Source organism: Coturnix japonica, chromosome 11 (assembly GCF_054131305.1).
Source record: "Coturnix japonica strain WE chromosome 11, WE-NBRP24, whole genome shotgun sequence".
NCBI lineage: Eukaryota > Metazoa > Chordata > Aves > Galliformes > Phasianidae > Coturnix > Coturnix japonica.
The window spans coordinates 7400069-7680695 of record NC_140673.1 but is presented as its reverse complement, the minus strand read 5'-3'; the positions used below and the strand labels follow the sequence as shown (position 1 = coordinate 7680695).

Below are 280627 nucleotides of genomic sequence, written 5' to 3'. Positions count from 1 at the left end.
GGGAAAATGATGTGGATGTAGTTTGAATATTATAGAGAACAAGCCTTATCATACAGCATTCTGGGAAGACACATCTTAGAGAAAACAATCAGTTTCTGTTAAGTACTATCAAATGTATGTAACGTAACATTTTGGATTACAATTATGAGTTAAAACTATCCATATTCAATGGATTTAAAATGCTGATAATCTCTGGAAATGGTTCTAAAAGGTGATTGCCACAATATAAATGTTTCCAACCTGACAGGACAGATGAATATTGTTGAATATTGCAGTAGTTTCTGCAGTGATCTAAAAGAACACACCACCTGTAAAAGTTAAACATACTAGTCATAATTTGTAGATTAGTAAATAGCTTAAATTGCCACCTTATCTCCTTCCAAAAATGTCTGGCAGAAAGTATCACGTGTACACTGTGGATACCCTGTCTCCTAACTCTTTTTGCTACATATTCTCTGTAAAGGCTGTCAAAAAGGTGCACGAGTCCCTAACTATAATTGAGTATGGGGAGTGCTGAATCAAGAAAAGAACAATGGCTCATAAAGAAGAGGCTTGAAAACTTCGTTAGCTTCAGAATTGTTTTGTTTTTGAGCATGATGCAGCGAACGCCCTGTGCTCTGTGAAATGTTTGAACACAAGTCTAGAAACACTGAAGTAACTTTTGCTTGATGTCTAGCTTCCCAGTGAATTCTAAGTACTATCTGACGTTGATCTGTTCAGTACAAATGTGTCTCTATGACAATGCCTCTTGGTGCAGTCGCACTGAACGGGCATAAGTTACTAAGAATTATGATGGAATAATATCGTACTACTAAAGTTTGAACATCTTGATGATTGACACCAGTTAGGATTTAATAATAATAACATTCGGGGTTTGATCCTCTCTTCATTAATGAGTGAAGTCTGTCCAAGTATTTCTCTGTTACACTTAGCTACCTGAAGCATGACATTACATCTTATATTAGAAATACTATTCTCCAGGAACAAGTACTCATTAATAGATATAAAGTATTTAGTCTTTCAAATGCAGTACTGTTTATCAAATGTAGAGTTAGCGGTATAAGCAAACATTGTAAGCAATCTAAGCTGTTGAAATGCAATCATGTAGTAATGGCTTCAGACAGTATTTTCCATTCAGTGAGGCTGCACCTTCTAACTTGAACGTTATTTCTTTAGAGCCTCTTTTCATAGGTGAGTCCATCCTTGAGAAACACTGAGTGGCCTTTTAGAAACATTAAATTGTTTAAAGGAAGAAACAAAAGCAAGTACTGAAAACTGTGCCTCTTACATAAAAGAAATGCTAATCTCACCACATACTATGGTACTTGCATGAACTTTTTTTTTTTTTGTTTGCTTGTTGTTTTTTTTTTGTTTTTGTTTTTTTTTTTTTTTAAGTTAATTAAAGCCAGTTCACTTTATTAACATTATTGCTTTTTTTATTTTTTTTTTTTTTTTTCTGTTGGCTCCATAAACAATTTTTGGGCTCTTATCTTTGCCCATATGACCTATCCTGTAATGGACAATTTGAACTTAAAGTCAAGCATCGTAGCTCGGCATTTATTTTATCAATAGTCCTAAATTTAGTTTTCTTTAAACTTGAAGGCTTTCCTATGTCACTCTTTCCCTTACTGATTAATACAAGAGTTGATTCACCTTTCCCACAGGAGCATTTTCATTCCTGACAGACTTTGACATTTAAAGTGTAAGTCTTCTAGCAACAACGTAGGACAAAAGCTCTAGGAGACAGATATTTTTTAATATTAAAAGATGGTGTCACTGAAAGTTTAAAATGGTAAAAATTGATCCTGCTTGTGAACTGTGACTAACCCAAGTGGAGGCAGTTTTTCCAAGAGTTGGACTTGAAAATTATTTTGTAATTTAACACTCTCAGGTGTCACTGTTAGATAAAGAATCCTATTCAGCATGCTATAGCGTGTCCCTTGCCAGTGTGAAAACCTGAGCCTGATGTAATTCTGATAGGTTAAAGTTCCAATGCAGAAGTCCAATTCTAATTTTTTCCCCCCTTTAGCTACAAGGTTTAGTAATAATATAAGATTTTACAATTTCTACCTTAGAGGCATATACATTTAAAAATAGTGAAGTCAGGTATAAACTCGTTTATAGGTAAAGGTTTAAAGCCCTCTGGTTCTGATAGAAGTTAGGTTGGTGGTTTTTTTTTTTCAAAGCAGTGTAGTTGGCAATATAAAAATTAGGATATGATTTAGAGATTTCTGAAATTACACTTTCCCTTTCCTGTCTACTTCTAAAAAGAAGCCTAAGTGTTACTTTTTTACTTCCTTTCCTGGGGAAGCCCATTGTATTATCTGCAACTGATAGAATCCAAGATGATGTTGACTGGTGTAAACTTACTTTGTGCCGCTTTGGCAGGAGAATATGAAAACATTTAGTGTGGTTAAGAGTCAGTGCATTTGTATTGTCCTCTTTTGTAACTCCTACAGAACCTGTTCACTCTGTGTTGAGCAGTGGAGGGACACAGAATAAAGTAATGAGGAAATTCCTGCAAATCAAAGAGAGCACAGCAGTTTCCACAATTACAGGTTTCTACTGAAGAGCTGATGGTTAAAATGGTGAAGCCTCCCAGCAGTCCCCTCTGAAGGCAGGGAGAGGCTAGCACCTCAAGAGCAGTGGTGCTTACAATCTCAGTATATCACCATTTTCAGTTCACAGAGGTCTAAGTACCAGTGCCACAGGTGCATCTGGTCAATGGCCAGAAAAAGTCTTATGTTTTATCGAAAATGAGTAATTCAATATAAAATTAGAGATGGCAGAACTTGAAATAAAGATAAACCTATAAAACAAGAGAGTTATAATAGCTTGCTGTGTCTATACATGTTCTTCTGTATTTTGTTCTCTCTTCTTCTTCTATGTCTTTTAGTGAATCTTTTATGGCAGCTGTGTTTTCCTTCAGGCTATTTCTTTCTCTAACTTTTAATTTTCTTTAATTGTTTTTAGCTTCTTCATCTGAAACACTCTTTCAATTTTTAAGGCGTGTTCTTTTTTTCCCAATTCAGCTTTACTTTACCAATCCACCTATTTAGATTTCTGTAGGATACTCCTCTCTTTGTCATTCGTGTGCCCTTTCCCGGGATTGAACACAATATCCTCTCCTTACAAGAAAGGCTTTTAAATTATTGCTAACTTTATTATATCTATTATTTAGGCAAATATATAAAAAGGGTACCACTGCAATAATGGTTATTTCAGGAAATGTAGATTAATCTTGGGTTTTGAATTTGCTTCCTAGCCCAGTGCTTAGCCTTCCATATTTAGCAAGTAGAAAAACTTTTGTTTTTCTGTGTGATTCCATGGAAAGGGAGATCTTTATCCCTAAACCAGAGGCATTTTAGTATGACAAATCAAAAAATAGTTTGGTCCTTCAATTCTGTCTTCATTATGTGTTTTTTTACATATGTCTATGCTTTTTTTCCTTGTCTTTATATTTTGTGGGTGTGGAGTATGGAACTTCATTCTTCAGAGTACTTATGCATCATTGGGTAGAAAAGTAAAAATAGAAAGCAGTTCTAGATTTATACAATCACACCTGTGGGTTAACTTGGTACACTGCCTTTATCTCAAATGGCAATTGCTGGGAAACTGTTGTAAATTTGAAGTTTTATGTAATTTTCTATGTTGATGATAATTAGTAAATGATAAGAAACAGTGTTCCTGAAAATATATATATATATTAGTGATTGCTCTTATGCAAATCCTCAAAACAATATATATGGCAATTGCTGGGAAACTGTTGTAAATTTGAAGTTTTTTGTAATTTTCTATGTTGATGATAATTAGTAATATATATATTAGAGATTGCTCTTATGCAAATCCTCCAAACAATGTATTTGCACAATAACTGAATAACTGGAACCCAGCCAGAGCTCATAGCAGGCAGTGATATGTGCTGTATGAATATACTAACAACTACAGTCCCTGTGTGGATTTGCAAGTTGAAATCTGGCATAAAATCTTGTGAGACAGAGAAGAACTGAAGATTGAAAGACATGTTAGTAATGACAGTTGGATATGTTCAATTCTTGGCTATCCAGCAGAAGCTGTAATTCTCTCCTTGGTGAATCAGTTTTCTGTTCATATTACCAAATAAGTGAGTTTCGTGCAGCGACATGAAAACAGAACAAAAAAAGATTCTTTCTTTGTAAAGCTATGAACTATTGGGTATAAGGAAACATTGAAGATATTTTTCAGAGAATTTGGAAAGTACATATCATACATCTTTAGTATCACTTCATTCAGAGTTGCTCTGGAAACAGTACAATAGACGAAAAGGAGACCAGCACTGAGAGGTGTTGTAATAAGAATCAGAAACATTTATTCCATGCAGTAGAAAACAAAGATTTTGAGGGGTATAGAGGGCTATATAAACTGTGGCTGTATAAACTGTGTTATATAAGCATGCAAGAAGATTATCTGTAGAATACCTGTAGTAGGTTTCAAAGCACTAGGCTGCAGATGTCATGACCACGATGAGGAGATAACAGCGACACCAGTTTGAGAGGAGGAGAGGTGAATTTCTTAGTCTGAGGTGGGTGGAATTGTTAATTCCAAAAGTCTTTGCAGGAAGAATAGTCGCAATTTTGATTTAGTCTATTTTTCTATGTGGAAAAACAACAAAATGTTAAAGCTGAAGCTAAAATTAGAAGCAGTAGTATGCCAGCAATGATTTGACTATAATATTTCATGGAGGAAGCTGCAATGGTATAGAAAAATATTTGACATAAAAAAGTCAATGAACATAAGTTGAGAGTAGTCTAGATGCCACCCAACAGCTGTGTTTATGTATGTAATTGTTATTGAGCCACACTATGATGATGGAGTAGCATTCAGATAAAATCAGCCAGCATTTGTAGTGATAGACTGGAATAGACTTTAATCTTGCAATAGGAATATATTCCTTGTTGTAATATTTCTTGGAAGAAAACAAAACAAAACAAAAAACACCCATTGAGGTAATGTAGTTATATAGATATAAATATTTCATTTCATTTTATACCAAAATTGTTAGTAAAAAATATATATTTATGGTTTTGAAATCTCCTTCTGCTGTGGGCAAATTAAATTTGCTTCTTCTCTCCCTCAGCTGTAACATATGTAACTAATATTAAGGATGTCTGTGCATGATAAAATTTTCAATATGAATTGCTAATGGCTCTATGTGTATAAGCTCAGAAATCAAAATATAGATTTTCTCATTTTACTACTTTTCTTCTTTGCTGCTTGTCAGCTGATTTCTAGATTGATTTCACTGTGGACAGATAGCAGTTCTAACCTAATATTAAGTGAGTGCTCCAGGGTTAATCACTACAAAACAAAGTCCTAGTCTGAATTTCTGGCATTGCAAGTGTCCCTCTCCTTCTGCCCTCATTGTTCTACAGTCATTTACTGGGCTTTTAATCAAATCATTCAAGTATAAAACCTTAACTTTTTATGAAATATTTAAAAATAGCATGAACATAATTTAACATACCACACACATTGTTTTTAGTAGAATATAAATCTAACTGAATTTATTCTACTGTAACATAAATGTATTGGTGTAGCATTGCATGAGGATTGTGTTCCTTGGGCAAAAAAAAACCAAAACACCTGTTATGTAATGCAGGTGTAACCTGATACTGTTAATCATTAAGCACAGCAATATTTGTGAACAAAATCAAAAAACATCATTGAAACAAAAGGACGTGTTCCTTATTTCAGATGGGGCACATTTTTCCTTCGTAGTTTCTTGTATGATACTGTGTTTTAGCTTTAGAAGAAAACCAATATTGATCACATATGGATGTTTTATTTGTTGTTGAGCACTGCTGTATGGAGCCAAGGATATTTCAGTTTCCCAGCTTCTCATACTGTCCAGCCAGCAAACAGGGCTGAAGGGGGTACAAAGAGCTGAGAGAGGACAGAACTATGACTTAAGCTGGCCAGAGGCTGTTCCATACCATATGACATCATAGAAAAAACTTGAAATCATGGTGGTGAGTTATCCAGGCAGGCAGATGCTTCTCCAAGACTGGGCATCGTTTGGCAGATGGTGTGCATTTGCTTCTGCGTCGTTCATAAGTGGGCTACTCCAAAAATTATGCCCCCTGCTTTATTATGTTGGCGAACGAAGCCAGAGGCGGACGGCAGAGGTATGGCAGTAGAGGTTGCACTTTTCCTACTATATTCTGTTATTTGTTACTATGTGACAGAAGGGCAGTCTGGCAGAATGGCTTCTTATGTACAAGTGCAAATGAAGCACGGGTGGTGTCACTGAATTCCTCCATGCAGAAACATTAGCCTCCATTGACATTCCTTGATGCTTTTTGAATGTTTCCGGAGACCAAACAATGGATGTGAGCACAGTGAGGAGGGTGGGTAGTGCGATTCAGCAGTAGTGACAGCAACAGGAAAGACAGGCCATGTTCCAGACAGCCATGCAGATTTTTATGAGTGCAGCACGCGTGATCTTCTTCACTGGTGAAAATGCATAATTTTTAGGAGACAGGATCTCAGGTGAAGAAGTTTCGATTTGTGACACCGTTGCACAGTCTCAGGTGCAGAATCCAGCACTTGGTCTTGTTAAACTAGCTAAAAAGTAAGGAAATACAGTTACTTGTAACTTCTTAGTTGACTTCAGGTACAACATTAATCCCAAAAGGTAGCATTAAGAAGAAATGGTAAACACCACTGAGCTCAGGTAACATACTAATTTATCGATGTTTTAAAGGCCACATAATATACCATAATATATACTGTATATATACTACATTTATACTATATATACTATCTATATTTTATACACACACACACACACACACACACATATATATACACACTACATATACTATCTAAGACTTATTATGGTTCTTTTATTTAGAATTATTTCATGTCTTATTGGTAGCCATTGCTTTGAGGTGAATCTCATTTTATGTACATGAAAAGACAGAGTTTATGGGAATGCATAGACGTAATTGAAATAAAATATATTTATTTGGAATATGCATATGCATGTACACTCAGATTCAAAATATCTGTGTAAGCTAGCAAAGAAATACTGAACTTCAAATGTTTCCAAAGTAGAAATAAAGCTGAAGTGATAAAAAGCAGTGTGACTGTAATTTGGTGTTACATAACCCAAATATAATTGTAAAATATAAGAAGTAAAGCTATCAAGTATTTTCTAGAGTTTATCTATAAGACAGAAAGTTGTGTTCATTTTCTGATTTATTTTCATTTTCTAACTTGTCAGGATAGCATGATGGCCTTTCAAAAATGTAGCTCTCGAGTAAGAGTCAACATAAATGAAACTGCTTTAGATTATATATCTTTAGCTAAATTGGTGCAGTATGATACCGATCATTAACTCTAAACACCTTATCCATTCATCTTTGCAGCGTACACACTGAGGCTGCTGAATGAGAAATGTTATTGAGCATGCAGACCATTTTTAACATTGATATAAGAGTACAATAAGTAAAAAGATGTAGTTCCTGTGAGTTCTCAGTGAATAATAGTTTAAATAAGTTTTGCTACATATACTTCTTCTCACGGATGGTCACTATATATCACTCTGAAATATGAAATAGAATACATTTATTTTGAAGTACTGGAAAAATGTATAGTGCTGCATTTTTATTTTTGTTTTTCCCCCTGGTATGTGATACATTATATTGTTCTTTTTTATCTACCCACAAAGAGGACTCATGTAATACAAGTAGTCAGGTCTCTGGAATATTGGTAGCTTTACCTAATTGTAGTAAGTTACTGTATTTCATTGCTGCAAACTTACAATTTATGTTCAGATAAATCTCATAACCTTCAAAGGCAAAGAAAGCCCATATTTATTGGCTTGTTAAACCATATTTTTATTTTTATAGATAAAAACTTATTTGGTAGCAGAAACCATCCCAGCATTTCAAAATATAGATTAGCAACTGTGATGTACTGTTAAAATTTAGTACAGCTTTTAGGGATAAGTACTTAATGATAGAAGTACTTTATGATACAAGGCATAATCTATACGTGCAGGTTACCTGGTGGACTCACTGTACCAGTTTGTTCAGGCTTCTTGTCTGGACTGCAGAAGAATTTGTTCCTCTTAATCTAAGGTTAAATAAATGCAGTATTAAATAAAGGAAGAGAAAAAGTCTGCTATTAAGATCAATAAATGCAAAATATTGCACAAAATGAAAACAATAAGGAAAGAAAGAAGCTGTAAGATGTGTTGTTATTAATAATGATTAAAAATATATATAACCATAAGATGCAGTCACTAAAATGAGACCATTGTCAACATACGTTTCATAGAGAAAAAATAACAGCTGCTATGCCAGTAGTTTATTGGAAAACTAACAACTGGATTAGAAATCAATGTTGTTATTGTCTCTTCTGATTGAGGTTATATTCTAGGTATCATATTCAGCAATGGAACTGCCAGTTTCTCAGCAGTACCAGAGAAAATAATGATTGATCCAAAATGTATTCAAGTACTGGTTTTCCTTTTGTTCTTATTAATATATTAGCCATAATCACACAGAGGTTTCCCTTCAGACTCTTTGAATAATAACAGCTATTGTCTACAGCTATTTTGGCATTCTTTGTAGTGCAAGTATTGACAGAACAATTTCAAATGTTTGTGATATTTAAGCTATATATTTACCTACTAATTATAGTAGTGTTAATACTTTAAATTAAAATATTTAATGTAGCTCTGTTATACTTATAAAAACATTTTTAAGCTCCTCTTGTTATGGAATTTAAGTGGCTTGAAAAATCTTTCTCTGTCTGCCCCACATCGTTCACAGCAGCCAAATTTTGACCTTTCAGTATCAGATTTATCTGTTTAGTCTTTGTTTCCCTTCTCTTTACTTTGCATGACACCAGCATTTCACATATTTGGTAAGAAGCATTTCAGCTCCTTCTTTTTTTGTTATTTCTGCTGAAGACCCACAAGAACATACTTCCTGTAAGCAATCATTATATATTTCTTCATATATAACATGGAACTGCCTGAACATCAGGAGAGTTTCTTAATAAACTTAAGACCCTTGTCTTAATCCCTGTCTGTACTTTTAGATGACAAGGTGTTTGGGGCAGGGAGGAAAATGAGGAGAAAGAGATGGCAGGTGCACGTTGGGGAAGAAATAGGGGAGTGAGAAGATTTATTTTTAATTTTACTGAGGCACAGTGTCTCACAAACTGATGAATAATTATTTTCAAAGGGACAATGTATACTGGCACAATGCTGAGAGCAAATAATTCCAACATGAAATATATTTTGAAACTATAGGCCATGCGCATCGTGATGTAACCACTGCATCTTGAATCTGTAGCTTCTACTGCCGTCTTGGGTTAGGGTTCATGAATTCAAAGATACATATGAATGTAGTACAGCACAGCTGAGTTTAGTTTGTCATCTACTTTACGAGCAGCATAATAGATGCCTGTCTAAACCCTGCTTATTTGTCTTTAAAGTGCACTGAACAATGTGTAATATAGTTTGTTTTTTACATTATTTGTTCATAAAGTATGGAGTAAGAGAAAAGCAATACGTGTCTGCTCAACTTTAAAGGAAATATTAAAAATTAAGGAAAATGGCATAAGTAGACTTTGTATTTTTGTATATTAAAAGAAGTGCATATATTTTCTTTAGATCAGTTGTGTGGATACCTCCCTTGTCAATCATTCATTGCCCATATTAAACACTGTGTCTTATCAGAATAGCCCCTGCTAGGATTTACATAATCACTATATTGCTGCATTTAAGCACCTATCTGTAAAACAGATGAGTACTGCGTACCTCTCATTTGCACAAAATATTTTACTTCCAGGAGAGCAATAATTAAAATAACAGCATGAGATTTCTTGAGATTTCTTCTCAGTGTTGGTTTGTATTTTACTGTATTAATTACATTTTGTTTCTCATGTTTACAGTCTGTATACTTGTGAAGTGAAATCTTTCTTTAATATAGTCTTTGCTTTTCAAAGAACCTATAGGTTTTCCTTTGTTTGAGGGTTTAATAATAAGAACAGTGTTAGAATTTTAAAAAAATAATAAAAAAATTCTTTTTCTTACCACAAAGCATCTCTTTCCAGCGGCAGATAGAAGAAAATGGACATTCCACCTAATAGCAGACTCTTTTCTTGCCTCTTTATACAGTTACAAGAAGCTTAGACTTAAAATGAAAATTTCTTTGGTTTTTTTTGGGGGGTTGGTTTTGATTACTTTTCTTTTTGAACACTGTTAACTCTATAGTCTTCCCTGTCTATTAGGGACAAGTTATTTTCTGATATTTCTTGTGATTGTGTCAGCAGTCTGTACAGCCATGTGGCATTTAATGTCTAATGCAAAGCCCGTCTTATAAGGAGTCATTACCTTGACTTCACTGAGTTTGGGATCAACTCCTTTCCATTCATCACTCCTCACATTTCTCCATTTCTTGATTAAATGAAGAGAAGAGCTCCCAAGTACCCATGCCATGAAATATTGACTTTCTAGCAAAGATACAGAAAAAGAACATCTGTTCAATCCTTCATTATATCCAAGGCTCCCAACACTGGTTACTTACTACAGTAGCACATCAAAATGATACACTGCTGTTTTCACAGACCGTGACCATCTGAGACTTCAGAGCTGACCTAGGTGTGTGACATACAGGAGAGCTGCTCCCGAGGGAACAACAGGTGATCTTTTTGTCATATGCAGAAAATTGCCTGAGCAGCAGCTGCAAGAGGAAAGGAGAGTTTGGAAAGCTTTACTCCCTTGATTTTGCTTCCAGGCTATGACAGCTTTGTGCAAGACCGCTGTCTTCCTCTATGCCTGCAGATAGCCCAGAGCTGTTTCTAGTAAACCTACTGCAAACTATGCTTAAGAATCTCTGAGTTATGCCTTTCTTAAAAGTGGTGCTGCATGTTTTGTTGAGTTAGAAGTGTTTAGGTAGCTAATGTGATTCCGATAAATATTAAGGGAGATGTGGGGGGGAGGGGGGGGAAGTTGCATTTGTTTGTTGGTGTTGTTGTTGTTTGTTTTATAGTTTATCCATAATCAGTCTGAAGTGTAGAAAACGTAGCCTGATCAAAAATAATTGTTCTTGCTGTTTGTTATGTTTTTGGAGGCTCCACAGAAGATCTGAGACAAATTTTATGTTTAAGTGGTTCTGTGGGATAGTAATGGTTACCAAACTGTCTTGCATTAACAGATGAATCCTGATAATGCAACTATGAGCCTGTTGCTTTGAATTTCTAAGTGGTATAGGAGACCAAGCCACCTGAAGTTAGATGATTTAAAACATAATTGGGCTTCCTATAAAAAAATTTTAAGGTTTTCAAGTATGTTTAGTACCCACAGCTACTACTACTTCAGTAACTTATCAAAAGACACAGTAGGAACATCAGCCAGCAATAGGACTCCTGCCAGTAAGTCATGTGTTCACACCATGGATCTCTATTATAGCAAAGCCTTTGTAAGCAGAAAAATTTCAGCAGATAAAGATCTTAAGCATAAATAACGGAAAGAAAATGAAATTTTGGATTGAGTGAAGTCAGTGGCTATATTAATACTACATAGGTCATTCCAAGAGTGATGCCTCCTTTTGATTTCTGTGGAAACTACAACAAATACCCAGAACAGGATAACACTGTGATAGCAGATTCTCAGCTACGAAACAGTACTTTTCAACACAGTCGTTGGTGTTAGCTATGCATTTTCACCTGCGATGAACAAGAGTCTGTATGCCATGCTTGTAAAACTTTGCACCAGAAGAGCTGACCTATTATTACCACTATGGAAATGCACCATCCACCACCTCACTACGCTCACATCCACTGTATGGTCTCCATCAACATTCATCACGTTTTGAGCAATTTCAGTGGGTGCTATTTTTTCTGCATAAAACAAATTCATTGACACAACTTTGCTTCTTACTCACTTCCATATCAGACGCTATTTCGTCAGACTTCCCTTCTGTTGCCATCTGTCACATCTAACAGAATATTGGTGAGAAGGTTCAGCCTCTATTGCCACACCACCAGTATCTACTTCCGACATTGTAGACCAACATAATAAAATAGGAGGCATTACTTTCAGAAAAGCTCTCTTAAATTCAGGTAAGGCTTAATTTAACCCTGTAGGCTTTGTTACTATTTTTAGCAAATGTTTACATCTTTGTGGTAACAAATAATGACTGCAAATTATAAAAATAACCTATTCTTGAAATTGCTACAAAGTAACCATAAAAGAGACTATCATACCTCTCTAATGGACTTTAGAAAGGACAAAGAAAAGGCAATTATAGTCCCTGTGGAATGTACAGATTAACATAATTGTATGTCTGCTGTAGGAGAGTATTCCTGCACCTGAACCAAAATGTAGTAAAATGAGAGAGAAGAAGGGATACTGGGCAGTAATGTACTGTAACTGGAAAAGAAATCTGCAGTATCCCACTGGATGAAGGCAATCAAAGACAGTTTAAAAGATCAATTTGACTTATTTTTGTTTTCATAATATACAAAAAGTCAGAAATTAAGTTAGAGTGACCTGTGAGCATTTTGCAAAGGGCAGTGCTACTGAAGAGGAATGCTGATGATTTGTGAATGTGACTCTTATGTATAATACTCAAGCTGCTGAGAAGTTGTCTGCAGCATACATACACTACTGGAATATAATTATTTAGAAAGTAGAATATTCTAAGATTAAATTTATAGCAAGTTTTTATGTTGTGATTTTAGTTTTTTTTAATATTGCTAACCCTAGATCTTTCAAACAAATGTGATTAGTTAGACTGTGTTACATATTTAAATTACAGCCACTCCTCTTCACAGTAACTAAGAGCCCTGGGCAATAATAAAAACTGAGTAATGGCCTTTTTCATTTCAACACTGTAAGCAAGAGGTAGAAATGCTCACTGTTTATGAGAAAATTGTGATTGGTAGAATGAATAAGCGGTAATTGTTCTGCATTAAGTGAACAAAAGAAACTATCATAGATTAATGTAGTCTCAGTTTTATTTCAGCTCAGCTGGAAATTCTAATCAACTGCGACAGGAGTTGAATGAATTGGCTACACCCAAAGGTGCTGTTTATTAATTTATCTTAACAAATAATGATGGTGTGTCAAAGTAAATTATGTTCTTTCATATGTTGCACGTCTTTGTATTGAAACACAGAAGTGAAAGAGATTTGTTCGCTTGCCCTTTTCAAAATCAGAAGTATTAAGCTATCTGTGTGTTACGAGTTTTGTTTCATTCCTTTTTCCTCTGAAATTCAGATTAATCATAGGGTAACTATATAAACGTACAAAAATAGATACCCATACATGTGCATGTGTCTCCCCATGCCATTTCCCAGACTCCTATTTTTGTATCCCTTTGCACCATGGTAGTCAGATTATGTGGAAGTTTGCCTGTTTTGTTTAATCACAGAATTGTGGAGGTCGGAAAGGACCTCAAGATCATCTAGTTTAAGGTCCCTTCTAAAGGAGGTGCCCTGCAATAGGTGGTACAGGTAGGCATCCAGACGGGTCTTGAATATTTCTATAGAAGGAGACTCCACAACCTTTCTGTGCAGAGTTCCAGTGCTCTGTCACTGATAGTGCTTAGAATCCATACACAACTGTTGGCATTTGAATTGGAGATTAATTATATTATATGCTCAGATTAGCATGTGTATATATGAGGATATACATATATATGCATATGCACAGACAAGTTTATGAGCTAAGAAACTGTTTTTAAAGCAAGTAGATGGGCTATAAGGGTAGAAAGAAAAGGAAAGAAAGAAGGAAAGAAATGATTATTTTCATTGATGAAGATAGAAACATGAGATTTTAAGTGATTTGCCCAGTGCCTGAAAATAAATTAGTGTGAAAGTCACTGAAAATATACCTAAGATCTCTTCACTACAGACCTCAACCATTTCAGCTTGTTTTAGAGTTTTTGTCTCCAGGAATATTTTTGATTGTTGCCTCCAGCCCTATGTGCCAGTGGTCCCTTAACTTTTATAAGAAGCCCTAGAAGCCTTTTTGAATTCAAATAGACAAGTTCAGATTATTTTGTTTGGCTGTACTGAATTGATACAAGTTCCCTAATTAAAATTCACACAATTGAATGACCACTTCGGTGCTTATTTTTCATGTTGTTTTTTTTTTTTTAACAGTGAAGTCTGAATTGTAACATTTGTATTAAATAGGAATGAGATTCAGTCCCAAATAGATATTTCCATCAGAGATGAAATATGAAGGAACACGTGTACGTATGTGTCATGTGAATACTATTGCCTAATATTTTCTAGCCAAAATCCAATTTGCTGTCAGATACAAAAATTGGTTTGTAATACTGTCCTTATGACAAGTCAGAAAAATTGTCATATTAATAGGTTTGAGATTCCCAGAGATTGTTACTATGTCTGTAATACAAACAGTTTAACAGTGATTGGAAAAAGACACCTCTGAATATAGGCTTTTTTCAGTAAATAAATCTGCAAGGTGTAACATGTTCATTCTAATACTAATTATGGCTTTAAAAGTAGACAGACTACCCAGCAATATTTACAAACAGCATCTAAATACATACTTAGATACCTCAGCCTTGTTTACAAGGAAGATTCTGATATTCTTTCAACGCACAATAGCATGGAGAAAAACACGTAAAATGTGTAAAATTGTTTCTTTTGGATAATCCACTGCTGGATGATTTTGATAGTAAGCTTCAAGAACTTTGTTGGAAATATGTCCTTTATGCATAAATTTATATAAGAAACATTAGGAGTCTAATTAGTTTGTGTTGGTTCTCTGTAAGAGCTGAGAAAAAATTCCCTGTCTTGACTATGACAGTGCTGCAGCCAGCGAAAATGTTGCTATCTTTTTCTCTTTCAACCAATATGTTTATAATTTGCTACGCTTAGAAAATTACCCTGCTTAGAATTACACCGAGTTTCAACTTTTGCTGAATTGCAAAAGTGTAGCAAATCATAATGATGGCACTCAATAATAAAATTATCCAGTTGTTTGTATTTTCTAATAGTTTCTTCTCATTGTTCAATATTTCAGACTCATTAGTGTTTTAGTTGGTGGATACAGTCACTGGGTTTCCCTAAAGAATGAATAGGAACTGGATGTGTAAGGCCAGAGGTCTCAGTGAAATTAATATTGTTTTCTATGTAAAATGTAACTCTAGAATTGAGCTGTAAAAGCAGGTGATAGCAGCCTCTAAGTAAATCAGCAGTGCTGATGACTGGTGACTCAAATTTGCCTATTCACTATACTATGGAGTTCATTTCTTCACTGTCTTATTTAAAAGTATGTATGCTGCAAAGAGCTTTGTGTGTCTGGTGCCATCCAGTTTGAAAGTTCTAATCTTTTCTTTACAGTTCCGGATTAGGGATATGAAGACAATCTGTCTTCAGTGAGCTCCTCTTTTGTGATCAGAGAAAACATTTGTTAATTCCAGTTCGATTAATTGCATTTATGTTTTTAAATTTACAAATTAATGATGTTTAAAATAAAGTCTAAGAATTAATAGGACCTGAAGTATGTTGCTGTATCTGCTATCTCTGACAATTTACCACTACTTCAGATGAGACAACTCACATTTCTGGCAATGAATTTTCATCTAGGTCTCTTGTATCTGACTTGATCATAAATCTTTCAGGGGTTATAAACCCCTGATCTTGGTCACCATGACAATACATTTTATTTCAGTGCAAATTAAATATGTATAAAAATTAACCTTACTTTATTTTATTTTATGACAACGAAGTGAACATTTCTGCAACTGTGAAATAGGGGCTGATTTGTATTATTTTCTTTTTCCGCTAAAAGTCTTGACAAAGAATATTCAGTTTACTCAAAGTCCACAAGGAAATTCCCTGTGCTATGCTTTTGTAGAAAGCAATCTCATGAAGAGGAATCTTAGAGCATTTGATTCTTGTTTACAAATTTAAATCGTATTCTGATTTCTTAATCCTTCAGCTTTTTACTGGACACTATCGCTATTTGTCTGTTGTTTTTTGATAGTTTTTTTTGTTTTGTTTTGTTTTGTTTTGTTTTTTCCCCCAGAAACATTATGAAAGCATGTTTATGAAGTGTTTTGCAGTCTGTTTACTCTCTAGCTCCAGCATTTGAATGCTGCAGTTTATAATCTCTGACAAATCAACTAAAAAGCCTCATCAGCACTACACTATCAAATTCACAGGCACTAAGAGACACATAAAAAACTTGACTAACAATTTAAAAATAAATAAATACACATTTGCCTACTCTTAAGTATATTATTTAAGGATAAGCAAAGCCTTGGCTGATTTGCCAAATTGGCACTATTAACATCCATTTTTTGTATTAATGTGTATATGGATGGATGTACCCAGAACTTTTCCATATTGCTTCAATCTTCACATCTTTTGTCTTCAGATCCAAAGCTAGGCCTAGCTACGTAGTACAATTTTTCTAAGAAACCTTGATTAGAGTCCTGAAATATGGCCCGAAAAATGGACAAATCAGCAAAACTACCTCCAATTATGTACTAATCTAGTGGCACATTTTGAGTCCCCTGCAAGTTTATTTTTTGTGTTCACACGTGTACACACGCACAGGTTTGCAGCCTTACAAAAATAAGATTGCTAGTACAGCAGGTGTTCAGAAGTGAGAAAGCTGAAAAAGACAAAAAGAAAAATATGATAATAACAATGGAGTTGTTCAGTGTCAGTACCTGATATGAACGTTCTTATATTTTTGCTATCATGTCAGTTTCATCCGTTGACATTCATCAGTGCTTTCTGAATGTTTATGGAGACCAAAAGTTGGGTGTTAACATAGTGAGGTGATGGGTAGTATGTTTCATTAATAGTGACAGTAACATGAAAGATAAACCATGTTCTGGATGATTGTGAATAGCTGTGACATCACAAAATGAAGACAGTCTTCATCTGCTCATCTGTGCAAATGAGCTAATGGTGGTGACTCTGTTGAAGAACAGAATTTTCTAGCTGAGATTTTTTTCTTTCAAATAGTGTTACTGTACTCTTTATGTCTGATGTAGTAAATAGGAGGCATTACTTTCAGAATGACTTAGTATGATTGAATGACCAAGTCAGTTGTTTCCTCAAAAGTACTTATTACAATTGTGTTGGATGCATAGAAATAGAAAAAGAAACATACCCATGAATATGCCACTTGTTTCCAAATTAATTTCTCTCAACCTTGGCAGCGTGCTTTTTGAGAAATAATTATTCGTATACTTGAGGTGTTCTTGTAGTACTACAGCAAATTAATGTTACAGCGCTGAATGTTCTTCCCAAATAAATGAGTTTGCAATTACAATGCCATCTGTGTTAATGCTGTACTCTCAAATGTGGTGTATATAGTTTAATTTGGTAGTGAACAATGAAACCTTCTGATAGTATGTGGTGTTCATCAACTCAGTACAGTTTTCTCTCAGAATATTTACCTAGTACTGCCCAGGTAATTCTGGTAAACAACTGTATGTGTGGTGTGGCACTTACATGCTGCTGGACAACCCCAAGGTTTTTTGCTGAAACACTTTGGAACAGCACATAGCACATGTATCATGTTTTAAAATTATAGAGGGGTTGTGCATCCATTTGCACTTAAGTATTATTGCTTAAATGATTAACTTTGTTATTACTCCCCTTTCTAGTGAGCAACAAGCTAAGGTACTTTGTGGGGTAAAACCTCACAAGTTTTCCTTCTTAGTGAACTTTCTCTTCTAGTTATGTGAAAGCAAACTGTGCTACATGCAGGAACACTGTTTTCTGTATTGGGTAATTTGGGATATTTTGTCATTTATAAAGACATATTTTGATCATAATTTGTCTCCTTAGTGCACTCAATCTGTGTCTTAGGAATGATTGGCCTTCACCTCTTCCTTCCATTCTATTAATCTTCTAGCCATTGCACTGAATAATGCCATAAACCGAAGGATGACAGCAAAAAGAAACAGAGAATTATTACAGAATAAGATAAATGCAGTGCCACTTGTGCTAATCTTAATTTACTTAGAATTTAGTGAGGATCCTTCTGTCACATCATCCATCACAGATAGACACTAGGCTGAGAAAGAGGTAAGCAATTAAAAACATGTTCTTCATCCCAGGTATTTTGTGATTTCTTATTCAGTTAGGTTTCATTGACTGTTTCGCTCTTCCTGCCAGGTAAAAATCATTTGTCAGTTTCTGAGGTTAAAATTAGTGTCCCTGAAAGAACTAGCATTGACAGCTGCTGAGGATAGAGTATAAATATATTTTACTTCTAGAACAGGAGCTGCATTAGCAATGACAATTGAAGCTTCTCCAGTCTGTCCCATTATCATGTGTGTCTCTTCATGATGAAATTTGATCCTTTGGCATTCAGGTAGCAGAACGCACCTGTAGAATTGCTGATGGAGCACATTATAAAGTCAGATGCTGTGCAGGATCTCTTGCAAGACTGAAATATTTTATATGCACAAACGACACTCAGATCTATGCAAGCTGAGATATTAAGTGTAATCAAATTTCATACTTCAAGGAATACACTGATTGCCTCAGGGATCAAGAAAAATTTAACTCCATGTACTCACTTCATGCTGCTTCAGGTGAACGGATCAAGTAAAACAGGATGGAAAGGCCTCTTAACACACTAATTGTTGTCCACGATCTTTGGCAGAGTAACAAATTATCAAGTAGTACAACATACCATAACCTGTAGAAGAAAAGATACTTAACACTGGAACAGCTTAAATTAGAAAATGGTTTACTTTAGGCTCATGCTTGTCTTTAGTTTGTATTTCATCACAAACCTAAATGTTACAGTACAAATCTAGTTAATGTAAATATGACTGTAAAACTGTTGACACCAACCAAATATTCCCTGCTCCAAGTCCTGGCTAATGGAAATTGGCAGGACATTGCTGAAGTTAAGGAGCTAAAGAACTTGACAACCACTTAACATTTTGCTCTGGATTACTGTATTCCTTTGGTTTTTGATTGATGTTTTAGAAAATCTCTATGGGTACATTTGAGCTGAATGCTGACTTATTTGTGTGCTTCTATTCCCACAGTTATTCCTGTCCACTGCAAAGCTGCTTCAGCCTTAGTAGAACTGAAAGTTAATTCAGAATGTGCAATTTGTAAGCAAGGTGTTCAGCAAGCATTTTGGACTAAGATTAGGGTTAATTTAAGAGTACTAATTTCTGACTTTTTAGAATTATAAATGGAAATAAAAACAGAGTTGTAAGATGAAAGCCAAGCTCCATGTTTGAGAGTTTTTGAGCTGGGGCTTAATGTAGGATTTTGTACTTTGAAATATTACTCTTGAAATCACCAGCTGTGGTTTGTAACGTGCAACCTCACCTGAGGCAATCACTTTGCAAGGGGAGGGCTGGGCCCAGTGAGCCCCAAAGACTCTGCCCAGCCCCACCTGGGTCTAATTTAACCTTGGATGAGAGGCCTTCTCTTTCCTTTGTGAAGGACTAAAGATGGCTTTCTTCAAACATATCTCCTGATCTTTTTTCTGTGTTTCTGAGGTTATCCTTGGTCCTGATACAGTATGATAATCGCTGAGTCTCAGGGGAGCCCACCAGCCCTGCAGAATGAGATCTGTAGCTTGTTGGCGTGGTTCATGTCTGTTACCTGGGTTCCCTGCTTGCCTTCCCTTATGCTACAGTTCTGTTTGTGTGTCATCGCAAGCACTATGACTTGGATGTGAAGGGGGGGGCCTGCACAACAAACAGTTCACTAACCCAATTTAACTGGATAACCCAATTTTGAAGCCTCAGATCTGTGATGTTACCATTTGCCTCACATTCGTCACCAAAAGGTGGTCTGAGGGCTCTTGAAACAGAGAGAAAAACAACCTCAACAAGAGGGGGTGGGCATGGACATCTGTATTTGTTTTATTTATGCGGAGCTTTCATCTAAGTTGGTGTATTGAGATATGAGACTTTCTGAGTCATCTTATGGTTTTTTTTCTCTACAGCACAACTGTATCAAGCTTTGAATGCCCATAGCCCTTCCTTGCTCTAATACATGGCTCTGTTTTCATTGCTCTTGTCAAAAATAGTTAATGTTAATAGTTAATATTTGCGTGCTATTAAATAACAAAAAATTTCCATTAGGTGAAATATAATATAGAGAATAGAAAATTCCAATCAGGACACTGTCCAATAACTGTTACGCTTTTTCATGTGTATGGGAAACATTAGGTCACAGTTTGACCCAGTGATTGAGCACCTGGTGATGAGGCATGGTCAGCACAGGGAACACAAGTGCAAGCAACCTGTGCAAACCCTAACCTTATTTAAAGGCTGACAGCTGAGAGAGAAAGACTTTTAGAATACTTCTCCTGGGGAGTTTTCTAGCAAGACTATCTTCAGAGTGAGGTAAGCTGTTCTGTTCTTATTACTGGATTGTGAATAATACCTTTTTTGAGTTATTCAAAAACTGGTCAGAGGCAGCTATGTATCTCTATTGCTATACAACATGTATTTTCTCTTGCACTGTCTTTAAAAAAGTCTTTTAAGTTTTGATGTTTTAGCTAATTTTGAAAGAAGATGTATATTCTAGTGAGAATATTTGCCAAAGCTACAGCCAAAGTCCATTACAAATAAGGTGTTTGAAAGTTGAGTGGACAGTGGTGGTGGTAAGTTCAAGCTGGCAGATGGTATTCAGTGCCCAGAGAAAACTGGAGCAATCTAAAATGGGAAGAGGGTGGAAGAAGGAAACAGGCTGAAGCTGGGAGGACTGATATTGCCGCCTGCTGGCTGCCTGCGGCCAGGCTGGAATGAAAGTAGAAATGCTTTAACTATGTTCTCAGTCTGAATGCCACAACAGCTTAAGTCAAGGAAAGTGTCCTGATAATGGAAATAAATTGTGTACTCTCTTTTTGCAGAGGAAAACATAGTGATGGAAAAGCAAAAATAAGATGTTAACTGCATTGGACTTAGGGTTGTTACTTGGAAATTGATCTGAAATGAGAAAGGCAGAAGTAAAATTAGCTGACTTAAGGGAGGGAACATGTAATACTGAAAGTATAAAACAAGGAGACTGCCTGTCTATAGAATATGGTAGCTTAAAGAAAATGCAGCTTTCCTGGTTATGGCCCTGTAGCCAGCTTTCTGAACTTCTGAAAAACAGTTTATTGTAAATTGCAGCTTATTCTTAGCCTTTTCTAGTGGAGTGATGAGAGCACTCTCCAAAAGATAAATAAGACTAAATCAGTTTTAAATACTAATATTCATAATACTGCAATAAACTTTTAAGATAGCTCTGTCTCTGGTCTTATCATAGCATGAAATGGCAATATACTGCACATTTTTTAACACTTACTGTTAGGGTTTCCTGATATGCTTGAGATGTCATCTGCTCCATTTATATTTGTAGTTTAGATTACTTAGGTGTGACTAGGAGAAACAGAAAGAAAAGTTTTCCTCCTTGAGAGTGTTTGCAGCTTGTATTGGCTGGTCTGCCTTAAATTCCCTATTAAAATCAGAATCTGCTTATTCTTTGTACTACATAACTTCTGTATGCAGAATCAAATCACCTGTGAGTCTGCTGCCAGTTTATTAGTATAATTGAGTAGTCTAAGCAGCATCTTAACAGCTGCTCCAAGAGGCTTTAACCTCTGTGTATACACGCTTTGTAGGATTTTGTTTTACAAAGAGGGGGATTATTGTCATGTTCATTGTAATCAGTCTAAGAACCACAGGTCTGATTCCTGACTGCTTTGTAGCTTCTGCAGTCATTTACAACTGTCTAAAAGGAGTATAGAAATCTGTAGATGCTAGAGTGGCTGTGATCTTGTTGCTTTTGTCAAGAGACAAATGATTGTACGCTATCCAAGACTAAGTTCTTGGTCTTGCACTTTGCTCACAACTCCATGTAGCACTGCAGGATTGGGGCAGAGTGGCTGCAAGACTGCAGAAGAAAAAGACCTTGTAGTGTTGGTCAGTGCTTGGCCGAATGTGAGCTGGTGTGTAGCCAGCAGGCCAACAGTGTCCTGCCTTGCATGAGAAATACTGTAACCAGAAGGAGGAGGGTGGTGATTGTCTCCCCATACTCGGCTGTGGTGAGGCCTGAACTGTGTTTTGGGCTCCTCACTACTAGAAACACGTTAAGGCCCTCTGCACATCCAGAGAAGGGCAACAAAGCTGGGGAAAGATCATAAGTCTAATGAGGAATGGCTAAGGGATCTATTGCTGTTCAGTTTGGAGAAGAGGAGGCTCAGGGGATGCCTTATTGCTCTACAAGTACTTGAAAAGAGGTTGTGGTGAGGTGAGGGGGTTGGATTCTTCCCCCTGCTAGCAAGCTATAGGATGAGAGGTAGTGGCCTCAAGTTGCACCAGGGGAGGTTCAAGTTAGATGTTAGGAAAATTTCTTCTCAAACAGAGGGGTAAGGCATTGGTATGGGATGCCTGGGGAGGTGATTCAGTCATCGATCCTGGAGGTCTTTAAGAAACTTACAGATATGGTACTCAACAATGTAATCACACCGGGGAAATATCTGTGGTAGGTGGACAGCTGGACTGCTGTTTTTGTAGTTATTTTTGCAGTTTGCACTGCAAATTGCTAGATAGGCTTATGGCTGCAAAGGAGGGTATGAGGGGGGAGAAATGTTGAGTCCACTTCTAGGAGTAACTTTTCACCACTGTCCATGAATCTTGTAGCACAGAATGTCTCAGACGTAAAATGCCAAATCTAAAGTTTGATAAATAATCCTAAATTGCATTAACATTTGTTAAGGGGAAGGGGGAGAATACATTTCAGAGATATAGCAGGAGATTTACTAAATTTCCATATGAATAAATCACTCTATTATTGTTTGGATGTGCTGTATTTCCAAGGTTATGCTGTTGTCAAGGCAAAAGGTTCCATATTGCATTTCCAACCGAGCCTGACTGAGTAGGGTGCTGGAAAGAATATGTTTTCCTTCCAGAATCTTAATTAGGTTGACTTTAACTCATGACAGGAGATTCTGCCAGCTGTCAGGTACTGCTTGGATCTCATACTAATTAAAACTCTGACGAAGCCTATTAATGGTGTTCAAAAAGCCAAATCTTTCTTTAAAACATCACTGGCACTGTAACAAAGAGCGTGTGACAGTGATATTGGAGCTTAGACAATGTGTCTTTTGCCTTTCTTCTTGGTGGTATGCCAGGAGTGTTACCTGAATATACAGGCTCTTCACTCAGAGCCCTTACCTGTCATCTTCCTGTGAATGGACTAAAAGGAATCTGAGGTGAAGTTTTGCTGGTATTCATTTTTAATAGAGCTGACATTCAGACTTTATAAAGTAATAACTCATACTGAAATACTTTTAATTTAAGTTTAATTTTTGGGATAGCAATATTACATTGTTTCTAAATATTTGAAGTATAGAAATGGATGACTGTGTAACTCACAATTAACGTTATTGTGTTGCTTTTTGTGTTAATTAGATGCTGCAGCTGGGGGTACTGTACTTGAAAGCCTTCCCACTGTAACTGCATCAATCAGGATAAAAAAAAAATAAAGTCCTTAGATACCTAAACAGTTTACTAGGCCAACAGAAATCCTAGTCAGGGCATACATATACTGCCAAATATCCTTTTTGGCAATATCTCTACTGGGGACATGCTGAAATAACTGTTGCTTTTGCAGGCAGTCTACAAAAGAAAAAAAAAAAGCAGACTATAATTTTGTTCAGACCAAATTATTTGGTTTTGTTATTTGGTTTTGAAGGAAGTTGCTGTTTTTCTGTTAAGGAAGCTAGCGGCTATGAGAAATGATTATGTGAAAGCTGAGAGCCTCTAGGTGAAATTATTCTTGGTAGGGATGTTCTAAGAAAATTAACTAGCCATGGTAAGTTTTCCCAATCTGTTCTATAAGGAGATAAGTAGCAAGATTTCTGACTTGTGGAAGGTATGACCTAGAACTGCTGCCCAATTTTCAGGTTACCTGGGATCTTGCAGAACAGAGATGTGTTCTTGTCAGAGTGACTTTGGACTTATATTCCAGAGAAATACAATTAACATGTAGAGTAAGTCCTAAGGAAGGCCATGAAGATGATCAGAGAACTGGAGCACCTCTCATGTGAAGATAGGTTGGAGGGAGCTGGACTTGTTCAGCCTGGAGAACAGAAGGCTCTCTGGAAACTTAATTGTTGCCTTCCAGTACTTGAGCAGAGCTTATTGTCGGGATGGAGATAAACTTTTTACGCAGTATGATAGTGACAGGACAAACTGTTGATTAATGCTTGTACTGTAATCCTTTATAGGCTCTGGATACTTGTTAACAGAATTGTTTTATCTGTTTTTCCTCCTGTTTTGTTTGTTCATTTACTTTTTCCCATCTCCTGATACTCTTGCTTCAGTCAGTGTTGTGTTGGTCTGGTTTTTCACACTATTTCTTCAGTTAAGTACAATGTCATGCAAATGATACGTATATTATATAGCTCCAGATTTCAAGGCACTAAGGCAATTCTTGAAGCCTTTCACAACTTAATAGGTTAATTACAGGGTACAGTTTTATTAATTGCATTTCAAACAGTGACTTCTGTGAAATACAGCTTCTGATTGCAGAAAGATAGTATGATTATTTAAACTTAAGTACTTAAGTTGTTTGGGTGTGCCCATCAGTGGAAAGAAGAAAGAAATATTGAACAAAAGTGCCTTGTCAGGCTCATATGTGCAGTCAAAATGGAAGAAATTGCAATACTTGTTATACTTAATTCTATTTAGATTCATCCTTCAAGTTGTTTGTATTACTGCGACTGTAGTATTTTTCACCATATTTTTTTTTTCTTGAACGAAAATCTGCTGTCTCTATATTTACATAACAAAATATGAAGTTTTTGAAGAATTTTGAACATTTCCCTTTTTCTCCCCAGAATGTGAAATATTAGCTTTTGCCCTTGCTATTATAATGATTATCCTTTTTTTTTTTTTCTTTTTCTCTAGTGAATGTGCACATTTATTTCATAGTTAGTGTGTTCATATAGGAACATTTGTATTCCTCTTGCATTTGAATGGAAAGATTTCTCTTAATTAAACTAAAAGTGACTGAAAATTGAGGTTTTTATTTGTCTTTTAGTGGTAAAAGCATCACTTGAAAAGTATTGAAAAGTCATTCAATTCCATATATTAAGTTATTTTTGTCACCTGGGGTTGCTGAACTATTGTAACGCTGTAATACATCTCTGCCTGTCTCTGAGTAGCGCTTTCAAGTATTACCGTGTGGGAATCTGTCTGGTAAAGCTTCATTGTGTAAGAAGTAAAATAGATCATGAAATTATCAGTGCAGCTGTACAGCCTTCACATGGCAAGTGCTTTTTTCTAGTGCACTTAGTGAGGCAGTTGTTAGCTCCAGAAATGCATGTTTATTATGCATGGTTTTAATCTAATTAGAAGAAAATGTGTGGTTAGAATCTCAAAAATGGCCATTATTTTCACAGAATCACAGAATTACAGTGGTTGGAAGGGACCTCTAGAGATCGAGTTTTTCTTGACAGGGACCCCTGTCTTTTTGTATTGGGAAGCCCAGAACTGAACACAGTACTCCAGATGAGGCCTTACCAGGGCAGAGTAGAAGGGGAGGATCACCTCCCTCAACCTGCTGGCCATGTTCTTTTTCATGCACCCCAGAATGCCATTGGCCTTTTTGGCCACTTTTATCATCAGATTTGCAGCTTGCCTTAAATTTGCCAGAAAAAAGCTTGTCATTGTTTGGTTTTCTTTTCTTTTTTTTTTTTTTTGTTTGTTTGTTTGTTAGTTTGTTTTATATACTTGTGTGCATACATAAGGGAATTTGTGTTCTCTAATGGACTGATGAAATCTGAAGTTGTTAGCTGATTGCATTCCCACATCCATTTAGAGCTCTGTGCCACCCCAGTCCCTTTTGGCAGCATGTTTCCCAGTTTTCACATCAGTGTAGATACTGATTTATCTGTGGGGTAAGTTACATCTAGAAGACTTTAACTTTTGGCCTGTGTCAGTAACATAGGTGTTGGAACAGTGGGGAGGAAAAAAAAAATCCTGTAGAATTCACCATGTTGCTCTGATATAAAAGTAACTCCTGAGTAATGTGAAGAAAAATAAATTAAATAATAACAATAGAGCAGGCATATCTTCTTTACAGGCAAACTGTTTTAAGTGGTTTAAGATCTGGAAATCACCTTGTTTTGTATAGACTTGATCAGAGCAAGCTAAGGATGTTAACATGGTGTCCACTCAGCTCTACTCTAATATGCAGATTCTGTATTTTATGTATTTTAGATAGGAAACCTGCCACCTGGCAGGGAAGCAGACAGTTTGAGAGCAGGAGTGTGTGGAGCAGCCACATGGTAGTGGGGGACTTGTCTTTTGCTGTGATTCTTCTTGGTTCATCCTTTGGCACTGCTGGCTTGGCCCCTCATCTTTGACATCCTCCGTTTACCCACACCACAGCTGAGGCTGCCTGTTGACTTTCATGTTGAGTATTTTCTCTCCAGTAACCTTGTGAAAGCAAACATTTCTTTAACATGAAGGGGTACATATTGTCAGGATGTGGAGCTTAGGTTCTTTTTCTGGGTGTTCACACGCTTTACAGTGAGTAAAAGCACACTTTGAGTGTTCACTGCAGAGATCTGAATTAATCTGCAGATAGATGTTCTGTACTGAAAACTCCCTTTTAACTTGAGAGTAGGACTTCAAAACTCAATTAAAGCAGTGTACTAATGGCAACCTTCTGAACTTCCAACATCAGGTACGTTAAGGAAAAGAAACTAACAAAAGGTTTTCTTGAGGTTTGAGTAACACCTGACTCATTGTGAACAAGTAGTGTCCTTCCTGTGTTGAAGTGCATCGACTTGGACTTGGAATTTGTTTGTTTTAGGGTCTCTTATGAGAAATTATTATCCTTCCTATTTTGTGCTATTTGGCAGGTGGGTATTTATAGATTCTGTGTGAGAATGGTTTTTTGGCTGCCAAACTCATTAGCTTTATTATGCATGTCAGACTCACTGAGATGCCAACAAAGGGGGCCACAGAAATATTTAGACAAAGATTTATTTGTTAAACAGCAATTCAGTTCCTCAGATATAGAAATGCTATGTAATCCATCTTCTTTCAGCTCTTGACGTACTATTCAGTCCTTAAGGTAGCTCACCTTCTTGCATGAGAAAAATAAAACTTGTTCTGGTCATCTTTCTTTCTTTGGAAGAAGAAGAAAAAAAGAAAAAAAAAAAAAGAAAAGAAAAGTACTAATAGGCAAAAAAAAAAAAAAAAGAAAGAAAGAAAAGAAAAAGAAAAGAAGAAAATGAAAACCAGGAAGTTTCTGGTGTTCTAATAATGAGTGCCATAAGAACAGTGTGTGCCAGTTTCATTTATATTAAAAAAAAAAAACAAAACACGCCAAAGCTTCTGTTCTCTTTATAGTGTCCTCCTTTGCTTTTTTTTTAATGTTCCCACTTTAGTGTTGAGAAACATTTAAAAAGAAAAAAGTAGAGATAAATGTAAATAGGTTACTCCTTTTCACATCCCTTGTCCAAAGACAGAACAGCACAGCTAGTCTCCAAAGCTTGAAGCAGCATTTTTTGGAATATTCTAGTGCTAACGGCAGTCACCATAACCATTGCTAAGAGCTGGGCTACTCTGGCACTACTAAGATGTAGAAACAAGTTTGTGGAGCACAAGGGATATGTGGTTTTGTTTTGTGTGAGGAAAACAATCAAACAAAAACAAAGTTGTATTTGTTCAAGGAGAAATGCTTGGGAAAAGTCTATATGGAGTACAACAGGAAAACAAGAGATAACCAAGTCCTTTCATTTTCATAAAAGCAGTAGTAAACACTTCCAAATACACCACTGTATTATTTTCACCTTGGAAGAAGTGTGCTAAGGGATGAAACAAGATTAATGTAGTCTGAAATCCTGAAGTGTAAACATAACTTTTTTGCGACTACAGTGGGTTTTTGTTGTTGTTTTTGTTTTTCTTTACCTCCTGTCATATTTGCTTGTATTTAGTAGATGTTTTCTCCACCAGGAACTGTAATTTTTGAAAAAAATGTCACACTAGAGAATTAATTTCTTTCTTTGAAGCTAAGATGCAAAATTATAGAGTCTGGAAATGTATTGACTACGAGCAGGTTGCTGCTTCAACCATGCTCCCTAGAGAAGCAAAGTACCTATTTGTTACCATTAGTTCTTATTATAAAGTCACAATTAAGTTGCAAAATGTGAAAAGCAAAGTAGCTTGTGCTCTGTTTAGATGTTAGTTAAGTCTTCAGACAATACTTCTGTGGCTGCTTCCCCTCCCATGCTATTGTATGTTGACATCTACTATTTTAAAGTGATAGACATCACATTGTCATTTCATTTTGTGATGATACTTCTGTTGCTAATATTCAGGGTTAGGCTGCCTTAATGTTTTTAAACAGGCTTATGCTGACAGAAATAGTGATATTTAGCAAACAATAAATTTAAGAGTGGTGGAACTTGTTCTAAAATTTAAGACAACTTTCTGTTTGAATTTGGAACTCTTACATCAGTGTATCTGCTATGTTTTTACTATGTGAGTGGTGAGACACTGGAACAGGTTGTCAAGTGAGGTTGGGGATGCTCCCTTTCTGGACGCACTCAGGGCTAGGCTGGATGGGGCTCTGAGCAATGTGGTCCAGAGGGAGGTGTCCCTGCGGGGGTTGGAACAAGATGATATTAAAGGCCCCCTCCAGTGCAAGCCGTTCTACGATACTATAGATACAGACTCTATCCACGTTGGCACGAGCGGTATTTCAAGAATCACAGAATTATCAAGGTTGGAAAAGGCCTAGAAGATCATCTAGTCCAACCATTACCAATACTTCCAAGTTAAATCATATTCCTCAGCACCACATCCAAGCGTTTCTTGAACACTCCCATGGTCCGTGACTCCACCACCTCCCTGGGCAGTGCATTCCAGTGCCTGACTACTCTTTCCGAATAGTAATACTTCCTAATGTCCAGCCTGAATCTCCCCTGACGCAGCTTAAAACCATTCCCTCTAGTTCTGTCACTGATTACACGAGAGAAGAGGCCAACCCCCAGATCACTACAACCCCCCTTCAGGAAGTTATAGAGAGCTAAGGAAGTTATAGAGAGCTAAGAAAATGCATAAGAAAGTGCTATAGAGAATAGTATAAACTAAACAAAAATCACAGTGCTATTTTCAAGGTGTAAGATCAAAGCCTTGTTTTTTATATTAGAGACAAAACTACAAAAATTTTATGCATTTCTGTATTTGTACAGACACAACTTACCAATGTTTGAACATGAAGTCCTAATGTTAGTATTATTCAATGGCTGTATTTGAAGGAGTCTTAATGTTCGTGACCAAATTTGAGTAGAACCCTAAGGCTATAGGTTATTGCAGTCACATCTCCATCCGCTACCCTCTTGTTGCTTCACAACTTTTGCTGCATTTGCATTTCCACGTAGCATCTCCTTCTGGAGGACGCGTGTTGATTCTTCAGGAAGAATGATCCTAATAAAAAACATTTTATTACTGCCACAATAGAAAACAAGGTGGTGTTAACTTCTGCTGGCCAAAGTTGTTATACTAAATAACACACAAGCTTTAAGAAAGTAATATGCGAAAACTCAGAGTTGTTGCTTCGTAGGAGTCTAGAAAGAAGAAACAGTTTCATTTTGAGTGAAAAGATGGTTGTTTTAAACGATTTATTTTCTATACAACTGGCACATGTTTAATATTGCCGATATGAGCTTGAGGGGAGAAATGATGTCATAAATGAAGCACCCATAAATAATGTGACCAACAGTACATCTGTTGAGTGTAATGTTCATTGTACTCTTCAGATGCGCTGAAGAGATTTAAGATAGGTTTTTATATTACAAATGCTGTAAGGTGTTGTTTAATGCAATATAAGCTCAGGATTGTATTAGACCCTCTCAGTGGGAAATGAAAATCAGATCCTATTAGTGTGAAATATGATCTGCTGTTACTTTTTTGTAGGTGGTGAAACCTTTTCCTTAGCAGAATCTGTTGCACTGATGTAAATGCTACATAATGCTGAAGAATTCTAGGGGGAAACATTACAGCATTAAGGTCTAATAACATACGCTGCCACTTTGCTCTTGCAGAGCACAAGGCTGTGTTTTTATTATGATAACATCTATTTGACTTGCAGAGACTTTTTACTGTTTTGGTACAAGTGAACAGTGACAATATTGTTCTAAATGTAACATATTATAGGGTTCCAGTAATTGGACACTGGTCACATTTAGCTCCGCTGCAACACTGCAGCTATATCTGGGATGAATTTGGACCTTAATGGGGACATGGAAAGATGTCACTAGCATTCACAGAGAGTGCTTTGGACTCAGAAATGTTCCACATGATTCCAAGCTACTAAAAACCTAACGTGGGCTGAAGAAGGAATGATTAGTTGATATCATTACTTAACATGTAGTTTTTTTCCTCTGTACTTTTCCTTCTTTCTCTACTAACAGTTAACATGAAACACTAATCATGATTTGCAATTAGAAGCTTTAGTCATAGCCAACTAATTTGTCTCCTGCTACTTAAGTTAATACTGCACAGAAGAATCTTTTCCTGATAGGTCTCATTTCTACTTTTGTAACAAAGCTGTAAAATCACGCTTTTTTTCTACCAAACTCTTTGCTGTTTGTCCAATCATTTTTTTCTGCTGTATTGAGTAAAATCAAGTGTATTCTGGCTATTCTACAACTTCTATTTTTGGGGGGGGCGGAGGGGGGAGGGGGGCAAGGAGGTGGTGGTGGGGAGGACATGGGGGGAGGCAGTTGTTAACTTTGTTACCAAGGAAATGAACAAAAAACAGAAAATAGGTTACATGATTCAACAGAGGCGTCACATTTACTGGTGTTTTAAAAGCACATCATAACATCTTTCAAGGGGGTCAGTGACTGTCCTGAGATCTAATGAAACTGTGTTTATGGCGCTGGGTCTTTTAATTAGCAACCTGAATATTTTTTGGTGGATTAATTCAGGATGTGTATATATATATTTACCCTATTTTTGCCATGAGTTTAAGGTGTGTGCATTGATAGAATGTGTGTCAGCTAAGCTAGGGTAACTATGAAGTCATACATAATATAATAATGTATTTGAGGCTGTTAGCCAGGGTAATTTAAATTGTCCTGCTAATATATGCTTTGCTTTGTCTGAAATTCTTTTTGTGCAGAACAATGTCACAAAGACTGCATACTCAAGTTTCTTATTAGTAGCAGCTGAACAAGCCTTATGTTGACCCTTTGCGCAGGGATGAACTTTGCCTAAGGAAAAATGGTAGTAAAATGTCACAGAAGTGTCACATGTTCTGCCTATATTAACTTCACATGGAATGTAGAATCAGAATATGTTCAATCTGTTCTGTGAGGAGGAGGAAAGGAAAAGGTGCTGAAAGAGGGAAATGTGATTACAAAATAGGTATCAGGGCTAAAGTGGGGAACTGAACCTTTTTTCTCAAGATACGAGCAAACATTAAGCTGCAAACAGGTTTCAAATGCTTCTGCTAAATGCAAGTACAATATTTGATAATTAAGAAGTGTAAAGAGAACAAGTGTTCTTTAAAAAAAAAAAAAAAAAGTGATAAAAATAAACCTCCATGCAATTCCCAGTGATGTAAGAATGAAGTATACAATTAAGCAAGATGATGAATAGATCTTATAGTTATTTTCTATAGATTGCTATTGCCCTGAATTTCTGAAGTGATTCTTCTACCTGTAAACTGGTTTGTCTTAACCCGCTCTCTTTTCCTACATCTTTATCTTGTTCCTGTTATCCATATAAAGCATAGCCATATTCCCCCAAAGGTTAATCCCTAAGTCAGTCTTGTGATTATTTCAGTTGCATTTCCATATTTTTTTTCTACTTGTATTATTAGCCTAAAGAGAAGATCTGTTCAACCAGGAATATCTGCCTTGATGTAATAGCTACAAGATCTCATTAGTCCTTTCAGCTATTGTTTAGAGCTAGGACCAGAAGGAAATACAATCAATACAAAAGGTCACTTCACATTAAAAGTATTCTAATGAGCTTAAAAATTCAGACATATATCTATTATGCAATTATTGCTGATGAAACATAGGACAGAAGTCTGTACGTAAATCTGCATGAGAATCTTGCTGTGTTTCTCTAATGCTGATAGGGCACTTTAAGGTGCGCAGATTATTAGACAGATACCAACAGAATGTAACAAATGAGCAGGTAGCAACGCTCATTAATACTCTTCTAATGTATAGCACTGTTGAAATAAACCTCTGCAGATCGATCAATACTATTACTGTTCAGCACAGACATCTTTGTGAAGCAGGTAATTAAGTAATATCCTGGACATAAATAATAATAAAGATGTCGTGAACAAAAAGATTGGGTAAGGGAAAGTACTGTCAGGTCCTACTGGGCTGCAGCAGAATTAGACTTCTGTTTTCTCTTATGCAATCTATACCAAAGGCATTCTCCTAACATCCTGGCATTTTTTCTCTTGTCCTCTTTCTAAACTTATCTTTGTATAGATTATTTTACAGCTAGAGCTAGATGGAAGAGGAGCTTTCAGAATGGAAAAGAAAACAAATTAAAAATACCATTTCATCTTATATTTAAAATGCTGGACATAACTGGCATTTTGTTTCAGACGACAGTTGTACCGAGTTGCACTCGTTACGCGCTGCACTGTGAATCTCAGGCTTATCCATTCCATGCATACAGGCAATGGATATTACACCCCAAACTCAAAAATTTTCAGTAGTAGTGTAAACTTCTGTCATTGACTTAAGTTTTTCACTGGTGGCAGCCTGAATAGTACCATGACTTGGTTTTCCAAGCCTAGAGGGAAAGAACAGTCAGTAATTGGATATTGGATTGGTATAAAAAGTTCAGTCAGAGATGAATTAATGTCTAGATGCGTTTTTTCAAATTGTTAATAACTGTGTACCTTATGCCTTCCTTTGGAGAGGTATGTATTACACTGGCTTTAGAAAGAAATGGAATTTACACACATGCTACTTACTGCCTGATAGTGTGTATGTGTATGTATATTTATTTATTTATTTTTAATACAAGTAGTTAAAATTTCTGTACTGAGATGCACATAATTTTATGATTCTCTGGAAATAGTTTTGTAGGTAAGACATGACTGGTTTTCTTCTTTCACAGATCCTTCCCTGTGTTGCATATCTTAACTGCTAATCATTTAATCAGAATTGCAGCTTTATTGGGATATCTCCCAGGAAACCAATTTAGCCTAATGATGGTGAATGACAATGACTACTGTTTAACTGGGACATTATTAGCCACAATTCGGCGTACACAAAAGGTAGTTGGCCAGTGCAGTGAGGTTAAGTAGTGTTTAATCAGGTGTTAAATAGGCCTACAGGCCTAAGCTCTCCTTTTTGAAGAGAAAATAGCTAGATTTATTTCATGTTCAAATACATGTCGTTACTATTACTCCTACTTTTTATGTTGTTAGTACATAACAGCAGTATGCAGACATTCTGCTTTTAAAAAGCAGATCTTCAGTGGGACAGCTGTACATCTGCAGGGCTCTCATAGGAGAAGAAATGAATTGTTTTGACAGTCAGTGCCTTTCAGTGCTGATCACTTTCTGGCTCTCCCTCAGTGACTCTCCGTGTACTGAGAGGGGCAACAAATTTTAACCTGTTCTTCACCCCTCATGGAGGATGCAAGTGGTAGCACTCAATGCTATCCAGACGTCTGGAAAGAGAACCAGGCTGGATCTGTACCTGGAGGCAGAATACACAAATTAAAAGAGCTGCAGGCTGAAACCAGATGCTTCAACTACTGGTTTAAATACCTGTCTCTGATGTAGCTAGGGACAGAGCAGGAATAGAATGTATTCCCCAAAAATGGGTTCAAAGTTAGATTTTGATATTGATGAATTTAGTAGGTATAAATGCCAAGTACAAAAGATCTGGATGAAATGTGCTTTATTCAGTTTGAATATATGCTGCTTCTGTTTAAGATAGATTGGAGACCTTTTCTTCACTTCCAGTGACTGTATCATTGAAAAGCTGAGCCTGCTGGAGTTGTCTGGTCCCTGGAGGTCCTTGATGACTGCCACCATTAAGCTATGCTTAATAATTTTTTGTGCTAGTTTTCCAGCCATCATTTCCACCACAATTGTTATCACCTTTCAGTATTTTTTTTCCCTTTGAATTCCTGTGCTTTCAGCACAACAGAGAAATAAGGGCACATTTTTTGTTTCATTCAAATTTTAGTCCTGGGATCTTTCATTCTTAAATTCAGTTTCTGAAGCAATTCTTATGTAAATGTTAGCATTGGATCACACTATCATTTACTGTGCCCTTTAAATAGAGTGGTCTTGCTCAATGAAATTCTTTCAATTAGTGGAATGTTTCTCTCACCCCTTCTTCTGCTGGTGCTTAGGATACAGGGATCCTTTCCCAGTGCTACACTTCTATGTTTTGAGCGTGTTGTCTCTTTCTGACCTTGTATGTTCCCTTGGGGGAAAGTTCGTGGTACTCTCTGGCCCACTCTGCTATCAGAGGGCCCCAAAGGTGAAGCACTGCCCTTTGTGTTATGCTGATGCTCCGGGCAGCTGCACACCATGGCAGTTGTGCTGCAGCACATGCTAATGCTGTGGGGTATCCCACGTGCCCTGGTGTTCTGCAGTGCCCTCTGAAAGAAGTGCCAGTTTCAATGCTATCCACAACTGCAAAGAACTAGACAGTCATACAGTGGGTCTTTTCCAGCCCTTTGTTTCTATAATAATTCAGCCAAACAATGAAGTACCTAATAAAATATGGGGAAACCCATTGGCTGACCATTAGTGTTCTTATTGGTACTGCTCTCCAATGCCAAGGCTAATTTGTTCCTGCTTTGCTTCATAAGTCTATTGGTCATTTTCTATTAACTTGATAGGTATAAGTATAATTAATTACTATTTTTTACTATTTGCTTTATAGAATTGTGGTGCTTTCATTGGAATAAGGTAGTATTCAACAAGTGCAAGTAATTATAGATCTGGTTTAAAGGACTTGTTTTCTTAAAAATAGAATATGAGCAAGGAGGGCATTCATGTACAACTTTATTCACAATGATTAAATGTGTTTAAATATAGGAGTTTGTGTTTAAATATGGGAGTCTCAAGGTCACACGATTTCCATATAGGACTTAGTTTTGCCCTATGGCTGTTTTGATTTTTTTCAAGGCTATTCAAATCCTAAAGTTTTGGGGGTGACTCTCTGTTGTAATTCTTCTATTTTTGTTAAGAAATTGAAGATTTATTGAACTTGCAGCAGCCTGAAAGGTACAGTTACTGGGGCCTTCTCTGAGTGGAAGATGAGATGAGTATTTCTTATGTAGATGTCTACCACTGCAAAGATGGATGAAAATATCAAGAAGTAGTACTAGATGAACTTGAGAACTGTAATAATGGCAATGAGTTTGTAATTCAGTTGTATAAAATGCAAATTCATGCCCTTTGAAAGTAACAATAGGGATTTCTGCTCTAAGCATGAAGCTCATCATCTAGAAGAAGCGGGGGTTGGGGGGGAGGACTTTGTAAATGACTCTGAGGCACTAATAAGGCAGAGCTATAAGAGAGATAAATGTGATCCTTCAGGATGCATCAAAAGATGTTTTTTACTCAACTGAGAAAAGGAAATATTAATGCTGTTTTGCAAAGTACTGTAGTGACACTCCTCAGAAGAGCTGTCTGCAATTCCACTTACCCAGAATTGTTTCAGAAGATGTGTTAAAATGGGAATGAATAAAGAAAAGGTCTACTTCTATGAATGAGGGACTAAAAATGTGCAACTGTTAAATCTCTGATGGCACTTACAGTAAGTCTTTGCTTTTTCAGCTGTTAGCTTTCTATGCTGGGAGGAAAAAGATCTATTCAAATTTAAAACAAATAGATGTTCTGGAATTTTTGGCTACAAGGTAACTTAATTAAGAGGTTCTCCAGTCACATTCCAGTAGTTGCAGCGGGAGCCTACAAAATCTGATTGATTTTAAAAACAGAGCTTGGCTAATTTGGGTATGGTAATGTTAGTTGGCTATGGTTATGGACACAAGGTGATACCAGAGACAGGACATAGTTAGAAGTATTTTGTAGGTCCTAAGGTCCTCAAGAGTGGCAACTTGGCAACTCCACAGGGGAATAAACCTAAGTGCCATCAGCCTTTAAGCAGGAGTCCCATTGCTGTCATCTGACTTGTGTGCTCCCACAATGTGCTTAAGCTTAACAGAAGATGCTGAAGTGGAAGGCAGTTGAGCCTTTTAAGAAGTGTGTTTAGAGGAGATTGTTTTCTTCATGATCATTTCCATTCTTGAGTCCTTTCCTAATGAAGCAAAGTATTGCTGATAGGTGCATATTAGGTGCATATTAATGAAGCTGCATATTAGACTATGTACTGATGAGGGAGATGGATCTAGGCTCCTTGGCCATTTTACTTCCAAATTTACAATTAAAAAGGTGCTCTAAATTATTTTTGTACAAGTTTCCTAGGAAGATAGCAAGTTGAAGTATGATACTTCTTCCCTAACACACCTTCAGCTCTTTTTTTGGTAATACTAATGGCTGTAGTTTAAAACTGAAGGACAAAGCTGTCAATGCTACTGCTGGAGGGATGTGGTTTAATACATGCTCCTGGCATTAGTGTTTTCTAGTTTTTTCTAGTATACTCACCCACAGCAATTGGCTACGCCAAATCTGATTTTGAGGAAGAAGTTCTTGGAGAAAACAATTCTAATCCATTCTGTTTCTTTTCAGAATAGTTCAGTATGATTTTTTTCATTATCTAAACTATTATTCTAAATTTAATTTGTGATATCACTTGTACTGCTTGATTAGAAGTGCCAGTGATGTGGCTTGCAAGAACAGCAATAACAAAATCTTTCAAGGCATTCTTGTGCTTTAAGAAATGTGTGACAGGTTCTGAGAAAAAATGAATAATAAATGGAAGCTGTGGACTTAGGTATAAAATGTAGAGAATGCCTCTCACAAAGAAAATGTTTATCAATTGTCAAGAGCGTATTGGCAACTTCTGGGACTACAGTTAGAGAGAAGAGGAATTGAAACAACATTTGGTGGTCAATAATGGTATGTTTGTTCATAATTATGGAAAGATCTAGAAAGGGGTTAAATAAGAAAATGCGTGAATGAGCAGGCTAAATGAAAGGAACTAATCTGGTAACTATTTATTGAGCTATGAGTGTAGCAGATTAAGGGCTTGGAAAAGCTCAAATTAATTTGGTTACAGGGTAGCCTGTGTTATGGAATATTTCCAGTTTACAAAATAAAAGGGCACTTGAGGCTAGTTTTTATCTCTCTCCAAAAAATTCCTTTTTCTTCTAAGTACATTAAGGTGTCTAATAAATATGCATAGGCTAATTATCAATTACATATATATACTATCTGTAAATAAACATCTGCTTCTTATGTAAAATACATAACAAGAGACCCACATGTGCAGATTGCCCTTGCCATGCCTCTACATTTTCACTTTTGTGAGGCCCTTAGTATAGAGTCCAGTGGTGCCTTCACCTAAACTTTCAACTAACTTATAGCAAGGCTCCATCTGTGAAGATGAAAGTTGAATAATGTGATGTCATGGGTAGCAGGGACTGCAGGAATCCTCCTACTCCAGGTGGGAGCTGCTGCCACTTCAAACAGAGCTTGGCAAAGGGCGGTAGGGCCCATCTCACCTTCTCTTACCTCTGTTTCCCTGGCAACAGAAGCTCAGGAGGAATTCATGGAAATTTGTGACATCAAATGAAGCCCACTGGGAGAAGTCCTTTGCTCCGTTAAGAGAGAAGTTATGCACTGGGACAAACCACTAGGTAGAGATGTGTACATATAGACTGTACAAGTGCATTGTACTCCAGTTCTTCCAAACTGGTCCCCTAAGAATAGTATGTAATGTCCAAGACAAGAGAAAAAATCTGTGAAGAATCTATAAAGTTACGTGATCAAATGCCCCAATTCTTTCCTTTTGAATGATAAAGCTCAGTGATTTAGAGTTATGCAGGTGTATGTATTGTGCAGTACAGGAGATGGAGCACTAGTTATTCTATCCTGTCAAATATATTGAAAAGCCTAAAGCAGGTAACTAATTCAGTGTCATTTTGGTAAATGTTCTTATTTTGTTTTAATAACAGGAGTAATTGAGTGTGGGTGTCATTTTAGAGATGGGAACATGGTCAGCCCTATTTACTGCACAATAAATAGGGTGAACCATTGTAATAATGCGTAATAGACTTGGTAAGCAGAATGGCTACAAGAACATTTAAACAGCAAAATCTAGCACCCAGAACTTGAGATATACAAAAATTAAGGCTGACATATTAAGAATAGGGAACAAGTTGCAGACACCTTTGTTGTAGTGCTGTGGTCTCTAACAACTGCATAGCAATTAATCTTTGATGCATCTGCCTTATTCAGTATAATACTGGAAAACATTCAGAGGGAGCAAGTCTTCAACATTTTCTCACCCTAATTGTACACAGTGAACCCTCAGTCTTTTTTTATTGAACAGCAATCCTGAAAGCTTCAGAAGTCTTTTTGCCTTTTTGTAATCACTGTGAAATGAATGTATGGTATCATCACTGTGCTATAAACAGAAAGTAGAAAGAGAACAAGAAAAAGTATATGCCGGACAGAGGTACTACTGTAGGTTTATTTTTTCAGACTAATAGGTATAGTCTGAGGCAGTCCTTATCTATGCTTGCGTTCACATAATTCAGTAGCGAGTTCTCCCTCGGGTACCATGGCTCCTTCAGACCAAGAACTTCAAGCACAGTGTCAGATAGAGCAGAAGTTTTGTAAAATACACCTTCTTGCGTTATACAATTCTAACTTATCCTACCTACTGGCCAAGTTAACTTTTTGCTTTTACTAATGCCTTTGACAGCCTCAGTTTTGTGAAAACTATGCCACCTTATCCTTTAAAGGATTTTCGTTCAAGCTGGTTAACTTGGTCTAGGAGTTATCTTTTCCTATAAGACAAGTCACTATTGAAATGAATTATGTTTACTTGCCAACTAACTGGTATCTCCCAAGATGAATATTTCCTCATCTGAAGTAAGAAAGGTTATCATGTCCAGCGTTACGCTTTAAAATGCAAATAGAGGCAGGTTCAGAAGAATGCAAATCAGAGGATGGAGTTGCCTGCCCTGAGGAGAAATTAGGGGAGAGCAAAAGAAATTTCTCAAATATGTCTATCATCTTCTAACAGTAAGCATTACCTGAAAGAACTGGAAATTGCTGAGGGAGAGTAATTGGACTAAATATATTTATTAGGGAGCTTGGACAGGAATAGTGGAAAGAGTCTAAAGAAATATCCAAATTACCCTTGGAAATAGAGTAAAAGTAACTAGTTTAAGGCTTTAAGTTGAAAGTGAAAAATTGAAAAGAGCTGTTGAATCTAACGTGGGATAATGAAATAGAATTACAAAGATTCTCTGCAATTTCTCAAAACAGGCATATGCTCCTATCTCCTTGAAAAGAATATGTTTTATGTTTTATGTAACATGATTGCATTTTAGAGAGCTCACAGAGACACCTCTTTACTTCCTTTTCTCTTCTCTGTAATTTTGTAGTGAAATACTAGATGCTGACTTCTACAAGTCTTTCTCAGCAGTGATTGCTCAGATGTTTCCTTGTTGGGTGAGCTGTGCTGAATGGGGAGTGTTAGTGGTGAAAGGAGGTATAAAGTATAAAGACAAGTAGCTTTTGTGTATTCCTTGTTTTTGCTAGGTTTGCAGTGTTCTCTCATTTCAAAATGAGTAAGAATGACATGGATTCAGTTCAAGGAGTGCCATGCAAAGTTTGAAGTTCAGGATAAATTGAAACTTGCTCTGGAAATGGTTTTTCCTTTTCTTTTCTTTCTTCTTTTTTTTTTTTTTTTTTTAAAGTATATCAAGCTAAGATTTAAGACTTTACCAACTGAAGTAAAATGTTGAGTAAAGTGTATTTCCTTCCACTCCTCCTTACATCTGTGGGTCTAGCCCACTTGTAAAAGTTAGACATATACTGCTCAGCAGGTGCACAAAATTTGTGTGCACTCAGTGTGTCCTAGTTACTGTAAGCCTGTCTTCTAGGAAAAAACATCTTGATTGTTGTTCTTTCAAGGAATACCAAGAGTATGGTAAAATGGATAGGTTCCTTCGTGATGCTTCCTGTTGCCTGCCTGCCTGAATATTCAGGTGTAGTGTCACATTTGTGAGAATGAGGAATGATATTAAACTATTTAATTGCTTAGAAATGCAGTAGTTTAATATTAAATAATAATTAAAATCCATGTTCTTCTGATAATGAACAAACTTTGTAAGATTTTGAGTTTTGGTTCTCCTGTGTCGTAAATAAGGCTTTTGATTCCACCCCCAGTATCTTCACTATCAAGCATAAAACCCAAAGAATGACTTTCCCTTCGGGACAATGTGATAATATGCTGCCATCTGCAGGCGATGCACATTCTTTTGAACTTGTACCAGGCTCTGAAAATAGTTGGAATTCCTGTTACATATATCCCCAGTATTTCAGACTTTCTTTTGAACTCAGAAAATATACTTGTTGAAGTCCACGGGGAATGCATGTAGCTGCAGGGCTTATAGTGATATTCCTGTTCTGTTTGCATGATGTGTGGATGCAGGTATTTTGAAAGTAGTGGGAATTTTAAGCTCGTATCTGAAAATATTTGTGTATGAAAATTTTCTTGCCCTCAGAAGTCTGTCTGGAAGTTAAGAGAACTGTTTACATGCAAAAAATCTAATAATATGCTGAGTGTTTCTGTCAAGGTTTTAAGTTGTTACAGACTTTTCCAATCCCCTGCTACTTTCAGTTTTTTCTCAATATGTTTGTATCATACAATAGCAAAGCAGAGTTCTGATACATTTTTTCATTATTATGGTTTGAATGACAGAAACGCTTTTAAAATAGCTTAATGTAAATCATATTAAATGTGTCCCTGACATTTATTAATCCATTCAATGAACAAAAATCAGGATGCCAGAAGAGCAGTGCTATTCAAGTTAGCATTACTCTTAAGATTTAATATTAAATACAGCCATTTCTGTGGCTTTTCAAATGTCCCTAGCCTGTAAATGACTATTAAGGTACTTGTTCACCCAAAAGATTTGAGGAAAGATTTGAAGCCATTAATTCTATATCAGACTTTGTTTCAGGCTTAATTGATTGTTAAGGGATATTACAGAGCAGTTATGCTCTAGGAAGTAATGTGCTAGAAATAATCCTCTCTGAAAAGTTGTACGGTTTGATGTACGCTGCTAAGGCAGGAAATGGTGACCCTTACTAAACAGATAAAAGACCTGAAAAAAAGGAGTTTATCTTGTATAGATTTATTTTGAAAGCAGGATCAAGTATCAGCACAGAAACTGCTTTTGGAGTTGTATCTGAAGTACAGAACAATTTCTTCATTTGTTACTGTTAAATCAGAAGGGAGATGTGAACTCTTGACTTCTGAAGGGAATGGCATATTGAGGGTATTGGCATCCCAGTAAAGTAAAGGATTTAAATTCTTTAAGTGGAGCCCCAGCTTTGACACAGGGAAAACGTTGCTCTGAATTTTGATATGCATGGAAAATACTTTCCACTGCCCATCTGAAGCTACTGGAGTGGTACGCAGGTTATCATATGGTAATTAATTTGTTACTAAAGCATGTCATCATAACTTCTGTGAATGCTGCATTTCACATAAATAACCAATTCTTAGTATTGATTTACATCTTTCACAAGTTTTATGCTTTTTCATGTCTAGCAAATTAACTGAATTAATTGTTGAGAAAAGTCCGTTATATCACAGGAACATAGAACGGCTTAGGTTGAAGGGAGTCTGGTTTCAACCTCTCTGCTGTGGGCAGTGTTGCCAACCATTAGATCAGGCTGCCCAGGATCCCATTCAAACTGACTTGAATGCCTTCATGGATGGGGCATCCATCACCTCTCTGGGCAGCCTGTGTCAGTGTCTCAGCAACCTCTCAGAAAAAAAAAAAAAATCCTAACATCTAACCTAAATCTCCTTAGTCTCAGGCCATTCCCCATTGTCCTACCATATCTGGATTGTAAAAAGTCAATTTCCCACTTGCTTATAAGCCTTTTGATTATTTTCATGGCTACCATCTCTACTTGCTCTAGCAGATCTTTATCCCTTCTTTACTGGGAGCTCCGGGCTTAGATATAATAGATATAGATATAAATAATATGTATATTTATAGATGCTTTAATGTTCCCCATCTGTTTGAAACTGGCAAAATCTTGAGCTCCTGAACTCTGCTCAAATACACTTGCTCCCAGGCAGTGAGAGGCACATGGCTGACAAGGTGAAGCCCTAGGGGCACTCCCACTCTCTGCAGGAGAGAGTGTGAGTGCTGAGCAGGGGGAATGAGAGGATGAGGATAACCAGATAGATCTTCAAGTAGAGAAATTGCAGACAGGTGAATTGGGAGACTGGAAAAAAGAAATGGGTTGGGGAATGTTACAAGAAGCAGGTTTGCATGTCAGAGGGAAGAGAAGGTATCTGTGAGCCCCCAGTAAAATGGATTACCAACTGCTGATCCAGCGTATGTTATACCTGCTCTTAACTTCAAACATATGAAGTCAATGCACTTAGAGTAAATGCATTTTAAGAACCCTATTGAATCAGAGGCAAAGTGCACAACTGCATGTTTAATTTAACCTTGGCATGCATTCAACTCTCCAGGTAGGAACCTTGTGAATTATATGCATGCTTAGAAATAGGGCTATGGGTATCCTTTAAAAGAGTTTGCAGAATGTTTTTGAATTCAAGAAATTTCACCCAAAGTGATTTCATTGGCATCACTAATTTACAGCATATTTGTTTGTGGAATTGTTATATTAATCCCTTTGGCTATTTCGCTTTGCTTAATCACTCACTTGTTACTCTTTGTCCAGAATGTCTGTTCTATTTTGCCTTGTGCAGTGATAATGTATGGTCTGATTCAAAGCCTATAGAAGTTGGTGGAAAGACTCATACTTCAGTGGCTTTTAGATCAGACCTGCAGTATACACAGAGGCACAGATGAAAAAGGATCACTTTGAATGTCTGCAGCAAGAGGCACACATTATGCAGCTCTAATACTGGAGACTTATAAAACTTCAAGGACCCATTTTTTGCCTTTTTGTAAATTAGTGCTATTTTTATTTAATCTATAAGTTTGTAAAAATGTAATTATTCTTTCCACTCTTAACGAAAGAGGTTAGCGTGCTCTGAAGTTAACAAGATCACTATGCTAATTATTCCTTCTGTTATTTCCATTTATAAAGGTCTACATCTCTTTATTGCTACTGCTACTCTTTCCTCCAGGGTCATTTTCAGAAACTTATTCTGATTCAGTCTGCAGATGTGTTGTCGAAATGCATATCAATGGGCCTGCTCAGACAGTGTGTCATGCTAGGATGACAAAATCAGATACAGTTAAGTTTGCTCCCCATACTTGATGCTTCTTAAATGACATTTCCAGACTGTTACTCTCTATCAAATATGGTGAGGAAACTTTCCAGGAAAAAGAATGGAGCTTAATATCAAAAGCCAGGCGCTTTCAAGTATTTACATCCTTCAGGCTTACTTGCATAATTGTACAATTTGTTGCTTAGAATAAGGAACAGTGAATATTGGGCTGGGGAATGGGGAGCTGTATAGTTCAGAATTCAGTCAGTGCAGCATAGATTAATAAGTATTCAAGTATTTGGAGCTGGGCTTGAAAAGAGGTATGTGCAAAATGCAGGTATGAGCTCCAGTTGTTTGGCAACTTGTTTGACCGAGCTGACTTCTCAGCTCCATACTCAGCTGTCTCATTTGTGTCGTGTCATATCCCCCATGGTTTGAGCTGCTTCAGCAGTTTCACTGTATTTGGAAAGTCTTACTACTACCTACTTAACTTATGCAAAATTTAGGTCACTGCTGAAGAACCTGTGTTCAGGAGTTTGTTAGAGGCTTTTCAGACATGGTTAGCCAGTTCCTTTGCTTATTTCCATTTCTTGCAGAATAACTTTTTAAGTGTATCAATTCATTGCAGTGTTGATTGCTACACTGGAAGGATTAAAGTTCATGCATGATCTCTGATTCTGATCAGATTGCATACCTTCTTGCTGAATGCATATTTGAGGCATAGTGTGGTTGTTCTTTATCATGCTTATCATATTTTGGAAATGCCTCTATGAAGTCAGTCACTGTCACTTTTTCATTCCTGGTTTCTCTGTTTTCTTCTCCTCTTGAAAACATGAAAGCATATCCTGTCAAAATAGCAATTTAATTTGTAACAGACTGTGTTCTTACTAAAATTTCCATCCTAGAGAGTTGGTGGCTGCTGTGCTGACTGCTCAGTATTCCTAAGTAACAGAGCTAACCTTTACTGTCGAGCCAGGATACCTGTATTTGTAAGCTGTCTACTACACGTAGCCCTGATACACTTTTTCTAATAGGATTTCACTGTGTTTCTATGAGCAGTGGAAATAAATTGCTTTAAAAAAAAAAAAAAAGTGTCTTATCACATTAAATGGGGTCATGTGCAGTTATCCTCTGCCGTGTGAAATAATTCACAGTTTCACTAAATGCAAGCTAGGAAGCCACCCCCAGGCATTTGTTTTTTTTTCCTTCTTAGCCTAGGAAATACTGGAAATAGCAGTTGAGACAGAATTGATAGCTCTGAATGACAGTAGCCTGGTACAGATTTTTCCTCTTTAAGCTTTATCTTGCCATCTTTATTAATATCAGAAAAATATGTTAATTTGGAAGAAGTTCCAGTAAATCCTTCTCAAGCTGTTTTTTATGAGAGTACCTCAATGTTTCTTGGCTCATAACGGATTTTTGTGTGTGATATAAAATATATTTTGAATAAGCAGTTTAAATGAATCCTGTAGCAAATAGTGAATAGTGGAGGTTTAGTGATAAGACTGTTTTATGGGCACACAAAATTAGCATAACAAGTCTCAATTTATCATGGGCTATTAAATATTCTCTTATAACTGTCTCATTCAAGTATCAATGCTGTGTTCGACAGAATATTAAATGTATATGTTTTGTATGTTTAGAAAACATAAAGCATACAAAACATGCACAACTTCTTATGCTTCCATGACCTTTGAAAGTACAAAAAATATTCCAGAACTATGTATGTGCTTCTTTTTCTCACCCATTTTCCCCAAAACCAGTTAAGTATTGAACTGTAGTGATTTTGATATCTGCTTTTGAAGGATGAGCTGGTGGGTTTTGAATTTTATTTCCAAAATGGTAAGCATTTGTTAGGTTTGTAGGCTGTCATGTATTATTTTAAAAATGCTTCCATTCAGAAGTAGCTCTTTTGAGAGCATTTCTTTCTTAATTATAAGCATGAAGTACATTTGTTCATGAGTGCTTAATATTTATTCCTATTACTTGTCTCTCACAAAGAATTATTACTATTAACACACAAAGATGCTTCTTGCTGGAGAAGTTGGTCACTACTAGTTGCTGACACTGGATGTACACTCACCAGTCCCCTCTCTCTCCTGGGCCCCACTGAGGCCCAGGCTGCAGCAGGCTTTCAGCTGCCCCCAGTGCTGCTGGGAGCATTGCTGCCATCTTGCATGTGGCCTGGACTCTGCCCTGCTCTGTGAGATCATGTGTTATAAACAGCAAAATGAGCACAGCTCTTCAATTGTCTAGCTTTGGACTAAGCTATTTTACAAGTACGTAATACATTGCAAGAAATCTACCTGTGAACAATTCACAAACCATACCATGCAATGAATATTCTGATTAGGTCTATGCAGAAGTTTTTTTATATAATGTCAGTAATTCCAAAAACAGCTAAAATAAGCTCCAGCTCACCTGAGAATATTGCTTCTTGTGTGTTCTGTAAAGGCAGGTGCTTTCCCTTGAATTCTCTTGTTCTTTAGTTGTTCCTAGGCAGGAAAATTATCATGAGACTAGGCAAGAAATTCAGTCATGTTAAAATAAATGTGCGTGAGTGATAAGAAAATAGTTTTTACTGCTTCCTTGAAGCATAGTTTTGATACTCAAAATGCTGACTGACTTCATAGCTCCTGGCCTGAAGAGGTCCAAAGCCAGCTAATCCATCAGTTCCAATAACAGTACTCAAATGGCTAAGCAAGTAAGAAAGGTGTGTGCCCGAATTAGGAGGTGTGGAAAGATAAGCGTGCTATTTCTGCGCCTAATTGACCAAACACAGGAAATCAACAGTGTGCTCTGAGGAACATGGACCAGTGATTTTAATGAAAGCATAACCATGAAATGTGATTTCGAGTAAATCATTCAAATGTGAATAAACCACTCTGTAGACCTGTGGCTAAATAGGATGTAATTGTTTTAATCAGTGTTTGACATACACCGTCATTAACTATACAGATAATTTCTACTTTGTTTAAGAGGAAATTAATCCTACAGGATGCTATGCAACAGTATGTGCACACAGCGTAATATCCAAAGGATAATATCAGTTTTCGTTTTCCCGAAAACCTCATTATGGAGAGAGAATACTTGGTAGTTACTGTCTTAATTTGCCTTTAGTTTAGGAGCTTAAGCTGGTGTACCACAGCGCGTCAGCGGTGCTTGCACTCACAAAAACAGGCTGTCCTTCAGACATCTGAGGGCCATTTCAGAAGCATTTTGGTTTGCCATTTCACCAACGGAAATTACTGAAGGACACAAATCTATCTGCTTTCCCCTGTACACAGAAAAAGCCTCCCAGGCAGAGGTTTCAGTTCAGCACATTCATTACCTTTTAATTGCTTCTAAATTACATCGTGACCTGTTGCATCAATAGCCAAATCTAACAGAAACTAGCACAGTCTGAGCATATGTGTTGTTAAAATCTTTACTGGCAGTTGTTTTGTCACTGAACTGCATGAAGGACGCTGCATGAAGGACGAAGTCATTTTGGGATGTTTTTCAGTAATGTGCCATTAATATTGTTTGGAAGTAGCTTTAAATATCAGCTTGTTTAAATGCTAGAAACATTTCTTTTGGGCAGCAAGCAGCATAGAACCTTGTTGTGTCACTGTCAGATGTGTGTGTATATATATATAGGTTTTTGTGTTTGTTTTTTTTTTACAATTTACTTCTCGCTGACTAAATGTAAAAGTTTCAATGTCAGCTGTGGCATACAAGCACGTCTACAGAAAATGTACTTGCATGTGAAGTCTCAACTGAATAAAGCATTTTATTTAACATTCTAAGCCACGGTATAAAAATCACCCTTGGAGAAAAGATAAGCTTGAATACTTCTGTGGCTGAGCCACAGCAGGCACAGTGCCATAAAAGGTAAGCTATCATACCGACTGCTGTGGAAGCTGAGGTATAAAAAATCATTGCTCCCCTGGAAGACTTATTCAAAGCTATTTCACAATCACTTATAGGATGTAACCACACCATCTTACCTGCTAATAATTTCAGCTAGCTAGCGTGTGTTTATTTCTTTGTTTTACTCCTTCCCCCACCAGAAAAAATGCAATTACTGTGAGCCTAAGTATTGTGTTCATTCTTTATTGCAACTGCCATTTTCTTCAAGCTTTACATTTAGTACTGTGTGTTTATAAGGTAAGATCAGTTGTTGCTCCTTTGCATTTTGGAGGAAGCCCTGTGTCTTGTTTCTTTAAGCGCACTTGGTTAACTATGAAGAACATAGTTTTTTATGTGCTAACTTCCTCTGAAACTTCCGCCATTGAAGATAGATTTATCACAGTTTTTTGCACTGTGGAGACTGCCCTGACTTCATTCTGTAGGATGATTTCCATTTTAGAACCTGCAGTCCTTTGGATTTCTGAACAGGTTGCACTGGTCTCCACAGTGTGGGATGCTGGGGAGCAATTCAAAAGAAAGTGGTTCAATTCAAAACTGTGTGGCTTGTCTGTTGGCTAGTGTACGCTAGCATTTTCAAACATTCAGATTGTTGTGTTATTTTCAAGTTGTGTGGTCACTTCTTTAGGGAGCTCTTTCACCAAAACAGACTATTCCCAAGCTTGCTGAGAAATCAGAATTTCTCGATGGTCCTTAAATTGCAAAAGAATTTAATCTCCTCCCAGGGTTTTGGGTTATTCTCTCTTATCTTGTGATCCAAGAGGGATTCCTAAAGGCAAAAAAAGTGCTGGAATTGACATCTGTCGCAGACTGATGATGCTCAAATGAAGAACAGAAATAGCCATGAGTGTACAGCGATTCTTTTTGGATGGAATGACGAGAGATTGTAGAGAGAGTGTGTTACGCTTTCTGGAAGACAGGTGAATATGACACACTCATACCACATCCAATAGAGGGTAAGTCCTCTGTTGTGTTCCATTGCTGGTGCTGGTTCCAAGCACCACCTTTCAGGTTATATTCTTCGCTTCACGTGTGTGGTTGTCTGAACAAAAATGCTTGCTAGGATACTGAGACATAAACACCAAGGATGCTGCATCTGGAAATGACTTTTCCTTTCTTTTGGACTATAATGTACCTCTGTTAGTAATGGACTTCATATTTCCACAAGGCATTCAAGAAATGTTGCAGATTGAAAAAGGTTGGAAGGGACCTCTAGACATCATCAGGTCCAAGCCCCCCAGCTAAAGCATGTTCCCTCGAGCAAGTCACACAGGTAGGCATCCAGGCTTTGTGTATCTCCAGAGGAGAGACTGCAACCGCTCAGGGCAGCCTGTTCCAGTGTTCCGTTTCTCTGACAGTGAAGAATTTCTCCTTGCACTAGTTTGGAACTTCTTGTATTTCAGTTTCTGCCTGTTGTCCCTTGTTCTACTGTTGCTTACCAACAAAATGCTTGGCTGGAAACAGTGTAGAACACCGTTGTTTTGTCTTGTTTAAAGTACTGATGATATTATTAAGATAATTAAATTACCCTTACATATAAAGAAAAATGAGGACTGAAAATGCCTAGCCAGTGATGTAAGTAATCATACTACATGGTTATGCTCTACAATTCTGACTTTAAAAGTGTACCAGCTACCAAAGTTGCTTCAAACCAACTTCAAATTTTATCATAAGTTGAATAAGTTATTGACAAATAGTAGCCTAGTAAAGGCGTAGTATAAAAAATATTAAATATATAAATATATAAAATATATATAAATATCAACTAATTCTCTTTAGGATTTATATTTTGGCCGCAGTTTAAAAAACAAAGAAACAAACAAAAACCCTGAAACAATTCTGTTTGATGCCCCAGAAAGCTCTCATAGTACAAAAGTTCTTAATTGATTTCAATAGAGTTCAATGGACCATTTCAATGAAAGGTCTATCTCTGTTCTTCTCCTCATACAGCAGCTTTCAAATGTTGACAGATGTGATCTACTGCAATGCTATGAAACTGTCTGACTTTAAATCAAATATAAGTTTTTACTCTCCCTCTGCTGAGCAAAAGTTGACTGACCTCACTAAATAAAAAGCTAAATTCAGAAGAGTTTTTAAGAATACTAATGTCTGGATCTCAGAGCTGAATGAATCACTCAAGTTTAGCCTTTCACAGGGATTAGTCATTGCGCTGTGGATCCCCACTGTTCTCCACAAGAACTACATAATATTCGAAGGAACAGCTCGGCTCAGCTTGCTGTTGTGCTCTGGCTCTGCCTGTAGGAAGCCAGTGTGGACGCAGGTGTGTTGTAGTAGGCGTTAGCAAGGACACGGGTTGTGACGCAACAGAACCTCCCCTGCTCTGTGATGTAAATTGGACGCACGCTTTTGGCGAACGCTTAAGGGGTGTAGACGAAGCAGTCAGCCTACTTAAGGAGCTATTGTGCTGCAACAAACGCCCTTTGCTGCATACCCGTGTTGCTGTCAGTGTTGCTGTCAGTGTTGCTGTGGTCCTAGCGAGGGTAGTTCACTAGCCCCCGGCAGAATGCGCCTCAGACACGGGAGCTACAGCTACTACACAGGTGAGCTCACACTTGAATCTCTGGCTGCCCTTGATGGCCATGAGGAGTATCTGGTCGTCTCCACCTGTTAATTTATACACACTTCTGAACCTGTTGACTTTTCAAATGAGGCATGGGTGAATTTTACAAAGCCTTTTATATGTTTTCAACAAGTGTGCCTAAACACACTTAATTTTCTTGACTGTCATGACATGAACTGAACAATCACCTCAGTATGTTTTAGGCATTGGTTAATGTCATAGTCCAATAACCTGTCTGTATGACTCTTATGGTGCAAAAAATCTATATAAGTAAATGTAAACTGGTTCTGCAGAAAGCACCCCTGAAGGGATTTTCTTGCTAGTGTATCTGATTTGCAGATAATCCAAGTCTGTTTTGTCCCACTTCGTGGCAAAGCAGCAGGGGAAAGTTAGCTGCTTTGCTGGAAGAGGATGTGGTATCAGGTGCCCTCAGGCAAGGACAAACAGCTGAGGTCTCTAGGAACAGCTTTAAGTTGCACTAGGACCTGTGTAATAGAGCTGCCTTGCTGACACTTCAAGTTTCTTCTGGCTGTGGCTCAGAGGTGCTTTCGCTTAGATGTGAATTAGGCTTATTTTTAACTTCTGACAATTGGAGAGGTGACATCCTTTTTCCAAGGTCACACAAGAAGATAAAGGGAGCCTGGGAAGGGAACCCATCTCTCCTGGCTCTAATTCCAGTATGTGTTAGTCTCAAAGCATCTTTTCCTTCCTTGCCTGTCCGCATTTATCTCTCGCTTCCATACTGCTGGTGTTTTTGCTGCACTGTACAAGCTGCTAAGCTTTGAAATCGCAGCATTATAGGTAATGAATGGCATAAATTTTCTTGCAAGTACTGTATATACATAGCATAACTGTATTAACACTGACAAGCCAGCTTTTATGATTGGCAAATAAATCCTGAAGACCAGCTCCTATGTAAAGTTAGTATCTGCCACGTAGATATTAACCAAGGGAATAAATAGCTCTTGTTAAAATGTTTTTTGGTCCATGTAGAACTGTAAATATTTAATTTACCCCATAATCTTTTATCAAAGAGGGTACTTATGGAAATGCTGGAGATAGTGAATCATTTCAGCTTCCTATTATTTTCTTTCCTCAACAGATACTGATATCAAATTGTTGTGTTGACTTTTTAAAATGAGATGAAAACAATGAAACAATATGTAGACGTGTTACACAGACAGAAATAAGCACGCATCGGTAAAATAAAATTGTTTCAGTGTGGAATCTTTCCCCTCTCAAATTTATATTACAATCTGCCAAATAAGTTTGGTGATGTTGCTGCTTAGATAGAAAGTATAAGAAATTAGCCTCAGTTAAAAAAATGTAGTCAGAACAGAGAAAATTCTGAATTATAGCCATCACTGAATGAACTCTGCTTCATAAGGCTTGTGTTACAGGTGATAGTAAATATTGCAGCATTCTGATTCTACATAAAAAAAAACTCTAAAACCACTATATAGTCTTCAGTTCTTAGCAGTGGCAAAGTGGGGTTGAATTATATTCTAGCAGCAGTATGAAGTTCCTTTAATTCTGGGGATAGGAGTGGTTGAGGTGGTTCCCTTACCATAATTAGTGGAGCCTCTAGGCTGCTCAATTTTATGCTCAGCTGCTTATGGTCTCAAGGGTCTGCTTGTAAAGGGGATATCTTAGGGCATGAGTAAGCACAATTATTCCTGTGAAGGAAATAGGGGTAGCATGAGCAGTAGTATTATGTGTTACCCAGGGACTATCTCAACCTAACAAAATCCTTAAGGGTTACTAGGTTTTGACCGAATTAGGTTTGTAGCTCTATGTCAACTTTGAGAGTTAATGTATGTGGTTGAAGGATCTATTTACCCTATACAGCCTCAAAGCTCTGGAACAACTGAAAACAAATGGTGTGTTATTGCAGAGGAGCACCTTAATTTGTTCTTGGATGAGGATACAAAAGTAAACTAACTTAAATTTACACATCTGGGGTGGACTGGGGATTTTCATAAATAAATATTCCTTAGTTTGTGGTTCTAGATAAGAATAGAAAGGCATTTCTTTTTTCCAGGTCTGTATTAGTATTAATGCCTCCAGCCATTGGAACCCACCCATTGCAGTGGAATTACAGCAAACAAGCCATTGCAGCTGGCAGGCCACAGCTAATAACGCTGTAGTAGAGCCAGATGCAGCTGCCTATGTTCATCCGCTTGAGTCTATACACAGTCAGTTCTGTCTGCTTCCTGTACTGCATGCATCCCAATACATCATAACGCACATTTGCTAATTGGTTTCATAGCCCATTCACTTAATGTACGTACCAATCATTTTTCTTTGTGCTCCAGGCTGTATTCCCTGCTTTCATGCGTCTTGCTGTGTAACCTTGGAAAGAGCATGTACAATGTAAATTTTGAAATTAGATTTGAAATAAGTTTTCTTTTTAGGCTTTTTCCCCTTGTGATGGTCTTGCAAGAGAAATCCCTTTGGGCTTTAACTTATAATAGTTTGCTTCCAAACTTATTGGGTGATAAATTGTATATTCCAATGTGATTTCTTTGTGGTCACAACAAAACTGTTTAAATATAGGAACAATTTACTCGTGACCTTTTCAGTGTTAAATGGATGAAGAACAGTTTTGCTGGCATGCCAGCACAGTTGAATTCTCTTCTATTAGAAATTCCCATGGTCCACTTGAATAAATGTCTCCAGGAAAGTAAGACGTGGTGGGAGTGTTGGAAATGACCCCATAGGTTGTAGGGGAAGTGCAGTGTGGGCAGAGTCCTGGATGCTTGAATGCCTGGATGTTCTCTACCTTGTTCTGTTGACTTATAAAGAACCACTCTTATTTAGTCTGAGAGCTGTCTAGAGTCTCTCTGTGGGCAATTGACATCCCATGTGTTATCAGCTAAGACAGGTGAGGTTAGCTGCGGTTGTAGATGTTTTCTTCTGAGTATGTACTGTTGTGAGAGAAACGAAAGGCGAGCTTAAATTACATACTAACAGTTCAAGCAGCTACAGATAACTAAAGAAAAAACTGGGGCCCTAGAAAGAGCTCCTGAAAGTGCTTGGGAGAAATACTGATTAAGAATGTGCTAACAGACTACTTCTTTTTTCCCCACTCTGTGTAAGTGGGAAAAAGTCTCAAGAATAGTTGTGAAGAATAATCCCATGTGGGAGTGCCTTGAAAATTATTCTCTAAATAGCTTATGTGGAGATTTCATTGCCTGGGTGCTCACTGTGAGAACACACAAAATGTTCAGTATCTTCATTGGCTTTCCAGAGGCTAATCGTACCAATTGGGGATGGAACTGTGGCTTTACATTATTCAACCAGTCAGAATGTATGATTTTTTTTTTGCCTATAATAACGTCTCAAATCAAAGAACGCTCCTGTGTGTATGGAGGAATGAAGGACAGAGAATATATTAGTTGGTCCTCACATTGTTTCATTAATACTGTAGCTATTAAATTTTTACACAGACAAGATAGTGCTTTATATTTTAGGCTGTTAAGTTTTTAATTTTAGAATTGGTAAAGGATTTTATTGTGTAATAAAATTTTGTCTAGCTCCATATTTGCTGAGAGTTAGGATCCAAATAGAATAAGGTCATCAAAACTTAAGTAATTTAAGCCATCATCTTGTGCTTATAACCCCATAACATCTCAGTAAAAAAACTCATTATTGATTGTGCCTAAGGCTTAGGATAAAGTATGTCTCTATATAGTTAATTGTACCCCAAGGTACACGTTTCTGCTGTGGCAAGCTCAATTTAGTTTTGTGAAAGTATTACCTGGTAAGATTTGCAGATGGGTCTAATAGATACCCATTAATTAGATGACCACAGGAAATGTAGAGCTGTCCAGTTGAGAAATGGGACTTGGTAATGAATTATGTTTAGATGTGCCAGCATTAATGACATCTTAGTGTTCAGTGTATATGTATCAGGGGAAGCAAATGAAGGAACTATTTAAATAAGTTGAGCTGAACTTGTATAGCATTGCAGATAGGTTAAAGGTAGCTGATTCAGGATCTGGCCCTAAGCTGTTTGAAGCCATTGCAATAAGAAGCTCAATGCAAGTTTGAGACTTGCACCGTATTTTGTCTATGCATGTACCAGTGGTAGGGCAAAGAGATAAGCTGTTTGAATAATAGCAAAAGCTTTTCAGCTGGTATCTTCCTTGTTTCAACAATGACCTTCTTTGCCTAGTAGTACCCAGTTGTCTGGGTGAGCTCTGTCTGCCAACCTTCTACAGAGAAAGGAAGCAAAGTGTTTTGTGGGTGCATCTAAAACTTGCACTTTGGCAGCACTTATTTGTGTTTAACAATTATTTTTTTTAACATATGCCTTTCTGCACTGTTTTGGGGATTTTTGTTTTGCTTTGTTTTTGAGGCAGAGCATTCATTTTTGGGGGTACAGATCACTTATTTTGCATTTAAGCAAAAGCATCCACATCTGCAAGACTACACAGTTAACTGTTAGAAATTATTTTCCCAAAGAAGCAGGCACATACTTATGGATAGGAGAGGAAAAAGGATGGTTTCAAACGTGTTTATAACAAAACAGGTTTCTAAAGAAGAAATTATTGTCATTGTTAGGTAGCTGGACAATATTTTTCCATATAGGGTAAGAGAACAGATAAATGAATTTTGGATTCTGTCCAAGTAACCTCTAAAGCAAACTAAAGCACAGTGATTTGCAGAATGTAATGATGGTGAAGCACAAGTTCGACTTGTCTTTCCATCCTCTCACAATGTACAAGCATTTGAAGACAATGATAAGCGAGGTGGGAAGTACCTGGGAGCAATTAAATGTTTGTCAGCATCTCAAGTGTTCCCAAAGGCTATATTGTTCAACCAGCAGTTACTCTTTTCAGAGGCCAAAAGTGTGTTCTGCTTCCTGCAGTCTCTTGAAGCAGCCATCAGTTCCTCCTGCCGTGCCGTATCTATACAGGAGGGGAATATATGCATTGCACCATTCTTCACTGTGCAAGCAGGGGAGTGTTGGGCAGGGCAATCTGTTGTGCACTGTCAAAGCAACATCTGCAAGAGGTGCTGCAGGAAAATACAGTGATCAGAACAGTGGAATAGTCCTTGAATTGGAAGCTTATCACTGTAATTAAAGATTTCATTTATGTAATTATAAGTAAACTCATGGGTTAGAGCACAGTGGACTCGCTATATACAAGCAGAAAGTTCAAAGCAACTCAATCTTATTTTTCTCATGCTTAAGAACATTTACACAGAATCTCATTCTTGGGGGAAAAGAATCATCAAAATGCATTTGACATTTACTGCGATGTAGACATCTTTCCTTGAAAATGGCAAAAATGGATTTTAGGCACAAATTAAACTAGATACCTATTGATCACTTGTGGCAGAATTGTAGAAATTCCTGTTGACTTCTGGCTACCATTTTGGCATTGTCCTCACTGTGCCCCCGTGGCTCCCTGGAATCTTCTCCACCATTTCTCTCTAATGCATAAAATCCAAAGGGAGTGCATCTTCTCAGGAAGAAGCCTGATGTTCTTCCTCGTTTGGGTCATGATTTGAATTTTAATCACTGGAACAGGGTTGACTGTTCAGTATCTGTGCAACTTTCATAGTGTCTTGGGATACTCAGAAGTGTAAAGCATTTATTTAAAAGCAAGTCAGTAACAAGGTGTATGATTGAGATATTTACTCAAATTTTGGTCACCAGAGTTAGAAAATTTTCACTTAATTCAATGTGTGGTTTATACAAACAAGCTTAGTAGATCTTCAGCAAAGAAATCTGACTAAATGGTGGCTGTTTGTGATGCTGCTTCAGGGTGTAGGAGGAGGTCTGTTTTATTTTCTTTGAGAAAGCTATCAAGGACTGGGGAAACTTATTTTCAGCATGTGCATTGGTGGTGGTGCACAGTCGCTCCATGCTATTCTGTTGGTTATTTTCTAATTTGTTATGCTGTCTAAAATATGTGAATAAGCATTAAAAAATAGTAACAAAACTAGTATGTAGTTGTTCTGGGGGCTATTTACAGTTGCAGATCCTATAGCTGAAGCTGTTAACTAAAACACATTAATTGGCTGAAGTGCTTTCTGTTGGAAAAGCAAATCATGTGGGATATAACTGTTGTGTAAAGAAAAAAATAATTTTGTCAAAATAACTTCATAGAATAAATATATCCTATACTCAGTGGAATTCTGGAAAGGTACTCATGCATTCATTCTTATACTTCTCTCTCCATCGTACCTCAATTGCTTTGCATATTAAAGTAGGATTCATAGCTGGCTGACAAGTCTAAATGCAAATGTATTGACAAACCTGCAGAGAACAGTACTGTGCAGATGTGCACAGCATCACCAATTGTATGTGACAAAAGCGTATTTTTACAGCTATTTTTCTGAACGTCTCTGATAGAAAATTAAAACTTCAGATGATGCCATTTTGTAGTAACATGAGACTAGTGCCTGTCATACTGCTGCATCTGATTTTTCTGTCTGACATGTTATCTCACTTACTCTTGCTTTCCTTGGTATCTCATCTGGCTAATTTATGCTGTGCTGCTTAACCAGACCTCCTCCAGTCAGAACAATAACCTGGCATCCCTCTATCAATTTTTATTTATTTATTTATTTTGTGTGTGTGTGTGTGTGTGTGTGTGTGTGTGTATTACTCTGCTTTATATCTCGGGGTAGAATTTGAGCTGCATGCAGCAGTGGCAGGAAGTGGGAGGATGACTATCAGAGGAAGCAAATAATGGCTTACTTCATGAGTGTCCTGATTCATCTGCAAGAGCAGAAGTAACAGTAACACATGCAAATAAGGGAGCTGCAGAGATCTTAATGAAATACTAGTGATTGAGTTTCTTGTATCATGCATCTTTATGCAGCCTTGTCTTGAAGGCACTTTCTATAAAGTCTGTGTTGCATAACAATCCACTGAAGTCAGTAATATGTGAATCTTTATATGTTCTATCACTCAGTGTGTCAAAGAAATCAGGAGAGAATTAGTAGTGAAAGAAGAAATTTTATCTGAAATATATACTCTCCAGTTTTTGTTTTTGGCTTTTGTAATAGTGCTTTGTGATAGAGTCGGTATTTTTTTATTGTGTGCATAGTGCAATTGTGAGTAATACGTGCCAAGAAGCACAATTGCTTTATTTTCTGTGGCTGCATCAAATTCTAGTTGCTGTAATTAGCTACATTGATGGTTCAGGTTGCCATAATACCCTTCTGACTGATTTGATTTTGATTTTTTTTTCTTTGTGTACTTTTTGCTTTCCTGGAACTTTGATTTTTTTATTTTTTTTTTAATTAAATTATTATTATTTTTAATGATGATCCTTGATAATAGCTTGAAGTATCAAGTGTAGCTTATGTAGTTCTCATTTGGAAATTGCTCCCATTGACTTCAGCTTGTGTCTTATTTTCTTATGTGTGCACACTTACCTGCTCTGCTTCAAGAAGAGATAATCCTGCCTTTACGCCCTTAGTGCAGTTACTGATAAGAATCCAGCAACATCTTTGCTCGTATCAGACTCTCCATAAATAATACTTCCTTTCTCTGAAAAAATAGTGGCTAATTATGATAGTCTGTTTTATGAAAGGCCAGAGGAAACATTCCATTTTGGGTGAGAGCTTTCTGGAAGTCCTGGATTACGATACTCCTCTCACAAATCTTTGAGGTTACTGCTTTGAAACATTTGTCTTCTGTTTGTTGCATGGACATAGATGTATGGAGCTTATTCATGCAGTAGCATATTTGGTGCACCATGGAGGACATGTCTCCAGTACTATCAAATAAAGTGTTTTGTGATGACTACATTCCACAAGCCCCTTTCATGCATTCCTTCATTCCTCCTATGCAGGACATTGTTGAATGTTGCTGTAGCTTAGAGCAAATATTTGCCGACTTTATAACAAATTCTGCTTCCCAAGTGGTGTTTTGCTTACTAGCTTGTTCTCAGCTTCAAGTTTAGCTTAGTTGTTCATATGCCAAAACAGATGATAGTCAGATATACTTATTGCATATAATGGATAAAATTCTTACTAATACTATAAAAAGTTTTGTGTTATACTTGGCAAAAATCTCAAAATAATAACATAACTGATCTCCTTGTATTATGTTAACTCAGGGTACTTATTAGTTTAAATATAATATTTTCTGGCTCAGAATTCACTTTGTATCTACCATTTGAACCCCTGTGACTAACTTCATGGGTAGGTGACAGCATTTAGGCTATATATCATGCGTGGGAAGAAATATTGATTAAAGAGATATGACCTGGTAACATTCAGTAAAAATTTGTGCGCCTCTTAGGTTTAGTCTGTGCATTAACCATGGTGTAACTACAGTAAAAATAATATAGATGTAGCCAAGTTATGTGAAAAACAATTACTAGCATAATTGTTATACATATTTTGCTCTATAGGAAAAATCGATGAAGTTATTCCAATTTTTATCTTTCCAAGTTAATTTTGAATTAGTGCTATTTATCCAATTAACCAAAATGTATGTATGTATTTGCTTTCCATCATTCTAAATATTATATTTAAATAATTATTACCCAATTAAAATTTTAAAGAGAAATCTGCTCCAGAAAGTACATGTGCATTCAATACAATAGGTGATAGCACTAAATATAGGATGTTTTATGCAGTGTTACAGGTGGACAGTTTCAGGTTGGGTCAGGATATACTTTAAGCTGTCCAAAAAATTTATAATTTGTTTCTAAGTTGCCACCAATGTGTGTAAGGTAAGGAAGCCTTTTTCTCATCACCTTTTGCTCACCCCCAGACAGGCAGTAGCATTAGTAATTAACTTGCAGTTACTTACACAAGTGTGGACTAATCCATTCAGATTCTTCTGCTGTCTTTGGATAAATGTAGGTAGTTCTATTATCAAAGTGCTAGTTCTGATTTTAATAGTCATTTCACAAAAAATTGCCAAACTAAGAAGAGCATAAATCTATTTGACCCACTGACATACTGCTGCATTCATAGAGAACATTACAAGAGATGTAATGACTATGTTGTTTCCAGTGGGAATAGAGCTTTTGTGGCAGATAGGATCTTATTGTAATGCCATCTTATTTTTTCATATATACCCAAATTGTTTTCAACAAATGTTAGGATATGTTAGAGAAAGTAGGAAGCAGTTCAAAAGCTTCTGTTTTTCCCTTCAGCTTGCATTATGTTTTATTTCTGAAGTAATATTTCATTATATAGAAAAATATGGTCATCTCACGGCCTTACTAATTGACCAGAATTGCCCTTGTACTGTAATTAGCCAAACTGTCCATTCCCACATTCCTGTTTTCTCTTGGTAATAGGATGGTAGAAGTCCTAACAGGAAAAGAATTAAAACAAGGGATCTAACAGCATTAATTGCTGTAGATAGATTGGTGTGAATATATATCTGGAAATACCACAGTAGCGATGATGGAAAGTTTTCATTTTCTGCCACTAAGAATAAAGCTTTGGTATACCACTTATTGTAAGAGTCAGTAAATTATAATGATCTTTTGTTGCTCTTTCAGTAAATGAGTCTGGTTTCAGTTCTGTAGTATTGTGTAGTGATCTATGACCTCCTTACTTTGCAACACTGAGAAAGTAAACCTGAGTTTACTGGAGTGCTGTTGTTCTCAAGCATCATAAAGGCATAGAGGTTTTCAGCTGGTAAGCAACAAAATCCAGAGTGGATGACCTGCTTGATATGCTTTGACTCTGTTGAAGGGCTCAATTCTAAAAAGACACAAGAAAAGCTTCAGCAGAGGCATATATAAGTAGTATGTGATTTGGCTTTAAATGTTGAAATCATCAAGCTTTCCAATACCTAAATAAGATTCCTTTCAAAATCAGGACCATACTAAATTCAGAGAAGTAAATATAGGAGCTAAACCGTAATTGCATCTGAGCAACCCACAGCCAGAAAAAGATTTTTAGAAAATTGATTTGTATGAGAAGCCTATTAAAGGGAAACCTAAGTAATTTATCTGATTGTGACTAATGCAGAATAAAAGAACCTATACTCAAGTGAAAGGTAGTGTTGAAAGTGCTTCCGTGCCTGCTTATAAGGAGGAAAAGAACCTTATGCTGAGAAATGTGCAACTAATTCTGTATACATGCTTTATTATTCACAGCTGGCTGAAAAAGATGAGGAATTTGAAATAAATTCACTATAATTTCCATGCTGATAGCATTATTATTATTATTATCAGCACTAGGCAGGGAAAGTTGAAATGTACTTCTCAGTTGCTGTATGTCATGACTACTACAGGCAATCGGGAATAGGTTTGTTCTTCCTATAAGCATTTGTGCACAGATAAAGAGCTGGTACTTCTTCATAGCCAGGGTAGTGCATGTCAGGATTAGGATTTATCCCAAAGTAAGAATGCAGAGATAGAGACAAATCATACACTAAAGAAACACAACAAAACATGGTTGAGAGTCCCATTGTTTAAGTCAGATAGTGCCAAGTAATAGTCCACTGTTAGGGAGAAATGAAGGGTGACTACGTTTGGAGGGGATGGAGAAGTGTATCTGATTTGTACATCTATCATCAGTTAAAGGAATGGGATTTATAGCTACCACCAGCATTGTATGGTAAGCTCCACCCTCCCATTTCCCCAACAACACCTATGGCTGGTGTCAGAGTGAGGTAGGTCTGGGAATCTCAGAGACAGGCGGTATTCACAGCTCTGATTTTGATTGATGCTTGGAGTAAAAAGAATGGGATTTTTGTGGTGTTTTTTGTTTCTTTATGAAGTATGTGTAAGTTATTCTGTCTCTTTGCAGTAGATATTTTCCTTGGTGCAGTTTCTTCTCAGCACAGTGCTTCTAATGTTGAACTTTATTTCTCCTTGGTTTCATGCTTTGGATTTCTTATGCTTGGAGCATTCTCCTTGAGTTCCTGTTTTGCCCTCATTTTCAGTTCCAACCTATGCGTGTGCCCACTCTTGTGTGTTGAGTCACTTGGGAAGTGCCACCTTTCTCTCCCCAGTAGTTCTTGCCCTCTTGTTGAAGTGTTCTTAATGTTAGTATTTATTATTGTTGTTATCTCACTCCATACAGAACCTTAATTGTTTTGTTTCAGGCTTTTTATTTAGCTGAGTGATGAGCATACTAACTACACTACAACTTTAATGTCTGTGATTGCCTATAGATCAAAGACAGGACACCAGCCTCTAACACTTTACAGGAGAAGAGGTTATTTAGCTAGCTGTATATTCATGCTTCCTAGCAGGTGGATGTGAAGCAAGCCAGCATGATAGCACTCTGCAGACCCCTACAGTGTGCCACAAATAATGGCGTTTCAGATTGATTCAGCCGTGTTAGCTGAACTGATATTCAGAGGTGATAAAGCCCCAGTCACAGTGTTTGTGTTTTGTATTGCTTCTACAAATATGCAAGGATAGCTTTTGTGTGCTTTCAGATTACTTCTTGGAATTGTGATGAAAACAGCTTTCTGGATTTCTTACAAATGGAAATAAATTACACTGATTTCTATAAAGTATTTTTCTTATGAATTAATGGTACCCACGATTTTTTTCCATGGTACTTCTGATCTAAGACATATTATATATATATATATATGTTTGTCCAAACTTTTAATTTGGACAAAAATAGTAAGTAGTGGGGAGCTAGTTTGCTAGGAAATAAAATTGTTCTGCTGCTTGTGGGGAAAACAAAACAGAAAACAGTTTATCTGTTATATAGCCACTGCTATTGGAAAGAATCCTAAGCAAGAGTGTTGGAAAGCTGGCAGAAGAGGTTTAAGTATAGTATTAGAGAGCAAGATCCTAACTTGTTTTAAAGATTTCAGAAAGCTTATTTGTGATGAATGGATTTATTATTATTTTTTTTTAAATAAATTGATCAGAATCTGGCTAGAACTGCTTGGACACTGTAGTCATTAAAAATGGGCGATAAATGCCAGGAGAAAAAGAAAATGCATACGAATAGCTCAAATAAAAAGTGTGTTAAACCTCATTCTCTGGTTCAACTGAAAATGTTAAGTGTTTTAACAGGAAAGTACAAGCTGTGAGGAGCTTAAGCAAAACATAATGCAGAATATACAATGCACATATAAGGAAATAATCACTAAAACTATGAAACTCCAAAGCAATATCCTAATTATTTTGGCAGAATTTATCTGAACAGTGTAGTCAGATATATTGTTATTTCAGAGGAATGAGTAATAGCAGCTAACAATACTGGAATAAATGCTGTATCCTGATACAAATCCCATTGTGTATCTGTGGTATTGAGTGTACACAGAAGTTCTATCAACCCTTTTGGGTTATTTGTTGGAAGTCTTTCAGGGAAAGTTAAACAGGTAATAATGGTTCTGATTTATTGATAATCTTCTCTGGAAAACTAAAGGACAAAAAAAAAATACCTAGAAATTCAGCTGAATAATGGGTTACTTAGAACAAAGTGCAAATATTTTTCACTTAGCTTTTCTTTACTAGGAATGCATAGGAATTATAGGAGTGCAGTAACTTCTCATTTGACTGCAGAATGTATTTTCTAAGAAAGCTGTATCTAGCTACATTTGAGTTCTAGAATGGGAAACTTGCTGTCATTTGCTTACTTTTAAGCATTGCCTTTTGTTACAGTCAAGAGTTTGTTCCTGTGTCTTAAATGGGGCTCCAGTGATGGAAGAGGATATAACAAGAAACAGCTTCTTGTTGTGAAAATTTGCATTTTATGTTCCTGATACATTACCTAGAAACGTACGGACTCATAACTGTCACATTCATTTTAGTGAAGGGGAGTCAAACTGAATTTTGCATATATAAGGTTTCTTCTCTAGTATAAACACATCTTACACAGAGATGAGAAGCATATATATATATATATATTTACCCCTGTGTAAGGATGTAACTCATAGACTGAAATTCCAGTTTTGATTTCAGAAATGGAGCTACAAAAGGCTGTTATTTTTTCCCTCCTCATTGCAACAGAAATGGCTTAGATTATTCAAAACAAATCATTAGATCTTTCCTTGCATTGGTTATTTTTGCTCTCTTCCTTCCTCTCTGCCATCTGTCTATCAACCTATTGGTTTTCCCAGTATTCTGATTTTTGTGTTTGGGGTTTTTTGGGTTTTTTTTTTTACTGTTCATGCAATATATCGATTTCCTTTTTATTACAAGATTTTTTCCCCCTGATCTTTGGAGGATGTTTATGGAAACTGAAACAAAGATTAGTTATAATGATGATGTAAGCTTGGGAATAAAACAGCATTGATCTAACATTGACTGCAGCTGGTAGGAATATATCACAGTCGAGAATAAAAGGATTAGGTCAATAGTTTTGAACCTCTTGCATATGTCATATAATCTTGGTGTGTTAAAAACTGGTGTTTTTTTCCCCCATTCTGTTATTTTATTTACCAGATATTATCTTGGAATGATTAAAAGAATATTGTTAAAGAGTAATTTTTCAGATAAATCTTTTTAGTGATATGTTACTTATTCTAGTATACTGATTCAAGTATTTAACAGCCTTCTGTGCAGTTCTACCGAGCCAATTAAAGACAAATGGTGGATCAAGCTGCTTTTGAAGTTACTTGGCAAGCTCTGTACCTTAAAGACCAAGGCAAGTAGGGTCTGATCCTAAATATCAGGGTTCAAATTAGGGTGAATGAATTCTACTCAATATCTTGAATAGGAAGTCTATTTGAAAAATGCGTTCAAATTTTTTATGAAGACTACAAAGAAATTAAGCCTTCTATTGTAACTCTGATTTTTCTAATCAGTCTATAAATCATGTTTCTTATGTTTCTTGAAAGTGGGGGCATCTCTCTGTGATGTTTTGTCAGGTTACTTCCTATGCAAATACTCAAGGAAAACCTTATAGCTCTCTATAACTACCTGAAAGGAGGTTGTGCTGAGGTTACACCCAGCCTTTTCTCCCACTTAACATAGGAACAGGACTAGCATGACTGGCCGCAAGTTGCACCAGAGGAGGCTTGGGTTGGATATTAGTAAGAATTTCTTCTCCAAATGAGTTGTCAGGCACTGGAATGGGCTGGTCACAGAGGTGGTTGAGTCACCATCCGTATTGTTCAAGAAATGTTTACATATTGTACTGAGTGGTATGGTTCAGTGAGACAATATTGGTGGTATGTGGAAGATTGGACTAGATATCTTGGAGGTCTTTTCCATCCTTAGTGATTTTACGTTTCTAAATAACTGGTGTGTTCTCAAATTAGTGCTGTTTTTGTGATGAAGTTAAAAACCTGGAACATAATACAGGGTAAGGGTTCATAAATTACATTAATAAGTGCAGACCATCCTATTCTGCGTTGTTGAATATTTTCCTTTCTACTTAAATGTTGGTTTCCTCTTGAGGACAGCAATCTCTGACCTTTTCTTTCTCTAGTAATTTGATGGAGCTTAGACAGAGCTGTGTATTTCTAACAAAGGACATTCTTAGATCTTAAGGTCTGCTATTGTGCTGTGATTTGTGACAAATGATCTTCCAAGGCATGATATTTTTTTGGAAGTCGGTGCTGCAGTGGTGGAGCTGAACCTGTATTACAGGGATTTTATATATATATGTATATATTTTAAGTATGAATTGATTCCAGAAATATTTGGTGAACATTTACAAGATGAGTAATTATTAATACTGCAGTCTAGTTGTAATCTCCAATTAGATAATGCCTCAATTGCATATTGGAAGCTAGAAAGGTAATTTAGGGTAGGTTCATCGTCTATAACTTAGTTATTCTTTTAATTTCGCCACTAGGTGCCTTCTGATGCAGTGCTAAAATACAACTGTCTGCTGCTGCATGACCATTCACATCTATTCTGTATTGTGCTTCAAAAGCTTGGGTTTATTAGTTTTTAAGTTCATATAGCTATAACTGGGGAAGGGAGAGGTCTTGGCGGTCACTAGAACTTCTAAGTTATTGCAGAATTTCTAGAAGTTCTGAGTTTTTGTTCTCATAAATGCTGATTTGTTGAAACCAAATCTTTGTTGCAGAGATTTATACATTAGTTTTGATAAGGACAGAGTTCTGGAACATCAATCTTCACAGAATTGCTGATGGATTGAAATAAACCTGCATCTCATACACAGGGAGAATGCCTCAGGGGCTTTCCTTCTTCTGTGCATCCACTGTACTTGTAATGGTCCTGAGCTCATCCTGGTGAGATATGAGAAAACTTTCTGTGAGAATGCAGGAGAGCTGCAGATTTTCAAGTTTTGATTATAGTAAATAGATGCTCTTTTTTTTATTTTTTATTTTTTTAACAGCTTTCTCAACAGTTTTCCTTTACTTGGCTGTAAGGAAAATGAGTACCGTTTTCTGACTAGCAGACTCTGCCTTGAGTTTTTGGAGAACTATTTTATGAAATGCAGAAGATGCACCTAGTTATGCATCCCTAAGCCTACCTCTCTCTATAATACTTAGAAGATCAGCGAAACTTCCACCATTGTATCTAACTTAGGAAACATTTCATTTTCTTAACATGCAGCCTATCCACTTGTATTCCAAATTTCTTTTATGGCATTTCATTCTATTACTACAACATATCACATCACTTCTCATTCATATGTTTTCAATAACTCTGTAGGTTATATGTGAAAGCTTCATTGGCCATAATAATGTTTTTTTAAAATACAGGAAACCAGATTAGTTCTCACACTTTTTTTTCTGGAGTACTACTTTACAAAGTATAAACTGTAGCTCAGCATAGCCCATTCAATCACTGTGGAGACATAAATTCTTTTATTTATATTTCAAATAAAAGTCATATTTCATAACCAGTAAAACAAACAAGGATTTGCTATGGGGAGATGCAGGAAATAATAATTGCTACTAAACATTACTAGCAGTTTTGTATAATCATACTTCAGTGATTTTTGACGTGGTGAACAACACAGTGATATTGAATTGAACTACTTAGTCATGAAATAAAAAAGTAATTATGAACTATACAAGGTAATGCTAATTAAAATCCAGGCTCTTATACACTAAAATGTATTGCACTCATAGTGAGATTGTGCTGTGAAAACAAATCAGTGTGATACAAATTGGACGTGTTATGATTTGGGGCCCTTCATAAATCTTTGGTAACTATTTGCTCCATGCTCTTGTCTTGCCTAATTTATCCTCAAAGAAGTACCTGTGCTTTGTGGTCTGCTACCATCCTCCCACCATCACTTTATCCTCACTTACCTTGTGTGCTGTCATCAGAAAATGTCCTGGAAGTTTATTTTTTCAGAAGAAATGGGATCACTTTGTGAAACTGTAATTTATAGACTGCGCTGTGTGTGTTATAAACATTGCATATTGATTTCACTTTGCTAAATATTATGAAAGGAGTGAACCAAGCAAAATCATTGTAATTAGGCTGACCTTCTAGTATTTCTACACATTCCATCCTCCTTACTATATGCTAAAGGCTTTAAATGTTATGTTATGCCCCTATCCTATAATGAGTAAATAAGCACAATGGCGTTATGAAGTTATTTAGAACAAAATTTACTTGGATGCTTTTTTTCTGCATCTTGCAGAATATTCTGCAGGAAGAAACTTCACCTGTCACTAGTTAACTTTGCAAGGACATTATATATCTTGTGAAGCATATCTGCATAGTCCCTCTTGGAGATAGTACATGGCACTAGATGGATTATTGATAGCATCTCTAATGGTAGTTTCCTAATAAATGATGTTTGAATGATCTCTAATATTTAATAGGATCTCTGAGATTGCAAAAATACATTTTCAGTGGAGCATTTCCTTGAACTATTGTGATGTATTTTCAGTATTGGATGTTAAATTATCCTTATTTGGGCATTCACAATGCAGCTTTTCATGTAATGAGACAGGAAAAACCTGAATTTTTTGAACACTTATGACATCTCTAATATTGGCTGCAGTAATGCTTGCAGAGGCAGCCTGTGCCATCAAACACTGCAGTGTTTTGCACATCTCAAACGCTTTCTAAAACTTGTATTAAATTTACAGATTCTTTTAGGTTGAACAATAGTCTTATAATAATTGCTAGTGAGTGTGACACCACAGTCAAATATTGACTGTGGAGATTAAAATAGTTATTTGCTGTTTATATGTTTCTTTTGCACAGCTAGGTAGAAGCTAATCAGGGTTTCACAGTATCTAGAGTTTATGGTGTTTTCTGTTGCAAATAGAAAGATTCTTATGATGTGGATATGTTAGTAAAAAGTTTATTTATCATAAACTGAGATCTCAGGCTCTTACTAGTAATGGGAACAGATGATCTTACCATCATGTGTTTGCTTTGTAGGGATTGCAAAGTGGATAATGCAGATGTTTTAGCAAATTTGGATTTATTATTTTTTTTCATCATTTAGGTTTTGATTCTAAACATGACTGGAATACAATTACAATTTAAAACATGGCCCAATTTAGCATACTCTTTATAAAGAAGCAAATAATAGATTATATTTAAGATAAAATTGAAATAAAAATTGGTTTCTCCATGGACTGTAACTGCTAACTACTCCTTAAACATGAGGAAATGCTCCTTATTCAGGTCATTGCATGTAAGTCCATGTTTATTTGTCATAAGAATATGAGGATAGATGTTTCCAGGTAATTTCTTATTGGAGTGAGAAAATCCTCAAAAATCAGGCCTCAGCTTAGTGTTCTGAAATGTGGGAACAGAAGAGCACAGGATACATGATTTCTAAGTTCTTCCAGTGTTGTTCAGCTAATTTTTGATTGTTTTTCAGGTCATGTTTTTTTTCTTAATTTCATGACTTGTGTTATTATTCAGAGTTGTGAAATTTCTGAGGGTTAATTGATTTAAGAATCTTTGTATAGCATTAGAAGGACCTCTTGGCTACTTTATTGCATTATCCTACTGTTGTAGCAAAGCATGTTATGTTATGTGTTTTATAAAGCTACTGGGTATGCAGATGACATCAGCATTGAAACCCAAGGTTGGTTACTTTAAGTTACTAAACATTCCTTCTGTAAAGTGGTCTCACTTCATACCTTTTTTCTTCTTCCTCTTTCAAAATGACTGGATTGTTTGTTTGTTTTTTAAATCCAGTCAATTCATGGGAATTCATGAGAATTTCTCCCTAACCTCCAGACCTTTCCAACCTCTCTAGACACTGGATTTAGTCCCTTCTTTATTGTTGTTGTCCACAGTTGATGGGAGTTTTGTCTTACCATAATGGCCTAGAACTTTAAACCTGTTCGTTAACCTGTTCATGCAGAGTTTTGAGCATTAATTGAGTAAATTAAGTGTAAAAGTGAGGAAAACAGTCTATCTAAATTAATTTAATACACCTGTGAATAAGGAAATGTCTGAAAAATAACTCTGAAAGCAGTGAGGATATTGAATATCATGAATCATCTTACAAGATTTTTGTCAACTACAGTTCAAATTTGTATTTAATGCTCCCTGTTGAGGGGGACATGAAAGAGAACATTGCCTTGTTGAGAAGCTTGAAGAATACTGGAGTGTCACTCAAGTTTCTCTAAATTTTAACACACCTCTGAAAGGAAGAAATATAAAATGTCAGTAATGAAATGAATCTTGAACTTTGCTAGCAAGGTGGATTTGATGTTTTCTGTGAAGAGACATCTTGTTTGATTGGAAAAGATCTTGCCTCCCATTTATTGTCAAACATGTTGATTTCTTGCTGTCAAAAAATGCTGTTCCATTTTTGGTGTTTCAGCATCAGTCTTCAGCTATTACAAAGCTGGTGCCGTTGGCTGTCAAGCCTGCACAGGTTCAATTGGTGGACTTATCTGTCTTCAGCAGGATTAGACAGAAATATGTCTCATTCACATGATGCTCCAGCCTTAGGCTGCACCAGCCCCAGGAAATTTGAGTACATTTCAGTACATTAGCTTCAAAGAAACTGTCTGCAATCCCTTCTGACAGTATGCTCTACAGAGTACCCTCCAATCTATTCCTTAAGCTGTTTTCTCTGTCTTTAGTATTTACTCTTTGTATTCTGTAAATACTTTAGCACTTGTCTTGGCTATGGCTGGAAATGTTATGGCATAAAGTGTTACACTATGCTTTAAAAATAATAAGTATACATTAGTTTTGTGCTAATTTATTTCAATGTATAATGAAAATAATAGCAATTGGTCCAGTATAAAATGGTCCTGTACATGGAGACCAAATATATATGAGTGTATGTGTTTGTGTGGAATGTCAAGAGAGAGCTTATTGAAGACTGTCCCAAAGTTGCCCTGTAGCCTGATATAAACAGTTTTCATTTAAACAGTGAATAAGTTACATGGATTTTTTTGGTTGTGAAAAGAGGAAATATGTCACTACAGCCTGTGAAACTCTTGTCATCAGCTTATTTGGGACTACATGTTGAACTCTTATCTCATATTAAAGGAGCAAAATCTACTTAGCTTCATTAGTCTTTTTATGTGCAGTCACACTTGTATTTATGTATACATGCACACAGTACATATTATAACTTTGAATGAACATTTTATTTTCAAGGAAATAGCACCTCAGAGCAGTCCTAGTTAACATGTAAAATATTAGGCCATAAATTGTGTTTGTTCTCTTTGTTTTGAGCTATGTCATTCTTCAAACAGTTTGCTGTTGCACATTACAGCATTTAGTGCGTGTCTAAGCTGCTTGTTATCAGCAATTGCATTGCTTAAAATCTCCATTTGCCTATTAATAACACTGACTACTTTGTATTTTATGTCATTTCAAATTGTTCAGAGCGTATCCCAGCTGAGGTATGACACCTAACTAGAACTTCAAAACTTGAAGTCAGTACTATCACTGAAAAAGTTTTATGTACCCTACAAGGTTCCTTACTGTTCTGATGTACAGGAGAAATGAGGTCTGCACTTCACAGTGAGAGCATTACTTGTTTTATTGCTCCAATTGCAGAGCAGTCAGGAGTACAGAGAATGTTCCCTTGAATGCATCGTGAAAAAATCATGCTTTAAAATTCCTATTTCTGACTGCAGCTGTGATGACAGTGTAAAAACTATTGTACAGGCAAGCATGAATGGCTGCAATGTGACTGTCCATTTCTACTGTAAATGCTCCAAGGGTGGAAAAAGGTATTATTCTAAGGTGAATACATCCAAACTGCAGACCAGATTGTGATGAAAATTTATAGGCCTCCCTACAAAACTTCTAAGCATAAAATGTAATAATGTTTAATAATGTTGTTGTGCATTTTTTTCTATTGTACTTGGAACAGATAATCAGAAAATAAAGGTGTTTCTATTACAATACTTGGAGAGATATCTGTACAATAGACCACTGCAGTATTTTTGAAGATGTTTCTATGCCAGCAGTCTGCACCAATGGATTTGTCTGATGCCGTGCTGGGCTTTCTCCTGTCTCTATCAATAGCAAATCTTTGAAAGGCAGCCAGTGAGAGTTTTTCTCTTAGGAGAAATATCTTCCATTGCTAGTCTGAAGCTACCTGTGTGCTGGATAGCTCGGTGTTACTGGAGTGTAGATTAATCCATTTCTGGTTGCAACTGGAAGCTTTCCCATCTGTTGTAGGTCTAGTTTGAGAACTTGCTTTTTTTTGTTGTTGTTGTTTCTTCTTGTGATTTTTTTTTTCTCTTTTTTTCCATTTAGCCTTCTTATTTATTTATTTATTTATTTATTCCTGAACCTTATAGGAACTTCTCAGTCATTTAACACTGAGTACCACTGGTGACTGAACAGAAACTCAGTTTATTTTCTTCTGAGGAGACATCTCCCACTGTGATGGTGGTGATTTGGGGAAACCGCTGTAGCAATTATTTAGGATGCGTTTTTAGTATTATCCCCTCAAAAGCAAGGAAAAATGACTATTGTTAGACTAGTTATGTGTTCATCATTAGTTGAAAAGAAATTGCCACCTGTGAAGTTTTGTCTTCAAGCCTTTATTTCTTAATAGTAAAGCACTCTAAAATTGAACTTGAGCAAGGTGGTAAGTGCTGAAATTTGTTTAATACAGCAGTATAATTTAGGTTGACGCAAAGCAATTAAAATGGCTTTTTGAATTTAAAGAATGGAATACTTATAAATTCTACAGAGGAACGTGAGTGTAGGGAAAAGTAATTTATGGTTTAAAAATACCAACAGACTTTCAAAGAATTCTCAAGTTAGCTGAAAAATCTGTATGTATAGCCAAAGTATTGTTCTGTGAATGTAGGATACTTAAAGCCTTAATTGTGGGGAGCAAATCTTTAATTTAGAAGTTTTCTTCTTGTATGTGAAGGTTGTAATTGTATTAGTTAAACACTGAAACTGTTCCGAAGGAGTCAAGGAGAGACTGCTTGTTTGCATGTGAGCATGTGAATTCATGTATGTGTGGAATCCAATGGATAACCCAATGCACTTGTTCCATGCCTGAGTGTACTTACATTTTTTAACATCTGTTCTGAAATTGATTTATGTTCTGAAACAGTCTTAAAACACTTGAAGCTGTTGTTTGATAGGAAGTCTGTTCACTTACACTGTAGGGAAAATTATTCTTTTCAGTCTTAAAGTCTGCTGAGAAAACTGCAGACAGCAGCACTCAGTGTTGTGTAAAAGTGATTTTTATCTAGATCCTTTCTTTGTCACTAAAATGACTGCTTTAACACTTGGTAATTAATGACTCAGTATCTGTAGAGAGCAAGTCATGTGAAGTTAAGATCCAGTGAGAACTCAAGTAGAGTTTAAAAGTTTTTTTTTTCTTGTTTATGTACAGGCAGAAGATTTTGTACTAATATTAATTTATTCTAACTGGTGTCATTGAAAGAGACTTTTTGTATGCAACATAGAAAATGAACGTAGATGCCAATACAATATTTATAAACCCATTTTGCCTTGTTAAGAATTCCTACCTGATCCTGTGTTGAGCAAGAAAGAGGAGTAGATAAAATAGTACCAGTGGTGAAGTACAAAGTAAGCTTACTATAACTGACAGTAGGAATTCATGTTACTGATGCAGTGTTCTGAGTAAAATTGCAGATTGAAACCAGTAAAAGCTGTTATGAACCGGTGTAGATGTCTGTAGTTGAGAGCTACTGCAGCACTTAAATTTCTGGGAAAAAGTTCTGTGACAACACTAACTGTCTTACTATATATGACAGCCTGTTAATATTTAAAGGAGGGTTATAATAACGATGGAAAGATTCTTTCTATATTCAATGACAATTGTACAACTGCTTGTGTTGGTGAGAAGGTGTTTTCCCTGACTCTATTAAGTTATTTTAAAATATTGTTTGTTATTGTTATCTACAAGGTAATTTAGAAATTCTTCTTTTACTTAATCTTCATGAAGGTTCTCAGCAACAAGAGGATTTGCCTAAATGTCTGGTTTGTGCTGTACTGGAAAGAAGCTGTTACAATTGTAACTAGACCTTCATTTGTCTTTTGTCATGTGTGTTAGCATCGATAATGTTCTGATTTTGACTACAATATAGTTTTCTATGGAGCAATTTATCCTAGCTAGGCCATCTGAAAATAGATTCTTCATGTGCATTCTCCTTCAGTATTTCAGCTATTCCTTCAGTAATTAATGCAATTTAAATTAAGGATTTATTTATACCTGCCTTGTATTTATCTGGGCATAAACTAAAGGTACCTGAAAACTTTTATATCCTCTCTTTCTTGCTGCATCTTTTCCCAGAAATGTCCTCAATTATTACAACAGTAAATTAATGAAACTAGGTCTATACAAATGTGGGGAACGTTCCTGTTTATTGCACAGGTTAGAGTATGTGCCTGGGACAACTCTGAATCAGAGCGCACATTCATCTTTAAAAATGAATCTGCAGTTAATATCAAAATCTACACATCTGGTTTGTTGGCTTTTGTTTGTTGTTGGTTTTGCTCGTTTTTGTGTTGTTGTGGTTTTAATTCTTCCATCACTTGTTACAAAAACTGTTCACTTTGAACAAGCACTCAGGAAAATGTTGCAGTGAGAAGTATGCAATGCAGTATAAACTGTTTTTCTCAGCAAGAAGTTGGAGTCACCCTTTCAGGCTGTATTAAATAAGGATGTAAATATGCTGAAGTATTTGAATCAAGAGGACAGTGATGGCTTATCCTTTATTTACATGTTTAATGAAATAGAAAAGTTAATTTCATTCCTTTTTATAGTACTTGCAAAATTGCATTATTTATGACAACTTCAACTTTCTGCAGTGGAGAAAAAAATTATTTAATTCAAAATAACTGCAAATTACTGTCAAGGTAACACTTTTAGAAATCTCTTCCCTCCACAAACATAGGCCCTTATCCTCTAAACAGACTCTCCTCCTGGTGTGAGGAGGCTGTTGAGCATGTTTCCTTTATTCTTGTTAGAACCCTAAGATTAATAGCAAATAAAGGGAACATTTTACTCTTTAGTGCAAAATATTGTCTATTAGTGCTGTTGTAGGTTGTTATTAAAGGCTGCTTGGATCTGTGAACTTCAGAAAGTGATTCTGAAAGTTATATCTATGTTTCAGGAGGAAGCAGCAGATTTTATGATTATTGCAAAACTTTCAAGAATTGTTTGTTGTGTTTTTAACCTTCTTTCCACCCCGAGAATCTCTCAATATCAAACTAGAATATATAGTTCAAGGTGGATTCCTCCTGCACGTTTCACCAAAGATGAACTTTATGCAGCCAGACCTACCTTGGAAGTGAAAGCCTGCTGGCATTTTAAAATGCATTGACTTTGGGAAAAACAAAAAGTAATTGATGATTGAAGATCTGAACCAGCTGCTTTTTGGAGTACAGGAGCTATAGGATTTGCTGATGCTTCTGTACTTCGATGGTTTTGTCATTTAAATCCCTGTCAAAGACTGTAGATACTTGTAACTGATAGAGGCTCTATTCTCTCTGCCTCTGCTTACTTTCTTCCTTAATGGAGATAGACAGCCCTGGAATTTGCTCTTTGCCTTCCCTTTGCCTTGGCAGCTGTGACAAGTTTTTTCACCTCTTTCAACTGCCTAACACTCAAATTGTGTTCAAAAAACACAGTGGTGTTAGTGGTGCTGACCAGTGTAGCTAGCTCCAGTTATGAACCATACCAGTCTTACTGGCAGGCTGTGGGAGCCATGGGCGCTGGAGGACAGTGGTCATCGTGGATCAGAGCAAACTGCTCTTAAGCCCAGCATCCTTTGGCAGTGTGCAGAATGGTGGTGGGGTCCACATGGTTGGGAAATAATTTAGATTTTATCTGAATGTGCTACTTGATCTCATTGCCCCTTCAAAACTTCAGTGCAGAAAGTTGAGTTGCTCACTGGTGTTGTGGCACCATCCACACAAATACACCATGCTTTGGGAGCTGTTTTACTATGTACTGGCAGGAAAGAAAAAGCTTTTGTTACTCTACTTATACTGTCTTAAAGAATTGCACTCTGGTAGTAATAATACTTCCTTGAGCCTACCTGAACTGTGCAAGCAAGTTGGGGGTTAGGACTACCAAACAGGGGCATCTACCCTTAGTCATTTCTAGGTAAGAAATAAGCAGGGATGCACAGGGAGTGCAAGACCTGGAGGAGCATCTGACTGTTCTCTCTACCAGGTTGCGCGGTGTTCCTGCAGTGCCTCCACAGGAGGTTTGCAGATCAGCAAAGTTGCGCTCTTTCTGTCAGGATGCTTCTTGACTTCTGTTTTAGGCATGCTTCCTCCCAGTTTTTGCATCAACCTTTAGAGATAACTTTCAGAATTATTCTTCCAAAATTTCAAAGTTGCTTTCAAGTGAATTCTATTTATCACTGTAAACGCCTTGTCTCATGCTTTTTTCTCATGGTTTTAACTCACGTTCTGTGTGAAAAATGGAATAGATCTGTAGGAGGTTGTGAGCTGCTGTTGATACTGTGTGGAAGAGTCTCCTTCCTGATCTCTTCACAAATCTTCCTGTCTTGAACCACTTCTTATTTTTTCACCAATATAGCAATTGTAATTGAAATGACAACTGCTATAATAAGTGTAATTGATATTGATTCATTGTTTCAAAACCAGTTAGAAATTCTGAATTCTCCTCAAGGTTCTCCCTAAGTGGAAGAAGTCCTGCACTTCTCAGTCTGAAACTTCATACAGATTTCAAGTCCCTAGTAGACTTGCCTATTTCTTCTCTCGTTTATTTGGTGAGAGAACAACAGTTCTCTGCGTGCTTGAGTGGCAACAGTTTGCCTCTTGCATCAAGTCTGGCTCTGTTCTGCTCACGTTCATGTAACTGGAAAGTGGTCAGACAGTAACCAAGAAGCAACATAAAGAGTGCTGCAGTACTGCTTGAATGCTCTTCTTGCTAATGTTTTAATTCCTTTGGTACTCATTTAAACAGTTAATTTTCTGTAAGGAAATAAATGCAGTTGTTGCTATTAACAGACTTTTTGTCCCCTTCTCCAAGGGAACTTCTAGTAGACATACGTTATGTATATGTGCATGCCTGTACATGGAAGTACAGTCACTGAATTGATAGAACAAGCTATTATTGCCTACATTTTAAGCACTCATAAACAAGGATATAAAAAATTCAAGGCAGCTACAATGAAGCTGCTGGTCCACTAATGCAGAATTACTTATCTATATCTAATCAGCTTGATCCATTCTATCAATACCAAGATGAAAGTATAGTTTCTACACTTCTAGTAACCAGCTTTGCAAATGCCTTCTTAAAATTGTCATGCTGAATTACATGGTTCTTATCATTTGCTGATCTCTTTTGAAAGTAGCCCCAGGTTACATGCATATTGGATTACCACGCATCAAAAAGATTAAAATAGGTGTGTTATAAAGATAAGGGCTTTTTCTTATTCTACTTCCAAGAAATTGCATTAGAAAGACCCTTCAGAGAAAACAAAAAAGGGCTTACAAGAGCCAAGCTGCAAACAACAGCTCACAGAAAATTGCAGAATGGCTGACAGATTCCTGACAATATACGCTGGTGCTTTGTTTCTTGCTTTAATGTGTGTTTTATGTCCTCACGAAGTAGCATAGTTGAGCATTAACATGTGAGAATAGAAACTACTCAAATATTATCCGCCCATTTTATAGTATTGTGAAATTGTAAAGAAAATCACAGTTAATTTCAGATGCTAATTTTCTCAGGTATTCCTCAGTGAAGGACCTGATGTGAATTTATAGGCAACCAAGTATTTTTCCAACTGCAACACCTGAATTTAATCAGCAGATTTAAAGGAAGGGGTGAGGTGAGGCTTTTTTTTTTTTTTTTTTAATTTCTTTTATCTGGGGATCTGGAAATATAAAAGTAGTCTAATCCTATTCCCATTACCTACTAGCAATAAAAAGCCCACAGCGTGAAATTGTGAAGAAATCATGGTCATTCATAAAAGTACTTCAAATAAATACTTGTGTAAATAAGGATCAAGGCTAATTAGGAGATCACTGAATTTACAGGTAAAATGTGAAACAGCGAATTCTATTTGGGGAAAAAATCCCTTTTGAGAATGAGACACGCATAGATATCTGACTCACATTCTTGCTGAGAGAAAACCCAAGTTGTGAGAAAGGTTCTTGCCCTTCAAGGTGGTAATCCAGTTCCCGAAAGCTGTCAGATTATCTGATGTTGATTTCAGGAGCTTTGAAGACATAATATGAGGAAGTCTGAGACATCGAGTAAGTTGACTTGAAAGAGAAACAAAAGCATGAAACATCACATGAACAATAACAAGTAAAACCCAGAAGAGGTTTTCTGTGGTTCATTATTTTCTTTATAAAGAGCTGGTTTGGAGTCTTTGTCTTACATAATATAGTTTTACAGATATTCATTTGATTAAGAGTTATTCTTAAAGCATACATACCTCTAGATGATCTATTTTATTTAGCCTGTTATGAGGAATTAAATGAATTGGTCTTTTTTACCCCTGTCCAAAGCTGATAGGATAACCTGCATTACTGTGACTGTAATGTAGCTGTTTGTACATTGATTGCTCCTTCTTCAGTATGTTTCTGAGAACATTCTCAAGGTAATAGACTTGTAGTTAAATGTTCAGATAGCATTTTAGGGCCAAGTACCATGTCACACTAGAGGTGATTAGTCACCAAAAATGCCCGGTACCGATCACTGAACTAACAAATTTGTCAGTGTTGGCTGAAAATTTCCTCAGCTTTCTTAAAATGTAGTGCAATCTTAATAATTGTCTGTACCCCCATATGTAGAACCCCAGATCATAAGACAACAATAGGAAAATAAAGTATTTAATGTTCATTAGCTGCTTATGACCTAGAGCCTTACTCTGTACCCATATCACATTGTTTCTTCTTGTACTAGTTCTGCCTGGATATCATGTCATATTTGAATACGCTTTATGAATTTTGCAAATACTAGAGATTTTTTTGTAGACTCTTGAGAGCTTTTGGATGTTGGCTAGTAGGAAAGCAAAGACTTTAGGGTCTGGAGAAAACAGCAGGCCTTACCTGGATCTTCATTAAGATTTGCCACCCAACAAGCTAATGCACATTTTCCTTATAGATAAGGTTTTTTGTTTCCTTGTTTCACAGGCATCTTTAAGTTCAAGACTTTATATATCTATCATTGCTTCTTCAGAAACTCATGACACTTAAGCCTTCCAATTCTCTGTTTAGTGCTCCTGATTCTTATCTCAAACAATCTGTGCTCAGATGATTGAGATGTCATAATTAAAGAATTTTCATCTTCTGTATAAATAATAATGTAGATCAGATGAATTAATGAAAGCAGAAGATCTTCTTTTATGCTAATATTTTTCAAAATATATGACAAAGGGAGAATCATGAAGTATATGTCAGCAGTTTAATATCCTTGGTGCAGAGCATCAGTAAGTTCTTAAGATCTTGTTGCTCCTTCATTTCTTATTTAATTAGTCTGTATCCATCTAATAGTAATTTATTTGAAGTAAATGCATCAATGCATTGAAATATTGGACTTCAGCACTTGGAGTGGGATGTCAGTCTTGTCTGTGATATCACAAAAATCTTACGGCAGTACAAGAACTAAATGCATACTTCAATTCAAGCAATGCTTGCTTATTCTTTGCAGGTACCAGCACTTATCTAAACTAAGGGTGTCTGACCATTTCAATGTCTGAATTTTGTGAGCTTACCTTACACACTGGTTACTTAACTCCAACTCTCAGTATATAAATGCTGGTGTTGCAGGCACACAATTCTTGAATCATAAGCTTTGAAATTCTTACCTGTCTGGCTGCCCCAGATGTGTGGTGGGTAGGTTGGTGCCCTGAAGCAAGAGAAGAGCTGCAGTTCTGCAGCATTTCTTGCAGTGGCTGTCCTGATGGCGTGAGGCTCACTGTGGGCAGGGAAGGGCCAAGGCGATCACTGGGTACAAGGACTGGTTTCAGCATGTTGCAGCCAGGACCTAGGCTTGTGGGTACCTCTGCAGGAAGCTCAGTCCTGCTGTCAGTCATAAGAAATTTTGTGCTACAAACGTGGCCCCCCGGCTGAAGAGCCATGTGTGACTCAAAAGCCAGAGTCTGGCCATTATGAATTTAGAGTCTCACCTACACCATTCTCCATGGAGACTTGTGACTTGCAGGCTGTTGTGTGAGTGCTGTAGCAGTGCTTAATGCCTGAAGAGTTAAAGGTTGGTTAGCAAAGTTGAAGGCCTTTAGTTCAGTATTGAACATGCTTTACATTAGCACTTGGTTTGACAGATGACTAAGTATGCTGAAATGTACCTTGCTTAAAGCATCTGTGGTCAAGTAGTATTTTCTAGGGCAATAAAGCAAGGGATTAAAGTAAAAGAAAGGAGTTCTTATCATATTAAAACAACTTTTGGAAAAAAAAAGACTTAATTCTTACGGCATTTAGGAAAATAGTGTTCTGATTACTTATTATTTATTTAATAACTTTTGTCTTTGTGCAGCTGGGTTACAAATTCTTTCAAATTAATAAATGGCTGATTACCAGAAACATAAAAGAGAACCAGAACTTTTTACAGAATCCAATTACAGACAAATAAATGATAAGGGTTTCTTCCTGGGAGTACTGTCTCAGGTAGACTTCAGTAAAACCAATTGCGTAGTGGAAGTGTAATCTTTGATACATAACTAAGAATATATTTCTCAGTACAGTCTTAACTGAAATCCCACATTAGCAACATATAGGAAGGCCTGTTCCTGTGGTGAAGCAACCACCCCTTTTGCTTCAAAATAGCTTTTTGTTTCTGGTGTGCCTGAAATGTGAAATAGCACTTGCCAGTGAACTACATTGGCTCTCTTGGTGAAGACTGAATCCATTTTCTTAACAGGTTCACTGAAAGCAGTTTACCTGGCCAGTGCTTCATTGAAGTGCTATACCATGTACTAACTTGGTTAAAGAGAATTAATGCTGCCTCTTGAATTGTGAAACTTTCACTTCTAGATTATAAACCAGTATATCTTTGTGAAATAGAAGAAAACAAGGCTGAAGCTAATAGCAGTATCCTCCTTGGCCAGAGAAGAGCTCTCAAGTATGGAAACTCTCTGCCCTGTCACATGTGCCGAAGGCTTTTGTAGTGGATGTCAGTGTCTCAGAGAAAGGGCATAATTGGGATGGTACCATATCTGGAGGAAGTAAAAAATGTGATATTAAAAAAAAAAAAAAAAACACCCAAAAAACAGGTATGATAGGAGGTGATGTTGGTGTTGCAACTGTATATAGCTTTGTCTATACAAATGAGTATGCAGAGCATTTGGACAGATTTTGGAAGAAAGTGATAGCGTGCTAGTAAAAGTTATAGACAGCACAATTCTGGAGGCCCGGAATGCAACAAATGAGCTACAAGGTAGTTGTGCAAAGTGCAGCGCTGTGCATTTAAGAAGCAAAAAAATTAAGAATTTCAGCAATAAGCTAGAAACCCTTCAGCTGAAGAGGCCACAGGAGCAGAACAACCATAGAGCATTAATTAATTAGAGATTGGCTGGAAGCCAGATGTGAGTTTCAGCTGTGAAAAACACTTGTATTGGCTGTACTTCTTTCATCTGAGGTAAAGCCGATCCTATTTTAAAATACTGTATACTGCTCCAGTTAAGCATGTTTGAAAGATGTTGGAAGGGGTGAGGCAGAAGAGTTCTGAGACAGATGCAACTGAGGGTCTTGGGAGTCCTTGAACTATAGTATATCTATTATATACTATAGTATATATATGTAGTAGACATTTCATATCCTTTTATTTTTGACGTTTAGTCGAACTTCTTCAAGAGATTTGATATATTTGAAGGTTGTTTCTGAAATTTTAAAATTACTAATGGGTATACTATGGAATGATTCATGTTTCTGTTGTAATAGCTTCTCTGTTATAAGTAAACATTTTCTTCCATAAGAGACTACTTGTCCAGAAGGGGACATAGGCTATTTCATATTTCACGTAGGGATAAAGTTATAGAATCATAGAATCATTAAGCTTGGAAAAGACCTCTAAGATCTTCTAGTCCAACTGTCCACCTATCACCGATAATGCCTAGTAAACCACATTCCTTAGTTTCTTGAACACTTCCAGGGATGGTGACTCAGCCACCTTCCTGGGCAGCCCATTCCAGTGCCTGTCCACTCTTTTGGAGAGTAAGTCTGTCCTGATATTTAAGGAATGCCTTACTAGTTACTGTGAAGCAAATGTCTCTCTTCAAGTTCCTGCTGAGTATTCCTCAAAGAGGAAGCCCCAGAGTGGATGTTCTTTGTGTTTACGTTAAATTTTACCTACATATCCATCAAGTATCTGATTTATTCAGTCCCTCATTTTGTGAAATACAAAACACAAAATCTTATCTGTGAAACTCTGTGTTTTGGAATTTAGGTTGTCTTGATGTCTTTTCCTCTCTGTCTTTCTGGGTTTTCTTTGCTTTTGTTTCATTTGTGTATGCCCTTGGAGGCCTTTTCAAAGTGACATAACAGACGAAATTATAATCGTATTATGGATTTATATAGTAAAGAGCAATACATGTTAATTTAATGCGTTAATTTGAGCTCGCTTCTTATTTCTGTAATCAATCTGACTTCTATTGGCCTTCAATTTCTCTGAGTCATACTGTAAGAATGGTCAGCATTTTTTTAAACCATATGTTTCCTGAGGGAAAAAAAAAAAAAAGTATATCAAAATTACTAAGTATAAAGTAAATATTTATATAGCAGACTGTAAAATGCTGCATAATGTAGTGTTATAGTTTGTATTCCCGTTAATCACTTCAATGTCTTCCTATTTTTAGCATTCTTTATCTATTCTCTCTACACTCCATTTGTAGTCAAAATAGAATATTTTGTCAGTGATGGTGAAATAATTTTGAGATTATGTTCTGTCTTCTTCTAGATCTTTTGGAACAGTGCATTTAAAATTACCCTCTCTAGTTTTGGTACAGTAAATCATGAGAGTTCAAATTACCTAAGGTCAAAAACCTTTTTCCAGAAGGACTTGCATATTAAATGTGTTAAGAAATGCATTGTAACTCTTAAAAGGCAAAGTGATGAATAAGTTATCAAAGGAACTTTTAACAAGAGTGGAAGTAATATATATCCCACAGGAAGCTATTATGAGACCATTAATACCACAAGCCAAAGTTTTACTTACTGAATGGGATCTAAATTGCATTGAACTCATCAGCTATCAAGGGAAATACTTGGTTGCTGCGGCATGTTAGTTGATCCATTTGTTTGATTTCTTTAGATATCTTTCTTCCCTCTTTGTTTACAAGAACAGTTCAAACCCAATTATACACACCACAGAGATCTGAAATCTGTAGTACATAACAAGGTGGTTTCTTTGTTTATGAATGATAGAGACATTTTTTCTGTTCATCTGCATGTGGTGCCTCCAAAACTCAAGTGTTTTTTTGTTATCCTCCACAATGCAGAGTTACATAAATCAGATCAGCCTCCCTATATGAGACCCATTGCCGCACAAATGGAGCATGCAGTAAAATATTACAAATGGCAGCCTGTGAGCCATACAGTGCTCCAAGGGCAGTGCTTGTTTAGGCTCTCTGAGCATGGTGTATTTTGGATGCGCCATTCTCAAAAGGCTCATTCCACCATATATACTTGCCATCTGTTGGGTGGTCAGTAATGCAGCCTCCTGAACCGACTCCTCCCGTTAGCTCTGGGACTGCCTCCAGTAGGGCAGTAGTTGCTGTCCATCATCCCTGCCTTCAGCCAGGTAATGTCTTGACTGCATGGGAACTTTGTTGCTGCTCTTTCCCCTTATGTGCTAGGAGATGATGGCTAAGATCTGTTTCCTCCTGAGTCTATTCATGTGAATCCCCAAGCATGGCTCTAGATGATTTTGTGGTACATGGCTTTCCTTTTCTTTTTGGTAGTGATATTAGCTTATCCTTGTGTGCTAAAAAGAAAAGAAAAAAAAAAAAAGAAAAAAAGAAAAAAGAGAAATGGACATAGCGCACAGCTGCATTTTCTGTCCCAGATGGCTCAAGTTTCCAGCATTTTTTGCCAGAACCAGGTCTCTTGCAGTGTCCTTGCACTGGAATATTTTTATATTTTTGTATAACTTGAGCACGTTAAAATTCTATCTGGTGCATAAATGTATTATTTCAAATATTTCATCATTCATATGTAGTATGCATGTGTGCTTATTGCTGTAAGTAGTGAGAGGATCACAAAGGCCACAAGATGTAGCTGCGTGTAGCCAACCTCCTCTTTCCTGTCAGCTGAGTCATATATGGGCCTAGCTGGAGAAATGTTTCTGAGTTCAGAAGTTCCCCCCTAATCACAAGCAAATACACTTGACACCCATATTTTCTTTTAAAAAGGATAAGCAAAAAAAATTAATTCTTCATGATTTTCTCAGACTTCCAATATACCACAAGGCTGTATAGAGCAATTCCAAAACTGTCTTTCTCTCATAGTGGGTCAAGGTTGTGCCATGTTTTAAGGCAGTGAGGAAAGCCTTAGCAGTTACATTTTTAATCATACGGGGGCTAAAAATAGGCCATATATTTTATGTTTCTATTTCCTTAACCCACCCCATTTAAAAAATTTATTAGTGTCTCAATTATATTTTGGTAGGCCATTAACCTCACTTTCCCTTTCAGGCTCACCAAATTAAAACATTATCCTAAGATATATAAGAATAAAAAATCAATTAAAAAGGATAAAATTTCAGACAATCCTACTTCTATAATGGAGAGAACAAAGCAGAGCATGGTGTCATTTTTGTAACAATTAGCTTCAGTGGAACAAAAGCTTTTGAGAGGATTCTACCTGTCTATTTATCCTTTCTGTTCTGCGTTTTTAGAGTGCTGCATTCAGCAATCGATCATACAGTACATACCAAATAGCCAGGCAGCCTTTAGTAGATGCTTATTATGTATGCCCTTCACATTTTTTGGCAGCTTCATTTCTATGACTCATTTTATCATGAGCTTCCACTTTGATGGCCTTTAAACTATCTATCCATAGCTGTTAAAATGACTGCAAAGCTTGAAATTCTTTCTTGGCACGACTTAATTCTATAACCCAATTAAATCAGATGGTATGAGCTGTTTCTTGAGCATTCTTGCATGTACCACTTATTGCTCCATTTTCAGCTTTTCAGATGCTGAAGTTTGAGCAAGCCTAAGTTTCTCTCCTTTGCTACTGTGGAATGCAGCTAGTGCCTCTTGGTGATGAAAGTGGATTTGATAAGCACTTAATGGTTAAAAGATTTAAAATAGAATTTTCAATTTGTCCATGACAAATTTGAAATATGTTGTTTGCGTTATCTGATTTATAGGAATATAGCTAGCATACCATGCTGGGCCAGATATGGGCTGTCAAATGTCTCTTTATACTTGCTGTTGCTTTTCCTTTCCCAAGAGAATCCTTTACGTCTATACTGAGTATCGTTCCTGTTGCAGTATTTGAAGAATGAGAAAGTGTTCTGCATGAGCCTCTCTGAATTGTTATGGTACAAGATGGCATACATCTCTTTAGTGTACATTAAAATGGTCATGCTAACTAGAATTACCATCTGTCTGTGCTTTAAGTACATGCTAATCCCACTTCTTATTTGAGTTCTGTGTAGGAATCTGCTGTTGCCCACTGTTGGAAACAGAGCAGCAGATTTGTCCACAGATGGCAGTTCTGCATTTCAGTTTCAGATATCAAGCTCTTGTGATCCTTAGGAGGCAGAAGGAGGTGTAGTTATTTAATTATTAGTTATATCTGTGCAAGCGTGAGAGCAGCTTCACTTTAACTGTACACTTGGGGGCAAGGAGCAGTGTTTATGCCTGTCTTGTATTCTGCCAATCTGTCTCCTGTCATTGCTTGAAACACCTCCAAGCTGATTGGTGCTTTGGAAAGTCCTTGACAGCTGTTGTGGAGATGTTAGGATACTGCCATGTCAGAAGATGGGGGACACTGATAGATTTTTCTTTGATGTATTACATGAAACAGCTAGAGTTTTATGAGGATGAGTTTTCCTTTTTTTTTTTTTTTTCATTAAAGGATTCATCTATGGCATTGTTAGCATGCTGAAGCACGGTACCACTGAGAAGGGAGCTTTGTCACCAGTAAGAATGTTAAAAATACTCTAACTTCCCTGGAAAAACTACGTTGGCAGCAGATCACACTTTTATGGAATAAGCCCGTTTAGAATTTGGTACAAAGAAGGATGATACACAAATTCACATGGGCGACTTTTCTGTTATATGTTTAGATAACTCAGTGCAATGTGTATGTTGATGCTAAGGAGGGAACGTTACTTGTGTTCATGATGGTTCGGGGCAGACTTATACAGACTAGTTCTTATACAGCACTAACCCAGGATTGATTGAGTTTTGCCTCCCAAGTAAGAGATGAACAGAGCCATCAGCAAAAAAGAGCTAGTGTCAGAGTTGAAGTATGATTATTAATAATCACACTTTTTCATATATTTAATTGGAGCACAGCTTTATCTCATTCAGTATTTATTACTAGGGAAAGTCACTTAGGGAATACTTGTCTTCCTTGACTGTATTTGCATATCATGTCAGATAGATTATAAAAATTTAAACTACTCTTCAGGTATGATTGTGTACTTTTCTGTTTAGCAGCAGCACAGGAACTAGGGAGCGTTTAATTGGCAACATGAGACAGAATCACTGCACTAAAGAGAGATTAAGGGCTGTCACCCTTCACTAGTGTTTTCGATTAGTTCAGTTTTAAGTGCATGAACATTTATTTGAAGAGTTACTAATGAAATGGAAGTGTGAAGGCCAGATTGCGACCTTAGTCACCCACGGAAGTCATGGCATTCAGAAGAGTCAGAATGGATTTGTATTGCTTGGTTTATACCTTCTGTAACAGAGAATCAAAAACTGCTTTATGCTTAAGACTGTTATTAGGGAATGACAATACAAAGAACTGAACTTTTGGAATGGCAGAGGATGTTTCTGTATGTGTAGATTTGGATGCATATTTTATAATTAGAAACAGAGAAGCCTGAGGAGGGAAAATATTGGTTGATTAATAATGAGCACATGCTTGTGGTCTGAAACCTATGCATACTTAAGATTTTCAACTACGAAAGGGTTTGTGGAGTTTTATTTTCTCATTACATATGACATTTATGTGCCACTTAGCATTAACAGGGGATACCCATATAAATCTATTGCTCTAAAAGGATCTCACAGAGTATGAACAACCAATGGTATTTTTATACCTGTGGAAATGCAAGAATGTCCCTTTACAGGTTTGAACATTTGAAGTGAGAATGCTGCATTAGGTATTTATGGTGCATAACCAATAATGGAATTTAAGGTATTGTTTTCTCATGATTCAAAACAGCAGAGATACTTAGCAGTTTTTCCTGTTATTATTCCAAATATGAATAGAAATTATATTAAATATGTAAAAGACCCAACACCAATCATTTATGAAATTATCTATGCTAATTAGCTTATTAAATACTTACTAAATTTTAAGGGCAGATGCACACATTCTCTGAGTAAATGAAATGAAGCAGTTTTACTTTCTCCTTAAATCAGATACAAGTCAATGGAACCAGAGGAATCTTGCCCTTGGTTACACTTTGTGCAAATAAATGTATAAAATATCACCTCCTAAATATGTATGAGTAAAATAGTACGGTACTTGATAGGTTGGTGAACATAAAGAACAGCCAAGTCTAACTGAAAAATAGTAACTTTATTACTTTTTAGTGACAGAAGTACAATTTTGCTCTTTGATTTTTATAGAGACAGGAGTTTCTAGTGTTTCATTTAATGCTTGTGTAAAAAGAGACTCAGGGTGTGTAGCCACTGTCTATATCAAATCCAAGCTCTTCTCTACTTCCCTAGCTGACCTCTTGTTGCAAGGTTTCACAGGTCCTATCGTTTATCATGCTGAGGATCCTTTTGTTTCCCAATCTGTAGGGTGCATGCGAGCCTATCATGAGAGCTTTTATGCTTTATTTTCCATCTATACATTAGAATAAAAATGTGCATGCTGATTTTAAGAGACTGAGAATGATCATTTATGTAATGGCAATATGTGAAGGCTTAGGCTAAAGTCAGAACCTACTGTCTCAGATGTAGCTGGGAATGTAGTGGGTATATTTATGTGATGCTATGCAGGACTATACAAGAATACCTCAAAAGTATTGTTACAGGCTTGCTCAGCTGTTTGAGTTTTGTAGCCATCATGAATTTGAAAACACAGCCTGGATAAAGCTCTGCACTTATGCAGCTGCATTCTGTTGCCCAACATGCACCTGCGTTTCTCCGCTTTGAAGTACATTGTGGATATACTGACAGTGATCAAGAGTTTATCCTCTTAACATCTTATCGTTTGAATAGAAAACATGGAAAATATTCCATGTGACATGCCATTCTCAAGCAGACAATGGTAAAGCACTGTGCTCTCTCAAATCCCATACCTGTGTTCTAACTACAAGTCTACACTCCTACAATTTACTTGTGCTAAAATACATTGCATGCAGCCATAGATTTATGTAAGTGTTCAGTTCTGTACATTAAAACTTTTCATCCTATTCTTTCTTTATTGGAGCCTGTTCATAAAGAAATTATGATGTTTCTGTATAAGCTTTTGTATATTTAGTGTATTAGACATTTGACTAGAGTGAAACTGCTAGTTCAGCTAAAAAGAATGTATTATTCCCTGACTTAATTAAAAGCATACAATGCAGGGTCACTACTACCCTAAAATGTAATTCCTCTTAGTTTGATTTCTCCAGTTTTGAAACTTCATATCCTAGCTCCAGATTTCTATATGCCTTCAAAATACATTGAAAGATAAATATAGAAAAGGGTCATGATCGTGCTTGGGTAATATTTTTTTTTAGCAGTACTTTCAAAAAGCTTTTTCTGAAAGCTGGAATGGTCAGATGTAGCTTGATGTTCTGCTTTTTCTCAGAGATGAATGAAGCTTGCTCTTAAAAAATCTGATGCAATCTAATCTTTTGATGTCCTGTAACTCCAAAGAAAACAGAATCTTTCCAGAGGGAGGTCCAAAGAAACTCCAGAAAGAATTTGAGAGAGCTTTGAAACTGATAACCAGCTGGCTGTGAAGCAGCAGGCTGCTGCTACAGAAAGTGCTGCAAATCTAATAATAGCCAGGAAAGAATGGCAAGCTGGCTTATGCTTTCAGAATATCTGGCTGTGTGTATCCCCTTCATCTGATACCTAAGTATTTCAGCTCAAAGACCACCTGTGTAAATGGTTCCTTTCAAGAATGAGAGGTGTAGTGGCACACCATGTAATTTGTGTTCTTTGCACTGAGTAATCTTAATCACCACATCTTCAGCTGATTGTATTCTGACGCACAATATCTAAGACTATATTATTCTTATTTAAAAAATGATGACTGTATATACACAGAAAAAATGACTCCTCTTTTTTCTTTAAAAAAATGGAAAGCTATACGGGCTTATGAAATTACATCGTAACTGAGCTTGCTCAGAAAATTGTATGGTATATTTATCTTTCAATATGTCTACTGGTCACTGGGCTCAGATGGGATGTGGATGACATATGAAAAGATGATGTGAGTTAGGCCAGGGGTCTGCATGATGCAAACAGTATTAGGATTTATCTTTCCAGTGAGGATGTCGACACATATTCTGGCAGATTGATACCCTACCAATTTTTGGTTAGTCCTACTTGCCATAAAACTAGCTTAGTTTCTTTGTACAGTGCTCAGCTATGTCACAGAACACAATATAGAAGAGCTTCTCCAAAAGTAATACTTCCTATTATGTCTGCCCATGATGTTAGAAGCAGATGTTGGTGGTATGGCAGTAGAAGCTGAACCTTACTAATGATATTCCAATACACTTGCTGAAATTTTATGGAGGCCAAACAGTGGATGTGAGCACAATGAGGCAGTGGTGTATTTCAGCAGTGGTGACAGCAACAGTGGGCCACCTCCTCTGGTGCAGGTTTTTACGAGCATGGCGTGCAGACCCTTGTTCACAACTGGCAAAAATGCATGGCTAATGATGGTGACTATGTTGAAAAGTTGTATTTTGTAGCTGAGAATTAGCTCTACCAAATAGTTATTGTGTTCTTTGAATCTGTTATAGTTTCCATGTGTATAAATAGGAGACATTATTTTTGGAGACACCTGTGTATATGTGATGTCCATGCATGTTACTTTGCCTCAGTGGTAATCCAGTAGATTTAAAGGAAATCCCACAGTGACAGGTTTTAATGGAAATGGCATTGCTGTGCATCTTTATAATACATGGTGTCACTTTTGGGGTTGCATTAACAGCTCTAGTTCTGCACAGAGAACTTCTTCTGTCCTCTGCTAGAAGGGCTGTGTTTATTTGGTAAACTCTCTTATACCAGATGCTGACCAGAGACCCATCCCATTTCAATCCCCAGATAGGAGGGGATGAATTACAGTTCACAACTGTACAACTTTTATGGTGTTACATTATTTTATGTAGACTGGCACTTGGACCAGAGAAGAGACCAGAAGTTTTGGCTTCAACGTCTAATTTCCTCTGCTATGTAAATATTGCCACAAGTCACACATACGTTTGAAAGGAAATAAAATGGTATAATGCAATCTGCCCACTCAAGTAAAAGCCACCTTTTTGGAGCATGAACATAAAGAATAATTAGCAAGCTTTGAAAGGCCTCCTGCTTCTGAATGCTTTGTCCTTCCTTTGAATGGCAAAATAGTCAAACTTCATTTTACAGTATGCTGTCTCTAAATACAATGCGGATTTTCTTTTACCCACAGCGTCCATCACTGCTGATTTTGAACAATTGAAAATAGCCAGCATTAAGCTCACCAACAGTCCATGATTATACTACTGAAATTGCTCTGAGGATACTTAGTTAAAACAAAAGACCTGTTTTCCTTGATTCTTCATTGTTATTGCATGCATACATGCATGTGTAACTGTTAATTAGTGCCAAGCTAGTTAAGAACCCGTTTTTTCCCAATCTGACCTTTAATTTCAAGATATGAAGAATATAAAATCATGTGTATGCAAAAATAGGTCACATCTTTAATATTTCGGTTTCCATCAGGAGCAAGATCAAAGTTCTATTTGCTTTACAGCATATCTTCATTGTCACCTCTTTCTTTGAGAATTACCTTCTGGGTAGCAAAGACTTTTATGGGAATGGAGTGTACTCAAGCAATAAGCTTGAATGAAACACTTCTGGACTTTTTTGAGCTTCTTTGAAGCTTTTGATATGGTGCCACCTGGGAAATTATATAGATAGAATAAAATAGGGACACACAAGAAATATAATGTGACTAAAGAACAGTGTAGAGAGCAGCTGACGAGGTGTCTGTGGGGAAGCAAAGGTAACAAACTGGAGGAATTCCATAAAGATGTGGAGTGGTCCCAACAAGTTATATATAAAAAAAGCAACCTGAAATGCATTATTTGGATATTACATATGAAAATAATAATAATAGTTTATTGAGTGAAAGTATGGAAATACAATTAATTTTAGTAGCACTAGTTAAAGATCAGGTACGTAAGGTTCTTCACTTTTGTAAGTGTTCTACTAGACAGATTGTCTGTCTGGATGTATATTTATGCATTGCAGAGAATTGCGATCTCTCAGTGTGCCAAGACCATGAATAAGCCTCCTGTGACTGTCTTGTTTGTCTGCTGTTGTTTCTAACAAACGTATGGAACTGATGATGAACACTGGTAATGTTCATATTACTGATAATTTCTTACCTGAAAGTGGTGAGAAACCTGTAGTAGTTAACAGAATACACAGAAGTCACATCAGCATAGGGAACTGGATGAAAGATTACCAGCCCTTTCCCAGCCTTATTTAAGTTTATTTGGTGTTTCCTATGTACCAATACTGTGATTCCACTGTATGTTTTTATTTTGTTTTATTCTCTCTTTATATTAATCAAGATAATGAGTAGTTCATATTGCTTTTGATTATGCAAATTTTATTTTTGCCTGTGTACACTGATTACGCTGAGTCCATACAATGGGGCTGTGGACGCAGGTTACCTAAGTAGATGCAGCACAATGCTCCTGCTGCTTGATAAATCTCCCTGGTATTTGCTTTTGGTGCAATAATAAAGTAAAGCCTACTCTCTTCTGCATTCCTCTAGGCAATGAGGAAATTATTTTTTCTATTGAAGAAGAAAATTTATCCCCGTTGCACGTGTTTGTGTGTAAAACTAGGGCCATGCTACATTAAAGGCCTTCAAACTTCAGTATTTCTATCTGAGTTGTAGTTTTCATGTAACATTTCACTTTAAAATCCAGTTACACTTTATGCATCTGACCAGATTAAACGGTCATAAATGTAATGCTTTAGCTTACTCTTTAGATTGTAGTTGAAAGTCAAGATGTCCATCTGTGACTAGCTGCATTCATTTCAAAAATTATTTTCTAATAGGTTCTGTTACAAGGCTTGATGTACTTGTGTAGAGCTGCTCCAAGGATTTCCAACCTCTTGATTTACGCCAGAACGTGTTTGTGCACCCCTAAATTCACCCCATTTGCTCTGCTGAAAGAAAAGGTTTTTGCATTTTTGGTGTCTGTGTGGAGGGATCAGCAAGTAAACAGCATGGCCGGGCAGACGGCATCTATGCTCTGCAACTGCTGGAAGATAGTCAGGTCAGTGTTTAACCTAAATATGGGTAAATAAAAGCAACTATTATATGTTGTGTTAGTATTGATGAGTGGTTGATAAGCAGTGTCTCCTTGGACAGCACACCTTTGTTTCAGTTGTTTTCAGTTGCAGTTGTGCTTATCATGGCTTATCTGCTGGTGCAGTGCTCTCTCGCCTTTTAGGACTGAATTTGTTGTGCCTATTAAGCATCCCTTGGTACAGTTTTGTGTCTCATAAAGGCCCTTGAAACTGAATTTGATGTACTTGAGAATAATCTTGATTCCTCCAATCCCCTTGTGTGTAATTTGAGGAAACAGTGGTATCTGCTCAAAATTTAGAAGAGAAGAAAAGCAGTGGATTTACAGTCCCAGGGAGAAGGTTGTAAACTCTTATTGGAGTGCTTATAGAAGGGCATTATCACATTGGAAAAGCAGAGGCACTTGAAAACAACCTTCAGATCTGCAGCCTTCAGGAGTTGTTTTTTTTTCTCTCCATGGAAAGCAGCTCTTTGTAACACTCATATTTATATACGATTGTTTTTTCTATCTTGTTTTATTTTATAGATGATCATTTCAGATATGGCGGTGGTGAAGTAGAACATTATCTAATAGCTTTGCAAATAGCAATTCTAATCCTGAACTGGTTGAAATCCTTTTGTATAATTTCTTTTTTTTTTTTTTTTTATATATATCTAGAAAAACACTTGACAGTGTATGAATGCAGTACAGTTTTTGGCTGGGTTAGTTCAACGTGCACGAGCCTCAATTAACTGTGCTAGTGTAATTCCACTGCATAGCCTGCTCTGTGAGGCTTTCAGTCTCAACCTGGATTTTACTGGCCTTGCTTCCACATTACCAAAAATGAAATTGTTGTGCTTTCCACATGTTTTTCAGTTGCAATAAATAATAAAGGGTGGGATGTTAGTGCTGAGCCTTCCAGTGGTGTGGATTGATTGAACTGGCAGTTCTGGCAGCAAGGTAGAGACCTGATAGGAGGAATGAAGTTATTTGTGGTATATCCCTGCTCTAGCAGTAGAGGAGTCTGCTAGTTGTGGTGAGAATCTGGAGTGAGTCGTATGAATGAAACACCAGTCTGCCTGCATACATTTTCTGAGTATTAGTAGCAATTAATCTTCCTGCTTGTTGAGTGCATTGACCATCCACTTTCGAGCATTTGTCTCATCAGTGTTATGGAGTAGTTTATGTTTCATTCATGAGAGCAGAAAGATAGCTGAAAGCTTATCTTCGAGGGTAATGCTCAGGATTGCCAGGAGTTCCTCCCTGTTGCAGAAGTAAGGAAGAGCAGAAAACAGTTGTAGCTTCAAAAATAGTCACAACTTGTGCAGCTGCCTGTGTTTCTTATATTGAAATTAAAAAGTGAACAGATGAAGGATAAAAAAGACTTCCCTTGAATATGCTGTCACACCATTGTAAATAACATGAATGTGTAGAATTATTAATGGAACAGTATGAATTACCCACGTTCACTAGTGAAATGCAATGCTCCATTTGTTCACCGCTATAAAGTCAAATCATAAAGGGTTTCTGCACATATAGTTCAATACCTGTATGATATAGCATCATGATTATTTTTTTTTAGTGAATCAATTAACATGATAACTCAGAGAATTCTCATTAATATCTGTCTGTCGTGTTTAGGAAGAATCTTAAGATGTGAAAACTGAGCCTAAAAAGGGTTATCATTGGACCAGTAATTAAAATGTTAGTCCATAAAAATTGATATGATATTGAAATTCCAGCAGCTGTAAAAAGCTTGTATCACTTTGCATCTCTTGATTGAAAGAGCTTAAAAAAAAATTATATGTTCAAAAAATAATAGACTTTCCCTGAGGAAGCCATTTAGTATCTTTCCTCTGTATTGATTTCCCCTAATGTTTCAGTTCCTCATAACTTTAAATCCTGTAAAAGTTAATATTGTCTAATACTTTAATTTTCACCAGGTAAATGGTAGATTTTTTTTTAAACCACTTAAATCAGACCCACCCAAACGTAACTGGATTTATTATGTCTTGAGCACACCTGAAGTTAACAACCTACACTTTACCTAAAATGAAATTTCCTTTATTCGCACTTGCCTCTCTTTATGTTCTTCAATCAAGTCTGATTATAAAAATAGTCTTAAGAGTGCAGAAGATATAAATATTTGAACTGTAGTAAATGTCTTGAAATTGATAGTGAGATAAACTCTTTGACAGGATTTATTGTGTTAGACTTATGAATTAGAAATTCTTTCTCAAGAGAATCATCTTTTTCTATTCTTTTTTTTTTTTTTTGTATAAGGACTTTTTTTTACATTTCCATTAGATATTTATTAAATCATGTCCGCACATTTCTTTTTACTCAAAATTGTGTTCTTGTGAGATGTCTCCTAAAATACATTCAAACTTCTTTAGCTTAATTCTTTTTCTTTCTGCTTGCAAGTTGAGAATTTTAGTGGGGGGCTGTAATAAATGTAAGTTCACTTTGTAAGAACTCTAGCAGTTACCCTTAATACTTTTTCAGAAGGTCGATCAATTAACTAATATCTGTAAATGCTGTTCCTTGGGTGTGTATGGGAATTTTTCTGACAGAAGCGCAGCTTGGTCTCATGAGTAAAAATTGCTTTTTTGAAACTTCTATGTTTTGTCAAACAGAAAGACATATAGAGGAAAAACGTCTGTCCTTAAATCTGGAACATGTGAATTTACGCAGCTCTTTTTATTGTTAAGCTTCAGTGGCACTGCCTAAAGAATAATATAGGAAACCTGAGTCAGACTGCTGCTTTTCACCAAGTAAAAGCATCTATTGGAATGAAAAACTTTGCGAAAGCATCAGATTCTATTTGGGTATTGAACTAAACCGAGAACTTCTTAGTGGCTGACGCCATATCTTTGCAGTGAAAGAGGTTTTCATGTATGAAGTTTTTATGGAAAGGAAGAAATGATTCACTTGCAGACAACCAAGAACAATATTAGTGCAAATGAAAATGCTTAGAAAGGTAGCAGCATGTTACCACTGATGATATGGCGATGCAGCTTAGGTCACTGTAGTTATTGCTCTAAGGCCAGGGCTGGCCTTCTCTTTTTCTGTGTGCAGACAAAGCTGGCACAGGAGAAAAAGTGTACTCTTCTTACACTTTCTTCTTCATCTACATCCTCTGTTGCAAGGAGTCTGTAGTATTTTCAGAATTGCTTTTATCAACCTGGAGACTGTAGGGGGCTTTAGGCACAGCTTTCATGTTTACAAGAGCTATTAAAAAAACCTAATGTAATCTTCATAAACACTACGTGTAAGGTACAGTCTTCCAGAAAACTCTGATCTCTGCAAATTAGAAGCATCATACAGAGTAACTGGAGTAATAACAGTCAATGAAGACAAGCTACGGATAACCTATATGCCAAACTGTATTTGATCACTGAATTATCATCTGGAAAAACTGAAAATCAAATTATGTAAAAAGAGTATTTATCTGTCTTTTCAGATAAACATCAACATGTCTGCCTGCTATTTGACTTTTATTATATAATGTAGGGAGGCTCTTGATTAAAGGAAAATGTGCGATCAAATATTCAAGGATTCCTCTTGAGAAATAGCTGAAGCTTGATCTGTATGTATGTTCTTGAAACGTAATCATATAAAGAAAACAGCTCTGCTTAATACCTGCAATACTTGGAGCTGCCACAAATAACCCCAATTTTCAACAAAAAGAATCTTCTGTTCCAAGCATGCTTCATGCATAAAGAAGAATCAGTTTGGTTGTAAAGATGCCTAAATCTCAACACAAATGTACTGTAAAAATGGTTGTTCCAGGTAACCAAGCAATAACAACCAGACCCAAATTATATATTTATAAATACATCTTATTTTCAATATATATAAGTAATTCCTTCCACACACACACAAACACACACACAAAAACAGATCTTTTCAAACAGCCTATGCAGTCTGGCTACTTTTATTTGAGGAAGACCTGAACCAGAATATAGATTTGGACATTTGGCCTAAAGTGAGGTTCAAAATCTGAACCATATAAATCCATTTAAATTGAATAGAGTCAAAATCTGGATCTGAGCTCATTATGATTTTGAAAAACTTGGAATTAAGAGCATTTATATTTTGCTTTTAATTTAAAACTCCACATCATTCGTTCCTACACTGTTTTGACTAAGGCAAACATTGTGTCCTCAATATCAATGCATCTATGCATTGTCTGGCCTTTCTGAGATCACCTCATCAGATGGATGACATCCTTGCATCTGAGCACAGTTGCCAGTGTCAAAATTGGGCAGGTTATACAACGTAGCTTTGAGATTTTTGGCTTTTATTTGAGCACATTTTTCATTACATGTCTAGACCAGTAAAGCTATAGAAGTGCACTGGATCTGGAATTACCCCTTTCCTGGGTAAAGGATAAAGTTCTATCCACAATCTCTAGAAGTGTGTTCTTGTTTTCATAACCTTAAGAAAATACAGCATGTTTTTAGTTACTGATGGATACTTTGAATTTACTTAACATGTATCTTAATATACCTTATTTACATACCTTCACTCTCATGGGATATTCTGGTTCAGTCTGGATGTATATTTGGTAATTTCAGCTATTCATTGTCTTTTCCACATCCTTGTCTATAGGTATGTGAATGTGAAGTTTCAGTGATTCTGACTTGGTGGTTATTTTACATGTTTTTTTTTTCTTCTTTTCTTAAGTTATTCACCTCACCGCTATATTATTGCCCTCCAGGGAGCACTTGATGCTCTAGGCACAGTGTTTTGTACGTGAATTAGACTATTTTGTTGTGTATGAATTTTTGTAAAGTGTTTATTACCTCAGGATCTGAGCACCTTCAAGTAGTACATTAAGTAACCAAATATGTCACAGGTTATTTGCTTTTTATATAATTTCCTTGAAATATTTTCCTTTGGTATTGCTCTCTGTTGTTATTTTTAAATGTGAGATCTATGTATTTGTCCTAGAGAGAGAAGGATGAAAGACCTGTGTCTTGCACTTGTATCAAAGTGTTAAGTTCTTTGTTCCCGGGGATATTCATCTCAATATCAATTCCCAAATAAATAGGTGTTGCCTAGTTTTCGCAAGGCAGGCTTCTAAATTTTATTAAAATAATAATGATAATTGCTAATGCTGATGATACAGAAATACATCGTTTGGCTACTCAGTAAGCATGCCATTCACAGTATTTTACTGATCAACCTTGAGGGAAAAAAAATTCCAACTTGCGATGTAATAACATTTCCTGGAATGTCAAATCTAATTTCTGAATTAGATAATGTGGTGAACGTTACCCTTCTTTCTGAGGGATAAGCTTTGTTTTGTTTCTTGGTAGATATTTCTCATTTCTTGATTTCTGTAAGAAGCAGCTGGTAATGGTTATCTTTTGTAAATGCAGTTATGCATTCAGCTCCCCATATATTTGCTTTTGCATTATCTTCAGATGTACAGGATTGGCTTCATTACTATCATATATATATTTAGGGGCAGTTATTGTCAAAAATGATATACTTAATGATATACCTATAAAGAAAAGATAGATGAAAACTAGAAACTAAAATGAATATACTTTTTTCATTCACACGATACGTTATTTGTTTTACAGAGTTTTCAGATAAAATGTTATGGGGGAACTAATCCATTCACAGCTCTCAGAGAATTGAGTCAGAATGGTTTGCATTCATATCTGATAAGGACTGTTGATCTCTCTCCATCCCCTGAATAGTGAATGCTGAGACTCTTCCTGCTCAGAATGACTTATTACTGTTAGATTGGCTTTTAAACCAACCTAATACAGGTCACAGAGTGTGGTAAATTGACAGCTACTCTAGCTGATGAAAAAAATAATTGCAATGTGAGGCAGGATAAGTTCTAAACTAATTTGTCCTTAGCACAAAGTAGGTATTCTCAAATACTGAAAAAAACTATGCTCAAGTACCTTGATTTTTTGCCTTGAAAACAAAATATCCCTGGAATTTTTAGTCAATGTAGTGGCTACGCCTGAACAGCTGCATAATGAAATTCCAACATCTAAAAAACTTTCTCGTCTGTCCCCCTCTTAATTCAGATGTGTTTCTTTTCCAGGAAGGATGTGTGTACGGCTAGGCTTGCTTTCACACCATTCCGAACTGTGTTCTTGAGATGTTTTTAATGCTCTGATGATGGGAGGATTTAGCCCAGTGTGTCTGAAAGTGAATCATAGCATTAACTTTGGGAACTCAAAATCAGGTTATTTTAATTTCAGAAGAGCTCAGCATTAATAATGAGTGTATTCAATATAAAAATCATTCAAAAATTATTTTGAATGCATTTCTCAAATTTTAATGTGTGGTCAAGTAACTATGTCAGCTACTAGGAACTATGTCAGCTACTAAGACAAAATATATAAGGCATAGTAAGACATGAGGAGATAATAGGTTTATTGCTACTGCCTTACACCATGAAGATCGTAATTTCTGATGGGAAAGTAAATGTGAATAAAATCAGAAAGGGTTAAACAAATATGTTGCCACTCTGTAGAACTAGTGTAACCTGAGGAGCAAATTACCTTGATTTCTTTCTTTCAAGTAATTTACAGTGACCAAATATGATTTGTAAAGAGGTTGACTTTTCTAGGCAGCAAAGTCTTGTTGAGCACTCTTCACTAATTCCAGGAATAATGCCTTTTAAAATGCCTGCAGATTGTTTCATCATAAACTTCAGTATAAATTTCCTTTCTACAAGACATAGTGTTTTGCTCAAGGAGAAGGAATACTTTTAAAAACTGAGGTAAATATCTGATGCAGCTTATGGATACACCCTGAAGCAGAACATAATATTTGCATAAGAAATGACTGACTTATCACATAAATTTTCCTATGTAATTTGCTAGCTTGCCTCAAGGGGGAACGTAAACCTGAAAGAGGGAGAAGTCAAACGTAAAAAAGGCATTTCTGCTCCAAAAGAACAGTCTTATCTAAGGGTTGAATATGTTGTATTCTGATAGGAAGGGGATTGTCTCTCTGGAATACATGGAGAATTTTGTAGGCAACTGCTGAGACTTCTTAGTTGAGATATTGAAGATGTATTCCCTGTATGTTATGCTGAAAAAGTAGGGCATCTTTATATGCATTTATGCTTCTTTAAAATGTAATTACAACTTCAAGGATATTAAAGAAGACAAAACTATTTCTATAAAGCTGAATTGCTGAGAACTAGCAGTGGTTTATCAGAATAATATGTCATAATGTAATGTAAAAAGTGTGCTTTAAAGAAAGAAGAACTCGTATACGTGAAGGGAAAATGTTGATTAATGACACACAGTCATCCAAGTAATTCAAGATGAAAACAGTAGAAAGTAAAAGAAAAAATGGTGGCTGGCTGATGGTGAGCACGCACACAAATAGATTACCTGAAGCTGAAAATAAAGCTCTACATTAATGCCAGCAATAAAAGAAAACTGCAGTGTGGGCTGGTAGAGCATGATACTGAACATCATTGCTTTAAACATTTATTTTTTGAACAGTGCTGGTTGGTGGCCAAGAAAATAGGAAACTATCTTTCCACGCAGTATATTTTATTAATCACGGGGCTGGAGATTTTGCGAGCAACATAGCTGTGTGTGATTCTTGATTTGGAAATACGATGCCTCTCCTGCATTGAACAGTCAAGGGTATTGGTGTGTGTAAGTTGCTGTCCATTTGAAATCACTAAAATAGGACATTAAATTCAGTAGATTCTTGCCCATTTACCATCAGATCTGTTTATCATCGATTCTCATCTACTTCTTTGTGTCAATAAGCTACATGCAGCGCTACCTTAAATATCACTCTGCTGAGATCAAGCCTCTTCAGCATGTCATCAAGTTCATGATATGAATGGCTTGGAGGTGTTTTCTAGAGAAGGGTACCGATCAGCTGAGAAGTAATTGAACCTTAAGGTTACAAAACACTAGGTGGGGGGGGTAGGATTTAATTTTGTAATTGTTACTTATTAAATTCAGTGAAGCAAAACCAAGCTACATCATTGATCCATTTCCCATCTGCAGTGTGAGTGTTTCTTCCCATTTATTCAAATCATGAAAATGAAGAAGTTGTTATTTCTATAGGATCGCCTGTAGTCATGAACTGGAGAAAACTTATTCAACAGTCAGCATCTATCTTGAGGCTTTGGTCTATTTGTAAAATGCAGTCTGTGTTTTATGCTTGGTGCTTGTGCAGAATGCATAAAAGTTCAGACTTTGAATGATCCCAGTGGAGTCAGTGAGTCTACTACGACAACATAAAGAATAAGTAGCTGCTGAAGTATCTTGAAATTGGTATTGTTTTTGTGCCTTATTGAAGTTCATGTTTGTACAGTTGTGTGGAAAATGCAGTGCTCAGTAAAGAGAGGGTCTGTTGAATTACTGCAGAGGGTCTTTCTGGCCAGGCTTTTGAGAACCATGCTGTGCTGGTCTCTGCTGGAAGCTGTATTTCACATGCCTTACTATAGCTACATTTTCTGTCAATGCCAAAATTGTTTTACTCGGTCATCATTCATGGAAATATAAATTTTTTGTAGTGCCAAGTGGTGGAGAAACAATGACATCTGAATTTCTGCAGTGTGTGATACATGCATACCATAAACATATGGAAATATCTGTGATGCAGGTGACTACCTCCAGCTCCTTTTAAAGTAAACGTTTGATCATTTGCACATCAGAAAGTGTCCTGCTAGTCTGTAATTCTGCAATATGGTGCAGTGTAATTCTTTGTCATAAGGTTGGCCGTGAAATCTCAGTGTTAGCAATATATGAGACAAAATGACCCACCAAACAACTAAAAGCAGACTCCACCTTATTGAACAAGGTGGATAATATGGTAACCAATAGCGATGTGATGGAATCAATTGAAGGGTTAGAAATACTGCAATGATTTAGCACATTCAATTTTACAAAAGTTAGCTATTCATTTCAGGAGATGTTTAAGTAAATTGGAAACACAACACTGCAGATGCCAGCTAATGTATCTTCAGTTACAATCAGGGGAATGGCTACGCAATCTGGAACAGCAGTACTATCCATTTGAAGGCTGAGTCTGGTTCAGATGGAGTAGAGACAAACTCAGTCTTGAAACAGCTTTGTTCGAGGCAGAATATGTGAGAAGAGATCACAAAGTCAGACTTGCAAAGATCACAGTGGAACTACTGCCATGCATACTTTGATGTATCAAAGCAGACCTCACATCTGGATGCCATGCCAAAGGTTTTTTGCTGTGTTTTGTTTCTTTTTCCTTTGCTGCAGGAGGCGGTGGCATTACTCATGTAGCAGGTGGATGCAGTGGCTTTGTAGAGTACGGTATTTTCAAGCATTAGGACAATATTCTGTCTGTTGTGGAATTCTGCCTTACTCTGGTCAGGGAAATAAGATCATGGAAAAAAAATCTGGCTTTCTGCATGTCTGCCTGACACTGCACCATTCCCTCAGGAATTCAGTCTGTACTGACAACTGGTAATACAAAGCCAGATTTTGAAAAGTATAGTGCTGGCTAATATGCAGATGAATAGCCAGAGGGGCCTCCTGGTATGCCTGAGATCAACCTCTCATGGAAAATTCATCCTACCTAAACTTTTGATTGTGGTTTATCAAGAATCCCTTCAAAATAAGAAAAAATCAGAGGGGAGCCTTAAGTAATGTCACAAAGAAAAGAGATCAGCTGGTTTTCTCACAGTGCAGTGCTGTGAGCCAAGCCATCATTGGCACAACTATGGGCTGTATTCATCAGCTGCTTTATCCTGGAAGAATGCTTTAGTATTGACTGTTCATCTTTTCAACATCTGCTTCTTTCAGTCTTGTCTCATCATCTCCATTTTGTTCTCATCATTTCACCATGAAAAGATTATTGTAAGTGAATTTTTTTTAACACATCCTGTTCAGATTTAGTTGTTATTTCTGAAGCTTTAAAACCTTTATATTATTATCATCTCTACTGATAACTGCTAGACACCAGGTATACAATACAAACTATACACTAGCAGAAAAAAAGTCATAATGTTACAGTGAAGCCAGCAGGGTTGTTGCAGATCTGAACCAGCTCCCCTTCTGTAAGGGTAGAGATTGAACTATCAGTCCCTTCCATTCAAGGAGGCAGAATTGGAGGTTAATTTTTAGTTCCTCTCAGAATTATATTGAGCACCCAGAATTTTTGCTGCCTTTACCTGTTGCTCAGAATGGTTGTCAAGTTGCCCAGAGAGGTTTCGGATGCCCCCAGTCTAGAAGCGTTCAAGGCTGGAATGGGGCTTTGAGCAACCTTGTCTAGTGGGTGGTGTCCCTACCTGTATCAGGTGAGTTGGAACTAGACCACCTTAAAGGTCCCTTCCAACCCAAACCATTCTATGATTAGAATAATTTTCAGTTAAGATGCATTGTCTGTACCAGAAATGTTGATGTAGTACTCTGTTGGTGTTGATTACATATCTTGAAAAGACATGGTTGTTGGCTTATAGACATTAGGCATCTGAAATATCCATCTAGAACTGCTGAAAATTTTGGGGAGTGGAAGTCAGTCTGGAGATATTCCAAGGTTTTGTGGATGCGAGTTCTATAGTTACAAGAAGTTTCCTGAAGTGTTATTTCTATAGCAAATGGAGAAACTACAGTAGTAAGCAAACTAAATTCCATCCTTTTTTTTACATTATCAGATGCACGCAAGTTTGGCACAGGTTCCCAGACTTTGGCTGGTGCTCATATTATTACCACGTCCTCTGAAATAGAATAAAAACAGTAAAATATTGCTCAAAATCAAGAGGTATTAGTGCCTTTCAGGATTTAATGATTTATCATTTGATCGCAAAAAATCCCTGTGATTGTTTTTCTATGTCTGTTTGTCAGCAGAATTGAGCTCTGGTTGTGACTCTTTGCTTAGATGAGATGTTTTTATTCTGTTTTGCCTTGTGTTTGTTTTTACCTGGCTTAGACTTTCTCTGACAGTGCTGGTTGGGCTGAAGAAGGAATGAAGTTAGTAGAACTTTCTATGCCCTGTAAGGAGAGGTGTCAGAAAAAAAAGAATAACAGTTTTGTAGGGATTTTTTTGTTGCTTGGTTGGTTTGGGTTTGTTTTGAAAAGCAAGAGTTTTTTAGTTTTGTAGTCCTCAGCGTCTTTGTTGTCTAAAACACTGGTCAAAGTCAATCAGTGAGAGTCCATTGGAAGACTTGCTTGTTTTGTGCAAAGCTAAATTTTATTGCTTTCATCTGCAAGGTGAACTCTTCTTGCTGACATGTAGAGAGCCTTTGACATCATCTGTGCCAAAGCTGCAAAAAGACTGTGTCTATCACATTTAATCTGTCTATCATCATGTTTTGTATTTCCTGACTTTGTTCATCTCTGTTTACTTTTTATCTACAGCCTGGTTTCAAATTTTCGCGACACCAAGTAAATCCAGAAATGTTTTTTTTTGTTTTTTTTTTCCTATACCGTTAATAACCTGGTCATATTGTTCATATCATTTTTTTGCGCTCTTTTGCAAAGCTTATTAATAAATAGGGTACTATGGTTTAGGCTGTGGTTGGACTTGATGATCTTCAAGGTCTTTTCCAACCTGTGTAATTCTATGATTCTATAATTAAGTTCTTTTATTAAAGTATTTGTATCTTTCTCCAAGCAAGAAAGTAGATCCATTTGAGATCTTTCAGTTTTTGTTGTTTTGTTGTTTGTTTGAAAACATTTATTTATTCAAAACATTTTATTTCAACTACATGTCAGTGTTCTACACAGATTATTAACAGTGAATCTGTTCCTTAGAAGGTAACACTGATTCAGTAATAATCTTTAGACCAGAATCTTTGCACTGAAAAATTAAACCGGAAAAGCTTTTTGCTTAGGCTTACTGGAAAATCAAGTTGATTAATTGCAATGTGCTTATCGAAACATCTGCCCTTGAGAACTGGGCTGCAAAGTGATGCCATCTTCATGCAGAGATTACAGCTGGATATGCTGATGCCGTCTACTCCACTGTCTGGTAACATTCTTTTTTCTAATCTAACCACATTATTATTGGATTGTTTATAACTGCATTATGATTACTGCTTTGCATGCATAGGATGAGAGATCACTGTTGTACTTGAAGTGTTACAAAATACTTACTTTCTCCTAGAGACCTGCATCTGCAAGTGACACTGCTAATAAATTGTCATAGTATACATACTTTTTGATCCAGATCTCATTAAAAAATAAATATTTTTTAAAATGTAAATTGTGGAGAACTAATTCTGGATAAAATCTCTAGAACTACACCCACTTTTGCTTATTCTAAATTGCTTTGCCTAGTTTCACAGTTGTCTTATGATCCACTTCATATCTAGACTGGCTAAGAGTGGAAGCAAATATTCCAATGGCCGTAAGCAATATAGTAAGAGAACAGGAGTATCAGAAATGGGGGCTATGTAGAATATAGGATAGTCAGTTAAGTCCTCCTGTAAGCCAGAGAGCATTTGTAACTTCTCTCAAATAGGAACAGATAAAACAATGTACCTCATTACCAGCAAACGAAACTGTCCTCTAGGTAAAGGCCAAGCCTTTGAACAAGCTTCAAAAAAGACTTGCACTTCACCTTTACCATGAATTTGGTTTATGTCATTTAAGCCCACCTATGTCTATTATTTCCATAGCATTTGCGCACCTCTGGCAATTATAGCAGTCCAGATGTGAGATACTGTGAACATTTAAAAGTCATTTTCTATTAGAAATTGCATCCTGCTCATGGATAGCAAAGCACTGTATTGATTGTTTGGGGAGCCATTAAAGGTCTCTGATTGTACAATCAAGAAAGTCTCTATGAAGAACTGTCACAGATATTTACTGATTATTTAAAGCAGTTTATCATTCTAATACTCACTCTAGCCCAAAATACAATAAAGGTATTTTTCTGCCAATTTATTGTGTATCTGACCATGTAAAGTAATGGAGTCTTCCCGCATATCTTGCATTCAAAATTTTCTTCAGAATGGTTAAAACAAGTCTATCACCTGAAACTGTTGTGAAATGAGGCAGACCTGAAGTTACCCCAGCTGAATGGTACAGTTACAGTATTGTGATGTTGAATAGACAAGAGAGAAGTGTTCTAAAGAACTCAGAACCGTATAACCTCCATTTTTCAGTGCTGTGGTGTGCAAAAGAGAACAAATAAATTCACCAAGTAGGAAAAGAAAGAGCTCTTTACAAAAAAGAAAAAAAAGAAAAAAAAGAAAAAAAAAGAAAACTAACTGCAGTGCAAGAGGGATTTCAGTTGACAGGTTAAACATTGGCATGTAAAAGCTGAATTTAGCATAGATTCTCAGCACACACATTACAGTAATATAATGGAATGAATCTATTTTCAGCCTACCTGTATCACCTCTTGAATCCCTCTTTTTGACCTAATACTGAGATAGAGACCTTTAATTAAAATGGTTTATTATAAGTGAGTCCGAGCGCACAGACAGAGAGATTAAGAAGCAGCATGCAAGCAAATGAGAGCATAATAACAGGACAGAGATGGTCAGGTTTTAATAGAAGGAAGTGACTACCCCCAAAAAACTCTCCTGGAGAAACATTTCATTGAATAAATGTCCCTGTGTGTAATGGCAGATACATTATAAAAAGCTACACATGGGATTACCCCTAATTGGAAGCTGGATAGCAAAGACTGTCTTTTTGGTAAAGGTTTAATTACCTGGACATTTTCTAGCATAAGTTCTATAACAAAAGGAAAGAGTGCAAAGAAAAAAAAAGAATTATCTGTAAGGAATATGATTCAAAAAGATGGATTTCCCAATTTTTAAAGTGGAATTGGAAAATGAAAACAAAACAGATGTATAAATTCAGATCTGAATAGTTATGTGAAACCAAACTAAATTTTTGAACACAAAAATAAGCCAGTCCTATCTGTGAAATTCATTTTACAAAGAACTCAAGTTTTAATTCTTACTCATGTGCTCTAAAATCTCTAGAACGCTAAGTGCATTTTGCAATAATCATGTACAACAGTGGTCTCTGCCCTTTGCAAGGATGTAAGGAAAAAAAATAATAGGAAGAAAAATAATAGGAATATGTCAGTTTTGCTTTCTTTTTACCTAAGAGCTTATCCAAACATGTTAGACAAATCCTATCCTAAGCACGATGAAAATCCTTATCTATTTTAACCTGATGAGTGCAAATAAAATGGTTTGAATTCAAACCGTCTACTTCAAAAATACTAAGACATATGATATACAGAAATGACAAGCTTGCTTTCATTTTGTTTGTTGTTACTGTTTTTCAATATTTTTGTCAAAAATTCTCAAGGCACACACTCTGCAGATATTTCACCTTTGTCATAGATGAAATGTTTTCTTGCTAACCTCAGTAGACTGTGAGGGAGAGTATGGCATTTGTAGAAAATCCTAGAGGAAGTTTGGCTCGAGTCAATGGACAGAAACCTCCACATTTGCAGTTAAAAATCTCCAGAAAAAAATAGTAACAACTGATGATTATTCTAAAGATGATGCATGAAACTGCTTCCTGGTGATTTTTCAAGGTCTGTCTGTATACTCTCATTATTGTTTTGAATCCTAGATAAAATGAATTTGTCTGCCCAAGCTTCTAATGTAGCTTCATTTTTAACTGTACCTAATTCTCCTCAAAACAAATGAAAGCAGCCTGTCAATGTCTATGAATCAAAATCAAGGAGTCTTCCGTAAAATTTGAAGTGAGGACTCAAAGTTGTTTCTCTATGCTGTTAGACCTCCGTATTTTCTAATTGCTGATGGTAAAGTAGAGGAGTATGTGTGTATTCTCAGTAGAAGCTAAATCACCAAAAAACTCTGTAGTCATGTCTGTGATGTTTGCTTTCCATCATTTCCTTTTATATTGTTTCCTTTACTTGCATATGGGTGGTTTACAAGGAGAGAAATAGGCACTCTTACTGCAGTTAGCTAACTGCATTCTTACTGCGGTTTGCAAGTACTAAAGATCAAAAACAATGTACTAGACATGAACGGAGATTCAGGCCATTTGTCAGAAATAGACCTTTTAGGATATTTACTGAAATATGCCCCTATCTGGCATTGCAAAAAGCCATTAAGTAATAAAAGCACTTCATCTGTTCTTTGAGCTAAATTTGCCTTTGTTAGCATCTTGGATGCAAAGCAGCAATACAGGCATGATCAGCACAACTTCCCTGGGATACTGCCCTGAGTGAAGATGCTGCACAGAGCAGCTGTCTGACAGCAAATCTCATCCCCTCCTGGATGGTTTCTTCCTCAGTTTGCTGAGCTGTGAACAGGGCAAGGAGCTTTGCAGGTCACAGAGTAAATGCTGCTTTGAAGAGGTTCTCTGCTGCCTGAGAAGCATGCGGCTGTGCAGGGAAGTGTTCTTCCTTTTTTTCCTTCTTTTGAGCAGTATTATTTTCAACCTGAATCAGTTTCTCAGATGAAGATGACAAAGCAGCTTACAGTGTGACGCTGCAAACACGTTAATAAGCAATGCAGAATCATAAAAGAATAGTTTGGTGGTAACGACTTCCTCATTTTAAGCATTTTAAGCATCCTTGAATGCATAAGGATCTACTATGACAGAAATCTAGTGGTATATAGTTTCAGACTTCATAAATTAGCTTCTGTTTCATTATAATGAGCCTTTTCTTCTGATTATTGTACACAATTCTGGTACATTAATTCTGGATTAGGCTGGTAGCAAATGTTAGCTGTGCTGTTATTCTTGAAAATACTATTTTCTGATGTCTTCGTGAAGACTAACATCATGGTATAATGACAATCCAGTGAGACAGAAGTAAATCCATTCCTATTAGTACCCTGTGTAAATGTTGTTGTTTGTCCATGCAAAAATAGTCATTAGAAGAATTCTTCTGGAGAAGAAGTTTATTTTAATTTTAAAATGACTTTTCAAACTTCAACAGTAATTTCTTTTTCACATAAGACAAGATGTGCAGAGGCAAACCTTTGCTCATAGTAGTACTACCTAGCAGGAGCATACAATTTTCTTGTCAATGTGATGATTAGAATCGGTTTATGAGACTGTGAGTCTAATCATGGGCTAGGTTAGCATTCTACAGTTCCACTGTGAATCCCACTCGTTATTTCTACCCGTTGTTTTGCAGGGTTTTTTTGTGTTGTTTTGTGTTGGTTTTTTTTTTGTTTGTTTGTTTGTTTGTTTTTCCCCATGTGTTATTTTAAGGAATAAGTGCAAAGTGTCACTATCTAACAAAAGCTGCTGTTGAGAGCTCTCTGATATATAAGTATAGGTCACAGTAGCCCATAATTGTCATAATCTGTTCAATACCAAGTGTCATGTAAATCTACATTGCTTTACAACATATTCAGTTTTCAAGTGCTATATCTTCCAGCCTAGACTGAAACCTAAAATGTGATTGGTATAATTTTCTAAGTTAACAAAATTAGTGGAGAGACCACGAAAGCCACAAAGCCTGCGGAACTGCTGTATGAAATCCTGAGATTAAAATATTTTGGTTCAAATTCACGCAAAGTAATTCCAAGCAGTCCTGCAGTGCTGCACAAATTGCAGTATGTGCAGGCCAAAAATGCCTCACATTTGTAACTTAGAAATGTAATTTATGAGTCATGCTTTATGATCAAGCTATTGAATGTGAAGATGAAACTATTTGGTGTTTACAAAGGTGAACTTCCAGGAGCACCCAATATTGAGTAAACTTTCTTGAAACTGCTTGTAGCTCAAAGGTCTTGAAAAGCCAGTCTGTTTTTCCTCACAAATCACAGTGAACATCAGAGTTAGCATTCAGTTGTCATGACATAAAAGATTCTAGTTGAGGTAGAAAGCTAAATTCAATTACAAGTTTTTTATGCTTTTTTGATATCTGAGGTGACTATGTGTTGATTGATATTTCAGAAATCTTATTTTCTCGGTAAATTTTATAGCAAAATATGTTCAATGATGTATTTACAAATGTCACGGATGTTACAAGTCCAAGCTAAAGACATAATGGGATTTCCATCTCTTAGTCAAAAACAGTTGTTCATAAATACAGATGATGTTTTCCTCCAGGCTTCAGTTGTGTCAGCAAAATATTTGAGCTATGTAGGGTAGATATCTTCAAGGTTTGTATATGTATTTGCTACAGATCTTAATATTTGTAATTATCTAAAAGGCTAAAAAGCTGGGTAGGTGCTGACAGCTTTTCTGGCATATCTGTCTATTAGATTTGGCTCTTTTGATTTTGCCTGGAAGAGCAAACAGCTATAGTATATAGCATGGTGTCATAAGTTCCTGGAGCTGAGAACACGTTACATACTGCTGGAGAGTGTGAAATCCATACTATCCAGTACCTATAGCTATCTGCTTATTTTTAATTTCCTGATTCACAAAAAACAAATCCCATTCTTGAATAATTTACTCTGTATTTCATTCTGCTTGCTGCTGCCTGTGGTCATCCAGATTTTCAACCGTCTGGTCTTGCTTCAGATGAAAACTTGGGGAAATATTTGAGAAGTAGGGGACTCTGCTATTCCTACACTTGAATTTTTCTTTTCTTTGAAATTACCAGCTAGAAAGATGGGAGAATACCTCATTATTAAACTATGCAATAGAACAATTCTCTAAAAGATTCTAGCATTCTTATTAGATGCCCAGGCTAAGACTTACAGTCATAGAGAGCACAGTTCAATAGTTTTCCTTTTTGGTTAATTTCTTATTCTTCCTTTCCATTAGTTTCTGAGAATAAATCAGTAATATATCAATATTCCTTTGGCTGCATGGCAAAATATGGATATTTCTCCAAGTTTGTTCTTTTTTATTCCTCTAATGACTACTTAAAAGTTTATGAGAAAAAGTAAAGCCTACCATAGGGATAATCTCAAAGATGGCAAGCAGCTTTTGCCAAATGGTTCACAGCAGCCGTGCAATTACCTTATCAGTTTATTTCTCCTAAGGGAAACACTCTTTTCTCATCCTTTTGTTGTAGAATTTCTGAAACTCTTTAAAAATAAATAAATAAAGAGACCAACTCTCTATTTTAAAGGTCTGATTTAACATGAAAATTATATGCATTGTAAATGTTTTCTCTGCAATTTACATGTCATAAATGTCTGTTGTACTCAAAACCTCTACAGGGAGCTGGTTATATTTATACCTCATGTACTTAGGAATTTGTACAAAAAAGACACAATGACAATAAAAATAGAAATATTTTGACTAGTTAAGAACTCCTGGATGCAGAGATTGATTTCAGCTCAAATGTAACTGTCCACGGTTTGAGTTTAAACTGGACATTACAGCAGGAATTACAGACATGCTATTGTATTTTTATGATGAAAAAAGCACCAAACTGAATATGAATACTGTGCAGAATTGGCAAAAGATGTCCGAAGCTCTTGCACATAAAAATATTGCAGCAAATAATGCAGCGGACTCAAATCACTGCTATCTTTGTGCCAGTTTTATTCTGAAGCACTCAGTTATTAGAGTTGCTCACTGGGAAAGGCAGCAGGATTCGAGGTGGAATAGTTGTTCCAAGAGTGAGATACAAGTATTTTAATTCTCAGTGGGAAAAATGCTTCCATTGGAAGTCTTTGTCAGTAGTTTGTATTTCACATTCATCGTTTAAAAACTATTATCTGGTTGATTTTATTTAGATGCAGTTGCTGTTAGTGGACTGTATTTCTTTGTATCTGGCCACTGTGTGTGACAGAGGGGTGTTTGTGTGTGCACATATGAGGATGCAGCATGATCTCTGTTATACGTCTTCATGCAGAGACAATGCGGGAGATCTTGGGAGAGTTCACGGATGTGGGAGAAAGCAAGGACACACAAATGGAGTTCACAAGTGTTCTTTATTACTTGATTAGAATTGTTTGGGTATTTTTTCAGGAAGAAAAAAAAGAAAAGAATGCTAGAATCTGATCATTAAAACTTTTTCTTTTCTTTTCCTTCAGAAAACAGCCTACTTGGAAGCATTTTAATAAGTATTTTCAAATTCATAAACTATATCTAGTTTGGATGCAGTGTTTTCTAAATGAAATGTACCAAGTTGTTTAAGCTTAGATTGACTTTCATTGAAATACATAAAATAATGTCACTGTTTACATTTAAAATGCTGGAATTTAAACAGTATTTTGAAATAATCAACAAAATCCTTTTATGTTTTATGAGCAAAGTTTTGTGATCTTTCAGTTAAGGATTATTTTGGGATCTTAGCCTGCTCAGGCTTTTTGGAGCTGTGAATTTCCTCTTTATGTGTGACAACATGTGGAGGTGGAAAACCTTTTCCTGTCAGGCCTTGCTCACTGTATGATATGCACAGAGGGAGAAATGAGATTATGACCCCTGCTTGCAAGCAGGAAGTGTTGTGAGATGGTCTTCCCAAACAATTTTATGTGAAAGAAAGATGTCCTCTTTAAATGTTCAGCTATGCAGGGACTGTGATAGTGACAGAGTTGCTCAAGAAATCACTGACAGATCTAGAAAATAAAACCAAATGTTTCTGTTATATCTGAATGATCACATAATCTCTGCTGAGTGACTGTGATGTATTAAAACAATCTTAAACCATCAAATGACTCAGTACATCAAAAAAACCAGCAAGCTTTGGCACGACAAGAACAATTCCACTCTAGAGCATTCTCTTCATTATTTTGTCAGTTACCCTGGTAAACCTCAAAATATGTAGTCTTGCCATCATCTGGCTGTCCTGCAGGCATTGAGCATTGGTTCCCTGCTAGCACACAAGCTGGTGGCACAGGGCTGTCCTCTGATTTTACCTGTTGGCTACTGAAGCTACCGCCAAGCCAGTTTTTCACTGAGTTCCAGTGTTGTCCCAAGAGCCATTTGGGCCAAATAAGGCATGGAAGGAATATCACCGGTACCCTGATAGTCATGGAGGTACTTTCTTAGCCTCTGTACGTTTGATGACAGTGAAACAGCTGAGCTGGCAGTGGGCCTGCTCTGTGTTCCTGCCTTCTGAGACAGGCTTCCCTGGAACAGCACATGGATCTAACAAACTGCTGTAGCATTGCTCCCATGCAGATTCTGTGCAATAAAATCAGAATGTTCAGTGCTGTGTGGCAGGCTCACGGCTGAGTGTCACCGAGGAGCCCAAATTAAATCATACCTCCAGAAGCTGCAGTTCCCCAGGTACCAATATGAAAATAATCCAGTTCTAAAGATAAATTTTCCCCGCACCTCAAAAGCAGAGTACATCAAATTTTGCAAGAAGGAAAAAACAGTAGCTGTAGGGATGGTTTCAGCAATTTTAGCGCGTGTAGAGGAAACCTGGGGCTGTTAGCATATTTTTTACCTTTTGACAGCAAGTAAATGTTCTGTGGCAGACAAATCTACAGGAAATAAAATTTTATGATGTGATGTAGCCATACTGGTTATATATCTATACAGTGCTGGCAGACTATCAAAAGATGCACACTTCCAACGTTTTTGAATGTGACTTGAAAGCAGCTTGACTTCTGTAATCATAAACACTGACAAGTATGCTCTGCATGCTCACACCAGATGATGTCTCTTTTCACATTAGAGTGATGGTAGTATACAACTCATACAGCAAGTTCAAAGGGAACTGAAAGGCTAAGGAAATTGTTTCTGTCTCACCTTGTTGATTATAAACCAGTTGGGCTAAAACAGGAACATCAAGCATAGCATTGTAATTCCTCCATTTTCTGTCTTGTTAGGTTACTTTTTAAAATACCTATAAACACTGCTGATAATCCTTTATTTTCCTTTATGTGTGTTTTAGCAATCTAGAGCCAACATTTCTTTCATTTTGTCCTAGAGTAATCCCTAATGGATTGGTACTACTGCACATAAAAGTGATGAAAGGTAATTGCAGACATGTGAATGTCTTTTTTGTGTGTGTGTGTACATGTATATGTATTTACGAGAGAAGTTCTGACCAGCTTATACTGTACTTTTAAATCTTTTTCTTCCTCTCCCAGGTTAGTACTGTTAAACAGATACAGATAAACCAGGTGTAAGCATAAGTTTCAAAAACACCTTTCTCTTCAAGCTGCTGTTTCTACTTCTAGACATGATGCAAGCATTTTCTGTCTGCATTGAAAATCAGAGTAATTCATGATGTCATTCCCGTTCTCTCTGTGCACAGGTAGTTAAAACCAAGCTGAAACTGCCTTTCAAGAATAAGTTTTAGTGGAAGAATCAAAATTGAGCCTGCCAATGTAAGAAAATCCAATTGTGTTATGAAATACTTCTACTTCATGGGAACAGTGCGCTAGGATACGTCATCTACAGAACATGGAAGTGCAAGCAAGTAAGTCTGTGCAATTTGGCCCTCCATGTGTTGTCAAGGCCTTCATCATTAGTGTCATGTGTTGCTGTCTGGTTTGATGAAAAGCCTTTTTGCTAGTGCCTTAGAGAACATTTTCTTTCTTTCTTTACTAATACTATGGGTCAGTGTTAAAAGAAAAGGGAAATGGGGTGTTGAAAAATGAATAGTGTGAATAGTGATACTGAAATCTCACAGATAAACAAAGACCAAGTAGAGCAAAAGGGCATTCCTATGAAAATGCCACAATTTAGAGCTGTCTGGAAGTAGATTAAGGTAAAAATCTTTGTTTACATGATAGTGCACAGGTCGTGGAAGTAACAGTTAAGTTTCAGACTTTTACATTTTAGCCTATGCTAAAGAGAAGAGTCTACCTTTAATAGAAAAGCATGTTAGGTAATCTTATCTAATGTTGCAAATCAAGCAGATTTTTAAAGAAGAAAGTTCAGTTCTTTTTGGATTGCTGTTGCATAAATGTTATCAACTGTAACATATTGCCCATGAATCAAAGAGAATAATTTTACTAGAAGCAGGGGAAGGACTTGGGGAAATATATGTCTGTCACTTTAGAGGCAGCAAATAGTGGATGAAATGGAAAATATTGAATGCTTATTAATGCTGTTTTCATGCTGACTTAACAAAATGTCTTAATGTGACTAGATGTTTAGTAGCACTAAAAATAACAAGTAAATAAATAAAATTATTATGAGGCTATTCCAAAGTTAAGGGGAAAAAAAGATCACAGGATAATTTGAGGGAAATCACGGACGTCAAGGTTGAGAAAGAACAGAAAACTTGTAGAGCTGCAGAGAAACTAACTAAGGCAATCTTGAGGGACAAAAGAGATACAGTAGAGAAAAGCAGCTCTAGCATCTATATTTAAATGAAGGGACTAATGTTCTATAGAGTTATAGACTAGTCATCTGACTTGCATATCAAAAAGATATCAAGCTCACTAAGTTATGAGAACGGGCTTGTGTGCTGCCAAGTGGGATCTGCCAAGTGTAATTTGCAAGCCAACTGGTTCAGTGATTATGAGGTGATTAGCCATGGATGTGATAGGCTTTGGTACTGCATCAGGCTTGTCAGAAGCAAACTAGTAGATCTGAAGTAGATATTGCTGTCATCCTGAAAGAATAGTTCAAAAAGGCAATTCCCTTTTCTTTTTTCCCACTGTTTTACTGTGGCCCAGATTCCCTGTAGTGGTCAGTAAGATAGGAAAGTAACGTGCAGTGTGTTGGAGGCTTTCTTTTTTTCATGCTAGCAGTGAAGCTCAGTGCAGAACTGACCCCCAGAATGCAGACAGGGCTGCCTGGTTTTGAAGGCTTATAATTCACTCGCTCTGACATCACTTCAGTTCCCTAGTTGGGGATCTTATACACTTCTGAGGTACCACAGGCAAAGCCTGCCGAAGTAGCCTCCCCTGATGGCGCTCTAAGTGTTTGTGGGTAGGGCATGAATCTCTAGGATGATTTGTTTGTTGCAGTGTATCTAAACGTAGGACTTGGTGTGTAGAAGTTTGGCTGCTTGCCTCTCACTGTTAGTTTCTGCTTTTTCCATTGCACCTTGCCTTTGTTAAGGCATCAGATCTTCACAGCAGCAGTGCATCTGATAGGATCGGGTAGCTGACTTGTGGCCAGATGAGTGTATCTGCACATATGCCCTGGAAACTTGCAGGGCAGCGCTGTGGGGATGCTGTGAGTCTGTAGAGGGGAAAACTGGGATGCAGAGCGAGCAGCCTGCTCCCAGCAGGGGGCTTTGTTTGGAGCATGGTACACTGTCTCTTGAGAGTGAAAACAGGTGCTAAGCAGGGAATTTTGTCTCCATCTGCGTGCTGTGCCATTAGGGGCACAGGCTGGGAGTGCAGGCTGCTGTGGCTATGGGAGCAGAGCCCACCCCAGTGAAAAACGTCATCTCCATTGTGAGTCTTAGGGGAGGACTTGCTTGGATTCCTTACTGGGAAATATATCTGCAACCAATACTGAAGCAGTTCAGTGAAAGAGATAAAGTGTTTTTTAGAGAGGAAAACATGGAGTGCAGGAAGACTTTGAGTGTACCAATATGCAGCATGCTTTCTGCATAATTATCGTGCTATTAGAAAATAAGCAGAGGCTCCTTTGGAAATGGGGTTTTGTTTTTGCTGAGGGCTGTTTCAGTATACAAAGCTAATACTGCCATGCCAGACTTTACACAACAGTTGCCATTGATGCTGGCTGCTATGAAAAAAGAACCTCCTGAAGTGAACTTTTGTATAACCTTCTCAGTTTAAACCTCAGCTGTACCTTGTGGCTGTGATTTACCTGTGAAAGCCTAGCATTAGCTTGGTTGGGAATGCTGTGCTTAGCCTGTGCTCAAAGTTGAGTTAAAATTTACAATGGAAAATTCTGTGCAGCAGATTGTATTAGTATTCTACAGAAGTCAGAATATGCCTATACACTGACCTCTATTTTGAATCAATTTTACAGCCTTAAATGATTAAGGCTTGAAATAAATGATTGAATATGCCTTGTGAGAATATGTGTGATGAATAGAAAGGTGACAGATACTTCATTTTCTGCTGAGACCTGGAGAAGATCCATCTTGTTAAAAAAATTAGCAGAGTGATGATGGGGTAATAATCTGAATTTTCATTTTCAATTAACAGAGGGATTTGCTAAACCAGGTTTTTCCTGGGATGCTTAGAATCTTTCTTAGCATAGTATTGCATTTTGAGCCCTACTGTCCTCTCCTTTTAACTTTATGAAGTTGTATGTCTACATTGGAGCTGTTCACTGCCAGCAGGAAACTTATGACAGATGCTCCCAGCTGAAAAGAGTCTGCATTGATTTCCCTATGGCCAACTGTTAAACTGTAAAATCATTTCAGTCACTTGACCTGTGATTTGAGAAGACTTAGGAACGGATCTGAAATCCTTAGGAGTGCTATTAGGTAATATATAATAGATGTGTGGCAAAAAGAGACAGTAGCATCCACCCAGGCCTAGCTTTTAGGCCCTTTACTTAAGTATGTATTTCTTGAGAGGCTCCAGTGTACTCTATAATTAATGTATTCAGTAATTTATCACCAAAACCTGTAGGAAATAGTTCCCTTTAACAGCAAATAGAAAGAACACCTTTTTGAAATTCACTGAGAAGAACCTGTGCAGACCAGTGTCTCCTGTCTCCTTTTGGTACTTCCACATTTTGTTTTATTAATGTTCTTATTTATCTGGTCGTTACTGTTGTTGAGCATGTTGTTGGAAAGCATGGGACTGATCCTGCACTTCTGTCAGAGCATCTTTAAGGTCTTCAGCCACTCTCTTGTGCCTCTTGGCTGCTGCAATAGTTTTGGGCAGCTTTCTGACCAGCAGGAAGGTGACCCAGCAATGCCAAGCCTTATGTATATTTATTTCCTGGACAGATAGCAGAGGCAATTTCAAACAAAATAGGCAGACAAAAATTACCTTTAGGGAAAGAGTTCTCAAAATGAAGTGCTGTTTAACAGCAGAACATTTCTTTATACTCTGCACAATTACCAGAAAGTTAATTAGAAGAAACTAGCCAGAAGTCATCTTTATAAACCTTGTATTGCTTCAGGAAATAGGCTTTCTGTGATTTTGCTGCTAGGGATTCAGATCAGCACAAGACATTAAAGAAAGATTGTTCCAATGGAAGATGGATCCCCCTGGGCCTTGGCTTCATCCTAGCAAGAAGTTAATGTGTCCACAGGCCTTTGTTACTGGCATGCACCCCAGCTGTGCTGTGCTTCCCAACCTGCAGCAAGGCAGCTGGGACAACAGCAAGCTTTGTGTTTTTCATTAAAGAGTAATATGCAGAAATTTTGGAGGTATATATGCAGAAGCCTAGCACACTACTGGGCCACCAGTAAAAGAAAGCAAAATTGTCTGATGCATGGACTAAACTATACTCTTGAATGCAATATTAAAACTCCTTAATAATACTGTAATCAAATATTACACAGATGAAGCACTTTCCTTTCTGTACTATAGTAGATCTTTTATGCAAAGCTCTATCAATACAAGCGAAGTAAGCATAATGGATGAAATCACTTCATATTAGTCATTTTTAAAAGACTTTTTCTGTTCCCATAAAAGTTAATCCTATACCTTACCAACTTAAACTGCCATGGTACTAAGTTTTCCCTATATAATGGTAGCTGCTCATTTATCTTGCACGAGTAATAGTCTTTTTTAGTTGACCCGTGGTGTGACTTTAGCTGAACAGAATGCAAAACAGGAGCTGATAGAGAGCATTTTTACATTTGAAGGTCATAAATATTGAACAAAATCCCTGTCAGGCTTGTGAAGATGCATCACGCCTCTTTTGGGTTTGCAGCCCATCTTTAAAAAGCAGAGGTCTAGCAAGAGTATTGGGGTATATATAGAATACTTCTTCACACTTCTAAAGGAGTACAGACCCGCTTCTAGAAATTTATAAATTTGTAATAAACACAAACACTATGAGCTTCAAAATGCTACATTAATGCAGTGCTAGCACTTTAATATCAGGCGCTCAAAAATCAGAATATTTTAGAAGGTTAGGCTGTTCTAAGAGTAATGTGCCTAGGCTGCATATCCCACATTACATATGGCATATTTTAATAGTAAAAATGTATTAAAGCTTACATTTAGAAACCACTTTCTTGTTTAATATGTGAAGTTTATGGTAATGAAGAGTGTGAGACAAAGTCAGATTTGAAGGTGATCTTTTCAGTTGTTAGGAATTTCCAAACTCAAGTTTCACGTGTCCTTTTTGGCTGTCAGATTTTTCATTTAAACGCACAGTAAATATGCTAGATGAAATAAACAATATTCTCATAGTTGATCGGTTTTATTTAAATAACGTCAGTACCTTGAACTACGGTGGTGTGTTGTTTTATTTGTTTTGGTTTTTTTTAAATGAGAGATGGATATACATGACTTGAATTTAATTACAAATTAAATAAATAAAAACAAAAAGAAAAACAAAAACAGATTTTTGAGAGCACCTACTACTTTTTAAAATGATCATTCATAACCCACAAAGCGTATATTGGGAAAAGAAATGGCTGTGGGGTGCTGCATGCTTTTTGTTTGAGACTAACATTGAAAATTCTGTGTCAAATTGATCTTATGAGAGGCTTGAAATGGATGTTATTTTGATGTCAGACTTTGTTTTGTGAGTGCTTCGATATTATTAGTTCATAATGTGCTATCTGGCATTACTAAAGTTTTCACATATCTTAACGTCTCCCCATTTAGATACACATAAAGCAGCATCAGTAGATGTTTGAGATTAATATTGCAGCCCCATTTTTATAAGATGTGCATCAGAAATGTCATGTCCCTCCTGTGGTCTTTAAAGAATGTTCTTCGGTTGCTAACCTTGAAGCCTACTTTTAGGATCAACTCACATCAACTGGAGTCCTGAGCCTGAACTTGTTATTCTCTCACTGAATAAGCATGGCTTCTCACTCTGGCTCTGAAAGTTATTTGTGAGATTATAGAGAGATGAGACCTGAAAACGGGCATTTAATCTCCTTGGATCCCACGTGCCACCACCAGGGATGGTACACAGCCTTCCAGCCACCTCTCTTGAGCCCACAGATTACAGGACTGCAGCAGGGAACAGGGCACTCCTGGCCCTGTTCGTCTCACCCTCCAGCTTAATGATCTGTGTCCTCACTAAGTCACTTACATCTTTCTTAGTATCTGTGAATATAAGTAGTACCTCCGTGGGAGGCTAAGTTCAACCCATTCTCATTTACTACTTACTGGATTGCCTGAACTGAGCGTACTAAACTCAGTTGTTATATAATGAAAAGTGGAAAAAATAGTACTGTTGAATTCCTGTCTTTTCCATCTACTAAATAGTTTTATAGTTTTCCCCTTTGTTTTTTCTTTTTTCTTTTTTTATACTTTAAGCTAAAGTAGGAGACATTAATCTATAATTTCTTGTGTTTCTAAATTGTTCATAGAACATAAACTGTCATGTAACATGTGGATGTTCAAATACAGTTCCTAAGAATGGCAGCCTGACAGTGGTTAAATTTTTTACTTAGTCATGCAGAGTCCTTGACATTTTACATAAATATCTGTGTGTTAGCAGTAGTAACATTCTTCCCTATTACAGTGCCTTCTTTGTTGATGGCAATGGTTGCAGAGAGCCCATTCCAGATAGAAAATAATCCCATAAATATTCTGATTCTAAATAAGATATGGGAGTCTTTATTGTGCAGGTGTATGTCTTTCACCTAACTGCGCAGATAAAGCAAAATGATACTTCATGAGTGTGTCTTGCTCTGCCTGTCAGATTAGGTGTGCACTGTCTGCATCAGACTATAATTTGTATTCTTGAAATGAGGAACACACTTTGCAGCTTGTGGTGCAACAGAGTAGCTGTGTTTTCCTTTGTTTAAAAAGATGTGCTCCATTTTGGCCTCAGCCTGCTTGCCTGCTAGCACTTTGTCCTGGTGGGGATGCTGGTTGTTCCTATTTCAGAATTAACAGCCTTTTAGTCAAAAATGGCCTTTCTCATTGTTGAAGCTTCAGCGGGAGATAAATGATAGAAACAAAATAGAACGAAAAGAAAAAGCAGATGGGGAGGGAGAACAGCTTCCCCCCCCCCCCATCAGAAGTAAACAGGATAAACAGATGATTATATATTGATAAATTAAGATATGTTTTTCTAAACAGGGAGCAGCATACTTGGATTTGATCCTGCATCAGTCTGTTCTCACTGAAATTGCTTTTTCCTTCACTGCACTTGTTGTCGGAGGTCCTGCAAAACTCTGCGAGCTGAAAAGTTGTGGTCACTCAGGGTTGCTCATCCTATTTGCTGAACAACACGTCAACAACAGAGCTGGGAGCAGAGGAGCTGTGTGTTCCTCAGGCAAATAGGAAATTGGAAACCCACTAACATGGTGAGTCTTGAGTCACGATGAGCTGGTGAGGGCTGCTGGGGCTTCAGGAGGGCTTCTCACATGGCAAGATCTACAGAGCTGGTCAGGATTCCAGAGCATGTTTCCAGAAGCAGAATTTAAAACTCTGGGAGATGTAGTTATAGTAGTAGCAGGAGATTTCTTGTCAGAAACTCCCAAGATGAGCTCTGCAAGGCTTTGTGTGCTCTGTGCCCAGTGGGCTTCTCAAGGGCTCCACATCATCCACTGCAGGCTTTGGTAGGTGGAGGAAGCCAGTTCTGCTGGTCACGTGCAAGCCCTCAGAGGGCCCATCTGAAAACCCCATTCAGCAGCTGAAGGATAACTCAATTCCATATTTATTTGGGGGCATTACAAAAGAGGTGAAACTTAATCTTTCTGTAAGAACGACTTTAGCCGAAACTTGCTAAAACAGTTTGCCCCTAGGCTGGTACAAAGTAGGAAAATATCACCAGAGAGAGAGACTGTTTCAGAAAGTTGTCTAAATAAAAGAACCTGAAAGTTATAATGACGTTCCTGACATAACCTTAACAGCTCATGCTACCTGGAGCTTGCTATAATAATGCATCTTATCTGACCCAAATCCAACAACAAATAGTTTTGTTCTCTTTTCCTGTGCATTTTGCTGCTGGCTACAGATAAAATTGAGTATGTTCCATTCAAAGAATATTAGCATCTAGGTACCAATTATTCATCCACTTGTAGGTACAAACAGAATAGTAAAGGAGATTTGCTGAACATCATGACTTCATTAAGCAAACTGGAACACAAATAGCTCAGTATTAATAAAACAAAGAGTTTTCATAAGCTGAAGAACAGTATAGGTGTGAATGCTTCACTTTCATGGAACAAAATTGTGACTTTGATAAACATTATCACAAAAACAAACTGGGTGCAATTAAAATGGGTCTTGACTTTTATGTAGTTGTGGATATGGCATAAATTCTTGGAGCTATTTTTCTTATGTCTATCAAAAGAAAAGTACTCTTAATTCATAATTTATAAGCATAGCCAGTGAGTGTGACTGCAGGCGGCTGTGCTGCCTTTGTGACCAACAGAAGCAGCAGCATCCCTTCAGGAGATGAAATTTCCCCCTCCTCTCCCCCCCCCATCACATCATAAGTATTTTCTTTAAGAAATCTTTGGATTGCTAAGTCCTTTGCCCTCTGTCACACAGGACATTAGCTGGTCATCTCTGCACTGTTTTGTAGATGAAAAGACTGGAAATAACACCTATATGCCTTCACTGCTCCATGCTGACAAGGCAGAGATGGCCTCTATCGATCGGTAAATCTAACAGTGGTAATAAGAATGTAAACTCAACCTTGTGCTGCTTTCCATCAAAGCAATGCAAGTCGAGCTTTCCTTTTGCACAGGCCTGCAGTCATCTCTCAAGTTGTCAATATGTCTTGGTAGAGCTTTTAGACACTTATCAATATTTAACCACACTCCTATTGACTCAGCAATTACGCAATAATTGATTCAGGATTGATTATCATTATATTAACATTTTAGTGGTCAAAGGCTAATAAAACTAACTGAATGTGAAATTATTTTAGATTTTTATTACCTTTGTGCATGCCCGTGATTGTTACTTTCCATCAGTTTTTAAGTTTTACCTCACCTTATATCATTCACTAAAAAGTAGTTGAAGCTATTTTAATAGCCATATTATTTTCCAAAATTAAGACATGTTTTCATAGAACTTTTTTTTTTTTTTTTAAATTTAGCTAAAGTATCTGAATGTATCTCTTCAGAATATTTTGTTATTAGTGAAAACAGAGAATTGGTGGGCACAGGAAAACAGCATAAGATGCAGTTAGCTGAAGGATGAGACAAGAAAATTATTTTGTCAGCTGCCGTATTGTGTGCGAGAGGGCTGGTTTTGATGAATGATGTTTTTCATGAATCCGTTATATTGATTTCTTGCATGGAGAGGTCTCAGATGTAGGCAGAGCTCTAACAGGTTTGAGCTATGCCAGCTGTGGTGTAAATAAATATTAGCCAAGAAAAATACCTGAGAAATAAAACCAAGACCATAGAAAGATGGATTCTTTTTCAGTATGACAGTGGTTAACTCAGTCCTATTGATTCCGTTAACACTTTGGGTGTGTGAGGTGGAGCTGGAGGCTGAGGAGCCACAATCCGCGTTGTGAGAGCAGCAGCATAGGAGGGCAGGGTATCTGCAGCCTGCACCCACTCAGAGATATGCATGTTAGATAGAAGCTCTAAACACAAATAAATGTCTTTTTGGAACAACTTAAATAGAAAACCAGCTGAACCCTGGGAAGAAGAGGGGATGGGATACAAGTATTTTGGAACTGTCACTTCATTTCCTACCCAGTCTTTTCTGAAACTGACAGAGGTTACTTTAAGAAAAGCTAGCATTTCATTTTTTTCTTTGTCTTTTGTCTTGACTTAACCTACTGAGGCTCTTTCCTAGAAGCCGCTTCTGAAAATTCTTGTGAGATACAGAGACCCACTCCTCTTACAAACAGATGCAGAAACCTGAGGTTTGGATCTGGGGCTTGTGATGAGAGAATAAGAATCTTCACAGGATTCCTTGCTCTGTAGGCTAAGAGGCTGTTGAGACTTCACTGCAAAGCTAAGTCTTTTGCTTGTAATAACTGAAAAGTGATATTTAGCAGTAGATGAAGTGCAGACCTGTTTTGAAAATTTGTGAATACTGCTTTTAAAAAAAAATGTTGTCCAAAAGCTGTCACTTACTGGGCTGCTACAGAAGAGAAGTCAAAGCTTGCCTTCCTTCTTTGTCATTGTAGGATTCCTTCAGATCTCTGACCAAAATGTGTGTATATATGTGTCTTCTTCTGTTCCTGTTCATCATGATTTGTGGCTTTCAAATGTGAGCAATCTAACAGATTGTACTGGTCAGAACTTTCCACCAATATTCTTGCTTTTTGAGAGGTAACCTCAGGATAACATCTATCTTTACCAGAGCTGTTCTGGAAATTTTGTGGCTTTTTTTGTTTTGTTCATGCATTTGCATATCATAATATGTTCTTTAATTCTAGCTGTGCTGTGTAAGCGAGAGAAGGAATGGAAACTCTCTTGATCTTTTCTCTTCTTTCTTTTAGCTAAGTCTTCCTTCTCACTAAAGCTGAGCTACATTCTGAGATTGTATATGGGGTACCACAAGCAAAAATGTGAGAGGAAGTACTGCTTCATTTAATATTAGTGTCGATAATTAATTCAGTATGTTGAGAGAAAAATCAGCCAAGATTTCACTAAATCATAAGTTTGTCTCCTTTCTGCACAAATACTCCTTAAGACATACATTTTCAACATACATTCTAGTGTAATTTCAACACGAGCTCAGACTAAGCAATTAAACTAAAACAAGCAGAGGTAGACAGTGATACGCTAAATCTGGCTTCAGGGTTCATACTACCCAATACAGCATCCCAGCAGTGTGACACAAAAAAAAAAATAAATATGCTTTTATGAGTCTGTATACTACTAGATCATGCATATTCTCTCCCCTCTTCTGGTGTAAGACATGAAGTTGTCATAAAATGCAAATTTGGATTGATTTAGTGAGATTAAAATCGACCCAACTCAAATTTGGTGACCTCTGTGATCGTATCTATGATAGCGTTAGGAAATGGAGTGCTGCACCTCAATATGAGCTAAATGATGAAGTATCATAGTTATCTGAGAGGTTAAATGATTATAGGAAGCCTTGAGAGGCAACAGTAAACTTTCTTGGGAGTCCAGGAGAAGTGCAGAAGTATTTCTGAAGATCTGATGAATCTGTTATCTACAACAATATTAGATGAATCTCTTCAGAAACTGTCTTAAATTAAGCCTGTTTTGTTTAAAAAATATATATTTGTGTATATCTTACATCCATGACATATTAGATATGCATAAAATGCCCAGAAAAAGCTTTTGTTCTGACGTTGTTGCACTGTTCAATTTCTTTGCTCTGTTTCTATGTGTCTAAGTCAGGTCTGGGGCCCAGAGTGGATCCTTTGACTCAGTCACTGAAACCACACTAGGACAGTAAAGAAAATCAGTCTGCTGCAAAAAAATTCCTGCCTCGGACAGAGCTGAATTTTCTGCGGTAAGGTTTCCAACACGTTCTGTCAATTTGGGTAAGGAATTATACTTTTGAATAGTTACCAGCACTAAGCTGATAGACGTTTGACCATCAATAATTCTTAGTTTGATTTTTTCCTGTTTTCAGGTGAAGCGTGCAGGAGGCCACAGAACTGTGTATACCAGCTGAAAAATTTTTGACTCAGTGAGGCTATTAATGATGAAATGAATAAATCATTTTAAAATGACAAGCTAATCCCTGTGTATACAGTTCATTTCACCTCAGCATTTCATATTTTATTTAAAACTCTTAATCGTTGGCAGAAATTACTGACTTTTAAATTAGAAGTTTTATTGTAATTAAAACTCAAAAAAACATTCCACACCATTGTAGGCAATGTGTAGAGCCTTTTGTTGTCTGTCCAATGTGAAACTCTAAAGAGATGCATTTTTAGAGCCATAATATTATTTGAAGTAGCAGAGGCTGCGGCTTCTCATATTTCTCAAAGATACGTCCAAGAAAGCTTAAACTTTTTCTTAGTACACATTATCTGTGATAACTTTCCTCTGAGAAAAGTTGGTGCTTAAGTTCTGTTTTCCAAAATGCTGAGTGCATAAACTGTTTTCTTTCTAGCAAGCACAGCAAGTCTTGAAGAAGGCATTTTAGTTATTTGGGGTTTTGTTTGTTTATTTCATTGTAGTTGATTATTTCTCATGGAGCTTAGAGTGAAATTCAGGTATGGATATGCTCTCTCAGGTTGCTAGTTAGAGCTAAATGAAACATGATGAGCTACCAGAGTTCTCAGAGTCTTCAAGTTTTGTCCTGTAGCATTGCCCCAGACTCCTGCAAAGCCTAGGCAGTGATGCTGTCTAGCTTTTGATCTACTTCCTCTTGCCATCCTGCTACTTCCCATCACCATTTGTGATCTAGGTGGAGTGCCAAAAGAACTCCATGATGATTAATTGTGGCCTGATGATAGTACTCTTTTCACAGAGGGATTTTAATGAGGGTTAGTTGGTGATAGATGTGATTAATGATGCATCTTTTATTATTGCTACAATCTGATAAGTCTTAATTGTTTAAATAATCAGTCTACCTGTTTCTATTTTGATTTCTTGCAAAATGTCTTATAAAAATTTAACATAGCAAGGAAGTCTTTGGTACAGACTGATCATAAGAAGTGTGAACCTGCAGCTAAGGGGATAATGACTCTTCCCCTTCATGTCTCAGGCCCATGTTAAAAAAAGAAGGGGAAAAAAAGACTCTACATTGCATGTTATTACGTGTCATCGTTTCCTGTTTCTAAAGTATCCTTGCTTCAGTTTCTTTAGTATAACAGAAGATCCAGAAGCAACAGTTTTGCATGACAAATTGGACTGTCACAGCCAATCTTGTAATTAGGACAGAAGGTAGGTATCTTAGATCCACAGTTAGGGAAAGAGTGACAAAAAATTAATTGTAGTCTACTGAAATTCTAAATTCATTCTGGGTGAAAATTTTCTACGCAGTGTTCCAGAGTGGAAGTCCAGCCCATTTGTGAAACAGCTCCAGTGTGTGTTAGGCTGCCATACCAACCTCATACAAATTGGAGGGACCAAATATGTTTTAAATTACAATTATTCAAGAGCTGAAACCTTAAGGAAGGCTTTGAGAGCCATGTCTGTGAAATACAAACTGAGGTTGCCAATGGTTCATGTATAAACAGGGAATTTAATCATGTAGAAGCCACATAAGCAAGGCCTTCTTAAATTACGTTGGGTATCAACAAGTAAAAAGTGGTTTTAGAATATCCAGATTTCATCTTTCTTTTGAACATTTTACTTTCTTCATCAGTCTGTTTCAGGACAGCAGCATAACTTCAGAGAACACCACTCAGAGCAAGTTAAGTCTACATCATTTTTTGTTATTGCAGAAAATAATCTGTTCATTTGTTAATGAAGTGTTTGGATTTTTCTTCTGAGCTTTGGTAAGTTTGTTTTTGCTCACTAAGAGATTGAGAGCAAAAAACCATCTATTCTGCCCTCTTGTCTGAGTGAACCATGTAACAAACCAACAAAAAACAACAACAAAAAAATAGCAGCATCAGAAAATCCCTGTCAAAAGCACTGCAGTACTTTTCTATACTATCCATTGCTAAATCTATCTTGAAATGATTATAGCTTTATGATCAGCTAACTAGGAACACTCATTATAATTTTCATTGGCTGTTTGCAGAATATTACATCTGGATAATTTAATGCAAGCTACTCCATAAGCACTTGCTTAAAATAACACACAAACAAACAGTACAGATATCTCAAGTCAAGACAATGTTGTTAACATCATTTTAAAACTGCTAGTAGAAACAAACTAAAACAACATAAAATAGGACCACAAAAATGATTTAAGGGATGGAACGCCATCCCTACAAGGACAGGTTGAGAGCTGGCACTGTTTGTCATGGAGAAAAGAAAGCTCTGAGGAGACCTGATAGCAGCCTAAAGGGAAGGGGGACTATAACAAAGAAGGAAAAGACTCTTTAGCTGGATCTGCTGTGATAGGACAAAAGGAAATGGTTTCAAACTAAAAGAGAGGAGATTTGGATATAAGGAAGAAGTTTGTTACAAGATGGGTAGTGGTAAAGCACTGGAACAGGATGCCCAGAGAGGTGGTGAAATGCCTCATCCTTGGAGACATAGGTGTCCCTGTTCATTGCAGGGAAATTGGACTAAATGATTTTTAGGGGTCCCTTCCATCCGGAAGATTCTATGATTCTGTGAAAATGTATAATTAGAGTCCTAATCTTCACAAACGTATTATCTTTATTTCAGTGTAAGATATTCTTTCAATAGATTTTTGCTCCACATTTTTCACTGTTGGGATGGATGACAGCTAAAATATTTCCTTTTATTTCATATACGTAAAGTCAAATAAGGAGTCATTTTTGTGAACTTAGTTTACTGCTTGTGTTACTTACTTAGTTTTGCATGTGTTAATCCTGACCAAACAGGCCTTATATGTGCTTAAGAAATGAATGCAAAGTATTAAGTATCCTTAAATCGTAGCAATGGCTTGGCGGTTTGTTTCAGTGAAGGTCCTGTCCAGACACCTAATAATTGTGGAATAATTTTTAGCCATAAAATGGCAGTAAAAATAGGTGACTATTTGCTAAGGCTCAGGGAGTGCTTCACATGTGGTGTCAAGTGGAGAGGGCAAAAGGGAAGGGGAAGAAAAAAAAAAAAAAGAAAAGAAAAAGGAGATGAGGAATGGAATAAAAAAGATAAAAAAGTAAGGGGAAGTTGAGGAGTTGAGGAAAGGACAAAATAAGAAAGATGAAAGAGAAAATAGTGAGTGGGCAGAATCTGATAAATCTTAGACGCATCAGAATGATGACAGAAGTAAGAAAAAAAGGAAAGCAGAAGATGAAGATAAGTGGCAGGTGACTAGTTCTGCTCCTTTAGCTGTTAATCCCAGTGGTTCTAGCACTCAGCAGTCCACTCTCCCGCGAGAGGATTTTGTATTTCCCACCTCATCACAAAGGTAAAATCAGTAGCTCTGTTTTTAAGTTCTTACAGAATTTAACATTTGGAGTCAACTGCAACTGGTGCATGAGTTTATAAATCTTTTAAGAATAGACTTTGTTAATTGTCTGGAATTAAAAATAGACATTCTCTAATTGCTCTCAATGGCTTTTCTTCATTATAAATTTCCACCAAATGGTGAACAGCAGATATGATAAAGTTATCCTCCCTAGGAAATGATTATTATAATCATAGGAACAAGGATATGGCTATTCTTTTGAAACTGTCTCCTTAGGATAGAAGAGGAAAAAAAACATGGGCTGACTCAAAACTTGTCAGTTTTAATGTGTTTCATTTTTATCTCAAAGAGGAGTTCTTGTTAAATTGTCGGGTCAAATACAATAGCCATAAAGCTGTGACTACAGTTTGATAGCCAAAAGGAGAAACTAAACATCTGAAGAGCGAAAGAAGATAGATCTTAGACTGAGTGAAAATAATTGTTAGAAACTGATAGGTACCATTCTAACAGTGAGTCAAAAAATATCTCTTTCGAGTGTGCAGTTGTGAAGCTGTGTATATTATTTATATAATTATTACTATTATTAAAAAGATGTCATAATGACTGAGTTAAGTGGAAGGTTAATGCTAGATATATTGAATACAGTATGGAAACATGCCTACTAATCTGACATATCAAGTACAAGTTCTCCAGAATATTGCATGTCTTTTGTAGAGGCTCAATGGATTGGGCCTAGGCGAGTGAAGTAACAACTAACAAAAAACATGATGCAACAGAAAGTTATCTAAACAACCAGAACAAAACAGAAGTAGCACAGAAGGGAGTTCTGACCACAACAAGCAGTGGAATCATTACCATTATGAAGGAAAAATATAGCTGAATTACACTGAGCAACTTCTCAGAAACTATTGTGAGTTAGTAACATCTCAGCACAATGCAGCTTTGACACTGAAGGTTGTTTTGCTTGTTGGGGTGTCCCTGCGCCCAGGCATCCTGTCTGCGTGGGGTGTCTGGACTCCCACTGGAGACTCCCTTGCTGCAGCTGCACCATGGTGCCTGCTTCCACTTTACTGTAACTCCAAAGTAATTTTTCCATAAATTTGCTTTTGAGAAAAGATGACAGAAAAATTTAGATACGGACCCACACACAGAGAATTGCTGGATCCCAGTTAGGAGCTTCTTAAACATTTGTTTTCTTAATCTGGTTCTTTAAAAAGGGAGCAAAGAGTCTACAACTTTATGTCAAAGTGCTTTTAAAACTGCTTTTTGTAGCTGCCTATATATATATATATTTTTTTTTAACATATTCACAAAATCCCACAGTATATTTCAATGTAATTTTTGTCAGGTACAATATTTCAAGACAAAAGAAAATCTATTTTTGCCGGTCAGGCAGAACACACATGAATGAGAGTGTCCATTTCCTTTATGTTTGAACTTTGCTTCCTTGATCAATCTATCAATTTACCTGTCTGTGCCTCCACTTGTAGCATTGACCCTGACGTTTTGTAATAGATGTCTCATATGGCCTTTGCTCTTTCCTTCTCTCTCTCCTTTAATTTCCATGGTTATCCCCAGTGGTGTTTTTTTTCTTTTATAGCCTATTTATTTCCCAGTGATATGTTCTTCCTTAGACTCCCATCTAATTAAAGCTGTACTGTCAACTTGAAAATCACATTTCCATCTGAAAATGCTGTGTCTTCTCATAAGAAGCTCTTGATATGACTCTAACAGGCAGAGCCAATTTGGTGGGTTTTTTTTTTTTTCCCCTTCCCTTTTCTCATTTTGCTTACCTTGTATAACACCCAGCATTATCTGTGTGTCTGGTATTTCTGGTATCTGACAGGGTCCTATCTGTTGATAGGCCTCTATCTGTTTGGGATGGAGGAGTGACCCTTTTTTCATCCCTGCATTCCTATTGTGGCCTTTCAGGAACACACGATTCAAGAGCTGAATGAAAAAAGCTGTATTACAAGGCTCCTCTAAAGGAAAATTAAGCTCAAAACCCACTGCTCTGGTTGTTAGGGAGAGGCCAGAATGTGTGGGCAATTCTGCAAAGTATCTATTAATGCTTTTGTGACTTCTCAAATTATGACTACTTCTGTTCATTTCTTATTTTTCCCTGCTCTACCATTCTGTATTTATCTCAGTAAATATGGCCCTCTCAAATAAACTGTGTGGAATCAAGAAAAGGTTTTTGGTTTCTAAGTAACCTCCATTAAGAGAGAAATTACTCCTGATGCACCAAAGCTGTATATTGTAGGATGAGATTGAGTTTGTTTGTTGATTTGTTTTTAATTTCAGATTTTGAAACCTCATCCAAGATGGTTTTATACTGATACTATCATCTCTTATTCAGTTTGGCAGATGTACAGACTTAGGGAGTTATCTGTGTGACAGGAAGAAGAAAAATTACTTAAGAGAATTCCAGGTTTTCATTAGAGGTTTTGTACCACTCATATCTTGCCAGCAGACTCAGCCATGACTTTTCTTTCTTGCTCAAAGGTACTGAACTTTATAAAGCTTTTACTCTACAGGTTGAAGGGTTTTTTAAAAACATGTTTTTTCAGAAGACCTGTACAGTGCAGACATCACTGATTATTGCATGAACAAGGAATTTCTCCACAGTAGTATAATGTATTCAATTGCCTACATTTGTCAGTAGTCGTATTTATCAGTATTAACTGATGAACTGAAACTATGGTTTTCAGCAAAAGGCCTTTTACTGAAGTAATTTGCAAACTTGACCCCAGTTTAGATAGTTCTGTGCCTTCTGGTAAGAGTAAGTGCTCTCTGGCCTCATATCAGGTCTTTCTATGTGTGTTGAATTCTGAACTGAAAAATATGTTAATAAATAGACATGAATTTACTAAGAGCTGGAAATCAATGTCTTCCTCCATGTGGGGATGAATCTGAGAGGCACTTGGTCAGTGCTAAATGTGTGTCTACCAGAGGGAGCTATCATTGCTTTTCCTCTTGCACTGTCACAGTTGTTACTCCCTTGCAGGATTTCTGTTCCTATTCTGGAAGTGTTGTGTCAGATATTATAAAATATGTATCTTTCATTTTTGGTTTAAATGCATCTTTGTATTTCATATAAACTTGAAATCAAGCATTTTTATTCTGCATTTAACTCACTTTTTATTAGCTTTTTCTTAGAAAAGACACAGTACAAGATGAAGAGCACTACATTTTGGACTGAAGACAGAAAGCCCGTTTATAAGGTAAATAAAGTTTTCCTACAGGTAATATAATCAAAGTTCTTCAAGGCAAACTTTGCTCATTCACAGCCACTACCAGCGGTTCCCTTTTGCTTTGAATTTTAGCTTCAGTTCTGCTGTTGAGAAACATGTTAATGTGATGAGCAAGCACATCCTTGGAGTCCCTGGTAGGCAGCACTAGGTAGATGCTCTGCTGCTGTGGACAGTGCTTCTTTAGCATTCCCTGTGACAGTGCGTTACTGTTGCCCCAAAGGGATGCCAGCTTTAGGTGAGTAACATTCTAACACACACAAAAAAATATCTTCTCACTGAAAAATCTGCTATCGTTTCCACTGAGGAGTACTAGCTATAGTTTTATTTCTATAGTTTTATTTTACAAATTTGGTAATATGTATTACCAGGCATACTGCTTAGGGCACTGAGTAATCCCCCTCTAATGTTTTTCACTATGTACCATATTAATAAATGCTTATGAGGCACCACTAATTGAACAAAAGTTTCAGTGTGTGTGGGTGTGGGCACTGTGCAGAAGGGATAAGATTTTATTTTTAGATTGGATACCTTTATAACTAGAAAAGGGAGGCAATTTTTAGTATTGTTCTTTATAGAACCTAAACATGTTTTAACACCTGTTGTTTTTTTTTGTTTGTTTGTTTGTTTTCTCATATACATTTGAATTGTTTCTCTCTGATTAAAATGAAGCAAAAGATACTTGGGTTCGATTGGAATAAATACACTAGGATTTTTAAGCACTAGAAGGGACACTGGTAGCTTAAGAGCTTATTTAAGAAAGTGTCAAAATCAGAAAGTACATCTTTCTTCATCCTGACAGTCTCTAAAGTTTTATTCTAAAGATCAAAAAGAAAAGGATTTTATTCCTGAGGAACTTTCAATGAGAGCACACCAGTCCTCCACAGATCTGTCTGTACTTGACTTTCTGCAGCTTCGTGGAAAAGAATTACAGGATAAATGCTTTACTACCTGTTTGAAAATGTCTCTGGGACAGATCTTTGGTATAACTCCAGAACCAGTATTTCCTGCAGCTAATGGTGAATGACATTTTGAGGACATAAACGGTACTTGTTTAAGTTTCCAGTGAAATGCCATCAAATACTAGTGTTAAAATCTGATTTTCTTTGGATTGCTGGCAAGAGTTATCTATGAGAATCTAGGTATACAATAGCTAGGGATTGAAATAACTCGGTAAATAATAAATAAGTTGTTTCTGTCTTTAATGGAAAGACTATCTGAGCAAATAGCATGCCATTTTCTTAGCAGAGCTCATAGTTGAAGTGTCTTATTGGATATACATCTGCTGTTAGATGTTCAGACAGCAGACAAAATCACTTTTCCATCTTCAGTTGCCACAGATCTTGTGCCCTTTTCTGTCTGAATCCCTCACAATAGTTATCCGTGCCTTGTTGTTCCCAGATTAAGTTGCACTGGCCATATTTTGAAGTTCATTTTCAATTTTCGGTTCAGAACTGAAAGGATTGATTCAGCATTGGAGCACAGAACATATTAACATGTTAGATTTTATGCACTGTTTCTACATTCAGTGCGAGTTCCTAGTTTCAGTCTCTTCTTTAGACTTTTCAAATCTTTCTCCCTTGTCATGCTCTGCTGTTGTAACTGATGTGAGCTGAGGTTTGAGAAAAACCTCTGTAGGTATTTTCATATTTGGAAAAAAGACAGTTTCATTGGCAGGATATAATTCAGAATTTCCTTCCATTTTTGACCTGCAATATACATATCTCAGCCTATTAAATGTATCTTGCGGTTGCTTTCACAATGTACTTGAAAAGAGGGTGATGTATGAAGGGCGGTACTGTTATTCTTCCCTTCAGTCCAATTAAGTGAAACTTAAATCAGTGGAGATAAGTACCATTTAGTTTTTCCCTGCTGTTGGGACATCACAATTAAGAGGACTTGCACAAGGACCAGTATTGTCCATATGAATAAAAAGTAAAGGTTATTTTCTGACTGTGTATCTTAACACATTTAACCTGGCATTATTGACGTATAGATGCATATGCACATACTCAGTGGTGTGCGTTCAGTCTTTCCATCTCTCACGTTAATGTAGGAAGAACTAATGTGCTGACTGTTTCTAGAATGCTTGTTATCGTAGTATGTGAGATATCATAAAATAAACTGTCTTTTTTCTCTTTCATTTTTCAAGAAAATTAATTTTGACTATTGTCTTATGTGAACTTGCATGACAAAAATTAGATTAAACAAATTTCATAGTTTTTCTACCCCACGTTAAGATGGACAGTTCCTTATAAATCTCATTATCCTAATCAAATCCTACTGTTATACTAGGACAAAACAAAAAGAGAAAAACAAAAACGCACACATTAAAGTCTACTTCACTGATTGGCATCTTTGCGATACCTAGGTGTTTTTGGGCTTTATTTGTGAGACTTGAATTAGATGACCTGGAAGTTCAGAATAAATGTTTAAGCTTTACTTGTCTTTGAAAAGAGGAAAGATGGGGAAGGTGTTGCAATCCTTGTTAGTGAAACTACTCAAAAAATGGATTACATGTGCTCTCAGGGCCACATCTTCATGTGATTTACAGAAGCAAATTATCTCCACATACCTCCTGCACAAATAGTTTCTTGTTTAATGAAAACAACTGGAACATTTACTTTGACAAGTCAAAACTGAGAGTCAGTTTTTAAAGCCCAAAACCACCAAGCTGTATATTAATAAATATCACTCAGCACTTCAAGCTCTCATTTCTTTCTGCAGTTGAGGGCACTTGGTTCCATTCTGGATGATGCTCTGTAGCTTGTATGAAGTGTACAAAGTGAGTTCAGCCTTTGGTTTTATTTCAAAATGATTAACTATCTTCAAAATGCAAAATTTTCTTTTAAATGGATTATGTATGTCCTAGTTTCCACGTTACACTTACCTTGCTACCTGGCTTTCAAGACAGTTTAGTTTATGTTCTGGAGGAGCTAGATAACACAGGCAATACAGCCTGCAGTTGAACTCTCTTACTAGGATGTAGATAGAGGTTGTCTGTGCTGCAAGTTCTTTCTGATATAGCCGTGCTGCCAGTGTGTGTAATGAATGTGAAATGTGCTTAGTTTCCTGTTGATGTAGATACACCATTTCATTGAGAACATAAAGAAAGTGGGCAAAAGATTTCTTTTGTAATAGATTTTTCCTTACCGACACACAGATACTCAACAGGTGGTCTCCTGTCCGTTTGGCTGTAGCTTTCTGTAGTTGGACCCATTTGCATAGTCTCTCAGCAAATTTGTTCAGACTGCTTAGGTGCATTTGTAGGTATTTTGTATTGCTGAACATGTTAAGGAAATGGGACAAGTGAAGGGCTACATTAAAAAGCTGTGCAAAGAAGATGTCAAAACAGGCATTATGTTGATGACAATAAGCCTCTTAAAAGAAGAATTGGTTAACAATTTAAATATAGAAGAATGATGGTATATCAACAGAATCGAAGATGAGAAAGGGAAGAGTAACTCTTCCAAGCTAAACTATGCCATTATATTATACTATGTTGCATTAATATCATGTGTAATTTTTTTTCTGATACCTAATGCAGGTGGAAATTTCCAGTATGATATACTTTATTAATTCATGCTCTTACAACCACTTCTAAAAGTTGTGGGCAGTAGAGTTTGCTTTCTAGGAGACAGTATTTATTCTGTTAATAATATTTGGTAGACGAAAAGAAAATCCATGATAAAATAACGAATAGGAATTGGATTGCAACAAAATACAGTGCTTTTACTTCTAGTTCCAGACAAAGCTAATAATCAGAGAAACACTTTTTACTTCAAAGAATACAATGGTAATGGCAGCAATAGTACCTGATACTACAGAACTGCAAAAGAGAACACATAGCTAATGTAAGACCCGCATGTCATGTTTTATTAAAGCTTTTGGTCAGGGGCCCTGCAACTTTACCCTTAATTAAAGAACATCCTAAATGAAAGCTGAAAACCTTGGGTTTAATTAATAATAATTACTAATCTTAAGAAAGAGGCTTTTTTACTTGGATCCATAGAACTGTCTCTCTTTCTTCTTCTGGCATGCTCAGCCTAAGTCCAGTCAGCCAGCTTTATCTCTAAGCAGACTCCTCATGAAAATGATTTGACACAGTGAAAGTTTGTGGCAGGTAGGATGTGTGAATCGAAGCTTATTCTTCCACACTCTCTGTTTTTAATTTCACTCCATGAAGCACCATATCTTCTATTGCTTTTAAAAAACAAATAAGTAAACAAATTTGGAACTACTTTGTTCTTTAGTGAATTTTGATTTACGAACATTTATAGTCTAAATCAAAGCCACATTTAAAATGAGGCAATTATTCGGCACCATTTGTCACTTTGCATTTTAATGATTTTGAAGAACTCTTCTGGTCCTCTCCTCCCCCTGGCAAAATGAACCCCGCAACAATGGGAAAAAACAACTTTTTTTCACTACCAAATTTTGCAATGAATTCATTTCCATATCTTTGCCCTTTGAGCATCGTCTTAAATCTGTTCTGTCAGAGAAACCATCATATATCCTTGTGATTTTCTTAACTTGTTCTTTCTTATTATAATACTAATTAAATGGCTGGTGAAGCAAAGGACAGGCAATGCTGGACAAATTACACTTAGCTCCAAACTATTTCTCTTATCTTTAAACTGACTCCAAAATCCATGACTTTAAAGTGCCACGGTAATAAAATTGCTAAATCGGTGGAATGCTTAAGCTGGATGATAATTTCTCTTATCACCATGTAATGTGAAGAGGGAAACTCTAATTTTTTTTGGAATAAAGTAAGTAATTTAGCTAAGTGTGAATTGTTCAAGTTATGATTTGTTGCTTAATTTTAAAAGTTTTAAAACAAAAAATAAATAAATAAATAAAAATTGTTCAGTTTAGGTTCATTCTTCTTAAAAATGCACCAAGTGGATATTTTGGAAACAATGTGCAGATAAGAACAAACTTTCATCCAAGTAATTTTATCTGAAAACTACAAGTTTTTGATTGCACACAAGTGAGAAATCACACTTAGTACACAGGATCAACATATCATCTCACTATCTTCTTTTCAGACGCTCAGCTTAGCATTCTTGTGCCTTTGATTTGGTTTGAAATACACTGTTTTTCTATTAATCTCTTGACCATTTCCCATTTTCTAAAATACCAAATATTCTGAAATTTACAAGTTCACTTGTGTAAGATTTTTTTTCAGCTACCTGTATTTTTAAAAAGCCAGTTCTTCATGAAAATTACCTATAATAATTCTATCATTAAAAATGCAGGGATGGAAACTGTGTTGTAGGTGAGGAGTGAGCAGTGTGATTTCTAAATGTCTACTATTTCTAGTGCCGTGACCAGTGATCCCAAGACATCATAGGTTTTTATTTATGCAGTTTGATATGCAAATAATTCTGGAGCTCTGATCTCTAAACCTCCATTCCTCATTTTTTCTTGCCTATAAACTGGTGATGCTGTTCATCAGGGTCTTTTCTCAGTAAGTACACATCACGGAGGAAAAGTACATCGTGGAGAAAAAAACGGTTGCAAATTGACTGGCTTGTATCACCCAGGGGTACAGGAGGCAGGATCTGCTTCTCTTCTGAAACTCTGTGGTGGAGCGTAGGTTTAACTGCTTTGAAACTCATGGGCTGCTTTTCATAACTGCAAAGGCTTATACTGATGCAAATCCATTTGGCCTGATTGCATTCTCATATCAGCCTAAAAGAAACTATTCTGCAGTCAAGGAACTTACCTCAGGGTACAAAAGTAAAGTAAATCTTTTTTAACTTGGAAAATGTGTCATTGTGGGCATCTCAGGACTCGCATTCAACAGGCAGTGCAGTATTTTTTTCCCATTGGCAGTAGACATTCTGCAGAACTTCCCTCTAGCTTAGGAATAAGATCTCTTGTGTGAGCATGAAATGAAACAAGATTTTCTTCCTTTGGTTTCACCTGATGAAGCCCCACCACTTCAGAGCACATCAGTGCCAGCCTGCACTGTGTCCCCAAGGTGTATTTACTTCCCACAAAGACTCAGGTCCACGCCGAGCAGTGCAGCATTTTATCCTGCATGATGCAGGGCTTTGTCTTCTTTGCTCTGCTGTTTATTTTATAGCAGTGGTAATATAAAATATGTTTGGTTAATAAGAACCTTGCCTACGGTTACCTCAAGAGACCATTTGCTTTATTCATGAGACTTTGTGCCCAAAGTTGGATACTAAACCATAAATAGAATGATGGAGTATGAGGTAGGAAAATTGAGTTATTCCTGCATTATTCTGCAGGAATAAGGGGGAAAAAAAAGGAAAAAAAGAAAAAAAATAACGAGCCAATAATTTTCATTTAAATCTACTTGTGTATGGCACCTTTTCAAGTGAACGCGTATTTCTATTAAGCAGGGATGTCAAGTCAAATAGTGCTATTTATGCATTTATCTGTAGCAGTTCTGCTCAACTTTTATCCATACGTTGTCCTTCAAAGATGGAAATGTATCTGGAGGCAGTCTTTTTTAACAACAGAAATCTCCTTGATCTGTCATTGTGGGACGGGGATGGGGGGAGAGCACTGAAGAAAAATTCAGCATTAGCAAGTGTTGTGAGAAAACCTTTACGTTCCTCACAAGATTTAGACAGTGCTTTTGTAATGCCTTTGCATGTTTCAAAATGTATTAAATAGGAAATAGATAGACAGCTTTAAAATGATAATCTTCCAATCATTTTTTCCCAGACAAAAAAAAAAAAAAAAAAGAAAAAAAAGAAAAGCACATAAAATGAGTGTTTGTGTGTTGCTAAGTCTTCATTAAAAATACTGACACATATAATGCGGGTCATAATTTTTCACTGAAAGATGGAAGTGTATGTGATAGCTCTCTATTAAAAGATAATTTAAGCTGACTCCAGAACGTACTCAGGTTCTGATTTCTATTGATATCTGCTTTTGTTGTCAGTTTTGCTTGCGTTTTCATCACAAGCGATGGTTGTTTAAGTGGAGAAATGCAACTCCTGGCCTGGAAGGATCATTTTGCTAATCTCCCTGAAAGTTTCCCCCAGGTATTCTTTCAATATGAGGTTGTTGGTAGGAGGCAACTTAAACTTAATATAAATCCTGGGTTGGTTTTTTTTGGAGTTTGATTTTAAGTTGCATGACATACCACAGTCATATAGAAGGCTATTTACTCGAATTATTCATTTGTTCGTTCTGCTGTCCCCTAAATCTAAGACCCAGTTGGAATAATGTTTTCCTGTAGCTGCCCTGGCAAATTTGCCTTTTATTACAGGAGAATCACACAGCTTTCAAATCCAATTAGACTACTGCCATCCTGCTGTGACATACATTAAAATTTAGCAAATGAATCTTACAGAATGACCTGCTTCTTTTGCCGTAGTATTTTTTCATTTTTTGCAGTTCTTTTAGTAAAGGTTTCTTCAACCTGGATTTTTCTTTTTTCCTGCTTTCCTACAGTGAGCTCTTTTAGGAAAGGAGAAAATAAGAAAACACTGAAAATATTTTCAGAGGCAATGCTGTAAATGGTGCAGTAAATTCCATCTCAGATAAGCAAGATGACCCACAAGTTTAAAAGAAAACAACCCAAAGATAGAACCATTTCCAGGGTCTAAGTGGCAGGAGACCCCACAAGGCAAAATAATAACAATAATAATATTAAAAATATATTCACATGTGATTTAAAAATCCATATCTCATTAAGCATGTGATGCCACTGTCCCAAAGTTACATTGTGAACTGATTTCACCAAGAAATCTAAGATTTATTGGAATTTTCCTCAGTAAAAAGACACTGGCAAAATCACGGATCATTGAAGCCAGTTCCGGCTGATTCATGCTGATTGACTGAAGTCTTCATTTTTTTAGGTATGAGGTTTTCCAGTCTACCATATCAGAATATGAACTAGCACACTAAATATTTCATTCTGTGTAAAATTAAGTATCACAGGCTTTAATTATCTTCATCAGAAGTGTCCGTATTGCAAGTAAAGTAGCATCAGTTCAGGAGAGTAAGAGGGGACAGGCATAATAATTAATGCATAAATAATCAGAGCACGTGACTTCATTAAAATTTATTGTAGAAGTATGTTTTTATAATCTAAATTCCCTTTAAAGGGGCATTAAAGCGTTCTGTTCTGGGGCACTGGGTTTTTGGAGCTTGCAAAGACAATCCTGGCAAATGGAATGTTGCATAAAGCCACACATAAAGCTTGTGGCACCATAAAGCCCCATCCTGCTCTCCTATGTCCCATCAAGGGAGCTTGGCAGCCATGAAAGGGGAAGTGTGCAGTCAGGAGTTCTACCTGTGTAGATCAATCCTTCACGAACCAGAGCATGCCTTTCAGATTTCCTTCAGGGACAGATCAGATTGTCTAGGTACCAAGAAGGCACAGGAGATGAAGTGCTCTGTGAGCTGGAAGCCTGGGAGTTGGCATGAGATACACACCATGTGTCTGCACAGTGCATGCCTGAGACTGATCAGTTCATGTACCAGCTCTGGGACTAATGAATTTAGCATAAACTTTGCCTCTCCTCTCCAGGAGACCAAACATAAATGCAGTGTGTCTGAGGCTCTTGTCTAGCTGCTGAGTTCTTATTTTGAGCTTAAAAAATGAAATCTCACCTGACCATGGTCAGGACTGTGTTTGCTTAAATACTGTGATAAAACTGTTCTATGTGAAACAAAGCTTTCCATAGTGGTTTTGTTTCATTTATCTATTACAGGTTATTTTCAACCATGGGTTTTCATTGTTTAATTCATCTTGTCTTGTGATATTATGAGATTTTTATGCTGAGACCATCCTGTTTACTCATGTACTTAGTCTGTCCGCACAGTTGCAGCTGTCCACCCTTTGCAGTCGTTATGGTCTTGCAGAAGCAGTCTGTGTACACCACTGTTCATGAGCATTTGGAGTCATATTTGCTTCAGCGAGTAATCTGGTATCACAGTGTACAGGAACTCTTTCTATTAGTTTTGTTATAATTTTTTTGTCAGAATGTAGAATCCGAGCTGACTTAACAGGGTTGAGATTGTGTTAATTTTGCTCTTCTGCCTTGTTGCCTTTTGATGCTGTTCTTTGTATTACAATTTTACCAGTTCTTCATCAAGTCTATTCAATTTCCAAGAGAGTGTGCCTGGAAGTAATCATCATCTTCTCCCTCTCTGATACCTGTGTTTTCTACTCAGTGACTCACTCAGAAACCATTTCTCTTCTCAACATTTTAATAGAAATGCCAAAGGTAGTAAGTCTACTTTAATGACTAAGTGCATTGAAAATCAGAGTGGATACATTAAAAAGAACGTTAGAGCTTGTCCTCAAAAAGCATTTGAAAGCTCACCAGAAATATGGCTAATCTTTAAGAGCGAGACTATGGCTGTGGTGTTATGCAGTAGGAGCCCATTCCATAGGGGATGGAGATGCCCTCCATCCTGAGGGCACTTTTTTGCAGCTCCTTTTGAGGTACAACGAGGTCAAAGAATTTCCCTGCTCGCCTATTCTACTGGGCCAGAGGGTGGGAGGATGAGAATAAGCAGGTAAAGACCAGGGCCTTATTTTCATCTAAGTCTCTCCTGAGTGGTCTTTTTTCTGAATTGAATGGATAGTAGTTTACTGTTCCGTTTTGTTCAAGGATTGATACACAGTCAGAACCTAGCCTTCTGTCAGAAATGATGAGAACCAGTTGTTTTTAGGTCACTGATTCATCGGTGGCACTTTTTCCAGCTGAACTAATGGTGCTCCATCTAGCTGTTCTCCAGATCTTATTTATGTTTTATTTACATCAGCTTCTCTCCAGAGCCAACAGGCACAATCATTAGCAAGGGATTCTTGTGCTCTTTCTGGCTGGAAAAGCCCTCGTAAAAGCTGGAGGCTGTTACAGAAGTGTAAGAATCAACAGTGTGTGCAGCCAAGCTCCTGGCTTGCTTTCACAGGGCAGCCCCTCTGGAAGCAGGGTTCTCAGTGTGAAGCACTCCTCCATAAGTTATTACCATAACGAGCAGTGATCTGACCCGTAGGTATTAGACTTGAGAAGACCTCTGGAATCCCCTACTCCAAACTCTGCAAACAATGAGGGTTGACATGATCTACGATCCTCCGAGATTAACATTTGCCTTGAAATCAGTGACCCTTTCAGCTGTATTACTTCCCTGTTCGCTCATTTGATACTATTTAATCTACACTTTTCCCTTCAGTAATTTTGAGCTATTACTATACTTCTACCTGCTTTCCCTATGCTGCCAACAGCCTTCCCACAGCAGCCTCCAACTTAGTTTTGTTAATTCTTCCTAAGTACTCATTGTTGTATTTTGTCACTTTTTTCTCTAGACAGGGCAAATTCAGCCGGTGATTTTCTTTCCTAACCACTTTTAATACAATTGTGTCTTAGTTTCAGCTGGAATGGAATTATTTTCATCAGATTGTCTGGTATGATGCTATGCTTTTGGTTCAAGGAGAAAAACAGTGTTGATAACACACTGATGTTTATAGGTGCTGTTAAGCAGCACTGTACAGAGTCGAGGCTACTCTCAGTGATGGGCTCAAGGAGCTGGGAGGGGGCAGAATTTGGACTGCTGATTTACGCTAGCCAAAGGGATATTCCATACCATATGATATCCTGTGGAAGGAGTTTTGAAGGGGATGGGATTTCAGCTCTTCCTTTTGCTGTTCAGGGGCATGCTGGGCATTGGTCAGAGGGTGGTAAGCAATTGCTTGTGCATCACTTCTTATATACGTTCATATATATATGTATATACATGCATATACATATATTCAAACTGTTATCCTTTTCTTTTTCTCTCTTAGTATATAGTTTTATCTCAACACACAAGTACTACTTACTTCCATCCCACTGGGCAGGAGGTAATGAGTGAGAATGACTGAGCAGTGCCAAGGTACCCCCCGGGTTAAACCACAACAGATAGTTACTGGCCTCTGGACTTTGGGGATTTTGTCTGTCTGTTGGCTGCCTCGGGTAAGTTTCTTTATTTTAACTTCCACTGTTTGCTGGTAGGGAATGCTCACAGTAGTGCACATGTTGTCTTTACTTGCAAGGACTGTGTAAAATGTTATTTTGATTCCATGTAAAAAACCTTCTTTCATGTTGCCAATAGGACAGTAATCAGCGGGATAAGCAGAAATCAGTGAATTTTACAGAAGCCAAAGGTAAAGTCACTAAACACCATGGAAATCTGCAAATGATGCAGTTCAATACCCACTTGTAGGAGGGGATTGCCTTTTAATTACTATTAAAGAAATTAGAAGTAATATTTTAAGTCCCTCAATCCTTACGGTCTCCACAGAGCACTCTGGAACAAACTCCTTTGCCGATTAGCTGCCCATCTTGAGTCACATAAAGCCACAGTGCTTCACCTGTTGGCATGCAGGGTTCTCACCTGGTTTCCCTGTGCAAAGAATTGCCCAGAGTACCACATTTTATTGCCTAGTCAATGGCTCACCTCCCAAAGCATAACATTTAAAGAGTGAGGTGAAATAAGTCAACGTCCAGTTAGGTCACACTGATTTACATTCAGAGTGAAGAGCATATACTGATAGTAATATTACCAAAGGAAACACATGGCTTATCGTTTTTAAGAATAGCTTTTGTATGGAAGGGATGGACGGGTTGGCATATAGTGTTTGTTATATTATATTAATTTGCAAATAAATTTGCATAATGTGCAGATAAGATTATTTCAAAAGAATTTACAGGACCCCCATCTTATTTCTTTTTCAATGCATTGTGAAAAACTAATGGGGGAGAGGAGAATTGATAAAAAACATAAACCTCTAATTAAAGGCATCTGTATGTGAAGGTTCTTTCCTTAGAATGTTATTCAATGTTGCCACCTTCAGGCCAAAGTGTGTCTAACAAGTAGGGAGATTTGAGCAACCCAGAATTTTATTATTTTGTACTATTACAGTTATTAAGCCACTCCAGTGCTTCCTCTTCTGTGTGCTGGAATGGCGATGGCTGGCAGTGGTAGCAGTGAGAATCTGGAGAAGTTAAATTCCTTGAGCTTAAGGGAAGAGAAGCCGAGGGGAGGAAAGAACCACAGCTAAAACAATAAACTTAGACAATAGGTGGTTTCCTTTAAATAATCATCTCAGAGAATTAGAATTTTTCTCGTTAACTGTCTGCAGGTTTCTGCAGAACCACAAAGCCGTTGTGGTACCTTCCTTCTTGCAGATTTCTTTCCCAGACTTTGACTTTCTCCTTTGAATTCTAACTTGGCAGAGTAAAGGTGAGTTGTAAAGTGTATAGATTTGGCTTGGTTGAAATTTCAATCAAAGTTTAACTTGAACTTATAGGAGGTATTCGCTTACTTATGTAGAGAGAGCAAATTCTGACAGAAAAGAAAGAAACTCGTGGTATAGAAACTACACATTGATCTCGATCTATTGCAGAAGTACTAAATGTGAGGCTCTCTTTAAGGGTTCGATATTAAAATTGATTTTAAATGGCTAACCCTCCTAGGTAGGCACTCACATTAAGTAACATTCCCTTTGTCCTCACCCTGCCTCTGCTGGTTTCTTCCAGTGCTGGGCAGGGAGACCAGTCTATGGCGCTGAGCTATTGATTAACTGGTGGCACAGTCCCATTTTCTGTGTATCCAAGCTTAAATCCTTTTGAAATACAGCATTGCAAAAAACAGTGCCTTCCACCCAAAGAAAAATGTCATACTGTTCTGTTACAACAATGGCAAACAGTCTCTTTGGACTGAGGAATAACGCTTCACTTCCTACTTAAATGGTTTTGCACTGTTGCTCTAAAGAGCTGCACATTACTCCCCACAGGTGGCTGCATTTCAGTGCCTAGGTGAAGCGAGTCTATTTCATCTTTCAGCCGAAGTGAGTACTAAACATAACATAGGGCTCTTCTATTTCCACAGGCTATTAACCTTCCAAAACATTCACCTCGGAGGCTAAACTTCGCAGTACTTCAGCTTCAATTCTGAGAAATGTCTCTATTCCACAACAACATGATAAGTGAGAGTGAATTAAGTCCCTTGTGCACCAAATGGTAAGCATATGCTAAAGATAAGTAGGGCTTAAACGGCTTTCTGAACTTAGTCCTTCTCAAAAGTAACATTTTTATTTTAGCAGGTTTGAGCAATACCTCTTCATCCATCTTTAAATAACAAGAGAATGGCAATAAGAGACATGATCTGACTGAACTTCTCTCTATGAAAGCATTTTAAATTATTGCTTTTCGCCCACAGTATTTTATGAGGATTTGCAAAATGCAGCAGAAATTTGGAGGAACTGACAACAGACCTCTCCGAAAGAAACCAGTAGGTCTGCAAAGACTTATAAGTGTCCTTGACCTTAAAAAAAAGGGGGGCGGGGGGGTTGGGGGGTGGAAGGGGAAAAAAAAAATGAAGACACACAACAAACTAGATTTCCTATGGTGTGTCAGGGGGAAATCATAGGATCAGAGAATGGCTTAGGTTGGAAGGAACGTTAAAGATCATTGAGCTCCAGCCCCACTGTCATGGGCAGGGTTGCCACCCACCCCACAAGATCAGGCTGCCCAGGGCCCCATGCAACCTGGCCTTGTGTGCCTCAAACTGACAACAGAATCACCTAAACAAGTAGTTTATACTCTGTTAGTTGATGGTAATCTTTGCTTAAAAGGACAGCTGGAAAGGGTTGTTTACAGAAAGTAGTTGAGCTGGTTATTAAACCACTGCTAATTCAAGAGCTTAAAGTGAGTACTATCCCAGGCAAACTTCGTGGGAGGAGCATTGTCATGGACAGGGGGTATGTCTATATAGACTACATCTGGGTTAAACAAGATGATGCAAATGTCTATAAACTATTGCTAAAAACTGTTATAGAAAAAGGTAATAGCTAAGTATTCAATATCTCATTTTCATTCCCACCATTGTTTAGAAAAAGATGTAGCTGGAGATGAAATATACTCTGCATTTCTAAAGCAGACAATTATAACCAGGAAAATGAAGTGATCAGTCAGAAATGCTTCCTACAATAGAAGGAGGAAATAAAAGTGAAATTAGCTGCTAAGGGGTGAAAGTGCCTCCAACAATAATTCAACATTCAGTCACTGGTAAAAGGAGCTTAGTGGTCCAAATAACAGATTTTGAAATATTTAATCTTCAGGATCTGCGGATTTATGTATAGGAATAGAAGTTTTGACTGTTTTCTCAAATTAAATTGATTGAGCTCTGTGCATTATATTACGTGGTTTTATGCTGATTAGATTTAAAACTAAAGGTCTTTCTGCCCAAGAGATATTCCAAGACTCAAGATTTCATCATCATCATTACCATTATTATTATTATTTTAATATTGTGGGTTTATATCAGGGACACTGCAGCATTGTATCTTCATCCACGGTAGCTCAGAAAGCAGACTGCCAGTTGGCTGTCACTTTCCACTCGAAAAGCTGCTGTGGTTCAGCATGACTACATGGGGGCATTTATAATACACTCATCACAGTGGTATCTGTGCGCTGTATAATCACTGAAGTGCTTGAGAATGAATGGCTTATATGTATGTAGAATATTATTGCTGTATGCTTAATTGGGACATGCTGAATAGAGATAGCTGCATTATTGGGTCGATTTCCTTGGAAACTGATGACAGTGTATAGTAATAACCGTTCATTAATGAAGATGGTATTGGCATATGTTCTGCGTAAGAGGCCTGATTTAGATTCTTCCAAATAAAGTGTTGTTTAGCCTGGTGACAAATGTATGTGAAATACGAAACTGTTTATTGTTGTTTTTTTTTAACATGCGAATTGTGAGACCAAGATGAAGAAGTGTATTCTCCTGGATCCTCGGGTGGCTCAATTCAGGCTGGCTGAGTTCAGTGCACCGGCTGAGAGCAGGGGCAGCCTGCCAGCACAGCTTCACTTTCTTTGAATGTTGCACTGAAATGCTCGTGGCAATAGTTCTTGCTTGACGTTTCTGAGCTCATCATAGGTGAGTAAGTGCTTTGCCATGCCATCCAGTTATGAGTTTGATGAAGATCACCGCGGTGCATCTTCCTCCCAGTTTTCCCTAGTGGAAGACTTCAGGGTTTTGGAGGGCATATGCAAGCACGTGGCTCTCTTCAGTGAGTTTCCTTGTCAGAGCCTTGCAAACTCAGCTTCAAGCACAGATGGGTCCAAGTAGACACTTTCATTTGAATTCAGTAAGTCTCCTCAGCCTGTGGTTCAGTCAAGAGCAAAGCAGGAGTTCTGCTAAATTAAGCTGCTGTCTGTGGAAGAACTAATGTAATTTTTAGTGTTGAGAAACACTGCGGTTTGATAGACTCGGCACATAGGTGGAACTGCTTCCGCACTATCATGACAGATAGCTTTAAATCATTTACTTAGCTGTAATATAGGAATGTATGAATACATGCCTTCTTCCATAACAATTTTGATCATCTATCATCTGAAAAAACACCTGTCTTCTTCACAGGAGAGAAACACAAAGTCTTTGATTTCTTTGTTAGAAAAGTTGCCATATTAGTAAATGTTGTATTATTTGTAGCAAGGTATTAAAATAAAAAGTCCACAAATGGTCATTAATAATTTACAGCCTCACTCTACAGCTGGTTAAGCACCTTGGACTGTCTTGTTTTACCAAGGAGCTAAAGAGAGTTTACCATTGCTTCTGTGTGGAGAAACCCTAGAGATAGTGATAAAATCATTTCTCAGTAAAAGAATCTGCAAAATTACCAGCGGGTGTGATCCCAGAAATTGTTTCAGCTTTCTTTTCAAATTCGGTGTTTCTTCAATACCAGAAGTATTGTTTTCTGTATCCGAAATCCTTTAAATATCAGTAAATCCTTTTAAATTATAAAATGGTTCTGGTAATTGCTGGAAAGCTGTCTTAGTAGGACTGCTTGAAATATACATTGTATTTTTCTGTGCAGCTCCAGGTACTGGAACACCTACCTGCCTCCCTGGTGAGCAGGGTTACTCAACGTGTTCAGTGCAGTGGCTCTCCCTGGCGCCAGCTCACTGCTTTTTGTGGAAGTGGGAAAGAATCAGGGGTGCCTCCTTGAGGAAACTCTCAGCATGACTCTTGGGACAGGCCATAAAAGCATTTCACGTACTAATATTCTACTCACAGTTGCAGTTGTGTCATCTAGATGAGTATCTCCAGATTTAGAGATGTGAGAACAATGTAGCCCTGTTAAATTATCTGTCAGTTATCGGTAGTCAGATCCTAGATAATTAAAAACAAACTTCTTGTTAACAGACAGTGGGAATCAATTCTTTGCACAGTCCTAATTTATTGTATTTCGCAGAGAAGGTGAATCAGAATCCTGATTATTGTTATTCTCTGTAAGCCCTTTGAAGTCATAGGATGAAATAAAATTATGACTGAGCCTAGCGATGGGCAGGGATCGAGACGGTTTTTCTCTCTATCATGAAGCAGAATGGAGTGTTATGAAAAGGCTTTCTTGCAGTTTAGATTTAGGAAAGAAGAGTCAAATTGCAAAACAGAACATTAAAGAAAGGGAAAGCTATATTCTGAAATAGGCAGAGAGAGACCATTTCAACTCTTCCCAATTTGCTAGAAAATATCTTTGCCTCTCTCATCATCGCCTTTCATTTTCCCCTCTCTACTCTCTGTTAAAATAGTCACTGAGTACCTAAAGCTACAGCAACTAAACAGCTTGAGTGTGGGGTAAGTTTATTGCAGAATTGTCTAGGGTCTTGAAAGAACTGTACATCATTATGCAAATATATATGCAATAGGCTAAATGGTGTAGCAAAGAGGAAAAGAAAGGAAATCCCTCATGGATAGATAAGAGAATTGACACAAGCATTTCCTCAGAAGCAATTGCGTCACATTGTGAAAATACATGCTCGGACCATTTTAATACTTTCTGTTATTTACGCAGTAGACCAGAACGGCTCTGAAGCTTACTGCAGTGTTTATTCAATAGACTAAGTCTGGTTTCTTTGGCCTATTTTGTAAATATTTATTTGAGTAATTCTGAAAGGGTGTATTTTACTCAATGGGCCATAGTGGCTTCTCTGGAGCCTGTTATGTTGTACAGTATTTTCTAGTATATTGCAGCCCCTATGTTAATATAGATACAGCGATCTTCATGGCATGCTTTTTAACTGTGCTCCGAGGACTGGTTCCCTAAGTCTCTCAAGTACCTGGATGGAATATCAGATTGCTCCAAGCAGTCTTACATTGTGCCAGGCTTCTGTCTTACTCTTTAAAAAATGAAAACCTTTTGGAGATGAGAAGGTGGGAATTACACCACTGTCCAAAGATTCCTGGAGGAGCTTACAGTTAAACTGGCATGAAAGAAGCCCAGTTCCCTCCAGCTTCCAGTAGTCTCTGCATGCTTGCTTGAAATATTTGTTTTTGAGGTTTATCTATGAATGCCTTAACATTCATATTAACATTAACATTAGCTTAAACACAAAGAATTTAATGTATTTTTCTGACAGCTATTGACCTTTGTCTTTCACTGATTCTTTTCAGTATTCCCCACTGAGGATCTGCATGTTTCTTAGCGACCCAAAAGCAAAGCTGTAACATCCTAGAAGTGTCCTAGGTACAGATGTTTACTTACAAACATGTTTTGGGGAGAGAGGCACTTTTGTGAACAGTAGCTACTAAAGACTGCAAGGCTTTTCACCTCTGCCTGGCTTTCCTGCAGAGTGGCAAAGCCACAGCTTGAGTTATCTTAGATGCTGTGACAGGGTGAGGATCCCATATTAGCCATGAAAACACCTTTTAGGTTAAAAGCTAGATTGGACTCTCAGTGCATTTTAGTTGTATCGCTGGAAGCGTTTTATATTGTCATCTCTGCTCTTTCCCTCATGTTAGCAAAACAAAATTGATTAGTGTTTGTTTGTTTGTTTCTGCCTTTTCTTTTTTTCTTATTTCTTTCAATACTGTTGACATTACCAAGGCTAATGCCCTGTAAGAGAGAAGTTTGCATATTCAAATTTTACTCCCTTAATTACAATCAGGCACACTTGATTATGCTGCTGAGCCCCACAGCTGCAAATTTGTAAACAAAGGTTACATGCTTAGAAAGGAAAATGCTTTAAGTCATGTTTCTGCGATAGGCTTTTCTTAGTCCTTAGTCTGCTGTTAATGTGAAACCCAGAGCCAATTTAAATTCCTCATTCCTAGACTGGAGCACATGTTATTCCAGGGGCTCATTTGTGGTCATTTTGTTTAGGCTTGGGATTGCTTTATTTCCATTTTGTGTTTGCTCACCTAGCTTGGAACCCATTGCTTTCTGGTTGGTTGGACTGAAGCAACTAAGGTCAGGTGAGTGTGATGAGGCATCTATAAAAATAACAGGAAAAAGAAGCCATGGATTTTCAGCTTTTTTACTTTGTGTTTTTTGTTGCTGTTTGTTTGTTTTATTTTCTTTCTCTTTTTCACCTCTGCTCTTCTCCCATTGTGTGGTCTAAATCCTTAAAGAAGTCAAGAATGCTGCGTTTCTGCTGGAAGTTGTGTGCTCCATTCGTGGAGCTGAGGACATAGGTTGGTGAGATATTTTCCTTTTTTGGAAGACATGTTTTTTTTCCAAAATGCTTGTTTCTGCCCTTGTGCATTTGTCTTTAGCCCCACTCGGTTACATTTATACAGATCTTCTTTCTAAATGGATTATTCAGAAGATCCGGTAAAATGAAAAGCAGTGAACCCTGTAGAGCATCCTAGTACTGTGTATTTTCTCTATACCAATTAGCTTTAGTGATTTCATTAAAAGTACAGCTCCATAACTAGTGCTGGCATAACCAGGTGATGTGTGAGCTAGGTGGGGATGGGCACGGGTGAGGAACAGTTTCTGTTTAGATCACATAGATTAGATCGAAGTCATGAGTGTACTGTGCAGATGGACCCTCTCAGATACAGACAGTGGCATTAAGTTTTTGGATTTTTTGAGCATAAAATGCTATAGCAGTGCAGAGGGTTTGTTTTTCTAACAAATATGCAGCTGATTGAACCATCAAGTTCTTTTTGAGCACATATCTCCTAGTCTTTACAAGTAAATCCTGTTCTGGAACAGTAGATGCTTATTCCCACAATCCTAGGTGTTTAAGAAGCCATGTATACAGTGCAAAGTAGGTCTGATGTTCTACCTTGCTGTTATACTATATTTGTTTTACAAGGCACAAGTGACTGTACAAGCTATTTGTCAGTAGAGAAGGAGAGTGCTGTAGGCCAGAAGCTCTGAGATTTTGGAAGGTTAAGACATGATATACAGTGTTAAATTTTTAAGAACAAGTGTAGAAGAGATTTTTTTTTTTCCCCAGCATTGATCAAAACTTTAACACTTTGAGGTCTTCCATCCTTATTGTTTATGTATTGGCTTTTGCATGTTGTGAAATATATGTGACAAAATTTAGTACCTTCACAGACAATTTTTCCATAAAGAGGTGGATTTGGAAAATAGCAGAGTTCTTCAGGAACAGCGAAGTCTGCAGCTGATGCAGGGCATTTCCAGTTCGTAAGTTCTACTAGCTCATTTCGCTGAAGGATACAATGTAAGTCCAAGTCCACTCATCACTTTTCACATGCATCCCCTAATTAGTTAGGGAAGACCAACAGAAATTACCACAAACTCCACAGGCCTTCTGAGATAATCTAGTGGGAAGACAGCTGGCAGGACCTAAGTTCAAGGCATATCACAGCTACCTACTCACCTAGCAGAGTACAGCCTTAGGTAAATTAATTGCAATTAAGAAATACAACTTTGATCAAATCCCATAGAAGCAAAGTGTATACTCAGCCGCCCTGCATGCTGACCCCACTGTAAATATGCAAATTGCTGTGCTCTCATCTGCGACATTGAGACTTCACATCATGTGAAAAACAGATCTCTGCATTTTGTCTTAATTTTGCAGAATATTTGGATTCGTGGTCACAGCAGCAATACCTGAACTAGATTATTAATAGGAAGCAATGCGTTTTCTGAAGATGAACTAGTATCCAAACAAAGGGCAAGTTTTGGTTATCAAGATAAAGTATCTTCTTGTGTCAGTTCCTGCACACAATGCATTAACATTAATGACAGTTTCAGCCACACGCATGTGTATCTCTCATTAACTCTAATGGACAATACATGCACATAGATCTCTGGTTAATACTGAGGGGAATTTCATGTACGTGCAACACTCATTAGTATTAATGAGGGTTCTCCTGTGGGTACCTAATGATCATTAATGGGAGTTACACGCATGTGTATTCTCCATTAACATTAGTGGCACGTGCATCTCTCATTAATATTGATGAGAAATACGGGAAGCCATATCTCATTAATATTAGTAAGTGTGATGCACACACTGTGGGGAGACAGCTTTTCCTGCTATATCCTCAATGAAGGAAGTCTGAGCCGTAGTTAATTATTTTCTAATAATTGGTGTTATCTTTTCTGGCGAATTATCCAAGGTCTCGGCGACCTTTGCCAGAGTGCACAGGTTTCCTTCCTGCATGGATGATTTATTTGTGAAAAAGCCCAAACATTTTTTCTTTCGTACTAGGAGGTATGTCATCTTTGTAATTTTTCTAAGTAAGCACATTCCTGAATTGCTGCTATTTCAAAGAAAATTCTCTGTGTGCTTTTCACATCATAGGGGTGGAGCGCGCCACCTGCTGGGTTATTGATTATAGGCACATGAAATTTATTTCAAACTCTCATGATTGTAATGTTATTTTACGTTGTACACTAAAGCAGTGTTGTGTTAAACTTTGACATAGTTTCTGATGAATGTAGTGAAGATTAAAGGACATAGCCTCCCTTCGAAGAGGAAAAAAAAAGTATGAATTTACTACAGTACAGAGTTCTTCATCCTTCCAGTTACAAAGAGATTAAAGTTCAGATATTGCATTCAGTTCTGTGTCCCCCACTACAGGAAGGATATTGAGTTGCTCAAGCATGTGCAGAGAAGAGCTACCATGCCAGTGGGAGGACTATAAAATGAGTCATAAAGAACAGCTGGACTGAGAGGAGGCTTCATCACTCTCTACAACTACCTGAAAGGAGATTGCAGCGTGAAGGGTGTCAGACTCCTTTTCTCAGCTGGTAGGTAATAAGGCACAAGGAAACAGCCTCACGGTGTATCCAGGGTAGTTTAGATTGGATGTGGGAAAGAATTTATTAGTGGAGAAGGATGTTTGAGCATTGGAATGGGCTGCTCTGGAAAGCGATGGAGTCAATACCATTTGCGAAGGCACCCAGGTGATGTGTGGATGTGACACTAAGGAGCATAGTTCAGTGATGTGACTTGGTAGGCCAGGCTGATGGCTGGACTTGAGGATCTTGAAGATCTTTTCCAGCCTACGTGATTCTGAGATTCTATTTGATTTGTTGTTGCATTCAAATATGTATTTGCACACTTGCCAGATTGTCTTCATGATGGGGCTGACTGTGTTTTATAACTCCTTTTTGAACATCTGCCATTGGTGCTGCACACTGCCATTGCAGAGATTCATATTTTATGTGGTGGGGCAGACTTGTCCTTGTGAGCTGTTCCTGGAGAACGCTTCCTTCTCTCTCCGCTTTGGGGCATCAGCATCTGCATCAATACTGAAGAGCCAGGGAGAAACTGCACGTGGTCTCCATGTGATATGAACAGACAGGGCTAAGGAGGAAGGTTGATCTACCTGTCCGCTTATGTAAATGGAGAGTGGGGAGTGGTTGTGTAAAGTTATGATCTGGCAAACAAGTGATCTCACAGACGTACCCTATCTTAAGTTAAACTTTTCTTTTCCTGTTCTTTGTAGTATCTACCACCTTGTAAGCAGGAATTATAACCTGAATTAAGAAATCCAGATGCCACCATAATACTAACAGTAACAGCCATGCAGATATACGCTGTCTAAAACAGAAAATAATATATTTAGTTTGAAAATGGATTTTTGTTATATAGTCTTATTGCTTTTCTCACTTGCTTATAAAGAATTAGATTATCCATTGCCCGTGCAAATTAGTTAAAAACAAAAGAAAAAAAAAAAGAAAAAAAAACTACATTTGCAAATAACGAATGAAATCTAAAGGATTATGTTTAGCACAGACAACTATACTAAATCAGATTCCCTAAAGCTGAGGGAGAACAGCACACTTTCCTGTGCCAGTAAAGCCTCTGCTGCACTGGAAGACTTCAGTGCAGGGAGTGGGAAGATGATATTAGTGTGGCTATTCCATTTCAGGAGCCTTCTGGAGAGAGGGAACGAGAGCAGTTTTAACTCCCACAGGAGCTGTGCAGACAAACTGCCTTGTGTAAGCCTTTTCCATCTGTCCCAGCGCTGCCCCTTTGGCAGCTTGCACAGAGCATCCTTTTCTTATTGTATCGGTCCCTCATTATTACCGTGGTTTGAGAGATGTCACCACTTTCTTTAGTGGCAGATGTTTTATTTCTGCTACCTGACCTCAGCAGGGTCCATATGGACCCTGTACTTAATTTCTTTCAATTCACATGAAAATCAATAATGAATTTAGATACGGCAGCCATCAAAGCCTGAAACTCTATGTGCACACATGCAGACTCAGACATATGCTTGTATAAGGCATGCATCCACATTCACCAGTTCTTGAAAGTCAAATGCAGGAAAGGTGATTATAGTGCTTAAGGGTGACAGATGTCAGAAGACATCAAGGAAAATCATAACAGTAATACTCTGTTAGGCTACAGCAGCATTAAAGATTCTAATCTGTAACTACAGCTTTCACTTATAATTCAGAATTCAGCTGCTAAACAAACTAAATAATTTATCAAGTACAATATGTTTTAACTCTGCAGCTTGCAAAAGCTGTAGCCATGCTGTTGTTTCAAATAGTTACCAAATGGTGGAAATGTCGGGCTCTTCCTTAAATTGCATCTTCCTGAATTCCCTCGGTAGATGCGACTGATTTATTTTTTTTTTCTTTCTAAAGATGTTTTATTGTTTTTCTACTTTTCATCAGGGTGGGGTTGCCATGGCAATAAAGTAGGATGTCTTGCTGGATTTCACCTTTGCTGTCTTGCTTCATATGGTTCTCTCTCCTCTGAGCAAACATGGTGGACGCAGTGCACATACAGATGTCTGATTTCAGATTTCTTTCTTGAGTGTGCTTGGCAGCTGCTCTCCTGAGACAGACGAGGCAGCACTTCACAGGCAGCGATTCGCATTCATCTTCCCACTCTCTAATGGCCACCATCATGCTTTGTGAGTTCTCTTTTAAGATGGACAAAGCTTTTCATGAAAGACTTCCACTGTAAGCAGAAAGTTTTGGTTAAGTATTTCAAGTAACTAAGTGACCACATCAGTTCTCTTTGCCTGGAAGCTGGTCAGGGTTAAATAGTGAAATATGCCACAACAGAAATGAGAATCATCCATCTCGCATCCCAGCAAGATGCCCAGAACAAAGCTGGTTACAGGATTTGTAAGGCTAGTTTTAGGTTGTGACACTGCTGTTGCAATTGCAGCCCTGAAATCAATCTTTCTCCAGTTTTCTCAGTTGAGCTTCCGGGATATAACTGGTTCAAAATTTAAATCACCGAGATTAAGATTTTTCATGTTATGTCTATCTTTCCCTACATGTTTCAAATAATAGTTTGTAAATCTTTTGTCTATGTTGGAATTCCACAGTAGTAGCATCTCCAAAATCCAGATAAAAAGGGATAATAAATGCTAACCTGCATCACAGTTCATCGGTTTGGACCTTGCAAATGAGCTCTTCTCTCTTCAAGGATTACTGTCAGTGGAAATAGTTGATATTTTAGGATACACTAAAGAATAATGCATCCCAGGAATGTATCATTAATACCATTAGAATTTTAAATCCTATATCCCAGTAATGTGAAACTTCACTGAAGTATTTAGATTTCTCTCTACAATTCAGCCGAAGTAAAGCTGAAGTGATGTGTTTCATGAATTCCTGTGGTTTAGCTGCGATGCCTGCCTTGGCCTCTTCTTAGTACCCTACTTTAAATGGCAAAGCTAACAAGATGCTTCCTAATTTCCAGTTCGTGGTCTTTTTCTCTGCTTTTTTTTCTGTCTTATTCACTGGAGTTGCATTAAATTTCCGAAGTCCTCTGATGTCACTTATGTTGCCCTGGCAGAGCATCAGTGTCATTTTAAAGTATCATTATAATATTTGCTCATCTGACTGCATTGGTCTCTGACTGCCAGTCCTACTTTTTCTCTTGACTAGATAGTATTGGCATAATTATTATTCACATGTTATAGCACCCAAGAGATACGGACACTGTCTAGCTCTCACTTAGAAAACTTGCAATCTGGGTAGAAGGCAAGGAACAGGACATAAATAGCAAAACAGAGGGAAGGACGGGTGCAAAGAGTCTATACGAATCTGCATACTAAGCAGCAATATCCACACTATGATCCTAACGCATTTTGTATATTATGATAGAAGACTGAATGTGGGGAACCTCCAGAGCTTCTATATGGTTGGGTAGCTGTTCCTTCGTGAGATATTTTGTAGGATCTTGTGGGCCATCAAGCGTGCAGTTATTTGTCTGAAAATCCTGCAGTTAGCATAAGAGGTTGTCTTTCCAGATGAATGGGTGATTGATTTCTTAATGAAGAAGTCATTCCAAAGATTGAACAAAGTTTTGTGCGATGTAAGATAATTTAGAGCGCTTGATTTTGCTGAACTGGAACTTGTGTTTTGAGCCTGGTAATAATGACCTGCAAATACAGAATCATCCCTGCCATCATGACAAGAACTGTATGTCCTGTACAAGACAGATGGTACTTTTAAACCAGCCCTCATTCCAGCTTGATATATGTGGCCCAGCTTCCCTGGGTGTTGATAAGCCTTTCATCAGGGCAGCTCACAGTACGCAATTTTAATAGAAGCAGGTTCCGTACACATGCAACAGCATGTGTAGGTCTCTTGTCCTGGAAAAATGAAACTGTGGGTGCTGACTGCAGCTATTTCAAGAATGCACCAAATTCTGCATAGCGAGAAGAAGAAAATTTAAGACTTTTATGGGTAGTTACATCGCTTAGCATCTTCAACTGGAGAATTTCAAAGGTGAAATGCTCTTGAGTGCTCTTGCTCTTTCAAAGGTGAAAAACTCTTGAGTGAGTTTTACAGTTATCTACAGATTATACGTGATGAGACACAGAAAATGCAGATCAACTACTTCTTCAAATACGTACAAGAGGAAGTGATAAAATCAGAAATCTGATCCACCACCATTAGACGTTATAACTATCACATAGCCTGTGTCATGTTCACCTCATCTATTTATGATTGTAACTCATCTGCGCTCCTTGCCATTTAGTGCAAAGATAATGAGTACGTTTGGTGGCAGTGGAAGGGAAAGGGAAACCACAGCTATCTTTTGGGTGAGTGGTGAGTGCTGCTTATAGTCTAAAGTCCATTTTGAGTAAAAATCTGATGACTCTTAAAAATATGTTCCTGGACTTCTGTGCTGATCCTGCCAAGAATGCCAATAATCAACAGAAGTGATGTTGGTAACAGAAATTCTGGCCGTGTGTTTTGTTTATATTCCTATGCCATTTCTCTAGAAGAAAAAATGAACTTCAAATTAAGAAATACAGAAACTGTAAACATGGTTTTTTACTTACCATATTTGCCCAAAGCAAATCATAGCTTTTGCGTTCAGTTGTGTTATCAGAAACATCTAGCAGTATGTGATTAACAATTTTTTCATGGCCCAAGGATGCAGCTGACTGTGCTGAGGTGTATATTTCAATGCAGTTTCACCTGTGTGCCAGTGTGTTAGTTCTGCCCTTAGGTGATTCAAATAGTAAAGCCTGTGAGCTAAATATCAGCTTTGCTGTGCGTATAGTGACCGTGATATCTGCAATATCACATTACAGCAGAGATTCAGTCAGGTGCTGTTAATTTCCCCTAACTCTGTACAACGTTTTCATTAATAAATAACTAAAAAGATAGCTACCTCAGATTACCTTAATCCAAGGAAAGGAAATCCACATCTGTTGCTGGAAAGAATTCTTTCCTGATACTACTGTATGAAAAATTTTCATAGGCATCACTGCTTGTGATGAAATGCCAATAAAATGTAGCAGTGCAACTACAGTAATGGTGGACCATGTATAAGCTTTAACGTATGAAATATATTTTATTGTAGTCTGTCAAAGAGTTTTGCAAAGTGAAATACCTTAGATATATCATACTATGTAACAGCAGTAATAGGTAAGTTATTCATGTGGTAGTTTCTTTGTACTCGAGAAAGAATTGTCCCCCTGCACTCAGCTCTGTTGAGGCGCACCTCAAGTATTGCGTTCAGTTTTGGGCCCCTCAGTGCAATAAAGACATTGAGGCGCTGGAGCATGTTCAAAAAAGGGCAATCAAGCTGGTAAATGGTCTGGAACACAGGCCTTACGAGCAGTGGTTGTGGGAGCTGGGATTGTTCAGTCTGGAGAAGAGGAGGCTCAGAGGAGACCCTATTGCTCTCTATAACTGAAGGGAGATTGTACTGAGCTGGGGGTCGGCCTCTTTTCTCGTGTAACTGGTGATAGGAATAGAGGGAATGACTTCAAGCTGTGTCAGAGGAAGTTCAGGTTGGATGTTAGGAAACACTACTTCTCTGAAAGAGTGGTCAGGCAGTGGAACGGGCCACCCAGGGAGGCGGTGGAGTCACCAACCCTGGAGGTGTTCAAGGAACGACTGGGTGTTGTGTTGAAGGACATGGTTTAGTGAGAACTATTGGTGATTGCTGGGTGGTTGGACTGGGTGATCTTGTAGGTCTTTTCCAACCTTGGTGATTCTGTGATTCTGTGAAAGCTGCTTATAAGCTATTACAACTTTCATCTGTGCAGCAAATTCCCTTGTGCAGTACATGCTTCTACTTCAACTGTTATTTTACATATGCATGCATCAGGTATTTATTTGGCAGCCATTAAGTTGCAGTGTTAAAAGATTTATTAGTATTAATATTAATATTATTTACAATATAGCAGTGACTCTTCCTAAGGTGACAAATACTCAGTAACCCTTTTATTCACTTTCTAATCCTTTGGATGAGATGACCCGATACTGGTCACTTGTGACAGAAGCGGCAGTACACAGACCCACGACACCCTCTTTCCAGCAGCTGTAGAGTATATGTTTAAGAGGTTAATTCCAGCTTCCTTGTGCTGACCTTCAAATTACCAGCCTAAAAGGAAAGGTCTGGGTGAAAGCCATGACAATCCTTGAATGTATTTTTCTTTAGGACATCTTAGCAGGGGATGAGTGGAGATGAGTAAGACACTAAACCCAGGAGATTGCTGCTCTTTAAACAAACGTTGAATACCTGACCTATAATTGAAGACAGGCCATAGTGTCTTATTTCTTGTGGATATTATAATACCCACAGTTAATCATAGAGGCAAAGGTTTTGAGATACTAGCACAATTCATATTCTGATGAGCTAGAGATCTGTCATTTAAAAACTGAGGTACACTTTGTCTGTGTGAGAGGCATTTCAGATTACATGATCCTGTTGCCTATAATATTACCCCTTACTTTCATTTTTGTATGTTAGCAATACCCTGGAAAGAAGTATGACATACATAACCTTACATGGATTAGAAATTTGCTGTTATGTGCTTGTTAATGTTCTAATTGCCTTGCCGAACAATATCAATAAGCAAGCATCTTTTGCTTGGAAAATATTTCACATAAATTAAGCAGTGCATCTGTGCTCACTTCTATCTGTGCTAGTAGCAAACAGATGAGGTCTGAGTATTCTAAATACCAAGAATATTTTCAGTGTTGATTACAACAAGCAAGAACAATCAAACAAACAAAGCAACAATCCTTCTTGGTGGCTGAAGAGAACAGAGCAGAGTAGGTCAATTGTTGAGTTGGAAGCTCATATTAGACACAGCTTGAAGACATCAGCAGAACAAATCTGAAGAATTTAAATATGTCTTTTTTAAAAAATAAACAATAGCCACAACTCTTGTCAACCATACTGCTGAGGACATTTTTCCCACTTTCAGAAACCTGGAAGTGCTCCTTCTGAAAACAGGACCCGGCATCTATATCACAACACAAAGAGATGTTAGTGAGCTTCAGTCAAGCATCTCAGAAAAAGCAGTTCAGCTTTAGCGCAGATGCCACTCATTTTAAAGTTGTGAGAGGAAAAATGACATGCCACATATGTGAAATCTCAGTAGACTGGTTTTTTTTTCTGTTTTTTTTTTTTTTTTTTTTTTCCCATGAAGCATTAGCAAGGTTTTGAATAGCTGCAATTGCATATTAAAAATGTCCACGTGTATAATACATGAATGAGGGCACCTTGGCTGAATACATTATGGAACAGAGCTGTCATCTTTACCTCCTTCAGAAACTTGCTTTCTCTTGCTTATGTGTATAGACAATACTAGTGAGAAGAATGTAGTAACACTTAAATTAGACAGGGAAGCTAAGGCTTTAAATCTGTTTTTTTGTTTGTTTTGTTTTGTATTTTGTTATGTGAACATCACTCCATGAGTTTCTTTATTTCCCTTTTTTCCTGTCACTTTCAGAAATCAGGCTGTTTCTCTGAAGCTCTTTATTTAAGCACAAAACCTGTTACAGGATCATGTTTTATCCACAGACTGACTAGAAGGGTTTTTTTGTAGGGTTTTTGTTTGTTTTTCCTTCTGTTACTCATTAACCTCCTACTTGAACAAAGACATGATCCCATGTTTGTTTGTGGAACTAAGAGCTGATTCAGATACAGGAAAGGAATTTATGCTGCTGAATGGAGGCTGTAACATCTAGTGTGCTTGATAGTATTGAAATGATATATGCAAAAATCTCTACAGTTGTTCGTGTTTAGGATGAGAGCATGTAATAATGCACTTACTAGGCAGGAGCGACTCAGTGAATGTTTGGACAAGATATGTAGATTTTTATGCTGTGCCATTCAGTAAAATAAATATATTTCAATAAGCCATGTATTTTGGGCTCATGAGCCCGTTTCAAGGAAAAGATGCACAAATCTTGGATCAAAATTGCTTTTATTTTTTTGTTGTGGGTTTTTTTTTTTTGCCCTAAGAGTTGCTTTTCCTGTATAACCATTATTTTGTGGCTCTGTGCAAAGGCTCACAATTCAGCTTTTTAAAGATGCATTCTCTCTAATGATGGAGGGAAAACAAAAGTTTTCTGTTAACGGCAGCTTTTGTCTATGACACTGTTTTTTAGCTCTCGAGTGAGTAGAATTCGCTTATGCGTGTATAGCTCCGAGTGACGAGGCTTATGAATTGCTGTTATCATTGAGAGCTTGCTGAGAAAATGAAGTGCATGGCTACACTTCTATTTTATATTTCATGGAAATTAAAACTATTTGAGGCCCTGCATGCAGCCCTATACAGGTATCTGAACCAATTTTTTTTCCGTCTGACTGATGTTTCTCTGAGTCATTCATGCCAGTTTCATATGCAGAGAGATTTTGTAGGCTGTTTATGATCCTCCTTAGTGTATGCTTAAGCTCTCCTTTTTAACAGGGCTGGCAGTGCAAGGAAATGAAGCTCCTTCTGGACAATGTTTTTCAATGAAAGAAGTTGAAATGGTGTTTTGAAAATGAAAATCCCTGTATTTTGTGACAAAAACAAACAAACAAACAAACAAAAAAAAAACAACAACAACAAAAAAAACAAAACAGTGTTGAAGTAGGAGCAGACTCTTACCTACGTTTCCCAAATCTAATTATTAAAGAAGCCTGCTTTGCTCCTTCTTATCTGACCTTGAAAAATCACACAAACTCAGCAACCTTAAGTTTTCACAGATTCTGGAGCCTTTTGCAGGCTGTTCTGCACCTGTGCCAGGGCACTCCTTGGCAGGGGAGCAGCGGCAGAGTTTGTTAGCAACCCTGTGAGGCAACACTTTGGCAATTGTTATCATACCTGTGAACAAACATCAGTACTGTAGGAAAAAAGAAAGATGAAAGATCACTCAAATGGCAGAGGTACTGTTTGCTTAAGGGAAAAATGAAATCCGCAAAGAAAAGCTTTGGCAAGTAAAGAACTTGGGGTTTGTCATTACCTGAGGTGGAGGTTTAACTGTTCTTGTGTTGTTCAGTATCCTATGACACTAAGGATATGAAATTAAATTTCCTTTCTTCTCCAGGACTATTTGCAAGCTGCTTCAGAGTCCCACATCAACACTCACTTATTTCTTGAAAATGGATGTCAAATTGTGAAGGTAAGAAATCAAAGCTATTGATTCCTGTTTAAAATGATCAGATACTAGTTAGCAAAATAAGCTAAACAGCCTTTTGTGGGAAGTTTGGAACGGTCTTTTCACGGCACTCTTTTTATTTTGATAATTTTCAGAAATACATCTTAGAACAGGCCAAATAAACTGGTTAGATAACCCAAAATGAAGCATGAAACAACATTTAAATGATGTGTGACTTCATTCTTGCCTGAAGGTATGCTTCATGAAGAAAGTCCTCTGGGTATTTCACAGTGTGGTGGTACGCCTCCTGCTTTCCCAACCAGTTCTTACTGCCCTATCTCGCTGGGCTCCAGTGTAAGGCACTCTGGTAGCTACTCTGTCTGCCTCAGTCTCAGATAGCCTATGTAAGTGTCAGCTGAGGACTCTTTCTGTGCAATAGCACAGAAGCAGAGAAGCTCCAAAAACATCAGTGATTGATTTGCATTGTAGAACAGAGCTGTCTAAAAAGAATTCTCTCGAATTTGGCAGGCTTGCAGACAGGCTTTTTGCAAAACTTAAGTGTCTGATATGGGCTTCTGCGTGTGATGTACTGAAGTACACTTCTCTGGCTTTATGCAAGGTAGTAGACTCTAATGGAGCTGCTGAAAGAAATTCATTGAAAAGGGGGAAGGAACAGAACAACAAATACAGAAGAATAGGAGGGTTGAATGTGAGACATAAAAGCAATGTCTTAAGATGGATGAAACTGTGAGGAAAGAATACTTCATTATTGGGCTATGTTGAAGGCACAGCTCACAGTTGGCAGAAACAAGAAACAAAACAACCCTGCCTTTCTGTGTAGTGTTTTGTTTCTCACATAAGAAAATCTGTGGTTGGTTTTGCACAGCCATCCCAAAACCTAGGCTGGTGTATCCAGACTCATGGGAGATGTCATTGGCGCTGATGACCCCAAAGAAAGAAGAATTCCCCCGCAAACCATGTTACTCTGGTAAGGAATGACCTTGTAGCCCATTAGCTCAGTCAAGTAGTAAAACAGTGACAGTTTCTAGTCACACATATTTGGAGACTGGGCTGAGTTTCATGAACTTTAGTCCATTGGAATTTTGCATTGTTTGTACATATTATTAGCGAATAAAAGCTTTTCAATAGAGGCTGTTTTTTCTGTAGATTATTTAAGAAAAACAGTCAGATTCTCTGATGGAAAACTACTAGAACTCTGAACGTTGTAGGAATAGATGGGGAAGAAATTCTTTGCTCTCCAGTAAAATATCTAGCTTACTGGAAGCAGGCAAAATTTGAAGGCTTTAAAATATGCTTGTTATTTATTCTCTTTGTGGTTGGATTAAGAAACTGAAAAATTAATCTTCTGTCAGCATTAGTACCCTCTTAAAGCTAAAATTTAAGTTAGTAATAATAACAGACTTTCATGTAGTGATGTGGGGGTTAAAGAAACCAAATTAATAAGCTAGGCTTTTATGGTATATTAGCCAATTTCTGGTTTTGACTAGTTGAAGTAATTGTTCAAACCCACTGTTGGATTTTTGTAACTCTTCTGATGGTTTGGAAATTAGAGTCACTTATTTTTTAAGAGGCAGTAAGAAAAACGTGTAATTAGTATTACAGTGGGAAGCATAACCTGTGATCCTGTTGTACTTACTTTTAGTCTGAACAAACTTCCATTATTATAATGGAAATGAAAAATGTTTGAATCAATAAAGGATGCTGCAGTGTTACCTAGCAGAATTCAGGAAGCACAGCTGAGGATAAAAAATATCTATAGGCTGCCATGTAGTAGTTACAAATCCACCTTGTGAAGTCTTCACCTTTGTACTTTTTCTTTCTTCTATCTGAAAAGTAGGCTTAGTCAGGGTATTGATTTGTTTTTACTGCAGTTTTTAAACTGTTACAGTAGTTGTGACTCCTAGATACCATCACCTTGACAGCACTTGTAGGCTTGAATCACAGCTACCTGCTATGTTTGGAAAAGTCCTTAGGTTATGAAGGCCCTGCTAGATCATAACCAAGGTTATCTTACTACTTTGAAACACAGCGGTATACATCAATGGAGTATACAGCAAATGTGAACTTTAATAATAGTTTCTGATTTAAGCAGTAGTGATTTTAAGCTGGCAACACAATAAAATGAAGACAGGGGTTGTGAAGTGCAATTATTTATCAGTGTGGATTAAGAAAGACACGGAAGGGTCCATGGATTTACCAAATTATGAGATGGCTAATCAATTCACACTCGTTCTTTCATCCATTTTAGTGAGTTAAATACTGCAGTTGTCCTTTGTAGTTGCAGATGGCTCCTCTGCTGCACAGACAGCCTGGTATTTCTACAGGACAGAAAAGGGACAATGGCCACATGGGTATACGTGGCCAGTGGAGTGCACAAAGGTTAATTTTTTGCTCACACAGTAGTAATGACCAGTAATATATGTCATAAAGTCTAATTTTAGAATAAATTTAATGATACGCATGCAAAAAGTGAACAGGTTTTTTTATTCTAGTAACTGAGCTATTGAATAAGAGTCATGCCTTTTCGTACTATATAATGAAGCTTCCTGCCTCATGTTTCCCATCTTGAAATGCCCATATTATTTTTTGACATCCAAAGATGGGTAAAAACACTCTATTGATTATGCAAGTTTTCTTCCAGGACACTATTTCTAACTTAAAATGGTTGCCTTCTTTCATGCCTTTTTTCTTTTTTAAAAATAATCATTATTTCTTGTTTCGAATATTTATGTCAGATTATTCTCTCAGCCCAGTCTCCTAAGTTCTTCGTCCGGCATGGTGGTGGCTGCCATACCGCACTTGGTCAAAGTTCAGAGACGTTACATAATTCTCATAAATGCTTCTCATCAGTCAAAATGTTCTGGTGCTTAAACATTTGCATTGCTTCTTTTTTTCCCCCTAAGCTCAATATCTCACCATCTATCGTTACCCTTCATTTATAGCTTGTCAGACAATTTTAAATCCATGAGACAGTGCTCATTTCAAACTCTTCCGAGACTAATTTTTCAAGTATGATGTCATAGTTTAATAATTTTGTAATTTTGCTATCAGTATTCCACATCATAACATCATATAAAGCATGAATAATTTTACTGAATCTGCAACTTACAGAAGAAGACTACATCTCCCAGAGAACAACACGATAGGTCACGGTACCTGGACACTATATTAACTCAGTCACAGGCTAGACTGACGTCTTTCGAGTTCTGGCGTTCAGGGGAGTGTGTGGGAGCCTTTGCCGTTTCGCCTAGATTTCACAGTAGGCCTCTCGGTTACGGGACTCATTCTCTCTCCTATTTTGCTTGATTCGTTAGCTCAATTTTCAATTATATTGTATTATATTGTGTTATCCTGTATTTCGATATAGTATTTAGTAAATAAGTGTGCCTCCTTAGATCGTTGCCGCTGTTTTCTTTTCCTAATTAACTTTTTTTTCCTTTCAGGCTAGGGCCCCTGCGGGGCCCACGGCCCCTGTCACGGATGCAGGTGGATTTTCATTCAAACTGTGACATATGATTTCTGAGGTATTGCATCTGATGTCTACTAATGCTACACATGATTCAAAATTGCTATTTGTTACAAATTCTTGACCCCCATTCTCATCACCCTGTGTTCCAGCACATACGTGCATATCATAATTTCACTCACTTATGTGTATTGCTCATGTTTCTCCTGTCAGCTGCTTTTTTAAACAAAAAAAGAAAAGAAAAAGAAGAATTTTTTTTTTTTAAAAAAGCAAGCTCACTTCCATTATTTTTCTAGGGATTCTAACGTGATTTATCAGATGATAATTTCCACGATTACTCTTTATTCGTCTTCTAAAGTTCAATGCCATTTAGCCATCTGGTGTCTCATTAGTTCTGCAAAAGCCATAGCCTGCAAACAAGAGAAAGCTACTCACGTGGTTAATTTTAAGCATGTGAATCCTAATGATGCAAAGGAGACTGCTCATATTTTTAAAGCCAGGAATACAGATAACTCTTGCAGGACCAGGCCATAAAATACAGTCAATAGATTTCTTTGGTTAATCGCATGAAGTAATTTGCTTGAACTCTGCAATGCACTTCATAGAGAAGCAGTAATAGTTCTGTAGTAAGGCTTTTCATGCATTTCTTTACTAGCTTTTTATCAGTCTTTTAGGCATTCGATATGAAGAGAGGTATAAATCAGTGTTAAAGTGAGGCATGTTGATGACTGCATGTTTTAAGGGGAATTGGTATCAGATGCAAAGTCTGCATCACTACTAAATTAACCATTTTGATTCTCTTCCTTGTAGCGTGAAGAAACTTGCGCAACATTACGCTGAGTTTAGAATCACTGTGATTATTCTTTTGGTCCTCTTTATTAAACAGTAGATTTTCTGTCTCAAATGACTCACCCTCAGTGATATACATGTAAAACCTCTCGTTTGTCCTATTTTCTGCAACTGGTATTATTTTTTTTATTATTTTTATTTATTTATTTATTTATTTATTTATTTTGCCTGTCTTTGAAAGGTATTAGTGCAGAGGAGCAGTTATTTTCCATACCTCCTTTCCTGACTTTTTGGGAAATACCTTTCAAGTGGTTAATGCACTGCTCAGTAAATGTATCTAACCTATGTCAATTTTAGAGTGTTATTATTAGGGTGCAAACCATTTTGAGAAAGGCACCTTTTTATTGCTATATATTGTACGTATATTTAAAACACCCACTGTTTGAACTTGTGACTCATCAGACTGGCATCTCAAACTTCCTTTTGCTAATTACATAATACTGATTGTGCTCATTACCATCATAACTATAACACCTAGTTTGAAAAAGAATGCTGTCTTTTCTGTCAAATGGCAATGTTTCACATTTCTTTGCTTTCTACCCCATAACTTATTAAATCATCTAGCATACAATTTTTCACTCACCTCTGTAAAATCCTGAATATTCTCTTGTAGGCTGTAGAATTCAGGCAGGGTAACCTGGAGTATACAAGTCACTCTGCCCTGAGCAGCATGTTCACAAAACAAATGAATCATAGGTTCAACTACGGGGGGCTCTAAAAGGTCTCCCTTTGATGTTCTGTTGCAGGATTTAAGGTCAGGATAACTTGGGTTTTCAGGAAGGTATCGCCAAGGGAAAGAAATTGTAGCTTTATAACATTGCATCAGAAAGGAGGTGTAATTAGGTGTTTACTAGTACTATTTTCTTCATTACTTTTTTTTCCTAAAGACTTTCATTAAGTTTGAGACACAGTGTGGTCTGTCACAGACAAGATAAAGAAATCTAGTCATTACACTGATGATCAGGAGGCCTGGCTGTCTGTTTACAATACTTAGAATACATACATTAATAGATGTTTCTTGATTAAGAATTAAAAAAAAAAAAAAAAAAAAAAAGCCATTTTCACCTTAAATGATGCTATTGTATAAGGGATGCTCTGAAAGTAATGCTTCCTATGTGATTATGCTGGCCCACGACATCGGAGACAGATGTTGGTGTTATTCAGTAGAGATCGAACCTTCTCACCACAGATTTGTTAAGGTTTGGTGCTACGTGACAGAGGCGGTAGTAGAGGGTCACTCTGCCATGGAAGTGCATATGAAGCAAAGGTGTGTCACTGAATTCTTCCATGTTGAAAAAATGACACCTACTGACAGCAATTCTTGCTATGCATTTATGGAGACTAAATGGTGTATATGAGCACAGTGAGGCATTGGGTGGTTGTGCTTCAGTGTTGATGACAGCGATGTGGAATACAAGCCACGTTTTGGGTGGCCATGCATGGCTGTCACACCACAAATTGAAGAGCATCTCAACCATCTGCACAAACTAGCTGATTTCAACCAGGACTCTGTGTACAAATCTGAGGATCAGCCTCAATGCATTAGAAAAAGTGTTGGCAGAATTGTAATATTTCACATTTTGTACCTCGAGTATGAACATAAACATAAAGACACTGTACATAAGTCTGTCAGGACCTATCAAACTGATATGAAGCTAAGGGTAATGATGGTGTCACTGCTATGAACCATAGTGTAAATGGCAGTCCGTAGTGTGGTGACATGAATTCTCTAGTGAAGAAAAGCTTCAAGATGCAGGCCTCAGTGGGTAAAGTGAAGCCTTTTGGGATAGGACAGAGGCGATCCATCTATCTGGTTTTCCCAGAACCTGAACAAGCCATCAACTGTGATCGCTGCATCACGATGCTGACTGAGCTGAAGGCTTGAAGTTCCAAAGTCAGGTGTGAGAAGAAGACAACCCTTCTCTTGAAACCCAATATCTCCAGGCTCCATACCAGTTTGAAGACCATGGTGTGTACCACCAGTCTTGGCTGGGCTCCTGCCATACCCACAATATGGTCTGGATGTGTCATCTTTGGAATTCTGTTTGTTTGGGCCAAAAAAGATGGACTGTGCAAGCAATGTTTTCCTAGCCATCACGGCACCTTTGAAACAGCAAGTCACCTTTGTTGGTGCCAGTGTTTATGAGCACAGCATGCAGGCTCTTGTTCACTGTTGGCAAAAATGCATAGCTTATGCTGGTGATGTTTCATGTTTTCATCATGTTTTCAACTGATGTTGAAAAAACAGTGGTTTTTAGCATAGAATTTGTTCTTTCAAATAGTGTATTTTCTTTGTATCTGTTAGAAATAGATTGGAGGCATTAGTTTTAGAGGGATCTATGGAAATTAGAGTTGTCTAGAAGGGCTGTCAGTGGTGTGTTTTGACATTGATGTATGTCACTTTCTCAGAACATCTCTGGAATTATGTTGATTTCATTATTTTTATGACAGAATATGCTTTCTTTCCTTCCATCTGTCTAGCTCTCAAGGGCCTGAGCCTTTCAGGAAGCCTCGGAGCTCCTCCATAGTAAGAAGGCTCAGTGGAAACCCTGCTGCAACCCCTCTGCAGCTCCAGATCCCCAGATTAGGCAAACTGTCCTGCAGCCGGGCTTCCCTGCCAGCTGCTTTGCCTTTTATTGCATCTTGGTTTTTTTGCTGCCTTTTCATGAGCTCTATTCCTCTGGAAGATGGGCTGGACCTGTAGTGAGGATCTCTGTTGCCTTTTTTTTTTTTTTTCTTTCAAAATGAAAATTCTGGTGTTTTTTGTTTTTTGTTGTTGTTTTTTTTTGGTTGGTTGGTTGGTTGGTTTGGTTTTGGTTTGTGGATTTTGTTGTTGTTTTTTGGGGTGTGCATGTGTGTGGTTTTGTGAGCTTCTTTTCCATGTATGGATTATCCTATGAATGGTCCACTCTTCTTCTGAGTTGCCCAATAGAGAATACTTAGAGTCTGAGGAGGGATTCGTGAGTATCAAAGATCAAGCCACTTTGGATAGATGTTGGCAAGGAACATTAGGGTACCTCAGAAAGTGTCATGAACCATATTTTACATGATAATTGTCAGTCAGACAAGTCAAGAAAGGAATAGCTGAATACTAAAGATCCTGTGCAGAGCATATAGGTAACCTCTAGTCACAAGTAAATGTCAGATAAACATCCTGACCAAAGAAAGTAGTCATTTTTTTTGGATGGCCTCCAAATTAAAAGTGCTCTGAATTAATTTTGGGCCTAGCATAAGTCCTGACAGACTGGTGTTCTCTTTGGAATAAGAAAACCCAGCATCTCAGGAAGAGGCTTCAGTGGAGCCCAGTGAGTTTATGATCATTTAGTTTAAAATCTCCACATAATTTACTTTTATTTAAATCATTATTAAGAAATATCCTTTAGCTTATCACATGTGAAGCGTAAGCTTCCTTTGTATTAACTTTTGACACATGCAGAGCGCTGGGGGGATTATATTCATTTAGGCGATGGCACCTGTTAGTGAGCATTTGATTGCCCTTAGTGTAGAAGGATTTACTCTTGTTATTGATCTGTTGGCAAATATATTGGGTGGAAATCCCCCGGTATCGCTGGTAGCTGCAGGTTCCAAATTTTATTGGATTTGTGAGCTATTTTCCTCCCTGTTTAAACTTGTGATTGCTTCATAAAAAGAAGAGCCTAACAGTGAGGTGAAAAACAAATGCTAGATTTTATTCTGTCAAGAAGGAAAGCTTTCTTGTTTGGCTTTTCTCCTGGTTGTTTATTGCATTCATCTGGCTTTTGTCCTGGTGATTCTTAGAACAGGCACAGAATTGAGAATGCTTTGCTACGGGAGCTAGAAGGAAGCCATTGCAGCTGTTGGGCAAGGGGTCATCAGGGCAAAAACCGTCCCGTGCGGAGAACAGAAATCAGGCCCATCCACCCCTTATGTATGGGCTGCCATGACTTCCTTCGCGTCACCATTTTCCTCCCAAGTAATTTTCCTTGATCATACAGACAGTAATTAGCGTAAGCCAAGAATAGGCCAGATACAAGCTTTACCATCCTGACACCAGACAGTATGGCCACAGGCAGCCATGCACCAGCCTGGGGCCGATCTGATACAGGTTGGCTGCAGTGGGCTGTGGGTGAGACAGGGTTAGGTAGTTCTGTGGGCACTTGGGGGCATGGTAGTCTTCCCAATTCCTGTGCTACACCTCGGTTTGTTCTCCAATAGGCGCTGTATTCTTAGTTCTTATTATTGGATTTTCAGGAAAGGTAAATTGATTTATTCATTCCTTACCAAGGCCCGGTCTTTCTGTCCCTATGCACTGGAATTTCTGGGAGAATAGTACAGAAATGTCATAAACAATGAATGCAGAATTGTGCCTCTAGGATGGAGAAGCGTGTTCTCTTCAGATTTTCTTTATGACTAATTTGCAAAACTTGATTAAAATTAATTACAATATGAAACAAATAACAACAAAAAACAACAGCAGCAACAACAAAAAAAAAGGAGTTTAATTAAACCTGGATTGGGAGGTGTCCGAAGAAATTAGGTTTCATTATGTTCTCTTATTGTACCCTACAATATCCATCCACTTAAAGGTTGCACTCAAATTATTTTTAATATGCAGAATGAATAAGATAACCTAAGATTTTGTATGATTGCTTCAGCTGAGACAGAATAGTTGAAAGTCATTCTTTCCAATGGAAATAACAGCGAACGGTGCTATTAATTCATGGTAATGATGCCACTGGGAGAAGTATACAACTTCCACTGCTGAATAATCAACATAAGAAAATTAACTATATGCAGCAGTATATGTATGTGCGTATGTCTTTGTCTGTGAGTGTAAATGACCTTAAGAATAAAAAACTGAGAAAAGCAAATTAAATGCAGTTTTAAGCAATGTAACAATAAATATTTAAACTACATATTTTGATAAGTAGTCAGTGTGAATTCAAGAGTCCACATGGCAAAGTGAATTGTCGTTCTCTTCTTGCATATCTGAATTAAAATGCATAGATATATACTTCTACCTGAAACATGTCAAAATTTTAGCTCTGTCACATGCAGAAATATGCTTCGTAGCGCATTTCATTTTAACTTTGTACTCAACAACTGGTTGTTCTTGTGGTTGTATTTTAAGTGTTGTTGATTGTAGATCCATACTCCAGCTACATAGCTTTTATTGAAGATCAAATCAATCATAGAGTCAAGAATAACAGAGATGTACCAGCAAATGAAATATGTTATGGGTTTTAGAATGAGAAACTAGGTAAGCTTTTGTTCTGTTTCAAATGTTAAACAAAAATATTTGTATGTGACTTAAATCAATATATTATTAATAGAAAGACTTTATGTTAAAATCTTTTCAAGTTTTTCATAGTTATGTTTTAGTTTTACTCCATTCTGGGGGGAGGGTGCGTGAGGGGGATGTCTTTGTAAGCACTTAGTTCCCAACAGAATATATATTGTTTTTCAACCGTAACTTTTGTCTTGTAAATGTAACCATAGTGTTTAACTGAGTTTGGAAAGGAATTTTTGAACTTAATTAAGCTTCCTTAAGGTATTAAGGGTTGAGATTTGTTAAAAAACTGGAGTATTAAAAGCTAGGCCTTCAGCAACCATGATGCAATTTTCCATCGTAGATTTATTTCTGGATATCTAAAGTATCAAATATGTGTTGAACCTAAGTGGTATTCCTGAATTTTGGGGAGAGGTTTAAGATGTTCAGCAAATGGTACCTTTTGTCTTTGTATCTTCTAATGTGCTAAGTATGTAGATAGCATTAGTAAGTTTATTGCTGCTGGTAACAATGTTTTTTTTCTCTCTCTTGAATAGTGAGATGAAAGATTCTCTTTCAAGTTAGGTAGCTGTTAAAAAAGTGCATTTTGTGGTATTGGTATTTTGATCAGATTTAGTATTTTAAGTATCCATTTTTTATTATATTTTTTTCAGAACTGTCCGTGTATCAGGTAGTATTCCTGCTAGTTCTGTCATAATAGTGATGATTTTGGAGCGTAGGAAGTTTGAAGTTATTTCATCCTTATGAGATATGTGTAATCCTTTAGTGTTGAAGGAACTCTGTAATAACCTCGACCATCCCTAAAATACGTAAGGAAACTAGATTGTAGGTTGCAAAATTGTCACTTGCTTTGCTTATCACATTTGATACGTAACTTATCAGGGACAACATTCAACAGTGTATTAATTACCAAGTGACCTTAGTTTATGAGATGCTTATTTATTTCATGCTGCTAAAGTACATCAGAGTTCAGATGTTGTTCTGATGGCGCAAGCAGGATTTTCACCTGCTTTCCACACAACAGAAATAATGGATGAATTATTTCTGTTGTGTGAATTATTGAATTATTGAATTATTGTCCACTATGCAAATTCTTTCCCGGAATGGTAAATGAGTTAGTGACCTAGTTACTGAGCAGAGGGGATCACCACATTATTGATCGATGCTCTTGTGTGACTGCAGTTATTAAGGAGCATGGCAATTTGGGCATTAGTCAAAAATTCAAGGCTTTAGATAAAATATGTGGATGTTACATTGTTTTTCAAATTTCTTTTGAATATATATATAACATGATGTCTTATTGATTTGTGAACCATTCAAATGCCTTTTTGTTTTGTTTGTTTGCTTAATGTTTGTCAGTAGGTTGCATTATTGTTAATTATCTCTATCTGTAATGGCCTAGGGAGTCCTGTGGGCACTCATCTAAAGTGACAGGTGAATATTGTAGTAGAATCTACCTATGTTTCACGATATTTTTGATTTTGACTTTTCTTTCTCCGTGTTCACTATTAAATGAATATTGTGTAGTATCTTTACATAGTTTTGCATGTTTAGAAGTTGTTTCATCTTTAGTGTGTTCTCCATTCCATGTTGTTTTGTTCACCTGTGAATTGCTTTGTTGTGGACTTGCTATTTTTTTCCCCCATCCAGTTACTCATGAGGTGGTCATCGACAATTTTCAATTTGGAGCGCTGAAAAGGGTGTTCGTCACGTGTAAAAGGAAAGAGCATCAATCAACTTTCAGATAGAAACAGGTGTGGAATGATTGCAAACTTCATTTTTAGAAAATTCACTCAGAAACACTTGTGAATAATTATATCATTAGCCACCTTGTTCTAATCTCACTCAATCATAACTGCACATTAGCATAAGGCTTAAGCTATTTGCAGGCTATGTTCGACAATTAATGTTGTGTGTGGAAACAAACACTCTGCTTGTTAAACAAATTTGGGATTTCTAGCGATATTTATGTCTTGTCCTTTTAAAGAAGGAGTAGGTAAGAAATGATGACAGCATCAGTACCGGCATAGCACTCTCCACATTCGGGGTAAGTAGGCAGTATGGTGTTGAGCTGAAAAGCACATTTTAGGACATTTCACACTAAAGTGAGAAGAATCAATTTCTGGCAAAGATATATTGTCTCCAACAATTGAGGCAGCTCTTTTGCTGAGTTCTTCATAATAACCCAGTTAAAGAGTCTGGATGAAGTCTACTTGGAAATGCCAAGGTGATTGAGGAGGAAAGATGTTATCATTTGTTACATGAACACTGCTTTTAGAAATGTGTTACCATGAGATCATGTCAATTGCTGACCACGTAGGATACGGAGTTTGTTCTGTTGTGGTTTCTAGAAGTCACTGTGGAGGGAAGGTGAAGACTTTTTTTTTTTTTTTGGAGCATTTTGTATTAGTTTAATAGACAAATTTCAGCTTCTGAAGCTGTGAAAAGCAGGGCAACAACTATTCAGTGGATGAGTGTCCTTTGCAGGTAATTTCACTTCATGCAGTGTGTGTGTGTGTGTGTGTGTGTGTGTGTTTAAGTGTACCTGCGCAAAACAGGAACAGATACACTAGCAGAGCTTTCTGAGCTCTATGGTCAAGTGGTGTTTGTATTTTGTATAGTGAGGCGTGAAAGCTTCAATGCTGGTTGAACATATTATTTTGCCTTGAAAGTATCCCTATGCTGTCTCTCTGAGGAGAAGCATTATTGGTGATATACTTAGGGTCTGTTATTTATGGTTTGTTTGGATTGTTTTGTTTGTTTGTTTGTTTGTTTGTAGCACTTTGTTGCATGAAGTAGTTGAAGTAGTTTCTGATAAGCTAAAAAGATGAAGTTGTAAAGATTGGTTTTTAAGAAATTGTTTTGAGGTATTATGCTGAGTGGAATGAGGTTTTCTCCAGAGTATATTAATGTTGACAGTTAGATAGTGACAGTGACGAGTGGTAGCGTGTCTCATCTGTGTCCAGGAAGACCCACATCTGAAGCAGTGATTCAGAGATGTTACAGATCTGATGCAAATGGGCGTCAAAGTTTAGGTTCAGATAGGAGAGTCCTGAAGACCAAAAGACCAAAATGAGAAATTGGATCTTCTCTAAATTCATTTCTCTGTGGTATTTTAAATGGTCACATTCAACTTGCTGGCTATGTCTCGATATGATAACCTGATTTTAGCAGATGAGTTTTGGCACCCAAAATGATTTTTGTACGTACATCTGAAAGTCTTTAAAACAAATGGCTCTCAATTACATGTTTATCTAACATGTTGGTTATGTTTGAATTTGAACAGAATTTGTTGATTTGCACTTTGGCCTTGTCTAGTGAAAGAGGAGTATACTACATTAAAAAGATGAAGCAGGTATGGATACTAATGTTTTTCTACAGTGCTTCCAAGCTCATTTTTAGTTGGACATTTACTTGTGTGTGACTGAACGTGCTTTTATGGAGAGAAATGCTTCACAATTTGTTTCCCATGGTCAGCTGGAGATCTAATAGGAACTTTTCAGGTGAGGTGAATAAGTCTTCCTAAGCAAATGAAACTGTATTAGTGGTCTAACATATGCCTTCAACCATCTGTGTTTTTCTGGCTTATAAAATTTTTATGAGATTTTGTTTTGTTGATGAAAGCAGCATTTTCTCACGCGTTCTCTGCATGAGACTACAGACAAGTGTAGATATATGACACTACCATTCCATAAATGAAATATTCTCACCGACCTGATTTCTCTCGGAAGCAATGTAATAGTTGCACTTCTTATCTTCTCCACTACTTATACGGCCATAGACCCAAGTGTTAGGAACATTAGAAAGAAAACAGCTTTCATATTCATATAGATTGTCTTTTCCTTTTTTCTGTTAATGCAAATTTTATCAAAAGTAGTTCGTAATTCTAATCTAAGGATTCCTCTGTTCATGATTAACAAAAGCTAAAAGAGTTTAGTGCGCTCGTTTGACAAAGAACATGAACAAATTAATATTATATGATTCATGTGAATGTCTGGAACTAAACTTCCTCCTGAAAGGAGATAACGCATTTATTTTACAGAACGAAGAGGAAGAGGGCTCCAGTATCAGATCTCTTTGATGCTTTAAACATGCCTAACAGATTTAGAGCTATCTCCCTTTGCCTAAATCTCCAGCTCTAAATTTTTTGTTTTATTAAACAGAATTGTGAAGCCACTGTGGCAGATTTCTCTGTTTCCATAAAGTTTCTAGGAACAGTCATTAAGATTGTTCTTAAAAGCGTCCTTGCTCTTCAAGCCTTTCTGATAAATGTAATCTTCCATTCTTGTGACTGAGATATTCAGCTGAGAGCCTTTAAGCTCAAAAATAGACCCTAGAGTCTGAAGTGTTCTCTGAACTATACATTTTGCAAACGTGCATTACAGTGTTGAAGTAGGTTTCTCTTTGTAGGGCTATTCAGCGTAAGTTCCATGTGTTCTTACTTACCCATCTGTCTTGTACTCATCTGGTCAGTACTTCAATAGCATGTTGTAAAAATAAATTTTCAATGTCATGTTTTCTTCTGTGTAATCAGGTTTTGTGCTTACTAAGTCATTTCCCATGAATAAATGTTCTAATGACAAGATAATTATCGATTGATTCTTTAATAGGAATGACAAAAAGACGACCTTTGTTTTGTTGTGTGATGTTTGGGTTTTTTTTTCATTGAGTTTGCTGATGTGTTTTTAAATCTTCTTTTTGAGATCTTTATTGAGGGATTTTGAACAGTCATTTCTTATACTGGACTCTGATCTTTCTAAAAAACAGCACAAGATAACCGAAGATGAACTTAAGACCAAATGAGAAGGTTCATTGTACCGAAGTCCCTACAGGATTTTTTCTTATTCCCAGGATGGATTTCCTTCTGGTTATCTGGGAGGAATGGGAATGGTGAGGGAGAGGAATACAAACTGAGAGGTATGTGCTTTTATTTTGTTGGTTACAGTTAGATGTGTGTATCCAGTGGATACTGAACAGTTCACCACATGTTGCTGATCACTTATTCTTCCCTTTTCTATTTGTAGCAGTTCCTACGATTATGTTTTTGGGGACAATATCAAGGGGAGCGGGGTGGAAACAAAACACAGCCATTCAAATTGTTTTAATTACTATGGAGCAGAAGGCTGTAAGCTGAAATGATATTCCAAATATTGCAACATGTGCAAATCTAAACAAAGACTGACTTTGACAGGACATTGGTACAAGCATTTGAAAGGGACTGTTGTATTCAGAAGGGTACATTGACCCCAGCATGTACGTTGAACTCAGTCGAAGCAGCACATTTGACTGACTTTCTTTTGCTCTGTAAAATGTCAAAAACTTCGTCATCTTTGAAAAGCGGAAGATAGACCTGAGTAGCAGGCCGAAAAGTTTGACAAATTGCAGACCTTTGGCAGTCTTGTAAAGAGCTGGAAAAAGAAATTTTACAAATTATATGCAGAGATGTAGATGAGTTCAGTCATATTTTTTTTTAAATGGATTGAGTAAACAAAGTTATAGAAACAGTATTTAGTATTAGTTTTGGATGACCAAGACTTGTCCTGAAAATTGAGCGTGAAGATATAATATTGTGTTACATTGGTCTTTTCTGCATGAGTGACTTTGTAGGCTAAGTACGGACAGAAAACACAGAGTTACTAATTCCACTTCTGGTGCACATCTGTGAGTAGTAGCTATTGCTGTCTGAATGCACACAACAGCATTTTCCTTTTCTCAGCACCCAGAAGTGTGTTACTTTCTTTGTAAGTTACGTCTGTTGTGTGGTCCTAATGTTGCAGTTTTCTGGTGGTGCTGTGAAGCTGCAAGCAGCAATACATTTTAGTAACTCAGCCCCCTCTACCAAACTTTGTGCAAGAGAAATCTCAGTTTTGAGTTTGGTTGGCTTGGTCCTTATTTTCTCCATAATACGTTATCCATTCTTTACATTTTCCCATCTTGGTCACTGTGGGGCAGTTAAAGCAGATGATGGGATGTCAAAGTTGCCAGATAAAGTCATTGTGAAAGATAGTTCTTCCCAAAATGACATTACTACGTTGGGCAATGGATATATCCTGAAATCTTTCTCAGTTAGCTACGTGCCTTGCTGGAAAACTTCTTGTAAGCTTGTTTTTTTAAATGTGGGAGACCCTATATGGCAGCTACTAGCTTCTCCAGTATCTTTGAGCTTAATATCATTTGAAAAGTATGCACAAAGTAACACACAATCTCATCCATTTTTCAGCCTGTGTGTTTGGATCTCCAGAGCATGAAAGGCTTGGAAAAGCAAAGACAATCTGACCTTCCTTTCCGTGTCCCTTCATTTTTCCTTGAGTGTCTTCTCGAAGGCCTAGCATCTTCTGCCATCTCAAATGCTAGAATAATACTCAGGCTTCTCACCTCTGTGGAAGCAATGTTGCTCTCTAACAGCAAAGGAAAACTGAGAGTTTGTTGCTGTAGTAAGGGGCGTCTACCCTGAAAGCACTGTGAAGGAATGACCTGCACTATATTTAAGGTAAGATATGAATGAGGAGACTAGAAACCCTCATGCTTAAGAGGCATAAATTAGCTACTGTTTTTATATATTTCTCACATATGAAGTTATCTCATAATTTGTGATATCATCTTTTTTTTCGCACTTTCTGTAGAAGCAGCCCACTTTCAAAGACAGAATGTTAGGCAAGATGGACCATGCTTCTGCTTTGGATCAGCAAACTCTGTGCTCACAGAGAAGGTAAGGTATAGCACAGCTGTTGTCCTTTGGTCCTGCAGCTCTCCGTCATCCTCTGATAAGGTACAGCAGCGTGACAAGTCATCTAGATGTATTTAATGTGAAATGAAGTATGTTGCTTTTTGTTGCCTCTACCTATTAATTTTTTATTTTAATGGCATGTAATCTTAAAATATATCCTTGAAAATACTTTTGAACTTGGGAGCATATTAGTCTACAGGTCACCTTGTGGTTTTTTTTATGCTTTTTTCCCACACTGTCAATGCTGCCATAATTGCAACGGAGAGATTCTGAGTTTTAGGAGAACTGAGTAATGTTGCAGTGCAGTTAAAAATCATTCATTGTATCAGGTGTGTTTTTTTTTTTAGGGTGTTTCCTCCTGTTTTTTGGAAGACTTATACACGCAGTCTGGCACAAAGTCTTTGTAGCAGAAGATGGATACATTCCATTACCCTGTCTTTTCCTGTTCTGAGCTTTCAGATCTTCTCTGAGTCAGTAGTCTCTATTGCCTGCTGATAGGTATGGCCTGTTATGGTAAATCGTGGAATGTCGTTTTAGGGTGTTTTCATTCCATCTGTTGGTGGAATGGAGTTTTCTGATAGTTCTCCTGCATTCGTGTTAGTGTTGTATGAGAACGCACCTGTGTATTCATGCACATTTCTCAAGGAGTCGGTATACCTTTTGTGAACCTCTGTCTGGCTGTTCTGTCCTTACTAGTAAAGGTCACCAGCTGGTTTTTCATAGCTGCCTATGCGTAAGCAGTTTGGTATGGTACGATTCTTCTTTTCTGAACAGATAATATTTGTAAGTAATGTAGAACACAGCTATACAGTGCCTCAGAAAGGAGAATGCAGTGGTGACACCGGAGTATATATTATTTTTTGTTCTGCTTGCTCTGAATAATGCCCTTTGAGGTGATATGTGTTATTTGGTTGAAATAATACTACATTCACTTACTATATTGGTGTTCTGTTGTCCGAGAGGGACTGGAATTATCAGCATAGTAGCTAATCAACAGAAATAGGTGTCAGATACTATTCAAAGGCATTAAGTTTTTCTTCTGTAGAAAGTAAGTACACAGAAAAGAAAACAAGTGTGCAAAATGTTCATTAATTGGTCTGTGTTAATTTTTATCTTTTATAGGGTTTGTGTTTTAATCCCTCAGCATATTTCTATTGCTGTTTCAAACTCAATATTGAACCAGATCCCGTTTTACATTACCTGTTGAAAGGCAAATTAAAATAAAGTCTGAGGATGCTGTTAACTTCTGATTATCTGCTTTGGCAATCACATTTTGCATGGTAGGTCTCAGAAAGTGTTGTGCTTTCTCTGTATTCTGAATGGTCTTAACAGTGCTGACTTGGTTCAGTAAGCTTTATTTCTGATACAGTAGTGCCATCTTGTGGTTCTGACGAGGCTTATCAGTCTGTTTCTTTTTGCAGCCTTTTGTTTTTTGGTATTGTGATGGCATGAATTTCTGAAAATCCATGGTACAGTAAATGGTTTTGATATTGCCCTCTTGCAAAATGTTTACAGAATAAAATATTTAAGTACGTCTGTTTTTGAATGTCATAAACCATAGCAGCAGTCTTTCACCAATACAATCGTATTATCTTCCAGTGAAAGAAGCAGAGTAGATACGTAAGGCTTTTATTTAGAAGGATGATTGTGAGGTGTCAGATTGTAAGAGATGTCTTTTTAAAGATTGCTCGGTTTCGGCAGGGAGTTTCTTCCAGACAATATCCTTCAACAAGTGTGTGCACTTCCCGTCTGTGCATTGTGGACCACTGTAAGTTCAGAAGGTCGTTCATGGTATAAAAAGTGAACTGTACAGTCTGAAAAGTAATGTTGTAGATAAAGGCTTTGAAAAAACATAACAAAATTCAAAGTGGCAGAAGTTGAAAATGTGTTTTGGAGGGCTTATTTATTTATTTCTTTATTTGTTAACGTGATTTTTTGTTTGGTCGGTTTAGTTGATTTTAATGATTGTTTTACATATTTACACATTGCTAGTACGATGGGACCTTGCTCTGACTCATCCAGTGCATGCTGAGGGAGCGGGGAGTTTTTGTTAGGACATTCTTCATTTTCTTTGTTAAGCTGCAGGGAACGGGAGAGATGCCTATGGACCACAAATGTCACTCCAGTCTTCAGGAAGGGCAAGAAGGAGGACCCAGTAACTATAGACCAATCAATCAGCCTCACTTCCCTTTCTGGAAAGATGATGGAATAAGTTATCCTTGGTTCTGTCTGTAGGCATATCAGGGATAAGAGGGTCATTAGGGACAGTCTTCATGTTTTCACCAAGGGGAAGTGTTTCTTGACCAACTTGACAGCCTTTTATGAAGACATACTGTTCTCACTAGCCTTGCAGGATGTCTTCTCAGAGTGCAAGATGTGCATCCCATTTGGCAATAATCGGGACCATTAGATACTTTAAAGACTGAATGCAATTAGTATCTTCATCCAGAAGATTGAAGATATGATTAGTATGTTTCCTATATTGAAAAGAATAGCTCAAAATATGTTACAAGTCATGTTTCAGATAACTAGAGAGCTGTGCCTTACCAGATGAATTGCTGACTACCTGATGTGACATAGTCCCTCTGTAAGAAAGGGGCCATGGTTTCTGATGAAACTTCAAAGATGGTGGGGATTATTTGTTTTTCTCCTTTCCATGAAAACTATCAAGCTGCTAATCATCTGGTCTATTTTCCGCTCGGGTTTTGACAGAAATTGTTGTCACTTAATCTGTAAATTGATATTCCTGATATTAAATGTTCTGATATTACCAAGAGAGTGTCATCCATGCAGACCTGTAGCACATCTGAGACAAAGACGCTGTAAAGAAGCAGTGGTTTTTGTGGGGATTTGCTGTGTTCTACTGCTCTGATAAGAGTTCTACCTGTTAAAATATCAGTACTGTCATTGATCTGGATGTGAGGATCTTTTGCAATTTGTTAGTTCTGAGCAGATATATTAAAAAATCTCTTTTTCATTGATCACTGTATTGAGGACTGAATTAATTTTCTTCATTTTCTTTCAGGACAGTTTCACGCTGAGTTTGTGAAGATGGTTGACCAGTTTTGCAGGTATGTAAGTTTCAGTGTTCTGGGTGGAAATTGTATGGAGCTGGAAAGATGTTCTAGATCTAAGATTCCTGACAGACTTTCTTCATTTTAATGCTTGTCAAAGTTGTACACGCCTGAGAAAGATTTTTATTGTAATGAAATCTATACATTCTGCTGAAAAACAATCTCAGGAGTTCAAACAGTCCTTGGTCTACAACATGGCATGTGAAGAGGTATGTATATTCGGCATTTATCTATTTTTTAACATGTAGTAGCTGTCCTTATAATAAATCCATAAAGAGAAGTCTGTGGTAGTATCAGCTTTCAAATAGAAAGGCTCAAAATGAGTCGCCCTCTAGTGGAAGTGAGCATAACTCAAGCAACAGCTTGTTTTTCCTTTTCATAGGAATTTGTGTTTGACCTTAATGAATGTTTTGGATGTAGATTAAATATGATGCTGTAGCTGAAGTTATCCCTGAGATCACAGAATCACAACATTGTAGTTGTTGAGAGGGGCTTCTGGAGATCATATAGGCCAGGCCTCTTGCTCAAACGGGTTCCTCACAGTAGGTCACATAGGAAATTGTTGAAACAGCTTTTGTGTGTCTCTAGAGAAGGAGAATCCTCAGTCCTCCTGGGCAGCATGTTCTATTGCTCCGTCACTCTCCGTGTAAAAAAGCTTTTCTTTATGTTTGTTTGTTATAGTTTGTGCCTGTGCATACAACATAAGTGTGGATTCAGATCCCTTAGTGCTTATGGCTGACATTGAACAGTATGGAGTCTTTTAGGACTGTAGGTGATTCACAAGGAACTAACAGAGGTCCTGCAGGCTAAATGAATGAATGTATTTTTTGTATATGTTAATGCATATATATATGCCTGTGTATTGATATACACTGGCTCGTGCTGATATTGTACCTAATTTTGCATTTGTTGGGTTACTTATTTCCTAATAGTCAAATAGATTAAATCAAGGTTAAACCTGTGTTGATTGCAGGATATCTAATGTAAGTGATATAAATAGCAGATACTGTGAGGGCAAAAAAGGTACCCTTTAATGCAGGATTTGCAAAATCCCATCATTAGGTTTTTGTGTCTTCTTACTTATATTTTGAAGTTGAAGAAGGTTGAAAATTGAAGTGATTGTGACTTTGTAAGCTTAGACATTATTCTAGCAAGTGTAAGCAGCATTGATGTACACTGTCATTCAGCAGAAGCCTAGATTCTAATGTAGGGAAAGGGGCCGGTATGGTAAGGCAGGGCATTTTTTATGGTGATTGAAGAGTAACGATCAGAACCGTAAGATTAATTTTTTTATTTTATTTTATTTATTTTTATTTTTTTTTACTGTTTGAAATATTGTGTCCAAGAAGTCCATTAAGCAGAAGAGTAGCTTCTCAGAATGAGTCACTGAAGTTCCAACAGAGGTCAAAGCAAACCAGGTGTAACACTTAAGGGATAGTATTGAGAATCATTTATTAACTATAGTGCTGTTGTAATGATTCCCGTGGTTTTATCTGACCTTGTGATCAGTGAGTGGGGATTGATCGGAATGTGTTGTTTTATGGTGAAAAGAGAATGTTCAGAAAGTTACCTGTATATGTAGTCTTTTTTGTGAGCCAGATCCGGAAGGCTGGGCTGCGTACAATCCTTGAGCTGTGTATTGAAAAATGGAAATTGCAATAACAGAAAAGTTGAAATGGGGGAACATTTTGGAAAGGGAAGGAGAGGAAGATGCACATTCCTTCACGTGTCCATTTGAAATATGTTGTGGGTTTGTGATTTCTCAGTACCTACAGTACTGCTGCACAAGTGGTTTTTCGGATGAGAAGCCTTTGATATTCTGCACTGTAGTCACTAGAAAGGTGTCTAAGTGTTCAGCCTGAGAGAAAACACTCCTTGTCTTTGGTTCAACTCTAATCATTACACATCCTGTATTAAAAAAAGTGCTAAAAAGGGGGGAAATTTAATTTTAAAAAAAAAAAAAAAAAAAGCATTCAAAGTACTGTCACCTGATATGTCCCTGTATTTTTCATTGTCTGCACTTCTGATATGACCTGTGGTTCCATTGTTATTCCAGGCAGAGGATGAAACAGACATTCCAAGAGATTTCAATTACACATCTTCCCAGACTGAGTGTCGTGGTCCTACTGTGTCCGGCAAAGCCTTACAGCTGCATGGAGAGGACTTGCAGGGTGCCTTCAGGATAAGTCTGCGGTCTTCCCACTGGCCTTTTATATTCCTGCCAGATCTTTTCCGCTGCAGGTGACAGTTTTCACAGAGATGAAAGTTATCAGTGAGTGTTTGTTTAGCCAGCTGGGTATCTTGCTTCCACTTTGCTTTTCCTGAATTGTCATGTGACTGCTGATATTATACATACTTGCAATGTTTGTGTCTTATCATGAAGCACATACCGGTGAGCAGTTCTTGTGATTTGGGTTTTGTATTTTTTATGTTTGTATAAATAAATAGTAGTTATCAATAGCTATCCAAAATGCAACACGTGGACCTCAATGAGGGGACTCTGGAGAAGGATTAGGAAATTTTTAGAAGGCAATTGTTAGTCTCATACCTGTCAAAGGGGGAATGAGTTTACCGGCATGCGGAAGCAGTTTGCTTTCAGGATTCATTTGAGCTTGAACTCATGTACCTGAGCAGCTGCTGCAATCAACAGGAGATGCTTCACAGCATACAGTGTTGGAATTTTTTTAGCAGCTGATTTGCTTGCCTTTTCCTCAATGTACCTCACCAGGGAATGGCGTTCTAAAAACTGACCTCAAATGTTTTGCAATGATGTTGTGTCACAAGCAGAAAGTGTAATCAGCTCCATTTTCTTGCTGTTGGAAAGTGGTCAAGGTTATATGTGGAGCCAAGGTACAGCTTTGGAGAAAGAAATTGAGAGTTGTATTTCCTGCAATATTGAAATCCTTGGTCCCTCCAGCTTCTGACTTCTACAGTAGTCAGCAGTGAACCCCCCTCCACAAATTGAACTGAAGTTTCCAGCAATTGGAAAGTGTCAAATACATTGGTGTTTGTAGTTAAAGTAGAGGGAGTGGGGGGGTTTTTGTTTACTTTTGTTTTTTTGTTGTTGTTGGTAGTGGTGGTGGTTTTTGTTTGGTTGGTTTAGTAATGGAAAAAGAGACCTGTGATAAGGTGTATTTTACAAAATTTTTCAGGTGGACAAATGAGTTCCACCTGTATATGTCTTGCTTTCTTTTGAATTGTGGGAAAGAGAGAGATGTATCGGAATCATATTCAGTGTCATGGTTTGAATCAGAGGAAAACATAGTTGTGTCAGTTCAGGATCAAATTGAAATTAGGGTACTTTTCTCCTGGAGTGGGTGCGCGTGTTTTTGAGTTTATTATTTTTGTCATGGTCATTTCCCAAGCTTCCTGTTTATTAATTGTTTGTGAATGTTTTTTTACTAGTGTGCTGACTATAGTCACTGTGGGCACATTGTACATTTGTCTTTATGTTAAACATCAGTTCTCATAGACTAGCTGATACCATGTATCAAGCAAAATGTGCAAGGTTTCAGATGCAGAAAATGTTTGTTTAATTCAAAAGGAGGAACAGACTCATTCAGCATGTCAGTTCTGTTTTGTGTCTGGTTTCAAATATTTCATTTGCAGTACCTGTGTATTCTGAGGTCTGTGTCTTCTTTCTTGTCTCAGACAAATCATTGTGACTTTGACAATAGGTGCAGACTGCAGCAGATTGTGCGTCGGAAGTCCTCGATGCCGATCACTTTCAGGTTGAGACACCTTTAGTGTGTGTGGTTATGTGCTGAGAAAGTACTTATGAGTTCATAGTGAGCACGAGACAGAAACAGCAAAAGAATGAAAGGCCAGTTTCTGTCTAAAAGTGAGATGCAGATCTGAATGTCTCACAATGTGATGTGTGATACAGTTGCTGATGACTGACAGCGGTTGATCCGATACGTATGTTTGTGTGCATATTAGTGAAGAGAGCTAAATGCCTCATTTTGTTGATGTTGTTTAAAATAATTTTATGCCAAATGTGGGTGCACTGTTCAGAGCGTGCTTGGTGTGTGATAAGGTTTAAAAACTGGGAGAAGTTTCATTATCTGCAGCTGTGGGTTTATTGAAGCCAAAACAAATGGTATTATGGATACTCAGGTAGCTAGACAAACAATTACTGCTAGCATTTATCTCTGTGAAAGCTGCCAGCTGCAGTAGGAACTTCATCATCTCGCATCAGTATAAATGGACGGTGTAAAGACCACAGCCTCACACCGAGGGCATCATGCGAGTCCTCCTCCTCCTCGTGGCCGTAGGGCTGTGCCAGGCACAGTACAACCCCAACACTCAGCCTGGGAGGACGTCTATCGTGCATCTCTTCGAATGGCGCTGGGCCGATATCGCTCAGGAGTGTGAACGCTATTTAGCTCCGAATGGGTTTGGAGGAGTTCAGGTACGTAGTTTTCTGCCCGCAGGTTGTGATATTGCTTTGCAGCGTATGCTTATTAATCCAAATGGTCTGAATTGTATACAATGATCTCTGAGTAACCTGCTTGTTCTAAGCAGGTATGCAGGTTCTGTTAGCCTGTAATGATTGTATGTTTAGCTGCAGATCATCTGCAAGCGGGCTCATTTTTTTGTGTGACACTTCACTGTCAAGACTGTTTGTCTGTGTTCCATGCACATACATCCATTGAGTTTTGTCTGTTCAAAGGACGTCACCATTTTGGGTGATCCATGATGATTAAATAGTTGCCAGTCTACAAGAGTGACCTAACGCAGACCTCTGCTGTTTCATGGGAATCGCAGAGGATTCTCAGCACTGTGCACAATGTTTGCTGTTTTAAGACAAAATGTATAGGACTGCTTTCTGATTGAGGTATGTTGTTTCACCCGCAGGTTTCTCCTCCGAACGAAAACATTGTCATTACCAATCCGAACAGGCCCTGGTGGGAAAGATACCAGCCCATCAGCTACAAGATCTGCAGTCGATCGGGCAATGAAAATGAGTTCAGAGACATGGTGACCAGATGCAACAATGTTGGCGTAAGTGTTTTGAATATGTTTAAGTCATATAGTGAGAAGGTCTGGTTTTTTGGAGGGCAATTACCGCTCCTATTCTCTGAGGAGGCTTAAATGGACAGTAAAGGCAGCTTTTTGCTGGTTATGGCTTCAACAGCACTGCAACTCAGTCTGATTTGCAATCCCTGGTTTTTCAGGTTCGTATTTACGTGGATGCTGTTGTCAATCACATGTGCGGGTCTATGGGCGGCACGGGCACCCACTCGACGTGCGGGAGCTATTTCAACACCGGGAGTAGAGATTTTCCTGCCGTGCCCTACTCAGCCTGGGATTTTAATGACGGCAAATGTCATACTGCAAGCGGAGATATTGAGAACTATGGGGACATGTATCAGGTTAGTGTTTGTGGTTGCCTTTTGCTATTGTTAATTTTTCTTTTAAGAGACAAGTTGTGTAAGCAGTAGAAGAAGTGAAAGGAACGGGGTTAATCACTTTGTCGTCTTACCAGTGATTTGAGTGCTGGATGTTTCAGGTGTCTTTTGCAGAAAATCACCTGTGTTGCACAATATCTAAGGCACTGAGAAATCAGAAATGGTCACCATGTTTCATGTAGGCAGGTGAAGGAGCGTGTGTTTGAACTGAGTGAGCCCATGCCTCTCAGTTCCACCAATGTTATTTCTTTATTTGCCGGTGAAAAAAACTTTGCTTATTCAGGGAGCCTTTGAAAATGTGGAGTTGTGCAGGACGCTGCCCTGGTTGCAGAGGTCGGTCCATTTGGATGTGCCACGGGTGACAGTTCTTTATTGAGTTTAGGATGCAGTGTTTGTGCACTGTGCTGTGATATGTAGTCCCTGTTTCCATCTTCAGACTTAATGTCAGTGAGAGCAGGAGGGGATGTTTGCGGGGCAACAGTTGTGTAGCAAGGAGATTGTGTTAAATCTGGGAAGTGTTTTGTTTTTCCCTTCTTTTACGTGTATTTTGTCTTCCTTATTACTTTTTTTTACTGTCTGAATTGTGTTTTGTTTTGTTATGTTTTGTTTTCTATTTTTAATTTCACAGGTTCGTGATTGTAAGTTGTCTAGCCTTCTCGATCTGGCTCTGGAGAAGGACTACGTACGCTCAACAGTTGCGGCATACATGAATCGTCTCATTGATATGGGCGTGGCAGGCTTCCGGCTCGATGCCGCCAAGCATATGTGGCCTGGGGACATCCGAGCGTTTCTGGATAAATTGCACGATTTGAATACTCAGTGGTTTTCAGCTGGAACAAAACCCTTTATTTACCAAGAGGTAATTTCTATGGTTTATGTTCTTTAAGTCTGTCCTTCTGCTGTGGTTTGTGTGTTCTTTTTGGTTAAAGTTCTTCTTCTGATAAATGGAAGTAATGACATATGTTCATTTATATGCTCTGGCAAAGATGGAGGTTCTTTGTGGTGTGGGCAACCGCCCTTTAGAGTTGGTAGGCATATTGAAATTCTCACGTGCTTATTTGAACTAGGAGGTGTTAGGATGGTATTTAGGATGACAGCTATGCCCTGTGTTACCGCAATGTTTCACCATGGTGTGGTTTTTAAATGTTCATTGCTGTGCTAGCCAGAAATGTATGTGTGTGTGTGCAAATTTTTCTTGATGTGATGCTACAGAGATGGTTGTGTGTTGTGCACAGCATTTCATATGAGCTAAGTTTACAGATGAGTGTCAATTTTTTTCCCATGCAAGGTCATTGACTTGGGAGGAGAGCCGATCACAGGCAGTCAGTACTTTGGTAACGGGCGAGTGACAGAATTCAAGTACGGTGCTAAACTGGGGACGGTGTTGCGCAAGTGGAACGGAGAGAAGATGGCCTACTTAAAGTAAGGGTGAATGTGTCATAATTGATGCAAGAGAAGACGGGCATTTAACATGAGGGCGTGGAATAATGTTCTTGTTTTTTTGTGTAGGAACTGGGGAGAAGGCTGGGGCTTCGTGCCTTCCGATCGAGCCCTGGTCTTCGTGGACAACCACGACAACCAGCGCGGTCACGGGGCGGGAGGAGCTTCCATTCTCACTTTCTGGGACGCCAGGTAAGCAATGCTGGGGTATGGTCAGTGATGCTTATGTTTTGGTTTTTTTTTTGGACTGCTTGTTATTTGGTGTCATGTTTCTTGCCACCTTATGTTATGGTTTTTCCCCGACAGGCTGTACAAGATGGCAGTTGGTTTCATGCTCGCTCATCCCTATGGGTTCACACGAGTGATGTCAAGTTATCGTTGGCCGAGATATTTCCAGAACGGAGCGGTGAGTTTTTGGGGTTGAAGTATGTGTCTTGTCAAATGTAAATGTACTGTTTGTCCCGGGCTGGATCTGGCGGGCAGATGCCAGGAGTCGCCTGTTACTTTTGCGTGTGGTTTTGCTTTGTGCGTTTTCCAGAATAGAGTGTGTTAAGTTTTGTTTCTTTGCTAGGACATAAATGACTGGGTTGGACCACCGAGTAACTCGGACGGATCGACAAAGTCTGTTCCGATCAACCCAGATACTACATGTGGCGACGGTTGGGTCTGTGAACATCGCTGGAGACAAATAAGGTCAGGGAAGGATGCGGCAAAAGCCGTGACGCTTGCGTTGCATGCCTTGTGTATGTGGAAAGCGTGTGTCTGCAACGATGGCCCTTTCCTGCCTTTACAGGAACATGGTTATCTTCCGTAATGTGGTAGACGGTCAGCCTTTCTCAAACTGGTGGGATAACGGGAGCAATCAGGTGGCTTTTGGCCGTGGCAACAGAGGCTTCATTGTGTTTAATAATGATGACTGGTGAGTGATTTCAGGGACACCCATGTCTGAGGTCACAGTAGAGAAAGTGAGGCTGTGGGCAGGGTTGTGCCTGGGGATATAAGCCTTAGTAGTGTTAGTTGTGGTTGCTGTAGGTGTAGAGGATGGTCCTTTACCTCCTTTGTAATGGCTGTGTTGAAAGCCATGATTACATACTGTACTTTTTACATAGGTACATGAATGTTGATTTGCAAACGGGGCTGCCTGCCGGTACCTACTGTGATGTTATTTCCGGACAAAAGGAAGGCAATTCATGTACTGGAAAGCAGGTGCATGTTTCTTCGGATGGAAAGGCTAATTTCCAGATTAGCAACAGCGATGAAGACCCATTTGTTGCAATTCACGTTGATGCTAAGTTATAAATAAATTTGGCATGTTTTTTTTCTGCTGTTACTCTGTCTGTATAGTGATTGTGCTAGTTTTGATTTCCTGGTCTGTAAGCTGGAATGATTTTTTGCATCCAGTGATTAATAAACTGCTTTGAAGCTGAAATGTGTTGCTTTGTGTGTGGTTGTTATTTTCAGTGTGCCATTGTGATGTCATAACTTTTGGGCTAAGATATTGGAGGCTATAGGCAGTTTAGCAGAGCCATGCAGTGAGCAAGTTTGTGATGACACAAAGTTGGGAGGATTGGCTGACACGCCTGAAGGCTGTGCTGCCATTCAGTGAGACCTGGACAGGCTGGAGAGCTGGGCAGTAAGAAACCAGATGAGGTTTAACAAAAGCAAGTGTAGAATCTTGCACCGGGGTAGAAATAATTGCATGCACCAGTACAGGCTGGGGGAAGAGCTGCTGGAGAGGAGCTCTGCTGAGAGGGACCTGGGCGTCCTGGTGGATGACAGATTAACCATGAGCCAGCAGTGTGCCCTTGTAGCCAAAAAGGCCAATGGCATACTGGGGTGCATTAAAAAGAGTGTGTCCAGCAGGTCGAGGGAGGTGATCCTCCCCCTCTACTCTACCCTGGTGAGGCCTCATCTGGAATACTGTGTCCAGTTCTGGGACCCCCACTACAAAAAAGACAGGGAACTCTTGGAAAGAGTCCAGCGGAGGGCCACAGAGATGGTGAAGGGCCTGGAGCATCTCCCCTATGAGGAGAGACTTAGGAACTGGGTCTGTTTAGCCTTGAGAAAAGAAGGCTGAGAGGGGATTTGATCCAGGTTTATAAATACCTGAGGTGTGGGGGCCATAGTGGCGAGGCTGGTCTCTTTTTAGTAGTGCGTGGGGACAAGACTAGGGGTAATGGGATGAAAGTACAGCATAGGAAGTTCTGCACGAATGTGCGGAAGAACTTCTTTACAGCGAGGGTGACGGAGCACTGGAACAGGCTGCCCAGGGAGGTGGTGGAGTCTCCTTCTCTGGAGATATTCAAGACCCGCCTGTACACCGAGCTGTGTGATGTGGTGTAGGGAGCCTGCTTTGGCAGGGGAGTTGGACTCGACAATCTCTACAGGTCCCTTCAAACCCCTATAATTCTGTGATTCTATGATTCAGGTAGGAATGTGAAGCTGAACACTTCATGGTCCTGCAATTGCCAACCCGAGCCAGGCACTGTATTGAGCAGCTACTGAAAGAGGCAGCACCACTATTCAAATGTTTCTTTCGCTTTTATTTGCAACAAAGAGATGCTAAATGCATCCAAAATACATTTCAATATGAAATCAAATAGGCGGGATACTGGTAATGACTAAAACTTGCTCAGTTCCTCTCCGCAGTCCAGGAAAGGGAAAGCACGGCCAGGCCTGAAAACCAGAGCACGCAGTGTGTGTCCTTTGGTGTACCTCTGAGGACGCAATGCAGGCGATTCTGCTGTCCTTTGTGCCTTCCTGCTCAAGCCCTTATCGTTTCTTTTTGCTTTCCTTCTTGGCTTTCTTGCTCAGCTGAGCAGCACTTGCCTTGGGTTGCTTCACCGTCTCCCAGGTCTTAGACTCAAAACCCTCCGAGTCCTGCAAGAATCAATTGGGAAACAGTCAGGGAGCTTTCTAACAACTGAAAGGGAAGAGAAGCAAGAGAGGATGGGTGGGTGTCAAATAAGGGAAAAGCTCAGCAGGCAAGAATAAACCTATCCCTGAGCTCCAGCACACACGCGTGACCACTGCCTTATTAATTCTAACAGCAATGTTATTCTAGCCATTAAAGTCACCCATGTTCACGTACCTGGTTGTGGACGTGTTCACGGCCTTGCTGCTGCTGCGCTCTACAACGCCAGCCACGGAAATAAAGAGTGCAGAAAGCTGATCTGTTGAAGACAGAGGAGTGAGCTGTGCTTAACCGACACTGCTTCAGTGCACGCTTACGGTAAGGCACACCTACCTTACAATGGCCACGCAGGAAGCTCCAGACACAGCTCCAGACTGTTCCCATGAAGCATTTCCCAATTGCATTTCACAGCCACTCACGCTCTGCTCCCTGACAATCTGCAACAGAAAAGTCACAAGATGCAAATCCCATCCCTCGGAGATGTCACAGACCTCCTCACTCATGGAGCAGCACAATGCCATGGCATTGGGTGAGAAAGCAGACGTGTGCTTACCGAGTGAGCGCTGTTTGCTGCCAGCTGCTGGTAGGAACCCACCTAACTCTAAGTACGAACACTAACCTAAGCCTAACTCTAAAACAGGAACAAAAACCTACACCTAACACTAAAACGTGAACAATAACCTACTCCTAACACCTAATCCTAACTAACTAAATTTAACAATAAAAACAACAAGAAAAACAACAATAAAAACAATAAAAACAACAATAAAAACGGGGTTTAGATGGAACCGGGGGCCCGCAAGGTCTCAAAGGAGGAGATGATGTTAAATGAAGCCACCCGGTTAATGCCGGGGGCGGGGGCCGCGCAGACGGTACGGAGCCCAGCGCCTGGACCAGCGATGCTGCAGCTGAGGTGGTACTGCTGCAGGGCCTGGCACGGTGGTGTGGTGCCAGGCCAGCCGTGCATCGGGTGGATCCACCTCCATGGGCTCATCTGGAGGTGGATCCACCTCCATGGGCTCATCTGGAGGTGGATCCACCTCCATGGGCTCCACGGAGGTGGTCACGCACCTGGTCCAGGCGCGATGGCAATGGGCTCCCTTGCCTGTCTGCTGCCTGATGGTGCTGGCAGTGGGCCCCCTCCTCCTCCTCTTCGACCCCGCGGTCCCCGGAACCATCTTCCCAGCTAAATGGTGGGTTTCCTCCAGCCTCGCTCTCTTAGGCCCCCACATGGCTGTTATCGGCCGGAGATCTAAGAGGCGAGTGCGTTGCCCACCGTTGGGCAACGGTGACCAAGGTAACGGCCGTGGCCAGGGTTCTAACATGGCGGCCGCACTGCTGGCACTGCTGGCACTGGCGTTCCACATGGCATGAGGAGGGGGCTGGAGGACAGGGCACGGCACGGGAGCCAGAAGGCACTGCCTGTGCCCAGCGGGCAGCCCTTCTCTCCGGTCAGCAAGAGGGCACAGACGAGCTGGCCCTGAGCAAAGGGCCCTCGGCCTCCTTCATCCTCCCCCTTCTTCCACAAGGGAATCTCTTGGCGCTGCCATACGCAGCACGCAGCACCACGCTGATCTGATGGGGCTCCTGAGCTCAGCACCAAGAACAGCAGGCTCCAAAGGGCACCTGACCACGCCTGCCTGCTGGGACACACCAGCTCTGCTCTCCCTGTTCCAATCCAGAGCCTCTCCTTGTAACACCTCCGACTCCATTTGCATCCACTCACTCTCATTACATCCCACGTCCACACACGGGGCCACGCTGCCTCACCGACCCTCAGTGGGGACCCACAGCCGTACAGCACCATCAGCACAGCAGAACCGGGCCGTGCTCCTGATGCTGCCGCTTGTCCAACCTCCCTCTCGCTGCCCCCATTCTGCTCAGGCAGCCGGTCCCAGCAACAAACACCAGCACAGAACTGCAGCCCCGACTCGTCCCGCTCACCGACAGCCAGAGCAAGGACATGTTACACACCTTCGTTCAGCTCCACGCACTCGCTGGCACCGCACGCATCGCCTCTGCGTGGCGCAGCACCGCCAGCTCCTCCCCCGACATCCCTCCACGCCCCGCACCGCGGCCCGACCCTGGCAGCGCACACCCCGCTCCTCCCGGCCCCGGTCACCTTCCCATGGCGCCATGGCCCGGAACTGCTCCCGCCGGCACCAAGCGCTTCCTGCCCCTCCATCCCCCCCTCCTCCTTTCCCTTCACTTTCCATCCGCACTTAGGACGCACATCTCATCATCAGTGCAGGCAATCAACGGCTCGTGCTGCGCTTCACTGCCTTGTGCTCCTCGGTGCTCTGCTGTGCCCTTTCCTAACCCCGCAGGATCACATCTGCCATCCCCTGCAGCCCCTGTGCTGTGACCAACACGATTTGGGCTCGGGCCCATCGCCCTCCCTGCTGCCGGCCCTCCCCCATGCCCATGTGCTGCACCCAAAGTGGCTGCCACAGCCTCGCAGCCTCCTGCAGGCAGCACAGCCCCGGCACCGGGCTCGGCCCCAGCCCCGAGGTGCTGCTGCACAGGCTGAGCCCAGACCCACAGCTGAGATGCAATGACCGCTCATCAACATTTCACAGAATCACAGAGTTATCAAGGTTGGAAAAGACCCAGGAGATCATCCAGTCCAACCATCACCAATACTTCCCAGCTAAATCATGTCCCTCAACACAACATCCAAACGTTTCTCGAACACTCCCATGGTCAGTGACTCCACCACCTCCCTGGGCAGTGCATTCCAGTGCCTCACCACCCTTTCCGAAAAGTAATATGTCCTGATGTCCAGCCTGAATCTCCCCTGGCGCAGCTTGAAACCATTCCCTCTAGTTCTATCATGTCTACACGAGAGAAGAGGCCAACCCCCAGCTCACTACAACCTCCCCTCAGGAAGTTATAGAGAGCTAGAAGGTCTCCCCTGAGCCTTCTCTTCTCCAGGCTGAACAATCCCAGCTCCCTCAGCCGCTCCTCATACGTCCTGTGCTCCAGACCCCTCACCAGCTTCGTAGCCCTCCTGTGAACGGTTCCAGGGCCTCAATGTCTTTCTTGCAGTGAGGAGCCCAAAACTGAACACAGTTCTTAAGGTGCAGCCGAAGAACTCAAGCAAGAGGGAAGTTTGCTGGGCAGTTGGTACTACGCTGCATTCTTGGTCGTGGAAATCCCAGGGTCTGGATCTTGCAAAAGAAAGCATATGAAAATGTCATCGCTCAGCAGCAATTGTCCACACCTGGAGTCAGCTGGAGAGATAACAAAAGAAGAATTGATACAGAAGTCTCATGGCACCTGTCAGGACTGTAAAGTTAGAGGACCCAACCTTTGGGAATGCTTGGAGAACAGATGTCCGTATGTTGGCTGTGGTGAGTCCCATTTGGTTTCTCTCCTTTGCAACCAGCTCCTTTGCTGCACCCAACCCGACAATCCTCTCTTCCATCTCCAGCAGCACTGCTTATTGTCACGCAGGCAGGCAGGCAGGCAGGCAGGCAGCAGGAGGCAGTGCCTCGTGGCTCGCTGTACACAGTCCAGGGTGCCAATTGAAAATGGCCACCAGACACTCTTGACATCCAGCCTCTCCTCTCTGGGCTCTGGCTCAGCTACGTGCCCTTGCAGCACCCTGGCACTAAACACGTGGCGCTGCCCATCATGAACCATTGGAGCTGAAGCAGCGCAGCGCGGCTCGGGGTCCTCCCATTTTACAGCTCAGCTCTGGGCCCGAGGCACGTTCGCCTGCAGCCCGCCCGCTGCCCTCTCCTCCAGCCCCACTCCCAGCCCTGCTCTTCTCACCATCCCACCCACACTTGAACTCCTCCTTGTGGGTAGAGGAGAAGCTGAAGCGCAGGACATGGCTGCCCACATGCAGCCGGGCTTCCCAGTGCAAACAGCAACAGACAGTGCACCAGAACCCTGAAAAGCCAACAGGGAAGAAAGACAAGCTCAAGGCGCAGGGACACCTTTCTTCCTCCCACACTGCTTTTGTTTCTCTCAGCCCTTGGAAAACAAGGGATGCTCACAGTCCGTCACTAGCATTACCAGTTGGGCTGAAAGGCCACCAGTTGGGAACACCAACACGGAAAGGTGGGACAAGCAGCTCCATTTGCAGGGAGGGACGTGAAGCCAACCACATCATGGCCCTGCGATTACTAGCCCGAGCCAGGCACTGTATTGAGCAGCTACTGAAAGAGGCAGCACCACTATTCAAATGTTTCTTTCGCTTTTATTTGCAACAAAGAGATGCTAAATGCATCCAAAATACATTTCAATATGAAATCAAATAGGCGGGATACTGGTAATGACTAAAACTTGCTCAGTTCCTCTCCGCAGTCCAGGAAAGGGAAAGCACGGCCAGGCCTGAAAACCGGAGCACGCAGTGTGTGTCCTTTGGTGCACCTCTGAGGACGCAATGCAGGCGATTCTGCTGTCCTTTGTGCCTTCCTGCTCAAGCCCTTATCGTTTCTTTTTGCTTTCCTTCTTGGCTTTCTTGCTCAGCTGAGCAGCACTTGCCTTGGGTTGCTTCACCGTCTCCCAGGTCTTAGACTCAAAACCCTCCGAGTCCTGCAAGAATCAATTGGGAAACAGTCAGGGAGCTTTCTAACAACTGAAAGGGAAGAGAAGCAAGAGAGGATGGGTGGGTGTCAAATAAGGGAAAAGCTCAGCAGGCAAGAATAAACCTATCCCTGAGCTCCAGCACACACGCGTGACCACTGCCTTATTCATTCTAACAGCAATGTTATTCTAGCCATTAAAGTCACCCATGTTCACGTACCTGGTTGTGGACGTGTTCACGGCCTTGCTGCTGCTGCGCTCTACAACGCCAGCCACGGAAATAAAGAGTGCAGAAAGCTGATCTGTTGAAGACAGAGGAGTGAGCTGTGCTTAACCGACACTGCTTCAGTGCACGCTTACGGTAAGGCACACCTACCTTACAATGGCCACGCAGGAAGCTCCAGACACAGCTCCAGACTGTTCCCATGAAGCATTTCCCAATTGCATTTCACAGCCACTCACGCTCTGCTCCCTGACAATCTGCAACAGAAAAGTCACAAGATGCAAATCCCATCCCTCGGAGATGTCACAGACCTCCTCACTCATGGAGCAGCACAATGCCATGGCATTGGGTGAGAAAGCAGACGTGTGCTTACCGAGTGAGCGCTGTTTGCTGCCAGCTGCTGGTAGGAACCCACCTAACTCTAAGTACGAACACTAACCTAAGCCTAACTCTAAAACAGGAACAAAAACCTACACCTAACACTAAAACGTGAACAATAACCTACTCCTAACACCTAATCCTAACTAACTAAATTTAACAATAAAAACAACAAGAAAAACAACAATAAAAACAAGAAAAACAACAATAAAAACAATAAAAACAACAATAAAAACGGGGTTTAGATGGAACCGGGGGCCCGCAAGGTCTCAAAGGAGGAGATGATGTTAAATGAAGCCACCCGGTTAATGCCGGGGGCGGGGGCCGCGCAGACGGTACGGAGCCCAGCGCCTGGACCAGCGATGCTGCAGCTGAGGTGGTACTGCTGCAGGGCCTGGCACGGTGGTGTGGTGCCAGGCCAGCCGTGCATCGGGTGGATCCACCTCCATGGGCTCATCTGGAGGTGGATCCACCTCCATGGGCTCATCTGGAGGTGGATCCACCTCCATGGGCTCCACGGAGGTGGTCACGCACCTGGTCCAGGCGCGATGGCAATGGGCTCCCTTGCCTGTCTGCTGCCTGATGGTGCTGGCAGTGGGCCCCCTCCTCCTCCTCTTCGACCCCGCGGTCCCCGGAACCATCTTCCCAGCTAAATGGTGGGTTTCCTCCAGCCTCGCTCTCTTAGGCCCCCACATGGCTGTTATCGGCCGGAGATCTAAGAGGCGAGTGCGTTGCCCACCGTTGGGCAACGGTGACCAAGGTAACGGCCGTGGCCAGGGTTCTAACATGGCGGCCGCACTGCTGGCACTGCTGGCACTGGCGTTCCACATGGCATGAGGAGGGGGCTGGAGGACAGGGCACGGCACGGGAGCCAGAAGGCACTGCCTGTGCCCAGCGGGCAGCCCTTCTCTCCGGTCAGCAAGAGGGCACAGACGAGCTGGCCCTGAGCAAAGGGCCCTCGGCCTCCTTCATCCTCCCCCTTCTTCCACAAGGGAATCTCTTGGCGCTGCCATACGCAGCACGCAGCACCACGCTGATCTGATGGGGCTCCTGAGCTCAGCACCAAGAACAGCAGGCTCCAAAGGGCACCTGACCACGCCTGCCTGCTGGGACACACCAGCTCTGCTCTCCCTGTTCCAATCCAGAGCCTCTCCTTGTAACACCTCCGACTCCATTTGCATCCACTCACTCTCATTACATCCCACGTCCACACACGGGGCCACGCTGCCTCACCGACCCTCAGTGGGGACCCACAGCCGTACAGCACCATCAGCACAGCAGAACCGGGCCGTGCTCCTGATGCTGCCGCTTGTCCAACCTCCCTCTCGCTGCCCCCATTCTGCTCAGGCAGCCGGTCCCAGCAACAAACACCAGCACAGAACTGCAGCCCCGACTCGTCCCGCTCACCGACAGCCAGAGCAAGGACATGTTACACACCTTCGTTCAGCTCCACGCACTCGCTGGCACCGCACGCATCGCCTCTGCGTGGCGCAGCACCGCCAGCTCCTCCCCCGACATCCCTCCACGCCCCGCACCGCGGCCCGACCCTGGCAGCGCACACCCCGCTCCTCCCGGCCCCGGTCACCTTCCCATGGCGCCATGGCCCGGAACTGCTCCCGCCGGCACCAAGCGCTTCCTGCCCCTCCATCCCCCCCTCCTCCTTTCCCTTCACTTTCCATCCGCACTTAGGACGCACATCTCATCATCAGTGCAGGCAATCAACGGCTCGTGCTGCGCTTCACTGCCTTGTGCTCCTCGGTGCTCTGCTGTGCCCTTTCCTAACCCCGCAGGATCACATCTGCCATCCCCTGCAGCCCCTGTGCTGTGACCAACACGATTTGGGCTCGGGCCCATCGCCCTCCCTGCTGCCGGCCCTCCCCCATGCCCATGTGCTGCACCCAAAGTGGCTGCCACAGCCTCGCAGCCTCCTGCAGGCAGCACAGCCCCGGCACCGGGCTCGGCCCCAGCCCCGAGGTGCTGCTGCACAGGCTGAGCCCAGACCCACAGCTGAGATGCAATGACCGCTCATCAACATTTCACAGAATCACAGAGTTATCAAGGTTGGAAAAGACCCAGGAGATCATCCAGTCCAACCATCACCAATACTTCCCAGCTAAATCATGTCCCTCAACACAACATCCAAACGTTTCTCGAACACTCCCATGGTCAGTGACTCCACCACCTCCCTGGGCAGTGCATTCCAGTGCCTCACCACCCTTTCCGAAAAGTAATATGTCCTGATGTCCAGCCTGAATCTCCCCTGGCGCAGCTTGAAACCATTCCCTCTAGTTCTATCATGTCTACACGAGAGAAGAGGCCAACCCCCAGCTCACTACAACCTCCCCTCAGGAAGTTATAGAGAGCTAGAAGGTCTCCCCTGAGCCTTCTCTTCTCCAGGCTGAACAATCCCAGCTCCCTCAGCCGCTCCTCATACGTCCTGTGCTCCAGACCCCTCACCAGCTTCGTAGCCCTCCTGTGAACGGTTCCAGGGCCTCAATGTCTTTCTTGCAGTGAGGAGCCCAAAACTGAACACAGTTCTTAAGGTGCAGCCGAAGAACTCAAGCAAGAGGGAAGTTTGCTGGGCAGTTGGTACTACGCTGCATTCTTGGTCGTGGAAATCCCAGGGTCTGGATCTTGCAAAAGAAAGCATATGAAAATGTCATCGCTCAGCAGCAATTGTCCACACCTGGAGTCAGCTGGAGAGATAACAAAAGAAGAATTGATACAGAAGTCTCATGGCACCTGTCAGGACTGTAAAGTTAGAGGACCCAACCTTTGGGAATGCTTGGAGAACAGATGTCCGTATGTTGGCTGTGGTGAGTCCCATTTGGTTTCTCTCCTTTGCAACCAGCTCCTTTGCTGCACCCAACCCGACAATCCTCTCTTCCATCTCCAGCAGCACTGCTTATTGTCACGCAGGCAGGCAGGCAGGCAGGCAGGCAGCAGGAGGCAGTGCCTCGTGGCTCGCTGTACACAGTCCACCGTGCAGGCTGGTGGAAGGAGGAAGGTGCCAGGGCGCCAATTGAAAATGGCCACCAGACACTCTTGACATCCAGCCTCTCCTCTCTGGGCTCTGGCTCAGCTACGTGCCCTTGCAGCACCCTGGCACTAAACACGTGGCGCTGCCCATCATGAACCATTGGAGCTGAAGCAGCGCAGCGCGGCTCGGGGTCCTCCCATTTTACAGCTCAGCTCTGGGCCCGAGGCACGTTCGCCTGCAGCCCGCCCGCTGCCCTCTCCTCCAGCCCCACTCCCAGCCCTGCTCTTCTCACCATCCCACCCACACTTGAACTCCTCCTTGTGGGTAGAGGAGAAGCTGAAGCGCAGGACATGGCTGCCCACATGCAGCCGGGCTTCCCAGTGCAAACAGCAACAGACAGTGCACCAGAACCCTGAAAAGCCAACAGGGAAGAAAGACAAGCTCAAGGCGCAGGGACACCTTTCTTCCTCCCACACTGCTTTTGTTTCTCTCAGCCCTTGGAAAACAAGGGATGCTCACAGTCCGTCACTAGCATTACCAGTTGGGCTGAAAGGCCACCAGTTGGGAACACCAACACGGAAAGGTGGGACAAGCAGCTCCATTTGCAGGGAGGGACGTGAAGCCAACCACATCATGGCCCTGCGATTACTAGCCCGAGCCAGGCACTGTATTGAGCAGCTACTGAAAGAGGCAGCACCACTATTCAAATGTTTCTTTCGCTTTTATTTGCAACAAAGAGATGCTAAATGCATCCAAAATACATTTCAATATGAAATCAAATAGGCGGGATACTGGTAATGACTAAAACTTGCTCAGTTCCTCTCCGCAGTCCAGGAAAGGGAAAGCACGGCCAGGCCTGAAAACCGGAGCACGCAGTGTGTGTCCTTTGGTGCACCTCTGAGGACGCAATGCAGGCGATTCTGCTGTCCTTTGTGCCTTCCTGCTCAAGCCCTTATCGTTTCTTTTTGCTTTCCTTCTTGGCTTTCTTGCTCAGCTGAGCAGCACTTGCCTTGGGTTGCTTCACCGTCTCCCAGGTCTTAGACTCAAAACCCTCCGAGTCCTGCAAGAATCAATTGGGAAACAGTCAGGGAGCTTTCTAACAACTGAAAGGGAAGAGAAGCAAGAGAGGATGGGTGGGTGTCAAATAAGGGAAAAGCTCAGCAGGCAAGAATAAACCTATCCCTGAGCTCCAGCACACACGCGTGACCACTGCCTTATTCATTCTAACAGCAATGTTATTCTAGCCATTAAAGTCACCCATGTTCACGTACCTGGTTGTGGACGTGTTCACGGCCTTGCTGCTGCTGCGCTCTACAACGCCAGCCACGGAAATAAAGAGTGCAGAAAGCTGATCTGTTGAAGACAGAGGAGTGAGCTGTGCTTAACCGACACTGCTTCAGTGCACGCTTACGGTAAGGCACACCTACCTTACAATGGCCACGCAGGAAGCTCCAGACACAGCTCCAGACTGTTCCCATGAAGCATTTCCCAATTGCATTTCACAGCCACTCACGCTCTGCTCCCTGACAATCTGCAACAGAAAAGTCACAAGATGCAAATCCCATCCCTCGGAGATGTCACAGACCTCCTCACTCATGGAGCAGCACAATGCCATGGCATTGGGTGAGAAAGCAGACGTGTGCTTACCGAGTGAGCGCTGTTTGCTGCCAGCTGCTGGTAGGAACCCACCTAACTCTAAGTACGAACACTAACCTAAGCCTAACTCTAAAACAGGAACAAAAACCTACACCTAACACTAAAACGTGAACAATAACCTACTCCTAACACCTAATCCTAACTAACTAAATTTAACAATAAAAACAACAAGAAAAACAACAATAAAAACAAGAAAAACAACAATAAAAACAATAAAAACAACAATAAAAACGGGGTTTAGATGGAACCGGGGGCCCGCAAGGTCTCAAAGGAGGAGATGATGTTAAATGAAGCCACCCGGTTAATGCCGGGGGCGGGGGCCGCGCAGACGGTACGGAGCCCAGCGCCTGGACCAGCGATGCTGCAGCTGAGGTGGTACTGCTGCAGGGCCTGGCACGGTGGTGTGGTGCCAGGCCAGCCGTGCATCGGGTGGATCCACCTCCATGGGCTCATCTGGAGGTGGATCCACCTCCATGGGCTCATCTGGAGGTGGATCCACCTCCATGGGCTCCACGGAGGTGGTCACGCACCTGGTCCAGGCGCGATGGCAATGGGCTCCCTTGCCTGTCTGCTGCCTGATGGTGCTGGCAGTGGGCCCCCTCCTCCTCCTCTTCGACCCCGCGGTCCCCGGAACCATCTTCCCAGCTAAATGGTGGGTTTCCTCCAGCCTCGCTCTCTTAGGCCCCCACATGGCTGTTATCGGCCGGAGATCTAAGAGGCGAGTGCGTTGCCCACCGTTGGGCAACGGTGACCAAGGTAACGGCCGTGGCCAGGGTTCTAACATGGCGGCCGCACTGCTGGCACTGCTGGCACTGGCGTTCCACATGGCATGAGGAGGGGGCTGGAGGACAGGGCACGGCACGGGAGCCAGAAGGCACTGCCTGTGCCCAGCGGGCAGCCCTTCTCTCCGGTCAGCAAGAGGGCACAGACGAGCTGGCCCTGAGCAAAGGGCCCTCGGCCTCCTTCATCCTCCCCCTTCTTCCACAAGGGAATCTCTTGGCGCTGCCATACGCAGCACGCAGCACCACGCTGATCTGATGGGGCTCCTGAGCTCAGCACCAAGAACAGCAGGCTCCAAAGGGCACCTGACCACGCCTGCCTGCTGGGACACACCAGCTCTGCTCTCCCTGTTCCAATCCAGAGCCTCTCCTTGTAACACCTCCGACTCCATTTGCATCCACTCACTCTCATTACATCCCACGTCCACACACGGGGCCACGCTGCCTCACCGACCCTCAGTGGGGACCCACAGCCGTACAGCACCATCAGCACAGCAGAACCGGGCCGTGCTCCTGATGCTGCCGCTTGTCCAACCTCCCTCTCGCTGCCCCCATTCTGCTCAGGCAGCCGGTCCCAGCAACAAACACCAGCACAGAACTGCAGCCCCGACTCGTCCCGCTCACCGACAGCCAGAGCAAGGACATGTTACACACCTTCGTTCAGCTCCACGCACTCGCTGGCACCGCACGCATCGCCTCTGCGTGCCGCAGCACCGCCAGCTCCTCCCCCGACATCCCTCCACGCCCCGCACCGCGGCCCGACCCTGGCAGCGCACACCCCGCTCCTCCCGGCCCCGGTCACCTTCCCATGGCGCCATGGCCCGGAACTGCTCCCGCCGGCACCAAGCGCTTCCTGCCCCTCCATCCCCCCCTCCTCCTTTCCCTTCACTTTCCATCCGCACTTAGGACGCACATCTCATCATCAGTGCAGGCAATCAACGGCTCGTGCTGCGCTTCACTGCCTTGTGCTCCTCGGTGCTCTGCTGTGCCCTTTCCTAACCCCGCAGGATCACATCTGCCATCCCCTGCAGCCCCTGTGCTGTGACCAACACGATTTGGGCTCGGGCCCATCGCCCTCCCTGCTGCCGGCCCTCCCCCATGCCCATGTGCTGCACCCAAAGTGGCTGCCACAGCCTCGCAGCCTCCTGCAGGCAGCACAGCCCCGGCACCGGGCTCGGCCCCAGCCCCGAGGTGCTGCTGCACAGGCTGAGCCCAGACCCACAGCTGAGATGCAATGACCGCTCATCAACATTTCACAGAATCACAGAGTTATCAAGGTTGGAAAAGACCCAGGAGATCATCCAGTCCAACCATCACCAATACTTCCCAGCTAAATCATGTCCCTCAACACAACATCCAAACGTTTCTCGAACACTCCCATGGTCAGTGACTCCACCACCTCCCTGGGCAGTGCATTCCAGTGCCTCACCACCCTTTCCGAAAAGTAATATGTCCTGATGTCCAGCCTGAATCTCCCCTGGCGCAGCTTGAAACCATTCCCTCTAGTTCTATCATGTCTACACGAGAGAAGAGGCCAACCCCCAGCTCACTACAACCTCCCCTCAGGAAGTTATAGAGAGCTAGAAGGTCTCCCCTGAGCCTTCTCTTCTCCAGGCTGAACAATCCCAGCTCCCTCAGCCGCTCCTCATACGTCCTGTGCTCCAGACCCCTCACCAGCTTCGTAGCCCTCCTGTGAACGGTTCCAGGGCCTCAATGTCTTTCTTGCAGTGAGGAGCCCAAAACTGAACACAGTTCTTAAGGTGCAGCCGAAGAACTCAAGCAAGAGGGAAGTTTGCTGGGCAGTTGGTACTACGCTGCATTCTTGGTCGTGGAAATCCCAGGGTCTGGATCTTGCAAAAGAAAGCATATGAAAATGTCATCGCTCAGCAGCAATTGTCCACACCTGGAGTCAGCTGGAGAGATAACAAAAGAAGAATTGATACAGAAGTCTCATGGCACCTGTCAGGACTGTAAAGTTAGAGGACCCAACCTTTGGGAATGCTTGGAGAACAGATGTCCGTATGTTGGCTGTGGTGAGTCCCATTTGGTTTCTCTCCTTTGCAACCAGCTCCTTTGCTGCACCCAACCCGACAATCCTCTCTTCCATCTCCAGCAGCACTGCTTATTGTCACGCAGGCAGGCAGGCAGGCAGGCAGGCAGCAGGAGGCAGTGCCTCGTGGCTCGCTGTACACAGTCCACCGTGCAGGCTGGTGGAAGGAGGAAGGTGCCAGGGCGCCAATTGAAAATGGCCACCAGACACTCTTGACATCCAGCCTCTCCTCTCTGGGCTCTGGCTCAGCTACGTGCCCTTGCAGCACCCTGGCACTAAACACGTGGCGCTGCCCATCATGAACCATTGGAGCTGAAGCAGCGCAGCGCGGCTCGGGGTCCTCCCATTTTACAGCTCAGCTCTGGGCCCGAGGCACGTTCGCCTGCAGCCCGCCCGCTGCCCTCTCCTCCAGCCCCACTCCCAGCCCTGCTCTTCTCACCATCCCACCCACACTTGAACTCCTCCTTGTGGGTAGAGGAGAAGCTGAAGCGCAGGACATGGCTGCCCACATGCAGCCGGGCTTCCCAGTGCAAACAGCAACAGACAGTGCACCAGAACCCTGAAAAGCCAACAGGGAAGAAAGACAAGCTCAAGGCGCAGGGACACCTTTCTTCCTCCCACACTGCTTTTGTTTCTCTCAGCCCTTGGAAAACAAGGGATGCTCACAGTCCGTCACTAGCATTACCAGTTGGGCTGAAAGGCCACCAGTTGGGAACACCAACACGGAAAGGTGGGACAAGCAGCTCCATTTGCAGGGAGGGACGTGAAGCCAACCACATCATGGCCCTGCGATTACTAGCCCGAGCCAGGCACTGTATTGAGCAGCTACTGAAAGAGGCAGCACCACTATTCAAATGTTTCTTTCGCTTTTATTTGCAACAAAGAGATGCTAAATGCATCCAAAATACATTTCAATATGAAATCAAATAGGCGGGATACTGGTAATGACTAAAACTTGCTCAGTTCCTCTCCGCAGTCCAGGAAAGGGAAAGCACGGCCAGGCCTGAAAACCGGAGCACGCAGTGTGTGTCCTTTGGTGCACCTCTGAGGACGCAATGCAGGCGATTCTGCTGTCCTTTGTGCCTTCCTGCTCAAGCCCTTATCGTTTCTTTTTGCTTTCCTTCTTGGCTTTCTTGCTCAGCTGAGCAGCACTTGCCTTGGGTTGCTTCACCGTCTCCCAGGTCTTAGACTCAAAACCCTCCGAGTCCTGCAAGAATCAATTGGGAAACAGTCAGGGAGCTTTCTAACAACTGAAAGGGAAGAGAAGCAAGAGAGGATGGGTGGGTGTCAAATAAGGGAAAAGCTCAGCAGGCAAGAATAAACCTATCCCTGAGCTCCAGCACACACGCGTGACCACTGCCTTATTCATTCTAACAGCAATGTTATTCTAGCCATTAAAGTCACCCATGTTCACGTACCTGGTTGTGGACGTGTTCACGGCCTTGCTGCTGCTGCGCTCTACAACGCCAGCCACGGAAATAAAGAGTGCAGAAAGCTGATCTGTTGAAGACAGAGGAGTGAGCTGTGCTTAACCGACACTGCTTCAGTGCACGCTTACGGTAAGGCACACCTACCTTACAATGGCCACGCAGGAAGCTCCAGACACAGCTCCAGACTGTTCCCATGAAGCATTTCCCAATTGCATTTCACAGCCACTCACGCTCTGCTCCCTGACAATCTGCAACAGAAAAGTCACAAGATGCAAATCCCATCCCTCGGAGATGTCACAGACCTCCTCACTCATGGAGCAGCACAATGCCATGGCATTGGGTGAGAAAGCAGACGTGTGCTTACCGAGTGAGCGCTGTTTGCTGCCAGCTGCTGGTAGGAACCCACCTAACTCTAAGTACGAACACTAACCTAAGCCTAACTCTAAAACAGGAACAAAAACCTACACCTAACACTAAAACGTGAACAATAACCTACTCCTAACACCTAATCCTAACTAACTAAATTTAACAATAAAAACAACAAGAAAAACAACAATAAAAACAAGAAAAACAACAATAAAAACAATAAAAACAACAATAAAAACGGGGTTTAGATGGAACCGGGGGCCCGCAAGGTCTCAAAGGAGGAGATGATGTTAAATGAAGCCACCCGGTTAATGCCGGGGGCGGGGGCCGCGCAGACGGTACGGAGCCCAGCGCCTGGACCAGCGATGCTGCAGCTGAGGTGGTACTGCTGCAGGGCCTGGCACGGTGGTGTGGTGCCAGGCCAGCCGTGCATCGGGTGGATCCACCTCCATGGGCTCATCTGGAGGTGGATCCACCTCCATGGGCTCATCTGGAGGTGGATCCACCTCCATGGGCTCCACGGAGGTGGTCACGCACCTGGTCCAGGCGCGATGGCAATGGGCTCCCTTGCCTGTCTGCTGCCTGATGGTGCTGGCAGTGGGCCCCCTCCTCCTCCTCTTCGACCCCGCGGTCCCCGGAACCATCTTCCCAGCTAAATGGTGGGTTTCCTCCAGCCTCGCTCTCTTAGGCCCCCACATGGCTGTTATCGGCCGGAGATCTAAGAGGCGAGTGCGTTGCCCACCGTTGGGCAACGGTGACCAAGGTAACGGCCGTGGCCAGGGTTCTAACATGGCGGCCGCACTGCTGGCACTGCTGGCACTGGCGTTCCACATGGCATGAGGAGGGGGCTGGAGGACAGGGCACGGCACGGGAGCCAGAAGGCACTGCCTGTGCCCAGCGGGCAGCCCTTCTCTCCGGTCAGCAAGAGGGCACAGACGAGCTGGCCCTGAGCAAAGGGCCCTCGGCCTCCTTCATCCTCCCCCTTCTTCCACAAGGGAATCTCTTGGCGCTGCCATACGCAGCACGCAGCACCACGCTGATCTGATGGGGCTCCTGAGCTCAGCACCAAGAACAGCAGGCTCCAAAGGGCACCTGACCACGCCTGCCTGCTGGGACACACCAGCTCTGCTCTCCCTGTTCCAATCCAGAGCCTCTCCTTGTAACACCTCCGACTCCATTTGCATCCACTCACTCTCATTACATCCCACGTCCACACACGGGGCCACGCTGCCTCACCGACCCTCAGTGGGGACCCACAGCCGTACAGCACCATCAGCACAGCAGAACCGGGCCGTGCTCCTGATGCTGCCGCTTGTCCAACCTCCCTCTCGCTGCCCCCATTCTGCTCAGGCAGCCGGTCCCAGCAACAAACACCAGCACAGAACTGCAGCCCCGACTCGTCCCGCTCACCGACAGCCAGAGCAAGGACATGTTACACACCTTCGTTCAGCTCCACGCACTCGCTGGCACCGCACGCATCGCCTCTGCGTGGCGCAGCACCGCCAGCTCCTCCCCCGACATCCCTCCACGCCCCGCACCGCGGCCCGACCCTGGCAGCGCACACCCCGCTCCTCCCGGCCCCGGTCACCTTCCCATGGCGCCATGGCCCGGAACTGCTCCCGCCGGCACCAAGCGCTTCCTGCCCCTCCATCCCCCCCTCCTCCTTTCCCTTCACTTTCCATCCGCACTTAGGACGCACATCTCATCATCAGTGCAGGCAATCAACGGCTCGTGCTGCGCTTCACTGCCTTGTGCTCCTCGGTGCTCTGCTGTGCCCTTTCCTAACCCCGCAGGATCACATCTGCCATCCCCTGCAGCCCCTGTGCTGTGACCAACACGATTTGGGCTCGGGCCCATCGCCCTCCCTGCTGCCGGCCCTCCCCCATGCCCATGTGCTGCACCCAAAGTGGCTGCCACAGCCTCGCAGCCTCCTGCAGGCAGCACAGCCCCGGCACCGGGCTCGGCCCCAGCCCCGAGGTGCTGCTGCACAGGCTGAGCCCAGACCCACAGCTGAGATGCAATGACCGCTCATCAACATTTCACAGAATCACAGAGTTATCAAGGTTGGAAAAGACCCAGGAGATCATCCAGTCCAACCATCACCAATACTTCCCAGCTAAATCATGTCCCTCAACACAACATCCAAACGTTTCTCGAACACTCCCATGGTCAGTGACTCCACCACCTCCCTGGGCAGTGCATTCCAGTGCCTCACCACCCTTTCCGAAAAGTAATATGTCCTGATGTCCAGCCTGAATCTCCCCTGGCGCAGCTTGAAACCATTCCCTCTAGTTCTATCATGTCTACACGAGAGAAGAGGCCAACCCCCAGCTCACTACAACCTCCCCTCAGGAAGTTATAGAGAGCTAGAAGGTCTCCCCTGAGCCTTCTCTTCTCCAGGCTGAACAATCCCAGCTCCCTCAGCCGCTCCTCATACGTCCTGTGCTCCAGACCCCTCACCAGCTTCGTAGCCCTCCTGTGAACGGTTCCAGGGCCTCAATGTCTTTCTTGCAGTGAGGAGCCCAAAACTGAACACAGTTCTTAAGGTGCAGCCGAAGAACTCAAGCAAGAGGGAAGTTTGCTGGGCAGTTGGTACTACGCTGCATTCTTGGTCGTGGAAATCCCAGGGTCTGGATCTTGCAAAAGAAAGCATATGAAAATGTCATCGCTCAGCAGCAATTGTCCACACCTGGAGTCAGCTGGAGAGATAACAAAAGAAGAATTGATACAGAAGTCTCATGGCACCTGTCAGGACTGTAAAGTTAGAGGACCCAACCTTTGGGAATGCTTGGAGAACAGATGTCCGTATGTTGGCTGTGGTGAGTCCCATTTGGTTTCTCTCCTTTGCAACCAGCTCCTTTGCTGCACCCAACCCGACAATCCTCTCTTCCATCTCCAGCAGCACTGCTTATTGTCACGCAGGCAGGCAGGCAGGCAGGCAGGCAGCAGGAGGCAGTGCCTCGTGGCTCGCTGTACACAGTCCAGGGTGCCAATTGAAAATGGCCACCAGACACTCTTGACATCCAGCCTCTCCTCTCTGGGCTCTGGCTCAGCTACGTGCCCTTGCAGCACCCTGGCACTAAACACGTGGCGCTGCCCATCATGAACCATTGGAGCTGAAGCAGCGCAGCGCGGCTCGGGGTCCTCCCATTTTACAGCTCAGCTCTGGGCCCGAGGCACGTTCGCCTGCAGCCCGCCCGCTGCCCTCTCCTCCAGCCCCACTCCCAGCCCTGCTCTTCTCACCATCCCACCCACACTTGAACTCCTCCTTGTGGGTAGAGGAGAAGCTGAAGCGCAGGACATGGCTGCCCACATGCAGCCGGGCTTCCCAGTGCAAACAGCAACAGACAGTGCACCAGAACCCTGAAAAGCCAACAGGGAAGAAAGACAAGCTCAAGGCGCAGGGACACCTTTCTTCCTCCCACACTGCTTTTGTTTCTCTCAGCCCTTGGAAAACAAGGGATGCTCACAGTCCGTCACTAGCATTACCAGTTGGGCTGAAAGGCCACCAGTTGGGAACACCAACACGGAAAGGTGGGACAAGCAGCTCCATTTGCAGGGAGGGACGTGAAGCCAACCACATCATGGCCCTGCGATTACTAGCCCGAGCCAGGCACTGTATTGAGCAGCTACTGAAAGAGGCAGCACCACTATTCAAATGTTTCTTTCGCTTTTATTTGCAACAAAGAGATGCTAAATGCATCCAAAATACATTTCAATATGAAATCAAATAGGCGGGATACTGGTAATGACTAAAACTTGCTCAGTTCCTCTCCGCAGTCCAGGAAAGGGAAAGCACGGCCAGGCCTGAAAACCGGAGCACGCAGTGTGTGTCCTTTGGTGCACCTCTGAGGACGCAATGCAGGCGATTCTGCTGTCCTTTGTGCCTTCCTGCTCAAGCCCTTATCGTTTCTTTTTGCTTTCCTTCTTGGCTTTCTTGCTCAGCTGAGCAGCACTTGCCTTGGGTTGCTTCACCGTCTCCCAGGTCTTAGACTCAAAACCCTCCGAGTCCTGCAAGAATCAATTGGGAAACAGTCAGGGAGCTTTCTAACAACTGAAAGGGAAGAGAAGCAAGAGAGGATGGGTGGGTGTCAAATAAGGGAAAAGCTCAGCAGGCAAGAATAAACCTATCCCTGAGCTCCAGCACACACGCGTGACCACTGCCTTATTCATTCTAACAGCAATGTTATTCTAGCCATTAAAGTCACCCATGTTCACGTACCTGGTTGTGGACGTGTTCACGGCCTTGCTGCTGCTGCGCTCTACAACGCCAGCCACGGAAATAAAGAGTGCAGAAAGCTGATCTGTTGAAGACAGAGGAGTGAGCTGTGCTTAACCGACACTGCTTCAGTGCACGCTTACGGTAAGGCACACCTACCTTACAATGGCCACGCAGGAAGCTCCAGACACAGCTCCAGACTGTTCCCATGAAGCATTTCCCAATTGCATTTCACAGCCACTCACGCTCTGCTCCCTGACAATCTGCAACAGAAAAGTCACAAGATGCAAATCCCATCCCTCGGAGATGTCACAGACCTCCTCACTCATGGAGCAGCACAATGCCATGGCATTGGGTGAGAAAGCAGACGTGTGCTTACCGAGTGAGCGCTGTTTGCTGCCAGCTGCTGGTAGGAACCCACCTAACTCTAAGTACGAACACTAACCTAAGCCTAACTCTAAAACAGGAACAAAAACCTACACCTAACACTAAAACGTGAACAATAACCTACTCCTAACACCTAATCCTAACTAACTAAATTTAACAATAAAAACAACAAGAAAAACAACAATAAAAACAAGAAAAACAACAATAAAAACAATAAAAACAACAATAAAAACGGGGTTTAGATGGAACCGGGGGCCCGCAAGGTCTCAAAGGAGGAGATGATGTTAAATGAAGCCACCCGGTTAATGCCGGGGGCGGGGGCCGCGCAGACGGTACGGAGCCCAGCGCCTGGACCAGCGATGCTGCAGCTGAGGTGGTACTGCTGCAGGGCCTGGCACGGTGGTGTGGTGCCAGGCCAGCCGTGCATCGGGTGGATCCACCTCCATGGGCTCATCTGGAGGTGGATCCACCTCCATGGGCTCATCTGGAGGTGGATCCACCTCCATGGGCTCCACGGAGGTGGTCACGCACCTGGTCCAGGCGCGATGGCAATGGGCTCCCTTGCCTGTCTGCTGCCTGATGGTGCTGGCAGTGGGCCCCCTCCTCCTCCTCTTCGACCCCGCGGTCCCCGGAACCATCTTCCCAGCTAAATGGTGGGTTTCCTCCAGCCTCGCTCTCTTAGGCCCCCACATGGCTGTTATCGGCCGGAGATCTAAGAGGCGAGTGCGTTGCCCACCGTTGGGCAACGGTGACCAAGGTAACGGCCGTGGCCAGGGTTCTAACATGGCGGCCGCACTGCTGGCACTGCTGGCACTGGCGTTCCACATGGCATGAGGAGGGGGCTGGAGGACAGGGCACGGCACGGGAGCCAGAAGGCACTGCCTGTGCCCAGCGGGCAGCCCTTCTCTCCGGTCAGCAAGAGGGCACAGACGAGCTGGCCCTGAGCAAAGGGCCCTCGGCCTCCTTCATCCTCCCCCTTCTTCCACAAGGGAATCTCTTGGCGCTGCCATACGCAGCACGCAGCACCACGCTGATCTGATGGGGCTCCTGAGCTCAGCACCAAGAACAGCAGGCTCCAAAGGGCACCTGACCACGCCTGCCTGCTGGGACACACCAGCTCTGCTCTCCCTGTTCCAATCCAGAGCCTCTCCTTGTAACACCTCCGACTCCATTTGCATCCACTCACTCTCATTACATCCCACGTCCACACACGGGGCCACGCTGCCTCACCGACCCTCAGTGGGGACCCACAGCCGTACAGCACCATCAGCACAGCAGAACCGGGCCGTGCTCCTGATGCTGCCGCTTGTCCAACCTCCCTCTCGCTGCCCCCATTCTGCTCAGGCAGCCGGTCCCAGCAACAAACACCAGCACAGAACTGCAGCCCCGACTCGTCCCGCTCACCGACAGCCAGAGCAAGGACATGTTACACACCTTCGTTCAGCTCCACGCACTCGCTGGCACCGCACGCATCGCCTCTGCGTGGCGCAGCACCGCCAGCTCCTCCCCCGACATCCCTCCACGCCCCGCACCGCGGCCCGACCCTGGCAGCGCACACCCCGCTCCTCCCGGCCCCGGTCACCTTCCCATGGCGCCATGGCCCGGAACTGCTCCCGCCGGCACCAAGCGCTTCCTGCCCCTCCATCCCCCCCTCCTCCTTTCCCTTCACTTTCCATCCGCACTTAGGACGCACATCTCATCATCAGTGCAGGCAATCAACGGCTCGTGCTGCGCTTCACTGCCTTGTGCTCCTCGGTGCTCTGCTGTGCCCTTTCCTAACCCCGCAGGATCACATCTGCCATCCCCTGCAGCCCCTGTGCTGTGACCAACACGATTTGGGCTCGGGCCCATCGCCCTCCCTGCTGCCGGCCCTCCCCCATGCCCATGTGCTGCACCCAAAGTGGCTGCCACAGCCTCGCAGCCTCCTGCAGGCAGCACAGCCCCGGCACCGGGCTCGGCCCCAGCCCCGAGGTGCTGCTGCACAGGCTGAGCCCAGACCCACAGCTGAGATGCAATGACCGCTCATCAACATTTCACAGAATCACAGAGTTATCAAGGTTGGAAAAGACCCAGGAGATCATCCAGTCCAACCATCACCAATACTTCCCAGCTAAATCATGTCCCTCAACACAACATCCAAACGTTTCTCGAACACTCCCATGGTCAGTGACTCCACCACCTCCCTGGGCAGTGCATTCCAGTGCCTCACCACCCTTTCCGAAAAGTAATATGTCCTGATGTCCAGCCTGAATCTCCCCTGGCGCAGCTTGAAACCATTCCCTCTAGTTCTATCATGTCTACACGAGAGAAGAGGCCAACCCCCAGCTCACTACAACCTCCCCTCAGGAAGTTATAGAGAGCTAGAAGGTCTCCCCTGAGCCTTCTCTTCTCCAGGCTGAACAATCCCAGCTCCCTCAGCCGCTCCTCATACGTCCTGTGCTCCAGACCCCTCACCAGCTTCGTAGCCCTCCTGTGAACGGTTCCAGGGCCTCAATGTCTTTCTTGCAGTGAGGAGCCCAAAACTGAACACAGTTCTTAAGGTGCAGCCGAAGAACTCAAGCAAGAGGGAAGTTTGCTGGGCAGTTGGTACTACGCTGCATTCTTGGTCGTGGAAATCCCAGGGTCTGGATCTTGCAAAAGAAAGCATATGAAAATGTCATCGCTCAGCAGCAATTGTCCACACCTGGAGTCAGCTGGAGAGATAACAAAAGAAGAATTGATACAGAAGTCTCATGGCACCTGTCAGGACTGTAAAGTTAGAGGACCCAACCTTTGGGAATGCTTGGAGAACAGATGTCCGTATGTTGGCTGTGGTGAGTCCCATTTGGTTTCTCTCCTTTGCAACCAGCTCCTTTGCTGCACCCAACCCGACAATCCTCTCTTCCATCTCCAGCAGCACTGCTTATTGTCACGCAGGCAGGCAGGCAGGCAGGCAGGCAGCAGGAGGCAGTGCCTCGTGGCTCGCTGTACACAGTCCAGGGTGCCAATTGAAAATGGCCACCAGACACTCTTGACATCCAGCCTCTCCTCTCTGGGCTCTGGCTCAGCTACGTGCCCTTGCAGCACCCTGGCACTAAACACGTGGCGCTGCCCATCATGAACCATTGGAGCTGAAGCAGCGCAGCGCGGCTCGGGGTCCTCCCATTTTACAGCTCAGCTCTGGGCCCGAGGCACGTTCGCCTGCAGCCCGCCCGCTGCCCTCTCCTCCAGCCCCACTCCCAGCCCTGCTCTTCTCACCATCCCACCCACACTTGAACTCCTCCTTGTGGGTAGAGGAGAAGCTGAAGCGCAGGACATGGCTGCCCACATGCAGCCGGGCTTCCCAGTGCAAACAGCAACAGACAGTGCACCAGAACCCTGAAAAGCCAACAGGGAAGAAAGACAAGCTCAAGGCGCAGGGACACCTTTCTTCCTCCCACACTGCTTTTGTTTCTCTCAGCCCTTGGAAAACAAGGGATGCTCACAGTCCGTCACTAGCATTACCAGTTGGGCTGAAAGGCCACCAGTTGGGAACACCAACACGGAAAGGTGGGACAAGCAGCTCCATTTGCAGGGAGGGACGTGAAGCCAACCACATCATGGCCCTGCGATTACTAGCCCGAGCCAGGCACTGTATTGAGCAGCTACTGAAAGAGGCAGCACCACTATTCAAATGTTTCTTTCGCTTTTATTTGCAACAAAGAGATGCTAAATGCATCCAAAATACATTTCAATATGAAATCAAATAGGCGGGATACTGGTAATGACTAAAACTTGCTCAGTTCCTCTCCGCAGTCCAGGAAAGGGAAAGCACGGCCAGGCCTGAAAACCGGAGCACGCAGTGTGTGTCCTTTGGTGCACCTCTGAGGACGCAATGCAGGCGATTCTGCTGTCCTTTGTGCCTTCCTGCTCAAGCCCTTATCGTTTCTTTTTGCTTTCCTTCTTGGCTTTCTTGCTCAGCTGAGCAGCACTTGCCTTGGGTTGCTTCACCGTCTCCCAGGTCTTAGACTCAAAACCCTCCGAGTCCTGCAAGAATCAATTGGGAAACAGTCAGGGAGCTTTCTAACAACTGAAAGGGAAGAGAAGCAAGAGAGGATGGGTGGGTGTCAAATAAGGGAAAAGCTCAGCAGGCAAGAATAAACCTATCCCTGAGCTCCAGCACACACGCGTGACCACTGCCTTATTCATTCTAACAGCAATGTTATTCTAGCCATTAAAGTCACCCATGTTCACGTACCTGGTTGTGGACGTGTTCACGGCCTTGCTGCTGCTGCGCTCTACAACGCCAGCCACGGAAATAAAGAGTGCAGAAAGCTGATCTGTTGAAGACAGAGGAGTGAGCTGTGCTTAACCGACACTGCTTCAGTGCACGCTTACGGTAAGGCACACCTACCTTACAATGGCCACGCAGGAAGCTCCAGACACAGCTCCAGACTGTTCCCATGAAGCATTTCCCAATTGCATTTCACAGCCACTCACGCTCTGCTCCCTGACAATCTGCAACAGAAAAGTCACAAGATGCAAATCCCATCCCTCGGAGATGTCACAGACCTCCTCACTCATGGAGCAGCACAATGCCATGGCATTGGGTGAGAAAGCAGACGTGTGCTTACCGAGTGAGCGCTGTTTGCTGCCAGCTGCTGGTAGGAACCCACCTAACTCTAAGTACGAACACTAACCTAAGCCTAACTCTAAAACAGGAACAAAAACCTACACCTAACACTAAAACGTGAACAATAACCTACTCCTAACACCTAATCCTAACTAACTAAATTTAACAATAAAAACAACAAGAAAAACAACAATAAAAACAATAAAAACAACAATAAAAACAATAAAAACAACAATAAAAACGGGGTTTAGATGGAACCGGGGGCCCGCAAGGTCTCAAAGGAGGAGATGATGTTAAATGAAGCCACCCGGTTAATGCCGGGGGCGGGGGCCGCGCAGACGGTACGGAGCCCAGCGCCTGGACCAGCGATGCTGCAGCTGAGGTGGTACTGCTGCAGGGCCTGGCACGGTGGTGTGGTGCCAGGCCAGCCGTGCATCGGGTGGATCCACCTCCATGGGCTCATCTGGAGGTGGATCCACCTCCATGGGCTCATCTGGAGGTGGATCCACCTCCATGGGCTCCACGGAGGTGGTCACGCACCTGGTCCAGGCGCGATGGCAATGGGCTCCCTTGCCTGTCTGCTGCCTGATGGTGCTGGCAGTGGGCCCCCTCCTCCTCCTCTTCGACCCCGCGGTCCCCGGAACCATCTTCCCAGCTAAATGGTGGGTTTCCTCCAGCCTCGCTCTCTTAGGCCCCCACATGGCTGTTATCGGCCGGAGATCTAAGAGGCGAGTGCGTTGCCCACCGTTGGGCAACGGTGACCAAGGTAACGGCCGTGGCCAGGGTTCTAACATGGCGGCCGCACTGCTGGCACTGCTGGCACTGGCGTTCCACATGGCATGAGGAGGGGGCTGGAGGACAGGGCACGGCACGGGAGCCAGAAGGCACTGCCTGTGCCCAGCGGGCAGCCCTTCTCTCCGGTCAGCAAGAGGGCACAGACGAGCTGGCCCTGAGCAAAGGGCCCTCGGCCTCCTTCATCCTCCCCCTTCTTCCACAAGGGAATCTCTTGGCGCTGCCATACGCAGCACGCAGCACCACGCTGATCTGATGGGGCTCCTGAGCTCAGCACCAAGAACAGCAGGCTCCAAAGGGCACCTGACCACGCCTGCCTGCTGGGACACACCAGCTCTGCTCTCCCTGTTCCAATCCAGAGCCTCTCCTTGTAACACCTCCGACTCCATTTGCATCCACTCACTCTCATTACATCCCACGTCCACACACGGGGCCACGCTGCCTCACCGACCCTCAGTGGGGACCCACAGCCGTACAGCACCATCAGCACAGCAGAACCGGGCCGTGCTCCTGATGCTGCCGCTTGTCCAACCTCCCTCTCGCTGCCCCCATTCTGCTCAGGCAGCCGGTCCCAGCAACAAACACCAGCACAGAACTGCAGCCCCGACTCGTCCCGCTCACCGACAGCCAGAGCAAGGACATGTTACACACCTTCGTTCAGCTCCACGCACTCGCTGGCACCGCACGCATCGCCTCTGCGTGGCGCAGCACCGCCAGCTCCTCCCCCGACATCCCTCCACGCCCCGCACCGCGGCCCGACCCTGGCAGCGCACACCCCGCTCCTCCCGGCCCCGGTCACCTTCCCATGGCGCCATGGCCCGGAACTGCTCCCGCCGGCACCAAGCGCTTCCTGCCCCTCCATCCCCCCCTCCTCCTTTCCCTTCACTTTCCATCCGCACTTAGGACGCACATCTCATCATCAGTGCAGGCAATCAACGGCTCGTGCTGCGCTTCACTGCCTTGTGCTCCTCGGTGCTCTGCTGTGCCCTTTCCTAACCCCGCAGGATCACATCTGCCATCCCCTGCAGCCCCTGTGCTGTGACCAACACGATTTGGGCTCGGGCCCATCGCCCTCCCTGCTGCCGGCCCTCCCCCATGCCCATGTGCTGCACCCAAAGTGGCTGCCACAGCCTCGCAGCCTCCTGCAGGCAGCACAGCCCCGGCACCGGGCTCGGCCCCAGCCCCGAGGTGCTGCTGCACAGGCTGAGCCCAGACCCACAGCTGAGATGCAATGACCGCTCATCAACATTTCACAGAATCACAGAGTTATCAAGGTTGGAAAAGACCCAGGAGATCATCCAGTCCAACCATCACCAATACTTCCCAGCTAAATCATGTCCCTCAACACAACATCCAAACGTTTCTCGAACACTCCCATGGTCAGTGACTCCACCACCTCCCTGGGCAGTGCATTCCAGTGCCTCACCACCCTTTCCGAAAAGTAATATGTCCTGATGTCCAGCCTGAATCTCCCCTGGCGCAGCTTGAAACCATTCCCTCTAGTTCTATCATGTCTACACGAGAGAAGAGGCCAACCCCCAGCTCACTACAACCTCCCCTCAGGAAGTTATAGAGAGCTAGAAGGTCTCCCCTGAGCCTTCTCTTCTCCAGGCTGAACAATCCCAGCTCCCTCAGCCGCTCCTCATACGTCCTGTGCTCCAGACCCCTCACCAGCTTCGTAGCCCTCCTGTGAACGGTTCCAGGGCCTCAATGTCTTTCTTGCAGTGAGGAGCCCAAAACTGAACACAGTTCTTAAGGTGCAGCCGAAGAACTCAAGCAAGAGGGAAGTTTGCTGGGCAGTTGGTACTACGCTGCATTCTTGGTCGTGGAAATCCCAGGGTCTGGATCTTGCAAAAGAAAGCATATGAAAATGTCATCGCTCAGCAGCAATTGTCCACACCTGGAGTCAGCTGGAGAGATAACAAAAGAAGAATTGATACAGAAGTCTCATGGCACCTGTCAGGACTGTAAAGTTAGAGGACCCAACCTTTGGGAATGCTTGGAGAACAGATGTCCGTATGTTGGCTGTGGTGAGTCCCATTTGGTTTCTCTCCTTTGCAACCAGCTCCTTTGCTGCACCCAACCCGACAATCCTCTCTTCCATCTCCAGCAGCACTGCTTATTGTCACGCAGGCAGGCAGGCAGGCAGGCAGGCAGCAGGAGGCAGTGCCTCGTGGCTCGCTGTACACAGTCCAGGGTGCCAATTGAAAATGGCCACCAGACACTCTTGACATCCAGCCTCTCCTCTCTGGGCTCTGGCTCAGCTACGTGCCCTTGCAGCACCCTGGCACTAAACACGTGGCGCTGCCCATCATGAACCATTGGAGCTGAAGCAGCGCAGCGCGGCTCGGGGTCCTCCCATTTTACAGCTCAGCTCTGGGCCCGAGGCACGTTCGCCTGCAGCCCGCCCGCTGCCCTCTCCTCCAGCCCCACTCCCAGCCCTGCTCTTCTCACCATCCCACCCACACTTGAACTCCTCCTTGTGGGTAGAGGAGAAGCTGAAGCGCAGGACATGGCTGCCCACATGCAGCCGGGCTTCCCAGTGCAAACAGCAACAGACAGTGCACCAGAACCCTGAAAAGCCAACAGGGAAGAAAGACAAGCTCAAGGCGCAGGGACACCTTTCTTCCTCCCACACTGCTTTTGTTTCTCTCAGCCCTTGGAAAACAAGGGATGCTCACAGTCCGTCACTAGCATTACCAGTTGGGCTGAAAGGCCACCAGTTGGGAACACCAACACGGAAAGGTGGGACAAGCAGCTCCATTTGCAGGGAGGGACGTGAAGCCAACCACATCATGGCCCTGCGATTACTAGCCCGAGCCAGGCACTGTATTGAGCAGCTACTGAAAGAGGCAGCACCACTATTCAAATGTTTCTTTCGCTTTTATTTGCAACAAAGAGATGCTAAATGCATCCAAAATACATTTCAATATGAAATCAAATAGGCGGGATACTGGTAATGACTAAAACTTGCTCAGTTCCTCTCCGCAGTCCAGGAAAGGGAAAGCACGGCCAGGCCTGAAAACCGGAGCACGCAGTGTGTGTCCTTTGGTGCACCTCTGAGGACGCAATGCAGGCGATTCTGCTGTCCTTTGTGCCTTCCTGCTCAAGCCCTTATCGTTTCTTTTTGCTTTCCTTCTTGGCTTTCTTGCTCAGCTGAGCAGCACTTGCCTTGGGTTGCTTCACCGTCTCCCAGGTCTTAGACTCAAAACCCTCCGAGTCCTGCAAGAATCAATTGGGAAACAGTCAGGGAGCTTTCTAACAACTGAAAGGGAAGAGAAGCAAGAGAGGATGGGTGGGTGTCAAATAAGGGAAAAGCTCAGCAGGCAAGAATAAACCTATCCCTGAGCTCCAGCACACACGCGTGACCACTGCCTTATTCATTCTAACAGCAATGTTATTCTAGCCATTAAAGTCACCCATGTTCACGTACCTGGTTGTGGACGTGTTCACGGCCTTGCTGCTGCTGCGCTCTACAACGCCAGCCACGGAAATAAAGAGTGCAGAAAGCTGATCTGTTGAAGACAGAGGAGTGAGCTGTGCTTAACCGACACTGCTTCAGTGCACGCTTACGGTAAGGCACACCTACCTTACAATGGCCACGCAGGAAGCTCCAGACACAGCTCCAGACTGTTCCCATGAAGCATTTCCCAATTGCATTTCACAGCCACTCACGCTCTGCTCCCTGACAATCTGCAACAGAAAAGTCACAAGATGCAAATCCCATCCCTCGGAGATGTCACAGACCTCCTCACTCATGGAGCAGCACAATGCCATGGCATTGGGTGAGAAAGCAGACGTGTGCTTACCGAGTGAGCGCTGTTTGCTGCCAGCTGCTGGTAGGAACCCACCTAACTCTAAGTACGAACACTAACCTAAGCCTAACTCTAAAACAGGAACAAAAACCTACACCTAACACTAAAACGTGAACAATAACCTACTCCTAACACCTAATCCTAACTAACTAAATTTAACAATAAAAACAACAAGAAAAACAACAATAAAAACAAGAAAAACAACAATAAAAACAATAAAAACAACAATAAAAACGGGGTTTAGATGGAACCGGGGGCCCGCAAGGTCTCAAAGGAGGAGATGATGTTAAATGAAGCCACCCGGTTAATGCCGGGGGCGGGGGCCGCGCAGACGGTACGGAGCCCAGCGCCTGGACCAGCGATGCTGCAGCTGAGGTGGTACTGCTGCAGGGCCTGGCACGGTGGTGTGGTGCCAGGCCAGCCGTGCATCGGGTGGATCCACCTCCATGGGCTCATCTGGAGGTGGATCCACCTCCATGGGCTCATCTGGAGGTGGATCCACCTCCATGGGCTCCACGGAGGTGGTCACGCACCTGGTCCAGGCGCGATGGCAATGGGCTCCCTTGCCTGTCTGCTGCCTGATGGTGCTGGCAGTGGGCCCCCTCCTCCTCCTCTTCGACCCCGCGGTCCCCGGAACCATCTTCCCAGCTAAATGGTGGGTTTCCTCCAGCCTCGCTCTCTTAGGCCCCCACATGGCTGTTATCGGCCGGAGATCTAAGAGGCGAGTGCGTTGCCCACCGTTGGGCAACGGTGACCAAGGTAACGGCCGTGGCCAGGGTTCTAACATGGCGGCCGCACTGCTGGCACTGCTGGCACTGGCGTTCCACATGGCATGAGGAGGGGGCTGGAGGACAGGGCACGGCACGGGAGCCAGAAGGCACTGCCTGTGCCCAGCGGGCAGCCCTTCTCTCCGGTCAGCAAGAGGGCACAGACGAGCTGGCCCTGAGCAAAGGGCCCTCGGCCTCCTTCATCCTCCCCCTTCTTCCACAAGGGAATCTCTTGGCGCTGCCATACGCAGCACGCAGCACCACGCTGATCTGATGGGGCTCCTGAGCTCAGCACCAAGAACAGCAGGCTCCAAAGGGCACCTGACCACGCCTGCCTGCTGGGACACACCAGCTCTGCTCTCCCTGTTCCAATCCAGAGCCTCTCCTTGTAACACCTCCGACTCCATTTGCATCCACTCACTCTCATTACATCCCACGTCCACACACGGGGCCACGCTGCCTCACCGACCCTCAGTGGGGACCCACAGCCGTACAGCACCATCAGCACAGCAGAACCGGGCCGTGCTCCTGATGCTGCCGCTTGTCCAACCTCCCTCTCGCTGCCCCCATTCTGCTCAGGCAGCCGGTCCCAGCAACAAACACCAGCACAGAACTGCAGCCCCGACTCGTCCCGCTCACCGACAGCCAGAGCAAGGACATGTTACACACCTTCGTTCAGCTCCACGCACTCGCTGGCACCGCACGCATCGCCTCTGCGTGGCGCAGCACCGCCAGCTCCTCCCCCGACATCCCTCCACGCCCCGCACCGCGGCCCGACCCTGGCAGCGCACACCCCGCTCCTCCCGGCCCCGGTCACCTTCCCATGGCGCCATGGCCCGGAACTGCTCCCGCCGGCACCAAGCGCTTCCTGCCCCTCCATCCCCCCCTCCTCCTTTCCCTTCACTTTCCATCCGCACTTAGGACGCACATCTCATCATCAGTGCAGGCAATCAACGGCTCGTGCTGCGCTTCACTGCCTTGTGCTCCTCGGTGCTCTGCTGTGCCCTTTCCTAACCCCGCAGGATCACATCTGCCATCCCCTGCAGCCCCTGTGCTGTGACCAACACGATTTGGGCTCGGGCCCATCGCCCTCCCTGCTGCCGGCCCTCCCCCATGCCCATGTGCTGCACCCAAAGTGGCTGCCACAGCCTCGCAGCCTCCTGCAGGCAGCACAGCCCCGGCACCGGGCTCGGCCCCAGCCCCGAGGTGCTGCTGCACAGGCTGAGCCCAGACCCACAGCTGAGATGCAATGACCGCTCATCAACATTTCACAGAATCACAGAGTTATCAAGGTTGGAAAAGACCCAGGAGATCATCCAGTCCAACCATCACCAATACTTCCCAGCTAAATCATGTCCCTCAACACAACATCCAAACGTTTCTCGAACACTCCCATGGTCAGTGACTCCACCACCTCCCTGGGCAGTGCATTCCAGTGCCTCACCACCCTTTCCGAAAAGTAATATGTCCTGATGTCCAGCCTGAATCTCCCCTGGCGCAGCTTGAAACCATTCCCTCTAGTTCTATCATGTCTACACGAGAGAAGAGGCCAACCCCCAGCTCACTACAACCTCCCCTCAGGAAGTTATAGAGAGCTAGAAGGTCTCCCCTGAGCCTTCTCTTCTCCAGGCTGAACAATCCCAGCTCCCTCAGCCGCTCCTCATACGTCCTGTGCTCCAGACCCCTCACCAGCTTCGTAGCCCTCCTGTGAACGGTTCCAGGGCCTCAATGTCTTTCTTGCAGTGAGGAGCCCAAAACTGAACACAGTTCTTAAGGTGCAGCCGAAGAACTCAAGCAAGAGGGAAGTTTGCTGGGCAGTTGGTACTACGCTGCATTCTTGGTCGTGGAAATCCCAGGGTCTGGATCTTGCAAAAGAAAGCATATGAAAATGTCATCGCTCAGCAGCAATTGTCCACACCTGGAGTCAGCTGGAGAGATAACAAAAGAAGAATTGATACAGAAGTCTCATGGCACCTGTCAGGACTGTAAAGTTAGAGGACCCAACCTTTGGGAATGCTTGGAGAACAGATGTCCGTATGTTGGCTGTGGTGAGTCCCATTTGGTTTCTCTCCTTTGCAACCAGCTCCTTTGCTGCACCCAACCCGACAATCCTCTCTTCCATCTCCAGCAGCACTGCTTATTGTCACGCAGGCAGGCAGGCAGGCAGGCAGGCAGCAGGAGGCAGTGCCTCGTGGCTCGCTGTACACAGTCCACCGTGCAGGCTGGTGGAAGGAGGAAGGTGCCAGGGCGCCAATTGAAAATGGCCACCAGACACTCTTGACATCCAGCCTCTCCTCTCTGGGCTCTGGCTCAGCTACGTGCCCTTGCAGCACCCTGGCACTAAACACGTGGCGCTGCCCATCATGAACCATTGGAGCTGAAGCAGCGCAGCGCGGCTCGGGGTCCTCCCATTTTACAGCTCAGCTCTGGGCCCGAGGCACGTTCGCCTGCAGCCCGCCCGCTGCCCTCTCCTCCAGCCCCACTCCCAGCCCTGCTCTTCTCACCATCCCACCCACACTTGAACTCCTCCTTGTGGGTAGAGGAGAAGCTGAAGCGCAGGACATGGCTGCCCACATGCAGCCGGGCTTCCCAGTGCAAACAGCAACAGACAGTGCACCAGAACCCTGAAAAGCCAACAGGGAAGAAAGACAAGCTCAAGGCGCAGGGACACCTTTCTTCCTCCCACACTGCTTTTGTTTCTCTCAGCCCTTGGAAAACAAGGGATGCTCACAGTCCGTCACTAGCATTACCAGTTGGGCTGAAAGGCCACCAGTTGGGAACACCAACACGGAAAGGTGGGACAAGCAGCTCCATTTGCAGGGAGGGACGTGAAGCCAACCACATCATGGCCCTGCGATTACTAGCCCGAGCCAGGCACTGTATTGAGCAGCTACTGAAAGAGGCAGCACCACTATTCAAATGTTTCTTTCGCTTTTATTTGCAACAAAGAGATGCTAAATGCATCCAAAATACATTTCAATATGAAATCAAATAGGCGGGATACTGGTAATGACTAAAACTTGCTCAGTTCCTCTCCGCAGTCCAGGAAAGGGAAAGCACGGCCAGGCCTGAAAACCGGAGCACGCAGTGTGTGTCCTTTGGTGCACCTCTGAGGACGCAATGCAGGCGATTCTGCTGTCCTTTGTGCCTTCCTGCTCAAGCCCTTATCGTTTCTTTTTGCTTTCCTTCTTGGCTTTCTTGCTCAGCTGAGCAGCACTTGCCTTGGGTTGCTTCACCGTCTCCCAGGTCTTAGACTCAAAACCCTCCGAGTCCTGCAAGAATCAATTGGGAAACAGTCAGGGAGCTTTCTAACAACTGAAAGGGAAGAGAAGCAAGAGAGGATGGGTGGGTGTCAAATAAGGGAAAAGCTCAGCAGGCAAGAATAAACCTATCCCTGAGCTCCAGCACACACGCGTGACCACTGCCTTATTCATTCTAACAGCAATGTTATTCTAGCCATTAAAGTCACCCATGTTCACGTACCTGGTTGTGGACGTGTTCACGGCCTTGCTGCTGCTGCGCTCTACAACGCCAGCCACGGAAATAAAGAGTGCAGAAAGCTGATCTGTTGAAGACAGAGGAGTGAGCTGTGCTTAACCGACACTGCTTCAGTGCACGCTTACGGTAAGGCACACCTACCTTACAATGGCCACGCAGGAAGCTCCAGACACAGCTCCAGACTGTTCCCATGAAGCATTTCCCAATTGCATTTCACAGCCACTCACGCTCTGCTCCCTGACAATCTGCAACAGAAAAGTCACAAGATGCAAATCCCATCCCTCGGAGATGTCACAGACCTCCTCACTCATGGAGCAGCACAATGCCATGGCATTGGGTGAGAAAGCAGACGTGTGCTTACCGAGTGAGCGCTGTTTGCTGCCAGCTGCTGGTAGGAACCCACCTAACTCTAAGTACGAACACTAACCTAAGCCTAACTCTAAAACAGGAACAAAAACCTACACCTAACACTAAAACGTGAACAATAACCTACTCCTAACACCTAATCCTAACTAACTAAATTTAACAATAAAAACAACAAGAAAAACAACAATAAAAACAAGAAAAACAACAATAAAAACAATAAAAACAACAATAAAAACGGGGTTTAGATGGAACCGGGGGCCCGCAAGGTCTCAAAGGAGGAGATGATGTTAAATGAAGCCACCCGGTTAATGCCGGGGGCGGGGGCCGCGCAGACGGTACGGAGCCCAGCGCCTGGACCAGCGATGCTGCAGCTGAGGTGGTACTGCTGCAGGGCCTGGCACGGTGGTGTGGTGCCAGGCCAGCCGTGCATCGGGTGGATCCACCTCCATGGGCTCATCTGGAGGTGGATCCACCTCCATGGGCTCATCTGGAGGTGGATCCACCTCCATGGGCTCCACGGAGGTGGTCACGCACCTGGTCCAGGCGCGATGGCAATGGGCTCCCTTGCCTGTCTGCTGCCTGATGGTGCTGGCAGTGGGCCCCCTCCTCCTCCTCTTCGACCCCGCGGTCCCCGGAACCATCTTCCCAGCTAAATGGTGGGTTTCCTCCAGCCTCGCTCTCTTAGGCCCCCACATGGCTGTTATCGGCCGGAGATCTAAGAGGCGAGTGCGTTGCCCACCGTTGGGCAACGGTGACCAAGGTAACGGCCGTGGCCAGGGTTCTAACATGGCGGCCGCACTGCTGGCACTGCTGGCACTGGCGTTCCACATGGCATGAGGAGGGGGCTGGAGGACAGGGCACGGCACGGGAGCCAGAAGGCACTGCCTGTGCCCAGCGGGCAGCCCTTCTCTCCGGTCAGCAAGAGGGCACAGACGAGCTGGCCCTGAGCAAAGGGCCCTCGGCCTCCTTCATCCTCCCCCTTCTTCCACAAGGGAATCTCTTGGCGCTGCCATACGCAGCACGCAGCACCACGCTGATCTGATGGGGCTCCTGAGCTCAGCACCAAGAACAGCAGGCTCCAAAGGGCACCTGACCACGCCTGCCTGCTGGGACACACCAGCTCTGCTCTCCCTGTTCCAATCCAGAGCCTCTCCTTGTAACACCTCCGACTCCATTTGCATCCACTCACTCTCATTACATCCCACGTCCACACACGGGGCCACGCTGCCTCACCGACCCTCAGTGGGGACCCACAGCCGTACAGCACCATCAGCACAGCAGAACCGGGCCGTGCTCCTGATGCTGCCGCTTGTCCAACCTCCCTCTCGCTGCCCCCATTCTGCTCAGGCAGCCGGTCCCAGCAACAAACACCAGCACAGAACTGCAGCCCCGACTCGTCCCGCTCACCGACAGCCAGAGCAAGGACATGTTACACACCTTCGTTCAGCTCCACGCACTCGCTGGCACCGCACGCATCGCCTCTGCGTGGCGCAGCACCGCCAGCTCCTCCCCCGACATCCCTCCACGCCCCGCACCGCGGCCCGACCCTGGCAGCGCACACCCCGCTCCTCCCGGCCCCGGTCACCTTCCCATGGCGCCATGGCCCGGAACTGCTCCCGCCGGCACCAAGCGCTTCCTGCCCCTCCATCCCCCCCTCCTCCTTTCCCTTCACTTTCCATCCGCACTTAGGACGCACATCTCATCATCAGTGCAGGCAATCAACGGCTCGTGCTGCGCTTCACTGCCTTGTGCTCCTCGGTGCTCTGCTGTGCCCTTTCCTAACCCCGCAGGATCACATCTGCCATCCCCTGCAGCCCCTGTGCTGTGACCAACACGATTTGGGCTCGGGCCCATCGCCCTCCCTGCTGCCGGCCCTCCCCCATGCCCATGTGCTGCACCCAAAGTGGCTGCCACAGCCTCGCAGCCTCCTGCAGGCAGCACAGCCCCGGCACCGGGCTCGGCCCCAGCCCCGAGGTGCTGCTGCACAGGCTGAGCCCAGACCCACAGCTGAGATGCAATGACCGCTCATCAACATTTCACAGAATCACAGAGTTATCAAGGTTGGAAAAGACCCAGGAGATCATCCAGTCCAACCATCACCAATACTTCCCAGCTAAATCATGTCCCTCAACACAACATCCAAACGTTTCTCGAACACTCCCATGGTCAGTGACTCCACCACCTCCCTGGGCAGTGCATTCCAGTGCCTCACCACCCTTTCCGAAAAGTAATATGTCCTGATGTCCAGCCTGAATCTCCCCTGGCGCAGCTTGAAACCATTCCCTCTAGTTCTATCATGTCTACACGAGAGAAGAGGCCAACCCCCAGCTCACTACAACCTCCCCTCAGGAAGTTATAGAGAGCTAGAAGGTCTCCCCTGAGCCTTCTCTTCTCCAGGCTGAACAATCCCAGCTCCCTCAGCCGCTCCTCATACGTCCTGTGCTCCAGACCCCTCACCAGCTTCGTAGCCCTCCTGTGAACGGTTCCAGGGCCTCAATGTCTTTCTTGCAGTGAGGAGCCCAAAACTGAACACAGTTCTTAAGGTGCAGCCGAAGAACTCAAGCAAGAGGGAAGTTTGCTGGGCAGTTGGTACTACGCTGCATTCTTGGTCGTGGAAATCCCAGGGTCTGGATCTTGCAAAAGAAAGCATATGAAAATGTCATCGCTCAGCAGCAATTGTCCACACCTGGAGTCAGCTGGAGAGATAACAAAAGAAGAATTGATACAGAAGTCTCATGGCACCTGTCAGGACTGTAAAGTTAGAGGACCCAACCTTTGGGAATGCTTGGAGAACAGATGTCCGTATGTTGGCTGTGGTGAGTCCCATTTGGTTTCTCTCCTTTGCAACCAGCTCCTTTGCTGCACCCAACCCGACAATCCTCTCTTCCATCTCCAGCAGCACTGCTTATTGTCACGCAGGCAGGCAGGCAGGCAGGCAGGCAGGCAGCAGGAGGCAGTGCCTCGTGGCTCGCTGTACACAGTCCACCGTGCAGGCTGGTGGAAGGAGGAAGGTGCCAGGGCGCCAATTGAAAATGGCCACCAGACACTCTTGACATCCAGCCTCTCCTCTCTGGGCTCTGGCTCAGCTACGTGCCCTTGCAGCACCCTGGCACTAAACACGTGGCGCTGCCCATCATGAACCATTGGAGCTGAAGCAGCGCAGCGCGGCTCGGGGTCCTCCCATTTTACAGCTCAGCTCTGGGCCCGAGGCACGTTCGCCTGCAGCCCGCCCGCTGCCCTCTCCTCCAGCCCCACTCCCAGCCCTGCTCTTCTCACCATCCCACCCACACTTGAACTCCTCCTTGTGGGTAGAGGAGAAGCTGAAGCGCAGGACATGGCTGCCCACATGCAGCCGGGCTTCCCAGTGCAAACAGCAACAGACAGTGCACCAGAACCCTGAAAAGCCAACAGGGAAGAAAGACAAGCTCAAGGCGCAGGGACACCTTTCTTCCTCCCACACTGCTTTTGTTTCTCTCAGCCCTTGGAAAACAAGGGATGCTCACAGTCCGTCACTAGCATTACCAGTTGGGCTGAAAGGCCACCAGTTGGGAACACCAACACGGAAAGGTGGGACAAGCAGCTCCATTTGCAGGGAGGGACGTGAAGCCAACCACATCATGGCCCTGCGATTACTAGCCCGAGCCAGGCACTGTATTGAGCAGCTACTGAAAGAGGCAGCACCACTATTCAAATGTTTCTTTCGCTTTTATTTGCAACAAAGAGATGCTAAATGCATCCAAAATACATTTCAATATGAAATCAAATAGGCGGGATACTGGTAATGACTAAAACTTGCTCAGTTCCTCTCCGCAGTCCAGGAAAGGGAAAGCACGGCCAGGCCTGAAAACCGGAGCACGCAGTGTGTGTCCTTTGGTGCACCTCTGAGGACGCAATGCAGGCGATTCTGCTGTCCTTTGTGCCTTCCTGCTCAAGCCCTTATCGTTTCTTTTTGCTTTCCTTCTTGGCTTTCTTGCTCAGCTGAGCAGCACTTGCCTTGGGTTGCTTCACCGTCTCCCAGGTCTTAGACTCAAAACCCTCCGAGTCCTGCAAGAATCAATTGGGAAACAGTCAGGGAGCTTTCTAACAACTGAAAGGGAAGAGAAGCAAGAGAGGATGGGTGGGTGTCAAATAAGGGAAAAGCTCAGCAGGCAAGAATAAACCTATCCCTGAGCTCCAGCACACACGCGTGACCACTGCCTTATTCATTCTAACAGCAATGTTATTCTAGCCATTAAAGTCACCCATGTTCACGTACCTGGTTGTGGACGTGTTCACGGCCTTGCTGCTGCTGCGCTCTACAACGCCAGCCACGGAAATAAAGAGTGCAGAAAGCTGATCTGTTGAAGACAGAGGAGTGAGCTGTGCTTAACCGACACTGCTTCAGTGCACGCTTACGGTAAGGCACACCTACCTTACAATGGCCACGCAGGAAGCTCCAGACACAGCTCCAGACTGTTCCCATGAAGCATTTCCCAATTGCATTTCACAGCCACTCACGCTCTGCTCCCTGACAATCTGCAACAGAAAAGTCACAAGATGCAAATCCCATCCCTCGGAGATGTCACAGACCTCCTCACTCATGGAGCAGCACAATGCCATGGCATTGGGTGAGAAAGCAGACGTGTGCTTACCGAGTGAGCGCTGTTTGCTGCCAGCTGCTGGTAGGAACCCACCTAACTCTAAGTACGAACACTAACCTAAGCCTAACTCTAAAACAGGAACAAAAACCTACACCTAACACTAAAACGTGAACAATAACCTACTCCTAACACCTAATCCTAACTAACTAAATTTAACAATAAAAACAACAAGAAAAACAACAATAAAAACAATAAAAACAACAATAAAAACAATAAAAACAACAATAAAAACGGGGTTTAGATGGAACCGGGGGCCCGCAAGGTCTCAAAGGAGGAGATGATGTTAAATGAAGCCACCCGGTTAATGCCGGGGGCGGGGGCCGCGCAGACGGTACGGAGCCCAGCGCCTGGACCAGCGATGCTGCAGCTGAGGTGGTACTGCTGCAGGGCCTGGCACGGTGGTGTGGTGCCAGGCCAGCCGTGCATCGGGTGGATCCACCTCCATGGGCTCATCTGGAGGTGGATCCACCTCCATGGGCTCATCTGGAGGTGGATCCACCTCCATGGGCTCCACGGAGGTGGTCACGCACCTGGTCCAGGCGCGATGGCAATGGGCTCCCTTGCCTGTCTGCTGCCTGATGGTGCTGGCAGTGGGCCCCCTCCTCCTCCTCTTCGACCCCGCGGTCCCCGGAACCATCTTCCCAGCTAAATGGTGGGTTTCCTCCAGCCTCGCTCTCTTAGGCCCCCACATGGCTGTTATCGGCCGGAGATCTAAGAGGCGAGTGCGTTGCCCACCGTTGGGCAACGGTGACCAAGGTAACGGCCGTGGCCAGGGTTCTAACATGGCGGCCGCACTGCTGGCACTGCTGGCACTGGCGTTCCACATGGCATGAGGAGGGGGCTGGAGGACAGGGCACGGCACGGGAGCCAGAAGGCACTGCCTGTGCCCAGCGGGCAGCCCTTCTCTCCGGTCAGCAAGAGGGCACAGACGAGCTGGCCCTGAGCAAAGGGCCCTCGGCCTCCTTCATCCTCCCCCTTCTTCCACAAGGGAATCTCTTGGCGCTGCCATACGCAGCACGCAGCACCACGCTGATCTGATGGGGCTCCTGAGCTCAGCACCAAGAACAGCAGGCTCCAAAGGGCACCTGACTACGCCTGCCTGCTGGGACACACCAGCTCTGCTCTCCCTGTTCCAATCCAGAGCCTCTCCTTGTAACACCTCCGACTCCATTTGCATCCACTCACTCTCATTACATCCCACGTCCACACACGGGGCCACGCTGCCTCACCGACCCTCAGTGGGGACCCACAGCCGTACAGCACCATCAGCACAGCAGAACCGGGCCGTGCTCCTGATGCTGCCGCTTGTCCAACCTCCCTCTCGCTGCCCCCATTCTGCTCAGGCAGCCGGTCCCAGCAACAAACACCAGCACAGAACTGCAGCCCCGACTCGTCCCGCTCACCGACAGCCAGAGCAAGGACATGTTACACACCTTCGTTCAGCTCCATGCACTCGCTGGCACCGCACGCATCGCCTCTGCGTGGCGCAGCACCGCCAGCTCCTCCCCCGACATCCCTCCACGCCCCGCACCGCGGCCCGACCCTGGCAGCGCACACCCCGCTCCTCCCGGCCCCGGTCACCTTCCCATGGCGCCATGGCCCGGAACTGCTCCCGCCGGCACCAAGCGCTTCCTGCCCCTCCATCCCCCCCTCCTCCTTTCCCTTCACTTTCCATCCGCACTTAGGACGCACATCTCATCATCAGTGCAGGCAATCAACGGCTCGTGCTGCGCTTCACTGCCTTGTGCTCCTCGGTGCTCTGCTGTGCCCTTTCCTAACCCCGCAGGATCACATCTGCCATCCCCTGCAGCCCCTGTGCTGTGACCAACACGATTTGGGCTCGGGCCCATCGCCCTCCCTGCTGCCGGCCCTCCCCCATGCCCATGTGCTGCACCCAAAGTGGCTGCCACAGCCTCGCAGCCTCCTGCAGGCAGCACAGCCCCGGCACCGGGCTCGGCCCCAGCCCCGAGGTGCTGCTGCACAGGCTGAGCCCAGACCCACAGCTGAGATGCAATGACCGCTCATCAACATTTCACAGAATCACAGAGTTATCAAGGTTGGAAAAGACCCAGGAGATCATCCAGTCCAACCATCACCAATACTTCCCAGCTAAATCATGTCCCTCAACACAACATCCAAACGTTTCTCGAACACTCCCATGGTCAGTGACTCCACCACCTCCCTGGGCAGTGCATTCCAGTGCCTCACCACCCTTTCCGAAAAGTAATATGTCCTGATGTCCAGCCTGAATCTCCCCTGGCGCAGCTTGAAACCATTCCCTCTAGTTCTATCATGTCTACACGAGAGAAGAGGCCAACCCCCAGCTCACTACAACCTCCCCTCAGGAAGTTATAGAGAGCTAGAAGGTCTCCCCTGAGCCTTCTCTTCTCCAGGCTGAACAATCCCAGCTCCCTCAGCCGCTCCTCATACGTCCTGTGCTCCAGACCCCTCACCAGCTTCGTAGCCCTCCTGTGAACGGTTCCAGGGCCTCAATGTCTTTCTTGCAGTGAGGAGCCCAAAACTGAACACAGTTCTTAAGGTGCAGCCGAAGAACTCAAGCAAGAGGGAAGTTTGCTGGGCAGTTGGTACTACGCTGCATTCTTGGTCGTGGAAATCCCAGGGTCTGGATCTTGCAAAAGAAAGCATATGAAAATGTCATCGCTCAGCAGCAATTGTCCACACCTGGAGTCAGCTGGAGAGATAACAAAAGAAGAATTGATACAGAAGTCTCATGGCACCTGTCAGGACTGTAAAGTTAGAGGACCCAACCTTTGGGAATGCTTGGAGAACAGATGTCCGTATGTTGGCTGTGGTGAGTCCCATTTGGTTTCTCTCCTTTGCAACCAGCTCCTTTGCTGCACCCAACCCGACAATCCTCTCTTCCATCTCCAGCAGCACTGCTTATTGTCACGCAGGCAGGCAGGCAGGCAGGCAGGCAGGCAGCAGGAGGCAGTGCCTCGTGGCTCGCTGTACACAGTCCACCGTGCAGGCTGGTGGAAGGAGGAAGGTGCCAGGGCGCCAATTGAAAATGGCCACCAGACACTCTTGACATCCAGCCTCTCCTCTCTGGGCTCTGGCTCAGCTACGTGCCCTTGCAGCACCCTGGCACTAAACACGTGGCGCTGCCCATCATGAACCATTGGAGCTGAAGCAGCGCAGCGCGGCTCGGGGTCCTCCCATTTTACAGCTCAGCTCTGGGCCCGAGGCACGTTCGCCTGCAGCCCGCCCGCTGCCCTCTCCTCCAGCCCCACTCCCAGCCCTGCTCTTCTCACCATCCCACCCACACTTGAACTCCTCCTTGTGGGTAGAGGAGAAGCTGAAGCGCAGGACATGGCTGCCCACATGCAGCCGGGCTTCCCAGTGCAAACAGCAACAGACAGTGCACCAGAACCCTGAAAAGCCAACAGGGAAGAAAGACAAGCTCAAGGCGCAGGGACACCTTTCTTCCTCCCACACTGCTTTTGTTTCTCTCAGCCCTTGGAAAACAAGGGATGCTCACAGTCCGTCACTAGCATTACCAGTTGGGCTGAAAGGCCACCAGTTGGGAACACCAACACGGAAAGGTGGGACAAGCAGCTCCATTTGCAGGGAGGGACGTGAAGCCAACCACATCATGGCCCTGCGATTACTAGCCCGAGCCAGGCACTGTATTGAGCAGCTACTGAAAGAGGCAGCACCACTATTCAAATGTTTCTTTCGCTTTTATTTGCAACAAAGAGATGCTAAATGCATCCAAAATACATTTCAATATGAAATCAAATAGGCGGGATACTGGTAATGACTAAAACTTGCTCAGTTCCTCTCCGCAGTCCAGGAAAGGGAAAGCACGGCCAGGCCTGAAAACCGGAGCACGCAGTGTGTGTCCTTTGGTGCACCTCTGAGGACGCAATGCAGGCGATTCTGCTGTCCTTTGTGCCTTCCTGCTCAAGCCCTTATCGTTTCTTTTTGCTTTCCTTCTTGGCTTTCTTGCTCAGCTGAGCAGCACTTGCCTTGGGTTGCTTCACCGTCTCCCAGGTCTTAGACTCAAAACCCTCCGAGTCCTGCAAGAATCAATTGGGAAACAGTCAGGGAGCTTTCTAACAACTGAAAGGGAAGAGAAGCAAGAGAGGATGGGTGGGTGTCAAATAAGGGAAAAGCTCAGCAGGCAAGAATAAACCTATCCCTGAGCTCCAGCACACACGCGTGACCACTGCCTTATTCATTCTAACAGCAATGTTATTCTAGCCATTAAAGTCACCCATGTTCACGTACCTGGTTGTGGACGTGTTCACGGCCTTGCTGCTGCTGCGCTCTACAACGCCAGCCACGGAAATAAAGAGTGCAGAAAGCTGATCTGTTGAAGACAGAGGAGTGAGCTGTGCTTAACCGACACTGCTTCAGTGCACGCTTACGGTAAGGCACACCTACCTTACAATGGCCACGCAGGAAGCTCCAGACACAGCTCCAGACTGTTCCCATGAAGCATTTCCCAATTGCATTTCACAGCCACTCACGCTCTGCTCCCTGACAATCTGCAACAGAAAAGTCACAAGATGCAAATCCCATCCCTCGGAGATGTCACAGACCTCCTCACTCATGGAGCAGCACAATGCCATGGCATTGGGTGAGAAAGCAGACGTGTGCTTACCGAGTGAGCGCTGTTTGCTGCCAGCTGCTGGTAGGAACCCACCTAACTCTAAGTACGAACACTAACCTAAGCCTAACTCTAAAACAGGAACAAAAACCTACACCTAACACTAAAACGTGAACAATAACCTACTCCTAACACCTAATCCTAACTAACTAAATTTAACAATAAAAACAACAAGAAAAACAACAATAAAAACAATAAAAACAACAATAAAAACAATAAAAACAACAATAAAAACGGGGTTTAGATGGAACCGGGGGCCCGCAAGGTCTCAAAGGAGGAGATGATGTTAAATGAAGCCACCCGGTTAATGCCGGGGGCGGGGGCCGCGCAGACGGTACGGAGCCCAGCGCCTGGACCAGCGATGCTGCAGCTGAGGTGGTACTGCTGCAGGGCCTGGCACGGTGGTGTGGTGCCAGGCCAGCCGTGCATCGGGTGGATCCACCTCCATGGGCTCATCTGGAGGTGGATCCACCTCCATGGGCTCATCTGGAGGTGGATCCACCTCCATGGGCTCCACGGAGGTGGTCACGCACCTGGTCCAGGCGCGATGGCAATGGGCTCCCTTGCCTGTCTGCTGCCTGATGGTGCTGGCAGTGGGCCCCCTCCTCCTCCTCTTCGACCCCGCGGTCCCCGGAACCATCTTCCCAGCTAAATGGTGGGTTTCCTCCAGCCTCGCTCTCTTAGGCCCCCACATGGCTGTTATCGGCCGGAGATCTAAGAGGCGAGTGCGTTGCCCACCGTTGGGCAACGGTGACCAAGGTAACGGCCGTGGCCAGGGTTCTAACATGGCGGCCGCACTGCTGGCACTGCTGGCACTGGCGTTCCACATGGCATGAGGAGGGGGCTGGAGGACAGGGCACGGCACGGGAGCCAGAAGGCACTGCCTGTGCCCAGCGGGCAGCCCTTCTCTCCGGTCAGCAAGAGGGCACAGACGAGCTGGCCCTGAGCAAAGGGCCCTCGGCCTCCTTCATCCTCCCCCTTCTTCCACAAGGGAATCTCTTGGCGCTGCCATACGCAGCACGCAGCACCACGCTGATCTGATGGGGCTCCTGAGCTCAGCACCAAGAACAGCAGGCTCCAAAGGGCACCTGACCACGCCTGCCTGCTGGGACACACCAGCTCTGCTCTCCCTGTTCCAATCCAGAGCCTCTCCTTGTAACACCTCCGACTCCATTTGCATCCACTCACTCTCATTACATCCCACGTCCACACACGGGGCCACGCTGCCTCACCGACCCTCAGTGGGGACCCACAGCCGTACAGCACCATCAGCACAGCAGAACCGGGCCGTGCTCCTGATGCTGCCGCTTGTCCAACCTCCCTCTCGCTGCCCCCATTCTGCTCAGGCAGCCGGTCCCAGCAACAAACACCAGCACAGAACTGCAGCCCCGACTCGTCCCGCTCACCGACAGCCAGAGCAAGGACATGTTACACACCTTCGTTCAGCTCCACGCACTCGCTGGCACCGCACGCATCGCCTCTGCGTGGCGCAGCACCGCCAGCTCCTCCCCCGACATCCCTCCACGCCCCGCACCGCGGCCCGACCCTGGCAGCGCACACCCCGCTCCTCCCGGCCCCGGTCACCTTCCCATGGCGCCATGGCCCGGAACTGCTCCCGCCGGCACCAAGCGCTTCCTGCCCCTCCATCCCCCCCTCCTCCTTTCCCTTCACTTTCCATCCGCACTTAGGACGCACATCTCATCATCAGTGCAGGCAATCAACGGCTCGTGCTGCGCTTCACTGCCTTGTGCTCCTCGGTGCTCTGCTGTGCCCTTTCCTAACCCCGCAGGATCACATCTGCCATCCCCTGCAGCCCCTGTGCTGTGACCAACACGATTTGGGCTCGGGCCCATCGCCCTCCCTGCTGCCGGCCCTCCCCCATGCCCATGTGCTGCACCCAAAGTGGCTGCCACAGCCTCGCAGCCTCCTGCAGGCAGCACAGCCCCGGCACCGGGCTCGGCCCCAGCCCCGAGGTGCTGCTGCACAGGCTGAGCCCAGACCCACAGCTGAGATGCAATGACCGCTCATCAACATTTCACAGAATCACAGAGTTATCAAGGTTGGAAAAGACCCAGGAGATCATCCAGTCCAACCATCACCAATACTTCCCAGCTAAATCATGTCCCTCAACACAACATCCAAACGTTTCTCGAACACTCCCATGGTCAGTGACTCCACCACCTCCCTGGGCAGTGCATTCCAGTGCCTCACCACCCTTTCCGAAAAGTAATATGTCCTGATGTCCAGCCTGAATCTCCCCTGGCGCAGCTTGAAACCATTCCCTCTAGTTCTATCATGTCTACACGAGAGAAGAGGCCAACCCCCAGCTCACTACAACCTCCCCTCAGGAAGTTATAGAGAGCTAGAAGGTCTCCCCTGAGCCTTCTCTTCTCCAGGCTGAACAATCCCAGCTCCCTCAGCCGCTCCTCATACGTCCTGTGCTCCAGACCCCTCACCAGCTTCGTAGCCCTCCTGTGAACGGTTCCAGGGCCTCAATGTCTTTCTTGCAGTGAGGAGCCCAAAACTGAACACAGTTCTTAAGGTGCAGCCGAAGAACTCAAGCAAGAGGGAAGTTTGCTGGGCAGTTGGTACTACGCTGCATTCTTGGTCGTGGAAATCCCAGGGTCTGGATCTTGCAAAAGAAAGCATATGAAAATGTCATCGCTCAGCAGCAATTGTCCACACCTGGAGTCAGCTGGAGAGATAACAAAAGAAGAATTGATACAGAAGTCTCATGGCACCTGTCAGGACTGTAAAGTTAGAGGACCCAACCTTTGGGAATGCTTGGAGAACAGATGTCCGTATGTTGGCTGTGGTGAGTCCCATTTGGTTTCTCTCCTTTGCAACCAGCTCCTTTGCTGCACCCAACCCGACAATCCTCTCTTCCATCTCCAGCAGCACTGCTTATTGTCACGCAGGCAGGCAGGCAGGCAGGCAGGCAGGCAGGCAGGCAGCAGGAGGCAGTGCCTCGTGGCTCGCTGTACACAGTCCACCGTGCAGGCTGGTGGAAGGAGGAAGGTGCCAGGGCGCCAATTGAAAATGGCCACCAGACACTCTTGACATCCAGCCTCTCCTCTCTGGGCTCTGGCTCAGCTACGTGCCCTTGCAGCACCCTGGCACTAAACACGTGGCGCTGCCCATCATGAACCATTGGAGCTGAAGCAGCGCAGCGCGGCTCGGGGTCCTCCCATTTTACAGCTCAGCTCTGGGCCCGAGGCACGTTCGCCTGCAGCCCGCCCGCTGCCCTCTCCTCCAGCCCCACTCCCAGCCCTGCTCTTCTCACCATCCCACCCACACTTGAACTCCTCCTTGTGGGTAGAGGAGAAGCTGAAGCGCAGGACATGGCTGCCCACATGCAGCCGGGCTTCCCAGTGCAAACAGCAACAGACAGTGCACCAGAACCCTGAAAAGCCAACAGGGAAGAAAGACAAGCTCAAGGCGCAGGGACACCTTTCTTCCTCCCACACTGCTTTTGTTTCTCTCAGCCCTTGGAAAACAAGGGATGCTCACAGTCCGTCACTAGCATTACCAGTTGGGCTGAAAGGCCACCAGTTGGGAACACCAACACGGAAAGGTGGGACAAGCAGCTCCATTTGCAGGGAGGGACGTGAAGCCAACCACATCATGGCCCTGCGATTACTAGCCCGAGCCAGGCACTGTATTGAGCAGCTACTGAAAGAGGCAGCACCACTATTCAAATGTTTCTTTCGCTTTTATTTGCAACAAAGAGATGCTAAATGCATCCAAAATACATTTCAATATGAAATCAAATAGGCGGGATACTGGTAATGACTAAAACTTGCTCAGTTCCTCTCCGCAGTCCAGGAAAGGGAAAGCACGGCCAGGCCTGAAAACCGGAGCACGCAGTGTGTGTCCTTTGGTGCACCTCTGAGGACGCAATGCAGGCGATTCTGCTGTCCTTTGTGCCTTCCTGCTCAAGCCCTTATCGTTTCTTTTTGCTTTCCTTCTTGGCTTTCTTGCTCAGCTGAGCAGCACTTGCCTTGGGTTGCTTCACCGTCTCCCAGGTCTTAGACTCAAAACCCTCCGAGTCCTGCAAGAATCAATTGGGAAACAGTCAGGGAGCTTTCTAACAACTGAAAGGGAAGAGAAGCAAGAGAGGATGGGTGGGTGTCAAATAAGGGAAAAGCTCAGCAGGCAAGAATAAACCTATCCCTGAGCTCCAGCACACACGCGTGACCACTGCCTTATTCATTCTAACAGCAATGTTATTCTAGCCATTAAAGTCACCCATGTTCACGTACCTGGTTGTGGACGTGTTCACGGCCTTGCTGCTGCTGCGCTCTACAACGCCAGCCACGGAAATAAAGAGTGCAGAAAGCTGATCTGTTGAAGACAGAGGAGTGAGCTGTGCTTAACCGACACTGCTTCAGTGCACGCTTACGGTAAGGCACACCTACCTTACAATGGCCACGCAGGAAGCTCCAGACACAGCTCCAGACTGTTCCCATGAAGCATTTCCCAATTGCATTTCACAGCCACTCACGCTCTGCTCCCTGACAATCTGCAACAGAAAAGTCACAAGATGCAAATCCCATCCCTCGGAGATGTCACAGACCTCCTCACTCATGGAGCAGCACAATGCCATGGCATTGGGTGAGAAAGCAGACGTGTGCTTACCGAGTGAGCGCTGTTTGCTGCCAGCTGCTGGTAGGAACCCACCTAACTCTAAGTACGAACACTAACCTAAGCCTAACTCTAAAACAGGAACAAAAACCTACACCTAACACTAAAACGTGAACAATAACCTACTCCTAACACCTAATCCTAACTAACTAAATTTAACAATAAAAACAACAAGAAAAACAACAATAAAAACAATAAAAACAACAATAAAAACAATAAAAACAACAATAAAAACGGGGTTTAGATGGAACCGGGGGCCCGCAAGGTCTCAAAGGAGGAGATGATGTTAAATGAAGCCACCCGGTTAATGCCGGGGGCGGGGGCCGCGCAGACGGTACGGAGCCCAGCGCCTGGACCAGCGATGCTGCAGCTGAGGTGGTACTGCTGCAGGGCCTGGCACGGTGGTGTGGTGCCAGGCCAGCCGTGCATCGGGTGGATCCACCTCCATGGGCTCATCTGGAGGTGGATCCACCTCCATGGGCTCATCTGGAGGTGGATCCACCTCCATGGGCTCCACGGAGGTGGTCACGCACCTGGTCCAGGCGCGATGGCAATGGGCTCCCTTGCCTGTCTGCTGCCTGATGGTGCTGGCAGTGGGCCCCCTCCTCCTCCTCTTCGACCCCGCGGTCCCCGGAACCATCTTCCCAGCTAAATGGTGGGTTTCCTCCAGCCTCGCTCTCTTAGGCCCCCACATGGCTGTTATCGGCCGGAGATCTAAGAGGCGAGTGCGTTGCCCACCGTTGGGCAACGGTGACCAAGGTAACGGCCGTGGCCAGGGTTCTAACATGGCGGCCGCACTGCTGGCACTGCTGGCACTGGCGTTCCACATGGCATGAGGAGGGGGCTGGAGGACAGGGCACGGCACGGGAGCCAGAAGGCACTGCCTGTGCCCAGCGGGCAGCCCTTCTCTCCGGTCAGCAAGAGGGCACAGACGAGCTGGCCCTGAGCAAAGGGCCCTCGGCCTCCTTCATCCTCCCCCTTCTTCCACAAGGGAATCTCTTGGCGCTGCCATACGCAGCACGCAGCACCACGCTGATCTGATGGGGCTCCTGAGCTCAGCACCAAGAACAGCAGGCTCCAAAGGGCACCTGACCACGCCTGCCTGCTGGGACACACCAGCTCTGCTCTCCCTGTTCCAATCCAGAGCCTCTCCTTGTAACACCTCCGACTCCATTTGCATCCACTCACTCTCATTACATCCCACGTCCACACACGGGGCCACGCTGCCTCACCGACCCTCAGTGGGGACCCACAGCCGTACAGCACCATCAGCACAGCAGAACCGGGCCGTGCTCCTGATGCTGCCGCTTGTCCAACCTCCCTCTCGCTGCCCCCATTCTGCTCAGGCAGCCGGTCCCAGCAACAAACACCAGCACAGAACTGCAGCCCCGACTCGTCCCGCTCACCGACAGCCAGAGCAAGGACATGTTACACACCTTCGTTCAGCTCCACGCACTCGCTGGCACCGCACGCATCGCCTCTGCGTGGCGCAGCACCGCCAGCTCCTCCCCCGACATCCCTCCACGCCCCGCACCGCGGCCCGACCCTGGCAGCGCACACCCCGCTCCTCCCGGCCCCGGTCACCTTCCCATGGCGCCATGGCCCGGAACTGCTCCCGCCGGCACCAAGCGCTTCCTGCCCCTCCATCCCCCCCTCCTCCTTTCCCTTCACTTTCCATCCGCACTTAGGACGCACATCTCATCATCAGTGCAGGCAATCAACGGCTCGTGCTGCGCTTCACTGCCTTGTGCTCCTCGGTGCTCTGCTGTGCCCTTTCCTAACCCCGCAGGATCACATCTGCCATCCCCTGCAGCCCCTGTGCTGTGACCAACACGATTTGGGCTCGGGCCCATCGCCCTCCCTGCTGCCGGCCCTCCCCCATGCCCATGTGCTGCACCCAAAGTGGCTGCCACAGCCTCGCAGCCTCCTGCAGGCAGCACAGCCCCGGCACCGGGCTCGGCCCCAGCCCCGAGGTGCTGCTGCACAGGCTGAGCCCAGACCCACAGCTGAGATGCAATGACCGCTCATCAACATTTCACAGAATCACAGAGTTATCAAGGTTGGAAAAGACCCAGGAGATCATCCAGTCCAACCATCACCAATACTTCCCAGCTAAATCATGTCCCTCAACACAACATCCAAACGTTTCTCGAACACTCCCATGGTCAGTGACTCCACCACCTCCCTGGGCAGTGCATTCCAGTGCCTCACCACCCTTTCCGAAAAGTAATATGTCCTGATGTCCAGCCTGAATCTCCCCTGGCGCAGCTTGAAACCATTCCCTCTAGTTCTATCATGTCTACACGAGAGAAGAGGCCAACCCCCAGCTCACTACAACCTCCCCTCAGGAAGTTATAGAGAGCTAGAAGGTCTCCCCTGAGCCTTCTCTTCTCCAGGCTGAACAATCCCAGCTCCCTCAGCCGCTCCTCATACGTCCTGTGCTCCAGACCCCTCACCAGCTTCGTAGCCCTCCTGTGAACGGTTCCAGGGCCTCAATGTCTTTCTTGCAGTGAGGAGCCCAAAACTGAACACAGTTCTTAAGGTGCAGCCGAAGAACTCAAGCAAGAGGGAAGTTTGCTGGGCAGTTGGTACTACGCTGCATTCTTGGTCGTGGAAATCCCAGGGTCTGGATCTTGCAAAAGAAAGCATATGAAAATGTCATCGCTCAGCAGCAATTGTCCACACCTGGAGTCAGCTGGAGAGATAACAAAAGAAGAATTGATACAGAAGTCTCATGGCACCTGTCAGGACTGTAAAGTTAGAGGACCCAACCTTTGGGAATGCTTGGAGAACAGATGTCCGTATGTTGGCTGTGGTGAGTCCCATTTGGTTTCTCTCCTTTGCAACCAGCTCCTTTGCTGCACCCAACCCGACAATCCTCTCTTCCATCTCCAGCAGCACTGCTTATTGTCACGCAGGCAGGCAGGCAGGCAGGCAGGCAGGCAGGCAGGCAGGCAGCAGGAGGCAGTGCCTCGTGGCTCGCTGTACACAGTCCACCGTGCAGGCTGGTGGAAGGAGGAAGGTGCCAGGGCGCCAATTGAAAATGGCCACCAGACACTCTTGACATCCAGCCTCTCCTCTCTGGGCTCTGGCTCAGCTACGTGCCCTTGCAGCACCCTGGCACTAAACACGTGGCGCTGCCCATCATGAACCATTGGAGCTGAAGCAGCGCAGCGCGGCTCGGGGTCCTCCCATTTTACAGCTCAGCTCTGGGCCCGAGGCACGTTCGCCTGCAGCCCGCCCGCTGCCCTCTCCTCCAGCCCCACTCCCAGCCCTGCTCTTCTCACCATCCCACCCACACTTGAACTCCTCCTTGTGGGTAGAGGAGAAGCTGAAGCGCAGGACATGGCTGCCCACATGCAGCCGGGCTTCCCAGTGCAAACAGCAACAGACAGTGCACCAGAACCCTGAAAAGCCAACAGGGAAGAAAGACAAGCTCAAGGCGCAGGGACACCTTTCTTCCTCCCACACTGCTTTTGTTTCTCTCAGCCCTTGGAAAACAAGGGATGCTCACAGTCCGTCACTAGCATTACCAGTTGGGCTGAAAGGCCACCAGTTGGGAACACCAACACGGAAAGGTGGGACAAGCAGCTCCATTTGCAGGGAGGGACGTGAAGCCAACCACATCATGGCCCTGCGATTACTAGCCCGAGCCAGGCACTGTATTGAGCAGCTACTGAAAGAGGCAGCACCACTATTCAAATGTTTCTTTCGCTTTTATTTGCAACAAAGAGATGCTAAATGCATCCAAAATACATTTCAATATGAAATCAAATAGGCGGGATACTGGTAATGACTAAAACTTGCTCAGTTCCTCTCCGCAGTCCAGGAAAGGGAAAGCACGGCCAGGCCTGAAAACCGGAGCACGCAGTGTGTGTCCTTTGGTGCACCTCTGAGGACGCAATGCAGGCGATTCTGCTGTCCTTTGTGCCTTCCTGCTCAAGCCCTTATCGTTTCTTTTTGCTTTCCTTCTTGGCTTTCTTGCTCAGCTGAGCAGCACTTGCCTTGGGTTGCTTCACCGTCTCCCAGGTCTTAGACTCAAAACCCTCCGAGTCCTGCAAGAATCAATTGGGAAACAGTCAGGGAGCTTTCTAACAACTGAAAGGGAAGAGAAGCAAGAGAGGATGGGTGGGTGTCAAATAAGGGAAAAGCTCAGCAGGCAAGAATAAACCTATCCCTGAGCTCCAGCACACACGCGTGACCACTGCCTTATTCATTCTAACAGCAATGTTATTCTAGCCATTAAAGTCACCCATGTTCACGTACCTGGTTGTGGACGTGTTCACGGCCTTGCTGCTGCTGCGCTCTACAACGCCAGCCACGGAAATAAAGAGTGCAGAAAGCTGATCTGTTGAAGACAGAGGAGTGAGCTGTGCTTAACCGACACTGCTTCAGTGCACGCTTACGGTAAGGCACACCTACCTTACAATGGCCACGCAGGAAGCTCCAGACACAGCTCCAGACTGTTCCCATGAAGCATTTCCCAATTGCATTTCACAGCCACTCACGCTCTGCTCCCTGACAATCTGCAACAGAAAAGTCACAAGATGCAAATCCCATCCCTCGGAGATGTCACAGACCTCCTCACTCATGGAGCAGCACAATGCCATGGCATTGGGTGAGAAAGCAGACGTGTGCTTACCGAGTGAGCGCTGTTTGCTGCCAGCTGCTGGTAGGAACCCACCTAACTCTAAGTACGAACACTAACCTAAGCCTAACTCTAAAACAGGAACAAAAACCTACACCTAACACTAAAACGTGAACAATAACCTACTCCTAACACCTAATCCTAACTAACTAAATTTAACAATAAAAACAACAAGAAAAACAACAATAAAAACAATAAAAACAACAATAAAAACAATAAAAACAACAATAAAAACGGGGTTTAGATGGAACCGGGGGCCCGCAAGGTCTCAAAGGAGGAGATGATGTTAAATGAAGCCACCCGGTTAATGCCGGGGGCGGGGGCCGCGCAGACGGTACGGAGCCCAGCGCCTGGACCAGCGATGCTGCAGCTGAGGTGGTACTGCTGCAGGGCCTGGCACGGTGGTGTGGTGCCAGGCCAGCCGTGCATCGGGTGGATCCACCTCCATGGGCTCATCTGGAGGTGGATCCACCTCCATGGGCTCATCTGGAGGTGGATCCACCTCCATGGGCTCCACGGAGGTGGTCACGCACCTGGTCCAGGCGCGATGGCAATGGGCTCCCTTGCCTGTCTGCTGCCTGATGGTGCTGGCAGTGGGCCCCCTCCTCCTCCTCTTCGACCCCGCGGTCCCCGGAACCATCTTCCCAGCTAAATGGTGGGTTTCCTCCAGCCTCGCTCTCTTAGGCCCCCACATGGCTGTTATCGGCCGGAGATCTAAGAGGCGAGTGCGTTGCCCACCGTTGGGCAACGGTGACCAAGGTAACGGCCGTGGCCAGGGTTCTAACATGGCGGCCGCACTGCTGGCACTGCTGGCACTGGCGTTCCACATGGCATGAGGAGGGGGCTGGAGGACAGGGCACGGCACGGGAGCCAGAAGGCACTGCCTGTGCCCAGCGGGCAGCCCTTCTCTCCGGTCAGCAAGAGGGCACAGACGAGCTGGCCCTGAGCAAAGGGCCCTCGGCCTCCTTCATCCTCCCCCTTCTTCCACAAGGGAATCTCTTGGCGCTGCCATACGCAGCACGCAGCACCACGCTGATCTGATGGGGCTCCTGAGCTCAGCACCAAGAACAGCAGGCTCCAAAGGGCACCTGACCACGCCTGCCTGCTGGGACACACCAGCTCTGCTCTCCCTGTTCCAATCCAGAGCCTCTCCTTGTAACACCTCCGACTCCATTTGCATCCACTCACTCTCATTACATCCCACGTCCACACACGGGGCCACGCTGCCTCACCGACCCTCAGTGGGGACCCACAGCCGTACAGCACCATCAGCACAGCAGAACCGGGCCGTGCTCCTGATGCTGCCGCTTGTCCAACCTCCCTCTCGCTGCCCCCATTCTGCTCAGGCAGCCGGTCCCAGCAACAAACACCAGCACAGAACTGCAGCCCCGACTCGTCCCGCTCACCGACAGCCAGAGCAAGGACATGTTACACACCTTCGTTCAGCTCCACGCACTCGCTGGCACCGCACGCATCGCCTCTGCGTGGCGCAGCACCGCCAGCTCCTCCCCCGACATCCCTCCACGCCCCGCACCGCGGCCCGACCCTGGCAGCGCACACCCCGCTCCTCCCGGCCCCGGTCACCTTCCCATGGCGCCATGGCCCGGAACTGCTCCCGCCGGCACCAAGCGCTTCCTGCCCCTCCATCCCCCCCTCCTCCTTTCCCTTCACTTTCCATCCGCACTTAGGACGCACATCTCATCATCAGTGCAGGCAATCAACGGCTCGTGCTGCGCTTCACTGCCTTGTGCTCCTCGGTGCTCTGCTGTGCCCTTTCCTAACCCCGCAGGATCACATCTGCCATCCCCTGCAGCCCCTGTGCTGTGACCAACACGATTTGGGCTCGGGCCCATCGCCCTCCCTGCTGCCGGCCCTCCCCCATGCCCATGTGCTGCACCCAAAGTGGCTGCCACAGCCTCGCAGCCTCCTGCAGGCAGCACAGCCCCGGCACCGGGCTCGGCCCCAGCCCCGAGGTGCTGCTGCACAGGCTGAGCCCAGACCCACAGCTGAGATGCAATGACCGCTCATCAACATTTCACAGAATCACAGAGTTATCAAGGTTGGAAAAGACCCAGGAGATCATCCAGTCCAACCATCACCAATACTTCCCAGCTAAATCATGTCCCTCAACACAACATCCAAACGTTTCTCGAACACTCCCATGGTCAGTGACTCCACCACCTCCCTGGGCAGTGCATTCCAGTGCCTCACCACCCTTTCCGAAAAGTAATATGTCCTGATGTCCAGCCTGAATCTCCCCTGGCGCAGCTTGAAACCATTCCCTCTAGTTCTATCATGTCTACACGAGAGAAGAGGCCAACCCCCAGCTCACTACAACCTCCCCTCAGGAAGTTATAGAGAGCTAGAAGGTCTCCCCTGAGCCTTCTCTTCTCCAGGCTGAACAATCCCAGCTCCCTCAGCCGCTCCTCATACGTCCTGTGCTCCAGACCCCTCACCAGCTTCGTAGCCCTCCTGTGAACGGTTCCAGGGCCTCAATGTCTTTCTTGCAGTGAGGAGCCCAAAACTGAACACAGTTCTTAAGGTGCAGCCGAAGAACTCAAGCAAGAGGGAAGTTTGCTGGGCAGTTGGTACTACGCTGCATTCTTGGTCGTGGAAATCCCAGGGTCTGGATCTTGCAAAAGAAAGCATATGAAAATGTCATCGCTCAGCAGCAATTGTCCACACCTGGAGTCAGCTGGAGAGATAACAAAAGAAGAATTGATACAGAAGTCTCATGGCACCTGTCAGGACTGTAAAGTTAGAGGACCCAACCTTTGGGAATGCTTGGAGAACAGATGTCCGTATGTTGGCTGTGGTGAGTCCCATTTGGTTTCTCTCCTTTGCAACCAGCTCCTTTGCTGCACCCAACCCGACAATCCTCTCTTCCATCTCCAGCAGCACTGCTTATTGTCACGCAGGCAGGCAGGCAGGCAGGCAGGCAGGCAGGCAGGCAGGCAGGCAGCAGGAGGCAGTGCCTCGTGGCTCGCTGTACACAGTCCACCGTGCAGGCTGGTGGAAGGAGGAAGGTGCCAGGGCGCCAATTGAAAATGGCCACCAGACACTCTTGACATCCAGCCTCTCCTCTCTGGGCTCTGGCTCAGCTACGTGCCCTTGCAGCACCCTGGCACTAAACACGTGGCGCTGCCCATCATGAACCATTGGAGCTGAAGCAGCGCAGCGCGGCTCGGGGTCCTCCCATTTTACAGCTCAGCTCTGGGCCCGAGGCACGTTCGCCTGCAGCCCGCCCGCTGCCCTCTCCTCCAGCCCCACTCCCAGCCCTGCTCTTCTCACCATCCCACCCACACTTGAACTCCTCCTTGTGGGTAGAGGAGAAGCTGAAGCGCAGGACATGGCTGCCCACATGCAGCCGGGCTTCCCAGTGCAAACAGCAACAGACAGTGCACCAGAACCCTGAAAAGCCAACAGGGAAGAAAGACAAGCTCAAGGCGCAGGGACACCTTTCTTCCTCCCACACTGCTTTTGTTTCTCTCAGCCCTTGGAAAACAAGGGATGCTCACAGTCCGTCACTAGCATTACCAGTTGGGCTGAAAGGCCACCAGTTGGGAACACCAACACGGAAAGGTGGGACAAGCAGCTCCATTTGCAGGGAGGGACGTGAAGCCAACCACATCATGGCCCTGCGATTACTAGCCCGAGCCAGGCACTGTATTGAGCAGCTACTGAAAGAGGCAGCACCACTATTCAAATGTTTCTTTCGCTTTTATTTGCAACAAAGAGATGCTAAATGCATCCAAAATACATTTCAATATGAAATCAAATAGGCGGGATACTGGTAATGACTAAAACTTGCTCAGTTCCTCTCCGCAGTCCAGGAAAGGGAAAGCACGGCCAGGCCTGAAAACCGGAGCACGCAGTGTGTGTCCTTTGGTGCACCTCTGAGGACGCAATGCAGGCGATTCTGCTGTCCTTTGTGCCTTCCTGCTCAAGCCCTTATCGTTTCTTTTTGCTTTCCTTCTTGGCTTTCTTGCTCAGCTGAGCAGCACTTGCCTTGGGTTGCTTCACCGTCTCCCAGGTCTTAGACTCAAAACCCTCCGAGTCCTGCAAGAATCAATTGGGAAACAGTCAGGGAGCTTTCTAACAACTGAAAGGGAAGAGAAGCAAGAGAGGATGGGTGGGTGTCAAATAAGGGAAAAGCTCAGCAGGCAAGAATAAACCTATCCCTGAGCTCCAGCACACACGCGTGACCACTGCCTTATTCATTCTAACAGCAATGTTATTCTAGCCATTAAAGTCACCCATGTTCACGTACCTGGTTGTGGACGTGTTCACGGCCTTGCTGCTGCTGCGCTCTACAACGCCAGCCACGGAAATAAAGAGTGCAGAAAGCTGATCTGTTGAAGACAGAGGAGTGAGCTGTGCTTAACCGACACTGCTTCAGTGCACGCTTACGGTAAGGCACACCTACCTTACAATGGCCACGCAGGAAGCTCCAGACACAGCTCCAGACTGTTCCCATGAAGCATTTCCCAATTGCATTTCACAGCCACTCACGCTCTGCTCCCTGACAATCTGCAACAGAAAAGTCACAAGATGCAAATCCCATCCCTCGGAGATGTCACAGACCTCCTCACTCATGGAGCAGCACAATGCCATGGCATTGGGTGAGAAAGCAGACGTGTGCTTACCGAGTGAGCGCTGTTTGCTGCCAGCTGCTGGTAGGAACCCACCTAACTCTAAGTACGAACACTAACCTAAGCCTAACTCTAAAACAGGAACAAAAACCTACACCTAACACTAAAACGTGAACAATAACCTACTCCTAATTAAAAAACATGAACAATAACCTACTCCTAACACCTAATCCTAACTAACTAAATTTAACAATAAAAACAACAAGAAAAACAACAATAAAAACAATAAAAACAACAATAAAAACAGGGTTCAGATGGAACCGGGGGCCCGCAAGGTCTCAAAGGAGGAGATGATGTTAAATGAAGCCACCCGGTTAATGCCGGGGGCGGGGGCCGCGCAGACGGTACGGAGCCCAGCGCCTGGACCAGCGATGCTGCAGCTGAGGTGGTACTGCTGCAGGGCCTGGCACGGTGGTGTGGTGCCAGGCCAGCCGTGCATCGGGTGGATCCACCTCCATGGGCTCATCTGGAGGTGGATCCACCTCCATGGGCTCATCTGGAGGTGGATCCACCTCCATGGGCTCCACGGAGGTGGTCACGCACCTGGTCCAGGCGCGATGGCAATGGGCTCCCTTGCCTGTCTGCTGCCTGATGGTGCTGGCAGTGGGCCCCCTCCTCCTCCTCTTCGACCCCGCGGTCCCCGGAACCATCTTCCCAGCTAAATGGTGGGTTTCCTCCAGCCTCGCTCTCTTAGGCCCCCACATGGCTGTTATCGGCCGGAGATCTAAGAGGCGAGTGCGTTGCCCACCGTTGGGCAACGGTGACCAAGGTAACGGCCGTGGCCAGGGTTCTAACATGGCGGCCGCACTGCTGGCACTGCTGGCACTGGCGTTCCACATGGCATGAGGAGGGGGCTGGAGGACAGGGCACGGCACGGGAGCCAGAAGGCACTGCCTGTGCCCAGCGGGCAGCCCTTCTCTCCGGTCAGCAAGAGGGCACAGACGAGCTGGCCCTGAGCAAAGGGCCCTCGGCCTCCTTCATCCTCCCCCTTCTTCCACAAGGGAATCTCTTGGCGCTGCCATACGCAGCACGCAGCACCACGCTGATCTGATGGGGCTCCTGAGCTCAGCACCAAGAACAGCAGGCTCCAAAGGGCACCTGACTACGCCTGCCTGCTGGGACACACCAGCTCTGCTCTCCCTGTTCCAATCCAGAGCCTCTCCTTGTAACACCTCCGACTCCATTTGCATCCACTCACTCTCATTACATCCCACGTCCACACACGGGGCCACGCTGCCTCACCGACCCTCAGTGGGGACCCACAGCCGTACAGCACCATCAGCACAGCAGAACCGGGCCGTGCTCCTGATGCTGCCGCTTGTCCAACCTCCCTCTCGCTGCCCCCATTCTGCTCAGGCAGCCGGTCCCAGCAACAAACACCAGCACAGAACTGCAGCCCCGACTCGTCCCGCTCACCGACAGCCAGAGCAAGGACATGTTACACACCTTCGTTCAGCTCCACGCACTCGCTGGCACCGCACGCATCGCCTCTGCGTGGCGCAGCACCGCCAGCTCCTCCCCCGACATCCCTCCACGCCCCGCACCGCGGCCCGACCCTGGCAGCGCACACCCCGCTCCTCCCGGCCCCGGTCACCTTCCCATGGCGCCATGGCCCGGAACTGCTCCCGCCGGCACCAAGCGCTTCCTGCCCCTCCATCCCCCCCTCCTCCTTTCCCTTCACTTTCCATCCGCACTCAGGACGCACATCTCAATGGAGGTGGCTGCAGAACATCATCAGTGCAGGCAATCAACGGCTCATGCTGCGCTTCACTGCCTTGTGCTCCTCGGTGCTCTGCTGTGCCCTTTCCTAACTCCGCAGGATCGTCTGCTTCTGTCTTTAGTGAAAGGGCTGTCCCTCAGGCATCCCAGACCCTGTAGCTTGATTATAGAGTGCGGGGAATGGGAGATTTCCCTTTAGTCGGGGAAGAGGTGGTCCGTGAGTGCCTAGGAAACATTAAAGTCCATCAATCCATGGGACCTGATGGGGTGCATCCACGGGTGCTGAGAGAGCTGGTGGAGGTCATTGCTGAGCCGCTCTCTGTAATCTATCAGAGGTCTTGGAGAACTGGGGAGGTGCCTGAAGACTGGAGGACAGCCAGTGTCAGTCCGGTCTTCTAAAAGGGCAAGAAGGAAGACCCGGGTAATTATAGGCCTGTCAGCCTCGCCTCTGTCCCAGGGAAGGTGATGGAACAGCTTGTGCTTAATGCCATCTCCAGACTACTGGGTGATAAGGAGGTTATCAGGAGTACCCAGCATGGGTTCACCAAGGGGAGGTCGTGCTCAACCATCCTGGTGGCCTTTTATGAAGACGTCACTAGCTGGGTGGACAGGGGGAGGGGCGGTACATGTAGTCTACCTTGATTTCAGTAAGGCTTTTGATACTGTCCCCCATGACGTCCTTATAACAAAGCTGAGGAAGTATGGGATAGATGAGTGGACGGTGAAGTAGGTCGAGAATTGGCTGACTGGCAGAGTGCAGAGGGTTGTCGTTGGCGGTGCGGTGTCTGGCTGGAGGCCTGTAACTAGCGGCGTCCCCCAGGGGTCTGTGCTGGGTCTGGTCTTGTTCAACATCAACGACCTTGATGAGGGGACAGTGACCACCCTCAGCAAGTTTGTGATGACACGAAGTTGGGAGGATTGGCTGACACGCCTGAAGGCTGTGCTGCCATTCAGCGAGACCTGGACAGGCTGGAGAGCTGGGCAGTAGGAAACCGGATGAAGTTTAACAAAAGCAAGTGTAGAATCTTGCACCTGGGTAGAAATAATTGCATGCACCAGTACAGGCTGGGGGAAGAGCTGCTGGAGAGGAGCTCTGCTGAGAGGGACCTGGGCGTCCTGATGGACGACAGATTAACCATGAGCCAGCAGTGTGCCCTTGTAGCCAAAAAGGCCAATGGCATACTGGGGTGCATTAAAAAGAGCGTGTCCAGCAGGTCGAGGGAGGTGATCCTCCCCCTCTACTCTGCCCTGGTGAGGCCTCATCTGGAATACTGTGTCCAGTTCTGGGACCCCCACTACAAAAAAGACAGGGAACTCTTGGAAAGAGTCCAGCGGAGGGCCACAGAGATGGTGAAGGGCCTGGAGCATCTCCCCTATGAGGAGAGACTTAGGAACTGGGTCTGTTTAGCCTTGAGAAAAGAAGGCTGAGAGGGGATTTGATCCAGGTTAATAAATACCTGAGGTGTGGGAGCCATAGTGGCAAGGCTGGTCTCTTTTTAGTAGTGCGTGAGGACAGGACTAGGGTTAATGGGATGAAAGTACAGCATAGGAAGTTCTGCACGAATGTGCGGAAGAACTTCTTTACAGCGAGGGTGATGGAGCACTGGAACAGGCTGCCCAGGGAGGTGGTGGAGTCTCCTTCTCTGGAGACATTCAAGTCCTGCCTGGACGCCGAGCTGTGTGATGTGGTGTAGGGAGCCTGCTTTGGCAGGGGGGTTGGACTCGACGATCTCTAGAGGTCCCTTCCAACCCCTACAATTCTGTGATTCTGTGATATCAATATGTACAGGCATCACATCACTCAACTAAGACATACCTGCTTGCTGAAGACAGGCAAAATTGCTTATCCTTCTAATACTATTGCTCTATTGAAAAAAAACAAAAAAAACCCCAAACCACTACAAGAGCACACAAAACAAACAAACAAACAAAACAAAAGCCCACACCTGCCAAACAACCCACCAAACAACACCAGACAAGAACAATATGGCAGAAAAGACTTGAGCCATCCTTAAAAAAACAAATTGTTACTACATGTTAAAAACAAACATGCAACACAACGTGAACACACTGAAAAGTGAATACCCAGAGATACCCAGAGACACTGTCTGACATACATACTCACCCCGCTTCTCACATTTACAATACCATGTACAGGAAATAAACTGAAAGGTTTGACTTATTAACCTAGTTCTTAGCAAAACTGTAAAAAGGATTTGACAACATTCAAAAAGGAGCAAAGCAACAAATAGCTATTGTCCTCCAAAAAACAAAACCCCCCCCCAAAAAAAACCCCCAAAAAACACCATACCTCATTATCCGTACAAACAAACTAAAGTGTACCCAAAAAAGCTGATCTAATAACATATGACAATTACCACTCACAATTACTTATTTACCATACCACCATGTACCGCACATCTCAACCGTTGCTTAATTAAAATAAACATCAAACACAACTCCTCTTTGACCAGCCAAACCTCTAACCAAAAAACACAACACAAACACTCTTGGCATTTCAAAATCCCCACACAAACACAAAACTGCTTACATCCTCTATGTTAAACGACACAGCCCTCAAACAAACAAAATTGTGCATCATTTACACACCACTGAAACTAACAGTGATTCCACACATATATACTTTACAGTTAAAGCTTATCATTTTATTCACCTCAAACTCTCAAAAGGCCCCGCTTTAGTATAAGAATGCAAAAAAGGCCACCTAGACTATGATGGGAGCTATACATTCTTTCAACCATCTAACCATCTATGTAACTACCATCTAGCTGATAATGAAAAAAAAAACATTAAAACAAAACATACTGTGCAGAAACTAATACAAACAAACTTAACTAACTAACTTACTTGCTTCACTCATTGACTCGCATAAGCAAACCTAAGACACTGTCCACAAATTCTGCACGTGACACAAAGAACACATTTAGCCCTTTTACCATGCCCTTCACACTTAAGCATTAAAACAATAACCTGTTTCACCTTCAAACGTAACAGATTCAGAACTACACGGTCCCTTTCCAGAAAAAAACAACTTTGCAAACAACAAATAAAAAGTTCCACAACATGGCAACAGAGAGCAATTTGGATAACAAAACTCAGGCTTCATAAAGAATCAACCTTTAACAAACTACATACGGCACCCATATAAAGTACAACCCTTAGGACAATCGGCTGTCTCCATGGATGCAGCGACTCACGCCACGCTTGACAATCAAGACTTGACAGTGACTCACGCTAGTTCTCAATAAACTACTTATCTCCCACAAATTCTATCAAACCGACAAACACAATCGGCAACACATAAACAAACCAATAAAGCCTTAAGAAAAAATTAAAACAATTAAATTATAAAAAGCGCAAACATTAACACATCTGCTGAAAAACAATGCATCTAACACTACCTACATCTCTTACACACTTACTCTCCCCCCACACAAAAAACACTTATAAAGCCAGCCAAACAGTGTCATTTTGAAAAGGCCTCCTTCTGGAACGCTCAATATATTACAACACGTACAGTTAAATCAAAAAAACAAAGCTAACTGTAAAACTACTCTAAAAAAACATACTGCAATCCAGCAAAACTAACAATCACAATTACAAAGGAGCAAAAACGGAGCTCTTTAAAGATGCCTTTTGAAAGCATAACAGTTCTCCGGCCACAAAAAGTACAAACAAAAACATAAGACACAAAACCAGTGAGTAACAAAGCACTGACATACCTGCTGGGGAAAAACACACCCAGAAAGGAAAGGAAAAACAAACAAACAAAAAAAACCATGTGTAACCCACAGAAAAAATACACGTATGTTTTCAACACACATAGAGATGGGTAAACTGACACAAAAATGAAAGAAAACTGGACATGAGACCAGGCATTTGACACGTACACCAGTAAGAGGACAAAGGCCAAAGAAAACATACTCACTCTGATAGGTGAGAAGGGATTAAAGGCAACAACATAAATCGTTAGGGCAACAGACAAAACATAATTCTTTGCTTTCAATCGGGTTTTCCTGACGTAACAGGCTTTCCTACACGCTTTCCTCTGCTATGTCCTTAATCCCTTATCTAGGCTGGGGCTGGGAGTCCAAAAATACCTCCCACGCTAACACGAGACCCAGTCTCAGAACACCTGAAGAGCCCAAATGTCCACAAGTCTACAGGACCTGACCACATGCGCCCTGGGGTCACGAGAGAACTGCCCAATCTGATTTCATTGCCGCTCTCCATCGTGCTCACAATCTCAAAAATCACACAGAAGGGCACGGTGATGGGAAAAACAACACGGCACAGTGATGCTGAGCTGTTACCTCAATAAAAACCTGTCAACTATGCCACGTCCAAACAGACAAACCTATATGATCGGGAAAGCGCCCCGCACGGCTCTCCATTATCCTGGGCTCCCTGAACGCCAGCGCATTATTACACAAGCAATAACAAAACGCACATTGGTGGAATCAAGACACTTGGCCTCACTTTGCACACACGCTACTGCATGTGCTCACATAAAACACACACACAGTTTGACATTTATCAATGCCCACAATATTGTGCAGCAAAACTGCTTTTCCAGAAAAAAAGCCCACAATATCCAGCACCATCAACAGTAGAAAGGAGACTAAGCAATCCACCTGAGATAAACTACTCCCTTCCTTTGCCTCTCTTCTACACAGCTGACTTGCGGAATCAAACTCTATAATCCAGAGATGGGTTATAAAGCAGGTATGTTTATTCCAGAGTTGCGCAGCGCCGGGTGCAAGGGGGATAGCTCCACCAAACTTGCACACCATAAGGAGAAAAGTGTGTTACAGATATAGGTTAAGCTAATATATAATCAATAGTCTCCTCCTCAGTTTGATTACATATTCATTACATTCCCTATGGCCCCGTTCCCCCACAACCCCATTCCCTCATTCCCCCTGACCCCATTCCCCGCGACCCTTGCCGTTGTTTTGAGGTGAAATTCTTCTTCTATTTTCTTCTTGGTGTTATCTGCTGGTACCATTCTCCCACGTAAGCATCCTCTCGCCCGGGGGTATCTAATCCTCCTTCTTGTCAGAGGTCTCTGGACAGTTTCTTCTCATCTTTATTGCCCTCTTCTCTGGTTTTCTTTTGACTAAGTGTCTGTAATTCCCCTTTTCCCTGCCCTTTTAAATGTAAACTACCTACAGTTACCCTTTGTCTTGGTTTCTGTGAAGTTTCCCTTTCCCTTTCTATAGCAAAGTGTTACCTTACCACCATTTTGAGGCTTTGCTCACCCTTCACAGCAACATTTAAAAACAAAACCAGAAACATAATGTTGCCAACATAACTTACCTGATACATGCTTCACAAGTCTCCGCTTGCACAATGACATTCGCTGACATTACAACCCAGGCACAATGTAGCACGGCACCCCAATTCTCCCCTTCCGATGTTGAAATAGCTCCCGCAAGTCGAGTGGGTTGGGTGTGTGCGCCGCCCATACGTCCGCATGTAACTGATGACGTCATCCACGTAAATTCACACCTGAAAAAGCAGAAAATAACACTCTAAGTTGCAGTGCTATTGAAGCAATTAACAGCAAAAAAAAAAAAAAAAAGAAAAAGATAATTGTCCATTTCACCCTCCTCAGAGAATAAGAGCGGTCATTTCACTCCAAAAAAACCAGCCTTCTCATTGTATCGGTTAAACATTTCAAGCATGCTAACTCAAACACTCTTACATCTGGTCACCTTCTCTCTAAATTCATACTCATCGCCCCATCGACTGCAGATTTTGTACCTGACGGGCCGGTATCTTTCCCACCGGAACATGGACAGATTGTTAATGACTATGTTTTCATTCAAAGGAGAAAGCAGCAGGAAATTAAAATACCTCAATCATAATACACTACATCACGTTTTGTGTATAAAATGCAAAAGTTGCAGTCAGTCCGGAGACTACTCTGAAACTGCCACGCAATAGGCTTCGGAACAAACGCTTTCTCTTCCTCGTGCGGCACCGGCTCAAGTCTGCAACATATCCGTCCCATAGACTGGCATCAAAGAAACATACTTTTTTAGTGCCGTCAGCTGGATGGATCTTCTAACCAAGGATGTGTGTATGGGAGGCCTGAAAACACAATACTTATTTTTAGCCAACATAGTGACATCCTTTACACTACCTATGTCGCAGACCACAACTCAGCAAAAGCTGAAGAGAAAAATGCAGTGTTACACATGAAGTGCGACACAAAAAAGTAAGCCCCACTGCAGCTGATATGCAGCAAAAGATACCCTCGTACCAGGCTGGCAGAAACTCCAAATCTGATTGAGTTATCCCACAACTAAAAATAAAAACACATTCCACCAACTTTAAAAATTCAACTAACAACAAACAGTCTCTGTGCGACACACCCAAAACAGTAATTCAATTCTTTGGACTCGTAAAGAAAGTAAATGATTAAAACTAACATTCAACAAGGTGAAAGGAAATTAAAGTAAGCTCAAACCCACATGTCACTTCAATCGCTCTTCAATCAGTATCAGTTCTATTACAAAATACCTCTTATCTCTTCAACAGCTGAATCTCAACTTAAAGTCTAAACCTATGATTGTCCTTACATCAATCATTATTATCATTACTATTAACATATTTATACCCCGAAAAAACAACCTTATATAACCATTAAAAACAAACACACAATTCAAAAATCCATCAAATTTGTTCATCTACTACTTCCCTGTGAGAGACAAAAACTTTCATAAAAAAAGCCAACAAAACATGCTCTCCTGCTTCCACCTGGACATTCACTTTAAACTACTCCACTCCATTAAATGCCATAATATTTATTAGTGACAAAGTCATCAAACGTCTTGAATGTTACCTTAAAATACATTAGACAACTATGTCCACTCCTCAGAACCACAGAACTGTCAATAACTAACCGTCACACTAACACCCTCATTTGCTCGACACTTCTTCAAAGTGTATTACCCCGACATACCGGTAGGCACAATATATGACGGGGTCCTTTCAAAAATACTTTCCATGCTCTTGTTCAAACTGTGCTTTCACGCAGACAATATGTAACAAAAACAATACCTTAATTAATGACTGTTTAAAAAGTCCCACGTCCACTTTCTTCTCCCGTACTTTGCTTCCATACGTGCATTCTTGTTGCTTAAGAATCAGTTGGTGTGGCTTCAAAATTGAACAAAACGTCATAACACTGCTAAAATCTGAGTTCCTTAGCAGTCGATATCTTTTAAACGACACGACATCTTCTCGCTCAAAAGCAGCAAAAAACCTTCAGATTGCTTTATTAACAAAAGGCACATTACAATCACTCAATATGATTTGCGTTATTCAAGCTGTTCAGCAGGAAAAAAGCAGTTACGACGACATCTGAATTCTTCACAATGCTGAAAATAGCTTAAGATGCCAAAGGCTCTCTGAACCAAATCAGAAAGGTGAGGACAGAGTACCAGAAAACACGTCCAGTTATTCTTTTTAAAAAATTTTTACATGGAGATTGTGATGCACTCGCCTAGCACACAAGACAAAGACAACTGTTTTCCTCTAAGCGATACACACTACATCATCCGTGCTCTTTGCTGACATCACGCTAAGTGACCCTTCCGGCTGGCTATAACAAACTTACATAACATCTCTCAGCCTTGAAAACGCATCATTTACTATTCAACACAGACTTGGATTTCAACCTCCTATTCCTTCTTTCCTCTCCCATTACTGACATTTCAGATAATCGGGACGGTATCGCCTTAAAACCTACCCATGGTATTGCCGCTACTTACACTGACATAATACTATGATCCCAAATATGGAAGGGGAAAAATCAACACTCTTCACATCCACTGACATTTACATACAATGGCTACAAAGAATCACAAAGCTATGGGTAATCACACCTGGCACAAACTGTATACATACATAGCAGCACAGCCACAACTTAGCAACTCAACATACAGTTCACACACACAAAAAAAAAACCTATTTTCCAAAGCAAGCTTTTTAACTCCTAACACACAAACACAGCACATTGCCACTAACGATCCATTGGCTACAAAGCAAGCCAGCTCCATAACAAGTCCGCGTCGCGGCAGAGAGCGTATCTTAAGCCTAGCTAACGCACATCCCTGCTTATTCTGTCCATCTCTCCCGGCATCTTGTTGTCACCGAACTAGACATTCCATGAGATCCAGCTGACCTCTCCTTCTTCCACATAACAATATTAAAAAAAAAACATTTGCAAATTATAACATGGCATCAACGTGAATTGCAACAAATGGATCTTCTTCACTGTTACTAATCTGGAAATTAGCCATTCCATCCGAGGAAACGTACACCTGCTTTCCCGTACATGTGTTGCCTTCCTTTTGACCGGAAATGACATCGCAGTAGGTACCGGCGGGCAACCCGGTTTGCAAATTGACATTCATGTACCTATGTGAAAAGAACATTGCTTAAGCATGGCTTAAAAAAAAGGCATTTCAAAGGAGGCAAAGGACCACCAATCCTAATGTCGTTCAGCCGCTCGCGAGGGTTAAGCGGCACAAGGGATTTCTCGGTATTAAGGCCCCATTTCTCTGAGCTCCCTTTTCGGCCCCTCACAGATGGAACGCAACCGTGTTAATCCGTTGTGGACTGCAGCTGTCCATATCACTGACGGGCAGGGATGGGACAAAACCAAACTGTACAGACTGCTCCTACGATAGGATGCGTGCTGCTAACCACAAGTAACCTCCTAACCGGAATCGTTCAACCCATTATGGTTGTGTTAGAACAGACAGCGTTGGCTGCAGCGGGATGAGGACAGTGAGAAACTACCCTCGCCGCCTATAACCGCCAGAACTTACGCTGGTAATGCTTACGCCCCGGTCGCTACCCTACCCACGGCCTCAGTTTATCCATTGTCACCTCATACGTGGGTGTCCCAGAAATCACTCACCAGTCATCATTATTAAAGACAATGAAGCCTCTGTTGCCGCGACCGAAAGCCACTTGATTGCTCCCGTTGTCCCACCAGTTTGAGAAAGGCTGACCGTCTACCACATTACGGAAGATAACCATGTTCCTGCAAAGGCAAGGAAGGGCTGTCGTTGCGCCCACAGGGGTTCCACGGTAACAAGGCAGGTGACACTAGCGTCACCGCTTTCACCACATTGTTCTCCCACCTTATTTGTCGCCAGCGATGTTCGCAGACCCAGTCGTTGCCGCAGGTAGTATCCGGGTTGATCGGAACAGACTTCGTTGATCCGTCCGAGTTACTCGGTGGTCCGACCCAGTTGTTGATATCCTTGCAATTAAAAAACACTTTTCAAACTCTGTTCTGGAAAATGCACGCAGTGTATCCAGAGAGGGAAGTTACACACGGCTCCCGGCATCCACCTGGAATATTCAGCCCGGGACACAGAAACTGCTTAATTTTGATGAGCCAAAAACTTCAGCCCAACAAACTCACCACTCCATTCTGGAAATATCTCGGCCAACGATAACTTGACATCACCCGCGTAAACCCATACGGATGAGCGAGCATGAAACCGACTGCCATTTTATAAAGCCTGTCGGATAAAAAGCAAAACATACAGTGGTAAGAGACGTGACGCCAAACAACACACAGGCAAGAAAGCACACCAGTAAACGTTACCGGCCAGACGCCGGCATTCCTCACCTAGCGTCCCAGAAGCTGAGAATGGAAGCTCCGCCTGCCCCGTGCCCGCGCTGGTTGTCGTGGTTGTCCACAAACACCAAGGCTGTGTCGGAAGGCACAAAGCCCCAGCCTTCTCCCCAGTTCCTAGAGAAAAACACAAGGACCTGATTCTACCCCCCTCATGTTACATGCACAGCTCATTTTACAACACTTATGGGACATTCGCCCTTACTTTAAGTAGGCCATCTTCTCTCCGTTCCACTTGCGCATCACCGTCCCCAGTTTTGCGCCGTACTTGAATTCCGTCACTCTCCCATTTCCAAAATACTGACTGCCCGTGATCGGCTCTCCTCCCAAGTCAATCACCTGGAGCATAAAAAAAGCATTCCTTGATGCTAAAACACAAATGGGTAAAAAACACCAAAGACATTTTTTAAAGTAAAAATCAGTACGTGAAGTAAGAACGTGATTGCAATTCCTTTGGAAATAGCATTTAAAGCTGCCGAGTTTATTTTCCCTAAGCACAGCCGTGAGCTTCCTCTCATTTTCCTCACAGTTTCCTTACTGTGACCTATCGGTACAGCATTATTATTGCCTGGATGCTATCAATGTGCATCTTTTACCGACGCCTCTGATTTCAGGACACAGAATCCCACGCGAGCTCCTTTCTCGTTCACCTGATGTAACTAAAGATCATTTCTCAATCACCATTACATCTTACTGGTCACACATATTTAATAACATCAATGGAGCAAATTTAGCATCTGCAGAACAATACCTTTGTTTCAGCTCTTTGTAAAATTAGTTACACAAACATAATAAACAAAAACATTTGAAAATATCCAAGGCTGCATATGCACTTTCGGCCCATTGTCATTTATACCTTCCATTAAAACTGACGCACACAGAATCTAAGCTGCAGAGACTAAAATGTTACGTTTTTTAAAAATCACCTCAAACTGTAAACTGTAAGTCACATTACATTTCCCAGGTAATTAGTGCCATGAGGCCCCAAACGATTGAGGTGTTTTTCCTGTCGACGGCAACTTGCGTGCACATTAGATATTTCAAAATATGATTATTAAACCTTGACGTCATTTCATATCTAAGCTGCAGGGTGCTTGGGACTATCCGAAGCAAAACATCGCCTCAACTTGCAGGTCTGAGCACATACGGCTCCTACATAAATATGCACATAAACTAACATTACAAAATTTAATAATACCTCCTGATAAATGAAAGGCTTAGCTCCTGCAGGAAACCATTTACGATTTAGATCTTTCAGCTCCTCTAAAACCGCCTTCACGTCCCCTGGCCACATATGCTTGGCGGCGTCAATCCGGAACCCGGCGACGCCAATGTCGATGAGGTAATTCATGTACTCTGCGATTCTGGAGCGCACGTAGTTCTTCTCCAGGGCCAAATCGAGAAGATTAACTAAGCGACAGTTTCGGACCTATACAAACATTAAAAAAAAAAAAAATTTGTCCATAGTAAACCAAAATGATTATTCAACCTATGTTTCTGTAACTTTCTTTATCTAGATTACAATATTAAAAGACAACCTTCACAGAGACATCAATCACAATGCATATCTTATCACTTTTGACAGTAACTTGCACAGACCTTATATACAATTTTCTATACATAAGGAGCATTTAAGAAAACCTCAGTTGACCGACACACGTCTGTAAGTGCTGAACGAATGTATCCGAGAGGCAAATACTAAATCCATACTTAATTTTTTAATGCAAGTAAAGGGCAAACATATAGAATTTTTCAACCGGCATATTAACGTGCAGATACATTATTATTAAAAGTTCACTCTTAAATCCTACACACAAAAAGGATATGAATTAATGCAAATTCAAACTCACAACTAAATTACAATATAAAGCCTTATAGAAAAAAAAATAACATCCTCACACCCTTTCTGCTTACATTTCCCATATATAAGAAATAATAGTTTCAAAAAACATTTCTGTATATTCAATGTATATTGAGCAAATCTCACACTGGAGATTTCATAGAACACACTTCTTTACATAAAGGGTAGTTAAACACTAAAATAGGCTCCCCAGGGAGGCGGTTGAGTCACCGTCCCCAGATGTGTTCAAGAGCCGTTTGAATGTGGTGCTTAGAGACATCATTTAACAGAGCGTCGTTAGAGTTATGGTACTGTGATTAGGCTGTGGTGGGACTTGATGATCTTTGAGGTTTTTTCCAACCTGAAAAATTAAATAATTCTACGATATCCGTGGCCACGCATACATCGGTCTGGATACACAGAGGTACATCAGACTATGTTGCAACCTGTACTAAATAACTGGCAATAAAAAAGATCCTTTGGAGCTGCGCGAAACTGTGGGGACATTCAATGCCTCCCACCATCCTGCCTATTCCCCAGCATCCCTCGACCTTACACTCAGATTCACAAATAAAAAATTACTTTCAAAAGGCAAAAGATGCTGTTTTAAAAAACAATTAAAAAACAACAACAACAACAAAAAACAGACAGGTAAAAAAAAATGCATTAAAAAATGCAAATCTCTTTCTTCTGAAATTGAGACTGACACAAACTAACAAATTAGAGCAAGAGAAAAAAAGTAAATCCTACTTTTATACAAACAAAGTAAACAAACGAACCCCTAAATAGATCCTACGACCTTTCAAACTGTCTTTATAAAGTACATAAGCATGTAACTTAAGCCTGAAAGCGAGCCTAAAATGGCTCAAGTATAATCATCCGTTTGCTCAGGATGAAGAAGCGGAATTCACATTACTAACGCTAACCTCTGTTATCACCGATTAGCATGGCTTTCCATGAGTTCAGTTTAATTTTCCTATGTAACGCCGGACAGTAAAGAGCAGCCAAAAAAAAAAAAAAAACCCCCCCCCAAAAAAAGCCCAACAACACATATAAAAATGCATTACTAGATAAAAGTTTACCTGAGACAAATCTCGATAATCTTCAATGTCTCCACTGCGGGATTTACACTTAGCGTCATTAAAATCCCAGGCAGAATATGGCACGGCTGGAAATTCTTTCGTCTTGGCGTTGAAAAAGCTTCCGCAAGTCGAATGATTGCCAGCGCCGGCGTTACCTCCGCACATATGGTTTATTACTGCATCCGCATAAACATATACCTAGACAATAATACAAAAATTTCAAAATAAAAACGCTCCTTCCCACAGCACCGCTATCCAAAACATATTCTCTTCCCTCTCGTCTCCTGCAGTATCCCTCTACTTCTGCTGGCCTCCTCCCCCCGGCAATTTAAGATAGTTTTATTTACAGCACTGGCAATATAATACACATCTCAGTGAATTGAAAAAAATATTTAGTCCACAGCAACCACATCTTCTGCATTACCCAGCTTCTATAGCCTTTCACCGCTAACGCCTGAATGCTTTCAAAGCACTTACGCCGACATTGTTGCACCTGGTCACCATGTCTCTAAATTCAGTTTCGTTTCCCGAACGTGTGCAGAGTTTGTAGCTGACCGGCTGGTATCTTTCCCACCACGGTCGCGAGGGGTCACTGATGACGAGATTTTCATTTGGAGGTGAAATCTAAGAGTAAGATGGTACCGACAGAGTTTTAATGTTTTCACAGTATTTTTAAGAACAAGAACACGAATAACAAAGATCAAATAAAACCCTGCAATGAAAGCCGAATGTGGGCTGCAATTAAAAGACTTAGGCCCAGACATTCAGTATTTGAAAACAAACTATAAAAATTATATCCGTGGATATTGATGGATCCTACTCATTTTGGAAAATGCAGACCTCAAAGAACAAATGAGCCAATTGAAACACCGTGGACCGGGCTGCTAGAGAAAGCCCAAAACCAGGAAGGAACAGAAAGCTAAATGTCTACAGTAACATCACTCCAAAACAATTCTTTTTGACTTTACATTTACATCTCAGCAGATAACCACAAAATCTCCGCGAAAAGTGGTAGCCTCGGTCCCGCTTAGCTGTCGCACGTCTACAATCGCCTCGGAAAGTCTGCATCTGAAAAAACCTTTCACTCTGAGATCCTGCCACAGTACAGATTCAAAAGATAGCCAAGTGTATATTACAGTCTGAAAAAAACAGTTTAAAATCACTTAGATCCACGTCTGCAAAAAATGTTGCATTATTTAAACATTATGTGAAACTCCTCACTCAGCCCAGTCCTTCAGCTCCTGGGCTACCATAAACAGACAATCTTCAGCAACATTCTCTCATCAAACAAAAAAATAGAAGCATCTCAATAGCTGGCCGCTCTCCAGCCGTAATACCCTGTCCGCCCAGCACTACCGGTTCTAAAGAAGCAGGTGTCTGTTCTTCAGACCTCACGGACCCTCCTTGACACACCTCCAACAGAGCTTGCACTCGGTATATTTCTGTCCGTTCAACAAAGTTCCTGCTGATTGTAGTCTATTATCGGCTCGCTCTGACATGCTTCACAGAGAGAAACCTGTCAGTCTAGGTGAACCCGGTTAGCAGCCTTTCACATTTAAACAGTTATTTGTAACCTTCATTGCTCAGCTTCCTCTTCAGGAGCCCTTTTTCTCAATCAAACTTTAGTAGAATGTCTAGTTCTCAAAGGGCAGATGAACGTACATTATTCAAATCATTAACAAAAACATTTAGTCGACAGTAAGGATTTCTAATTCACCTAATTGTAACAGCAACAGCAAAACACGTGCTCTGGAGGGATAAAACAAATTGACTCTTACATAACAGCAGCCAAGGATTACACCCGTCACCATTTACAACTAACATTCTGTTTTTCTTGCTTATTATCTATCCTTGCGTGAACTGAATATTTCAGTCTGAGAAGCAATCATCTATGAAGCTATTTCGCTACCTACTGCTAGAAATACACATACCTGAACTCCTCCAAACCCGTTAGGAGCTAAATAGCGTTCGCACTCCAGAGCGATATCGGCCCAGCGCCATTCGAAGAGATGCACGATAGACGTCCTCCCGGGCCGAGTGTTGGGGTCGTACTGTGCCCGGCAAAGCCCCACAATAAACAGAAGAAGAAAACGGACCCCCATGGTGTGTTCTGTGATCAGCTAAGCTCTTCTTATTGCACATTTACTTTCCTGCAAGAGGGTAAAGTGCACATTAAAAAATAGACATTTACTTTCCAGTGGTAAACTCTGGCATCATATTTATTTACACTACATTAACATTCTGTTTAAAAACTGGTTTTACCTAAACCGTACTGATTTAAAGACATAGGCCACACTACATTTTTGAAAATGGTATTAGAAATAGCTGATTTGATCTTTGCAATTTTTGTGGGTTTCTAGCCCATCCTTCTTCTTCCAAATCAGCAGTTAATGAATCTACTGGCCTTCTTAATGCCTCCAAAAAATCAAATGTCAACACGAGATGGACAATATAGTGGTACCGTTTCCTCTTATCAAAATTATTCTATTCTGTTATGTCACATGCCACTAAGTTATGGCAAAAAATTGATGACTGCACATAACCTTGCACCTGGACTCAAAAGGTCCGCTACCTGCCTCCCCACATAAACGCACACCTGTCTCGCGATTCTTCATGGATAGAAATACTGAAGAAGCACTGACCAGGCCTAGAATGCAACGGTAAGTTTTTAGAACTTACTTCTAGATCGGGTCTTGAAACTCTGTCTTTTGAATCATCCCGAACCATTGAGTTATGAGCCCGAGTATTTTCTAATACGATGTTTGGAACTTGGTTTATAGAAAAAGATTTATTTCTTTCCCACACACATGCCAAGCTGCTGTTCTAACTCCTCACTACAATCACATAGCAATTGATTTTAATTCTCTGCTACGTTGTTTGAACGTTCCAAAAGATTTAATGCATTTAATAACAGCCACGCCACGAAGGACACGGCTGGCCGTTGCTCTTCCACAATCAAAATGTCTTTAACTAATCCATTTAAATAAACTGCCATGTGGGATGGGGAATAAATATTTCCACTAACTTGCAGCCAGCCCCCATTTTTCAATTACAACCACAAGCTCATAACACTGTGATTCCAGAAATCCTTGGATATGTCTTAGTATAGTTTTAAATAGAGGGGCAATGTTCTGCCCTTTAACCTATTGAAAGATAATCCATAGAAAAGGCGTTTTAACACTTTTAGTTTGGCTGGCTCACCAAATGAAACAATCCAAAATTTAAACACAATGGACAGGTGATACAAGAGATGTAATAACAGAGGTTCCAACACAATACAAAGGTGTTAAAAAGGAAAAAAAAAAATGGCCGCTCACCCATCTCCAGAGATCTAGGTTCCTAAGGGAGACAAGAGATTCTTCCCCGGTGGCGGTCAGCTGTTATGTAAGGTTTAAGTGAGGTGCGGCCAGGCTCCACCCCTTATAGTCATGAACCTGAACTGCCTTTGCCTGTGCTCCCGGGGCTGACCGGGTCGTTTCCACTGGTACTCGATCGCTGGTTCTGTCCGTGACTCAAAGGTAACCGGGCGACCCAGAAAGAATCTAGGGCACAAAGGGAGCACAAAGATTCCTGGTCAATTTCACATGGGAAACCAAACACTTCAGTGAATGTTTAAACATGAATATGCAGCCCTCTGGTTTGCCATGTGCACGTTTTCCTAATTTAATGTACATTTGAGAATGCACCCCCAAAAACTACAACCTACAATTATACAGAAACCCAAAGAGCATTTTATTAACAAATCTTAGGAAATCTTTACAAAACAAAACTAAATCCCACCCTTTCTCTCTCACATTCTTATTTCATGGAAAGGAAGATACACAACTCTCAGCAGAGCTGCACTCTTTGGAGCGCATTCAAGCACAAAATAGCTTATCGCTAACAGCAGTCACTGTACATAACAGACAGACTTATTTCAGACCAATATATTTCGCTTGATCTGATGCTGGAAAATGAAGTGTTTGTTTACAGTTCTTTGGTTCAGTATATAGGTAAGTTCCAGCTGAAAGCTGCTATTCAGTGTTGTTTCTATCACTGAAAAAGAATGCTCCTTTCTCCCAACAAGTACATTAACACAAAACAAACCAAAAAAGATAGGTTTTCTCCTGTGAGAAATGCAATTCACCAGATCGGTGGTGCTTACTTACACACATCAGTCCCATTCACAGTTTGGTTAGGGGCAGGATTTTATCCCCTTGCCGCAGGCTTTGATTTTTGTATGTTCCCTACAGCAGAGCACATCCTGATCCAAACGGCGTTGCTACTCTTTTACAAAAAACACTACCAGGTCACAACTTCACAGCTCCATGCTTTCATGCTGCTTGAGCACACCTATGTTATAGCCAACAAAACAACCACTGAGTTTTATTGCCAGGGAAACAGACCCACGCCTTTGGTTGCTCAAAGCAAAAAAGAAAATTAAGCATCAGAAAAGTTACACAAAGCAGTAGCAGCAACATACTTTGACCCTAACAACATCAGGCCTAGCACTTAAGGAAAAGACTGAATACAGGATCTCATTTCATTAAAGTAAGGCTTACGGCTGCTCCGGCTTCAGCACGGGCAATCAGACAAGGGCAGTGCTGACATCTCCAACACACTCAGAAGTCTCTGGCTTCAAAATGGTCACGTTCCACGTTTCAAAACGTCTGTTGGAAATAAGAGAGAGCACAGCTGACTGCAATTCAGAGAACAAGGAAGGAGCTGATCCCACTCGAGGCCTCGCTGCCCGCACCTGGCTCCCCTGCTCGAGAGGTACAAAACTCAGCTGTTATTCTCCAAAACAACACAGTTGCTAACAACCAAAAAATAGCTCATAAAACAAAACAAAAAACAAACAGTGAGAACTTGAAGTTACTAAGTTAGCCCTGCACATTTAAAACACTGTCCTTCATATCTGCCATCGCCTCTTCAGTAAATAACACCACACGTGACATAATCCCAAACCAATTTCTCAGCAGCCGTGACGTTCCTATTTAACAGGCTACGTCGGCGTTACCGAAGTTACAGCAGTGCTTTTCTTCACGAATTGTGCTTGTTTACAACCACACAGCGAGGCTCAGTGTAAGCCCCGTTTTGTCAGCAGCCTCCCGGGAGCGAACCTTGCTAGCTCTGCGTTTGCCACATGCCGACACGGCGATACCCGAGTGGTAACAACTACTTTGCCGCAGAAACCGCAAGTGAGAAACCTCAACCTTTCGCGAGACAATGCTTTATTCCCGTGTCGCCTGGCATTGATTTCATTTCAGGCCTTTTGTTTATTTATTTACGTGCGTTGAGAAAAATAAAACCTTGACAGCAAAAATAATATCAAGCTGAGGACCGCGGAGAGATTAAGGAACGAGCAGATAAACATCGAAACCCGCCAGCCGGACAAACAGCAGCCAGCCCCTCCCCCCCCCCCCCCCCAACTCCCCCGCGCTGCTTACCGGGCCGTTCAGCCGAACCTCCGCAGCTCCGCCGGGCCGACAGCGCCGGGACACCGCCCCCTGTGCGCCGAGCCCGCCCCGTAGCACGACATACTGCGCTGCGGTGGGTGGAAGCTCGCGGCAGCTGCGTCCGAAAAGCCGCCCCTCTGCGCGTAATTGTGGTTCTTTCTTCTTTTTTTTTTTTTTTTTAGGGCACGCTTCAGCGGAAAGGCTCGCGCAGCACGCTCGCACCAGCGGCTTATGCAAAGCGACCTGTGACCGAGGAGTGACAGGACTAAAGCATTTCCTGCTCGGGGACAGCATTAGTCCACCGGGCGATCTGGGGAGCGCCGGCTAACAGAAATGTAATGTAAGTTCCCTTATAATGTGTCGCAGCTACCGGTCAGTGGCGTCCCAGAGTGGCCTCGACCCCAGGTCGGGCAGCGCGCTGCTCAGGGTGCTGCCCCGCAAAGGACGGGTGTGACGTTGGGACCGAAGTAGGACAGGTCCCGAGTAAACCACGACCATAATTACAATGGAAACCAGTAATTATACGGCATGAGCTCGTGCCAGAGCGCCTGTATTGCTTGGTCTCCAAGAGTAATAAAAGCATTTACACATAAATGAAATTACCCTTGAATTTACTTGGTATTTTACCCTGAACAACATACTAAAACTTCATACCGGTGCCTTTGAATACAACCTGAGTCACCTCCGACACTACAAAGGACAACAAAAGTCGTCCAAAAGGTAAACAAAAAAACCATGAACCATAATGAATGGCAACAGAACCTTTGTGTCTTGCTCCTCCTATCCACTCACCAACCTCCCACCAAAAGAAAAACACCACATTATGAGAAATAATTTATTAGAGATTTCAAAAGCCAACTCACATACATTTATCCTGAAAGCCTTCTGACAAACATACGTGGAACATTTAAGATGAGGAAATTTATACTGTGCCTCAAATGCTTTACAAATGCTCTACGCACAGTTCCGGAGTCCCGGCGATTGAACGGCTTCCTCCTCGGGCCTGAGAGCTCTCGGATGGGATGGAACGCAAAAGGAACCTGGAACATCACAAAGACGTGTTACCGGCACCAACACCCAGAGCCTGGTGGTGACTTGCTTTCTTTTGACAACAACATTGAAAGACGGTTAATATTATAAGACTTCAGAGCATCTGAAAAGAACTGCCTCGGCAGGGACAGGCTGTATTAGTTTTATATTACGGTAAATGAAAAATGATAATGTAGTATGAAATCCACAATGACAACAAACATTTACCGTCACCAACAGTACCTCAGTGAACGATGAAAGAAACAATAATGTTAACAGTGGCTAACAGTTCAATTCTGAACTCTATGGCTGCACTGTGAGACACTGTTGGATTTTGCTCTGCTCAAAAACAAAAGACACGCGTACAAACTTAAAATCAACAGTTTCTCATACAGCAAAACAACAGTAATCAAACGTTCTAAGAACGTGCCAACCCTTGAATAACATTAATCACGGCCATGTGATGTTTAAACCTAGATAATATTCTAATGACTTATTTGAAGACGACATCCTCAGAGCGAGCCCAGCACAGCTCCGCACCCATCACTAAAATGCTTCTAGCTCAGACAAGCTATGGAACTGTATCAGAAATAAAATAAATTATGTGACCTTTGAGGAGAAAGGTGAAAGCCACCTTTTAAGATTAGGAAAGTTCATTGCAACTATTCACCCAACAGTTTTTGTTTTTTTTCCCCCTGGAAAAATGCTATTTTTAAAATCGATACATTAACTCAGGGTTTAAAATGCACGAGCTCCTCCCCAAACCTACTCCAGGTGAAAGTTAAGAGGTGGTCAAGCACTACAGGAAACGTTGCACATAAAAGGATACAACGAGAAAGGATACACTCTGCATGACAGTATTACTGCAGTATTTACGCAGGAATGTTTCTAAAGAAGAACAGCAGAATGTTGTTTAATTTTAAGTAATTCACAACATTGCACACACATTAAATTTATGCTGCCTATCGTAAACAAAAATGCACAACTTAACAAATACAGTTTTGACCCGGTCTGATGAACCCACCGTCAATAACTCCATATTGAAAGGAACATCCATCACTTGATAACTTTAACTACATGGACAATAGCAAACTTTGGTTTCCTTAATTCTGCCTCAGGTCTTTGGCATTTTACACGCTCGCTTTCTCCATCACATCCAAAACCCAAACGTGCTTCTGCTCAATGCAGGCTTTCGCATTGCTTCTTCTCCACCAAGAAGCTGGTGACCTCTCACCAACCCTCATGCCAAGAAACTTTATTGTACCCACAGAAAAATAGTCACCCCAAATACAAGCAGATATTTTTGTCCATCGAAAAAGGCATTTCAGTTAGCAAAAAGTCACAGTGTTATTGTAAACCATTGAGTTGTTTTCACTACCAAAGAAACAATATTCAGACAGAAAGTAATGTTTACGAATTAATCACAGCTGCTTCCTGTTTAAAAAAAGGAAATTCTAATTGATATAAGTTAACTTCTCTTGCAGAGGAAAAAAAACCACAGTGATGCCATACAAATCAAACTTAAAGTTCCCCGGGTGTCTGTGTGCATTTCAGGTTTAAGTAACGGCATTTTGCATCACATATTAGCATTCAGAGTGTTTCAGCAGACACGGGGAAAACAGGTTCCATGAAGAAAAAGGGTTCCACTTCATCAGTAGTGTGCAAGTGAATAGAATACTTTGTACTTTGCCTAAGATTCTTAGAGATTTCAATTAGTCCACAGTGCTTTAAGTGAGCATCACATATAAAGGTGTGGAAGAAGTCCTATCTGCCATACACTAAACCCCTGTCACTGAAGCAACCCACACAGGCCTTCACATGTACAAACAAGTAAGTCTTGAGTAAATGCTCATTTAAAACAATGCTTCAGAGTTAATCATCAATGTGATTAATGACATCGCAAGCACCTGGTTATTTTCTTTACGCAATTCAAATACTATTTAGCACATTTAGTGAAGTCAAAATCACATTTAATGCACTAAGCTGGTTGGAAAACATGAGATGCCTAAAATGACCCTTCGGACTTCACATCTAAAGCTTCCCATGAGTTAAACAGTACTTCAAGTTTCCTTTTTCCATTAAAAAACATTTTAATAATATTCTTAACACATTCTAAGGAAAATATAGCAACTACTTTTTACTTCTTTAACTAGAAAGAAATAAGAAAAAAAAACACATCTGCACACCCTCGGTTCCTCACAGCTTAAAATCAAAACACATTCGTCTGCTTTCAATAAAGAGTACAAAGAAACACCTGTAACAACAAGTCATCTTTAATCAAATAAAAAAGACTAATTTTTGGGTTGCAAAATCTGAAAGTCAAAGTAGCATCTGTAAGGCCAAATAGCACCATAGAAATCAAGTAAAATAGCTCAACTGATACCTGATGAAAAGCCTCCAGGCAGAACAAGAAGCCTACAACTGCAGCAGCTTTCACTAATGGAAATACTACCCTCAAATAACGATACCAAGGAAATCAATACACTTTTTAACACTTAAAACCAGTTGCTCACATTTCAAACTTCCAAGTTGGATTTTTTGTGTTTTCCTTTGTTTGTTTGGCTTTTCTTTCCTAAATAATGGCAAAGGCATATATATTTTTAGTTATACATTAAGGAAATATTATTCTGAAGCGCTCAACCTAAGCTTCAAGTTCTAAGATAAGGAGATGGATAACCACAGTAACATTCAACCACAGTACGGAATTCAGAATAAAATGCTCTCCCAATTTGAGCTCCCTACTTTATCAGAGGGTGTGGGCTGAGAACGGTGTTCCTGTGCTAGCATCTGAAATAACTGGTGCAAACATGAGACGATTCACGACTTGAATTTTTGGGGGCCACGACAGTCTCACAACTTCGCTTTAGTACAGAGCAAATACTTAAGACTAAAATGCTAGTTAAGTAATGCTGTATGATATGAAGTCATTACTTTTAGCAGAAAGGTAATTTATCATCAATTTAGACAAATATTAAAAAACAATCATCACTTGTATGCTCCGTAGCAAAGGAAGCCTCAATTAATGCAATATTAAGTAACATTTCCTAAGTCAAACAAGCTAAAGAGAAGCTGCAGTAGTACTAACATCTCATTGACAGAAGAGGCAGAAGCAAGGTTACTGCTGGAAATTGATATTCGAAACTGCTTTAAGCCATGCACGGTGGGAATAAGGACAGGAAAGGTCAAAGCTGCCACCTGCCCCTTTTGAAGACAAAACCCCAGAACATTACTACATATGTAACTGCTCCAACTCCATTAAGTCATTCTCCTCAGGTTCCAATCTCCCAGGATTAATCAGAAAATACTGACTACTATCCTAGGTTCTCAAGACTGGGAAAATAACAGACTCCAGGTTTCTAAACAGAGGAAGAATCAATCCTTAATCTTATACCAACTATGCATCCTGCAGACAGGTTTCCTCATAGAAGACCACATTTTAGGAAAAAATACTGTATGGAGTATTTCTCTGTCACTATTCTTAAAGCAACCATACAAAATAAAACAAAACAAAAGTAGTCAGCAAAATGAAAAAAAAAAAAACAAAAAACAATCAATTTTAAGGCAGAGAATCCATACCTTTTGCTGTGTTCTACTTTTTTCTTTTAACTTCATTGGAATCCTGCTTCGGTCTAGCTGAACGAGCAAATTGCTGAGATTCTATTAAGGACCACAAGCATCAACGACAAACACGGGTCAATCAATAAGCAACGCAATCCTAGTTAAAGATTAGAACCTCAGTGATCTGCAGTGTACTTCAAGAGAGAATATCTCATGGTTCACACAAAATTATGGAACACTTGAGTCAAAAGTAAGAAAGGATGGGAAAAGATTTCCAACTGAAACAGGACAATCCAATTAAAGAAGAGCAGAAAAACCCAACATGATATACGTGTCCCCAAAGTAACTAATTTGTATGCAACCATTTAAAAAAAAAAAACAAACTCAACCAATAAAGCAAAAAACATCGTCTCCAAACTCTGCAAAGAGAGGTTTAAGGAATTAAAAAACCCTACATAATTTAAAAGCAATGAATATACATGTTAACGATCATTTGGATTGGGCTTGCAGTATCAAAGAGAAAATAACAGAAAAATAATTAAATCTGAAGTACAGCTCATTTACTTTCTTATTTCAAAAATGCTGTCCCTGGCCTACTTTTAAGATATAATAGATTTTACAGTACTAAACTAGATTCTGCTGTCTACTTCTCCTAACATCTCTCTTCTTCCCATAAATTTCTAACAAAAGCAAAACCCTCTACAAAGGCAGAACTAGACACTGGCAGACAACTCGTAAAGCATGTCATGTAAATATTTCAAAAAAAAAGATACAACAACCATGGGTTTTTCAAATAAGACGTATCCATTTACTTCTTTTAAAGCTTTAGCAGCTGCTTTTTCATTAGGAAGTCCGATGAAAGCCTGACCCTTCATACGGCCTTCTTTCATTAAACGTATATCGAACCTAAAGGGAAAAATAGAGAATTAGGAAACCACAGAATAGAATCCCTGAATCAATAAGGCTGGAAACAACCTCCAAAATCATCCAGTCTGATCATGCACCAACCACCAGTATTTCCCCACTAAACCGTGCCCCTCAGTACATCTAAATGTTACTTGAACAGCTCTAGCCTGACCGTTCTTTTGGAGAATTTTTTTTCCCTAGCATCCAACATGAATTTCTCTTGAAGCAACTTGAGGCCGTTCCCTCTTGTCCTTCAATGGGAGAAGAGGCCGACTTCCCTTCTCAACACAAACTCTTTTCAGGGAGTTGCAGAGAGTCATACAGTGACTCCTGAGCCTTCTCCATTCTAAACAATCCTGGCCCCATCAGCCACTCCTAAGGCTTGTGCTCCAGACCCCTCGCCGGCTTCGTTGCCTTTCTTGGAACGTGGTCCAGGGTCTCCATGGCTTTCTGTCATGAGAGGCCCAAAACTGAACACAGGACTCCAGATGTGGCCTCATCGGGCCTGAGTACAGAGGGACGATCGCTTCCCTACTCCCGCTGGCACAATCGTTTCTGACAGAAGCCAGGATGACACCGTCCTTCTTGGCAACCCAGGCACACTGCCGGTTCACATTCAGCCAAGGATTGACAGACATCCCAGGTTTATTTCTCCCACATAGTCTTCCAGCCATTCTGCCGCAAGGCCACAGCATGGTCAGGGGGTGCTGAGGCCAAAATGCAGGACCCGACACTTGGTCTTTAATCAGTCAGCTTAATCCCATCAGACCAGGGAGGGCGCAATACCAACCTCTGGGGAATACTGCTTGTGACTGGTCACCGGCTGGATTTAACTCCATTCACTACCTAATACATGTTTTTGTTTTTTCTTTAAAAACACCTCCATATTTCAAAACTCCGATACAATCTGAAACAGCAAAAACGGATGCAGTACCTACGTGCAGGAATTTATGCCATCAGAGACCACTTACATTCTGCCTATGAGATGCTGTTTAGTAAAGGTAGAGTTAAACTGCAGGATGGTAAGTCTGTGTCCAACTACAGCAAATATCACATATACAAAACGAACAGATTCACACAATCACTCATTCCATATTCAGTACACATTGCTCAACAAGTAGTATACTTAGTAACTGAAAAACAAAGGCAAAATAATAATCATTAGAAATTGTGGAAAATAATCCTACTTCCATACTTGTGATAATGATTTCATATGGGAAGGGCTCTTCCCCCACCCAATAAAGAAGCAGAATCAGAAAGAAAATAAAGCATAAGTAACTGGATTTCAAATTACAATTCTTCCTAATATTAAATAGTCAACATAAAATATTTCATTTTAACTTACATATTTCGTTCCAGTTCTGACTGGAAGTCAACGTATCTTCCAAAAATGAACTTGAGATCCTGGAATTAAAGTGATGACTTAAAGAATGTTGCTAAAAAGCCTTAGCGAAAAATATTTCATTTTTCTCATTTACGTACTTTTTCTTGCACTTGTTTAGCCAAATTCTTCACATATATCCGGCAATTTGGTTCACCCGGCTCATAATTTTTGAAAACAGAAAATTTTTCCATTTCTTGAAGAAGACAGAAAAATAGACAATTGTTTCATTATTTTAGCTAAGAATAAAACAAATTGTTGAATAACCTATAGTAAATTAATAGAGACAATACTTAACCTTCTTAATACAGAGCAAACAGCTACTATTACATAATTTATTGCAAAAGTTGTACCTTCTCTAGAAAGTCTGTTTTTCTCTAGTTCTCTCCTAGAAATAAACTCCGATGGTATTTCATCATCTTCTTCTTCCGTTTCCATTTTATCATTTGAGCTAGGAGCTGGGAAAATCCTTCCAAACCCCGTATTATTGATTTCTTCCGTGGTAGCATACAGATCTGTAGTGAGAACACAATATACAAAAAGGTCATATGGTTATTCACAATAGAACAAAGAGCAAGCAAAAAGACTATATCCCTTTCATTAACATATAATTATAGCAGACTCTGTAAAGAAATCTGAACGCACCTTTAAGAAAAGTTATATTAATTCCTGACTGGACAAATATAAGTTGTTCTACAAAATCAACTGCGGTACCAAGAGAAGTCACAGCACGTGCCTGTTAAATTAAAACTAGCCCTGCTGTTCAAAGCCTGTATTAATGGTTTACTTATTTTTCATTTAAAGAAGCTCAAAATACTGAAAAACAGAGTAACCACAACCCTATAAGAAACGACCACACCTTCACTTTTGGCACTGTCCAGAATTTTCAATGCAGATTATCAGTGTAACACAGAGAAAATGCATTCTAATACTACACTCTAAGAGATGGAAACCCTAAAATTAGTCCAATCCATTCTATTACAAAATACAATATGGAGAATACATTTGTACTATGCTTCCTATAGGCAACGTAAACTTTAAAAAAATTTTTAAAAAAAGGTGCAGTTCACCGTCAATACACATACTATAAGGACAGAAAGACTTTAAAATCCTCTACATCCTGCTCTGTATGAAAGCTCATTACTCACAAAAAGCAACAAATGCAGACAAGATGCAAGCTGGAATTCTTACGCTCTGGTGTATACTATCTATGAAATCTTGTCTGACACAAAGGAAAAAAGGATTGCCAGGTCTGAATTTTAGCAGCCTTACGCATGCTGAAACCACGTGAAGTTCACATTAAACAAAATAAAAGTAAAAACGCTTACCATTTTTTCCTTCTCTTTCCGACTTCATCTGAAGAACAGATGGGATGTCAGTAGTAATATGGAACTCAATCTTTTTAAGACCCACATGCTGCGGTTGCTCAAACACATCTGAAGGTGACAGGGTTGGGTGCAAATTACTGTTCAAAACAACAACATGTTACAGATTCGAACAGGCGCTTATTTTTCTTATTATGCTTAATGATAGCTTTTTGCAACTGGCATTGATGCTGCACTCATACAGTGTGAAAAATATTCCAACCCAAATGAAGGATTATTGCTAGATAGAAACTGCGGTGCAGTACTGTGTCAGAGTAGCCAATTTTAAAAAATCAAGATAATCTAAATATAAACAGCTTTTATTCTCCTCCCCCAACCCCAATTTTTTGTTTTACACAATTACCTCAAGCAATACATGCAGATCACATCTATCAGCACTGTAGCATAAAACTGATTTCTTAAGAGAAATGTTTTTTGATAGCAAGAGGAAAAGACAGAAGTAGAGACATACACACTAAGGCTATTAAATAGACTTTGGTTTACATTACATGACTACACTACCTTGCAAGCAATTAGGCCCAAATTACATACCAGAGAAGACCTTTATTAAAGTAGCACTACAGAAAACACGATGAGGGGAATGACAGTGAGCAAAAAGACTGAATTTTCTGAAAATATGCAAGCAGAAAAGTAACACAAACCTGTGAGGAGTACATGTAGGAACATTCAGTAAGTCCTTAATTCTCTGTTTTTTCCTAACGCCACGTTTCTTTGTGTTTATTGGTCTTTTAGGTTGAAGGGTCGCTAATTCCATCAATTTGGTCATTCTATTATAGAGAAAACAATGTTAAATAAAATCCAATTAAGTACACATTTTATTTGAGAATGCTCATTTGTAAAAGTAGCCCTTCTCCCTTCCTTAAAGCCCTTGAAATGCAACTTTTCAGAATGTCAGTTATTTGTCAATGCAGGTGTTTTCCTGAACACAGCTAGTTACTTCCTCATTTACTTCAGTTTCAGTAGCAGATGAAGATGACAACTTGTTCATTGACTATCGATTTAAGGCTTAAAAACAGCTCAAATGTAATTTATTCCCAAGCCTGCAAGAGAATCGCAACCTCTTTCTATTATTATTTATCCTACCAATACGCACTCGATTGTCAAAGAACATTTTGAAAGTCAGAAGGCAAAATTATTCAGGCTGAGTTATTTAAGTGGAAAACTGAAGAAAACCAGAAAACAATTTATTGTTTCATTCATTATACCTGCACTCTCTTTTCCATTATGAGTTCTTGGGTTTTTTGTTTTCCTCAGACAAAGTAAGAAATCCAAACTTCTGTGCACACGTAGCTACATTCAACCCCCTACTGTCATTCAACACAGCTCTATCCATCCTTCCTTTCACACTTACTACAGAGTTTCTTTACACATCAGGAAAGACTACCTATAGGCTGCAAGCGTTCAGAGATTAAACCTGTGGCTGAACTAGTATCCAGAGAAATAAAAACTATGAATTAAAATAAGGACTAAAATGCACACCTCTCTTTTTCCTCCTCGTCATCACTTTCATATTCTGATTCATCTCCGCTAGACACTTGCTCTCCTTCCTCTTCGGGCAAAGGAGGCTCTTCAGGAGGCGGAGGTGGAATTGGTGGGGGTGGCACAGGCACTGGTAAATACTCTTCGTACTGGTAAGGAGAAGAATGTAAAAAGAGTGACAAAAGATTTTTAAGTAAAAACTTTGTGCATCTTGTTTCCCTTTGTATGCAATAAAAAGCCAAAGCAATACATCACCAGATAGTAAGAAACAGTTTTTTAGAGTATATTTACAGTACGTATATACACATTTATTCAGACAGATTTACTCACCGTCTGGATAAACTACATTAGTAATTAAAATTTCCAGTAAAAATATTTCTAATATGTAAACTTCTTTTATTTTGAGGAGTTAAATATATAATTAGAAACACCATCTCACTGGGGATTTTCATTTCTGTTTCTACACTGCATGTAGTTCGAAGGACCTTTTTTCAGAACACATAAAAGCAGCCCTGAGCTACTAAACTATTTCAGTTTCCACACAAAACTTTCTGACAGCTGTCAAAACAACACCATTGTTATAAGCAGTGAGGATTTCATGCCAAGAATCTGATTGCTCATTAAGAGTATGGAAACCCATATTACAACAAATTACCTACAGAAAAAATTATCTTTCAAAGCTTGAACTTTGAATCTCTGATCACAATTGTTATATTTTAAGCTGCTACTCCTTCTTCCAGTACCTGCATAAGTATATTTAAAAAGTTACCATGGGAGGACGAGCAGTAATTGGTCCAAAAGGCGGAGGAAGATTCATTTTATTCATAAGATGAAGTACCTGAAATGATTCAAAGTAAGAAATACTTCCACTAGAAAAATAAAAACAGTTCCTTGCTAGATATCACAGCTGGTTACTTCTGACAAGTATCACTAGTTTTAATGACAGTACAATCACACAGGCTACTAAAGCACATAAAAGCCAGCAAATGAGACGCGACAATAATGGTAACTGCAAGCAGCACCCCAAAAAGGCAAGTAAGAGGTACATAAAACATCTCATTATGAAATTATAAGCGCTCATAAATCAGAAGATCGCATCCAGTTAAGCCTTCCACATCAGTGAAGTAACAGTTCTCGTCAATGAAGTCTCAGCATAGCCACCAATTAATACTGGTTAACACTATCGCAGGACAACTAACTTGTGCTTAGTAAGCCAAAAATTATTTCTATAGATACCTACAAGAGGTAAAAGGACGTGCTTTTATTTTTGTACTTTCTTTTTTGCTGTTGCGGCTTTTTTCTCCCCCCCACTTACCTGGACATAAAACTTGGGCACGCTTGCCAAGGCATTTGCTATATTTGCTAGAATTGTACTTGAAGGTGGTGGATAGAGATACTTGAGGCAAGAATTGATGGGAAACGTGAGGCTGAGGAAGAACAATAAAAACATAAAATCTTAGCTCCAGTGCCACAAAACAACTGATAGCAAATAATTGTTACTAAAAAGTTTAGCTGAAAGTTACATATGAAATATCACTGAGATACTACCATTCGCTCCACAACAGTTAGGTATCATTTTGACTGGCTGGCCCATCCACATTAAGATTTTAGTGCTGGGGCGGTCCATCCCCTAGCGTATGCCAGACATACCGGGCTTGGACACAAGCTAAATAAATAACCACACATGCAGAAAGTCTAACTATCACCAGAAAGAACCAACATCTTCTGACGTCATAAACCCCAAACTCTAAGTGCCGGATTAATTAGCCCCCAAAGAACATTATTCTTCATGCAGGCAAAAATACAAACAGAAGAAAAACCACACAGTCTAAAACCCAAACGTCAACAGTACTCCGCTGTTAACATTAAGAGCATCCACTCAGTTGATGAACTCCCGAGAAAGTGACAAACTACACTAGAAGACTCGTAGGCAACCTACAGTTTCATGTCTCAAAGTATCAGGCATTACTCAACTATAAGGCTTCTAAACTCAACGAACTATGAATTTTACCTTTACAACAATAAATGCCTACAGCATTTCTTTACATGTAGGAAAGCAGCACTACATAAAACTAAACTACTACAACCTCTCTTATTCAACAGAACATAACACATATTTCAAAGTAAACCTTAACAGAACAAAAAAGTTTAAAAAGAAAAAAAATATTAACCCGTGGCTAGGTGCAATTCCATTCTCTATTTTAAGACAGTTTGGTTCTTTCTTCTCTTCTTCCTTCACCGGCTCTTCTGAACTAAAAAATAACATTAATTAAAACAGGGAAAAAGTTAACTGCCCTACATACAACCTCTCGTATCAAACATGCAAAAATATTGTAAATAGATCAGTATAATATTTTTAAGAACTTTCATTAAAGGCGTTACTACAGCAGGTACAACAGCCAGACATTTAAGAAAGGCCTACGCAATGAAGGCCTATGCAAATAACTATTTATCCATATTAAAGAGTCTCCTCGTACCTATACATCTCTCATTTAAACCTATTCACAGGAAAAGAACCAAAACTACTTTGTGTTACTCTTCTCTCAAAAGCTGTAAGATACAAAGTATTGATATTGACTTGTTCATTTTCAGAGCGTACTAATTAACTTCTAAAAGCTCTACAGCCAATTTAAATTAAGCACAGTCACACAGCTTTTTATCGCCATGCAGCACACTGTACAAGTAAACCTGAAAACTTTACTACACAATGTGTTTTTTAATTAAATACTTGACAAATATTTGAAATCCAAACTATCATAGTTCTTGATGATACTATAATTAGGATTTTTGTAATTTTATTTATATATCCTTTGAACACTTGAACAGAGAATCAGTTTCACGTTTTATCTGCTCACGCTTCAATACAGATAAACGCAAACTTAGGTAGTATAGCCTTATGCAATTGTAACTCCAGGTGTCACTTTTACCCAACTGGATTAGATTAGAAAGAAACAGTAGAAAAATACCACATATAATTTCTGACAGAAAAACTAAACTACAACACTGACACAAAAAAGAAACAGAAGAGACTCCTAAGCACGAGGAACCTGCGTATCATAGAGGTAATCTTACACAGATCGGAGTCTCACTGTAAATGAAAACTGGCAGGGCGATCTGCCAGCAAAAGACTAACCTATAGGAATTAGGATGGGGATTGTTTCAAGAATACACTCAATGAACAATACTAATGGGAGGAATGCAATCATTTATCTAGAGATTTCAACACAACTACTGACTATACTCAAAAGCTATGATTTATCCTTTTACTTAACAGTACCAGAAAAATGTCACGAATACAGAATTTCATTTTCTCAAACACACAAAAATTGAATTATTATCCACATACCTTTTACATTTGTCTGAGACCGAAGGCTGGTTAAGTACCTGCACGCTATCTTGCTCCTTGGCAAATTCAACCACTAAAGTGTGCCCTAAAAGTTTCAGTTGATGCAGTCTTGACAAAGCCTTCAAACCATTACAGTGGAAAAAAGAGAGAAACAGAAGAGGGAAAAAATCAGACTGATTCACAGCAAGACTTCAAATTTTAAACCTGAATACAGTAGTGGGACTGCAGCCTTAACAACACTTATTACCCAGTCTAGTAAACCTCTGAATTCAAAAACAAACGTCTCTCTTACAAACTAACCACATGCTGAGGTCTACCAGTGCTATCTCAGTATTTGTAAATAGCAAATCGTGATGCCTAGTCGTTACATGGTAAAGCTCGTTTCCTATTACTTTATGCAAGTGTTTGGGATTGAGTTTTTTTTGCAAGTCTTTCACTTTGTTGTGCTTTAACCCTGCAAGAAACTGAATACCATGCGGCATTTCACTCACAGCTGCCTCTCCCCCAGTGAGATGTGGGAGAGAGTAAAAAAAATAAATAGCTGTAACTCACAGACTGAGATAAGGACTATTTACAAAGATGGAAAAGAGAAATAACTGCAGTTATATTAGATAGATAGGAAGCTCAGAAGTATATGCATTTGAGAACCAAATGATGAGTAAGCAATCTCTCACCACCTGCTGACTACCGTCCAGCTGGTCCCCAAGCAGCAGCTGCCTGTCTGGCCACCTCCCCTCCATTTCTCAAGGGGTTTTCTCCTGCATGATGCCATACAGGACGTAATATCCTTTGGCCAGTTTAGGTCAGCTGTCCTGATTGTCCCCTCCCAGCTCCTCAAGCTCCCCACCCCCCTTGCTGGCAACACAGTATGAGAATCTGAAACGTCCTTGTTTCTGTACACTACAAAAACATTTAATAACAAATTGGAATACAAACCTTTACAGCAGCGTTTTCACTAGGAAAAGTAGCAAAAGCGGTATGTTTCTGGAAAACAAACACAATGCCGTACTGAGTTCAAACATTAAAGGTATGGAAATACCAAGTTAGCTCTCTTCTAACAGCAAAGCGTGGCAAAGGCTTAGGGAACGTTCTTTGTACTAATTCAGAATAAGAGCTTTCCGCATTGCAGGGAAGTTAAGACCTTTCAGGGTTCCCTCCAACTCAAACGACTCCGTGACTATGAGCGGGCACCCCACCCTCCCCCGCTCCTTCCACAGTACGGCCAAACCGAGATCCCCTCCGTGCCGCACCGACCCGCTGAGGAGACGAGCGGCCCGCCTGCTCCCGCCCGCGCCCTCACCAGCCGTCCGTGGCCCGACAAGACGCGCACGGCCACCGCCCCGAAGTGCTGCAGCAGATCCTCCTTCTCCGCCGCGGTCAGCTCGGCGGGCAGGTGCCGCACCAGGAGCGTCCTCCCGCGCCGTCGCCCCACACCGAGCTCACACTGCCCCGCGCCCAGCGCCGAGCCGCCCGCCCGCTCCTCCTCGCCGCCCGCCGCCGCCGCCATTGCACCGCGAGGCCGGAAGAGGCGGCAATGGCTCCAATCGCGCGAGATCGGAACTTACCGGATCTTACAATGGCTGCGGCTGGACGCGTGGCGGCGCTGTGCTCATGGAGGCGGCGCCTGCTGTGTCACTCGCTTTAACGGCTGGCTCTAGTCAGGGACGCTGGGGTGAGCTCCGGCTGCTCACGTGCCGATCCTAGTGCTGGGTGATCCAAGACAGAGAAGGTACGAAATTCTGGAGAAGAGGAGGCTCAGGGGAGACCTTATAGCTCTCTATAACTTCCAGAAGGGAGGTTGTAGTGAGATAGATGTCAGCCTTTTCTCTTGTGTAGACAGTGATAGAACTAGAGGGAATGGTTTTAAGCTGCGCCAGGGGAGATTCAGGCTGGACATTAGGAAATATTACTTTTCGGAAAGAGTAGTCAGGCATTGGAATGCACTGCCCAGGGAGGTGGTGGAGTCACCGACCATGGGAGTGTTCGAGAAACGCTTGGATGTGGTGCTGAGGAATATGATTTAGCCTGGAAGTATTGGTAATGGTTGGACTGGATGATCTTGTAGGTCTTTTCCAACCTTGATAATTCTGTGATTCTGTGAAATCTGACTCGGGCAAATCGGAAATAAAACTGCAAAAGGAAAAACTTCCCGTGACCCTCTTTCCCTGACATTCGTTATAGTTAAAAGCTTGTCTTCAAAGTAAAGTAGATGTTAAAAGCAGTTGTATTGCTTTCAAAATACTGTTTTTACCACGCTCGAGATGATGAGACTTCTCTTTACTCCTGCTGCTTTACCGGAGCAGCAAGACATCTAGGCCATTCTGGCATCAGGTTAGTTGTGCATTTGGCAGAGGCAGGCAGCATCAAAACCATCGATCTGTTAAGCTGTTATCCGTCACCGCTGCCGAAATGCACAACCTGTTGTCTCACCGTGCTGACATTCCGCTGTCTGGTCTCCATAAATGTTAAGCAAGTGTTGATTAATGTCTGTGGGTGCAATTTTTTCCACCTGGAGGAATTCAGTGACTCACCTTTGCTTTACATGCACTTCCACGCCAGACACCAAAAAGTACCAAAAGTATGGATAAATTTGCTTAGAATTCTGCTTTTGAGATCTGACCGCTAGATGTCGCTGTAGCTCACTTGCAAACGATACTGTTATGTTACATCTTTGCTGCT

General features: G+C 41.8%; 17 protein-coding genes and 2 long non-coding RNA genes across 62 annotated transcripts; 4 read left to right on the top strand and 15 right to left on the bottom strand.

Annotated features, from left to right (window-relative positions):
* The first annotated feature begins 49747 nt into the window (after window positions 1-49747).
* LOC107317078 (uncharacterized) lies at window positions 49748-143122 on the top strand. The gene is made up of 9 exons (XR_001556723.3): window positions 49748-49872; window positions 111882-112046; window positions 118735-118961; window positions 122942-123091; window positions 123184-129060; window positions 129704-129779; window positions 140590-140758; window positions 142677-142807; window positions 142891-143122. It is a non-coding gene; the product is annotated as an uncharacterized LOC107317078 (long non-coding RNA).
* A 1435-nt stretch (window positions 143123-144557) lies between these two features.
* LOC146759002 (uncharacterized) lies at window positions 144558-160868 on the top strand. Of its 3 annotated transcripts, XR_014932986.1 has the most exons (4): window positions 144605-144734; window positions 159829-159903; window positions 160035-160132; window positions 160766-160867. It is a non-coding gene; the product is annotated as an uncharacterized LOC146759002 (long non-coding RNA). The 3 variants fall into 3 exon arrangements; XR_014932987.1 differs by lacking the exon at window positions 160035-160132 and having other exon boundaries at window positions 144558-144734; window positions 160766-160868; XR_014932988.1 differs by lacking the exons at window positions 144605-144734; window positions 160035-160132 and adding an exon at window positions 150675-150813 and having other exon boundaries at window positions 160766-160868.
* Window positions 160869-166936: 6068 nt separating this feature from the next.
* Window positions 166937-181656, top strand: LOC146759001 (uncharacterized). 3 transcript variants are annotated; one of them, XM_085512153.1, is made up of 9 exons: window positions 166937-170918; window positions 171135-171238; window positions 172771-172839; window positions 174252-174401; window positions 175705-175974; window positions 176108-176193; window positions 179237-179282; window positions 179386-179494; window positions 181342-181656. In XM_085512153.1, exons 6-9 carry the CDS (start codon window positions 176151-176153, stop codon window positions 181528-181530), a joined length of 387 nt encoding a protein of 128 aa, XP_085368279.1. In that variant the 5' UTR covers window positions 166937-170918; window positions 171135-171238; window positions 172771-172839; window positions 174252-174401; window positions 175705-175974; window positions 176108-176150; the 3' UTR covers window positions 181531-181656. The 3 variants fall into 3 exon arrangements, 2 of the variants coding, with proteins under 2 accessions (XP_085368279.1, XP_085368280.1); XR_014932985.1 differs by lacking the exon at window positions 179386-179494 and having other exon boundaries at window positions 181342-181475; XM_085512154.1 differs by lacking the exons at window positions 166937-170918; window positions 171135-171238; window positions 172771-172839; ... (1 more) ...; window positions 175705-175974; window positions 176108-176193 and adding exons at window positions 176559-176709; window positions 177334-177491.
* Window positions 181657-183403: 1747 nt separating this feature from the next.
* Window positions 183404-187565, top strand: LOC107317186 (pancreatic alpha-amylase). Its single transcript, XM_015869542.3, has 10 exons — window positions 183404-183696; window positions 184143-184289; window positions 184463-184660; window positions 185325-185555; window positions 185985-186118; window positions 186206-186328; window positions 186443-186542; window positions 186708-186829; window positions 186930-187055; window positions 187246-187565. Exons 1-10 carry the CDS (start codon window positions 183529-183531, stop codon window positions 187433-187435), a joined length of 1539 nt encoding a protein of 512 aa, XP_015725028.1. The 5' UTR covers window positions 183404-183528; the 3' UTR covers window positions 187436-187565.
* A 1093-nt stretch (window positions 187566-188658) lies between these two features.
* On the bottom strand, window positions 188659-191251 carry LOC146759000 (uncharacterized). 3 transcript variants are annotated; one of them, XM_085511030.1, is made up of 4 exons: window positions 191173-191251; window positions 189384-189487; window positions 189228-189309; window positions 188659-189016 (listed from the first exon to the last, which is right to left on the bottom strand). In XM_085511030.1, exons 1-4 carry the CDS (start codon window positions 191233-191235, stop codon window positions 188909-188911), a joined length of 357 nt encoding a protein of 118 aa, XP_085367156.1. In that variant the 5' UTR covers window positions 191236-191251; the 3' UTR covers window positions 188659-188908. The 3 variants fall into 3 exon arrangements, with proteins under 3 accessions (XP_085367156.1, XP_085367157.1, XP_085367158.1); XM_085511031.1 differs by having other exon boundaries at window positions 191025-191186; XM_085511032.1 differs by lacking the exon at window positions 191173-191251 and adding an exon at window positions 189604-189706.
* Window positions 191252-193237: 1986 nt separating this feature from the next.
* LOC146758999 (uncharacterized) lies at window positions 193238-195851 on the bottom strand. Of its 3 annotated transcripts, none has more exons than XM_085511024.1 (4): window positions 195773-195851; window positions 193963-194066; window positions 193807-193888; window positions 193238-193595 (listed from the first exon to the last, which is right to left on the bottom strand). In XM_085511024.1, exons 1-4 carry the CDS (start codon window positions 195833-195835, stop codon window positions 193488-193490), a joined length of 357 nt encoding a protein of 118 aa, XP_085367150.1. In that variant the 5' UTR covers window positions 195836-195851; the 3' UTR covers window positions 193238-193487. The 3 variants fall into 3 exon arrangements, with proteins under 3 accessions (XP_085367150.1, XP_085367151.1, XP_085367152.1); XM_085511025.1 differs by having other exon boundaries at window positions 195625-195799; XM_085511026.1 differs by lacking the exon at window positions 195773-195851 and adding an exon at window positions 194183-194285.
* A 2018-nt stretch (window positions 195852-197869) lies between these two features.
* Window positions 197870-200483, bottom strand: LOC146758998 (uncharacterized). 3 transcript variants are annotated; one of them, XM_085511027.1, is made up of 4 exons: window positions 200405-200483; window positions 198595-198698; window positions 198439-198520; window positions 197870-198227 (listed from the first exon to the last, which is right to left on the bottom strand). In XM_085511027.1, the coding sequence occupies exons 1-4, from the start codon at window positions 200465-200467 to the stop codon at window positions 198120-198122; spliced, it is 357 nt and encodes a 118-aa protein (XP_085367153.1). In that variant the 5' UTR covers window positions 200468-200483; the 3' UTR covers window positions 197870-198119. The 3 variants fall into 3 exon arrangements, with proteins under 3 accessions (XP_085367153.1, XP_085367154.1, XP_085367155.1); XM_085511028.1 differs by having other exon boundaries at window positions 200257-200431; XM_085511029.1 differs by lacking the exon at window positions 200405-200483 and adding an exon at window positions 198815-198917.
* Window positions 200484-202501: 2018 nt separating this feature from the next.
* LOC146758997 (uncharacterized) lies at window positions 202502-205115 on the bottom strand. Of its 3 annotated transcripts, none has more exons than XM_085511021.1 (4): window positions 205037-205115; window positions 203227-203330; window positions 203071-203152; window positions 202502-202859 (listed from the first exon to the last, which is right to left on the bottom strand). In XM_085511021.1, exons 1-4 carry the CDS (start codon window positions 205097-205099, stop codon window positions 202752-202754), a joined length of 357 nt encoding a protein of 118 aa, XP_085367147.1. In that variant the 5' UTR covers window positions 205100-205115; the 3' UTR covers window positions 202502-202751. The 3 variants fall into 3 exon arrangements, with proteins under 3 accessions (XP_085367147.1, XP_085367148.1, XP_085367149.1); XM_085511022.1 differs by having other exon boundaries at window positions 204889-205063; XM_085511023.1 differs by lacking the exon at window positions 205037-205115 and adding an exon at window positions 203447-203549.
* A 1986-nt stretch (window positions 205116-207101) lies between these two features.
* LOC146758996 (uncharacterized) lies at window positions 207102-209715 on the bottom strand. Of its 3 annotated transcripts, none has more exons than XM_085511018.1 (4): window positions 209637-209715; window positions 207827-207930; window positions 207671-207752; window positions 207102-207459 (listed from the first exon to the last, which is right to left on the bottom strand). In XM_085511018.1, the coding sequence occupies exons 1-4, from the start codon at window positions 209697-209699 to the stop codon at window positions 207352-207354; spliced, it is 357 nt and encodes a 118-aa protein (XP_085367144.1). In that variant the 5' UTR covers window positions 209700-209715; the 3' UTR covers window positions 207102-207351. The 3 variants fall into 3 exon arrangements, with proteins under 3 accessions (XP_085367144.1, XP_085367145.1, XP_085367146.1); XM_085511019.1 differs by having other exon boundaries at window positions 209489-209663; XM_085511020.1 differs by lacking the exon at window positions 209637-209715 and adding an exon at window positions 208047-208149.
* A 1986-nt stretch (window positions 209716-211701) lies between these two features.
* On the bottom strand, window positions 211702-214315 carry LOC146758995 (uncharacterized). 3 transcript variants are annotated; one of them, XM_085511015.1, is made up of 4 exons: window positions 214237-214315; window positions 212427-212530; window positions 212271-212352; window positions 211702-212059 (listed from the first exon to the last, which is right to left on the bottom strand). In XM_085511015.1, the coding sequence occupies exons 1-4, from the start codon at window positions 214297-214299 to the stop codon at window positions 211952-211954; spliced, it is 357 nt and encodes a 118-aa protein (XP_085367141.1). In that variant the 5' UTR covers window positions 214300-214315; the 3' UTR covers window positions 211702-211951. The 3 variants fall into 3 exon arrangements, with proteins under 3 accessions (XP_085367141.1, XP_085367142.1, XP_085367143.1); XM_085511016.1 differs by having other exon boundaries at window positions 214089-214263; XM_085511017.1 differs by lacking the exon at window positions 214237-214315 and adding an exon at window positions 212647-212749.
* A 1986-nt stretch (window positions 214316-216301) lies between these two features.
* Window positions 216302-218915, bottom strand: LOC146758994 (uncharacterized). Of its 3 annotated transcripts, none has more exons than XM_085511005.1 (4): window positions 218837-218915; window positions 217027-217130; window positions 216871-216952; window positions 216302-216659 (listed from the first exon to the last, which is right to left on the bottom strand). In XM_085511005.1, the coding sequence occupies exons 1-4, from the start codon at window positions 218897-218899 to the stop codon at window positions 216552-216554; spliced, it is 357 nt and encodes a 118-aa protein (XP_085367131.1). In that variant the 5' UTR covers window positions 218900-218915; the 3' UTR covers window positions 216302-216551. The 3 variants fall into 3 exon arrangements, with proteins under 3 accessions (XP_085367131.1, XP_085367132.1, XP_085367133.1); XM_085511006.1 differs by having other exon boundaries at window positions 218689-218863; XM_085511007.1 differs by lacking the exon at window positions 218837-218915 and adding an exon at window positions 217247-217349.
* A 2018-nt stretch (window positions 218916-220933) lies between these two features.
* On the bottom strand, window positions 220934-223547 carry LOC146758993 (uncharacterized). Of its 3 annotated transcripts, none has more exons than XM_085511002.1 (4): window positions 223469-223547; window positions 221659-221762; window positions 221503-221584; window positions 220934-221291 (listed from the first exon to the last, which is right to left on the bottom strand). In XM_085511002.1, the coding sequence occupies exons 1-4, from the start codon at window positions 223529-223531 to the stop codon at window positions 221184-221186; spliced, it is 357 nt and encodes a 118-aa protein (XP_085367128.1). In that variant the 5' UTR covers window positions 223532-223547; the 3' UTR covers window positions 220934-221183. The 3 variants fall into 3 exon arrangements, with proteins under 3 accessions (XP_085367128.1, XP_085367129.1, XP_085367130.1); XM_085511003.1 differs by having other exon boundaries at window positions 223321-223495; XM_085511004.1 differs by lacking the exon at window positions 223469-223547 and adding an exon at window positions 221879-221981.
* A 2022-nt stretch (window positions 223548-225569) lies between these two features.
* On the bottom strand, window positions 225570-228183 carry LOC146758992 (uncharacterized). Of its 3 annotated transcripts, none has more exons than XM_085511011.1 (4): window positions 228105-228183; window positions 226295-226398; window positions 226139-226220; window positions 225570-225927 (listed from the first exon to the last, which is right to left on the bottom strand). In XM_085511011.1, exons 1-4 carry the CDS (start codon window positions 228165-228167, stop codon window positions 225820-225822), a joined length of 357 nt encoding a protein of 118 aa, XP_085367137.1. In that variant the 5' UTR covers window positions 228168-228183; the 3' UTR covers window positions 225570-225819. The 3 variants fall into 3 exon arrangements, with proteins under 3 accessions (XP_085367137.1, XP_085367140.1, XP_085367139.1); XM_085511014.1 differs by having other exon boundaries at window positions 227957-228131; XM_085511013.1 differs by lacking the exon at window positions 228105-228183 and adding an exon at window positions 226515-226617.
* A 2022-nt stretch (window positions 228184-230205) lies between these two features.
* Window positions 230206-232819, bottom strand: LOC146758991 (uncharacterized). 3 transcript variants are annotated; one of them, XM_085511008.1, is made up of 4 exons: window positions 232741-232819; window positions 230931-231034; window positions 230775-230856; window positions 230206-230563 (listed from the first exon to the last, which is right to left on the bottom strand). In XM_085511008.1, exons 1-4 carry the CDS (start codon window positions 232801-232803, stop codon window positions 230456-230458), a joined length of 357 nt encoding a protein of 118 aa, XP_085367134.1. In that variant the 5' UTR covers window positions 232804-232819; the 3' UTR covers window positions 230206-230455. The 3 variants fall into 3 exon arrangements, with proteins under 3 accessions (XP_085367134.1, XP_085367135.1, XP_085367136.1); XM_085511009.1 differs by having other exon boundaries at window positions 232593-232767; XM_085511010.1 differs by lacking the exon at window positions 232741-232819 and adding an exon at window positions 231151-231253.
* Window positions 232820-234849: 2030 nt separating this feature from the next.
* Window positions 234850-237463, bottom strand: LOC146758990 (uncharacterized). 3 transcript variants are annotated; one of them, XM_085510999.1, is made up of 4 exons: window positions 237385-237463; window positions 235575-235678; window positions 235419-235500; window positions 234850-235207 (listed from the first exon to the last, which is right to left on the bottom strand). In XM_085510999.1, the coding sequence occupies exons 1-4, from the start codon at window positions 237445-237447 to the stop codon at window positions 235100-235102; spliced, it is 357 nt and encodes a 118-aa protein (XP_085367125.1). In that variant the 5' UTR covers window positions 237448-237463; the 3' UTR covers window positions 234850-235099. The 3 variants fall into 3 exon arrangements, with proteins under 3 accessions (XP_085367125.1, XP_085367126.1, XP_085367127.1); XM_085511000.1 differs by having other exon boundaries at window positions 237237-237411; XM_085511001.1 differs by lacking the exon at window positions 237385-237463 and adding an exon at window positions 235795-235897.
* Window positions 237464-239497: 2034 nt separating this feature from the next.
* On the bottom strand, window positions 239498-242111 carry LOC146758989 (uncharacterized). 3 transcript variants are annotated; one of them, XM_085510996.1, is made up of 4 exons: window positions 242033-242111; window positions 240223-240326; window positions 240067-240148; window positions 239498-239855 (listed from the first exon to the last, which is right to left on the bottom strand). In XM_085510996.1, exons 1-4 carry the CDS (start codon window positions 242093-242095, stop codon window positions 239748-239750), a joined length of 357 nt encoding a protein of 118 aa, XP_085367122.1. In that variant the 5' UTR covers window positions 242096-242111; the 3' UTR covers window positions 239498-239747. The 3 variants fall into 3 exon arrangements, with proteins under 3 accessions (XP_085367122.1, XP_085367123.1, XP_085367124.1); XM_085510997.1 differs by having other exon boundaries at window positions 241885-242059; XM_085510998.1 differs by lacking the exon at window positions 242033-242111 and adding an exon at window positions 240443-240545.
* Window positions 242112-244149: 2038 nt separating this feature from the next.
* LOC146758988 (uncharacterized) lies at window positions 244150-252302 on the bottom strand. 5 transcript variants are annotated; one of them, XM_085510992.1, is made up of 4 exons: window positions 252160-252302; window positions 244875-244978; window positions 244719-244800; window positions 244150-244507 (listed from the first exon to the last, which is right to left on the bottom strand). In XM_085510992.1, the coding sequence occupies exons 1-4, from the start codon at window positions 252166-252168 to the stop codon at window positions 244400-244402; spliced, it is 303 nt and encodes a 100-aa protein (XP_085367118.1). In that variant the 5' UTR covers window positions 252169-252302; the 3' UTR covers window positions 244150-244399. The 5 variants fall into 5 exon arrangements, with proteins under 5 accessions (XP_085367118.1, XP_085367120.1, XP_085367117.1 ...); XM_085510994.1 differs by lacking the exon at window positions 252160-252302 and adding an exon at window positions 246806-247044; XM_085510991.1 differs by lacking the exon at window positions 252160-252302 and adding an exon at window positions 246695-246840.
* Window positions 252303-253636: 1334 nt separating this feature from the next.
* LOC107317338 (pancreatic alpha-amylase-like) lies at window positions 253637-264921 on the bottom strand. Of its 5 annotated transcripts, XM_085510989.1 has the most exons (15): window positions 264856-264921; window positions 263968-264075; window positions 263575-263758; window positions 262744-262968; window positions 261358-261576; window positions 259904-260050; window positions 259427-259624; window positions 257703-257933; window positions 256710-256843; window positions 256499-256621; window positions 256289-256388; window positions 256002-256123; window positions 255776-255901; window positions 255188-255270; window positions 253637-254007 (listed from the first exon to the last, which is right to left on the bottom strand). In XM_085510989.1, exons 5-15 carry the CDS (start codon window positions 261526-261528, stop codon window positions 253988-253990), a joined length of 1455 nt encoding a protein of 484 aa, XP_085367115.1. In that variant the 5' UTR covers window positions 261529-261576; window positions 262744-262968; window positions 263575-263758; window positions 263968-264075; window positions 264856-264921; the 3' UTR covers window positions 253637-253987. The 5 variants fall into 5 exon arrangements, with proteins under 5 accessions (XP_085367115.1, XP_085367113.1, XP_032302017.2 ...); XM_085510987.1 differs by lacking the exon at window positions 253637-254007 and having other exon boundaries at window positions 254089-255270; XM_032446126.2 differs by lacking the exons at window positions 253637-254007; window positions 263575-263758 and having other exon boundaries at window positions 254089-255270.
* Window positions 262743-279476, bottom strand: RNPC3 (RNA binding region (RNP1, RRM) containing 3). 8 transcript variants are annotated; one of them, XR_014932600.1, is made up of 17 exons: window positions 279249-279476; window positions 278885-278932; window positions 277949-278067; window positions 276774-276854; window positions 275918-276029; window positions 275372-275440; window positions 274603-274751; window positions 273765-273890; window positions 273067-273203; window positions 272092-272253; window positions 271840-271934; window positions 271703-271761; window positions 270225-270357; window positions 269470-269542; window positions 265827-265904; window positions 263968-264075; window positions 262743-262968 (listed from the first exon to the last, which is right to left on the bottom strand). XR_014932600.1 is itself a non-coding variant. In XM_015869899.2 (15 exons), the coding sequence occupies exons 1-14, from the start codon at window positions 279453-279455 to the stop codon at window positions 269483-269485; spliced, it is 1557 nt and encodes a 518-aa protein (XP_015725385.2). In that variant the 5' UTR covers window positions 279456-279476; the 3' UTR covers window positions 265686-266781; window positions 269470-269482. The 8 variants fall into 8 exon arrangements, 2 of the variants coding, with proteins under 2 accessions (XP_015725385.2, XP_085367111.1); XR_014932602.1 differs by lacking the exon at window positions 263968-264075; XR_014932599.1 differs by lacking the exons at window positions 262743-262968; window positions 263968-264075 and adding an exon at window positions 265018-265107 and having other exon boundaries at window positions 265827-266781.
* Window positions 279477-280627: the final 1151 nt, after the last annotated feature.

Excerpts from the sequence above, each read along its gene's own strand:
- LOC146758999 (XM_085511024.1), bottom strand. The coding sequence starts at position 195,835 with ATGGAGGGGCAGGAAGCGCTTGGTGCCGGCGGGAGCAGTTCCGGGCCA. Across the intron at positions 194,067-195,772 it reads GGCCATGGCGCCATGGGAAG|ATTGTCAGGGAGCAGAGCGT; the intron begins GTGACCGGGGCC and ends TTTCTGTTGCAG. Across the intron at positions 193,596-193,806 it reads GTGAACACGTCCACAACCAG|GACTCGGAGGGTTTTGAGTC; the intron begins GTACGTGAACAT and ends TGATTCTTGCAG.
- LOC146758995 (XM_085511015.1), bottom strand. The coding sequence starts at position 214,299 with ATGGAGGGGCAGGAAGCGCTTGGTGCCGGCGGGAGCAGTTCCGGGCCA. Across the intron at positions 212,531-214,236 it reads GGCCATGGCGCCATGGGAAG|ATTGTCAGGGAGCAGAGCGT; the intron begins GTGACCGGGGCC and ends TTTCTGTTGCAG. Across the intron at positions 212,353-212,426 it reads TCCTGCGTGGCCATTGTAAG|ATCAGCTTTCTGCACTCTTT; the intron begins GTAGGTGTGCCT and ends TGTCTTCAACAG.
- LOC146758991 (XM_085511008.1), bottom strand. The coding sequence starts at position 232,803 with ATGGAGGGGCAGGAAGCGCTTGGTGCCGGCGGGAGCAGTTCCGGGCCA. Across the intron at positions 230,857-230,930 it reads TCCTGCGTGGCCATTGTAAG|ATCAGCTTTCTGCACTCTTT; the intron begins GTAGGTGTGCCT and ends TGTCTTCAACAG. Across the intron at positions 230,564-230,774 it reads GTGAACACGTCCACAACCAG|GACTCGGAGGGTTTTGAGTC; the intron begins GTACGTGAACAT and ends TGATTCTTGCAG.
- LOC146758998 (XM_085511027.1), bottom strand. The coding sequence starts at position 200,467 with ATGGAGGGGCAGGAAGCGCTTGGTGCCGGCGGGAGCAGTTCCGGGCCA. Across the intron at positions 198,699-200,404 it reads GGCCATGGCGCCATGGGAAG|ATTGTCAGGGAGCAGAGCGT; the intron begins GTGACCGGGGCC and ends TTTCTGTTGCAG. Across the intron at positions 198,228-198,438 it reads GTGAACACGTCCACAACCAG|GACTCGGAGGGTTTTGAGTC; the intron begins GTACGTGAACAT and ends TGATTCTTGCAG.
- LOC146758990 (XM_085510999.1), bottom strand. The coding sequence starts at position 237,447 with ATGGAGGGGCAGGAAGCGCTTGGTGCCGGCGGGAGCAGTTCCGGGCCA. Across the intron at positions 235,501-235,574 it reads TCCTGCGTGGCCATTGTAAG|ATCAGCTTTCTGCACTCTTT; the intron begins GTAGGTGTGCCT and ends TGTCTTCAACAG. Across the intron at positions 235,208-235,418 it reads GTGAACACGTCCACAACCAG|GACTCGGAGGGTTTTGAGTC; the intron begins GTACGTGAACAT and ends TGATTCTTGCAG.
- RNPC3 (XM_015869899.2), bottom strand. The coding sequence starts at position 279,455 with ATGGCGGCGGCGGCGGGCGGCGAGGAGGAGCGGGCGGGCGGCTCGGCG. Across the intron at positions 272,254-273,066 it reads GGAAAGAGAAGGAAAAAATG|ATCTGTATGCTACCACGGAA; the intron begins GTAAGCGTTTTT and ends TTCTCACTACAG. Across the intron at positions 271,935-272,091 it reads AAACAGACTTTCTAGAGAAG|AAATGGAAAAATTTTCTGTT; the intron begins GTACAACTTTTG and ends GTCTTCTTCAAG.
- LOC146759000 (XM_085511030.1), bottom strand. The coding sequence starts at position 191,235 with ATGGAGGGGCAGGAAGCGCTTGGTGCCGGCGGGAGCAGTTCCGGGCCA. Across the intron at positions 189,488-191,172 it reads GGCCATGGCGCCATGGGAAG|ATTGTCAGGGAGCAGAGCGT; the intron begins GTGACCGGGGCC and ends TTTCTGTTGCAG. Across the intron at positions 189,310-189,383 it reads TCCTGCGTGGCCATTGTAAG|ATCAGCTTTCTGCACTCTTT; the intron begins GTAGGTGTGCCT and ends TGTCTTCAACAG.
- LOC146758993 (XM_085511002.1), bottom strand. The coding sequence starts at position 223,531 with ATGGAGGGGCAGGAAGCGCTTGGTGCCGGCGGGAGCAGTTCCGGGCCA. Across the intron at positions 221,585-221,658 it reads TCCTGCGTGGCCATTGTAAG|ATCAGCTTTCTGCACTCTTT; the intron begins GTAGGTGTGCCT and ends TGTCTTCAACAG. Across the intron at positions 221,292-221,502 it reads GTGAACACGTCCACAACCAG|GACTCGGAGGGTTTTGAGTC; the intron begins GTACGTGAACAT and ends TGATTCTTGCAG.
- LOC107317186 (XM_015869542.3), top strand. The coding sequence starts at position 183,529 with ATGCGAGTCCTCCTCCTCCTCGTGGCCGTAGGGCTGTGCCAGGCACAG. Across the intron at positions 183,697-184,142 it reads ATGGGTTTGGAGGAGTTCAG|GTTTCTCCTCCGAACGAAAA; the intron begins GTACGTAGTTTT and ends TTTCACCCGCAG. Across the intron at positions 186,329-186,442 it reads CTCACTTTCTGGGACGCCAG|GCTGTACAAGATGGCAGTTG; the intron begins GTAAGCAATGCT and ends TTTCCCCGACAG.
- LOC146758992 (XM_085511011.1), bottom strand. The coding sequence starts at position 228,167 with ATGGAGGGGCAGGAAGCGCTTGGTGCCGGCGGGAGCAGTTCCGGGCCA. Across the intron at positions 226,399-228,104 it reads GGCCATGGCGCCATGGGAAG|ATTGTCAGGGAGCAGAGCGT; the intron begins GTGACCGGGGCC and ends TTTCTGTTGCAG. Across the intron at positions 225,928-226,138 it reads GTGAACACGTCCACAACCAG|GACTCGGAGGGTTTTGAGTC; the intron begins GTACGTGAACAT and ends TGATTCTTGCAG.
- LOC146758989 (XM_085510996.1), bottom strand. The coding sequence starts at position 242,095 with ATGGAGGGGCAGGAAGCGCTTGGTGCCGGCGGGAGCAGTTCCGGGCCA. Across the intron at positions 240,149-240,222 it reads TCCTGCGTGGCCATTGTAAG|ATCAGCTTTCTGCACTCTTT; the intron begins GTAGGTGTGCCT and ends TGTCTTCAACAG. Across the intron at positions 239,856-240,066 it reads GTGAACACGTCCACAACCAG|GACTCGGAGGGTTTTGAGTC; the intron begins GTACGTGAACAT and ends TGATTCTTGCAG.
- LOC146758994 (XM_085511005.1), bottom strand. The coding sequence starts at position 218,899 with ATGGAGGGGCAGGAAGCGCTTGGTGCCGGCGGGAGCAGTTCCGGGCCA. Across the intron at positions 217,131-218,836 it reads GGCCATGGCGCCATGGGAAG|ATTGTCAGGGAGCAGAGCGT; the intron begins GTGACCGGGGCC and ends TTTCTGTTGCAG. Across the intron at positions 216,953-217,026 it reads TCCTGCGTGGCCATTGTAAG|ATCAGCTTTCTGCACTCTTT; the intron begins GTAGGTGTGCCT and ends TGTCTTCAACAG.
- LOC107317338 (XM_085510987.1), bottom strand. The coding sequence starts at position 261,528 with ATGGGGGTCCGTTTTCTTCTTCTGTTTATTGTGGGGCTTTGCCGGGCA. Across the intron at positions 256,389-256,498 it reads CTCAGCTTCTGGGACGCTAG|GCTTTATAAAATGGCAGTCG; the intron begins GTGAGGAATGCC and ends TTTATCCGACAG. Across the intron at positions 255,902-256,001 it reads CATCGCTGGCGACAAATAAG|GAACATGGTTATCTTCCGTA; the intron begins GTGGGAGAACAA and ends TTGCCTTTGCAG.
- LOC146758996 (XM_085511018.1), bottom strand. The coding sequence starts at position 209,699 with ATGGAGGGGCAGGAAGCGCTTGGTGCCGGCGGGAGCAGTTCCGGGCCA. Across the intron at positions 207,931-209,636 it reads GGCCATGGCGCCATGGGAAG|ATTGTCAGGGAGCAGAGCGT; the intron begins GTGACCGGGGCC and ends TTTCTGTTGCAG. Across the intron at positions 207,460-207,670 it reads GTGAACACGTCCACAACCAG|GACTCGGAGGGTTTTGAGTC; the intron begins GTACGTGAACAT and ends TGATTCTTGCAG.
- LOC146758988 (XM_085510991.1), bottom strand. The coding sequence starts at position 246,757 with ATGGAGGGGCAGGAAGCGCTTGGTGCCGGCGGGAGCAGTTCCGGGCCA. Across the intron at positions 244,979-246,694 it reads GGCCATGGCGCCATGGGAAG|ATTGTCAGGGAGCAGAGCGT; the intron begins GTGACCGGGGCC and ends TTTCTGTTGCAG. Across the intron at positions 244,508-244,718 it reads GTGAACACGTCCACAACCAG|GACTCGGAGGGTTTTGAGTC; the intron begins GTACGTGAACAT and ends TGATTCTTGCAG.
- LOC146759001 (XM_085512153.1), top strand. The coding sequence starts at position 176,151 with ATGCTTCTGCTTTGGATCAGCAAACTCTGTGCTCACAGAGAAG. Across the intron at positions 179,283-179,385 it reads ATGGTTGACCAGTTTTGCAG|TTGTACACGCCTGAGAAAGA; the intron begins GTATGTAAGTTT and ends TGCTTGTCAAAG. Across the intron at positions 179,495-181,341 it reads ACAACATGGCATGTGAAGAG|GCAGAGGATGAAACAGACAT; the intron begins GTATGTATATTC and ends TTGTTATTCCAG.
- LOC146758997 (XM_085511021.1), bottom strand. The coding sequence starts at position 205,099 with ATGGAGGGGCAGGAAGCGCTTGGTGCCGGCGGGAGCAGTTCCGGGCCA. Across the intron at positions 203,331-205,036 it reads GGCCATGGCGCCATGGGAAG|ATTGTCAGGGAGCAGAGCGT; the intron begins GTGACCGGGGCC and ends TTTCTGTTGCAG. Across the intron at positions 203,153-203,226 it reads TCCTGCGTGGCCATTGTAAG|ATCAGCTTTCTGCACTCTTT; the intron begins GTAGGTGTGCCT and ends TGTCTTCAACAG.